The 288,358-nt window shown below is 40.6% G+C and overlaps 3 protein-coding genes across 12 annotated transcripts; 2 read left to right on the top strand and 1 right to left on the bottom strand.

The window, feature by feature from the left end:
- The first annotated feature begins 25,741 nt into the window (after window positions 1–25,741).
- nck2b (NCK adaptor protein 2b) lies at window positions 25,742–155,732 on the top strand. Of its 6 annotated transcripts, XM_069891129.1 has the most exons (6): window positions 25,779–25,823; window positions 27,102–27,178; window positions 113,022–113,062; window positions 130,950–131,192; window positions 144,824–145,545; window positions 152,419–155,732. In XM_069891129.1, exons 4-6 carry the CDS (start codon window positions 130,967–130,969, stop codon window positions 152,611–152,613), a joined length of 1,143 nt encoding a protein of 380 aa, XP_069747230.1. In that variant the 5' UTR covers window positions 25,779–25,823; window positions 27,102–27,178; window positions 113,022–113,062; window positions 130,950–130,966; the 3' UTR covers window positions 152,614–155,732. The 6 variants fall into 6 exon arrangements, with proteins under 6 accessions (XP_069747231.1, XP_069747230.1, XP_069747228.1 ...); XM_069891127.1 differs by lacking the exon at window positions 113,022–113,062; XM_069891128.1 differs by lacking the exons at window positions 25,779–25,823; window positions 113,022–113,062 and adding an exon at window positions 25,831–26,075.
- A 17,413-nt stretch (window positions 155,733–173,145) lies between these two features.
- LOC138740097 (augurin-like) lies at window positions 173,146–184,976 on the top strand. The gene is made up of 5 exons (XM_069892513.1): window positions 173,146–173,282; window positions 178,968–179,079; window positions 179,844–179,891; window positions 182,227–182,378; window positions 184,656–184,976. Exons 2-5 carry the CDS (start codon window positions 179,010–179,012, stop codon window positions 184,815–184,817), a joined length of 432 nt encoding a protein of 143 aa, XP_069748614.1. The 5' UTR covers window positions 173,146–173,282; window positions 178,968–179,009; the 3' UTR covers window positions 184,818–184,976.
- A 1,318-nt stretch (window positions 184,977–186,294) lies between these two features.
- uxs1 (UDP-glucuronate decarboxylase 1) lies at window positions 186,295–271,276 on the bottom strand. 5 transcript variants are annotated; one of them, XM_069891135.1, is made up of 16 exons: window positions 271,088–271,275; window positions 265,037–265,099; window positions 255,786–255,813; window positions 248,183–248,231; window positions 241,654–241,697; window positions 240,342–240,402; window positions 239,781–239,961; window positions 229,247–229,351; window positions 222,135–222,194; window positions 221,356–221,477; window positions 220,739–220,858; window positions 211,399–211,442; window positions 210,161–210,221; window positions 201,735–201,792; window positions 199,733–199,836; window positions 186,295–188,004 (listed from the first exon to the last, which is right to left on the bottom strand). In XM_069891135.1, exons 1-16 carry the CDS (start codon window positions 271,179–271,181, stop codon window positions 187,873–187,875), a joined length of 1,326 nt encoding a protein of 441 aa, XP_069747236.1. In that variant the 5' UTR covers window positions 271,182–271,275; the 3' UTR covers window positions 186,295–187,872. The 5 variants fall into 5 exon arrangements, with proteins under 5 accessions (XP_069747236.1, XP_069747235.1, XP_069747238.1 ...); XM_069891134.1 differs by having other exon boundaries at window positions 199,733–199,839; window positions 271,088–271,274; XM_069891137.1 differs by having other exon boundaries at window positions 199,733–199,839; window positions 271,179–271,265.
- Between the last annotated feature and the right edge of the window lie 17,082 nt (window positions 271,277–288,358).

Genomic DNA, 288,358 nt, shown 5'->3' on the forward strand with positions numbered 1-288,358 from the left:
CACCAAAACAATGCCCAGCCTATGGAAAAGTCTGTAATAAGTAAAAAGGGCAGAATCAATATACAGTTTTTCCAAAGGGAAACTAAACAGAAGTGAAAGCATGCACACTGTACACACTATAGAAAAAATTGCTCTCAGTGCGTATGGTAGTACAGAAAGATTCTGAAGCAACAGACACTGAATAGCCAAACGTGAACAAAGTCGAGCAGGATAAGTGGACTGTGTTATTGCATCTTCTTTCTTCTTCTTTGGCTTGGCTTCGCGGACGAAGATTTATGGAGGGGGTAAAAGTCCACGTCAGCTGCAGGCTCGTTTGTGGCTGACAAGTCCGATGCAGGACAGGCAGACACGGTTGCAGCGGCTGCAGGGGAAAATTGGTTGGTTGGGGTTGGGTGTTGGGTTTTTCCTCCTTTGCCTTTTGTCAGTGAGGTGGGCTCTGCGGTCTTCTTCAAAGGAGGTTGCTGCCCGCCAAACTGTGAGGCGCCAAGATGCACGGTTTGAGGCGATATCAGCCCACTGGCAGTGGTCAATGTGGCAGGCACCAAGAGATTTCTTTAGGCAGTCCTTGTACCTTTTCTTTGGTGCACCTCTGTCACGGTGGCCAGTGGAGAGCTCGCCATATAACACGATCTTGGGAAGGCGATGGTCCTCCATTCTGGAGACGTGACCCATCCAGCGCAGCTGGATCTTCAGCAGCGTGGACTCGATGCTGTCGACCTCTGCCATCTCGAGTACTTCGACGTTAGGGATGAAAGCGCTCCAATGGATGTTGAGGATGGAGCGGAGACAACGCTGGTGGAAGCGTTCTAGGAGCCGTAGGTGATGCCGGTAGAGGACCCATGATTCGGAGCCGAACAGGAGTGTGGGTATGACAATGGCTCTGTATACGCTTACCTTTGTGAGGTTTTTCAGTTGGTTGTTTTTCCAGACTCTTTTGTGTAGTCTTCCAAAGGCGCTATTTGCCTTGGTGAGTCTGTTGTCTATCTCATTATCGATCCTTGCATCTGATGAAATGGTGCAGCCGAGATAGGTAAACTGGTTGACCGTTTTGAGTTTTGTGTGCCCGATGGAGATGTGGGGGGGCTGGTAGTCATGGTGGGGAGCTGGCTGATGGAGGACCTCAGTTTTCTTCAGGCTGACTTCCAGGCCAAACATTTTGGCAGTTTCCGCAAAGCAGGACGTCAAGCGCTGAAGAGCTGGCTCTGAATGGGCAACTAAAGCGGCATCGTCTGCAAAGAGTAGTTCACGGACAAGTTTCTCTTGTGTCTTGGTGTGAGCTTGCAGGCGCCTCAGATTGAAGAGACTGCCATCCGTGCGGTACCAGATGTAAACAGCGTCTTCATTGTTGGGGTCTTTCATGGCTTGGTTCAGCATCATGCTGAAGAAGATTGAAAAGAGGGTTGGTGTGAGAACACAGCCTTGCTTCACGCCATTGTTAATGGAGAAGGGTTCAGAGAGCTCATTGCTGTATCTGACCCGACCTTGTTGGTTTTCGTGCAGTTGAGAACAAAACAAAGGACTCTACATCACCTTTGTTGACCTCACCAAAGCCTTCGACACTGTGAGCAGGAAAGGGCTTTGGCAAATACTAGAGCGCATCGGATGTCCCCCAAAGTTCCTCAACATCAAAAAAAGTTATTGCATACAAATACAGTAAATATACCTTTCAAACTGGACACAGTGGCAAAGGTCTATTTGATCGATGAGCAATTTCATCAGGGCAATGAAGATAAAACCATAGATCCATGCAAATTCTGTACAGCTCAAAGCCTACAATGGATAGAGCATCAACATGGAAGGTACATGTAAACTCAAGGTGAAATTTAAAGATAAAGAGCACCACCTTAGGTCTGCAGTAGTCCCAGATGGACATGAATCACTGCTGGGTGACAAAGCATGTGAAAATGTAAGCCTAGTCAAGAAGGTGTACCACATTAACATCGCCAATGCATGGAACAGCATAGAGGAAATACTGGATCAATTACCAGACATTTTCAGGGGTTTTGGAGTTCTACCATTCACCTATAAGTTACAGTTAAAGGAGGACACACAGCCAGTAGTGCATCCCCTGAGGTGGGTTCCAGTGCCAATAAAAGAAAATCTCAAGCAGGAACTCAACCGAATGATGTCACTAGGGGGTCATAAATAAAGCAGAGGAGCCCACAGAATGGGTGTATTCAATGGTGTGTGTCAAAAAGAAGAACAGTGACCTACACGTCTGCATGAACCCAAAAGACTTGAATGCCAACATAAAGAGGGAACATTATCAGATTCCAAGTGAGATGACTGGTGCAAAGTTTTTCACCAAATTGGATGCACCATTTGGCTGATACTCCTGTCTGAGGATGCCTTTTGGAATTTCCTCAGCTCCGATAGTGTTCCACAGGACAATGGAGCACATCATAGAAGGTAATAAATGGGGTATGTGTGTACATGGATGACATGATCCTATGGGAATCCACACAAGAACAGCACAACAAGAGGCTCATCAAAGTGCTACAACAAATTCAGAAGTATGGATTAAAGTTCAACAGAGAAAAATGTCAGTTTGGTATGAAGGCAATCACTTTTATGGGAAATAAACAGTCAGAGGCAGGTGTGGAGCCAGACAAGAGCAAAGTGAAAGCAATTTTAGAGATGCCCAGACCCACTGACAAAAAAAGGTGTATTGAGTGTGCTGGGAATTATCAATTTCATTGATAATTTCATACCAAACCTGTCTTCCAAAACAATGTACCTAAGGAAGTTGGTACAGGACAAATGTGAATTCAAATGGATAGCCAACCATGAGGAAGAATGGGGATGACTGAAAATCATTCCAACTATAGAACCAGTACTTTTGACATTTTTTGACACATCCAGAAGAATGTAATAGGCGCCGTACTACTTCAGGCAGAGGGAAGGCCGCTAGCATTCGCATCAAGGACGATGACATCTGAATGTCGATATGCACAGATCGAGAAAGAGTGTCTAGGTCTGGTCTATGGACTCGAGAAATTTCACAGTTATGTGTATGCCCTACCAACATTCTTGGCAGAGACCGACCACAAGACATTGATAGCAATAATCAAGAAAAATCTCAGTTAAATGTTGCCGTAACTCCAAAGACTGATGATGAAGCTACAATGCTATGGCTTTGAATTGGTGTACACACCAGGGCAACTTATTGTGTTAGCTGAGGCATTATCCAGAGCAACGACGCAGAGTGAAGCACACATTTGAGAGTTCCACAGAGATAGATGTGAATCTCCTCATGAATCTGATCACTGAATCGCTTCCCATATCTGACATGACATCCAAGTAGATCTCAGCTGAGACAGAAAAGGACACACTTCTACAGAATCTCATCAAGAATATGCATGAAGGATGGTCTAGAGATGAATGTCAGCCATGCTACAACATCAGAGCTGAGCTGAATGTTATCAATGAGCTTCCACTCAGAGCAGAATTTCTTTCCTCAATCACTGTGACAAGAGATGCTGAAAAGGGTGCATGAGGGGCATTTTGGAATGGAAAAACACAAACGAAAGGCCAGAACTCCTGTTTATTGGCCAGGGATAAATGCTAACATTGACAGGATTGTTTCAAGTTGTGAGACCTATTTGAAATATCATGGAAAGCAGGCAAAGGAACCCATGATAATAACTGAAGTACCAGCAGAAACATGGCAGAAATTTGGAACTGAAATTTGGAATTATTTACTAGTTATTGACTATCTATTGATCTATCTGGAGGTTGCGTTGAATCCTAACATGTCTGCTGCTTGTGTGATCAAATATATGAAATTAATCTTGGCAAGACATGGAATTCCTGAAATTGTCTAGTGACAATGGACTGTGCTACAGCTATATAGAATTCCAGAACTTTGCAGAAGAGTATGATTTTCGACACATGACTTCAAGTCCTCTGCATCCACAATCAAAAGATAAAGCAGAGAAAGGAGTGCACATAGTTACACAGTTACTCAAGAAAACGCTAGACAGTGGGTCACATCTGTGTCTAGCTTTATTGAGTTACAGAGCTTCGCCACCTGAACATGGCATGTTATCCACTGAGCTTCTGATGGGATGGAGACTACGCACCACACTTCCCTACTCTGTAAACCCAAACAAGAACAGAGATGTCGAAGGGAAACAAAAGCCTCTGCCATAGAGACAAAAAGCAAACTATGACAAGTCAGCAAGAAGCTTAGGGCACAACATGACACAGTGAGACTTGGAGATTCCAACACTTGGGTCAAGGCAGCCACTGTTCTGGAGGATGTAAATCCAAGATCCTACGCTGTCTGAACAGAGGAGGGTCAAATACTGAGGAGGAAGTGAAAGAGCCTGATGAAAATGCAAGAAACAATGCAGGAATAGACAAATGCAGAAGATCCGGCCTGTACAGGAACAGAGGAAACACCAGTTCTAGACAGTAGTGGACCAGCAGAGCTGACACAAGCACCTGTGTTAAGAATATTCACATGTGTTATCAAAGCACCTGACAGACTGAAATCTCTAAAAGGAAAGTAACTGCACACATAAAAAGTTTGTGCTGCTGATGTTTGTTTATGTTTGTGTTGACCTGTAAATTGAAATGAATAATGTATTAGTGTGTCATGTTGTTAGATTAAACATCTCAAGGAAAGGGGATGTAGTGATAGAGTGCTAATGACCCTCCTGATCACTAGAGGGAGTCAGACACTGGTTTGTGGCAGCTTGGTTTGGATTCAAGATGGATTGCTCCACACGGTCTTGTATACTTTAGCTAATGAAGTATGATTGTTTTAAAATAACCCAAGTTTCTTTATTACAATAAGAAGAAACATCACAATGGTCAAATCAGTGTTTGCTAGTAGCTTCAAGTATGCAACTCCCATGAATAATGCTAGTCAAGTTTATTGTCATCTTACTGTATAAGTACAACCCGATGAATCAGCATTCTATGGTCCTCAGTGCAAAACATGCAGACATACAATCAGATATAACACACATACAGACAAACAATACAATTGCAGGACAAGTATTTAATCAATACAAATAAATGAATATTGCTTTGTACATATGAGAGTCTTGGATGGTTAGTGTGAGCAGCTCCTTCAGTCGTTCAGCATCTCACTGCCCATGACAAGAAGCCTGGTGGTGCTCGCTCTGATATTCCGGTTATTTCTTCCCTGACGGGAATAGCCGAAAGATGCTGTGTGCAGGGTGGAAAGAGTCCTCAATGATTTTGTGTGTCCTCTTCGCACAATATCAGCATGGTTGTATTTTCAGGATACCCTGATTATAACATGACAGCGAGTGTACATATCATGTGTAAACCCAAACCCGATTCAAACTAATGGAAGTGATTTACTCATCTAAATTTTCTTGCAATAATCCTTGTCAGGGAATTCATTAGAGAATGAATATTGCCTGAGTGTGATGGAAGTTGTACAAGGTGTCCCAGAAAGTTTCCAAATGTGGGTTCTCTTCATGGCTATTGCACGAATGAATGTGAAATGGGATATACAGTGTAGACATTTATTCACAGTCATTTTTCATTAACCTGATAGCTGAGCAACAGAAGCTCGTTGTAATCTGCTTCAAAAATCCAGTTGTGAATGGAATTGAATCTTGGAAGTAAAATAAAAAGTACACCCATTTCTATAGCAAAATTATGTAAGCATTAATTTTTACTCATTTTTTTCCATAGATGGTGTCTTTATTCTTTCTACAAAGATGCATCAGTTTACAGTTCATTTATATGTCTGATGATGTGCACATTAGGGTTAGGGTTATTATATACTATTTCTTCAATTTATTATTGGCCTGGGTTTTTCTGGTTAGTGCCAGCAATCCAAATGGAACACCGGACCTTTATTTGTTTAAATGGAAGCAATTTTGCAAGCATATAGTTCCAGACTCACTGACAACATAAGTAAATAGGAGCCTTTTGGCTCATGAGGCTGATCCACCCATTACGTATGATCATGGCTGCTCTATGCTAGCCTCAAGTCCTGTGCCAGTTTCCCATACTTCTCAATTCCTCAATCTTACAAAAACTTATCTACAGTGCCTCCCATAATGTTTGGAACAAAGGCACTTTTTCCCCTTTATTTGCCCCTGTGCTCCACACTTCTAAATTTGTAAACAAACAATTCACAGGTGATTAAAGGACAAATTCAAGATTTTTTTTTAAAGGTTATTTGTTTATAGTTTGGTTTGGCCATGTGGAAATTACAGCACTTTTTATACATATTTCCCCCGTTTCAGGGCACCAAAAGATGTGGGACATTTGACTTCTTAGGTATTTGTGATACCCAGGTAAGATTAATTGATTCACTGGTGCAGGTATAAGAGAGTTAGGCATGGATCTAAATTGTTGTTGACCTTTGGAGTCTATAGTTGCCATTTTTCAACATGAGGACCAGAGTTGTGCCAATGAAAGTCAAAGAAGCCATTATGAGGCTGAAAAACAAGAATAAAACAGGAAGAGACATCACCCAAACCTTAAGATTACCAAAAGCAACTGTTTGGAACAACATTATGAAGAAAGAGCATACTGGTGAACTCAATAATCGCAAAGGGACTGGTAGGTTAAGGAAGACCTCCACTGATGACAGATTTGTTCTCATCATAATGAAGAAAACTCCCTAAACGCCTGTCTGACAGATCAGAAACACTCTTCAGGAGGTAGGTGTCGATGTGTCAAAGACTACTGATGGCAGAAGACTTCACGTATAGAAATGCAGAGGCCACGTTTGTCACGTGTGGACAGTGGGGCAGCTGCGACAAAGATGGCGTTATGTGATTGTCTCTTCCAGTCCAGACTGGAAAGGCGTGTGCATATTTGCATCATCGTGATGTTGGGGGTGGGACTAGGGACAGCCTTAAACGCTGCAGTGTGGAATTCAAATTAAACCAGTGTGATAATCAAGCTCTCAGCCTATTATCTCAGTCTTTTCGCTGAGCTCTCTCACAACCCGCTACATTGGTGACCCCGACAAGTCTCCGCGTGTTGAAGACTCGACACAATGGAACCTGCAGCCATAGGTACCGTTGTGTTGAAGCTGCCAACATTCTGGACGAACAGGCCCTGCACTTGGTTTGGCCAAGTGGAGGCCCAGTTCCAGATCAAAATTCTTCGACCAAATACTTCTATGTCATCAGCTTGCTCAACCAGGAAGTTGCCTCCTGGGTTAATGCCCTCATCCAGGCACCGCTAGAGGAAGGTAAATACCTGGCTCTTAAAAACTTCCTCATTAGCACATATGGCCTCTCATGACACGAGAGGGCTGCCAGGCTACTTCATTTGGATGGCCTAGGCAATAGGACTCCCTCTGCCCTCATGGATGAGATGCTCACACTGGCGGAAGGGCACAAGCCCTGCCTCATGTTCGAGCAGACGTTCCTCGAGCAAATGCCTGAAGACATCAGACTCCTTTTGGCCAATGCGGATTTCAACAACCCATGCAAGATTGCAACAAGAGCAAACATTCTCTACCATTGCTTGTGAAGCCATACACTCAGTCAACCGCGTTACACGGCCGCTGCCAAGGACAACACCCATCCCGCCAGAGAGCAGAAAGGCCCGATCCCAAATGTGCTTCTACCATCAGTGTTGGGGTGCATCAGCACGCAGGTCCTTCCAGCCATGCTCATTCCTGGGAAATGATGGGGCCAGCCGCCATTAGTGACCTGTGGCAGCTGGCCGACCTAACAGCCTTCTCCACGTCTGGGACAGGATCTCAAGCCACAGGTACCTCAAGGTGGAGTTAAGTGTAATACCCCCTACAGCACTCGAGATGTGCATGAGATCCCATGGCCCGTCCCTGCACGCTGCCAACAACACTGCCATCAAAACCTTTGGCAAGAGATGAATTCCTGTATGTTTCGGTGACAACACTTTCAATTGGTCTTTCACACAAGCTTCAAAGGTCAAATCTCTGTTGGGTTCAGATTTCCTGCAGGCACATTCCCTACTCATGGACCTCCAGGGCAGACAACTAGTCCATGCTGATACTTTCCAGTCCGTGCCTCTCAGCACATCCAATGAGCCATCAATCCAGCTCAGTTCCCTGAAGATCCACATGGACAGTACAGCTACCTCCTTGCTAACTTTCCCTCCATTCTGCATCTCCAGTTCACTGCTGCCATTCAGAGCATGGCATCCAACACCACATCACAACCACTGGCCCACCATTGCATTTGCGAGCCCGCTGCCTGGCCTTGGACAAACTCAACCTTGCCAAGGAAGAATTTAGATCCATGGAGGAGCTTGGGACTGTCCACCAATCTGATAGCCCATGGGCTTCACCCCTCCACTTGGTACTAAAGTCCTATGGAAGCTGGAGACCCTGCTCAATGCCACCTGACTGCTACCCAATTCCCCATATCCAGGATTTCGCAGTGAACCTCCATGTTGCAAAACTGTCCCCTAAAGTCAATCTGATTCAGGTATCCAACCAGATCTCCGTGCACCCGGATGATGTGCAGAAGACTGCTATCATAATTCTGTTCAGCCTTTTCAAGTTTCTTTGCATGCCATTTGGTTTGAAAAATGAGGCACAGACATTCCAGCGCCTTATGGTCATGGTTGTCAGGGATTTGCCTTTCCTTTTCATCTACCTCGAGACATCCTGGTAGCAAGCAGCATGCCCGAGAAGCACGTGACCCAGCTTTTCAACCGCCTTGCACAGTTTGGCCTCACCATTAACTTGGATAAATGCCAGTTTGGACTCACAGAAATAGACTTTCTGGGCCACAAAATTACCAAAGATGGCATTACCCCCCTACCCGACAAAGTGGAAGACATACGACAATTCGCCAGGCCAACAACACTGAAGGGCCTGCAGGAGTTTGTGGGCATGGTGAATTTTTACAACAGGTTCACCCCTGTGGCAGCCGAGATTATGCGGCCTCTCTTTGCTCTGATGTCAGACTCGAAGAAGGAGCCTGCATAGATGGACGAGGCTCACAATGCTTTCGAGGAGAGGCCCTGGCCCTGGCCCATACAACAATGCTAGTCTACTCACAAATGGATGTACCAATGGCTCTCACAGTCAACATGTCAAACACAGCAGTAGGTGCTGTTCTGGAACAGCTTGTTGACGATTCATGGAGACCACTCGCCATTTTCAGTCGCCATCTGAAACCGCCTGAACTGAAATACAGCACATTTGACAGGGAGCTACTGGCCCTCTATCTGGCTGTCTGCCATTTCTGCTACTTCCTGGAAGAGCATCCATTCACTGTCTACACAGATCACAATCCGCTCACTTTTGTCTTCTCAAAGTCCTCTGACCCGTAGTCCGCCCGACAGCACAGGCATTTATCTTACATCTCTGAATTCACCACCATTATTCGACATCTATCCAGAAAACAAATGTTATCGCCCAGGCACTCTCCAGGCCAGCAGTCAATGCAATGGCGCAGGGCATCGACTACCATGATCTGGCTCACACATAGCAAGACGACTCCAAGACACTCAGCTTCAGAACTGCAGTCACGGGATTGCAGCTCCAAGACCTCCCACTAGACACCAATGGCACTATGCTCCTCTATGACGTTTCCACAGACCAACCCTGACCCCTGGTCCCCACCCACTGGAGGATGACAGTTTTCAACATAATCCACAGTTTGTCAAACCCCTTCATCTGCAAAACAGTGTGGCAGGTGCCAGCAAAATTTGTTTGGTACGGTCTATATAAACAGATTATGGAGTGGTCGAAAACCTGCACAGACTGCCAATTTGCCAAGGTCCAGTGGCACACCAAGCACCAAGTCCAGCAGTTCGATGCCTCAACCCGCAGGTTCCAGCATGTCCACCTTGACATAGTTGGGCACTTGCCAGTCTCATAAGGGTAGCGCTACTTGCTCACAGTGATGGACAGGTTAACTCGTGGGCCAGAGGCCATACCCATTCCAGATGCCTCTACCGAAACATGCGCCAGGGCTTTCCTTGCCACCTGGGTCTCCTATTTTGGTGTCCCGGCAGACATAACGACACACCCGGGGGCGTAGTTCACCTCTGCCCTGTGGACAGAACTCTCTAAGCTCCTGGGCACCCAGCTGCATTGCACCACAGCTTATCACCCCCCCCAAAGCCAATGGGCTAGTCGAGCGCTTCCATTGCCATCTCAAATCAGCACTGATGGTATGCTTTGAGAAGCCCAACTGGGTGGATGAACTACCCTGGGTTCACCTGGAATATGCACAGCACCAAAGAACGACCTCAGAGCTCCTCTGCTGAACTAGTCTATGGCTAGACCCTTGTAGTCCCAGGCCAGTTCCTCCCTCCAGCACCCAAACAGGACACCGACACTGCAGTTGTCTTTGAGAGGCTGCGGGACAAACTGGGCTCACTTGCACCACCACCGCCATCACGACACGGTCAGCCGCCCTGCAACTACCCCCCAAACATCCTCCTGTATGTATTCGTGTGAAGGGGCATGCACAGGACTCCCCTTCAAGACCCTTACGTAGGAACCTACAAGGTGCTGCAAAGAAACGCATCCACTTTTACACTCAATATTGGGGGCAAGGAGGAATTATTCACACTGGACTGTTTGAAACCAGCTGATCTGGACTTGTCCCAGTCAGTACATGTCCCCCCACCGGTAGGTAGGGGTCGGCCGCTGAAACAGCACACCTCATTCTCGACGCATCGCAAGACTGTCAGTGCCGGTTCTTGGGGGCGGGGGAGTGGAGGGTTGTGTGTGACACACATGCTTGTAATGGCAAACCAGCCCCGCTTGTCATGTGCGGTCAGCAGGGCAACCACAGCAAAGATGGTGTTGCGGGATTGTTTCTTTCAGTCCAGACTGGAAGGGCATGTGAGCGCTTGCCAGAACATTAGGGGTGGTACCAAGTCAGGCAGCGCGGAATTCAAATTAAAGCAGTTGTGATACTCATGCTCTCAGCCTGTTGCCTCAGTCTCTTTGCTGCACTTGCTCACAACCTACTACAATCCCATATTTGTCTTAAATGGATAAACATCTTTTTTTTTAAAGTGACATAGTTCTATATTCTCCCACAAGAGGAAACATCCTTCCATGGCCATCTTGTCAAGACCCCTTAAGGTCTTATATATTTCCATTAAGCTTTACCATTCAAAATCAAACTAGATATAATCTTCTTTGGCTTGGCTTCGCGGACGAAGATTTATGGAGGGGGTAAAAAGTCCACGTCAGCTGCAGGCTCGTTTGTGGCTGACAAGTCCGATGCGGGACAGGCAGACACGAAAATATACGCATGAACTTCCCTGTGATTCTCAAACTCTAATTGCACTGGAAAATGAAGATTTTGCTTTCTGAACATTTTTGGGTGTATTTTATAGACTTTGGGCTGCTGATCATGAAAATCGCCTTAAAATGTTCTTATCACATAAAATTTTTTTAGATATTGTCTAACCTATTTTTCTGATGTCATATTTTAACTCTACTAGTATATTGCCCACAAAGCTAGCCATTTTGGTCAGTCCAAGCATGCCTGGGCATGCATTAACTGCAGATTATATGCAAATGCTATCTTAAGCCTGGGCATGCTTAGTCAGGATAGATGCAGACAGGCTATAAAAGCAGCACACACATACAGATGCTGTGCATTACATTGATTATAGACTGAACACTTGTGGATGCACATGTTCTTCAGGCAATAGCATAGTGAGTGTACTTAACAATAGCATTTATTGTCTTCAGGAAGATTCAATACAGCAGATTCAATGTCACAAAAGCTGCAATACATTCTTTACATTGTGGTGAGTATGTGCTAAAGGTTCAAAGACGCAGTATATTGGTACGTATGCAGAAAGCCTATGAGTGCTACTTCAGTTGTAAAATTGGTGTCCAAGACAAACCCTGGGCTCCTCACATTTGTTGTGCAACATGTGCAGTCAATCTGAGAGCTTTGCTCAGAGGAACATTATTGCAATTAAACATGCTAACTTCAATACAAGTTAATTTAATATTTCTTCAACTTCCTACATGATACAACAAATCTGAAATTAGCTTTGTGTTCATCTTGAAGTTGTCTATCATAATACCCACTTTTTCATGAAGAAAACACTTGGGGAAAAATAATTGTTGCCCAGTGTAAATATGATGTTTTTTCTGACTTTACAGCAGCAAATGAGATAAATTGTTATAGATTCACTACACGTGGTTGCAGCACAGATACTTGGTCACTGTGAATGTTCATCTTCTCTTCATATTCTTGTTTATATGTTGAATTGGTTACTATCATGCCTACCAGACTAGAATTTGAAATGAGCAATGCCTAATGATTTGGAGGCTGTGTGAGACAAAATTAGCGACAAAAGATCCAAGTATTTAAACCAACAAATTAAGATTATGCAACCCAATATAATATTACTGGTATCTTGAATAATTAAACATTTTTTGTAGAAAAGAAACAAGATGGTAAAAGAAAGACAACTTCTATCATATTCTGGTTAATATTGTGAATGTAAAGAGCTAAAGGCTATTAACAGATCCTAGAAGGAGGGATAAGTACTAATATAGAGTATTTTCTTCTCACTTTATTATTTAGTCTCGTATGCTGTGTTTATTTTTACATACATTCGGTTGGATAAACTTGTTTTGTCAGCATTATTTATAAAAGATCTACAAAAATTTTATTCAAGAAAGTAGAAATGGAAAACATTTTTCATGCAAATCACTGAAATTTGTGTTTCTGCTTGCACAGCTAGTAGTACTTACATAAAGCTATCGTTTAAGTATTGTCATTTTGATACAAACATTACAAATATGAAATGTTGGATGCTTAACAAGTAATGTAATGGATTTTGGGAGTTTAAATATATGGGGAATGTTAATGGCCGGGCTCTTAAAAGCATTGCTGTGCATATCTGAGAGTCCAGGTCCATAATTCATTGAAAGTGGCCATGCAAGTAGATAGAAAAAAGACCTATTGTGTGTGTAGTATCATTAAGCAGGGTATTTAATACAATAGTAAGGAGTCATGTTGCAGCTGTACATAATTGGTTAGGTCACACGTGGAAACCTGGATGTAATTCTTGTCACCACATTGCAAATAGAATGTGGAGTCTTTACAAAGGGGACAGATGAGGTCTACCAGAGTATACTCAAGTATTAAAACCAACAAATTAAGATTAAGTTACATATTATGGCATTATTGGTATCTTGAATAATTGAACATGTTTTTTGTAGGGCAGAAGCAAAACTCTCAAAAAGATTACTTCTATCTTATATCCTCATTACTATAGTGACTATAAGGAGCTAAATGTTAGGCCGGGAAGAGATTGTACATACTTGGCTTATTTTCTTTGAAGCAGAGGAAACCTGATAGAAGTTTACAAAATTATGATAGGCAGTGATAAGGTTGTGGTCTCTTCTGCAACAGAGAGACTGGGCACAGACTGGATCTTCCAGTGGCCACCCATTTTAATTCCCCAACCCATTCCTTTGCTGACATGTCTGTCCATGGTCTCATCCATTGCCAGACAGAGACCACCCACAAATTGGAGGAACACTTCACCTTCCAACTAGGGACCCTCCAACCGGATGGCATTAATATCGGCTTCTCTAGCTTTCATTAAACCCACCCACCCCCACTTCTTGCCCATCGTCTTCCCCCAGCTCTGTCTCTCTCCTTTTTCCTTGTCTCCTTTTGCACAGATAATCAATTCTCACTTCTCCACTTATCATATCCAATTAACACCTCTTATTGGTCTGAATTTCTCCCCTGTCAGCATTGCCTGTATTCTGAGATTTCCTGTGTTTTGTTAATTTTGCTTATTCTTTAAAGAAGGGCTCAAACCCAAAATGTCGCCAATATATCGTTAGGCACGTTCAAGCAGGGAAAACACCAGCCTGTAAAGGTGGAGGTTCTTCGCCCTTGCGCTGTAGCCGGCTCTGAGGCGCCGATTCCAACTCTTCTTGGGGAAGGATAATTAGTGGAGTGCTGCACTCTGCCACTTGACTTGAATGTACAATTGCTGCAAGCGGCTGGTTTGGGGTGGGCTGACAATGCAGTCAGCCTGCAACCTTTCTCCCCACTCACCCCTCTCCCTCCAAGGCAGGGGTGGCAAGCGGGATCCGTCAGGCAGCAGGAGCTGTCAGTGGGGGCCGAAAGGGCAGCGGGAGCTGGCGGGGCAGCAGGAGCTCTCGGAGCTGGCGGGTGCCATCAGGGGGTGACCAGTGCAGGCTAAAACAACCACACCAGGCCGCTATAGCATTCGGGGCCACTCTGCGCCTCAAAATGCAGCAGAGCAATGGCCGTCTTCCGTACCCATAATCCCCCACACGGCAGGAACTGTTCTGGAAACCACACAGCAGGTCCAGCTGCATGGGGGGATTATGGGTAGGGAAATCAGTCATTGCTCTGCCGCATATTTATGCCGCACCAGTCGCTCGGCCTCCATCAGCTCTGGAGGGCACTACGAGGCTCTGCTCAACATGAATGCAACGTAGGAGCAGCCTTTTAGGGCTGCTGTCTGAAAGGTAAGTTTAAAGTTTTAGATCTGCTCTTGTAGCTGGCCTCCAGGCAGAGGCCTGACATGAAATGGCCTTTTGTCTCCTTTGGATGCTGAAAAACCAGCTGAGATCCTCCAGCATTTCAGTGTGTTTTTACTACAATCCCAGCATCTGCAGACTTTCATGTTTCACTTAGAATCCTTTACCCACGTAAAAGGACATGTATTTAAGGCAAGGGGAGGAATTTTAGAGGAGATGTGTGATCATTTTTTTTTACACAGAATGGTAGTTGCCTGGGAAGGGCTGCCAGGAGTAGTGAGAAAGATGAATACAATAGTGGCATTTAAGAGGCTTCTAAACAGGCATATGAATGTGAAAGGGATGGAGATATATTTATTGGAACGTAGTTTGATTTGGACATCATGATCAGCTCAGATAAACGTGCTGAAGGGCCTGTTGCTGTGCTGTTCTGTCCTATGCTTGCAGCGGCAGTACATTTATGAAGCAAGGTGGAGCACTCCATCCACCTGTGTGACCAGCTTCAGGAAAGATCAGATTCGCGTCTTGGAGCTATACTCAGAGGATTTATGGAGGTAGGGTCAGCAATTTGATGGTGGAGAATATCTGTCTTTACAGTTGCAATTTTTTTCTCTATAGAAGGGCCTACTGACTGACGTGAATGTTTCCTCCCCCAAACTATTAATGCTTCCTCCTCCCTCCCTCTCTCTCTCATTTCTTTCCTAGTGTGTAAATTGTGTTCTATCCTTTTTCCTGCTTTGCCACTTTGTGTTTTTCTCTCTCTTCCCCTTCTCCCCCACCCTTGCCCCAGCTGTTGAATTTTGTGTCTATTTCTTTCCCTCCTGCCCCCATTTGATTTTTCGGGACTCTCAGACTCTGTGGTTCGCTGATTTTCATTGGCTCTAGTGTCATTATCCTGAACTGCATATCAGGAAGAAGAGTTTTCAGATGACAGTACTGATAGCCAGATGATTGAGCAATAAAATCTATACATAAGCATTATTTTTCCTGAATCATCATTTAGGAGGATTCTGGTAGACATCTGCTGAAACGTGGTCAAGAATCCTAACCTCCTTTCCCTTCTTCTCTCTATTCAGTCTCATTTTAAACTTGATCTTTCCTTAGTCGTTAATTTTGGAAATGAATTTCACAGATCATTGTACCTCAGCAAAGAACCTTCTCATGATGCTTGATTTAGCTAAATTGTCATTCTGTTCAATGGAACTACTGTGGTGAAGCACATGAATGCAGGGGTGAACCGGACCTGCTTGTTATGTGTGGGTGGCAGTGTAACTGCGGCAAGGATGGTGTTGTGAGACCATCTCTTCCGGTACAGACCGGAAGGGCGCGTATGCGCTCGCATAAGGAGCAGAACGGTGTCGGGCTTAAAGGCTGCGCACGAGATTCAAATTAAATCAGTTAGTTGTGATACCTGAGCACACAGCCTGCCGCTTCAGTCTCTGCGCTGTGCTCATTCACATCTCGCTACATTGGTGATCCCGACGAGTCTCCACGTCCTGAAGACTCGACACAATAGAACAAGCAGCTGTAGGTGCCGTCGTGTTAAAGCTGCCAACTTCCTAGACCAACAGGCTCTGCACTTGGTTCAGCCAAGCGGAGGCCCAGTTCCAGATTAAACAGATAACCTTTGATTTGACGAGATATTTCTACGTTGTCAGCTCGCTCAACTAGGAAACTGCCTCATGAGTAGACAACCTCATTCAGGCACTGTCAGCTGTCAGAGGAAGGTAAATACATGGCTCTGAAAAACCTCCTCGTTTGTACATATGGCCTCTCACGATGCGAGAGAGCCACCAGGCTCATGGACTTGGATGGCCTGGGCAACAGGACCCCCTCAGTCCTCGTGGACAAAATGCTCATGTTGGCAGAGCTCGTGTTCGAGCAGGCATACATCAGGCTCCTGTTGGCCAACGCAGATTTCAGTGACCCGCATGCGGATGGTATCTATCATTCAAAATACGAGGCAGTAGACTCCGTCAACCATGTCTCGCAGCCACCACTGAGGACAACACCCAAGTTCAGCCCACCATGTGAGCAGGCCACACCCCGCCAGAAGGCAGAGAGGAGCGATCCCAAATGGTGGTGGGGGGGGGGGGGGGGGGGGGTGGGAGGGCATCTGTCCGCAGGTGCCACCAGCTGTGTTCGTTCCCGGGAAACGACATAGCCAGACGCCATTAGTGGCTGCAGCGGCTGGCCAACAAAATAGCCTTTTCCATGTTTGGGACAGCATTTCAGGTTCCTCATTGACACAGGGGCAGAGATAAGTGCCCCTTTGGTGCTCGATACATACACAAAGCCCCAGGGACCTGCCATTCGAGCCACCAACAACACTGCCATTCAAACCTTTGGCAAAAGATGGACTCCTGTGCGTTTTGGTGACAACACTTTCAAATGGTCCTTCACGCTCACTTCAGTGGACAAACCCATGCTTGCCCCAGATTTCCTCTGGACGCACTCTCTGCTCATCAACCTCCAGGGCAGATGGCTAGTCCATGCAGAGACTTTCCACATGGTGGCCCTTAGCAAGTTGAATGAACCATCCATCCACCCAGCTTGCTTCCATGAAGACCAAATACAGCCGGTACAGCCATCTCCTGGTGGACTATCCCTCCATTCTGCACCGCAGTTCAAGGCAGCCATGCCCAAACATAGTGTCCAACACCACATTGCTACCACTGCCCAACGCCTGCCACCAGACAAACTCACCCTCACTAAGGCAGAGTTTAGGCGCGTGGAGAAACCGGGCATGATTCGTTGGTCCAATAGCCCATGGGGCTCATACCTCCAATTGGTGCCTAAGTCCAATGGCAGCTGGAGGCCCTGCGGTGATTACAGACATCTCAATGATGCAATGACACTGGACCACTACCCAATTCGCCATATTCAAGATTTTCAGCAAATCTCCATGGAACAAAACCCTTCTCCAAGATTGACCTGATCCGGGAATACCATCAGATCCCTGTGCTCCCAGATGACGTCCAGAAGACTGTGATCATTACCCCTTTCAGTCTTACCTTTTCATATACCTCAACAATATCCTGGTAGCCAGCAGCACGCCTGAGGAGCACATGAAGCATCTCCACCAGCTTTTCACTCACCTCGCACAGTTCGGCCTCACCGTCAACCTGGAGAAATGTCAGTTCGGCCTCATGGAGATAGACTTTCTGGGCCACAGAATTACGCCAGTGGGAGTAACCCATTTGCCAGACAAAGTCGAGGCCATCTGGCAGTTTGCCAGACCAACACTGAAGGGCCTTCAGGAATTCATGGGTATGGTGAATTTCTACAGATTCACCCCTGCAGCTGCCAAAATCATGCACCCACTTTTCACATTGATGTCAGGTTCATCGAGGGAATTTGAATGGTCAGAGGAGGCTCACAGCAGTTCAAACAGACTAAGGAGCTCCTGGCCAAAGCGACGACGCTGGTACACCCACGTATGGATGAACTGACGGCCCTCATAGTGGACGCTTCCAATACCACCGTGGGTGCTGTCCTGGAGCAGTTCGTGAATAACTCATGGCAGCCTCTCACTTTCTTCAATAGACACTTGCGGCCGCCAGAATTAAAGTATAGCGCATTCAACAGGGAGCTGGTCACCCTCTACCTGGCCGTCCGCCACATCCATTACTTCCTGGAAAGGCATCCGTTCACTGTCTATACCGATCACAGCACCTAACTTTTTGCCTTCTCGAAGTCCTTCAATCTGTGGTCTGCCCGAAATAGAGACATTTATTCTATGTCTCTGAATTCACCACTGGTATCTGACACTTGTCAAGAAAACACAACATGGTTGCAGACGCACTTTTCAGACCCGCAGTCAATGCTCTGTCATAGGGGATAGACTACCATGGATGGTCTGGCCGGTGCACAGCTGGATGACCCATAGACACTCAGTGACAGAACGGCAATCACAGGGGTTGCAGCTCCAAGACATCCTGCAGGACGCCGACAGTGCAATGCTTCTCCGTGACATTTCCAATGACCAGCCCCACTCTCTCATCCCTGCCCAATGGAGGAGGACGGTTTTTTGACATGATCCACAGATTGTCGCACCCCTTCATCTGCACAATAGTGCAAATGGTGTCAGCAAATAGGCAAAGACCTGCACTGACTGCCAGGCAGCCAAGGTCCAGCAACACACCAGACACCAGCAACAAGACTTCAACAATCCTTCCCGCAGGTTTCAGCATGTACACATCGACATTGTCGGGCCCTTGACAGTCTCCTAAGGATCGCACTACCTGCTCATGATGGTGGACTGGTTCACCCATCCCAGAGGCTACTACAGTGACAAGCACAAGGGCTTTCCTCTACATCTGGGTTTCCCGCTTTGGTGTATTGGCAGACATTACGACAGACTGAGGTGCCCAATTCACCTCTGCCCTGTGGACAGAGCTCTCAAAACTCCTTGGAACCCAGCTTCATCATACCATGGCCTACCACCCACAAGCAAATGGTCTAGTTGAGAGGTTCTATCGCCACCTCAAGGTAGCGCTGATGGCATGCCTCGAAAGATCCAGCTGGGTAGACGAGCTACCCTGGGTGCTACTGGGGATACGCACGGCGCCCAAGCACGATCTCGGCACCTCCTCTGCTGAATTGATCTATGGTGACACCATTTCAGTCCCTAGCCAGTTTTTCCCATCTTCAACCAAGTAGTACACTGATACCACAGCTCTCCTCGAGAGGTTGTGGCACAAGCTGGGTTCACTTGCCCCACCACTGCCATTGTGGGATGGTCAGCTGCCCTGCAGCTACCCCCTGAACTTGGCCTCTTGTGACTATGTATTCTTGCACAGAGGACCGCACAGAACTCCCCTTCAGTGTCCACATTTGCTCTCGACATTGGGGACAAAGAGCAGCTGTTCACAATGGACCGATTGAAACCGGCCCATTTGGACTTGTCACAGCTGGTACAGGTCCCACCATCAGTACGCAGAGGCAGGACACCTCACCCGTGATGCATCACAGGACTATCAGTGCCAGTTCTGGGGGGGTGGGGGGGGGGAACAACACACATAATTGCAGTGGTGAACCTACCTAGCTTGTTACGCGTAGGTGCCAGGGCAGCCACGGCAAAGATGGTGTTATGGGACCGCCTCTTCCAGTACAGACTGGAAGGGTGCATATGTGCTCGTGTCATCGTGACGCAAGCACTGGTGCGTAAGGGGTGGAATTAAGTTGTGCTTAAAGGCTCCACATGAGATTCAAATTAAATCAGTTAGTTTTGATACTTGAGCACACAGCCTGCCGTTTTGGTCTCTGTGCTGCGCTCACTCACAACACACTACACTACAGTATTAATGCCACTGTAACAAACCAGGTTCAGTTAAAAAAAAATCAGTCTCAATGACTGCAGCACCTAATAGCCTGAATACGCCTGAGACTGTCTGATCTCAGAAGTTAAGCAGGCTCAGGACTGGTCAGTACTTGAAGGGGAGACTGCCTAGGAACACCAGGTGAGGTAAGGTTCTGTGAATGACGCTGGACAAAGTGGCCACTCTCTGTCTGCATTACAGTAGACAAAAGTTAAAGAATTTCATGTATGTTACATTCTAAATGTAGTATTACATGACAATTATGGAACCTTTACCTTTTCCACCTGCATATTTACACCCTAACCTCACTGCTATGGCCTTTAATACTCTATTATCAATTATCTAAATCTCTTGTTATCTCAAATCCCCAATTCATGTTTGCTTATGTTGGTTTCTGATCCTTCAATGTTACCAATATAAAATTTTAATACCATATAAATCCAATTCACTCTGCCTCTGTGGACTTCACAAAAACTGATTGGGTAAATTCAAATGGTTTTACAAAATGTGGCTAGTTATGAGTGAGGACAATATATATTACCAGTCATTAGAATGAAAAGGAGTTAAACACCAAAGTCTGTAGATGCTGTGATTGTAGAAAAAAATACAAAAATGTTGGAGGAACTCAGCATTTCATAGGAAGTAAACATATATAACCAACATTTTGGGCCTGAGCCCTTTATCAAGGTATGAGCAAAAAACAGACAGGTGTCTGAAGATAAAAGCTGGAGAAGGAGCACAAGCCAACAGGCAAAAGGTGATAATTGGACATGGATGAGGAAAGGGGAGAATTAATTGAGGAAGGGGAGAATTAATTGAGGAAGGGGTGTGGCTTTGTGAATGCAGAGCCAGAGGAAAGGAGATGGAAGCAGAGAGAGAGAGAGAGAGAGGGCTACAGGAAAGGAGGCATAGATATAGGGAAAGAGTGAGACATCGCTGGTGGAGTTGATGGTAATGCCATCCAGCTGGAGTGTGCCCAGACAGAATATGAGGTGTTGTTCCTCCAATTTGCACGTGGTCTCAGTCTGGCAGTTCATGAGACCATGGACAGAGATGTCAGCATGGGAATGGGGCAAGGAATTGAAACAGGTTGCCATTTGGAGATCCCCGCTATTGCAGTGGAAAGAGCGAAGGTGTTCAGCAAAGCAATCTTCCAGTGGGGTGGAAAGATTGGGGATGTTTGACATGAGTCAATTTGCAAAGACACAATAGGAAAAACAAGAAGGCGTATTAACCAAAAAAAATCAACACAGAAGTTTGCATGTGTCATTTATAAGGTAACTCCTTTTGATTACATAGCAGTGTCGATTTGAACAATAGCATTATACTTTTCACTTCTATTCTTTTAAGTAAACAAAATGTCAAGTGCAATCTCATTCCAAATGTTTAGCATTCATTACCTAATTTGGTAACTGGTAGAATGTCACATTGTATCAGCAACTAAGTGTACACCCCTTTTCAAAGAGGAAAGCTGAAGATCACTTAATCTGTGTTGTACCACAATAATATTCCATCACAGTTCAAGGAGTAACATAAATATAATATTATGTTTGTTTGCATTTGTTTCCTTGTTTGCATTTCTCTCTTTTGCATAGATATTTTTCTTGAATAGTTTTTGCACTACCAAGAAGTAGAAATACTGCCAGGCCCACAAGATAAAAAAAATTCAGGGATGTATGTGATGCCATGTATTTACTCTGACAATAAATCTGAACTTAGAGTTATGTCAACTTTGGCCAATAGAAACAGGAAGTCATACAGTAAGAACGAAAAGAGGATTGGACACATGCAGAGTCAAATAATTCCCAAAGTGAATAATCTTTAACTTGAACAAAGTTCTAATAGCATTTACTTATTTTGAAATCACAGAAATTAAATTAAGTGAATAAGTTTGAAAGATTTTGATTTTTAATTCATTTTATTAATTAATACATTTTTCATAAGGAAAATGAAGAACATTCAACCAAAAGTAGTTTAATCACATGTTCCATTTCTATTGGACTCAATATGTTACCTCTGGGTTACATGAATGCCTGTATTATGAACTACAGCAAAACCCGTTATCCCGAATTCAAGCAACCAGCCAAAAAAATCATGGAAAATGAATAGGTATAAAATACAGGTGTTTAAAATTGGTGCACCAATTAGTTCACCAATCACGCAACACACAATCTCAAGCAACCAGAAAATTCACTTATCCAGCATCCATCAATCCCTACAGGTGAAAGATACCAGGTGTTTTACTGTATTTTCGGTGATGCTGATTGACAAAGGATTGGAACTTTTGCAACATTATGGGCTGTTAATTTCACAGATATCTTTCATCTCCCCCTGCAACAGCTGCAGTTCCCACTTGCTTTGAGAAGGCCACCGTCATACCAAAACCAAGACAAAGCATAATAATTGGCCTAAATGATGCCTGACTAGGACCTTGGACATCCACCATCATGTGATGCTTTGAGAGGTAGATTGTGGTTCATATCAGGTCTAGTCTATCTGTTTTATCTGTTAGCTTGTGTTCCTCTCCCTTTCCCTCTGCCCCCCACCATATTTGCGATCTTCAGATTCAGGCAAGTGCCTGATTTTTGGTTTTCCTGAAGAAGGGCTCAGGCCCGAAATACCAACTGCATTTTGGTTTCTATAGATGTTGCATGACCTGCCGAGTTTCTCCAGTATTTTGGTGTACTAGTCTGTTAGAAAGCCTTGAACCAGTTTGATTTGCCTACCTGCCAAGCAGATCAATGGCAGATGCCATCACTGAGTCTCTCCACAGTCCTGGAACACATAGATACCAAGAACATCTATGTTAGACCCCTGTTCATAGACTACATCTCTGCCTTCAATACCATAGTCCACAGAAAATTCATTCTGTAACTTCAAGTTCTAGGCTTCAGCACTTCCCTCTACAACTGGATCCTTGACTTCCTGTTTAACAGACTGCAATCAGTGAATGGGTAACAACATCTCCTCCATGATCATGCTCAACCCTGGCATTCCTCAAGGTTATGCATTTCGTCCTATACTCCCTCTTCCACGGAAGTACAGCCAAATACCTTTCAAACTTCATCTTTAAATTTCCCAACGATACCATAGTAGTGGGCCAACTTTCAAATAACTAGGAGATGGAATACAGGAAGGAGATTGAAAGCCTAGTGGCATGTTGCTAAGAAATCAACCTTTCTCTTAACATCAGTAAGATGAAGGAGATGATTATTGACTTAAACAAAGAGTGCAGAGACCACTGTCCACATCAATGGCGCTGAAATGGAAAGAGAAGATGGCTTCAAGTCCTTTGGAATAAACACCTGATGTGAACCAAATATGCTGATGCAATAGTTGAGAAAGTTCAACAAAGCCTCTTAGAGGACTAAGGAAGTTTGGTATATTCCCCATATCCCTCAACAATGGCTGCAGGTCCACAATTGAAGCATACTTGCTGGATATATCACAGTGTGGAATGGGAGCTGCTCTGCTGAAGATCAGAAGCTGCAGAAGGTAATGTCCACAGCACAGAACACCACATAAACTTCCCTACCTTCCACAAATTCCATCTACATCTCCCACTGCCTAAGGAAAGCCAGTCAACAGACTGAAGGACTCTTCACACCCTGGGCATATGCTCTTCTTCTCCCATTGGGAAGAAAGCCTCCCATTGAGAAGACTGGGAGATGGCCCCATATAGAAGGTGACCAAGGCAGCAGACCAACAAGGGGTTTAGTGGCTGAAGGACCCACATATGCTGCAAGCTATTGGAATCTGGTGGTTGAAGGACTCAAACCAGACTGAGGGTTGATGACTGGATACTGGTGCTGAAGAACTCACATCAGGCTCCTGGACATTGGTTTATGGGAACCAGGTATTGGGACGGGAATCATGAGGCAAGAAGTTCCCAAAGAGCCTTGGTTTCTGAATGCTTTCTGATTGTATCAGTGGTTCGGAACTGGAAGCTTGGCTTTGCTGATGGAGCAGACAGAAGGCTGTATGGCTGGAGAGGTGGTGGTAGCACTCGAGGGGTATCCACACTATGTATCTCCAAAGGGACACCTTTTTGCTTCACTTTCTCTATGCTAGTGGTGCCCTTTGTGTGCCTTTTGATAAGCAAAAGTTAATGAATTCTGTGCATTATTACATTTGATGATATCGGAATCTTGCATAAAGAGTGTGAAACTCGCACCACCAGGCTTAAAAGCAATTTTGCCCCCGCAGCCATCAGACTCCTGAATGAACTCCTCAACAGTGCTATAATGCTTGGTACTAATTAATCTTTTAGTTTTAAAAATAAGAGCTCTTCAACTTGATATGAATGTTGAAGCTAGCCTGTTAAGCCACTTTCAGGTGGAATAGCTGGGAGAATGTAGCTCCAGAGCCGGCTGCAGGTGTGTGCGAAGAGACATTCAGGTGGCAGCGCTGAAGGCGCTGTTCTGGCACCTGAAAGGTCCACAGCTGGGAGAGGCATCACGGAGCAAACGCCTGCTCCTGTCGACTGTGGCCGCAGTCCCACCCGCTTTCAGGTGCCTGGGGGGAGCACTCGGAGGTGGAGAATACACCTACCCGAGAAGGTTCTCTGCTTTCAGGTGGCCTCTCAATAGCCGCCTTCAGGTATTTTAGGCAGCTTTACGTTGGGGTATTCTGGCCACCTGAAACCAGAGAACCCTCACCCGAGGAGTACTTCACCAACTCAAAAAAAGCACCCTTCTTGATGTAATGTGACAAAGACATGATTTGACTTAAATTTAGACATATAGCCCGTTAATAGGCCCTTCCGTTAACCGACAAACCCTGGTAGTTTTTGGAGGGGTAGGAGGAATTCCCCTCGCAGACCCAGGGAGAACAGACAATGACTTATGAGGAAAGATTGCGCAAATTGGGATTGTACTCCCTGGAGTTTAGAAGATTGAGAGGGGATCTCATAGAGACATATAAAATTCTGGCAGGACTGGACAGAACGAATGCAGATGGGATGTTTCCAATGATGGGAAAATCCAGAACCCGGGGCCATGGTTTGAGGATAATAGGCAAACCATTTAGGACTGAGATGAGGAGGAATTTCTTGACCCAGAGGGTGGTGAATCTGTGGAATTCATTGCCACAGAGGGCAGTGGAGGCAGGTTCATTAAATCTATTTAAGAGGGAATTAGATCTATTTCTTCAGTATAAGGGTATTAAAGGTTACGGAGAGAAGGTGGGGACGGGGTACTGAACTTTAAGATCAGCCATGATCTCGTTGAATGGCGGAGCAGGCTCGAAGGGTCGAATGACCTACTCCTGCTCCTATCTTCTATGTTTCTATACAAACTCCTGACAGACAGCGCCGGATTCGAACCCATGTCGCTGGCGCTGTCATTGCGATGTGCAAACCGTTCACTTCAATATTTAATTGTTCAGCAAACGGCTCGGAAAAGTATTTTAACTTTATTTATTTAAGGTGGCACAAAAGCAGAGGAAAGCTTTCCGGCTCCGTATTAATTGAACAATCATCTTACATAATAATAATTTTAAAAAGTCCTTAAATAATTTATGCTGAATATTTAGCTCAGATTTGTTAACTTTATTAAATACCATATCAATAACAAAATACTCTCTTTGGGGGTATTATTAATGAGGCTTAAAGAGCTGTCAAGATGCCAGGTGGGGATGAGGGCCCTGCAAGAAGGGGGAGGTGGGGAAGAAACCAAATGCCAATGTCAGGGGCCCACGTCCAGCTTTCCCTCCCCCACCCACTCCACTGATTGAACGAGGGGCCCGGGTCATTCAGGGTGAAGGCGCTCACCTCCTGCTTTGCCAGCGAGTGCAGCCCTGGCCACTCTCTCCCTTTTGTTCGAACCCCTGGCAGCTCGTGGCGGCGAGAATGGGACGGCGCGGCGGCGCGCGTGCGCAGTCGGGAGATTCCTGGCGCAGGCCGTTTGACCTCATCCCGGGAGCAGGAGGGGACCGGGATCAGTTTCTCCGGCTGCGGGGAGAGACGGAGCAGCGAGGGGGGAGGGGGAGGGGGAGGGGGGGGTGGGGGAGACAGGAGGCTGCGAGTCGGAGCTGCTAAGGTCGAGGTGAGTGGTCTGGTGGCGGTGTGGGAGATGTGGGCCACCTGGTGCTGCGGCTGCGGCTGCGGCGGCCTCTCTACACCAGGGCCCGGCCCCCCGGCTCAACCAGATGCCGGGTCTCGAATGATTGTCAGCGGGAAACCGGGGGTGCCGTCTCTCGCCCCGGCCTGCCAGCCAGCGAGGAAGTTGAGTGGAAAGGTGCAGCTCTGCGTTAAGGAACAAAAGGAATACGGCGGCAGCAGGCATTTGCCCATAAAAGTACAACTTACTTTATGTTTACCTTTCCCTCAAATTTAATTCTGAAGTCGTCTTGATCTTTGTAATATACTTTTGGAAAATAATACTAAGTCCAATTGCAATAAAAAGACCATTTACGTTGTATTTCAGATCTAAGTAGTGCCAGGGTTGTCAGAAATGCCTGTTTTATACCCAGTCTTCATGGTAACCATTTAATACAGCTCCTAGTTCTCGATTTATGCTAAGTTCTTGGCTGTTTCACAGTTGTCAGAAAGCCTGAGGAAGTGCTTCAAGATGTTGGATATTGAACCCCATTACTTGGATCCATGAGCACTTAAAATTTGAACCTAATTTAAGACAGCAAGCATTGGATGAGCAGTTATTGTCCGGTGAAAGATAGGAGAGAAATGGAAGAATCAAGTGGAGCTGAGAATGTCAGAGGCAAGTGGACTAAAGTGGGAGTTCACAGGTGAATGTTGATAGATTTTTGGTGGCAAAGATAGAAGTCAGAAGCAGTTTCAAATGAAAAAGAATGGATTGCCAGTAACTGTAAAGGATTCTCTAGAAAATTTGTTACTTGAAGATCATTGAAAGTATTGCAAAAAGTATTCCAATATTCAGTAGGAGAATTTTGCACTTAAAAAGTTGAGCTAATTGGTAAGCGATTGAGAGCAATGTCATTTTTAACAGTTTGAAGATGAGGCCTGACGATTTTATATCAATGTGGGTGACTGCTACAATTCTTGAAGCCTTTGCATGCTTTATGATGAATTGTAACTTTATTTATCCATAAGCTTTTGTGGGCAAAAGTCAGTGAAATACAGAAGTCGTTGCTATTCCTGTCTAGATGTATTGTGTGTTATTGAAATCAATTGGGTAAATACTAATGAGCGAAGCACTTCTAAAAGTAATATTTTACAATTCAGAAATATTTTATGGCTAGATTAATGATTTAACTTTTTTTATGCTGTATCCAGGTTTTCTTGTTGAGAGTATTTGGACTGATTTTATGCATATTTTCCATCGTATATTTCTCTCTTTCTATAGATTGAAACATCTAAAGGATATACATAAAATTATTTTACTCATAGACTGAAGTTCCAGGGCTGTCATTGTTCTTCTTGGTGAGGGAAAAACACAAATTTTCAACTACTATAAATGATTCTTGAAAAAATTTGCTACTTAAATCTAAATAAGTAATTGAAAGTATTGCATCCAAAAGTTAATCATTTATAAATCTGTATTTTAGGTCATGATATTGTATGCACTTGTTCCTTTGAAGTTTAATTCTGTTTTGTTAAAAGAACTGGATGCCATGTTGTTAACTTGCTTTAAAATTGGGTAACAGAATCTTGTATCGAGAAATGTTTTATTTTTTTTAAAAGGACTATAAAATGGGTTTGGTAACCAATTATTATTCAAAACAATATACAAGTTTTTTAAACAAAAAGGACTTATATTTACATGTCAGATTTTTGAGTATATTATTAATGATGTGCCCAATGAAACGTCAAGGCAAAATAATATCTGACTAAATCTCTTTTTAAAGTATCTTGCATGAATAGGAATACATGAAAATAGTTGTTTAATTCAAGTAAAATCACATTAATGATATCATTTTATTAGTCAAATACCTTATTACAGTTTTGCTAAAGGAGACAGAATTTGAAATTATTATATTCTCAGTGTTTATATGAAGACACTTGAGTTTTCAGTTTTCTCTCCTTGGGTTGTGAACTGAACTGTTGCATATTTGACAAGAGTTGTTGTGACCTGATGTTATTTCTTACAGATGAACTAGAGTGAACTACTAGAAAACATATAACATTCCGTTTATAGAAATCAATAAGAGCCTAAACGCGTGACTTGGCTTCTGTTTTGCTTTTGTTGTGAGCCAGAGAAATTTGATTGAAAGGAAACCCACCTGGTAAATTTCCAAATCCTGAAGGATGTCAGATATGCCATCTGACTTTGTTTTTGTCATGCTCTTAATTGGTAGTTCAAAGGACAGTTAAATGGTTTCAAGGAAAACACTTGCCAAAATGAATTTATGATTGTTGTTATTTTTCAACTAGTACTGGATATTTTTATGACTTTTTGGATATGGCTCCATTTTCTAATCATAAGTTTATCTTGGATAGTGTGCAGCAGTTAGGAGCCATTTTGTTTTTATTTCAAGTTCTGTATTAGAATATTTTTTGATTGTTTACTGTATAGTTTTTGGCAGCTTTTGGATGGAATTGAGTGTGGGTTTTTTCATTGCCGTTGTAAGGAATGCCATGATGGCTGAGACAGACAAGCAAATATTGTTGCACCTTCAGACAATTGTTTGTTTTTATACCTTGATGAGGAAAAGTCATAACCAAAAATTGGAATTTTATCAACAGCTAAACAAAAAGTAGGCAGTTTCTTGAAAATGACTGGAGAGCAGTACACAGACAGCCAATCTGTTTGCTCATAGTTTTGCTATTATCTGATTCCACTTGCATTGAATTCGCCCATCGTTATTGAATTCGCCCATCGTTATTGAATGAAGATCTACCGGGACCCATGCCTGAAGAGGGCGCACAAAATCAGTGAACCGTGTGGACTCGAAAGGCCAACATGGCCTGTTTCCGCTCCGTAAATGGTTATAAGAATAATCCATTCATTTTGACTTGAATCTAAAATTTCTCTTGACGAATTTTTCTAATTTATTGGATTGCGCTGTGAGTATTCCAGTCTTTTTACTCAATGTGCTCCAAATTTGTGGGCTAATTTTCAGTCATGTGGTTGTATCCAGTAGCAGAGAAAAATATTTCAAAAGTTCCATTCATTTGGAAACTATTTTATTTTCTGTCTGAACGAAATCTATTTATATTCAGCAGCAGAGTTAAACTGGATGTGACCCCCGTAACTAACTTGTTTCTGAAAATGCATCTCCAGCTACCTTGACGTAGGGCTCAGGCCCAAAACTTCAATAATATTTCATTACCTCTTATGGATTCTGCGATTCCGGCTGAGTTCCTCCAGCATTTCTGTGTTTTGACTAGAATCAGCGTGTCTCCAGACTTTCATGTTTTACTTCAAAATATTTTGCTCCCTGCTTTCCCTGTCCTGGATAATTGTGGCCAAATGATTGCAACTGCCAAGGGCAGACCTTGCCGAGATTGCAAGGTTCACTTAATTTTTATTATTTCATTTTATACTGAAACCAGTCTTCTGGATGCTTTTGGTATAATAAATGAGTAATGGACGAAAATGAGTATGAAGAGAAAGAAATTAAAGAGAAAAAGGGGAAGGGTGGTCCAGTGTTTGAATGTTGTATACCTCTTCAGAATCTGGTTTATTGTCATGAACATGTCGTGAAATACATTGTTACAGGCAGTAATATTGTGCAGAATGAGGTGCAAAATTACTATAAATTACAATTCTGTAAATACAAGATATTTAAAAAGTGCAAAAAAAAAAGAAAATTTGAGATTGTGTCCATAGGTTCATTATCTGTTCAGAAATCTGATGGTGAAGGGCAAGAAGCGCTGTTTGTAATGTTGAGTACATTCAGGCTCTTGTACCTCCTTCCTGATGGGAGCAGTAAGAAAAGGGTCCTGGGAGGTGAGGGTCTTTGATGATTCAAGCTGATTTCTTGAGCCACTGCTTAATGGAGTGAAGACTAATGCCTATGATGTCCCTGGCTGAGTTTACAATCCTCTAGCCTTTTCCTGTTCTATGCCTTGGCACCTCCATAGATATTTTGCTGACAGACCAAATTTCCTCAAACTCCTAATGAAATACCGTATAGCCCCAGGCATGCCTTTTTCAAGATTGCATCGACATGATAGCCCCAGGATAGGTCTTTCAGAGTCTTCATTGCACATATGCCCAAGAGGTTAAATGGAAACACCGACACCTGCAGTTCTCATTTAAGTTGCATGATATTCTCACTTAAAATGCCCCCAATTAATCATTGTTCCTGGATCAAAATTCTGGAGTATGTTAATGGAATCAGAATTTATTGTCGTGCACAAGTCACAAAATTTGTTGTTTTGCCCCCACAAAAACTGCAGCCTTTCAAGAAGGTAGTTCCTCTTGAGGGGACATAGGAATGAAGATTAATTGCTAGCAACACCCCCATCCCTTGCACAAATGGGGGTGGAAAAATATCAAGTACAATTAAAATATAAAGATTAATAACTAAAGAAAACACAAGTATTATTGGATTTGCATAACTACTTGGTTTTAGTATCTGATGTAGAAAAAAATATTACTGAGGGATTCCATCCCTGGGGGTTGTGAAGAAAGTAAGAGCAGTTATAGTTTAAGGATTTGGACTAGTTTTGAGAATAGTGTAAAGCTCTCCATTCTGTTCTTAGAAATTAGTGTCCTGCTATTTCTAAAACCTCTCAAAACAGTTTGTTTTAATTTCCAGAGTCAATCTTGGTTGAAAGTAATCCAGCATTATTATTGACACAGGGAAGTGATGTGGATATTTAACTTTTTCTGTTTTTACCTTGGCTTACAGTCTGGAAAGAAATGGCACCTAAATTGTAAACAAAGGATTATAAAGCTCCATCACAGCAGAAAATAATTATTTTTCTTATAATTTGAATGCTTTGGTAAATACTTAACAGATCATGTTGATTGAAAAATTATCCTATAAGCATATTTTCAATCTTTGCAAGGTGATTTTTTTTTTGAAGTGTAATTTGAATGACATTCTATTTGCTTTATAAATCCTGAATTAATGTACCCACTGAAGCATATTTTATGTAATTGTGTAATAAGACTGCAATAATGGTCTGCAATCTATCTGGCAATTTTCCTGAAGTATTTTTGGTAAACTGTATCATATTTCCCTTTAAACTTGTAGAGTATCTTTGGAACTGTACTGCAGTTTTCGGTTCGTTCATCCATGATTTTCCTGCATCCATTTTAATTGATAGGAAACTGGGCTGACAAGCACATAGTGAAAAATATCTATCGTGGAGTCTTATGAACTTTTTTTTCATGGTATGTTTCTCCAGTGGTTCAAAGTGCAAGTTTGGTTTTGAACCTCAATTGAGCAATGTCTCAGCAATGTCTTGTAAGTAGTATTTTATAAATGGATCCACAGAACCCGATTTTTTTTTTCCAAAATCTTCCTTTTTCTTCTTGGTCATTGATTCACTGAAGTTGATTAAAGGAAAAGACTAGGGATTGAAAAACTTACTCATGATTAATTTAATGCATTGTTTAAGGTCAAATCCATTTAAAGAACCAAGTTTTTCATGAGGAGAGCTTGCTTGTAGAGATTGCTCATAAGCCCCTGAGCTAAATCAAAGCAGAGTTTGACTTGAATCACATTACTCAAAGTAGTTAGAAAGTCCTGTTCTGAAAAAAGCAAACCGCTGCTTTGATGCGATCCAAATCCATGCACTGTGGTTCTAATTCCACATCATCAGAGCCATTTTAAAGCCAGCCTTGTGAAGCTTAGGTGTACTTGAATTGCAATTTAAAATAAATAATTTAGTATTGGTTGGATTACATTTCAAATATTCTATGGCTGTGGTTTAATATGTTACAGATGTTGACAGAAGTATGGTCCTAGTTTCAAATATATTTATTGGGAAGTGTCATCCCAGTTTTTTTTCCAAAAGTGGTCTGAATATAAGAGACCGGCTGCAAAATTCAAGTTGATGGATGTAATAGTGTCAGTTGTGTGACTTTGAGATGCCAAACCTCATTGAGGTACTGACGTGTTTGGTAATTTTTATTTGTTTTATTTTCCCCACAATTAAATCTACAATTCAGTTGTTAGCATTTGTTAGATACAAAATTTAGGTTAACAAAACCTAGAGAAAATAACAAAGTAGCCCAAGATCGTTGTTCAGTAAAGTTACACATAAATTTTGTGAAAAACATGTGATGCTGAGTACAAAATTGGTCTTTTTTTTCCCCTTGTTTTGTTTTGTAGCATCATAGAATATTACAGCACAGAAACAGGCCCTTCTAGTGTGTGCCAATCTATTTTTCTGCCTAGTTCCACTGACCTGAACACAGTCCATATACCTCCCATCCATGTACTGTCCAAAGTCTTCTTGAATGTTAAAATTGAGTCCACAATCACCACTTCACCTGGCAGCTCATTTCACAGTCCCACCATTCTGCATGAAGAAGTTCCCACTAACGTTCCCGCTCAACTTTTCCGCCTTCACCTTTGACCCATTTCCTCTGGTTTTTATCTCATCTATCCTTAGTGGAAAAAGCCTACCTACAATTACTCTATACCCCTCATAATTTTAAATACCTCTATCAAACCTCCCCTCATTCTTCCATGTTCCAGGGAATAAAGTCTTAACCTGTTTAATCTTTCCCTATAACTCAATTCCGGAAGTCCAGGCAACATCCTAGTAAATCTTCTCGGCACCCTCTCAATCTTTGATATCTTTCCTGTAGTTAGGTGACCAAAGCTGCATACAGTACTCCAAATTTGGCCTCAGCAATGTCTTGAACAACTTTATATTTACATCCTAACTCCTATACTCAATACTTTGATTTATAAAGGCCTATATTCCAAAATCTCACTTTACCACCCTATCCACCTGTGACATCACTTAAAGAGAACTATGTATCTATATTCATAGATCCCTCTGTTCTACCACAATCCTCAGTGCCCCACCATTTACAATGTATGCTTCTGATGTAACTTATCCATTTAAATAACCAGCTCCATGGTCCAGAGAAATATTCTTGTTTTTCATAGTACAGTGCAATGTTTATGGTATGAATGACAAACATGACTTTCTTGGTTTGTTCTTCAAAATGCAACACCTCACACTTGTCTGCATTAAATTCCATCTGCTATTTTTCCAGCTGGTCCTGATAAAGCTTTCCTCCCTGTCCACAACACCCCCAATCTTCGTGCCATCCGCAAATTTGCTGATCCAATTTACCACATTATTGTCCAGAACATTGATATAGATGACAAACAACAATGGTCCCAGCACCAATCCCTGAGATACACCCCTTGTTACAGGCCTCCAGAATGTGAACCAATCATCCATGACCACTCTATATCTTCTCCCGTTTCGCCAATGTTGAATCCAGTTTACTAGCTCACCATGAATATAGCGCACCTGTACCTTCCTAACTAACCTCTCATGTGGGACTTTGTCAAAGACCTTACTAAAGTCCATGCAGATAACATCCACAGCATTCCTTTATCAACATTCCTGGTAACTTCCTCGATTGCTTCAACATGATATTACCATGCACAAAAGCCATGTTGACTATACCTAACGAGTCCTTGGCTATCCAAATATTTGTATATCTGATCACTTGGAACACCTTCAAATAATTTACCTACTACTGTACTGACATCAGGCTCACTGGCCTGTAATTTCCCCGGTCACATTTAGAGCCTTTTTTAAACAAGGGAACAGCATGAGTTACCTGCCAATCCTTTGGCATCACAACTGTAAAATTTCTATGTCTCCCTCAAGAACCGAGTAAATACCTTGTCTGGCCTTAAGTCTACAAGCACTTCCTCCTCTTTAATCTATATGGTTTCCATGACCTCGCTGCTTGTTTTCCTAACATCCATTAATCCTGTGCCATTTTCCTGGGTAGATACTGATGCAAAAACCCCATCTCTTTTGGCTCAATACATTGCCAACCACTGTTCTTCAAGGGGACCAATTTTGTCCTTGACTATCTTTTTGCTCTTAATATACCTGTAGAAACCCTTGTGATTTTCCTTCACATTGTCTGCCAGAGCAACCTCATGTCTTTCAATCTTCTTGATTTATTTCTTTGTTTTCTTGTATTTTTTATACTCCTCAAGTACCTTATTTCCTCTGTGTTGCCTATACCCCCTGTTATATACCTCTTCTAAACTGGATCCCCAATGTCCCTCAAAAACCAAGGTTCCCTATACCAGTTGACTTTGCCTTTAATCCTGACAGGAACATACAAATTGTGTATTCTCAAAATTTTACTTTTGCAGGTGTTCCATTTATCTCACACATCCTTGCCAGAAAACCACTTATCCTAATCCACAAATTCTAAATCCTTTCTCATTTCCTCAGAATTGGCCTTTCTCCAATCTAGAAACTCAACCCGAGGCCCAGACTTCTCCATAATTAACTTGAAACTAATGGCATTATGATCACTGGACCAAAAATGTTCCATTACACATACTTCTGTCAACAGTCCTGTTTCGTTCTCTAATAAGAAATCCAGTATTGCACTCTCTCTAGTTGATAGGTCAATATATTGATATTGAAAACTTTCCTGAACACTTGACAAACTCCAAGCCATCCAACCATTTTATGGTATGGGAGTCCCAATCAATAATTTAAAAAGTTAAACAATCGCAACCTTACAGATTTGCTCCTGCAATTCTTGCTGACTAGTGGCAGTCTATAATAAATACAACCCCATGAGTGTGGTCATACCTTTCCTGTTCATCAGTTTCACCCATATAGCCTCAGTAGACGAGCCCTCTGGTCTGTCCTGCCTGAGCAGAGCTGTGATATTTTCCTTGATGTGGAATGCCACTACTCCTCCCCCTTTCATTCCCCTCTTTCTATCGTGTCTGACACAATGGAAGCCTGGAACATTTAGTTGTTAGTCCTGCCCCTCCTTCAACCAAGTTTCACTAATACCAAATGTCATAATTCCATGAGCCAATCCACAGTCTCAGCTTGTCTGCCTTCCCTACAATACTCCTTGCATTGAAATAGATGCACGTGAGAAAATTTCCACCACGTGCTGCCTTTTGACTTGGAACATAACATGCAATTTTTTACATCACCTTTTCCCTCCACCACTCCCCTATCTACTCTGGCACCGTGATTCCAATTCCCCAGTATATCTAATTTAACTGCCTCGGAGCAGCACCAGCAAACTTTCCTGCAGGGATATTAGTCCCTCTCCAGTACAGATGCAAACTGTCCTGTCAGAACAGGTCCCACCTTCCCTGAAAGAGACCCCAATGATCCAGAAACCTGAAGCTCTCCCTCTTGCACCATGTTAAGATGCATTATAATTCTTTTTCTAACCTCATTAGCAAGTGAAATGGGTAGCGATCCTGAATCACAATCCTGGAGGTCCTGACCAACTTAGTGCCTAACTCCCTGAATTCTCTTTACAGGACCCCATTGCCCTTTCCATGTCATTGATCCCAACATGGATCATGGTGTTTTGCTGCTCACCCTCCTTCCTGAGAATCCCATGAACTCGATCTGGGTATCTCAGACCCTGGCACCATGGAGGCAACATACCATCTGGGATTCAGTCTTTTCCATAGAGCCTCATATCTGTTCCTCTAAACGTGAAAACCCATATCACAGCAGCTTGTCTCTTCTCATCCCTTCACTTCTTAGCCACAGGACCAGAGACCCGATCACAGTCTTGTCCCTGGTAGGCCACTCCCCCCCCCACCCCCACCTCCCCAAACAGTATCCAAAATGTATCCTTGTTATTTGGGGACCAATCCTAGTCTGGGACAGGGATTTATTAGCTTATCTGATTTAGAATAAACTATCTTTTGAGGAATGACAGTTAACATATGCCAGGTGTACAGAGTAGGTAGATGAAAATATCAATGTCTCCTCTCAAGTTTGCATAGTTCAGTGATTCTCTGGCTATTGCAAGAGCTATTTAAAATGATGGGTAGTTACATAACAGTAGATCATGATCTTTGCATGGCTAACAGTTGTTTTGGCACTCTGGTGAACTTCATAATAAATGTTTGCCTTGGATGACTTTTGCATTATCTTTGGTATCTGGCAACAACCTATCAATGCTGATTCCATGAAATCTCAGGGCATTGGATCAAGCGTGGGCTAGGGAGCATCCTCCTGATTGCCACCTACTGATATTTTCTCAGATTATGAATCAGCACTCTTCCATCATGAGCAGCAGTTTCCAATTTTAAAAAAGTAAAACCATTGCATTAACTCTCATGACTTTAGTACACTACAAAGAAAGCTTTGTATCGTTACTACAACTGTGTTGTTTTCACATAGAAGATATCCTCGAACTTGTGTGGCAGCACGGTCATACAAACTTGTACGATATCATACTAGACTCTGAACAGCTTGTATCTGAGTTCCCATAAGTGCTGTGGCCCATCAATAGCAGCAAAAATGTGCATTACCACAATCTCTACCCTGTGGGCAACTATCGTTTTGTTGTTCCAACCAAGCCAGCAAATCTACTCTAATTCAATTGAAGAAGGGCCAGGAATACAAACATTATTTGCTAAGCTAGTAAAGCCACACTCAATCTAACTTGTTTGAAAACAACAAAAGCATCATGAAGCCAGCAGAGCTGAGAGTTCTCACAAACAACATATCTGCTGAGGGTTTCAGTCCTGCCACCTTTATTCATAAACTGGGGCAAATAATTAAACATCCCATCTTAAGGGATATGGGAGCATAAAGCACAAGAGCTGGAAGCAGGGTTGAACCATGTACAACCACATTTGGCCAGAAGATGCAAGAGGATATTTGAGCACACTTTCCTCCTGCGATTTCGACAGTACTTGAGATCATGGAACTGCTGACGACACTGGATAAAATGAAGATTATGGGACCAGACAATTTCCTGAATGCATTGTTCCAGGCTTCTTGTGCCATTTTCTATTTTGGATAGTTGTTGCCAATCTGTGTCTTGTTTGCAAAAAGCAGCACAAATCCAACACTTGAGTGGCAATATCCTGTTCATAAATGCCCAGTTTGACTTTTGCCAGGACCAGTCAAATCCAGGCCCCATCAGTCTGTCCAAACATGGATGACCAAAATGCTGCATTCCAGAAATTAGGTGAATGTATCAAGACAGCATGTTAAGAGTGTGGCATCAAGGAGTCCTGGTAAAACTATGATTAATGGACCAAGAATAAAACACTTCAAAGATTGGACGGGAGAGGTCTGGAGGGTTATGGAATGGGTGCAGGTCAGTGGAACTAGCAAAATTATGGTTTGGCGTAGACTAGAGGGCTGTTTTCTGTGCTGTAGTGTTCTATGGAGTTTGACTTAATACAAATAAAAAACTATTATAGACCACTGATCATAAACAGGCTCTTTGGCCCACAATGCTGTGCCAACATAATAATTAACTGCTTAGAATTGTGTAACCCTCCATATTTTTCAGTTCTATGCACCTACCTAATAATCACTTCGAAGATCCAATTGTAACTGCCTTCACCATCATTGCTGGCAGTGCATTCCATGCATCCACCACTCTGTATGAAGAACTTGCCACTTGCATCTGCTCTATACTTATTCCCAAGCACCTTAAAACTATGCACCTTGCACTTTGGTTAAACTCCATCTGCCACTTCTCAGCCCAGCTTTACATCCTTCAAATATCCCTTTTGAATCTCTGAAAACCCTCCACAACACCACCCACTTTCATGTCATCCACAAATTTACTAACCCACCCTTCCATTTCCTTATCTAGATCATTTATAAAAATCACAGAGGAGGGATCTCAGACCCCTCCTCTGTGGAACATCACTAAACACCAACCTCCATACAGAAGATAAACCATCTCCAACCATCCTTGGCTTTCTGTGGCTTTCTCTATCCATATTTATTGTCCAGTACATGCATGACATCAACTACAACCCTGAGATTCTTTCTTCTGCAGGCAAGTGCAAAAAAAAATGGACTCAACATGCACATATAAAGAAGTGTAAATAAACTGTGCAATACAGAGATAGGGGAAAAAAATCAATAAAGTTCAAAAGTAGAAATCTTTAAGTAAGTTCCTGATTGAGTTTGTTGTTCAGGAGTCTGATGGTGAGAGGTAGCAGCTGTTCCTGAACCTGGTGGTGAGAGTCTTGTGGGTTCTACACCTTTTTCCTCATGGTAACAGCGAGAACAGAGCACGTACTGGGTAGTGTGGATCCTTGATGATTGCTGCTGCGCCTCAATGGCAACATTCCCTGAAGATGCCCACAAAGCAAAGCCTCCTTGGATTCTATGCCTCCTGAATGAGCCTTGCATTGGTAACCTTATTAAATGGCTTTCTAAAACTACATCCTGTACCTTCATAAATGTTCTTTGTTACATCCTCAAAGAACTCAATCATGCTCGGTAGACTCAACCTTTCCCAGATTAAGCTGTGATGTATGTTCCTAATCAGATCATGCCTCTCTAACTGTTTGCAATTCATGTCTCTCAAGATCTTCTCCAACAGCTTATTGGTCTATAATTTCCTGGATTATCTCTACTCCCTCTCTTGAATAGAGGAACAACATTTGCAACTCTCTAATCCTCTGGCACTTCTGTCCTCAACTGACAATGTGAAGATCATCTTCTCCCTTATTTCCCATGTTAGAATCAGAATTTGTCATGAACATGTCACAAAATTCATTGTTTTGTGGCAGCATTTATAGGTGCAAAATTGCTATAAATTATATTTCAAAACACATAAACAGATTAGTACCAAAGAGTGCGCAGTCTCTGGTTCATTGTTCATTCAGAAATCCAATGGCAGAGGAGAAGCTGTTTCTGTATCACTGGGAGAATTTCTCCTGTTCCTCCTCCTGGTAGCAGTAAGAAGAGGACATGGCCTGGGTGCTGAGTGCCCCTGAGGATAGAGGGTGCTTTCCTGAGTCACCGTCACCACCCCCCCCCCCCCCCCCCCCCGCCACCGCCTGTAGATGTCCTTAATGGAGTGAAGGCTGAAACCCATGATGATGCTACCTGAGTTCACAATGTCTTTTCCTTTCCTGTTGATTGTTACCTCCATAATCAGACAGCGATGAAACCAGTCAGAATGCTTTCCATGGTAAACCTGTAGAAACTTGCAAAAGTCTGTGGTGATATTGCCTTCTTCGTGATTGCATTGACATCCTCAGGAGACATCATCAGAGATGTTGACATCCAGGATCTTGGTTTTTAACCCTTTCCACTGCTGACCCCCTCAATGAAGACTGGTTTGCATTCTCCTGAATTTCCCCCTCCTGAAATCCAATGTTCCTTCATTTTGCTAACATTGAGTGCAAGGTTGTTGTTGTGACATCACTCAACTACCTGATCTCTCTCACTCTTGCATGCTTCCTCATTGCCATCTGTGATTCTGCAGATGACTGTGGTGTCATCTAGAAATTTGTAGAGGCATTTGAATTGTGCTCAGCCACACAGTCAGGGTGTAGAACGAGAAGAGCAGTGGGCTGAACACGCATCCTTGAGGTGCACCTGTTTTGATTGTCAGTGAGGATGGAATGCATATTCACACTGACTGGTCTTCCAATGAGGAAGTCAAGGTTCCAATTGCAGAGGGAAGTAGAGGGGCTGACCAATGATAGTATTGAAAGCTGAGCTGTAGTCGATGAAAAGTCGCTTGATGTATGTGTTGCTGTTGTTCAGGGGTGGTCTTGGGCTGATTGGAGAGAGAGTGAGAATGCATTTGCTGTGGAGTGATTGTGGTGGTAGGCAAATTGCAGTGAGTCCAGATCTTGGATATGAGTTGAATCTGGCCAGACAAAGCATTTCAGCACAGTAGATGTGAATGCTACCATAGCCTTTGGTAAATTTCATCTGTTCCTGGAAACTTGTCTGACATCATGCTTTTCAAAAGCTCCAACACATCCTCTTTCTTAATGTCAACATATTCTAGCACCTCAGTCTGCTGAAGTTATCCTTACAATTGCCAAGGCCCTTTTCTCTGGTGAATACTGTGGTCATTAAAGATCTAGCAACCTAGCTACATGGATCATAAGAAGCCCATTTATCTTGAGCTGCTACATTGATGACCGACCTTCTGTTATTGTTAGAAGTGGAATCATTCTGCACTAATGATTTATATTTGTAACTCCTCAGATAATGAAGCAGTCCACATGCCGTACAGCAAGACTTTGATAACCTTCAGACATGGGGTTATTAGTGATGGAAAACATTGGTTTAAAGCAAAAAAATGCAAGTAACATTCATGCTACAAATTGTCAGACAATGATCATCTCTAACAGAGTCTTAACAACCTACATTTAATATTCAAAGAGGCTACTGTCACTTGATCCTCTGTCAACAGGTGGGGGGTGATCATCATTGACCAGACATTTTGTGACAATGAGCAAGTCATAAGATGGATGTTCTGCCACAAGTTACTGGTCATAATTAAAGAACATTAACCTGATTCACCACTGGAAGCACTAAGGATCATTCACTGAATGCAATGCAGATCTTTGTTCAGATTACTCCAACAGAACCAAAAGCCGATCTCTACCATTAAGGAGGAGGCCAACCTTCAGCCAACCATCCACGCCATTATCTTGTCTTGGAAATGAATCACTATTCTTTCATTACTTGATCTAATGAAAGTATCGTGCAGGTCATTATTGTACCAACATCAGAAGGGCAAAAGCAGTGTAAGAAGATGGTTTTCAGTCATGTGAACAGCAATTTGTATTGGACAATAAATACAGGCCTTGCAAACAAATGTCATATCCTGGGAAAGTTGATAAATAATATCAGAATTTATTGTCATGAACAAGTCGTGATATTCGGTGTTTTGCAGCAGCGTCAAAGTGTAAACATTCATATTAGAACCATCTTACAACATTACTATCTAAATAAAAATAATAGTGCACAAAAAGTAAGGCAGTGTCTTTGATTCATTGATTATTTTCGTCTTTAGGGTCCTGTACCTTTTTCCCCAATGGTAGCAGAGTGAAGTGGGGTATTTGAGGATAGAAGCTGCTTCATGTAGACGTCCTTGATGAAGTGAAGTCTGGTGCCTGTGATATTGCAGGCTGAGTTAACACCCCTTTGGAGTTTATTTTTGGCCTGAGAGTTGGCACCTCCATACCAGGCAGTGATGCAACCAGCCAGAAAGCTCTCCATGGTTCACCTGTAGAGTCTTCGGTGACATACTGTATCTCCTCAGATACCTCACAAAATATAGCCGCTGACGAGCCTTGTTTGTGATTGCATCAAAATGAAGGCTTCTGGACAGATCCTCAGATGTTGGCACGCAGGAATTTGAAGTTCTTGACCCTCTCCACTACTGAGCCCTTTTTGAGGACTGGGTCATATTCTTCTGATTTCCTTCTGAAGTCCACAGTCATCTCCTTAGTTTTGCTGACATTGAGTGCAAGCCTGTTGTTACACCATTCAACAAGCTAATCTATCTCCCTCATTGCTATTTGTGATTCTGCCAACAAATGAAAACTGGCAACCTGTGCTGCATATCCCACCAAGTAAAAATCCTGCCTCTTTTGATATCTTTTTTTCTAAAGAGCCAGAAAATGAATTGACATAAATAATTGACTCGCTTCATTTTCCAAGTACAAATTTTGCTTTCAAAGGTTAGTTGCAATTTATTAATCAATCTATTTCCTTGCTTAGTATTCTGTCAAGGATAGCCTGTTCCTGTGTAGGCTTTTAAATGTACTAGTCTAAACAAAACTTGTATACCCTCCAAGAATTCATCCTTCACAATTTTGTTGCTGATATGATTTGAGCAGTCTATATGTAGAATAAAATCACCCATGATTCCTGTGGTTTCGTTATTGAATGCATCTCTAATCTCCTATTCCTCAAGCACAACTCTCACTAATGTTCTTTTTCTAAGCTGGGGGTTCTCAGACTTGATTTTCTAAATCGGTGGTTCTCAACCTTTTTTGCCCTAGACCTCAGTTTAATTTTTCAAAAAAAGTACACCCCATCATTAGTGGAAAAAAGAATTTACTTCAAGTGTGTTTCAATGCAGTTAAAAGACACTGGAACACATATTTCATATTCAACTACTACAATATGTCAACCATCTCAAATACGCATTCAACAACTGTCGTCACTTCAGTGGTAACATTGCCCCAGATGTTGGCTGCAGATTTTTTTGATTTGAGGGACTAATTTTGTTAGTTTCAACATTAAATCTCCACGTTTTATAAAATTTCCTGTCAATTTCTCTTAGCTTGTAGCAAATCACTAACAGCACTGAAGCCACATTCTACTAAATAAGGCGATGGAAAATGAATCCGTACTTCCCTTGCTAAAGTAGTCGAGTTTGGGTATTTCTTTTCAATCTTGTTAGACAGCAACATCATGGTTCCTTTCACTTTGAACAGAGTTTTCACAGATTCATTATGTTGCAACTCTGAAAACTCCTCTTGGTATTGCACTGGAACTTCAGATGAATCCATCAGCAATGGCTGAGTTAACCAAGAAGTAAAATCTATTGCCTTTAAAGCACAAAATCTATAATTGAAGTTGGTAACCAACATTTTCAAATGGTCAACAATGACGGTTGTAACAGCATTAATTACCTCACACTTATTCAACCAATAGAATTGACTGAAATTTCTTGCAGAGATATTCCTTTAGCATAATTCTAGAAATGTCATAAATACAAATATCTTTATTTTTGCATCAACGAGCGCCATATTTGCTACTTGAAATTGCTTGTTCAATGTAGTTAGTTTCTCAAAAATGTCTATCAAGTAGGCCACATAAGTTTTGCCATCTGTTGTTAACAAGAGCTTCATTTGAGGTTTCAAAAAACTCACTGAGTAGATCAAACATTTCCATAAACTTTTGAAGCAGTTTCCTTTTGACAACCACCTTACTTCAGTATGAAGCAATAATCTCACATGTTTTACATTTTTATCGACACAAAATTGCTTAAACATACATTTGGTATTAGCTTTAATGGCATTGATACACTTGATCACAGAATGCAGTATCTAGTGTAGAACAGGGGAAACTTTCTTGACTTCTAATTTTTCTCAGTGGATAACACAATTCACAACCAACATGTTTGGATTTTCATCCTTCATTAATTTTGAACATCCTGTTTTGTTAACTCATCATAGCAGATGCACCAAAAGATGCAGCAAAAGATTGTTTCCTTCTGGTATTTCATTTTCATCCAAATAATCATTCAGCTTGCTGTAGCTATCAACTGCAGTAGTGGTTGTTTCTAATAGCCACTAGCAAGTGATCCCAGGAATTAACCACCAATTGGCCTTTAAAGTGCCAAGTGTGAAAGCAAATTCAGTTCAACAATGGCATCAGGTGACGACGCCAGGGATTGACGGCCTTAACTCCTGGTACTTCTGCAGATGCTGGTGTTGCAATCGGGCAAGTGGGTAATTGCATTGTGGGAATGAAATGACCCAAGCTTTTGCGTGAGTAAAGGAACATGAAGGAAGAAAAGATTAAAATGAAGGTATGGTGGGCAAGTCGCAGCGGGAGAGAGAGGGAAAATAAATAGCAATAGCGGACAATTTTTAAACAGTGTGGGAAAGTTGGTAGCGCTATAGCACACAATTTATAAAGACCATGAGGTCAAAGCAATGGCGGACCTTACTTACCAGAATGCCTTGAGGCAGAGAGACCCCTCTATAAATACTCTGTTTCTGCAGGCGGTCATACATCCCTTTCTCTACCACATGGAATTCTGGGAGGGCAGGTCCGCCATTGCTTTTCCCCCCACGGAGTTTATAAATTGTATGCAATAGTGCTACCAACTTTCCCGTGCTAGATAAATTGTGAGCTATTGCGCTACCAACTTTCCCACCGTTTGAAAATTGTCTGCTATTGCTATTGACTGCTGGCACTTTACCATGGTCCATTATAAAGGTGTATATACAACGAGCTGAAAGGCTCATACTGTGCTGTACATAAAGCTTAATCATATAATTAGGCATGATTAATTTTGTTCAAATGTAAGATCATAATACATTGATCAGGATTTAGGGTAGGTCCACCATTGCTCGATGTGTCATGAAGTCAACAGTAGAAGGTAGAACAGTCCTAACCCTGTGGATGGCTCTTTGCAAGTGTGAAAGTGTTCACTTTCCCAGTTAGGAGTGGTCCAGCGTGAAAAGCCAAACCCCCATTCCTATCCTGGGAGACTGAACAGCCAATTTAGTGGGATGCAAGTGTGAAAGGGGCCAATGATTCACAAAATAATATTTTTTCTTGAAAAACTTCCTGATCAATATATCTCACGTATGCCAATAACAGAGCCTCGCTGTTCTGTACAGTAGTTTCATCTATTTGTATTGAGCACTTTTTGTGATTTCATCTTATCAATGAGATGTTTTTCAACACCTCGATCCATGTCATCTATTCAGTTGCAGACAGTACTATTCTTCAATGGCATTGCTCGGACATCTTTGTTTTTCAAAAGATGACAATGATATTGTGGGTTTTATCAGTTCCTCTCCATTTAAAAAAAAATTAAAAATTATTTATTGATCAAAATAAATAATACAATCAAAATACAAATAGATATATAATGTTTATCCTCTATAATTCCCCCTCTATGCTACCCCAAAAGAAAAAAGAAAAGGATAGAAGAGGAGATCAACTCGTATAACAATCATCAACTATTGCCCTGGTTTGGTGCAACCCCACCAACCGTGGGGAAAAAATCTATTACAAATTCAAACCCATATATCTCATATATGGGCTGCAAACTTTAACAAAAAATGAATAATTATTATGTAAATTATGTTATCTTTTCCAATGGAATACAAGACCTAATTTCCAAAGGCCACCGTTGAATCAGTCTCATTTTTCCAAATAATTGCCAAACATTTTCTTGCCATAGCTAATGCCAATCTCAAAAGAACAATTTGAAACATCTAATTTTAATTCCAAACTCAATTTTTTTAATATAATCCAATAAAAATACCATAGGATCAAGTGAAATTTTAAATTTAAAAACTTCTAAAAGTTCCTTAATTCTATTCCACGTAACCAAGTAGAATGCAAAAAAGAACCAACTTGCTTATGACACCTAAAACACAAATCAGAAGAAATCAACTCCTGAGAAGTTAAGGAAATATAAGTTTAATATAACTGATGTATAAAATTATAAATGGACCAATCTATAAGGTTCCACATGGAAGATTGGTGAGGAAGGTTCAGGCACTAGGGATTAATGTTGAGATAGTCAGATGGTTTCAACGGTGGCTAGAAGATAGGCACCAGAGAGTCATGGTGGATAACTATCAGGAAGAAGTCTAGTGACGAGCGGTGTGCCTCAGGGATCGGTGTTGGATCCCTTGTTGTTCATCATTTACATTGATGATATGGAAGATGGATTGGTAAATTGGATGAGTAACTATGCGAATGATACAAAAATAGGGGGAGTTGTGGATAGTGAGGATGGTTTTAGGCGATTGCAGAATGATTTGGACTACTTAGAAGAGTGGGCTGAAAGGTGGCAGATGAAGTGCTTCATTTTGGGAAGAATAATCAAAATAGGACATATGCAGTGAAGGGGAGGGCATTGAGGAATACAGAGGAACAGAGAGATCTTGGAATAATGGTTCATCATTCTTTGAAATTGGATTCTCATGTAGATAGAATGGTGAAGAAGACTTTTGGTATGCTGGCCTTTATAAATCAAAGCATAGAATATAGGAGCTGCGAGGTAATGTCGAGACTGTTCAAGGCATTGGTGAGGCCAAGTTTGGAATATTGTGTGCAATTCTGGTCTCCAAATTATAGAAAGGATATCAATAAGGTAGAGAGGGTGCAGAGAAGATTTACTAAAATGCTGCCAGGATTGCAGTATCTAGAATACAAAGAAAGATTGATTAGACTGGGTCTTTATTCATTGGAACATAGAAGGTTGAGGGAGGATTTGATAGAGGTATATAAAATTATGAGGGGATAGATAGAGTAGATATGAATAGGCCCTTCCCCTTGAGGGTAGGTGAGATTGGAACCAGGAGTCATAAGTTAAGGGTTCGGTGGCAAAACTTTAGAAGTCACATAAGAGGAAGTTTCTTCACTCAGAGTGTTGGCTGAGTGGAATGACCTTCCGGAAGAGGTGGTTGCAGCAGGGCCAATTTTGTCATTTAAGAGCAGGTTGGATGAGTGCATGGATGTGAGAGAATTGGAGGTTTATGGACAGGCAGCAGGTAGGTGGGACTAGTGGAGTTTACTTAAATTGGTGCGGACGAGAGGGGCCGAGATGGCCTGTTTCCGTACTGTAATTGTTATACATCTTACATTTACTAATTTAGTCAGGCTATCCTCATATATAGTCATCCAATCATCCAGAGAAATAGATATAGACAATTCTTTTTCCCCATTTGAACTTAGATTTATAAATATCTGGCTTAAGCATTTTATGCTGTAATAAGGCATTCATCTCAGATATAAATCCTTTCTTACACCCTTCGGTAAGTAAACTTTCAAATTTAGACTGCCTAGAGTAAGGCTCTGACCTGATGATCAGTAAACAGTGTATTTGAAGAAATTCCATATTTCTCCTTCATTCTTTGAAATGAAATAAAATACCCAGCTTCATAACAATCCTCTATCAACTTAATATCTTTCTGTTCCCACATTTTCAAAAGCTGATTATTTAATGAAAAAGAAAAAAGCTTATTCTGAAACAAAGGAGTTTTAGCCAAAATTTTACCTTTTGGTACCTAAAATTTCATTCTTCTTAATCCATAATTCCATTAAATATTTCAACGCTGGTAACTTATAACTCTGTAAAAGATGAGGATTCTATTTATAAATAAAGTGATCCATTCTCTTATTAATCTGAGGCAATTCAGTCTTATCCCGAACCAGAAGTTTATCCACTACAAAGATTCTATTAATAAATTTTAATTGCACAGATTCATAATAATTCTGAAAATGAGGAAGTTGCAGTCCTCCTAAAGCATATTTCCAAGTCAATTTCTGCAACGAAACCCTTGCCATTTTACCTTTCCATAGAAAAGTCCTCACCAAAACATTAAAATCTTTAAAGAATTGTTAGGGAATTCAACATGGAATAGACTGAAAAAGGTATTGTATATGGGGAAAGATATTAATTTTCACACAATTTACTCATCCTATGAACGTTATTGGTAAATCTTTACACCAATTTAAATCATATTTAATCTTAGACAATGAAGATAAATAATTCAATTCATATAAATGATTATAATTATCATCTATTATAATTCCTAAATACTTAATTCAATCAGACCACTTAAATTTTGCAATATGTTTACAAGATGACTAGTCCACATATGCCAAAGGCATTATTTCACTCTTATCCCAAATAATCTTATAAACCTGATAATTCGCCATATTGTTCCAGTCTTGCATGCAAATTCCCCAAAGATTGCATAGGCTGCCTTTAAATATATCAGACCATCATCAGCAAATAAATATATTTTATACTCCTCTGCATTCACCTTAATATTACCATCTTGTCTAATCAACTGAGCCAAAAATTCAATAACCAATGTAAATAGAGCTGGTGACAAAGGACAACCCTGTCTAGTCGATCTAGATAATACAAACAAAGAAGATACCTATCCATTTGTCACAACTCTAGCCGATGGATTTTTATATAAAGCCTTAACCCAGCCAATAAAAAGAGCCCCAAATTTAAGCTTTTCCAACACTTTAAACAAAAAACTCCATCCCACTCTATCAAAGGCCTTTTCAGCATCTAAAGTAACTACCATATGTTGGCCGGATTGTCCCCAAGATGTATTAATTGGAGAAATCAACTTCACAATATTATCTGCTGAATACTGATTTTTATATAAAGCCCGCTTGATCTACATGAATCAAATCCAGTAAATATTTAGCTAGTCTATTGGCTAGAATCTTTACAACAATTTTATATCCACATTTCATAAAGAAATAGGTCTCTTAGATCCCACTTTTAATGGGTCCCTATCCTTCTTAGGAATAACAGTAATAAGCGCTCTGGAAAAAGAATCCAGAAAAGAACCAATCTCCGTCGCCTATTTCAAAACATCCATCAATATAGGAATTAACACATCCTGAAATTCTTTATAAAACTCAGAGGTAAAACCATCCTCTCCTGGAGATTTCCCACCAGGCATTAACTGTAATGTTTCCTTCACCTCCACAACAGTAAAAGAAGCATCTAAGTCTTTAATCTCTGTGTCCCTTAGAGACACTAAAACCAATTCAGACAAAAAGGTGTTGATTTTATCATTATCTTCCAATGCTTCAGAAGTATACCATTTCTTATAAAATAAATGAAATTCATCATTAATTTCCTGAGCTTTATAAGTAATCATCAAGTCACATTTAAAAGGATTTATTGTCCTAGAAGCCTGTTCAGTCTTTAATTGCCATGCTAACGCTTTATGGGCTCTTTCACCCAACTCATAATAACATTGTTTAGTCCTCTGCAGTAACTTCTCAAATTTATAAGTCTGTAATGAATTATATCACAATTTCAAATTAGTTAAACAAACTTTTTTTTAGTTTCTGTAGCATCCCGCTGTAATTCTTTTTCCAAGAGATAGATAGTTCCCATTTGTATGATTCTTCCCATGTTTTGCTATCAGCAGATAAATTTCATAGCTAGCTTCAAGGGTACGATTCAGGGCTGTAGTTTGCGCAGCGAATAATGAAGTGATTTAAAAAAAAATCTATTTTCAAACTTCTCTTTCAGTGATTTTAAAATATTTCAATTTTGAATTGACATGAGCTTCAAGACAGCCTGCTTTCATTGATTCATTTGTCAAAGACTGTGGACGTAATAGGAAGAAACATGCATGTTCATTGGGTACAGCAGGTATAAACCCAAACTTCAAGTACTCCACTAAATATTGACAAACCTTTTGCTTCCTTGGTCTGCTCATTTTGAATATACAACATCGCGAGCTCCTTTAAGCAGATTAATCAATATTTTATTATGTCTTAGAATTGAAAAATGTAATAAAAGTAATGATTGAATCAAAGGAAGAATACTGACCCTATAAAAAAAGTGGGGGGAAAAAAAACTCTAGCATGTTTTCTGACATTTTTCTTGCAGAGAGTGCATCAAAATTGCGCTAGCCTCGTGCTTTACTTTCTGGGGTTCCTGTTTTTTTCTGATTTTTGGCATCCCCCTCAGGCTGCCACCTGTGCCCCCCCCAAATCAATATGCTAGCGCACAAAGATACATACAGAGACAGGCCTCATTCACTACCGAACTGAAAAAGTAGAGGTGGATGGAAGGAGACATAATTGTTGAGGTAATGTTAACCAAGGATAACAACAGTTAAAATAAGAGACAATGGAGAAACAACAGAGAAAAACCAGAAGAGCAAAAACATGTTATAAAAATAAAAAGAACGAACGAGGTGATTTTGCTTGGAAATTATTACAATTGTGTTGTACTGACAGTGTTGACAAGCCACATCTTTCACACCAACATAACAAGTTTATTTTTTTCAAACTAACTTTTTAATTATTTCCCAAAATATTCCTATGCCCCACCTTGATAATCTATGCATTACAGATATATACAATAAAAAACCAAAACCAAAATACATGTTTATATACAAAGAAGAATCAACACATTATCACAATTATCAAATTGTGCATTATTGTTTATACATACAAAATTACACATTGTGCTGATCTTTTTTAAAAAAAATATAGGAAACAGAAAAAATAAGAGAAAAAGGAAAAAAGACCCCCAAAGGAAAAGGAAAATAAAACATTAATTACAGACAAATGAAACATTACATGATTCATCCAGAGCTTAATTCCCCCCTTAAGGGATAAATGTCTTGACATAGACATCTCTAAGGATACTGGAGATAGTGGTATTGGAGGCCGGAGGGGGCATCATCAAAGGTTAACCCCCATTTATCTTAAATATGGGTTCCATATTCTTAAAAAAATGTAACAGTTTCTGAGGTTGTAAGTAATCTGCTCCAGGGGAACACAACTATACATTTCTGACTTCTAGCGGGTCAGAATCAGTTGTTAAATCAGATTTCCAATTAATAGCTATGCATTTTCTGACCACCACTAAAGCAAGTTTAACAAATTTCAATTGATATTTTGACAGCCTCATTTTAGGTCTCGTATCTGCTAATTTCCCTAATAAAAAAAATTCTGGGACCTGAGGGTATCAAATTCTGGTAATGTATTCTAGGAGACTCCCCAAATGTTCCCACCTTATGGTATGACCAGGTTGAATGCAAAAAGATTTGACTGCATCGAAAGCATAAATTGGATAATTTAGATTTCAATTTATTTAATTTTTGTGGGGTAAGGTAGATGCAAAAAATTATATTGCACCAGCCTACTCTTTGCATTAATTGTATTGCTCATGCTGTCCAGGCTAGACCAGCAAAATGGATAAATTTCTATACCTAAACCTGATTCCCATCTCTCTCTTGACTTATCTACCTCTTGTTTAGGTGCTTCCGCCTGAAGTAGGAAATACATTTTTGAGATAAATTTCAAACTAGAGTCTCTATTTCAGTAAATTAGGTCAGTGCTGGAACTAACTTTTCCCTCAAATAAAATCTTAACTGAAGATAGCAGAAAAAGAATGTATTTAAAACTCCAAATTTATTCCTGATTTATTCAAATGTCATAAATTGTCCTTGCCCAAAACAATCTTTGATATATTTGATCCCACTCTGAGGCCAAATTTCTAGAATTTTATTATCAATTGCTAATGGAATTAATTTATTTTGAGCTATGGGTGTTTTGGGTGAGAGGCTTCCCCTAATACCAATTTGACCATTGAGTTATTCCAAATTGTAATAATATGTTTTTGTAAGGGGGCTTCCTTAAGACCAAATGGTAATTTAGAATTCCATTTACATATAAAATTTTCTGCCATCTTCTCAGCAACCTTATGAAGTTTGAACTTTACCCAAGATGATTTGCTCCCACTGTCAAAGAGGGAGGTGACCAACTTAATTTGGGTTGACCAATAGTATATATTTTTTTAAAGTCTGGGAGCTTTAATACTCCCAGTTCTTAATTCCAGGTTAATTTATCAATAGAGACTCTGGGAAACTTACCCTTCCACAGAACCTAATATGTTTATTTAGATTCTGAAAGAATTGTTTTGGTAGCAAAACAGGTAGGTTTGGGGAAAGATATTGTAATTTAGGCAGTATATTCATTTTTATACAGTTGACCCTTCCAATCAAAGTAATTGCTTATTACTTAAATCATCCTCAATTTTCAGAAGCAAGGGAAGATACAACTTACAGAATTTGTATAAATTGAATTATCTATCTTGATACCTAAATATTTTATCCCATTAAGTGGCCACATAAATTGAGAGTCTCTTTTAACATGATCATAATTCCCAGCCATAAGTGGCATAACTTCACTTTTAACCCAATTAATTTTATAGTCTGAAAAGATCCTGAAAAATTCCAATTTAGACTGCAATTTTTTGTAATGAACTCGCTGGGTCTATCAGATATATCAGAATATCATCAGCAAATAGATTGATTTTTATGTTCTTCCTGGTTACCTCCGAAGCCTGTAATGTCTGGATCTTGGTGGATAGATTCTACTAATGTTTCAATAGCCAGGACAAAAAGGGCTGGAGATAATGGACAACCTTGTCTACTAGATCTGGACAGTGGGAATACTGATGAGATTTGACCATTAGTAATTACTTTCATTTTAGGCTCATAATATAGAGCTTTAACCCAATTAATAAATACCTCTCCTAGTCCAAAATTTCCCAAAACTTTAAATAAATAATCCCATTCCAGTCTGTCAAAAGCTTTCTCTGCACAACGACACTCAATTCATTCCTTGTTTTTGCAAGATGAATAATACTGAGCAGTCTGCTAACATTGTCTGCAGACTCCCTCTTCTATACAAAGTCCGTCTGATCTACATTTATTAATTTAGGAAAGTATACTGCCAATCTATTTGCCACAGCTTTAGCAATGATCTTATAGTCCATATTCAATAATGATGTGGGCCTGTAAGATGACGTTTCATTGCGTCCCTATCTTTTTTGGGGATCACTGTAATAATTGCTACTGAGAATGACTCTGGGTGAGTATAGGTTGCCACTGCTTGATCTAGTACCTCCATGAAAGAAGTATCAATAAATCTTTAAATTCTTTATAAAATTCAGTTGGGAACCTGCCTTATCCCAGGGATTTATTAACTTGCAAGGATAACCATGTTTCTGCTATCTCAACTTGATTAAAGGGAGCACTTAATCTTTCTGTTCTAGATTCAAATTTGGAAGGTCCAACTGTGACAGGAAACTATTTTATTAAAATCCCCCACTGATGGAGATTCATATGCTTTCATATAAACTTGTTTAAAAGCTTCATTTATGCCCTTGGCTTATAGGAGATCCTGTCTACGTTTGACTTAATTGCATTTATCGTTCTCGGGGATTGCTCTGATTTCAACTGCCAGGAGAGGACCTTGTGGTTTCTTTCCCCTAACTCGTAGTACCCTTGCTTAGATTTTGTTAACATTGTTTTTTCCCTTCTATATGTAATTATTATATTGTACCTGAGCTTCTTACTCAATGGCCTTCTATGTTTTCCCACAGATCTGCTTTGTTGAAGGTCCTTTTCTAAAATTGTGATCTCCTTTTCCAATTCATCCACCTCCCTCATTTTTATAATCCTGGAGGCATAACTAATAATTTGGCCCCTTAAATATGCCTTTAATATATCCCAAAGTAAAAATTTGTCCGCAGTTGAGTCAGTCTTACAGAACATATTAATTTGATTCCGAATAAAATTACAAAAATCCAGCTTTTTCAACAGCAAGGTGTTAAAGTGCCATCTGTGAACTGTCTCTTGCTTATCTGGCATATCAATGGTCAATACAGGAGGTGAATGGTCTGATAAAAGTTTTGCTTTGTATTCGATTCCTATGATTCTCTTCTACAATTGAGCTGAAGTCAAAAATAAATCTATCCTTGAGTCGGAGTCGTATTGTCTTGAATAGAAAGAATAATCCCTCTGCCCCCAGATGAAGCCTCCTCCAGAAGTCCATGAAATTCAGCTCCACCATAAACTCCAGTCAAATTTTAGCTGCTTTAGTTCTTTTATCTTTTCCCCCTGATCTATCTAGAACTGGATCCAAACAACAGGTAAAGTCTTCGCCCACCAGAATGTTTTCATGAGAGCCAATCTTAAAAAGTTGTCTCTAATAAACCTGTCATCACCTATAAGCTCATCAAGATCCAGGGTTCTGAATATATCTGACAGTGGACCAGAATGTACCTACCTGATGGATCCATAGTCACATCTTTCAGTCCAAATGGGAGATTCTTCCCAACTAATATTGCCACTCCCCTTGCTTTTGAATTAAAAGAGGATGCAATGACCTGGCCAACCCACCCTCTCTTTAATTTTGAATGTTCAGATCCCATTGAATAGGTCTCCTGTAGGAAGTGTTAGGTCTGCTTTGTTCATGAATGAGTGAGACAAACACCAGACTGAGTCGAAATCAGGGTTCTTTGTTCTTTATTACCGGATTGTAACACTTGCAACTAAACATGTTAGTCGGAGAATGCATTCTGCCGTTATCAGCAAAATGGTGATTTTTTATACCCTTGGATACGTGCTTAGAACATCATCATATCATTACTTGTCCAATGACTAAAACTGTTGCTATCCTTTCCCTGCTAGCTTCCTGCCTCTCAATCCATCAATGTCTCTCTTATCTTGTAAGTACAAGGATGCATTCACATCTTGTTACAGCCCTGCACATTCCCATCTCATGATGTTTTACCTAACAGGAGTACAAGGACACCTCCCCTTCTTGTTACAGCCCTGCACAGGGTAACTCCTTACACATTCCCATCTCATGATGTTTTACCTTACAATCCCTCCTTTGTCCTCTTTAGAGGACAATCTCGCCCTGACTATGCTACCACCGCGTTACATTAGTTCGCCTATTATTGCCAAGCTCTATACGGGTTCTGTTCACAGGGCAGTTCGGCTGGTGGGCGAGGGCTCCCCCAACCCTCCTTTGCGTACACCCCCCATCCGTCACCCCGATCCCATTGCCCGTTTACAAGTTTCATCCCATTTGCCCCCAAGCAAAAAACTAGCTAACCCCCCGTACATTAGTAAATTCCCAAGTTAACATATGGTCTACAATCTAATTCATAATACTTGTTCTACAATCTGATTAATAATGTTTGTGTTACAATCAATGTTATAATATTTGTTCTACAATCAAGGTTATAATATTTAGGTTACAAGCAAGGTTAAAATTATATGTGTAACAATCTAATTCACAATCCCTCCTTCCCATCACATTCCCCTTCAGACTCCAGATCGATCTCAGCAACTTTCTCCGCCTCCTGTAATGTGAGATAGTCTTGCTCCACAGCCTGCACAGCTTGATATTTCGGAGGCAGTTCATCACGGTCAGCAAAGGCTCTCTCTATGGTCCTCGTGACCAGCGTTCGAATGCATGGAATACAACAACAGCCACAAGTGATAAAAATTGATACAGAAATGAACAAACCCAGCAAAAGTTGTCCTAACAATGTGCTCCATCTCCCAAACACTCCCTGTAACCAGGATAAAACAGGATTGGAGACTCCAGACTGGGCTTTTAATTCTTTCGCCAATGCCCTAAGTTTCGTTAACCCCTTAGTGAGTGATCCATCTGGCCCTGTGTTATTAGAGATAGAAGTGCAGCATAGATCTCCAAACATAGCACACACTCCACCTTTCTCTGCCAGGACCATATCAATCGCTATCCTATTCTGAAGTGTCATAAGGGAAGTTTCTGACAGTTGTTGATGTATTGCCTCAACAACGTCCCTGGTCAAATTTGCAAGGCGCTGGACATTATAGTGAATAAGGTTGATCCTATTAACATTCTTATTTACAGTGATGGGAAAAATTGCACTAAAAACAGGAAAGCTTTCAAACCCAGCTGCAATCTCATCGGCTAATTTAAATTCGTCCGGAATATTCCGGGCTTGGCCAATGGCATCAATCCATACCCCATCAGGGTTCCTTCCTCCCGGCCCCAAGAGTCCAACACTCCTCCTTTTTCTCCACAGCCAACTCTCTGTGTGGCGCAATTCTAGGGAATCCTCGTCTCCCTCCTGCCTTTTGACAATCAGCACTGGCGCATTAAGGGTTACTAGAGCACACCGACCATCCCAGTTAGCGGGGAGCCAGTTGTACAGCACTCTTCCTCCACAAAACCACCAAATATCCGCCCTAGCCTGGGTCAAGCGGGTTGCACTACTGCTATGTGAGAGATCAACATGAGTCCTGCACGAGTCGCTGGGCAGCCAACCCACATGGAAAACGTGCGCTGCTGTGTTGTTGTTGGCAAAACAAGTAACATTAGTTATGCCTGTGGATCTAAAGACAGGGGGAGCTACATTAGCCGGAGCTATGGGAAACGTCTGTTCCCATATCAGACACCTATTCAGTGGGTTGGATTCTGACATTAGGTTCAAGGCGCAGTCCATAGCATCTGTCTCCTCAAAAATTGATCTGCTCATCCGTAATAATGGCCTTCCTCGGGCACAGACCCAGCAGTTCCCATACCCTGCTTGGTCCGCATATTTACCCATCTGATCTATCCAGGAGTTTGACTCATCAATACCTGTCTCAATTGCTATCTTCTCTCCCCTGGACATCTTCGTACTGTCGAATTTTCTCACTTCCCCCTCTTTCGAAGTGGGTTTAATTATGTCCTTTGTGTATGTTTGTAAGTCGAACCTCACCACGCCCCAAGGATCTTTTCCACTAATAGACACTCCAATCATTAGATAGAAGAGGTCTCCGACACCATGTTCTCTCCCTGTGCCCCCCTCGCATGTCTTAGAGCTCCATCCCTTCATATTCCACGGGTTGCGCAGCCCCGCCTTTACTGTCAAAATCAGGGGATTCTCTCCTTTCATTGAATAGGTCACAGCACCACGTATCAGGGAGATTTTAGTGAAAAAAATATAATAAGGTTTGCTGGACCCTTTGTTAAGGGGTTTTCTTATCCATCTAGTGTCGGGTCCTGTCCACCACCAAACCTCACCCCAAGACGGACAGACATGTAGACCCCATTTAGGATATCCTATTTTAAAGGCACACATGTAAATATCATATCCTCTCCAGGACGCCTCATTCTTACCACACGCTATTATACTGCATAGATCGAACTGGAAGGTGTTATCCCTGTCTTTGTCTACCTTTAGAATAACTTTGGCCCCGCAAGAATCCGAGCTATTCTGCTGACTTATCCGGCATCCCATTAGTAGTACTGCCCATAGGGCCCCCGGTATCGTCTGCATGAGTCTCATCAATTCTATCAAGGCTGGCTACGTGCTGTTTTGCCTTGGAACAGTAGGCAAAATGATGCCAATTATGATCCCCTGGTTTGTCAATTCTTACCGACCTATCTGTTACGGCGGTAACAGTGTATGGTCCAGACCACCTAAATTCAGTCCAATGTACTTTACCTGGTTTACGGATATACACCAGGTCTCCCTCCTTTACTGGAACTCTTTCGGTGTCCGGGTTCTCCTTACTAGCATTCGCCACCTGTTGTGAAACTAAAGCAACCATATTACCCAGCATCTGCATATAATGATCTAGTTCCACTTCCCTTTCTTCCCACAACTTAACCCATGCTGGATCAGTCTTTGGACCGGGCATGGGTCGACCCGTTAGAATCTCATGCGGTGACAGGAAGGTATCTTTGGCCTTCTCTTGTCGCATAGACATCAGTACTAATGGCAATGCCTCAACCCAATTCAACCTGGTCCCCCCTAAAACTTTCCCTAATTTAGATTTTATCGTTCTGTTTGCCCTTTCTACTAACCCCTGGCTCTCAGGCCTATAGACACTACCAAAACGGTGTTTGATCCCTAGGTATTCTTCAACCTGTCGGATCAGCTCATTCTTAAAATGAGACCCATTATCAGAGCATATCCTGCTGGGGACTCCATAGCGGGGTATTAACTCTCGCGTTAGCCAGCCTATTTCACTATCCGCATCTTCTTTCTTTGTTGGAATAGCCTCCACCCATCGTGAGAACCTATCTACTGCCACTAAAAGATATCGGTAACCCTCCTTTGTCCTAAGGTCAGTACCCATATCTGTATAGTCAATATAGATCTCTTTCCACGGGGCTGTCGGTACTGGAAATCGTAAAAGCGGGTGGGGTAAGGTGATCCTTTGGTTATGCCCGTTGCAGATAGTACATTCAGCTCTAAAGTTGTCAATGTGCTCGCGTAAGTGGGGATTCCACCAATGTTGTTTAAGCGTATTATAAGTTTTGGTGGCGCTAATGTGAGTCGGCCCATGAGCTTCTTCAAATAATAGTGGGAGTAATTGACGAGGGGCAACTGTCGTACCTATAGGGGAGCGCCAAACATGTACTGTCTGATTTTCATAGCTGATCTCCTGTCGAGTGGCACCGCGTTTCATCCATTCCTCTTTCTCACTTGGGCTAGCTTTTTCCTGTATTTCTATTAGGTGCTCAATATTCGGTGGGGGTCCCTCTCCCTTCTCATCTGTGTAGTCATTCAATCTGCTACAAGTCTCCTTAGTTTCAGATTCATTTTTTTTGTTATGGGACCTCAAAATCATCCCCTGTATATGTTCATGATAACCAGTAACCTGTTTGGCTGCCCTGTCAGCCGCCGTGTTTCCCTTCCCTTCCTTTGTGTTATCTGGGGAATGGCCCGCCACCTTAATTAGGCTCAGAGCCCGGGGAAGCATGACCTGTACTGTAGTAGGTTTTCGATACCCTAGTATCTTTTCTCTATGTGCCTCAGACATGGCCGTACCGTTTTTACCCACGAGTCTTCCTAGGAAAGTTACCACCCTCCTTCCGATCTGACATTTCGACCTTTTTACTTTAAATCCAGCCTCGCCTAACCCCTTGAGTAAAACTGCTGTCCCTGTCAGGCACTCATGTCGCGTTTTCCCTGCTAATAGTAGGTCGTCTACATACTGAATCAGTGTAACATCTTCCGGGAGCTTTAATTTCATTAGGATTTCGCTAAGGGCCTGATTGAACAGTCCTGGACTGTCCTTATAACCCTGAGGTAATCTAGTGTATGTGTACCGATGTGCTTGGTAAGTGAAAGTGAACCAGTCTTGGCATTCCTCAGCTAATTTCAAGCAGAAGAATGCGTTTGCCAGATCAATGACAGTATAGTATTCGTGCTCCGGACTCAGAGCCCTAAGTGCTACATATGGGTCTGGGACTGGTCTCCCGATGGTCTTGGTAGCCAAGTTAATCTCCCGGAGGTCGTGTACCATCCTCCAGTCTTTTCTACCCGGTTTGGGAACAGGCATGATGGGCGTGTTCCACATACTGTCAGGTGCCGCCCTTAAAACCCCTGACTCCATTAACCCTTCTATCGTTCCTTTAATACCCTCCTCCTGACTGGGCGACAAGCGGTATTGTTTTCTCCATATTGGTTTCTGCCCGGGGTTGGCCAATTCTAGAAATACCTCTCCTTTTATTACTCCCACATCATAGGGCCCCGTTGTCCATATATGTGGACTCAGATTAGAAAGATATTTGTCTGAGTCTCTGTGATCAATATTTTCTCCTTCTATGGCTCGGTCTCTTTCTACTTTCTCATTCACTACCTGGTCCCATGCTTCAATATTCAGTCTGACAAATTTTCCTCCCTCCGAGGTGGAATATCCCGGGATTTCTGTCTGCCTGTATTCACACCCTATCGCTTCCTTTACCATCGGACCCAGCTGTCGAGCGTGATGATCTTTGGCAATACCCAAGGTCACATGAGGCACACTTTCTACTCCTAAGCAGAACCACTCCATTTGTTCTTCTGTCATGACAACCATAGCAGCTATTCCCTCCTTACCTACAAAGATAAATGGACAATGTATCGTTTCTCTCTTCCCTTCTTTTAGAGAGTCCCACCTCTCCTCATATTCCTGGTCCGGGTGGATGGTGTAGTTTAATGTAACATGCATAGGATCTAGTGGAGAATGGTAATCCCCATACCGAGGAATACTGGCCCTCCACTCAAAAAACTGTTTAATCAGCCCTGGGCCTGGTTCATCATACAGTAGCCGACTCCAGAAAATACTAACCTCCACAGAGTCTTCTGAAGCGTTAGATGGGGTCATTACTATAAACTGTCCTCCCCTTCTTATTGTATCCCCTGGGTATGTTAACCGAAGGCCCTTCTCAGAACATTGTATGGTTATTCCTAGTTTGGTAAGAATGTCCCTTGCTAATAAATTAATGGGGCAACTTGGCACAACCAGGACAGGCGTTTTAACCCTTTGTTGTCCAAATGTCATGTCGATGTTATCTGTATAGGGCTGTGTTTCCCTTATCCCGGAGAATCCTATTGTAGATAATGTTTTGCCCGAAAATGTGCTCCCTGGGGGTTTTTTAATCACTGTCGTAACTGCTGCCCCTGTGTCAACCATAAATTCAATTTTTTCTCCATTTACCGTCCCCCAAATTTTTGGTGGCTCCCAGGGAGGCGTGATTTTTGATTCTCCAGGGCACCTTCAATAATCAAATTCAGCACCTTTCTCAATATAGTCATTACACTGAGGTGCCTGGACTTGTTGATCACTCTGCCACCCCCCGATTCCCTGGGGCCCATCAATGTGTCCACCCCTACCCCTTGCTTGTCCTCTTAAGTTTCCTCCTCTTCCCCGATAGCCTCTAATAGAGGGTAATCTTTTTCCCCTTGCTCTCCCAGCCTCCGGACAGTTCCGCTGGTAGTGTCCAGGATTTTGGCAGTACCAGCATACTGCATGTTCCCCTCTATACATTGTACCTAGCTGTCCTTCCCAACCATTTCTTACTTGGGGTCCCGGATTTATCACTGGCCCCATGACCTGTGGGACTATCTGTTGGGCCGCTAATTTAACCCCTATATGTTCTATGGCTCTCACCAATCTATCGGTTGTTTTGTCCACCTCCTTCTGGGACGCACTTTCTGACTTAGCATGCTCTGATTGACGATGTCGTTTGATTGCATGTGTCAGGTGTCTTTTCCACAAATCCTCTGACATTGTCTCTACTCCCACAATGTCCCTTAATTTTGCTTGAACCGTAGCAGGTAGTCCGTTTATTATCCCATTACGAAAGTGAGCCCTTCCTAAGGGGCTGTGGTCGGGTCTTTCTCCAGTCCCTGTTTCCCATAAGTCCCATGCTCGAGTGAAATACTCGTGTGCAGTCTCTCCTTCCTTTAGTTGAAGGGTTACCAAGGCATCCAAACTATAGGGTGTAGGAAATGTTTCTCTAAGTGCTTCCCAAAATTTATTCCGAAGTGGGTTAAATTCTATTTCATCCCCCAATTTACTGCTTCTTACAATTCTCTCTATTTGCTTCAGGGCCCCTTCTGCCTTTAATCTTATCATGATAGTTCTGACATCTGCGAGTGCTAATTGTTCTTGGCAGGTTTCTCGCTCAAAACAAGAAATCCATGGACTAGCCCCATTACTCAACGGAGGTAGTTTTTTCATTAAACTCTCTAAGTCCATTCGTGACCAGGGTACATATTTTTGAGTTCCCCGTCCCGTGATCAGTAATGGGCATTGATATCTCAATTTTGGGGATTTCTGCTCCTTCTTTACTCTTGGCATGCATTTATTTATCCCACCTTGTTCTGACTCTTCTTCGTCACTGTCACTGTCCCTATCAGCTTCCAATGTCTCAGGGTCAAAGGTATATTGGTCACGTTCATCTCTAAGATAATCTTTTCAGCCATAGTTTAGTTGTTTCACATCTTTCTCTTTTGTCCTAACTATGTCCAGGTAGACATGTCTATTTTTCTCCCTCCCGAGTCTTTTCCTTTTACTTTCCTCCCATGGTGGATCGTATCTCGTTTCCTCATCTGTACTACACTTTTCGTCCTTTACTCCTATTACCATTCCTTCAGCTTTAATTTCTCCTGACAGTGTTGTAGTTATCTTTTCCACTTCCTTCAATACACCTACCATTAATTCTTTTTGATCCTCACTGATCTGCCCCAGCACATTAATATCTCTGTTTAAGTTATTAATGTTATCCTGAACCTTTTTCATGTTCCATTTCTGTATCTCTAACTCCTTTTCTATTTTCTTGGACTCCAGAGGGGTCTCCACATCTATTACTCCCCCTTCTATTTTTATTAAAGGGGCCTGTACCTCATCTGATGTGTCCCTATTCCCGAGGTTCTTGTCACACCCCAGTGTCTCAATATCTGGATATAAGGGACGTGACTCCAGTATCCCATCTGGGGTGCCAGGGGCATCTTGTGACTCCACATATGCATAGGGCGGGGGTCTACAAGCTATTTCTACAGGGGCCATAATAGGTGGGTTATCAGGGAGACCAAATTCTTCGAATATAGCTAGGACATCGCGGTACTGCATCTCCTTGTCTCTCACCCTCTTTTTTGCTGACTCGCGATTAAAGATTTTGTTTTCTGTGTCCCGTTTTGTTTAATTGTATAAGACTCACTTATAAATGATTTATTGTCAGAGTACATACATGACATCACATACATCCAGAGACTAAGAGAGAGAGAGAGAGAGAGAGAGAGAGAGAGCATAGCGAGAGAAAGAGATAGAGAGGCAGATACACAGAGCACAAGAGATAGAGAGAGAAAATGCCTTGCACTGGCCCCACTGGGAGAAAAGTCTTCAGATTAACACTTTCGTTTCAAAGGTTTTAAAAGGTTCTCATCCTGTGATCACTGGTCTGGATCAGATTGGGTCTCCCACCACTGGGAACTATCACTCCTTCCTTCCCTCCCACCTCGAGTGAGCTACACGTCAGCCCACAATGTCTGCCCTGATCCCGCAATGGTGGGGGTGCGGGAAAGAGGGAGGGAGAGAGGATAAAACAGGATCCCATTTGATGCGGAGCTGGAATTGTGGGCACAAAATTAAAACCAAATTGTATTTCTCTGCCCTGCCCAACCTGGGGATTTCAGGGCAGCACCGCCACAGATTGGGATTGGGAGGGGGAGTGGGTGAGAGAGGAGGGGGGGGAGAAGAGAGAGAGGGGGAGAGAAGAGAGAGAGGGGAGGGTGAAAGGAGGGAGGGAGAGAGCAAACCCGGACACTTCGTGGCTGGAAACTGGAAACAGGCACTTTTCCTTTCCCTTCTGTGTTTTGTTTCTTCCAGCTTATCTAAGCCTCTACGTGTTAAAAATTTTTTTTTCCCTCACCTGTCAGGAACATCTCAGTGCCCCCGGGTAACCAACCCCTCTTCCTCCAGCGGTCTACACATTTTCGGAGCATTTTTTGTTTTTCCAATGCCGCATTACTGGTATTTCGCTCCTCTAATTCCTGATTAATTTCCTTAATAACTTGGTCAAAAGTCTTAGCAGGCAACTGTACAGCCATAGCTGCGGGACCGCTTTCTAATGCCTGTTTTAATTTAGGTTCTTGTCCGTTTAGGGGATCTATGTCAACGAAAATTGCTTTTAAAAATGTCTCCTTGCAAGCTGGATGACTAATATCTTTTAAAGGAACAGTCTCTAAGTCTTGTCCTCCAATTGACTTCAGACTGTCCTGTATACTCTGATTGCTCGTTTTCCACTCTCTGTTTTCCCAAAGGGGTCTGAAAGTTAAATTACAACTAGAAAACCAAATATTTGGGCTATACTTTTGTCCTGTTTCCCTGTACCAATCTATGAATTTACGTAACTTTATCTCCTTGGTGATGTTGGGAATACCCTCATTTAACTTATCAAAAGTATTTCGAATAAACCGGGTGTCTCTTAGGAGTTTGTCAACTTTTTCATTAATATCTCCTACCTGATCCGGACACAGCTGTCGCAGCCTTCTGTCGTCGTTCTTGTTCACCAGGCAGGCGTCCCTGAGTACTTTTTTTGTTGTCTCATGGTCTCTAGTGTCTGCTGTGGTATTCCACCACGGCGAATTGGGGAAATAAATTCTTAACTTCTCAAGTGTACAGACATTATCATACCTACCGGACATTTATAAGTCAGTCTCTCAGATACAATTGAGGCCAATAAGCCTGAACCTTTGTTTTCTTTCAAAGCCCAACCTTCACGTGGGAGATTTCTCCTCTTAATAACCAGTTTAGGGCAGAAAACTCAGGTCCTCAATTGTTTATAGACCACCTTCTCACTCTATTGGACTTTGCAACGACACAATAAAGACTTTTAAACTCTAGTAGTTTCTTGCGAAGCACTTAATAAATGTCATTCAAACACCTTAAGGACTTTTATCTTGTCTGTAATCACTTACGTGTTACAATCCTGGCATGCGACCTTCAATTGTGGTCGTCTAATTTGTCCGATCTCCAGTTCTTACTGACAATCATAAAGATTTAAAAAAAAAGAGAATTTTGTTAAAACAGGCTTCTCTGGACCTTTTTATCAGCCGGCTGAGATGATTGTCAGAAAAAACAGAAACCGTCGTCCAGTGTTCACTCACCCATCACGTCGGGGTCACCAAATTGTTAGGTCTGCTTTGTTCATGAATGAGTGAGACAAACACCAGACTGAGTCGAAATCAGGGTTCTTTGTTCTTTATTACCGGATTGTAACACTTGCAACTAAACATGTTAGTCGGAGAATGCATTCTGCCGTTATCAGCAAAATGGTGATTTTTTATACCCTTGGATAAGTGCTTAGAACATCATCATATCATTACTTGTCCAATGAGTAAAACTGTTGCTATCCTTTCCCTGCTAGCTTCCTGCCTCTCAATCCATCAATGTCTCTCTTATCTTGTAAGTACAAGGATGCATTCACATCTTGTTACAGCCCTGCACATTCCCATCTCATGATGTTTTACCTAACAGGAGTACAAGGACACCTCCCCTTCTTGTTAAAGCCCTGCACAGGGTAACTCCTTACACATTCCCATCTCATGATGTTTTACCTTACAGAAGACCAGGTCAGCAGCTAACTTCTTGACATGAGCCAAAAGGTTTTTTTTTCCCTTCGTCTGTTAAGACCATTAACATTAATGCTAATACATTTAAATGCCTTATTCATACCTCACAGTTTGTTGTTGTGTTATTGAATTCTCCCCGTCTCCTCCCACAATGTTCCATGCCCACAATTCCTCAAGACTATACTTTTGAGAGCATGAAACTTTTAAGTACAATCACTAATAAAGAGTGGAAAATAGTTGGTTATATTGATATTAAAAAGTAGAAAAGGTAGAGAGACATGCCAAAAGAAGGTAGGAAAAGAACCCCAATATGGGGTGGAACAAAGTTTCCCATTGGCTTGATACCAGAGAAAGAACACCCATCCCCACTTCCAGTAAACAGAACTAAAAAGAATAAATTAACTCTGAATAATTATTTACCTAAAAAGATATCCAACAATAAGAAAAAGACACTAATAATCACACTATATGCAATTCATTATAACACCCTTAGTATTTCAAACTATAATTCACTAATACATCAATACTTCATTTAATTTGTCCTTAATCTATATTCCAAGTCTGGAAAAACAACCAACTGAAAAACCTCACAAAGATAAGCGTATACAGAGCCGTTGTCATACCCACACTCCTGTTCGGCTCCGAATCATGGGTCCTCTACCGGCATCACCTACGGCTCCTAGAACGCTTCCACCAGCGTTGTCTCCGCTCCATCCTCAACATCCATTGGAGCGCTTTCATCCCTAACGTCGAAGTACTCGAGATGGCAGAGGTCGACAGCATCGAGTCCACGCTGCTGAAGATCCAGCTGCGCTGGGTGGGTCACGTCTCCAGAATGGAGGACCATCGCCTTCCCAAGATCGTGTTATATGACGAGCTCTCCACTGGCCACCGTGACAGAGGTGCACCAAAGAAGAGGTACAAGGACTGCCTAAAGAAATCTCTTGGTGCCTGCCACATTGACCACCGCCAGTGGGCTGATATCGCCTCAAACCGTGCATCTTGGCGCCTCACAGTTTGGCGGGCAGCAACCTCCTTTGAAGAAGACCGCAGAGCCCACCTCACTGACAAAAGACAAAGGAGGAAAAACCCCACACCCAACCCCAACCAACCAATTTTCCCCTGCAGCCGCTGCAACTGTGTCTGCCTGTCCCGCATCGGACTTGTCAGCCACAAACGAGCCTGCAGCTGACGTGGACTTTTACCCCCTCCATAAATCTTCGTCCGCGAAGCCAAGCCAAAGAAAAGAAAAATCTATATTGACAAAATATTTACAAGAACTTTCCAATATTTCAAAGTATGTTCCTATTATGCATCAGATGCCTCATTTAATTGTCCATTAATTTGTACCAGTAAGCTATTTACAAATTCCATGGCCTTCGCCACATCTGTAAATAATTTTTTGACCTTATGCCAAAAATACTTTTAGATTTCCTGGGTGTCTCAGCACAAAATCTATCCCTTTGTTCTTAAGGCATCTTTAACAGGATTACATTTTTTCTACCTTTCTAAAAGAGGAGTGCTTATATTGGGGTAAAAATATGACCATCAACTGTGAGTGGGCCTCTCCTTTCCCTAGCCCATCGTGCTACTAATCTTAGGACTTGTTCTCTATCAGGAAATCTAAAAAAATTAACTAAAATGGAATGAGGGCAGTTTTCTACACCAGGGCATGCCCCTAGTACCCGATGAGCACACTCTATTAATAATTTCCTGGGAAATTATCCTTCCCCAGTTTCTCTGGGATACAACCTAATATCTTGTCTCTCAAGACCTTCGGCAAACCAATAATTTTAACATTGTTACGATGGCTAAAGTTCTCCAGCACATCCAGCTTCTGCCACATCTGTCCTTTTTTTTTTCTTCAAAGCTTTAACTCCAATCTCTTTTTTAATCTCCAGTCCAATTCTTCCACTTTATCCTCTGTTGCTTAAACTTTGGGTCACTTCCAGCAGAGCATTTTGGCATACGCTCATTCCTTCTTGAATATCCTTGTTTATTTAGCTTAGTGTTATCTGTTTGTTACTCTCCGTTATCATCTTGACCACGTCATTTAGCATATAATCCTGGGACTATATCTTCCCTTTCCTGGTATCTCTTCTTCTCACCCCGATTCCTGTTGCTGCCATTCCACTCTCTTCATCCTCCTCAGAGAACTCACTATGAAACAGTACTTGTTCTTCCTCCTCCTCTAAGAATCCAGTGCCATTTTCCAGCCAACCCTGCAGCTTGCATGTCGGCCCCTTTTGAAATGTCAGCTCTACTAGCTGTTTCAAAGGAGCATCTCCCACAGACCTGAGAGAGGAAGGCAACAAGTCAGTCCAACCTGACATTGGGCCTTTCCCAAATGTAGGAGCATCTTCTTCAGGGGTGGGTCGATCCTCTGCCCCTGTCCTCTTCCCCAGGCTGACCCTGGGCTCAAAAGCAGGGTCAGTCTAAGTATCTTTTGGCCTGGCACCAAGAACTGCAGGAACATTTGTTTTCTTCCTACTGGCCATTTTAATCTTAACTGATTATTTCCAGTGATTTCAAATGATTTAAAAAAAGCTGTCTTTTTTTGTTTTTTAAAAAACAATCTCAACTTATCTTGGAGCTGCCTACAACATGTCCTCTCACTCTGACATCATGTGCCTCCCCCAGGATCCTTTAAAAGAATATTTAAGAGGTCAAATTATAAATTTTACTACTAAAATTAAAAAGGCGTATATGAGAGAGATTGATCAATTAGAAAGAGAAATAACACTTTTGGAAAAGGATCTTCAAAAGTGTGGCTTTGAAGACAAATGTAGACAATTAATTAACAAAACACTTCAGTATAATACATTACAAACGTATAGAACTGAAAACAATTATAAGAACAAAACACATTAGACAAGAGATCACAAAGGATAGCTTAGCAATTAAAGGCAGAACAGACCTTGAGAATAATCAGTGCAATTAAAAAGGATAATAAAGTGGTTACTTTAAACATTTTCAAAAAATTATTTGAAATTATATAGTTTGGAACCTTTAAAAGATGTAAATAAAATAGATAGATATTTATCACAGATAATGTTGCCTAGATTAAGTTTCGAAGAGCAAATGGAACTAAATGTTCCTTTTACTGAAAAAGAGGTGAGGGAAGCCTTGAGTTCAACACAGAGCAATAAATCTCCAGGAGAAGATGGATTTCTGTCTGAATTTTATAAAGAATTTAAAGATTTGTTAATTTCCTATATTTATGCAAGTATTGGATCACACTTTGGAAACATACTCTTCCAGAATAATTTTCAATGGCAATAATTACAGTGATTCGCTAAAAAGATAGAGATCCTTTAAAACCTTCATCTTATAGCCCTATTTCATTATTAAATGCAGTTATAAATTTGTTGCAAAAAGTTTAGCAAATAGAATGAATAAACTGCCGCCTAAATTAATAAATATGGATCAGACATGTTTTGTTTAAAAAAAAAAGAGACAGTCATCAGAAAATGTAGCTAGATTATTCATTATAATTCACCTAGCACAAAAAAGGTGATTTGAGTGTTTCAGTGGCTTGAGATACAGAAAAGGTTCTTGATAGATTGGAATGGGATTTTTTGTTTAAAGTGTTGCAGAAATTTGGATTGAATTTTGTAAATTGGATTAGGGCACTGAATAATAATCTGAAAGCTAAAGTTGTGACTAACTGACAAGTATCTACACCGTTTCATTTAGCGAGATCAAGTAGATGGATGCCCTTTATCTCCAGCTTTGTTTTTTTTTAGCTTATAGAACCACTTACTCAAGCAATTTGGAGTGATTTCAAAATTAAGGGATTTAGGGTAGGTCAAGAAGAACATAAAATTAGTTTATTTGCAGATGATGTTTTAATATACTTGACTGAGCCTGAGACATCTGTACATAAATTATATGTCCAATTGGAAGAATATGGCAAAGTTTTAGGTTATAAAGTAAATTGGGATAAAAGTGAAATTATGCCATTAACAAAAGGTGATTATATTTAATGTCAAAGGGATACTCAATTTAAATGGCCAAAAGAGGGTATTAAATACTTAAGCATATGTATGGACTCCACCTAAAAGCTCCTTTGTGCAGGCCCGAGTACATGTCCTCGTCCTCCTCCTCCACGTCCTCCCCCTCAAAAGATGCTTACAAACTCAAGCTAGCATGCTGGAACATCAGAACCATGCTAGACAAGGCTGACAGCTACCAACCTGAATGTCAGTCTGCCCTCATCGCACATGAACTCCTTAGACTTGACATCAACATAGCCGCTCTCAGTGAAGTCCGCCTTGCAGATGTAGGCAGCCTCCAGGCGAAACAAGCAGAAAAGGACAAGTTCTACACTGATCTGCGCAACCTCATTCAACGCACCCCTATAGCCGACAAGGTTGTCATCCTTGGCGACTTCAACGCTCGCGTCGGCAAAGACTCAGAAACCTGGCCAGGAATCCTGGGCAAGCATGGTGTCGGCAAGTGCAACGACAACGGGCACCTCCTGTTGGAGCTCTGCGCAGAACAGCGGCTTGTCATTACAAACACCCTTTTTCAGCAGAGGGACAGCCTGAAGACTACATGGATGCATCCCCAATCCAAACACTGGCACCTCCTGGACTACGTCCTGGTGCGAGAAAGAAACAAACGAGATGTGCTCCACACCAGGGTCATGCCCAGCGCGGAATGCCACACTGACCACCGGCTGGTTCGCTGCAAGCTCAACCTTCACTTCAAGCCAAAGTCCAGGAACAGTGAAGCCCCCAGAAAGAGGTTCAATGTTGGAAACCTGCAGTCAGAAGAAGTGAGAGGAAACTTCCAGGCAAACCTCAAAGCAAAGCTCGAGGATGCAATCCGCCTCACGGACTCGTCCCCTGAAACCCTCTGGGATCAGCTGAAGACTACCATACTGCAATCCACTGAAGAGGTACTGGGCTTCTCCTCCAGGAAAAACAAGGACTGGTTTGACGAAAACAACCAGGAAATCCAGGAGCTGCTGGCAAAGAAGCGAGCTGCCCAACAGGCTCACCTTACAAAGCCGTCCTCAAACCATGCATCTTGGCGCCTCACAGTTCGGCGGGCAGCAACCTCCTTTGAAGAAGACCGCAGAGCCCACCTCACTGACAAAAGACAAAGGAGGAAAAACCCAACACCCAACCCCAACCAACCAATTTTCCCCTGCAGCCGCTGCAACTGTGTCTGCCTGTCCTGCATCGGACTTGTCAGCCACAAACGAGCCTGCAGCTGACGTGGACATTTACCTATCCATAAATCTTCGTCTGCGAAGCCAAGCCAAAGAGAAATGTATTGATAATAATTTTTAATAATTATATGAATTGAGTGATTTACCATACTTAAAGATTGAGGAAGATTTTTAAAAATGGATTAATTTACCTATAACTGTATTAAGAAATAAATATGGTATAACTAATAATGTCCTTTTTGCAATTTTCAATTAGGAGCATGTTTGAGGGATAAGTTATGGCCAACCATGTTCTTTCCTAGTTCTACTAAAGTAGAACTTATTAGGAGAGGAATTGTTTTAAAAAAAAATACTTCTATGATATATTCTTTATTACAAGTAGGAACTCCCAAACAAGGAGTTCATAAGTTCAGACAGAGGTAGGAAATAGATCTGAATACTGTAATTGATTAGCACATATGGGCAGATTTATGTAGCGATTTTGTGACTAATACTATTAACATAAGATGTAGATTAGTTCAATATAATTTTTTACACCAGTTACCTTTTACACCACAAGAATTGAATAGATTGAAATCAGATTTATTGGATCAATGCTTTAGATGTGGTGAAGATGTAGGAACTTTCTTGCATTCAACTTGGTCATGACTTAATGTAAGGCCCTTTTGGGCAGATTTACAAAATTTTTTGGAACAAGCTACAGGAATTATTTTTCCGCAAAGTCTGGATTTATTTTTATTAGGAAATATTGAAGGAACAAGACCTAAATTAAAACAATATATCAATTGGAATTTGTTAAATTAGTTTTAGCGGTGGCAGGTTAATGTATTGTAGTCACTTGGAATTCTGATATAAAAGACTTTAAAACAGATCTTATTTGAAATCCTGGAGACATAGGGGCTTCTCACCTTTTTGCAAGAGCTTTGAAGAGTCCCCCAGAGATGTCACTAATAGATTATTGTTTATAAAGGCAACAGTGAAAGAGCAGGCTGGAGCCACTATTGTCCGCAGGTGAGTTTTACTGTTGTAAGAGGGTTATATGGTTTTGCAAGCTGGGAGAGTCAAACAGGCTTTCCCTCAATCTCAGTATGAGAGAGAGAGAGAAGCAGATCACTTGACAGTGTCAGCCAGCAGAAGTAGCTTTTATGATATACGATATCTTCCCCATTGAAATTGACTGCTCTTTGTTGATCATTTCAGTACTTTTATCTTGTACTTGACATGGGAGGAAACTTTGATCCACTGGAACCATGCCAACTCCAGGAGAACTAGTCCAGTTAATTACCTACCACATATACTTGTTCCCCCACCCATACTTTTGGAAGATGGCCTGGTCAAAGCCTTTGTGGTTCATGCAAGAAGAGAGGACTGGCTGTCTAATGTTTCATTTGGAATAAGTGAAACAAAAAGGAACTCTGTGGTGACTTGAAAGAAAAAGGTTATCATCTGGAGACTGGCAAGTTTTGTCAGCAAGACACTGAGGTGACTGATGAAAGTACATCAGTTGTGGATGTCCTGGAACAACAAATATCTCTCTGAAAACCATCAAGAACCTTCCTGAGCAGTAACCATTTACCTTCCAAGCACCAAAGCCTAGTGAACTTTATGAATGTAAAATTCTGTGCACAGTATAAGAATTGCCTGCAACCAGTGAACTTGGAGGAATGAGAAGTGAGATTGGACTGTGAACCAAATAACTTTTCTGAACTTACACATTACATACACGGGCGCTTAGAATTAGAAGAGAGTTAAGTTAGGTAAAGAATGTCAATAGTGATAAGTAAAGTTTTATTCTATTTTCATGTTTAAAGATAATTAAAAGCAATTTTTGTTTAAGTAACCATTGTCTTGGTGAAGACCTATTGCTGCTGGGTTTATGGATCCTCTGGGCTCGTAACACCTAATCTAACAAACCTTTCCCAATTTATCTCCCAAAAACATATCTATATACTCTGTCACAATAGCTATATTATAATCTTTTATATTAACTGTTCTGAGGGTTGGGGTTTGAGGTAGGGGTGAATACCATCATGTATGTAATTTCAATTTCTTTCTTTTGGAACCTGTATAATTATATGAATTTTGATGACTGCATGTATGGAACATATTAAAAGAAAATATTTTTTAGAAAGTTTATTTGTAAATATGTTAGAGGGGATCGTGTCCATGATAATTCTAATAGTTTTGCACTTGAGAGCAAATCAAAGATAAGGTGAGTTGAGTTATTTTTATAACACTTATTAAGTGATCAAAAATTTTTTATGATATACGATATCTTCCCAATTGAAATTGACTGCTCTTTGTTGATCATTTCAGTACTTTTATCTTGTACTTGACATGGGAGGAAACTTTGATCCATTAGAACCATGCCAACTCCAGGAGAAATAATCCAGTTAATTACCTACCATATATACTTCTTGTTCCCCCACCCATACCCATTTCCCTATACCCTTACAACTTGTCTCTCATGGATATACCCATTAATTGCTCATTGATTTATTTTTTCCCTGAAGAATCTCCTTCCATCATATTTACAGACAAAATATTTCAGATAATAGCAACTCACCAAAAGTGTATCATTATCACTCCACAACCTTTTGCCTATAATTCAAATATCTGTCTCTTCATCCTTGAACAAGAAGTTCAGCTTCTGTCTATCCCTTCCAAATCAAAAGATTTCTGCAGCTCTCAGATTTACACTCCACCTCAGAGGAACACATCCATAGGTTCTTATATTCTTAAAACTTTGCAGTGGATTATTTCTCTTAGGACCTGCATTACTATTGTAAAGTGTTTTATCCAGAATTGTTTGTGCTTGTAATGACCTCTGCTTCTGTAGTCTATAATTTTTTTTTAATATAAAGTCAAAGATACCAAATGCTTTGTTCACTATTTTCTTATCTTCAAAGATTTGTGCACCAACACAGGAAAATATTTCCCAGTTTACAGCCTGTATTTTAAGTTCATTTTTGTATGCCTGTGAGCAAGCATTTGTAGGGTGTTCGGTTGCAACCTAAATTTAGAATTAATAGTTCATGTGAGGAGAGAGGTTAGGATTAAGGTGTGTTTAAAAGCCACCAGTAATGCTGCAGTAATGATGATCCCACCAGTATAGAGTTGATTTGTTTTCATTTATATAGTATTTGCAGAGCTGAAGATGTGCCCTGTGCTATTACTAACATAGCATTTAATATTTACAAGTGGCACTACTCCTAGAGTAGCCAAGTTCCTGTGTCTTGCCCACCAAGTTGTTATAGCTGGTATGAATAAGATTTTTAATGCCTCCAGTATTCTCCACAAGATAGCTTAGTGTTGCATCATATTGTGCTTTCGGCACTCTACCATAGGTGAATGCGGTTAACATTATTTTGACATTTCTTCTCGTGAGTCTGAAAAAAACCATATGCTGTATTTTTGATTTAAATTTGTATCTGTAATTTTTAAAATTGCATATCAATGTTCCTGCCAGCTCTTAGCAGTTGTAGATTTACCCATATGGTGCTGAATCAGTGAGTAACTGTGCAAACCTGTACATCACAAGGTCAGGATGGTGAACTGTTATTGACCTGAAATGTAATCTTGTTTCTATCTAGTGATCTGCTGTGTATTTATAGATGGAACCTCCCGTGATCTCAGGACAAGCTTCACCAGACAGATTTTCCTGACTAATGGATGTACTTTCAACAGCAGCACAGCTCCTGAGACCCAAGTTTAATCTTGATCTTGAGTGCTGTGTGTGTGGTGTACATTCTCCCTTTGACTATGTGTGTTTTCACCACATCCCAAAGATGTGCTGGTCAGTAAGTGCTGCAAAATACACCTTATATCAGGGGTGTCAAACTCAAATTCACGGAGGGCCAAAATTAAAAACTTGGACTAAGTCGAGGGCCGAACTAAATATTTATTGAAAATTTTCAACAACATCTGCATGTTTTCTCTTCTTTCAACATATGTAATGTTAAACTTTTTCTTATTAAAATAAATGTTTAATAATAGTTTTGGATAAACTCTTTCCAGAAGCATTAACAAATGAGAAATAAAATATTCAATAAATAATATTTCTCTATAGAGGATTTGTCAAATGTTGCTAGTGTGCTGTCGAATAGTAAAATCTGAGGGCTATTGAGAATGTGGGAGAATAACATAATTCCTGAAACAATCAAATGGGTGACTGATTGTGGGCATGAGCTCCAGCAGGGTTATTTGCCATGCCCTTTTTCCATTGGTACAGATATCCTTTGATTTACACACTTTTCAAGTTTTATGCCTAATGAGCTTGTATCCAGGTGCAGGACCATTTTTAACCAGGAATATATCACTGTGACATGAAACTATTGGAAGATCGTTTTATCCTGAGATTAAAGTTCATAATCCTTACTCAGGCCTGTGTGCGGGAGGGCGGGGTTTGCGGGCGATCGGGTTGGACAACGACAGTGCGGGGGCATCGGCTCTCGCTGCAGGGCGGCATCTTGGCGGATCAGCGGCCCCGTCACCGTGAGTCGCGGGTCGGCCTACGGCAGGGAGGGGGAGTGGGCAACGGTCCTGGCGAGGTCATGTCCCCCCCGAGTTTCTGCCGGACCCCCCCGACCTGCTGAGTTTCTGCCGGACCCCCCTTGACCTGCTGAGTTTCTGCCGGACCCCCCTTGACCTGCTGAGTTTCTGCCGGACCCCCCTTGACCTGCTGAGTTTCTCCCGGACCCCCCTTGACCTGCTGAGTTTCTCCCGGACCTCCCTTGACCTGCTGAGTTTCTCCCGGACCCCCCTTGACCTGCTGAGTTTCTCCTGGACCCCCTCCCCTTGACCTTCTGAGTTTCTCCCGGACCCCTCCCCCTTGACCTGCTGAGTTTCTCTCAGACCCCCCTTTGACCTGCTGAGTTTCTCCCGGATCCCCCTTTGACCTGCTGAGTTTCTCCCGGATCCCCCTTTGACCTGCTGAGTTTCTCCCTTCTGGTGTTTTTACGAGAACCACAGACTTTCGCTCATACATTGATGAGGGGGATCAAGGGCCAAACATTGTCAGGTACCTCTCTGCTGGATAAAGGATACGGTTTAACCCGCTGAGTTTCTCCAGTGTTGGGTTTTCATGAGGTAGAGTCAAAGGGCCAAAGGGCCTGTTTCTGATCTGTAATGTTCTACGGACCCTGCTCTTCTTTCCGTGCCGGTGTCCCAGGACACTTCCAGGGCAGTCTCCGCGCTCAGGACCGCGCTGGGATTCCGGTCAGCGGTGGAGGAGCAGGTGAGCGCGGCTAATCCCGATCCAGCCCACGCCACTCCTGAGATTGGCGGGGGGTTCCACCCTACCTGCCCGACCAGCCTCACTCTCCACGTGTACTCCGGGCACCCGCTGCTGGTCCGGTGGGAAGGCGCAGGGCGGCCGGCGCCCCCATCGCCCGGCGGGGAGCCCCAATCTTCCCTCCGGCGTCCCAACTCCATCTGCAGCTCCAAGAAACACTGTGCCACTGGGGTTCCAGGCGCTGGGAAGCGGCCTTGGCTTCCCATGACATCGGCCAGGCCGCGCTGCGGTGGGCGGGGGGACACGACAGCGTGTTTATAAAACCACCCACCACTACTTTTCAAGGACCAGGATTTTTCTCTCTCTCTCTTGACCTGGGACACAGCGCTATACTGGCGCGGCGGCCAGCGGGCCACCTCTAATACATTTTTGATATGATCTTGCGGGCCAAATATAATTATATCGCGGGCCAAAGTTTGACGTGTGTGCCTTATATGAAAGTGAATGGTAGAATCTGCAGGGAGCAAAATTTGGAGGGCATGCATACCTGTAGTTGGGTGCTACATAATGCAGACTCAGTTGGCCAAAGACCTTGCTGTTGTCCTGCATCTTTCTGACTCAAATCAACATTCTTTTAATTCACTTTTTATGAAGAATTTACACAGTTGAATAGAACATTTTCCAGTGAACCTGGTGATATTGGACAGAATACAGAAAGTCGAGAAAATTAGCAGGACCAAGCACCATTAATGGGAGAAGAAGAATGGTCAACATTTTGAACCAAAAATCTTTATCAGGTCTGAGGAAAATCACTGCAGAAGTAATGTAGAGGACATGGTTGGAGGGGTAGAGACAGGGGCCCTACACGGAATTGGCAAACCAGGCAGAGGACTGACAGGTACCAGACATAGGGAGAGAGAGAGGGTAGAAAAGAGGATGGGTCAGGTGGAGAAAATTGAGTCATATAGGACGGCATGGGTGATTTTAAAGTCTAAGAGCTGAAATCTGGGAAGTAGAGCAGTTGAGAATGGTGAAGGTGATGGAAAAATGAAGAGAGAGCAGGGAAAAATTCAATGTGGTGGGGGGTATGGAACCAAAGAGGTGGGGAGATGAGAATGTGGGAGGGGTGGCTTGCTGAAGGGAAGGAACAGAAGATGAATAGAAGGAGATGGGACTAATGATCTAAAATTAGAAAATTCTTAATTCATACTATTGGACTGTAGACTATGATGTTGTTCCTCTAGTTTGTGTTGGGCTTCACTCTGGCAATAGAGAAGTTCCAGAATGGACGGTTGGTGTAGGAATGGGAAGGTGAATTTAAATGGCATACAACTAGGAGCTTAGGATGGACATTGTGGGCAGAGTGTACATGCTCTACAAAACATTCCCCAAGTCTCCATTTGGTATCACCCACATAGAGAGGACTACATTTGGGATCATCGAATGGAGTACATAAGGTTAGAGGATGTGCATGTGAATACTTGCCTTGCATGGAAGAGCTCTTTATAACCCCAGATGCTTCTGAGGGAGAAGGTGTGAGAACAAATGTTACTTTCTACGGTTGCAGGAGTAAAGTACCAAAGTAACTGAAGGGTGGGTGAGCAGAAGAGGGATGAGCAGACAAGAGGATCATGGAGGGACAAGCCCTGTGGAAAGCTGAAAGAGGTAAGAAGGGGTAGATGATGGTGGGGTTCAGTTTCATTTGGTGAAAATGAGAGAGAATGATGTGCTGAATGTAGAGGCTGGTTGGGTAAAAGGTGAGCATGAGAAATTATATTCCTGTCGTGTTTTAGGGAGGGAAGGGTGCATAAGAGCAGAACTCCAAGAGATGGAGGAAATGTAGGAAGGTTCTATTGACCACAGTATAGAAAAACTGTGTTGCATGGAAAGGCAGGACATTAGGGTGGCACGGTTGGCATTACGATTAATGCAATGCATTTACAGCACCAGCCATCAGGACTGGACAGGGTTTGAATTCCGTGCTGTCTGTATGTTCTCCCTGTGTCTACATGGGTTTTCTCCAGGGACTCTGGTTTCCTCCCACTGTTCAAAACATACTGGGTGTGCAGGTTAATGGGGTGTAAATTAGGTGGCACAGGCTCATGGACTAAAATGGCCTTTACCCTGCTATTATATCTAAATTTAAAATTCCAGATGTTCTGGAATGGAAGGCCTCATCCTGAGAGCAGATATGGGGAAACTGGGAGAAAGGGATGGCTTTCTTACAGGAGACTGTGTGGAAGGAGGTGTACTCTAGATACTACCACCATTACTGTTCAGTGGGCTGAAGTGAGTGTAAATTGCTATAATTAAGGAGAAAATGCTTGGAAAGCTAAAGGGTCTGAATGTGGGTAAGTCAAATGGACCAGAATGGATTATACCCCAGGTAGCTAAAGAGGTTGTGGATGCATGAATAGTGATTTTTCAATAATCACTCGAGTCAGGAATGGTTCCAGTGGACTGAAAAATTGCAAATGTCACTCTACTCTTTGTGAAGGGGGGGGGAAGCAAAAGATCTGAAAGTATAGTCCAGTTATTCTAACTTCAGAGGTTGGTCATATTCTAGAGTCTGTTATTAAAGATGAGTTTAAGGATTAAAGTACATAAGTCAGCATTGTTTCCTTCAGGGTAGATTTTACTTGAGATTCTTTGTTGAAATTATTTGAGAAAGTAACAAATAGGATAGACAAAGGATGTTGTTTACCTGGATTTTCAGAAGGCCTTTGATAAGGTGCCACACTGAAGTCGCAAAACAAGATAGGAGTCCATGGCATTATAAGATTCTAGCATGGAGAGAACATTGGCTGACAAGAGGCAGAGTGGGAACAAAGGAGGCCTTTTCTGGTTGGCTGCCAGTGACAATTAATTATCTTCAGTGATCAGAGTTGGGTCTGCTACTTTTCACATATTATGTTAATGATTTGGATTAAAGAATTGATGGCTTTTGTGGCCAAGTTTGCAGATGATAGATGGTGTTGAAAAGAAGAAAGTCTGCAGAGGAACTGGGATAAGTTGCGGCAGGGAACTTGTATGGTCATGTACTTTAGTAGAAGAATTAAAGACAAACTTTAAATGGGGAGAGAATTCAGAAAGTGAAGGTGCAAAGGGACATGGAAGTCTATGTAGGATTCCCAAAAGATAAATTATTTCAGCTAGAGGGTGGTGAATCTGTGGAATTCTTTGCCACAGCTGGTTGTGGAGGCCAAGTCATTGGGTTTATTTAATGCAGCAGTTGATAGGTTCTCAAGTAGAAAGGGAGTCAAAGGTTATATGGAGAACACAGGAGAATGGGGTTGAGAAGGAAAATGCATCAGCAATGATTGAAATGGCAGAGCAGACTCAATGGAGTGAATGTCTACATGAAGGGAGAGATAAGCATTAAACATTTGAGCTAATGTATTCATTCAGCAATCTAACTCTATTCATCCATTTTGGCCCCATAAAGCTTAGAACCTTGCTCAAATGGAAAGTTAAGAAGAGCATTGGCAAATGCATTTTAATCTCAACAAGTATGTGATAATGCATTATAAGAAGCCAGATTGTTGATGGCAGGTGCCAGACAAAGGGAAAGACTATCAAGGGAACCTTTATCTCCTCTTATCAGATACCAGCTCTAACATCTTTTGTCTTCATTTATCACACCTCCAACCTGTATGACTTGTCTTCTAACTTTTATTTCTTGTCTCTCTCTCTCTCTCTCTCCCTTTATCTGGCCTCTGCCAACCATCTGCCTCAATCCATTATCCTTTGCCCTGCCCTGATTCACCAGTCCTCTGGACCCAGTCCAGCTCCTACCACCATGTCTTTGTTATATAATGGCTATCTCTCATTTGCACTCTGCCTTGAAGGGTTTCAGCCCAAAACATTGACCATTCTTTTCTCCCACTGATGCTGGTTGACTCTCTGAGTTTCTCCAGCAGAATGGGGTTTTTTTTTGCTTCAGATTCCAGCATCTTCATGCAGTCTCTCATGGAACACTGGATAGGCCACTAGGAAGGATGTGATTGTGCTGGAGAAGAGTGCAGAAGAGGTTCACCAGGAACTAACCTGGACCTACAGTAGTTAGAGTGAGATTTTGGTTTGATTATAGGCTGGGCTAGTTCTCCATGGAGAAAAGAGATCTGAGAGGTAACAACAGAAGTAGAAATAACTATCAGAGACACAAATCCGGTAGATCGTTAAAATCATCTTCTACGGTAGGTGTATCAAAAACTGGGGCATAAGTTTAAGAGGGAGTTTCAGAAGGGATGGCGAAGTATTCTTTTTGAAGGAGACTGGTTGATATGTGGAACATGCTGTCAAAGGTGGTGGTGGAATGTTATACAATTAGTAAGTTTAAGACACATTTGGACAAACTCAAATAAGCAAAGTATAGAAGAATTTATAGTAAAAGTCTAGAAATCTAGACCACCTGAGAATTTGGACTTTTCAAAAACTCTCAAAAAATTTAAATTTAGAGGGCTTTTGTGTGCATGCATGCGCAAGCACCACAGGTGCACAGCGGCAACAAGCGACCACACTTGTTGACATTATTTTTCTTTAAAACTGTCCATTTTGATAAATGAAGCATGCTGTATTTGCTAACTCAGACTTCTATTGTGGTCTGAATGTGGACAAATGGGATTATTGTAGATGGACAGAAAATAGGGCCTCTTCTTTTCTGCACAACTCTGATTGTATGACATTGAGTGATAAATTATTTCAGTTCACCTTGGCAATTAAAGAGTTCAGAGTTATTATGAATAAAGGAGGTTGGAAACAGTTTGACAATCACCATTTAAACTGAAAGTTACGGGTACTATATTTTGTAGAAAATCAAGTTGTTTTTAGGTTACAGGATTCACTGATATGAGTAGATGAATCACGTCTATTACTTTGTATAAATCAGAACATCTTGGATTATTTAAAGACAAAGTCCAGTCATAAATTTTTTGCTGTGTTCAAACATTGAAATAAAACAACTTAACAATTTTCATGTCGTCCTGCATACCGAGTTTTCTTTGACTTTTGGAAAGATTGAAAATAACATAAGAGTGTCCATTGTGCTCTTTTGCTTCAGATTCTGGCATCTGCAGTCTCTTGAGTCTCAAATGAAAATGTGCATTGTAGTGTTTGATGTTATGCTGTTAAATAGGTAGGTCGTAGGTCCAAGTTTGGATTAATTTACTCTGATAGTGCAGCGGTTTGTAAGGATCACCAAGAAGGAATTGCAGAGAAACTTCAATTTCTGACCATAGTGCAAAAAAAAAGGTTTGTTTTAATTTTTCGGTCAATTAGAAAAAATACTTGTGCTTCTGTGGATCATTGGATTTTTAGCTGATATATTGTGAGCAATATCTTTCCATTTCAAATAATTTTTTAAAAATAACATGCTTTGTGTGGCATAGAACAATTTTCCAGCAGAGGACTAATATCAAGAGATACAAGTGATTTTGAAAGAAATCTTAATCATTCCCACTAATCTCCTCCCACGGGCGGTGAGATGCTGAATGACCAATGGAACTGCTCACACTAACCATTCCCAGACTCTCATGTGAATCAATCAATATTTATTTAGCTCTGAATATGTGGCCTGCATCGATTGTTTATCTGTATCTATGTTATGTCTAGTTGTGTGTCTGTGTTTGCACTGAGGACCAGGGATCGCTGTTTCATCAGATTATACTTGTGCAATCAGATGACAATAGACTTGACTTGAATCAACCAGCAGTTGCAATACAAGTTTCAATTTCCTTTAAGTAGTGGTGTGCTGGAATCCTTCACTGATACCAAAATCTTTTATCCTCCTTTCTACGTGCAATATTATAGTTAGGAATATCAACTTACTAATTGTGTCATTTGCATTTGAGCACCATGAGGCAGTGTGAATCATCAGAAGGGACAAAAATAATTACCTTGGCAATGAGTTGCCTGCTAGCTTGACTGCTCCCACCTCCTGACAAAGTAATGTTTGTTATCACCACATCGAGAGGACTACATTGGGATCATCGAATGGAGTACACCTAGTTCACAATAAAGTGTGAAGGGGAATGCTGGGAACAGCACTCAATGTAGCTTAAAGTCCCAACCTAGCGAAATTGTAATGGGTGAACCAAAAAGCATACAATAGATAGTGGATGTACTGATTGTCATTCGTCCAAATACCATAGACTCTAGATGGGTTCCCACTGAAAAGAAGGTACAAAATATTTCACTATTAGGTAGGAAAACTGGGAATGTTAGGCCAGATGACTTCAGATCAGTAATTAGGAAAAGATGGAATTAATTAAGAAAATGATAGCAGGTACTTAGAAAATATTAAAAGGAATATTGAGCTGCACGTTTCACAAACATTTCTACGACTGATTCCACCTGCATTGAATCCGTCCATCGTTATTGAATGAAGATCTACCGGGACCAATGCCTGAAGAGGGCGCACAAAATCAGTGAACCGGTGCGGACTCGAAAGGCCAACATGGCCTGTTTCCGCTCCGTAAATGGTTATATGGAATGGGCAGAGTCAACATGGATCTACAAAGGAGGAATCATTTTGGCAAACTCCAAAACATATTAAAGTCAATTTGTCAACTGGTTTATGGAATGACCTGAAATGTGCTGCTTTCTTTCCAGTGAAATGAATGAAATAATTAAACCTATCCTTGACCAAGTTAGTTCATCCACACACAACTGCAGGAAATTGCAAGAATTAGGGACTGCACTGAACATTCCAAGAACCCAATAATGGAATGCAGTGAGTGATCCCCAGAAGTATTTCAGGTTGTTGATTTGGGCCGTCTCCACTATAAATAATTGTGCTCAACCAATAGGGGCTGGAGAAATTACAGATAAGTTTGAGAGATTATCAATTATTTTTTAAAATTATGTATGTTTTTGCTGGACAGTATTTCCATTTGTGGGAAACAAGATGACTTGAGACTATTAATATAAAGAAAGTCATCAAGTAATCAATTAAGATATTCAGAAATTATAGGGGTACCATCAACAATTTGAACCATATACTTATAGTTGAAGCAAAAAGACAAATCATAAGAACATTTAGAAGATAAGAGATGCCAGAAATTTTAAATTTTCTTGCTGGTTGACTTAGTGCTCCACTGTTTAGCAATTTTAACTTATTTTTGAAATTACTAGTTAGGACATTAATTGCATATAAAATCAAGACAGTCCAATAATTATTAGTATGTATCCATTGAGCAACGAAATAATGGTTAATTAATGGTTAATATCAATGAGTTTATTTTGACTGGGAATGAACAGTTTTCACAATGGAAGTTGGGTTGCAGCTACAACAGGTTATTAAAAAGGCCAATTGAATGTTGGGCTTTATTGCTAGAGGAATTGAATTCAAGAATTCAAGGTCATGCTGCAACTGTACAAGGTACTGGTGAGGCTGCACCTAGAGTACTGTGTGCAATTCTGGTCTCCATACTTGAGAAAGGATATACTAGTCTTGGAGGCAGACCAGAGGAGGTTCACCAGGTTGATCCCAGAGATGAGGGGGTTGACCTATGAGAACAGACTAAATCATCTGGGATTTTACTCACACAAAATCAGAAAAATGAGAAGATATCTTGTAGAAACAAATAAAATTATGAAAGGGATAGATCGAGGCAGGAAAATTGTCTTCACTAGTCGGTGAGTCCAGAACTAGGGGACACAGCCTCAAGATTCATGGTAGCAAATTGAAGATATGGAAAAACTTTTTTTCCTATAGAGTAGTGTATCTGAATTCTCTAACCAGGGAAGTGGTTGAGGCTACTTCATTAAACATATTTAAAGGTCAGTTAGATAGATTTTTACATAAAATAAGGAATTGAGGGATATGGGGAAAAGGCAGGTAGGTGGAGTTGAGTCAATTTTCAAATCAGCCATGATCTTATTGAATGGCAGAACAGACTCAATGGGTCAAATGGCCTACTCCTCCTATTACTGTGTTTATTGCTTAGATAAATTAATTTCAATGAGCGATTTTTTTTTTTTTTTTTTAATTTTTTTCTCCCTCCCCCTCCCCCTCTCTCTCTTCTATCTCTCAACTTTCCCTCCTATTTTGCCTTTGGTACATTTTCTTGAATTTTACGGTCTCCCTACTTGAATTCTCCATTTTCAATTTCTTCATTGTGAATAGAGAAATATTAACATATTTGTTGGCATATAAGACCCCCACCCCATTTTCAGCAGGGAATATTAAGAATTTTTTTAGTTTATTTATGGGTGAGCATTTAATATTTTGAAATATGTAGCTACAGTATAGTGGAAAAAAACTTGGACAAAGCATGCAACCAGGACAACAGGAAAAGTCTTTGTAATAATAATACTGCTGTAATTTATAAGAGAAAACAAAAGAAGCTTAGCTATAGCAGAAAATATTTTATAAAAAACAAACTGCTGCTGTCAGTCCCCGCCTGGTCATGCTACTCCCGCTCTCTTCAGGTGACCCATTGTACGACCCTGCTGAGGTCCCACTGTCCTGATCTCTACCGGTGGGAGGGAGGGCAGAGAAGCAGGGTGGTGGGATCAGTGTGGGGACTGGCAGGGGCGGGGGAGGGATTGTTCTGGGGACCGACAGCGAGCTGTTGGGGGACACTCCCACTGGCCTGCTGTCGGTCCCCACACTGGTCCCACACCCCTCTTGACAGTCGCCACCAGTCCCCACGCTGATCCCACTGCCCCGCTCTCCACCCACGACAGCACGCCATCACCCCAACGATAGATGACGATGATGCTAGTGAGCCACACAGTGACATGTTGGCGTTACTCACTATTATCACCCTAATTTCAACTTGGCATATAAAACCCAGGGAATATTTATGAGCCATTTTTTGGTGGAAAAATAAGTGGGTCTTGAATGCCATCAAATATGGTAATTTTTAAAAACTCACCCATGTCGTCTGGATTCGCAAATAGATTGCCATTTTGGTTCTGAACATCCTCTGTCCTTGTTGCACTAATAAACTCCTTGATCGATGTTGCAGTGTTACAGCTTCTTTATCTTTTCTGTCATGCCTGAAGTTTTCAGTTAGGAATGTTGAATTGCCAGCAATCTTTCAGCCACATTTCTGTGATGGCAACATTATGTTTCCATGCATCATCGATGCATCAGTTCATCAGCCTACCTCATCAGACTCCTTGAATTAAATAAATGTAATCCATTGTTGGATTCATTGAATTCACATCTGCTCTCCATCCATTCCATTTAATAACAAGTCTCTTACCTTTATTGCCTTTTGACTCTTGCTCCTTGTGCAGCTGAGTCATTCATAGTGCAATAATCTTGGCTCACACTGGACTCCCAAGAGGATCAGAAAACCCCATCATACTGGAACATACAAAAATGGTTCTTGAGTGGGATGCCTGACTTCCTGCCTGCCTCACTTTCTACGCCTGGTAGACATGAAATTCGCCCTTGATTGTATTTTCCTAAACTGTGGAGGGATAATCTATTGCATGTGTTAGCCACATAACTCTTAGTCATGCAAATACACCATATTACCTTTAGCTAGTACTAAATCTCCAAAACCTGGCATTCAAATTGTCTCAGAATCATGAATAAGTCCTGAAATTGGTTGTTTTGCAGCAGCATCACAGGGAAAACATTCATATAAACCACCTTACTACAAAAAAATTAAAATAGTACATGAAAAGTAAGGCAGTATCTTTGGTTCATTGATCATTCAGGAATCTAATGGCATTGGGAAGAAACTTCTTGTGCCACTGAGGGCTTTCTTTCGGCTCCTGTACCTTTTTCTGATGGTAGCAGAGTGAAGAGGGCATAGCCTAGGTGGCGGGGGTCCCTGAGCTTAGAAGCTGCTTTATTTAGACAGTCTCTTGTAGATGTCCTCGATGGAGTGAAGTTTGGTGCCAGTGATGTTACAAGCTGAGTTAACACCCTCTGGAGTTTTTTTCTTGACATGAGAGTTGGTACCTCCATACCAGCAGACAGTGATGCAACCACCCAGACAGACTCTCCACTGACATATATTACAAACCCTCTAACTCCCACAATTACCTGGACTACATATCCTCACACCCTGTCCCCTGAAAGGACTCCATCCCCCCCTCTCAATTTCTCCATCTCTGCCACATCTGCTCCCAAGATTAGGTCTTCTAGTCCAGAGCCTCTGAAATGTCTGCTTTCTTCCTCAAAGGTGACTTCCTCTCCATCACTATTAATTTGGCCCTCATCCGCATCTCCATTCCTCACTCATCTGCCCTAACCCCCTCCTGCCACTAGAAACAACAAACACAGAATCCCCCTCATCCTCCCCTACCACCCCACCAGCCTCCACATCCAACACACTATCCATCAAAATTTCTAGTATTTACTACAGGACCCCACCACTAGACATATTTTTCCTTCTTCTCCCCTCTCAGCCTTCTGTAGGGACTGCTCCCTCCATGACGCCCTTGTGCACTCTTTCCTCCCCACCCATTACCCCCCAAGCACCTTCCACTGTGGTCATAGGAGGTATGAATCCTGCACCCACACCTCCTCCCTCACCACCGTCCAAGGTCCCAAACAGACCTTTCAGGTGAAGCAACACTTCACCTGTACCTCCAAAGAACTCATTTACTGCATCCAATGCACCCTCCGTGGCCTTCTCTACATTGGAGAGTCCGGTCGCAGATTAGGAGATTGCTTCACCCAGCACCTCCTCTCCATCCGCAACAAAAGCAACCTCCCCGTAACCAACCATTTCAATTCTGAGTCACACTCTCAAGCTCACATGTCTGTCCATGGCCTTTCACACTATCCCACCCTGACCACTTGCAGATTGGAGGAACAACACGTCATTTTTCACCTGGGCACTCTCCAATCCCAGGGAATGAACATTGAGTTCACTGCATTCTATTCATCAACTTGCCTTCCCCCCCCCCCCCACCTTTAACTAGTCATTCTAGTTCCTACTTCCTTTCTCTCTCCACCTATCCTAGATTCCTCCTTCTCCCCCCCAACTATTATCTACCACCCTCATCACCCCCCCTCCCCTTCCCCCTTTTGATTGAATATCTCTCGTGTTCACCCACACCTTGATGAAGGGTTCAAGCCTGAAACGTTGGTGAGGTATCTTTACCTTTGCTACATAAGAGACTGTTTGACCTCCTGAGTTTCTCCAGTATTTGTGTGTTTTTTCATTTCATCATGGTGTCTACAGAATCCTGTGTCTTACCACCCAGAATGCTCTCCGTGGTATATTTTGGTGTCATTCTAAATCTTCTTAAACACTTCACGAATTATAGGCCACTGTGATGTCTTCTTCATGATTGCATCGACGTGAAGACTCTAGGACAGATCCTCAGAGATGTGGACACTCGAGAATTTGAAGTTCTTGACCGTCCCCACTACTGAGCCCTTGATGAGGACTGGATCCTGTTCTCCTGACTTTCTCCTGAAGTCCACAATCATCTCCTTGGTTTTACTAATCTTCAGTGCAAGGTTGTTGGTGTGAAACCACTAAACTCCATCCAGTACACTTCCTCAGTGTCGTTTGTGATTCTGTTGACAAATGTGATGTAATTGGGAAATTTGTAGATAGCATTGGAATTGTGCCTGGTCACGTAGTTTTGGGTGTATAATGAGTAGAGCAGTGGGTTAGGCATGTATCCTTGAGGTGCACCTGTGTTAATAAGAAGTGAAGAGAAGACATTTGTTTCCAATTCATACTGACTGTTCTTCTAATGAGGAAGTCAAGGATCCAGTTATGGGTTGGGAAGTGGGAGGTGCCGAGGCCCAGGGTTTGGAGCCTTTTGACCAGCACTGAGGGAATAATAGTGATGAAGGCTGAGCTGTAGTCAACGAAGAGCAGCCATATGTATGAATTGCTGTTTTTGAGGTAATCCAGAGCTGAGTGGAGAGCCAGTGATATTGCAATTCGCCTATCATCATAATTGGTCTATAGGAGATACAATAAGTCCAGACTTATCTGGACTTATCTGGCCATGACCAACCTCTCAAAGCATTTCATCACAGTAGAAGTTAGTGGGCGATAGTCGTTGAGGCAGCTCACTCTGGTCTTCTTGGGGACTGGGATGATTGATGCCCTTTTGAAGCAGGTGGGAACCTCTGCAGCAATGAGAAGTTGAAAACGTACATGATCCCACCGACTAGTTGGTTGGCACAGATTTTTAGTACCGTCAGTACCTGACGCCTTGTGAAGGTTCACCCTCATGAATGATTTTCTGGCATCAGTCTCAGGGTCCTAAGTCTTTGAAGGGATTCTTGTAGGCACTGTTGGGTTCTCATTCTCAAAGCAGGCATAGGTGTTCAGCTCACCAGGTAGTGAAGCCCGTTGGTTTGCTAGCCAATTGAAAATTGATCTTCCAATTAATTCTTATTTGTTGCTCTGCAAATCTATTTGAATCATTCTAATTTTGGGACAATAATGAAAAGTTTTAACAATGCAGGAGCAATATCAAATCATGGTTATTTACTTATTGATGCTTATTAATTTGTTTTTATTTCTTTCAACCCTGCAGAATATAAGGTTTATTTTGTTTTTGTAGTCCTTTTAAATATAATTTTCTTAGACACGTCAATACTGCTCCTTTTTAAAAGTTAATGAGATGCTGTCTATTTTTGATCCACATGGATTTCTGTTGCACTGTGCAGCCTACTTTCCCTGTATTTTGCTTTGAAATAGTTCCTGGGGGTTAGAAAGCAATTAATAATGGCTCATGAGCAAATTTAACTCTGAACTTTATCCAGGTAACAACAAATTCAAAAGTGTGCAAGTTCATGCATATGAATTCCTCGTTGGCACTGGAATGTGCTATGTAAGGAGGAACGATGAGTCTTGTCAATTAAGTGTTCAAAGGTTGAAAATTGTCATTCTAAACATATCATGAATTTGGAAGGTAGGTGCTGAAGTTTTTATCACTGGACTGCAATTTTCAGGGGCAACATTAATATTTTTTTCCCCCTGCCTGAGCCTCGAAATGCACAAATTGTTTATTTAACAATGGAATGGAAACCTTCAAGTCGTAAGAGTTATTTTCCTTTCTGGTAACATTCTTTTTAAAACTAGCTCCTCGCAAGCTCAGTCAAACCATTCTTGACCCCAAAGAAGCTCAACATGAATTTCCTTGCTATTTGAAAAAAAAAGTGAATTTCTGCGCCCAAGGAAAAGGCTTTGAAGTGCTATGATATTTTTTTTAATCCATAAAATTAACAGCTTGTTGGAAATAAGCAGTTGTTTTGCTTAGGAATGCCATTTGACTTGCCATGTCCAAGAGGACATTTATGATCCACTTGATTCTCCTTCCATCTTCCACATATTTTATCAGCAAAATACTTCAATAATAATGATCTTTTATATGCAATACCATTTCCTTGTAATTGCCTCAACCTTGCACGAGTAATATTTCCATTCTCACCAGTCTACAATAAAATAGGACATTGAGAAGAATATTCTTCATACATGCCTCTTAACTTTGCTCTTTGCCATAAGTGAACCAGATTTTTCTTCAACCTTTCATTTAAAGTGGTAGCAGTTATGTGAGTGCAATTGCACAAGGAGTCGAATGGCACTTGTTGAACTATACACCAGCGTGAATGACAAGAGAAAATGAAACAATATGGAGGTGGGGAAGGAAAAACAAATTTGTATTAATTCACACTGCCTTGTACAAGGGATTGTTGATGTCTGCTATTATGTCTTTGGTTAAGTGGTAGCGGCTCGTGCCTCAGGCCGACACAGGAAATGGCCATGTGGGCTGAAATACCCGTTTCCATAGGCCGCCGGCAGAGCAGTGAAACTGGCCAGTCACTACCGGTGGATTGCAGGGGGCCCAATCGGGGCCCGAGTGTCTGAGGTAACCAACTGGCAGCCGACCTGCTCTAGCCATGCCCTGGGTGGTGACATGGCCGAGCTGCCACTGAATAAACTCAGTGTCAAATATACTCTAGTGATATGTATATCTGTCTTCTCCTGCAGATTCGAGCTACACCCTTAGAGCTATAACCTAGCTGTAGCCTTAGCAACCTTGCTACAGTGCTAACCCAGACTGGTCCAAACAGCACTTTGGACCCGAAGATGGAAGAGCAACCTGCGATCAACGCAATAGTATTGAAGCCACCCGGCTTCTGTACGTTGCAACCACAGGTGTGGTTCCAGCAAGCTGTGATGCAGTTCACCATCCAACAGATCTCTGCTGATGACACGCGCTACCACCACATGGTCAGCACCCTCGATCAGGACACCATAGCCCACATCATCAATTTCCTTCAGCAGCCCCCAGAACAAGGAAATTATGTAGACATCGAAGAGCTGTTAACCCGCACTTTCGGGCTCTCAAAGTGTTAGCGCGCTGCCCGATTGTTACATATTGACGGTTTGGGGGATAGGGCCTCTTCCACCCTCATGAGCAACATGCTCGCTCTCAATGATGGCCACACCTCTTGCCCGCTGTTCCAGCAGATCATCCTGAAGATGTTGCCTGAGGATGTCCAGCTGCTCATCGTGGAGGAAGACTTAATGACCGCAGGAAGGTGGCTGCCCAAACAGACCTGCTATGGGCAGTGAAGAGGGATGCCTGCACTTTGCTCGAGCAGGTGACAGCACTGCATCAACAGTGCCCAGCCAGGAAGACCGAACAACCACCTGAAAGCCATGCCTCACCAGTGAGCAGTACTGTTTCTATCACCATTGATGGGTTCCGAGACCTGTTGATGCCACTCCCCCAGCAGGTTCCAGGAAAATGCCCAGGCCGGCCATCGTTAATGGATGCAATGGCCAGCCAACTGCATAGTGTGCTACACATTCAGGATTCCCTGTCGGGCCAGTTTCCTGGTGGACACTGGAGCACAATACAGCATCATTCCCCCCACTTGCCTGGAGGCCCGCTGCGGCAAAGTGAGCTGTGAGCTCTGAACGTCAAGCAGCTCAAACATCCAATCATTTGGCACCCATACCATTCCCCTACGCTTCGGGGACCGACAATTTACTTAGAAGTTTACGATGGCAGCTTTGCAACAACCATTACTGGGTGCAGATTTCCTGGAGGCCATCTCACTCCTGGTGGATATCAAGGGACGCTGGCTAGTGCATTCCTGGACATTTCAGTCACTCTCGCTCAAGGGCACTGAACTCACCAGACCCAACCTGCACTCAGTGAGTACTGGCGACAATGAATCAACTCGGGTCCTATCAGAATTCCTCTCCAACACCACGCCTCACTTCCATTTGGCAGAACTCAAACGTGGGATGAGGCACCAAATTGTTACAGAGGGCCCTCCCCTCCTTGCCAGGGTGTGGTGTCTCCCCCTGAGAAACTCTACCTAGCCAGGGACGAGTTCAAAAATATGGAGGAACCGGCATTGTGCGACGCTCTGATAGTGCTTTGGCCTCCACTCTCTACATAGTCCCCAAGGCAGCGGGGGGCACCATACTGGACAGATATCCTGTGCCCCATATCTAAGACTTCACTGCTAACCTGAAAGGGGCACAGATGTTCTCAAAGGTGGACCTTAACAGGGGCTATCACCAGATCCCAGTACACCTCGAAGACATCCCAAAAACTGCCATCATAACCCCCTTTGGATTGTTTGAATTTCTCCACATGCCCTTCGGGTTAAAAAAACACGGCTCAGACTTTCCAGAGGCTGATGGATACAGTGGGCCAGGATCTGCATTTTGCCTTCATCTACCTCGACGAGATTTTAATCGCCAGCCACACCCGCACCAAGCCTGCCGCCTACTTAAAATAATTATTCTCCAGGTTGAGCGATTTTTGGCCTAACCATAATCCTGGCCAAGAGACTATTGACTTCCTGGGCCATCATAACGACCAACGTGGAGCCAGACTGTTACCCACTAAGGTGGATACTATTTGATCTTTCCCCATGCCATCAACGGTGAAGGGACTACAAGAGTTGCAAGTATGGTCGACTTTTATCGCCGTTTCATACCTTCAGCTGCCCGCATCATGAGCCCACTCTTTCCCCTCGTGGCAGGACCCAGTAAAAACATACAGTGGACCCAGGAGGTGACCAAGGCCTTCCAGGCCACCAAAAATGCCCTAGTCAATGCCACCCTCCTCGTGCACTCGTGGACAGACGCCCCAACCGCCCTCCTGACGGACGCCTCCAGCACAGCGGTCGGGGGTGTACTTGAGCAACTGGTGAATGAACAATGGCAGCTGCCGGCCTTTTTCAGTTAACTCCTCAGGCCATCAGAGCTATCAAGCCTTTGATAGAGAACTGTTAGCCTTGTACCTGGTAATTCGGCACTTTCGTTACTTCATGGAGGACAGGAAGTTCAAAATTTACACGGACCACAAACCCCTTACCTTCACCTTCAGTAAGGTGTTAGATCCGTGGTCAGCCAGGCAACAATGGCACCTGTCTTACGTTTCTGAACTTACAACAGATATTGAACACATAGCTGGCAAATACAATGTGATGGCTGACGCCCTATCCCGAACAGCTATTTTGGCAGAGCACAACCCTACCCCTGGCATCGACAACAAGACCCTGGCTGATGCGCTGCAAGGAGACCCTGACACTCTGGCATACCAGACAGCACTCATCGGTTTACAACTGGAGGACATCCGGATCACCCCCCGGCAATCACTTGATGCTCTGCGACACCTCGACTGGTAAACCTCATCCTGTCATTCTAGCTACATGGAAAAGGCAGGTTTTTGATTTGGTCCACAACTTGGCTCACCCCACCATCAGGACTACAGTCAAAATGGTGGTGAGCCGGTATGTCTGGCACAGCCTCTATAAAAATGTCACCCTGTGGGACAGGACTTGTACTTAGTACCAGTCATCCAAAATCCAGACTCTCATCAAAGCTCCACCACAGACATTCGAGCCAGCATGTCAACGCTTCAGCCAGATGCACATTGACATTGTGGAACCCATACCCATATCCAGAGGCGCACATTATCTTCTCACAATGGTCAACCCAATGGCCAGAGATGGTGCCACTATCAGAGACTTCCACAGAAGTATGCCACGGGCTTTACTCAACACTTGGGTAGTGCGTTTTGGGGTCCCTGAACACCTTATGTCGGACAAGGCCCAAATTCACTTCCAACCTGTGAACCATCTTAGTCTACTCCTTGGGGACTCAACTCCACCACACCACAGCATATCACCCACAGGCCAACGAGTTGATGGAGAGGTTCCACGGACACCTTAAGGCAGCCTAAATGGCATGGCTCACCTAACCTAACTGGGCCGACGAACTCCCTTGGGTCCTGTTAGGCATCCGCACCGCACCCAAAGAGAATCTTCAGGCATCCTCTGCCGAGTTAGTCTATGGCGCAAATTCGTGATGGCCCCTGAGGACTTAGGGGAGCCCCCAGTGATCACATTGTCCCGACTATGCGAGCGCCTAGGAATCCTGGCACCCGCAAACCTAGAACCTACGGCCAGTCCTGCACCAACGTCCCAGAGAACTTTACTGACTGTAAATACGTGTTTGTTCAGCGTGGGGCTTGCCAGCCACCTCTACAGTGGCCTTATGAGGGGCCATACCATGTCCTCAGACACACGGCTTCACCTGCGTTTTGGACATTGGCAGCGGGAAAGAGAGAAAGTCTCTTCACACACTTGACCGATTGAAACTGGCCTACTTGAACTTTGACTAGCTCATCACTCACCTGACCCATCAGCGCAGGGGTCAGCCTCCTAAAAACAGTGCCCCAATCCCGGGTTCTGGGGGTGGGGGATAGGGTCGTGTAGCTGCCCATGCCTCGGGCTGACACAGGAAGTGGCCATTGAATGCGGCGACCGGCAAAGCCTTGTGTGGGCTGAAACACCCATTTCCATAGGCCGCTGGCAGGCTGGTGAAACTGGTCAATCACCACAGGTGGATCACAGGAGGCCCAATCAAGGCCCGGGCGTCCCAGGTAACCAATCGGCAGCCAACCCACTCAAGCCACACCCTGGTGATGACGCGGCCGAGCTGACTACAAAAGGCAGAGCTGCCACTGAATAAACTCAATGTCGAATACGCTCTACTGGTGTGTGTGTCTTTCTTCTGCGGATTCGAGCTACAGCCTTAGGCCTATGACCGAGAGCTATAACCTAGCTGTAACCGTAGTGACCTCGCTATAAAGTCTCATTTATCTGTCAGGAATAAGCAGCTCAAAGTGGCTTTTTTTATAAATCTTCCATTGATATGAAGAATGAGAATTGGTATCATTTGTTATCAATCCCAGTTCAGCTTTTTAGAATGTAAGTCTCCAAAGGTATCATAGTGATCCTTTAATGGATGTGGTTGGTTAGATTTCATGCCCATGTTCTCTGTCAGTGACTGGTCATATTGAGATCATTTAAAACAGAGTCACAGGTAGTGTGGTAGAAGTCCTCATTTGTATGGCCTTGACCTCTATTTCTGCAGTTGATGTCCAAACCTGTTCACTGGTGCCTTTTTGTTTATTTTTGGCTGTTGGACTTTTGCCAAGCATGAAGCAAATTCTGCCTTGGAGGAGACTCTGTTTTGGTTTCAGCTCATTTAACTCAAGGCCCCCATGTATCATGTAGTTCATTGGCTAGCCTATAACTTGTGACACTACTGGTACCTCTTTCTGTTTTTCGCTGAATGCAGTAGATTTCTTTGGTGAGAGCAACTGTTTTTTTCCCCTCTGAACAGCAGGACATTTTTGCCACTCTCTGCCCTCTTGAAATTTATCATTTCCTTTAATTAGTTGTTCATTAACTGTGATGTGCACAAATGAATACAACCTGTTCCTTTTTAAATAAAAGTTTTCACTTATGAACAGCTCAGAATATATTGATGAGCCACCTGCAACTCGCATCACAATATACTGGGAACTCCAGGATCCAAGTTGATGCCTGATTGCTAATTTATCAATCATTCTTCCTTAATTTAGCCCTGTCATAGGAGGTATTTTAAACAGAACCATAGAACATTACAGCACAAACAAAATGGGCCCTTTGGCCCTTCTAGTCTGTGACAAACTAATATTCTGCCAAGTCCTACTGATTGCACCCAGTCTAAATCCCTCCATACCCCTCCCATCCACATATCTGTCAAAATTATTCTTAAATGTTAAAATTGAGCTCACATTGACCATTTCATTTGGCACCTTGTAAAACCCTTTACAAAAAATGAAGTTTAAAAAAAACCTAACCAAAGAAATAACCACCTAAGTGGTTACCCCCCCCCCCACCCATAAACCGGGTGTGGTCAATAACACTAGTGGCAGACGACTTCAGAAGTTTCAGAGTCACCCACCCCACCCAGCCGATAGCCCAAAAGAACATTTTTCCATATTCAGACATTCATCCTGCGGGCTCCATGTCACCAACAGCTTGATCGTCCTCCCCATTCTCAATCAATTTCTGTTTTTCGAAGACTTCCTTCCATTTCCATTTCCATTCTCCTTGAGGGTACCTGCGATTTCAACTGTTTCTGCAACTCCGAACTGGTTGGATTATTTGGTAGAGAGTTAGTAAAGTTAAAAAATCACTCTCATCCTCAAAAAAACTGAGCCTGAAAATGACCATAAAACACTTTCAGTACAGCTGGGTTTCTGAAAGCAAATCTATATCCCTTCTTTCATAAAAGAATTCACTGGATTAAATTCCTTATGTCTCCTTATAACATCCTGACTCAAATCGGCATTAAAGAAAAACATTCTATTGCCTTGGACCATCAAAGGTCCCTGATTTTGGCGAGCCGTCTGCACTGCAAGACGTAAAGTCATCTCACAATCTTGATACTGCAAACATCAAATAAGAACCGCTCTAGGGGGTTGGTCTGGATAAGGTTTTCACCTTATCGCCCAGTGTGCTCAGTCTAACTCCATCCCGTCCAGAAACGTATCTGCCCTCCTAATTTCGGCTATCCATTCCTGAAAAACCTTCACTAGGTCTGTTCCTTCTATATCTTCCAGCAGCCCTATTATCTTCACATTATTGCGCCGACTCTGATTTTCCAATGAGTCAATTTTCTTCAAAAACTCTCGTTTTTTGTACGTCCCATCCAGTAATACAATGTTCAACATAGTCCATCCTTTCAGTATATCTTTCCACTTTATCATTACAGTCACAAAATGCCCATTTAATTTCTTTAGCTGTGTCCACTGATCTCTGACATTTATTAACATCTTTTTTTAATTGCAGATACTTCCTCGTATATATTGGTCATTTTCCCTCTTAATTCAGTCAGACAAGGGTTAAATAAATGTGGTTATCTTCTTCCACAATGAAGATACAAACCAGACTAGGGTTAAATGAAGTGGCCGTAAAAAATAGACCCAGTAGAAATCTGTCTTCTTTCCCAAATAAACAGTGAAGTGGCCTTCTTTATTTCAAAAGCCAGTGATTCTGTGTTCCCCTTTTCCCATGAGTAACAGACACAACAGCACTGTAACTCAATCCTATCTTTGTCACAGGGTTTTGACTTCTGTAAACTCCCAACTGAACTCTTTGACTCTGATTTTGATGATATATTTCCAGCCCACTTCTCATGCCATATGGTATGTGACATCATTTCTGTCTTTGAAGCTCATAAGGTCTTTTGATGCGAATGTGCTAAAAGCATTTAAGTCAACTTGTGTCTCCAAGAAGTCTGCTTTCCTCAGAACTAAAATGGCCACGTGTTTACACGAGTGCTTCTGAACTAACATCTATTGTTTCCAATACTTCAAGTCCTTTTTATCTCCTTGACCCTAACTTCAATCAGGATGCCTGTCTATCTCAAAGAACCATGTGTGTTTAAAATGCTAATGTGTTGACTTTGTGCCCTTGTAACCACCCAAACTAACTTACTAAGAATATATCTACTAAGACATTTATATATGAGAAATATAGTTTAACATTACATTAAAGGTTAGCACAAATCTGTTATATAATATATACCCATCATAATTTTGTATACTATTTATGAAGCCTACCCTCTTTCTTCTACGCTTCAGAGAATAAAGTTCCTACCTGTTTAATTTTACCCTGTAACTCAGTTTCTCAAGACTCGGCAAATTCCTAGTAAATCTTCAAGGTCATTTTTATTATCATCTCATTGTATAAGTACAACTTGCTAAAACAGTGTTCTTCAGTCCTCAATGCAAAAACATGCATACAAACTTAAAACACATGTAGATAAATGATACATGAGCTGTAAATAATCTAGATATATATAAATAAATATTGTTAAATAAATAGTAGTCTTGGAGGGTTGATGATTAGTTCAGCATTCTCACTGCCTGTGGGAAGAAGCTGTTTGTCAGCTTGGTGGTTCTGGCTCTGATACTTCTGTACATGTAGACCCCGACTTAAAATGGGGTTTGGTTCTGGGACTCTCATCGTAAGTTGAAATGATCGTAAGTCTGGGTCCATGTGCACAGATTTTATTTAAAAAATTACTGTTACAGTCTTATCATGTATTCCTGGAATAAGCCACCAAAAAAAATCATTGTAAACATAGTTCAGACACAGGTAGGCCAGGGTGTCAGGAGCTGTGATGTATGGGCGGTTGGGGAGAGGACACTGAAAACTTTTATCCACGTGTTGCAGTTTGATCCCCAAGGCCATGGAATCACAGCAACCAAGAACTCCACAGCACGAAGAAGGCTGTGTGCAACTCACTGCAGCGAGGTGCGCTCAACATTCCTCTCCCTCCTGTCACCCAATCTACCCCCTGATTTTTGGCATGGCAGCGAGCAAGATGATCCCCCTCCCCTTCACTCACCATCTTCTTCTCACGGTGCCGGGTAACTAGCGGTGTCACCTCGCAACCTACATTGTGATTTGGAATGCATGTGCAGATTGCCGTCGGTCTCTCTCTCTTTCCCCTCCCCAACCGCAGCAATCTATGCATGTGTTCCCAATCACCTTTATTTTTTTTTTAGAACGTGTTGGGTCTGTCAAAACATGTTTCCTTAACATCACTACAAGATGAGCACCGAAATGATGACATTTTGTTGGGGGGCAGGTGGACGGAGCATTTCCTTCAGAGAAGGGAAAGCAACCACATTGATACAGGTAGACCCTGACTTACCTTTATTCAAAACAGATTCTGATCATCGTAACTTTGAAATATTGTAAGTCCGAACATCGTAAGTTGGGGAAAATCTGTATCTCTTTCCCAACGGAAGCTGGAAGATGCTGTGTGTGGGGAGATAGGTGTCCTCAACAATTATGTGAGGCCTCTTCAGGTAGCGATCCAGGTAGATCTCTTTGATTGGGAGGATGTGGTGGAGGGGTGCAGGTGGTGGCAGGAGAGAGGCAGAGAGACTTCCGTAATCCTCTCTACTGCTCTTGTGATCCTATGGATTGACCTGTAATCCAGCAGTCTACAGCAGTAGTTTTCAAACTGCCCCCTAAACTCACATTCCACCTTAATCCCTATGTCATAAATGCTTTGTGATTAATAAGGTTTGAAAATCACTGTTTTAATTGTACCTAATTGACTCGTTATGTGCATGGTTTCATAACTCCAAAGGAAATGGGTCAATGATAAATTTTTTCAAGCAAAATGTTGCAGTAACAATTGGGTCTAGAACAGTGATTCTTAACCGTGCCTTCCCACTCACATACCATCTTAAGTAATCCCTTACCAATCACAGCACTTATGACACAGGGATTGCTTAAGGTGGAATGTGAGTTGAACAGTTTGAAAACCACTGCTATACAGTAACCATACCACACTATGATACACCTGGCCAGGATGCTCTCTATAGAGTTTCTCTAGAAAGTTGACAGGATAGTGGCCGATAGCCTTGCCCACTTCATTTTCCTCAGGAAGTGCAGTCATGGTTGTGCCTTCCTGACAAATGCAGAGATGTTTGTCCAGGATAAGTGGACTCTGAGGAACTTGGTGCTCTCTACTCTCTCTACTCCTGAGTAATTAATGTGTAGGTGAGAGTGGTCATTACTGGATCTCTTGAAGTCCATAATCCTTCGTCTTGTCCATGCTGAGATTTGGGATGTATCCCTGCACCATTTCATGAGATTTTTCACCTCTTCACGGTAGTGTGACTTATTGTCATGTCATCTACAAACTTGATGACACTGTTGGAACTAGATCTGGGAATGCAGTCATGGGTCAGTAGAGTGAACAGGAGTGGGCAGAGTACAAAGCCCTGAGTTGCACCATTGCTCAGTGTGATGGTGCTCAATGTTCTGCTTCCAACTAGGACAGACTCTGCCCACTTTCAGTGTTATTGGTATATTTCCTGTAGACAGGTGATCAAAACTGTGCACAATACTCCAAATGTGGCCTCACGAATGCCTGGTACAACTTTACTATAACATCTCAAGTCTTATGATATCTATCTGTGGCGCCATTTTCTGGGAATTTTGTAACTGTAATCCCAAATCCTTCTGTCTACCTCACTCCTCAATTCCCTACCCTTTACTTTGTATGTCCTATCTTAGTTTGTCCTTCCAAATGCAACACATCACACTTGTCTGCATTAAATGTTGTCTGCCATTTTGCAGCCCATTTTTACAGCTGGACCAGATCCTGCTGCAAGCTTTAAATGGCTTCCTCGCTATCCAAAACACCTCCAGTCTTAGTGTCATCTGCAAATTTACCACATTATCATTGAGATCATTGATATAGATATCAATTGACCCAGCACTAATCCTTGAGGCACACCACTAGTCACAGGCATCTAGTTAAAGAGGCAGTCACCCACTACCACTCTCTGGCTTTTTTCTCCCAAAAAGCCAATACCAAATTTAGCTTACTACATCGCCATGAATACCGAACGTCTGAACCTTCCTGACGAACTTCAGACACGGGAACTTGTCAAAGGCCTTACTAAAGTCCACATAGACAAGATCCACAGCCTTTCCTTCATCAACTTTCTTGATAACCTCCTCAAAAAAAGCTCAGATTGATTAAACCTGGCCTACTACACACAAAGCCATGTTAACTAACCCTAATCAGCCCATGACTTTCCAAATACTTGTATATCCAATCTCTTGGAACATCTTCCAGTAACTTACCTACCGCTGATGACAGGCCTATAATTTCTTGGCTTATTTTTGGAGACTTTTTTTCAAATGATGGAACAATATGAGCTGCCCTGTAATCCTCTGGAACCTCACCTGTGGCTAAGGGTATTTTAAATACATTTGCCAGGGACCCAACAATTTCTGTATTAGGCTCCAAGGTCTGAGGAAATACCTTGGTATTTGGGGAATTTATCCGCCATTATTCACTTTACACAGCAAGCACCTGTTTAATCTGTGTAGATTCCATGTGCTTGCTGCTTGTTTTCCTTATTTCCATAGACTGTGGCCAGTTTGAATATATATAGATGCAAAAAATCTATTTAAGATCTCCATACATAGCTGACCACTCTGATTTCAAGAGGACCAATTTTGTCCTTTGTTATCCTTTTAGTCTTAAAATACCTGTATAAGCCCCTAGGATATTCCTTCACTTTGTCTGCCAAAGCAATCCCATGTCTTTTAGCTCTTCTGATTTCCCTCTTAAATTTTTTCAGGATTTTTTGTACGCTTAAAGTATCTCGTTTGCTCTTTATTGCCTATATTTGCTATTCCCCCACATTTCTTCTTCATGAGGTTCCCAATATCCCTTGGAAACTCAGGTTCCTTATGTCTTTTAACTTTATAGGAACATACAAACTCTTTACTCTCAAAATTTCACCTTTTGAAGGCTTCCACTTACCATGCACCCCCTTGTCAGCAACAATCTACCCCATCCACACTTTTTAGATCCCTTTTCATTTCCTCTAAATTGGCCTTTCTCAAATTTAGAATCTCAATTTGAGGATATTTTTCCATAATTATCTTGAAACTAATGATATTATGATCTCTAGACACAGTATTCCCCTACACATACTTCTGTCATCTGTCCTATCTTGTTTCCTAACAAGAGATCCATTATTACACTCTCTCTAGTTGGGTCCTTGATATATTAATTTAGAAAACTTTCCTGAACGAGTCCCAGTTAATATGTGGGAAGTTAAAATAACCTGCTACCACAACTTTTTCCTGCTGCTGTCTACTATCTCCCTACAGATATGCTCCTCCAACTCTCCATGACAATTGGGTAGTCCAAACAACCCAATTAATGTGGTCATAGCTTTCCCATTCCTCAGTTCCACACTTATTAGGCACTTTCAGGCAGTGAAAAAGCCTGACTATAAAGGCAGAGAGATTCTTCACTCTTGCATTGGGAGACTTACCTCTATGAATTCATCATGGCTGGCTCCAAGGTACCGACTGCAATCTCTCTCGGGAAAGGATCTTCGGCAGAGTGCTGCACTCCACTACCCTGCATGAATGTAGAGCTGCTGCAAGCGGCTGGCTAGGGGTGGGCTGATTACATCACAATGACGCCGTCAGCCAGCGACCTATCTCCCCTCTCTATCCCACCCACTCACCCCTCTCCCTCCTTGACCCCCTCAGGGCAGGGGTGGCCAGTGGGAGCCATCAGGATGGGCCCACAGGGTAGTGGGGTCTGCCAGAGCAAAGTCTGCCAGGGCAGGGTCCACCAGGGCAGAGGAGGCTGTCAGGGGGGTGGGAGCTGTCAGGGCAGGGGCCATCGGGGGGTGACCGGTGCTGGCTGTGACAGCCCTGCCGGCCACTCCAGCCTTTGGGGCTGCTCGTCAGCAGCTCAAAACGTGGCAGAGCAATGGCTGTATTCCCTACCCATAATCCCCCACACAGCATTCTGGAAAACACAGAACAGTTCCAGCTGCGTGGGAGATTATGGGTAGGGAAGATGGTCATTGCTCAGCCGCGCATTTATGGTGGGCAGCCGCCCCTCCTCCATGGGCTGCTCAACCTGAATGCGACACAAGAGCAGCCTTTTAGAGCTGCTCCTTGAAAGGTAAGTTTATATTTTTCCTTCCACAATTATAGCCGGCCTGCAGTCAGAGGTTTGGTATGAAAGGGCCTGTAGCCTCAGTAGATGAGCCCTCCAATCTGTACTGCCTGAGCACAGCTGTGACATTTTCCCTTTCATCCCTCCTTATCTATCATGTCTGAAAAAATGGAACCTTGGGACATTGAGTGGCCAGTCCTGCAAACAAGCTTCACTAATGGCCACAATGTCATAATTCCATGTGCCAATCCATGCTCTCTGCTCTACTGCCTTTCCTACAATTCTCCTTGCATTGAAATAGATACACCTGAAAATATTATTTCCATTGCGCACAATGCTTTAACTTCTGTCTTTGCATGCAGTTCTAATTTGTTTTGTCCTCCTCCCCTCTACTATCTGCTCTGTCATTCTGGTTCCCATCTCCCTGCAAATCTAGTGTAACCCCTCCTCTTCTCCCCCCCCCACCCCTCTTGAAGCAGCACAAGCAAACCTTTCCTCAAGGATATTAGTCCTCCTTCCAGTTTAGATGCAAACTGTCCTGCCCATATAGTTTGATCTTCCTTGGAAGAGAGCCCAATGATCCAGAAATCTAAAGCTTTCCCTCTGCACTGACTGCTGATCTTGTTCCCTCTCCTGTCACCGAGCTTTCTTCCTACTGCCTCCTGGGTGTGATTGCGTCCCTGTAAATCCTGTCTGCCACCCTCTCAGCCTCCCAAATGATCTGGAGTTCATCCAACTCCAGGTCTAATTCCATTACATTATATTTTAGGAGCTGTAGTTGGATGCACTTCTCACAGATGAAGTCCTCAAGGATTCTGTTGCCTTCCCCGACTATCCACATTCTACAAGAGCATGTCTGTGCCCTGGGTGTCATTCCCACTGTCTTGCACAATAGATTTTTTTTTAAATTTGTTCTTATCTGTGCCTCCTTGCTGAATCCTTTTGTTCGATGACAGGGTTGCCCTTACCTCAACTCCTGCATCAGCCCTTCAGGCTCTGCTTGCCTTAGATTACCTAACTTCTGCATCACCACCTCAGCTTCTGCTTGCCTTGCCTTATCTCAACTCCTGTACCACCACTTTAGTCTCTGCTCGACAACAGCTGGCGAGGCAGTTAGCACAACACCTTTACTGCACCAGCGATTGGGACCAGGGTTTGAATCCCGCACAATCTGTAAGGAGTTTATACGTTCTCCCTACATCTGTGTGGATTTTCTTTGGGGGCTCCAATTCAAAAACATAACAGGGGAGTAGGTTAATTGTGAGTAAATTGGGCGGCATGGACTCGTGCTGAAATGGCCTGTTACCGTACTGTTATGTTTAAACACTTTTTTTTTTCCAAGGCGCTCTAGTATTTGCCAAAGCCCTGTCCTACTCATGGTGTCGAAGGCTTTGGTGAGGTCAACAAAGGTGATGTAGAGTCCTTTGTTTTGTTCTCTGCACTTTTCTTGGAGCTGTCTGAGGGCAAAGACCATGTCAGTAGTTCCTCTGTTTGCGCGAAAGCCGCACTATGATTCTGGGAGAACATTTTCGGCGACACTAGGTATTATTTTATTTAGGAGAATCCTAGCAAAGATTTTGCCTGCAACGGAAAGCAGCGTCATTCCCCTGTAGTTTGAGCAGTCTGATTTCTCGCCTTTGTTTTTGTACAGGGTGATGATGATGGCATCGCGAAGGTCCTGAAGCAGCTTTCCTTGGTCCCAGCAGAGCTTGAAAAACTCATGCAGTTTGGCATGCAGAGTTTTGCTGTCAGCCTTCCAGACCTCTGGGGGGATTCCATCCATACCTGCTGCTTTGCCACTTTTTAGTTGTTCAATTGCCTTATATGTCTCTTCCCGGGTGAGGACCTCATCCAGCTCTAGCCTTGAGGGCTGTTGTGGGAGCTGGAGCAGGGCGGATTCTTGGACTGAGTGGTTGGCACTGAAAAGAGATTGGAAGTGTTCTGACCATCGGTTGAGGATGGAGATCTTGTCGCTGAGGAGGACTTTGCCATCTGAGCTGCGCAGCGGGCTTTGGACTTGGGGTGAGGGGCCGTACACAGCCTTTAAAGCCTCATAAAAACCCCTGAAGTCGCCAGTGTCCGCGCTGAGCTGGGTTCCCCAAAGTTCCTCAACATGGTTATCCAATTGCACGAAAACCAACAAGGTCAGGTCAGATACAGCAATGAGCTCTCTGAACCCTTCTCCATTAACAATGGCGTGAAGCAAGGCTGCGTTCTCGCACCATCCCTCTTTTCAATCTTCTTCAGCATGATGCTGAAACAAGCCATGAAAGACCTCAACAATGAAGACGCTGTTTACATCCAGTACCACACGGAGGGCAGTCTCTTCATTCTGAGGCGCCTGCAAGCTCACACCAAGACACAAGAGCAACTCATCCGTGAACTACTCTTTGCAGACGATGCTGCTTTAGTTGCCCATTGAGAGCCAGCTCTTCAGCGCTTGACATCCTGTTTTGCGGAAACTGCCAAAATGTTTGACCTGGAAGTCAGCCTGAAGAAAATTGAGGTCCTCCATCAGCCAGCTCCCCAACATGACTACCAGCCCTCTCCCCCCCACATCTCCATCGGGCACACAAAACTCAAAACGGTCAACCAGTTTACCTATCTCGGCTGCACCATTTCATCGGATGCAAGGATCGACAACGGGATAGACAACAGACTCGCCAAGGCAAATAGCGCCTTTGGAAGACTACACAAAAGAGTCTGGAAAAACAACCAACTGAAAAACCTCACAAAGATTAGCGTATACAGAGCCGTTGTCATACCCACACTCCTGTTCGGCTCCGAATCATGGGTTCTCTACCGGCATCATCTACGGCTCCTAGAACGCTTCCATCAGCGTTGTCTCCGTTCCATCCTCAACATTCATTGGAGTGACTTCATCACCAACATCGAGATACTCGAGATGGCAGAGGCCGACAGCATTGAATCCACGCTGCTGAAGATCCAACTGCGCTGCGTAGGTCACGTCTCCAGAATGGAGGACCAGCGCCTTCCCAAGATCATGTTATATGGCGAGCTCTCCACTGGCCACCGAGACAGAGGTGCACCAAAGAAGAGGTACAAGGACTGCCTAAAGAAATCTCTTGGTGCCTGCCACATTGACCACCGCCAGTGAGCTGATCTCGCCTCAAACTGTGCATCTTGGCCCTCACAGTTCAGCGGGCAGCAATCTCCTTTGAAGAAGACCGCAGAGCCCACCTCACTGATAAAAGACAAAGGAGGAAAAACCCAACACCCCACTCCAACCAACCAATTTTCCCTCGCAACCGCTGCAACCGTGTCTGCCTGTCCCGCATCGGACTCGTCAGCCACAAACGAGCCTGCAGCTGACGTGGACATTACCCCTCCATAAATTTTCGTCCGCGAAGCCAAGCCAAAGATGTTTAAATAAATAGCATCACTCTTACAGTCAAAAGACCCACTCTTAGAATGGCTGTTCCCCTTCAGCTCCCCTTTTCTTTATTGGTTATATTTAAATAAGCACCTACCTTTCCCCATGCCTTTTAAATGCTCCTTGTTTTGTCCTGCTCTCGCAGTTCCCAATGAGAAACAAACACCTAACTTGCTGGGGCTTTTTAAAAGCTCCTCATTTTTAAAAAACTTAATCTTCCCTTATTTATATTTTTTCCATTAGAGAAGGTTGCTTTGCAGCCCATTAAGTCAGTGTGCTGTTGTGTTCACTGTTAGAATAGTTTGTTCTCCTCCCTGGACTCAGTAATGTATCAACGAGGCATTGTTTCAGATTTAGATTTATTTTCAGAGTACATACTCTGCGGGTGAGGCAAAAGCCCCTTTTTCACTGGCACCCTGTCCCAGGATTTAACGGAATTTATTGGGACAGGGTCCAGTGGAGAAGGAACATTGGCTGAACACCGCCATCAAATGACATCATTTCACGCCAGGGATTTACTGCCTTTACCCCTACTCATATCCCCTACGTTTTTTGACGCCGGCGTGCTGATAAAACAAGTGGAAAAGGGACAGCAGAAAGTCACCGATTTCCAGTTGAAGGTAGAACACTCTGATCCCTGGGGATGAGTTGTGTTCAGTGGAAAAGCCATTAGTGTCCCAGTTAAGGGTGGCTCAGTGGAAACGGCACAAAAAGCTTCCTATCCCGGGACACTGCACAGCTAATTAACTAGGATGCCAGTGGAAAAGGGGCTAAAGTTACCACTTATTGTTAATGCCAAAAAAAACTGTACACAGTGTGTACATGTAAACAAATAAAGAACGGTAAACAGATAATGAATGTTAACAAACTGCAATACAGAGAGTATTTAAAAAAATCAATAAAGCGCAAAAGTAAGATTCCTTAAACAAGTCCCTGATAGAGTTTCTTGTTGAGTTTGATGGTGGAGGGGTAGCAGCTGTTCCTGTGCCTGGTGGTACAGCTTGTGACACCTATAACTCTTTCCTGATGGCAGCAGCAAGAACAGAGCATGTGCTGGGTGGTGAGAATCCTTGATGATTGCTGCTGCTCTCTGACGGCAGTGTTCCCTACAGATGTTCACGATAGCAGGGAGGGTTTTATCTGTGATGTTCTGGGCTGTGCCAGCTACCTTTTGCAGCATTTTACACTTAGGGGTATTGGTATCCCCACATCAGACCGTGATGCAGCTGGTCAGCACACTTTCCACCATACATCTGTAGAAATTTGCCAGGGTTTCTGGTGTCACACCAAACCTCTGCAAACTCCTGAGGAAGGAAAGGCGCTGACGTGCTTTCTTCATGATGCCATTAGTGTGTTCAGTCCAGCAATGATCCTCCAAGATAGTGACTCCCAAGAACTTATGTTTGCTTTAATCTAATTCATAAATTTTGGCCCAAATTGAAATTTTTATAAAACCGTAAGTAAATCCATTCTAATCTATCAAAAGCCTTTTCTGCATCTAACAATAAAACTAATGCTAAATCCGATTGTCTCTGAGAACTATGTATTAAGCTAATTAATTTAGCTATATTATCAGCAGAATATCTTTTCTTAATAAATCCAGATTGATCTAAATGAATTAACTCAGGTAAATATTCATTTACTCTATTAGCCAAAACTTTAGCAATAATTTTATAATGCTATATATCTATAAGACTCAGGTTTTAATAAATCTTTATCTTTCTTGGGTATTATGAATTGGATTAAAGCTTTATATAGAAATCCTTTGGCTATAGTAGATACTAATGGACAACATTCTTTTTCATTAACACGATCGGCTAGACAAGGTTGTCCTTTATCTTCTGCACTATTTGTTTTAGCAATTGAACCATTGACACAATCAATAAGGCAAAATGTTAGTATTAAAGTGAATAAAGAGTATAAAATTAGTATGTTTGCAAATGATGTATTGATTTATATAACAGATTCTGAAAATTATTTAGTTTCTTTATATAAAAAGTTACAAGATTATGGATAAATAACTGGTTATAAAATTAATTGGGATAAAAGAACTTATGTTTGCTCACCCTCTCCATTTCTGATCCCACAATGATCACTGGATTGCGTACCCCTGGCTTTTTCCTGAAGTTAACAATCAGCTCCTTAGTTTTGGTGGTATTGAATGCAAGGTTGTTGTTAGTGCACCATTCAGCCAAGTTTTTAAGCTCTCTCCTGTATGCTGACTTACCAGCTTTCTTTATGCCACGCACTACAGTGATTTTTTTTATGTCGGCAAGTATGTAGATGGTCTTATTGTCGTATCAAGCCACACAATCATACGTGTAAAGTAGAGCAGGGGCTTGGAACACAGATGGAGATGTTCTCATCATACCTCATTGCTTGTGGTCTGGTGGTGAGGAATTCCATGATCCACCCTGTAGGTTGTTGAGTCCCAGGTCTTGGAGTTTGCTGATCAGTTCTGAGGAGCTGATGTTGTTAAATGCTGAACTATAGTCTATAGAAGAGCATCCTGATGAATGCATCTTTACTGTCCATGTGTTTTAGGGCCTTGTGTAGAGCTAGTGAGATGGTATCTGCTGTAGACCTGTGGCTACCATACTGGAACGTATCCATGTCACCGCTCAAACAGTAGCTGATATGTTTCATCACCAGACTTTCAAAACACTTCATCTCTGCTGACGCAAGTGCTACTGGTCGATAGTCGGGAGGCAGGTTACTACACTCTTCTTGAGCGGGGGGGCTGGGGGGGGGTCTATACCCTGCTGGAGTGAGATAGTGAAGATATCGTGAATACGCTGGTAAGTTGATTAACACAGATCTTTAATACTCAGCCAGGTACTCCGCCCATGCCAGATGCTTTCCTCGGATTCATTCTACTGAAGACAGTACGGACAGGATGAGATCATCAGAGGGCAGAGTGGTGGTTCTTCATTGTTATTGTCATCATTGAGTAATTGGGTTGAGGCATTGAGTTCCTCTGAGAACCAAGTTTTGCCATCTGCTAATTCACCAGATTTGGTTTTGTAACAGGTTATGGCATTTAGGCCATGCTTTAAAATCACTGTTAGGGAGGCATGGTGTAGGTTGGTGTTCTTTCTTGAGATGAAAATAATGATTTCTGTATCTCTTCGGCAAAGAGTGACCTTTCATGTCTGCAACACAAAGACTTTGGAAAAATGATGCCCATTCTTTTAACTATGAGGAAAGTGCCACAGGCCAAATTTGTGCTTTTCCTTAGAGTACGTACACAGATATTGCAAAAAACACATAAATGTAGTCTGTTTATCAGTTTGTTAGTAATGAGGATACTGCTCATCAGTGTTCTGAGTCCAAGTTAGATGGTGCCACTTCCCCATGGACTTTTAGTTGAAAGTAACAAACATGTTATTATTACATCAGTGGGAATGGAGAGAAATCCCTTTGCCACAAGGTTACAGTGAAGCAAGGCTGTGTTCTCGCACCAACCCTCTTTTCAATCTTCTTCAGCATGATGTTGAACCAAGCCATGAAAGACCCCAACAATGAAGACGCTGTTTACATCCGGTACCGCACGGATGGCAGTCTCTTCAATCTGAGGCGCCTGCAAGACACAAGACACAAGAGAAACTTGTCCATGAACTACTCTTTGCAGACGATGCCGCTTTAGTTGCCCATTCAGAGCCAGCTCTTCAGCGCTTGACGTCCTGCTTTGCGGAAACTGCCAAAATGTTTGGCCTGGAAGTCAGCCTGAAGAAAACTGAGGTCCTCCATCAGCCAGCTCCCCAACATGACTACCAGCCCCCCCACATCTCCATCGGGCACACAAAACTCAAAACGGTCAACCAGTTTACCTATCTCGGCTGCACCATTTCATCAGATGCAAGGATCGACAATGAGATAGACAACAGACTCGCCAAGGCAAATAGTGCCTTTGGAAGACTACACAAAAGAGTCTGGAAAAACAACCAACTGAAAAACCTCACAAAGATAAGCGTATACAGAGCCGTTGTCATACCCACACTCCTGTTCGGCTCTGAATCATGGGTCCTCTACCGGCATCACCTACGGCTCCTAGAACGCTTCCACCAGCGTTGTCTCCGCTCCATCCTCAACATCCATTGGAGCGCTTTCATCCCTAACGTCGAAGTACTCGAGATGGCAGAGGTCGACAGCATCGAGTCCACGCTGCTGAAGATCCAGCTGCGCTGGATTGGTCACGTCTCCAGAATGGAGGACCATCGCCTTCCCAAGATCGTGTTATATGGCGAGCTCTCCACTGGCCACCGTGACAGAGGTGCACCAAAGAAAAGGTACAAGGACTGCCTAAAGAAATCTCTTGGTGCCTGCCACATTGACCACCGCCAGTGGGCTGATATCGCCTCAAACCGTGCATCTTGGCGCCTCACAGTTTGGCGGGCAGCAACCTCCTTTGAAGAAGACCGCAGAGCCCACCTCACTGACAAAAGGCAAAGGAGGAAAAACCCAACCCCAACCAACCAATTTTCCCCTGCAGCCGCTGCAACCGTGTCTGCCTGTCCTGCATCGGACTTGTCAACCACAAACGAGCCTGCAGCTGACGTGGACTTTTACCCCCTCCATAAATCTTCGTCCGCGAAGCCAAGCCAAAGAAGACAGTCAAATGAAATTTTCCATCCTCAGACTGCAATATATTCATTGTGATCTATGCATTTGCAATCCACACCTTGAACCTACCAAAAATCTTGTTATTCCTTCATAATAAAGCCTTAAAATACAATTGTATTTGGACAGGAAAATGTTGGTTAGCTTTCTTGTGTAGCAACTAATTTCCTTTATTGTCACTTGGATGCTAAGATGTTGTTGTCTATGACTCTCAATTAATGCGTACTAAAGTTGAGTTTTCAAAAGTTTTATTCAAGCACACAAACTTCAGTGATTAGCTCAGTAACTTTGTGGATGACTTGAAGGTTGGAGGAGTTGTGGATGGAGCTGAAGGTTGTCGAACATTACAAAAGGATATAGACAAGATGCAGAGTTGGGCAGAAAAGTGGCAGGTGAATTTCAATCCAGATAAGTGTGAGATGATGCATTTTGGAAGGACTAACCAGAAGGCTAAATGCAGGGTTAATGAACAGAGGGACTTTGGGGTGCAAATCCATACATCCCTCAAGGTCGACACACAGGTTGTTAGGATCGTCAAGAAGGCCTGTGGGATGCTAGGATTCATTTTAAGGGGATTGAATTCAAGAGTATAGAGATTATGTTACAACTCTGGTAAGACCACACTTAATTGTGTTCAGTTCTGGACTCCTTGGTATAGGAAGGATGTGGAAGCTATGGAGAGGGTGCAGAGAATTTACCAGGATGTTGCCTGGATTGGGAAACTAGTCTTATAAGGCAAGGTTTGCAGAGCTGGGACTTTTCACTTTGGAGCATAGAAGGATGAGAGGAGACTTGATAAAGGTCAACAAGATTATGAGAAGCATAGATAGACAGCCACCACCTGTTTCCTAGGGCAGGATCAGCATACTCCAAAGGACATGTATACAAAGTTAAGGGAGGGAAATTTAGGGGAGACATCAGGGGTAAGTTTTTTTTTAAACATAGAGAGTTGTCAAACATTGGGGACATTTAAGAGACTCTTGGATAGATACATGTATGAAGGAAAAATAGAGGGTTATGGGGTAGGGAGAGTTTTGTTCTTTATTTATAGGAAGGAATTTTTGGGTCGGCACAACAGTGAGGACCGAAGGGCCTGTAATGTTCTACAATATATGTCATAAATGTTGTTAAAATAAATTGATAAATATTCACTGCAGTAAGTTCTCAAAACGATTATCGAAATATTAATTAGTTGTTAAACATTGTTATAAATTGTTAAATTGTCAATAGAAAATGTCAGAACATTCTCCTATTAACCATTTTGCAAAACAAACTAAAACTCTATCTAACAAGCAAGCAGAGAAAACTGATTATGACTCTGAAGCAAAGTTGTTGCTAGGAGACAGCAGAGAAATATTCTTTCTTCCTTTCTTCTTTGGCCTCCATAGGTCATGGTTGTCCATGGGTACTGCTCCTCTGATAGTCACTGCTGTGTGGTCTCCCCAGGGAGCAAGTCAGGGCAGAATTTATATAGTGATCTGTCGCGCAGTAGGACCCCCCCCCCCCCCACCCTGCCATGCTAATGACAAGTCCAAAGGAATGACCAAGGTCAATGCCGTTTGGTGCCAGAAGCATTATAGGAGTTGCTGAATACAGCAATCAGCTGCTTTCTGGACTCCGACTCAGAATTTTTCCTCAGGGTTTACTCCTAAAGTCTTTCCCATTAGTGGGTTTAGCCACAAGGCAGTAGAGGTTAGAAATCAGAGTTTCCCTCTCCTAGATTAATTACCAGCTGTGGTTAACAAGTCCCATCTGCCCGGAGCAACTGGTTTCAAGATGCCAGTGGCCCACATTTGCCCCTTCTCCTGTCAGTGAGAGCAGCTCCACTGGGCCTAAGAATTATGCCACACGTGAAGGCCAGGAGTTGGACTTGGTTGTCAGAGCCTGTTTGAGTCACAGCCATGAAGAGCATTTATGGAGTAGTAGGAGCTGTCCCCACTACCACCCTTTGGCTCTGACAAGTTTTAAAGCCTATAGAACATAGAAATATATTAATCAAAAAAACTTAAACTGAAAAGTGGCATGCATAAAACACATTTTGACCCCAACAGTACTGGCCCCTAATTATTATGTTGCAATGTAATATCTCTAATAATAATTACACCAAAAATAACAATAAAACACAATATTTCAAACATTATCACCATCTGGACCAATAAAGTCTTTTGATTGTGTAGTGCCTAAGGTATGAAACACAATAAAATAAAGTCAGTTAATACTTGTTAAAGCTCCTCCACCTCTCATAAAAGACAGATTTTGTTAATGGGTCTGTTCAGAAAACCAATCTTTGTTTTGAACCGAATATGACCCACCTCTTCATGAACATGTCGAAGAATTATATCAGCAATGTGAAAATCTTTGACCAGTATGACAGGATGCTTCTCTGACTGAAATGGAGCAAAACCAACACTCGTTTTTTTTTCTTTCAGTTATGATAAGTCTGAGTATCCTTACCTCTTTCAAACTAGTCCAGGATGAGAAGTAATGAATTGAGAGAGTAACTGGATCCATTTCTTCAGATATTATCTGAGCAGCATTTGTATTCATGCTCTAGATTTTGGGATCATCTGGTGAAATTTCTTCCAATTTATCAAGATTTTGAAACCACTCAAGACTGTAGAAGAAACTGAGGCCTGGATACCCACATTTCTTTTTTTAAAAAAGGACTGCACTTTTAAACCTCAGGAAGCCATGTCGGCAGTATTGTTAACTGTATTAACGTATCTCTACTGTATTGCATGTGAGACTATATCAATTTCAGTAATTCGGTTAGCCACGAAAGTTCGAAACCTTGTAGTTTTGTTGTTGATGTATTTGAGCACAGAGGTATTAGTGGTCCAAAATATGGAGTCTGCTAGTTTCATTTGCAGCCCTTTTTTTCAATATTGTGTCCTTTCTGCTTGCCATGGTAGCAGCCATCAACTCCATTCAAGGCTTTAATGGACCCACTCTGGCCTTTCCCCATAACAAAATCCACAATGTGCCTGGCCTTGGTTATCATGCAGTAACCAGTAACTAACAGTTCCAAAATCGTCCTTGTATGTATCAGTAAAATGATGGAATTGAGCAGATGTCACAGTTCCAAAATTTGTGTGCTTAAAGCATCTGCCATCTTTTTTTTTTAAATTTTTTATTTTTCACACCATAAATCATATTAGCCATGATATACACTTTTTCTTTTTCACACATATACAGTGACTTTTTCTCCCCCCCCCCTCCCTCCTCCCAAGCCACCCCCCCACCCACCCCTCTCATCCATTTTAGGTATACAATCTAGGTTGCATTAAACCAGTCAGACAATGTTGTCATTCAACAAAAATACACCAGAAATTCTACTGAGTCCATTCTTTTCTTTCCTTCTCCTTCCATCAACTTAGGTAATGTTTGTCCCCGGTAGGTTTTCACTATTGTATTTAATGTAAGGCTCCCAATATTATTTCTTAAACTAATGGAATACATTTATTCATTTCTATATACCATTGTTGTATTTTCAAATTATCTTCCAATTTCCAGGTTGACATAATACATTTTTTTGCTACGGCTAGGGATATCTTAACAAATCTTTTTTGTGCATCCTCCAAATCAATACCAAATTCTTTGTTTTTTATGTTACTTAGGAGAAAGATCTCTGGATTCTTTGGTATATTGTTTTCTGTTATTTTATTTAAAATCTGATTGAGATCATCCCAAAATTTTTCTACTCTCTCACATGTCCAGATTGCATGAATTGTTGTTCCCATTTCTTTTTTACATCGAAAACATCTATCAGATACTGTTGGGTCCCATTTATTTAACTTTTGCGGTGTAATGTATAGTCTGTGTAACCAATTATATTGTATCATACGTAGCCTCGTATTTATTGTATTTCTCATCGTTCCAGAACATAATTTCTCCCATGTTTCCTTTTTTATCTTTATATTTAAATCTTGTTCCCATTTTTGTTTAGCTTTACCATTTGTTTCCTCATTCTCCTTTTCTTGCAGTTTAATATACATATTTGTTATAAATCTTTTGATTAACATTGTATCTGTAATCACATATTCAAGGTTACTTCCCTCTGGTAAACTCAAATTGCTTCCTAATTTATCTTTCAAGTAGGATCTCAGTTGGTAATATGCCAGTGCTGTATCTCCAGTTATATTGTACTTATCTCTCATTTGTTCAAAGGATAAGAATCTACTTCCTGAAAAACAATTTTCTATTCTTTTAATCCCTTTTTTTTCCCATTCTCTAAAGGAAAGGTTATCTATTGTAAAAGGGAGTAGCTTATTTTGCGTCAATATTAGTTTTGGTAATTGATAATTTGTTTTATTTCTTTCTACATGAATCTTCTTCCAAATATTGAGGAGATGATGTAATACTGGAGAAGTTCTATGTTGTACCAATTTTTCGTCCCATTTATATAATATGTGTTCAGGTATCTTTTCCCCTATTTTATCTAATTCTAATCTCGTCCAGTCTGGTTTTTCCCTTGTTTGATAAAAATCTGTTACAAGATAAACGTAAATAAAAGTGAAGCAATGCCTATGAATAATGCGGATTTCTCAAAATTTAAGAAGGAATCTCCATTCAGATGGCAAATGCAGGCAATAAGATACTTAGGTGTACAAATAAACAAAAATCTAGGCCAATTATATAAACTCAATTACAATCCACTAATGAAAAAATTACAGGACGATTTAGAGCATTGGAAAGATCTACCACTAACACTGATAGGAAGGATAAACTGTATTAAAATGAACATTTTTCCAAGGATATTATACTTATTTCAGGCATTGCCAATACAACTGAAAAATTCTTTAAAGAGTTAAAGAAAATAATAAGGAAATTTTTATGGAGAGGGGGGAAACCGAGGGTAGCACTAGATAAATTAACAGAATGGTATAAACAAGGAGGCTTACAAAAGCATCTGCCATCTTGAAGTCTTCCAGCGCACGAAGATCCTAAATCCAAAATGTCCATTCTTATACCATGGATTCTAATACTGTCTTCACAACCAATCTTTTTTCTACACAAATCTTGTAAAATCTTCTTGGCAATCAAGACCACTGCTGCTAATATTCCTAAGGGATCTGTGGAAAGAATCTCCTTTCTTCTGAGGGGATGGTTCTTTGAAATGATTTTGAACTTAAACTTTGTCAGACTGAACACACCATTATACCTAACACCCTCTCCACAGGAAGTATATCCAAATTTTTTATTTATTTTGCCCTCTCTGTTTCAGGTATGGCAGCTAACACATGATGACTGTAACTTATCCATTTGGTAAGTAGAAAGCCTCCCTTGAAACCGATCACTTGCAACTCATGATAAAGAGCTATTCCTTTTTCCGAAGTTGCAGAAGTGAGACAGTCATCCAAATAGAAGTTATTCCTGATGGTGCTTATAGCTTGAGAGCTAACTTATTCCATATTGTCCTCGGCACACTTCCTAAGGGCAAAATTCGCACAACTTGATGATGAAGTCGCTCCAAATAGATGTACTGTCATTCTTTATTCCACATGTTCTGATTGTAGTTCCCATCAGGCCACTAGAGGAGTTGTAGTAAGTCATAATCTTTCTTTGGTACCTTCACCTGATGGAACATTATTTCAGTGTCTGCAGTGAATGCAACAGCTTCTTTATAGAATCTAGTTTAAACTCTATCAACTTACTGGTCAGATCTGGACCTATAAGAACTGAGAATGTAGTGAAATTCCCGAAAATGTTGCTCCATTGTCAAACACCACTCAAAGTTTTTTTTCTCTCTGTGGATGCAAAACTTCATGGTGTGGTAAACCGTTTTCTGCCATCACTACTTTCCAAGACCTCATCTGGTACTTACTCTGTATAACCTTTGGATATCATGTCAGACTTGAAAATGGTGTAATCCAAATGAAGGGAAGAATCCTTCTTAAATCTTCTATTCAGATTCAGTGTACATTGTTCAGCAATGCTTCGATGTATGGCATGTATATTTCTCTTTTTTAAAGGTAGTCCAATGCAATAATAACCATCAACTAGCTTGGCAGATTTTGAAACCAAATCCAAGAATTGCTTGTCCTCTTTGAAGGTTCTTGGTCATCTCTAAGGCAATCAGGAAAGTAATTCTTGAATTGTTGTTCCTACAGCTTAGAGTTTCACAACCAATATCCTATTAATACTTGATGCTGACTGCTCCTGAGCAATATCATTTTTTCTTTCTAATGGTCCATTAATCATCCAACCAAGCATAGATTAACAGCGCAAGATCCATCTCACACACTCCATAGGTTCAAGAGCCTTTAGTACATCTGAGCCAATCAATATCTCTAGTAGTTGATTTCAGGTCGGTAAATATCTTTCAGATGAGACCACCATCTGATATCGTTTTGATGTGGTATGTTTCCTTTGTGTACAGGCACTCTTCTGAGATCACAAAATTTGCTACTGTCAAGTCCAACAACCTATAAGCCCGAAACAATGTTAATTTCAGCGACCTTCTTTTGACCCATAGTTTTCAATAGAATTCTTGTCCTTTTCCATGAAGATTCAGCTTGTTCATTAGCTCCACTGTAAAAAAAAATGCAGTGCTACCTGGATCAAGAAATGCACAAGTACGTACATTTCATTCCCCTTCCTGGCCCTTACTTGTACAGGCATTATTGAGAGTTTGCAGTTATCCTCACCGGTTTCGGTACGAACATTTGTGTAAACGGAGGCTACGGTATTGTCTTCGACTGCTTCCCTAATTTCTGCTTGTTCTGTATCTGTTACTTTGGTGGATATGCAGCATCTAGGGATGCCTTAGACTGCATCTGTTGCAGCCAAGTCACTTTTTGCAGTTTTTGCTAATCTGCCCTATACACAAACAGCTAAAACATATTTAATTTTCCTTTAAAAAATCAACTTTCTCATTATGTGCCTTTTTCTAACTGAACAGATTACCAATGTATGTACTCCTTCACAGAACAAACAGCTTTTCTCAGCAGGCAAACTCTCCTTTTCCTTAATTCTTTTATCTTTTTCTTTATCTGTAACTGATACAGTGGTGGCAAAGATATTTTGCTTTATTTTCTGATAAGGCTGTGGACTTGGACCTTTTTATATCTTTGCTCACAATTGTAGTGTCTTTGATATTTCCATATACTGGATCAGTGACAATGTCCACTTGCCCTTCAATTAAATCCACCAAATCCTTAAAAGTAGTCCTTTTGATCATTTTAAAAAAAAAATTCTCCATAGTTTTCTCACCTGGTAAGGTCATTTCTTTACGATGACTCACATGTTAGCAGGAATATCATGCTCTTGTAGTTAGTTAATTTCAGCCATGGCATTGCAACATCCTCTTAAAAAGAAGGCGTAAGCATGATGACACGAAAGCTCTACAAGCTAAGTTCGATTTTCAGATCCCTTTGAGGTTGTTAGTACCTTCATTTTGGTCTCCATAGCAACAAAATTTTGATTTCAACTTCAGCTGCTCCCTTCTCCTCCTTGGCTCCCCCTTCACTGCATTTCTTCCCCTTTTAGCAGCTCCGCCAGTTCTTCTGTGACGTGTTCCTCATTAACCACATCTTGTTGTGCAGGAAGAGCAGTCATTTCAGCCTGTGCCATTACACTTGAAGTATGGGAAACTTTGGAGTTTATTCCAGAGACACCTTATTTGGATCTCCAAATTCCAATATTTGATACACTGTCACTTGGTTGTATGTCATCCTAAATGTCCGATGATGTCTCAATATTAAACTTGTTCTCATGTTCCAATTGCATGTCTTCACCCATTTCCATGCCAGCGACTTTAAATTCAGTTGATGCTCTCTGCGGTGTTTTCACTGAGTCTTTGTTCTCATCAGCCAAAGCCTTCTCTGCTTCTCTTGCCATTTTCAATCTTGGAAAGAGAACAGCTTTGGCTCTACTTGTACGAAGTGCCACCGTTATAATTCCTTAAGTTCCATGACTTTCATCTTCTCGACACGTGGCTCCTTGGGCAACGTCATTCTTTAGCAGCTGCGGCCTTTTTCACTCTTTGAGGTTTAGAATAGCAGGGGAGTAGCTATGTCTTGTACCTTATACTGGCAGAGCAGTCTTCTCCTAGGGGCCATCCTCTGTGACTGAGCACTGAGCTTCGGGAGGAACGCACATGGAGTGGTGAGGGAAGGGTGACACCTGCCTAGCCAGTCAAATCATCCCTAGCGATCAATGGGGTGACAGATGTTGCAGCCAGATTGCCCTCATACCCCTGTCCATTTCACTCTTATCTATCCATCTAACAGGCATGCTCAGGCACTAAGCTTGCACAACAATAACAGTCTTCAAAGGACAAGCAGCATTAACTCCAAACTATTCACCAAATTCCAAATTCAATTTCCAAATTTCTATTGAATTAAATTGTAGCGACTACTTTTCTTTGTAGTCGTTTGGATGCTAAGAGATGTTGTTGTCTATCACTCGTTCAATTATTGCATACTAAAGTTGAGTTTTCCAAAGTTTTATTCAAACACGCAAACTTGTACGATCGATGTATGTCATAAAAGTCGTTATAATACATTGATAAATATTCACTACAATAAGTTCTCAAACAATTATCAAAACATTCATTAAAGATTGTTAAAGATTATAAGTTGTTAAACAGTTAATAGAAAATGTCGGAACATTCTCTTACCATCCATTTCACAGAACAAACTAAAATTCTTGTCTAACAAGCGAGCAGAGAAAATTGGTTTTGATCCTGAAGCAAAGATGTTGTCAGGATACAGCAAAAAAAAACATAATGGCAAGCATAGAACACATTTTAACCCCTAGATTGTGAATACTTCTAAGTAGCCATTTACTAAATATGAATTTAAATTGGAGTTCTACGATTTCTGCTTTACATTGTCATCCATGGAACATTTTGGTATAGATTGTATTTTTGAAAACTAATATTTTAGAACTGCTAGGCATGCTTTGGAAGTTTTCCTCAAGTATTCTGTTCAAAATCAAGTTGATGGCATGATTTTGCTTCGACCATAATTTAGCTTCTTCCCACATTACCTGTCATTTAATATCCATGTTAGTGTTAGCTTCAAGGTAAGCACAGATATTTTTCGGAAATGAGTCTATCAGTAAATTAGAATAGTAGCTGGTATAAAAGGTAAATAGTGGTTATAAAAACCAACTAGATTGTAGTATGTTAAGGAAGGGAATTTGCTATCCTTACCTGGTCTGACATGTGACTGCAGTCCAACTGTGATTTATTTGATGATTAACTACTTGCTGGGATGGCCTACCATGAAGTTGATGTGATATTTAGGCATTGCAACTAAATACTAGCCCAGCTAGTCACTGGGTGAGGGAGAAAAAAAAATAAAGCTATGCACATATCTTTCTACACTGAGAATGCTTTCCATAAATCCTGCAAGTAAAACTGAATTGCATTTCCAGAGGCAGAGCAGGTTGTCTCCAAAGTGCAATGTTCACTATACAATTCTTGAGAAAAGTTGTTGCTAATAATGCTTTGCAATTCCAACTGGTGAAACAGCCATTCCTTTGTCAACAGACAGGATAAAGAACTGATGTTCATTACTCCGCTCTCCATTTGCTTTTGTTGAGCTCCTTCACTGTACTGCTTGCTTTGCAACAACTTAATCTCTTTAGAATATTGAGGAGTAAGAGAAAAGTAGAATCTTTCAAAATTGCTACAATTCTAAAACCTCTGAGCAAGACTCATGCAGTACTATTGGATACTTGGATTTCTTTATCATTAACAGGTGTGCCTATATCTTGGATAACATCAAGTATGCTATTTTATTTAAAACACAATTTTGGGGGGGGGCGTGGCAAGATGGCATAGAACAAAGACGTGGGATGTTTCTCCCTGGCAAGACTAATTAATGCCCGAATTGTAAAGACTGTTTAAAAGTTAAAAAGTCTATGAGACGAAGTATTAACTGTTGGGGTTGCAAGAAATGAAGAAAGGAAGAGGTCAGAAGCAAAAGAAATTAGTTATTAGTTGTGGAAAAAATCTGGGCCTACCAAACAGAAGGAGCACCAGGATCGATTAAGTATGGAACGCAAATCCCAGAGGACATCTCCAGAGGAACTTGGAAGAAGATTGACCTCTCTGAGGATTCAGTCGACGAAAGATGGCGCCGACGTCGGTTAGGACGTCCGTGGGCGCGATATGGTTAGCACGGCCGTGGGTGGCGAGTCAAGCAGGACCGCACAGGGGTACGGGCGGAACAGCGCTGCTGGCAGCATCCTGACACACGCCGACGTGCTATCGAGTGCACACTACCACGCAACGGGCCCTATGGGCATGTGCCTGGCGTCGTGTTTCCGCGAAGTGCTAGACCGGTTCCATGCTGTGGGGGGGTCCTGCTCCACGTCGGGCTGAGGAGGCTGGCCCGACGTGGACTGGGGTCCAGATCCGCAGCAGGGCAGCCAGAGAGGATGTTTTAATACCAGAACATGAAGAGGAAGAGCAAGTTGAATATTTGGACAAAGAGAACCAGAAACTGTTGCTGATGGCAGCTGAAGCAATGGTAGGAAGGCCCAGAACTGCAAAAATGGCTTCTCCTTTCAAATCTGCTATTTCACCTACTTTAACAAATCCTTCACCTGGACCTGAAGTGGTTACAATGTTTGAAGAGTTAACAAAGCAGAATGACAGTATTATTACCTATATAACTACTGGCTTTCATAATATTGATGAACAACTTGTTAAAGTGAAAGGCAAAATATCTGACTTGTGTGGAAAAATTGCTGCTATGAAAGGGGACCTTAATAAATGTTTGTTTGCAGTGGACGAAGTACAGGAAAGATGCAAGAATGTTGAAGACCGAATGGATCAAATGGAAGAATCAGTGTCTGGATGGGATATGCAGAAGAATATGTTTATGCAAAAGATTGACTCTTTGGAAAACCAAAGTTGACTGAGTAATATCAAAATAGTTGGACGTCTGGAGGATATTGAAGGACAAGATCCTACGAATATTTTTCATAAATGGATTCCAGAAATATTGGGTATGGAATAATTTCTGGATGGACTCGAATTGGATAGGGCTCATCGAGCGTTAAGAAGGAAACCTTTTCCGGGACAACCTCCAAGAGTGGTTTTAATTAGATGTTTAAGATATCAGGATCGGGAGACGATTTTATGTCTTGCCGTACCGAAAGCTTGTGTTGATCAGGATCCAATAATGGTTCAAAGCAGTAGAGTTTTCTTTTATGCGGATTTAAGTCAGGAGGTTATACAGCGACGCAAGGAGTTTAATTAAGACGGTGTTGTGGAGGAAAGGTTATATAGATCGACATTTAGATATCGAGCGGTGTTGAAAGTGTTTTATGGGCCATCTCAGTATCAATTTTTTGAAAAAGCCCAGTATGCTTTAACTTTGGCTAATTCTTTATCAGATAGCAAGTTGAGTTTCAATCTTTCCAAGAAGCCAGCAATCAATATTTCCAAAGTTAAGAATGGAAATGGGAGTGAACTGCAGAAGGTTGAGATGGTGCAGCTGATTGACGTGCGGAAGATACTACAAATCAATGTGGACAATAAGTTTATGAATTAATTTTGTTTGGAAGTCCAGCCGGGGAGTGGTAGAAGACCCTGCTGAATTTGAAATCATCTGCCACTAGTGGTTCCAACCACACCTGGTTGACGAGGGGGGTACTGCTTTGCATTTTTTTGGGGGGGAGGAGGGGTTTTTTCCCTAGTGGGGGAGTTTATTTTTCTCTGTATATTAATTTTAATTTAGACTTTGTAAGGAAGAGGAGGTTTCTATTTTCTTTCTTTTTTTGTGTGGGGGGGGGTTTCTTTTTTAGTAGATCTAGAGGGGGAGCTGACTTTTAGTGTAAGAGTTGACTGTGCTAAGTGCCAATCTATAGGAGATAATGAATAACTTGAATTTTGTGACTTTTAATGTTAAGGGGTTAAATCATCCGATAAAATGGAAAAGTATGCTGGATTATATTAAAAAAAGCTGAAGGTGGATATTGCATTTTTGCAAGAAATTCATTTGAGAGAGAAGGAACATTTGAAATTGAAAAGAGATTGGGTTGAACATGTGATTGCTTCAGGTTTTAACTCTAAAGCCAGAGGAGTAGCTATTTTGATAAATAAAAAAGTACCATTTATTTTGGATTTTTTTTGCTAATGCTGGTAGAGTCTTAATGGTGAATTGTAAAATATTCTCGGAAGCTTGGACTTTGATGAGTGTTTATGCACCGAATGAGGATGATGAAGAATTTATTACAGACACCTTTTTAAACTTGAACCAAACAAATGGGAATATTTTGGATCCTTTGTTGGATAAATCTCCAAAAATTGTGAAGGGAACTAAAATGCCAAAGAGAATAATTGAGGTGATGAAAGATTTAAATTTAGTGGAAATATGGAGGAAATTGAATCCTACTGAAAAAGATTTTTCTTTTTATTCTGCACGGCATAATTCGTTTTCTACAATTTATTTGTTTTTAGTTTCAGCCCAATTACAAGGTAGATTTACACCTGTTGAGTATAAAAGTAGAACATTGTCTGACCATTCGCTGTTATTGACTTCTTGTTTAGGCACTGAGAAAGTAGGAAATATTTATCATTGGAGATTTAATGAGATGCTATGAAAAAAGTCTGAATTTATTAAATATAAATTACTTTTTATTTACAAATGAATGAAGATTCAGTTGAGAGTAAATTCATTTCATGGGATGCTTTAAAAGCATATTTGAGAGGTCAGATTATTAGTTATACAGCAAAAGTTAAAAAACAATGTTTGATTGAGAGTCGAAATTTGGAAATTATTATGAGTTAGGTGAAAGAGCACATAAAGTTTTGGCTTAGCAATTGAAAATTGAACAAGCATCAAGAATGATTAATGCAATTAGGAAAAATTCAGAGATTACTTATAAATCACATGAAATTAATGAGGAATTAAAAAATTTTTACAGTGATCTTTACACATCTGAAAGTCAGCAGAATACTGAGCAAATTCATTTGTTTTTGGCAAATTTAGATTTACCATAATTGAGTGTGAAGGATATTAAGGATTTATATAGTTATTTTACAGAATTAGAACTTAAGGAAGTGTTGCAATCGATGCTGGGAGGAAAGTCTCCTGGAGAAGATGGGTTTACAACGGAATTTTATAAAGAATTTAATAATTTGTTGTTTCCGGTATATACGGCAGTTTTGAAACAGGCATTGATTACTGTTATTCCAAAGAAAGATAGGGATCCTTTAAAAGTGTTTTCTTATCGACCAATATAATTATTAAATGTGGACCACAAGATTGCGGTGAAAGTACTAGCAAATAGATTAGCTAATCATGTTGATCAGGCTGGTTTTATAAAAGGTAGATATTCTGTTGATAATATCACTAAATTGATTTCAATAATTAATATTGCGAGGCAGCAAGTTAATCAACCAATGATAGTAGCGTTAGATGCAGAAAAAGCTTTTGATAGGGTTGAGTGGAATTTTTTGTTTAAGGTTTTAGAAAAATTTAATTTTGGATCTCTCTTCACTACTTGGGTTAAAGCTTTATACACTAATCCTTCTGCAAAAATAATGACAAATGGACAGATTTCATCAGCTTTTATGTTATCTCAATCAACTAGACAAGGTTGTCCCCTTTCACCAGCACTGTCTACTTTGATAATAGAACCTCTGGCTCAAGCTATAGGACAAGATTTTGGTATTAAAGATATTAAAATTGGTGAACAAGAGTATAAGATTAACTTGTTTGCTGATGATGTGTTGATATATTTAACATATCCCAAAGAATCTTTGAAAGTGTTGCAGAATTTGTTAAATCAATATGGTATACTTTCAGGATATAAAGTTAATTGGTGAAAAAAGTGAAATATTATCTATATCGGATGAAGATTATACAGATTGCAGACAGATTACTAAATTTAGATGGTCAAATAAAATTAAATATTTAGGAGTTAGAGTTAATAGAGAATATGAGGACCTATATAATTTAAATTATATATCATCGTTAAATAAGATTAAAGTTGACTTACAGAAATGGAAAGATTTGCCATTAAATTTAATTGGGAGAGTAAATTTTATAAAAATGAATATTTATCCTCGTATACAATATCTTTTTCAATCTAATCCAAGTGCGATACCAAAGAAATTTTTAAAGGAATTAAATAAAGTAATTTGATTATTTTTGTGGAAAGGTAAAATGTCGAGAGTCTCTATGCAAAAATTAACATAGCGATATGTATGGGCTGGATTTAAATTACCGCATTTTCAAAATTATTATGAAGCGGCACGATTGAAATTTATTAATAGGTTATTTGATATTCAACAACCACCTGTGTGGGCAAAAGTTGAACTGGATCAAATTTTTGAAAAAGAAATAAGTCATTTTCTTTATAAATGGAATCCTTTATTATTACAAAAATATAAATTACCAGTATTAAGACATATAATGGATATTTGGTATAAGTGAGTTCAAATTATGGATCTAAAGGAAAAATTTCAATAAAATCACCCTTGTATCAGAATAAATTAATTCCATTTTCTTTAAATAATCCTTCTTTAAAAAATTGGGAAATGAAAAGAATAAGTATTATACAAGACTGTTTTGAGGTGGGTAAATTTTCTACATTTAATGGACTACAAGAGAAATTTGGTATTTCCTCAAATTATTTTTTGGGTCATCATCAAGTTGGAGATTGTTTGCAAACGCAATTTGGTAGCGATTTAATTTTACCAAGTCAATCGAAGTTCGAGATTCCAATGGTTGATAAGGAAACAAAAGGATTTATATCAGATATGTATAGATTGAAGCAAAAAAAATGGACAAAGTTAGTGCATATAGGATAAAAGAGAAATGGGAGAAAGATTTAGATATTGAATTGACCTGGGAGGAATGGTCAAATATGTGTACAGATAGTGTTACAAAATTAATTAATGTGAGATATAATATGGTTAATTATAATTTCATTCATCAATTGTTTTTGACTCCTGAGAAGTTGAAGAAATATGGATTTAGTTCATCAGATTTGTGTTTTAGATGTGAGGAAAAGAAAGGTACTTTTATGCATTCTGTTTGGACGTGTAAAAAAGTTAAATCCTTTTGGAAAAAAGTTATAAAATTTTTGAGAGATTTATTCAAAATTGATTTGCTATCAGATCCAATGATGTGTTTATTGGGTTATATGGATGCAATTATTCCAGGGTTGGCTAACAAATCACAACTGGCATTTGTGGAGTTAGGGTTCGCAGTAGCAAGAAAATGTATAGCTGTTACTTGGAAAAATGATGTAGAATTGAATATACAAAAATGGCACAGTGAATTACAATCTTGTTTATACTCGGGAAAAAATAACCTATAACTTGCGAAATAATTATTCCTTTTTTGTTAAAAAGTGGAGTTTATATTTGGAAAATATGGCTATCTTTGGCTTGGCTTCGCGGACGAAGATTTATGGAGGGGTAATGTCCACATCAGCTGCAGGCTCGTTTGTGGCTGACAAGTCCGATGCGGGACAGGCAGACACGATTGCAGCGGTTGCAAGGGAAAATTGGTTGGTTGGGGTTGGGTGTTGGGTTTTTCCTCCTTTGTCTTTTGTCAGTGAGGTGGGCTCTGCGGTCTTCTTCAAAGGAAGAACTACCATGTTGACCAGACAGCGACATCAGGAAAAACCAGGGGAACCAGCATTTGGTCATCATCAATTCATCATGGTGCACAATGTGACGGTTATGTCCCAGTCCTGCTCCCCTGACTTGGATCTGGTGATCAAGAGCCGCCCATTCTACTTGCCAAGGTAGTTCACTCCCATCATCCTGGTTGCAGTGTACATTCCGTCCCAGACTAACATCAGGCTGGCACTGGAGGGACTGAACACTGTGATTAACAGCCATGAGAGAGCACATCTGGATGCCTTCACAATCATTGTAGGGGACTTCAATCAGGCCAACTTGAAGAAGTCTCTGACAAACTACCACCAACATCTCACATGCAAGACCAGGGGAGCCAACAAACTTGACCACTGCTACATTGCCATGAAGCATGCCTGCTGAGCCATATCACGACTGCACTTCAGCATCTGATCACCTGGCTGTACTTCTACTCCCGGCATACAAGCAGAGACTGAGGACCACAGCACCTAAAGTGAAGACGATGAAAGTGTGGTGAGGGAGGAAGAAAAATGTCTGCAGGATTGTTTATCGGTGGACTGGAACATATTCGAGAACTCATCCATAGACTTGAATAAATATGCAACAGCTGTCACCGACTTCGTTAAGACGCGTGGGTGAGTGTGCCCACGCACATATACTGGCTATTTCCCAACCAGAAGCCCTGGATGAATCAGGGAATCTTCAACCTGCTGAGGGTGAGAACAATGGCGTTTAAGGCCAGGTATTGAGATCTTTAAAGAAATCCAGGTACAACCTGTGGAAGGCCATCTCCGAAGTAAAGTGGCAATTCTGGAGGAAGCTAGAGACAGAGACAGATACATGCCAGCTATGGTAGGGAGTGCAGGCCATTGCAGCCATCTATAGTATTTGGCTTCACTTTATAGGCTGTGATACTTCACTACCCCATAGCTAACATCTTCTATGCCCATTTTGAGAAGAAGAATCAAACAATGCCTCTAGAATCCCTGAAAAGGCTGATGACTTTGTGTTATCTGTCTTTGAGGGTGATATCAAAATATCATTTAAGAGGGTGCACCCTCACATGATGTCAGATTCTGACTGCATACAAAGCAGGATACTGAAAACCTGACTCAACTAGCTGGAATGTCCATGGACATTTTTCAACCTCTCATTGTGGTAGTCAGATGCTTCCACCAGCTTCGAAAGGGCATCAATCATTCCGGTACCCAAGAAGAGTAGTGTAGGCTGCCTCAATGACTACTGTCCAGTAGCACTAACTTCTACTATGATGAGGCTGGTCATGGCCAGAATTAACATATACCTAAGTAAAGTGCTGGACACACTGCAATTTGCCTATCGACGCAATCGATCCACGGTAGATGCAATATCACTGGCTCTCCACTCAGCTCTGGATCACCTCGAAAACAGCAATTCATACGTGCGGCTGCTTTTCATAGACTTTTCATAGACTACAACTCTGCCTTCAATACCATTATTTCCTCAGTGCTGAAGCTACAAATACTAGGCCTCTGTTCCCCACCTTTGCACCTGGATCCTTGACTTTCTCATTGGAAGACCACAGTCAGTACATATTAGAAACAGCATCTCCTTACTGATCATCAACACTGGCGCACCCCAAGGATGCATGTTTAGCCCACGTGCTCTACTCATTATACTCCCACAACTGTGTGGCCAGGCAGAATTCCAATGCCATCTACAAGTTTGCCGATGACACTACAGCTATCGGCAGAATCACAAATGGCAATGAGAAAGTGTACAGGAGGGACATAGATCAGCTTGTTGAATAGTGTAGCGACAACAACCTTGCGCTTAACATCAGGAAAACCAAGGAGATGATTGTGGACTTGAAGGAAGTTAAGGGAACACGACCCAGTTCTCATAGAGGGCTCAGTAGTGGAGAGGATCAAGAACTTCAAATTTCTGGGTGTCAACATCTCTGAGGATCTGTCCTGGAGTTGGTGCAATCACAAAGAAGGCTCGCTAGTGGCTATATTTTGTGAGGTGTTTGAGGAGGTTCAGTATTTCACCAAAGACTCTCATAAACTCTACAGGTGTACTGTGGAGAGCATTCTGGCTGGTTGCATTACTGCCTGGTCTGGAGGCTCCAACTCTTGGGACAGGATAAACTCCAGAGGGTTTTAACTTGGCCTACGGCATCACAGACACTGGACTTTACTCTGTTGAGGTAGTGACTTTAAAAAGCAGCCTCTCTCCTCAAAGACCCCCACCATCCAGGCCACACCCTCTTCACTCTGCTACCATCGGGGGGGAAAAGTTACAGTAGCCTAAAGACGAGCACTCGGCAGCACAAAGACAGCTTCTGCCCTGCTGCCATCAGATTCCTGTAATATCAATGAACCAAAGACACGGCCTTACTTTTCATTCACCATTATTATAATTATTTTATTTTTATAGTCTTTTTCTTTCTTCTTTGGCTTGGCTTCGCAGACAAAGATTTATGGAGGGGTAATGTCCACATCAGCTGCAGGCTCGTTTGTGGCTGACAAGTCCGATGTGGGACAGGTAGACACGGTTGCAGCGGTAGCAAGGGAAAATTAGTTGGTTGGGGTTGGGTGTTGGGTTTTTCCTCCTTTGTCTTTTGTCAGTGAGGGCTCTGCGGTCTTCTTCAAAGGAGGTTGCTGCCCGCCGAACTGTGAGGCGCCAAGATGCACAGTTGGAGGTGAGATCAGCCCACTGGCGGTGGTCAATGTGGCAGGCACCAAGAGATTTCTTTAGGCAGTCCTTGTACCTCTTCTTTGGTGCACCTCTGTCTCGGTGGCCAATGGAGAGCTCGCCATATAACACGATCTTGGGAAGGCGATGGTCCAATATTCTGGAGACGTGACCTATCCAGCGCAGTTGGATCTTCAGCAGTGTGGATTCGATGCTGTCGGCCTCTGCCATCTCAAGTATCTCGATGTTGGTGATGAAGTCGCTCCAATGAATGTTGAGGATGGAGCGGAGACAACACTGATGGAAGCATTCTAGGAGCCGTAGGTGATGCCAGTAGAGGACCCATGATTCGGAACCGAACGAACCCAGCTCAGCGCGGACATTGGCGACTTCAGGGGTTTTTACGAGGCTCTAAAGGCTGTGTATGGCCCCTCACCCCAAGTCCAAAGTCCGCTGTGCAGCTCAGGCAAAGTCCTCCTCAGCGACAAGATCTCCATCCTCAACCGATGGTCAGAACACTTCCAATCTCTTTTCAGTGCCAACCGCTCAGTCCAAAATTCCGCCCTACTCCAGCTCCCTCAACAGCCCTTAAGGCTAGAGCTGAATGAAGTCCTCACCCGAGAAGAGACATATAAGCAAAAGTGGCAAAGCAGCAAGTATGGATGGAATCCCCCCCAGAGGTCTGGAAGGCTGGCGGCAAAACTCTGCATGCCAAACTGCATAAGTTTTTCAAGCTCTCCTGGGACCAAGCAAAGCTGCCTCAGGACCTTCGTGATGCCATCATCATCACCCTGTACAAAAACAAAGGCGAGAAATCAGACTGCTCGAACTACAGGGGAATCACGCTGCTCTCCATTGCAGGCAAAATCTTCGCTAGATGAGGTCTTTGCCCTCAGACAGCTCCAAGAAAAGTGCAGAGAATAAAACAAAGGACTCTACATCACCTTTGTTGACCTCATCAAAGCCTTCGACACCGTGAGTAGGAAAGGGCTTTGGTAAATACTAGAGCACCTCGGATGCCCCCCAGAGTTCCTCAACATGGTTATCCAACTGCACGAAAACCAACAAGGTCAGGTCAGATACAGCAATGATCTCTCTGAACCCTTCTCTATTAACAATGGTGTGAAGCAAGGCTGCGTTCTCGCACCAACCCTCTTTTCAATCTTCTTCAGCATGATGCTGAAACAAGCCACGAAAGACCTCAACAATGAAGATTACATCCAGTACCGCACAGATGGCAGTCTCTTCAATCAGGCGCCTGCAAGCTCACACCAAAGCACAAGAGCAACTTGTCCGTGAACTACTCTTTGCAGACGATGCCGCTTTAGTTGCCCATTCAGAGCCAGCTCTTCAGCGCTTGACGTCCTGCTTTGCGGAAACTGCCAAAATGTTTGGCCTGGAAGTCAGCCTGAAGAAAACTGAGGTCCTCCATCAGCCAGCTCCCCACCATGACTACCAGCCCCCCCACATCTCCATCGGGCACACAAAACTCAAAACGGTCAACCAGTTTACCTATCTCGGCTGCACCATTTCATCAGATGCAAGGATCGACAACGAGATAGACAACAGACTCGCCGAGGCAAATAGCGCCTTTGGAAGACTTCACAAAAGAGTCTGGAAAAACAACCAACTGAAAAACCTCACAAAGATTAGCGTGTACAGAGCCGTTGTCATACCCACACTCCTGTTCGGCTCCGAATCATGGGTCCTCTACCGGCATCACCTACGGCTCCTAGAACGCTTCCACCAGCGTTGTCTCCGCTCCATCCTCAACATCCATTGGAGCGCTTTCATCCCTAACGTCGAAGTACTCGAGATGGCAGAGGTCGACAGCATCGAGTCCACGCTGCTGAAGATCCAGCTGCGCTGGGTGGGTCACGTCTCCAGAATGGAGGACCATCGCCTTCCCAAGATCGTGTTATATGGCGAGCTCTCCACTGGCCACTGTGACAGAGGTGCAGCAAAGAAAAGGTACAAGGACTGCCTAAAGAAATCTCTTGGTGCCTGCCACATTGACCACCGCCAGTGGGCTGATATCGCCTCAAACCGTGCATCTTGGCGCCTCACAGTTTGGCGGGCAGCAACCTCCTTTGAAGAAGACCGCAGAGCTCACCTCACTGACAGAAGGCAAAGGAGGAAAAACCCAACACCCAACCCCAACCAACTAATTTTCCCCTGCAACCGCTGCAACCGTGTCTGCCTGTCCCGCATCGGACTTGTCAGCCACAAACGAGCCTGCAGCTGACGTGGACTTTTACCCCCTCCAAGATGAATATAATGTGTATGCTTGCGCTATGATCCTGCTGCAGATTACTGAATTTCATGACTTGTTTGTGACAATAGATTCTGATTCTGATTTTTACATTGAGAGAAGATTCTGTCCATCTACCCAAATTTTGTAAACTTTGATCAAGTCGCCCCTCAGCATCCAGTGCTCCAGAGAAAACAACCCGTGTAGCCAACCGCTCCTTAAAGCTCATGCCCTCTAATTCAAACAAGATTTTAGTAAAGCCTCCACTTTCTTCTTATAATAGGACAATCCTCCAAGTGTGGCCTGACTACAATTTTGTATTGTGCAACATGACTTTTCCCTTTTATCCTCAAGGACTTGCCCAATGAAGACAAGCACATCAAACACCTTCTTTGCTACTTGAGTGGCCCCCTTCAAGGATTTATGAACCTGAACCCCAGATCTATCTGCATGTCAATGCTTTTAAGTCTCCTGCCACTTACTGTGTATGTTCTCCTTATATTAGATCTGCCAAAGCACAACACCTCACACTAGTCCAGATTAAACTCCATCTGCCATTTCTCTCCTATAATCAGTAATTTATCTATATCTAGCCCTATACACTGTTCACAGCTCCACCAACCTGACCACCTACTTTTGAAACATGCATGCAAGTGTTTTGAAATGCTGGTGTTGAACTATATCAGCATGAATCTGTTCCAATTCGCCTATTGTAACAATAGGTCTGTGGTGGATGTCATCAGTCTGGCTGTACACAAAGTCCTGGAACACCTGGACAGCAGAAATGCATAATCAGGATGCTGTTTATCAACTACAGTTTGGCATGTAACACTACAAAATTGCAAAGCAAAGTCTAAGACCTGAGACTCAATAGTCAATTAGACCAACAGTCTAATTGGATCCTGGATTTCCTCACTTCCAGACCACAATCAGTGAGGATTGGAAAGAACATCTCCGTCTTTACCAGAGCACGACAAGGCTGCCTTCTTAGTCCCCTGCTCTACTCACTATACCCCTCTCACTGTGTGGCGGCTCGGTACAACAACAATGCCATCTACAAATTTGCTGACAATACCGTGGTAGTGGGTTGTATAAAGAAAGGTGATGAGTCTGCATGCAGGATGGAGATTGAAAACTTGGCTGAATGGTTCACCAACAACAACCTTGCACTCAATGTCACCAAAACTAAGGGTCTGATTGTTAACCTCATTTAATTTCGGGAATAAAAAACAGAGGTGTAGGATCCAATGATCATTGGGGGATCAGAGTTGGAGAGTAAATTTAAATTCTTGGGAGTCACTATCTTTGAGGATCATTCCTGGATCCAACACACAAATGGCATCATGAAGAAAGCACATCAGCGCCTCTACTTCCTCAGGAGTTTGCAGAAATTTGTGTGATATCGGAAACCTTGGCAAACTTCTGAAAATTCATATTGGGAAGTGCATTGACCAGCTCCATCACAGTCTGATTATGGGGACACCAAGACCCCTGAGTTGAAAGCCCTGCAAAAGATAGTGGACACAGCCCAGGACATCACAGGCAAAACCCTCACCACCATCGAGAACTTCCACAGTAATACTGCCATCAGAGAGCAGCAGCAGCAATCGTCAAGGATCCACATCACCTAGTACACATTCAGTACTCACTGCTACACTCAAGAAAGAGGTATAGGTGCCACACAACATGCATCACCATGTTCAGGAACTGCTGCTACACCTCCACCGTCATACTCCTCAACAAGAAACTCCATCAGGGATTTATTCAAGGAATATTACTTTTGCACTTTATTTTTTTTTCTTCTCTTCATTGCAGTCAGTTTGTTTACATTTATTTATTTGTATCATGTGTATGTTGAGTCAGTTTATTTTGCACTGCCACTAAGTGGTAATTTTGCCTCGCCTGCAAGAAAAAGAATCTCAAGGTTGTATGTGATATATATTCTGAAAATAAATCTGAACAGGGTTTCCAACACCCATCTCTGCAGAATACTTCTGGTATAGGACTCCAGTCAGAATAACACCCTTCTAACACTATCTTCTATGGACCAGCCAATTCTGAATCTAAACTATCAATTTACCATAGATCCCATGTATCTTCCACTGCCTTTCATCAACCACCTTTGTTGCCTTGCACAAGGGAAGTGAGCTTTGCTTTCAGAGATTGTTGTATCATTCGACTAGCTAATCTTTCTAAACAAACATCTTGAATGTGAAATATTTGTAAACTTAAGACTTTATATTTTAAAGTATTTAAAGGAAAGATTATACATTGCAGCATTTTGGAATATAATGGCATAAATTGGATTTTAATTTGTAAAGCAATTTTGGAAAATTAAATAGTGATTTTTGCAGAAATTGTTCCAAGCCAAACAGGAATTGATCAGTTCTTTTGCTTCAATGTAAAATTTCACCTTTTCTATTCAGACCACATATGCAAATTATTGAATCTCAAAAAGAGCCATTTGTGAAAAGGGTTGTTTAATTTAAATCACATCTGTTTTTCTTTCAATCTTACTACATTTAAAAGGTGTTTCAAAATGCAGGGTATTGTTTATACTTCTGCAGGAGATAAAACTTAAGTAATTTGCTAGTCATAGGGTTTTAATAAGGTGAGATATTCTGTTAATGCTACACTGTTTTCTCCAATAGGAAGGACTCGATGAAAGATGACAGAAGAAGTTATTGTTATTGCAAAGTGGGATTACACAGCACAACAGGATCAAGAACTTGACATCAAGAAAAATGAGCGATTGTGGCTTCTTGATGATTCTAAAACTTGGTGGCGAGTGAGAAATACATCAAACAAAACTGGTTATGTTCCATCAAACTATGTAGAAAGGAAGAACAGCTTAAAGAAGGGGTCACTGGTAAAGAACATCAAAGATACTTTAGGCAAGTGAAAAGTTTGGGCAAGTTTTAATGGGAGTTGCTTATTTCTTTTGATCCATCAAAGGGTGTAGCCAAATGAACTGCAGATGTATCAAAATATTTTAAAAAATGAAGAGTTTCATTTATAAAGCTCCTTTTTGAAATCTGAACAGGGTTTCCAGCACCCATCTCTGCAGAACACTTCTGGTTTTCGGACTCCAGTCAGAATAACTTATTGAAATCAGAATGTTTCAAAGTATTTGAATCCACTCAAGTACTTCTGAATGTATTCGTCTAGGAAAAAGAACAGATAATTTGTAGTGAGCAAATTAATACAAACAGCAGTGAGATCCTGACCATATAATGCTTTTGTAATGGTTGGATGATATGTTTGTATATGGACTCTTATAAATATTCTATTTTGGGATCTGCAAGAATTTTTACAGTTACGGATAGCTCTTCTGACAATATTTTGCTTCCTCAGAAGTATCCAGAAGCTTATGAGCAAAGGATTAGCTCATTAATGCAATGAGACTTTCCACTTCTGAGGCAAGGGTGTTGTAAGTGCATCTTAAAGGACATTTTAATGTAAATTGATGACTGGTGTTCAAAAAAACAATATATTTTTCATTTATGTATGGGTAGCAGTGTAATTGCCTATTAAGAAGTTATATTTAATATATCTAATAGTGGTAATGCTATATTGTCATTGTGTCAGGCATTCCAGGATTTTTACCTCATTGTGATAAAAGTATGCCATAGTATTTTCAAGTTAAGATCAGATACAATGTGGATAACCACCAGGAGTTGATTTTACTTGCTGAAAAGAATATTTTTTCAACTGTGCGTTCTATAAAATTTAAGGAGTTTCTAAATCTTGGTTCCATATTAAAATTAATTTGCACAAAAATCCGATAGAAACTCAGCAAGTCATGCAGCAAAGATAAAGATACATAATCAAAGTTTTGGGCCTGAGCTCTTCATCAAGGTATGTGCAAAATGCAGGAAGGTGCCTGAATAAAATGGTGGGGGGAGGGGCACGGGGAGAAGAACAGGCCCACAGGCAAGAGGTCATAGATGGATATAAGTAAATCACAAAATTCTGTAGACACTGTGGTTGAAGTAAAAATGCTAGAGAAGTTCAGCAGGTCAAACAGTGTCCTTTATATAGCAAAGGCAAATGTACATAATCAATGTTTCAGGCTTAAGATGGTTATGGTTGGGAGGGCATGAGATAAAAGCTGAGAAGTGAGAGTTGGAGGGTATAGCTCACTGAATGGAGAGGGAAGGGAGGGAGATGGGTGAGTGCCCTAACAGAAACTGGAGAAGTTGACATTAATGACCTACAGATGGTGAGTGCCCAGACAGAACATTAAGTGTTGCACCTCCAATTTATAGGTGGCCATGGTTGGGCAGTGCACGGACAGACATGTTAGTGCAGGACCGGGCACGGTATTGAAATGGTTTGCCACTGACTGATCCCTGCCATTGGTGCAGACAGAGTGAAGGTGCTCAATGAAACGATCTCCCAGTCTGCATCCAGATGTGAAGAAGGCCACAACAGGAGCACCGATTGCTTCACTTGAAAAGACTGTTTTGGGCCCTGAATGGTGATGAGGGAGGAAGTGTGGGCACAAGTGTGGCACTTCCTGCAGTTACAGGGGTAGGTACCAAAGGAGCAATTAGGGAACAAGGGAGTAATGGAGGAAGCAGGCCCTGCAGAAGGCAGAGGAGAGGAGAGGGGAAGATGTGTCTGATGGTGAGATCTTGTTGTGGGTGACAGAAATTGCGGAGGAAAATATGTTGATGTGGAGGTTGGTGGGGTCGTAGATGAGGAAAAGGGGAATCCTGACCTTGCACCTAGGAGCAGAGGGAGTCAGGGTAGATGTGGGTATGGGTGAGTTGATGGTTGTTGAAGGGAAGCCACATTTTTAAAAGTAAGTGAACATCTCGGATGATCTGGAATGCAAGACCTCGTCTTGGGAGCAGATGCAACTGAGAGAGTAGGAATAGAATCCTAACAAGGTGCAGGCTGTGAAGAGGTGTAGTTGTGGGAGTTGGTGTGTTAGCAGAAAATATCTGTAGAAAGTTTGTCTCCCAAGATGGAGACAAGAGATCGAGAAAGGGGAGAGTGTTACAGAGCTGGATCAAGTAAATTTGAGGTCGGGGTGAAAGTTTGCAGTAAAGTGGATAAAATTGATGAGCTCATCATGGGTGCATGAGACAGCACCAATGTGGTTGTCAATGTAATGGAGGAAGAGTTGAGGAGCCTTGCCTGTGTAAGCTTGTAGCATGAATTGCTCCACATAGCAACAAAACGTCAGGCTACCTATGGCTACCCTTTAAATTATGTTTGAGGTAAGTTGTATGAAATAACAATTATCTTGTACCTTCAAAGAAGTTCTTTCTCTGATTAAAATGGATACAATTTCCAGTAATTATGCAGAATCAAAAGATGTTTTGATTCATTGGAACTCCAGAAATAACCTGTGTAGTTTAACTAGAGAATTGTATTTCTTTCACATTCCTCATTACCATCTACATTTTCAATGATCATTAAGTTTTTAATATTTAATATCTATAACACATTAACTAATGGTACTCAAGTTTAACTTCAGAAATGTCAAAGATTTTGACATTTTGTTCTTTAATCAAAGAGTTTATTTTATGGACAGGGATAAAAGCAGACAAAATGGTGTTTAATTGAGGAAGGGCTAATTACAAAGATGAGGCAAGAACTAGGGAGAGTAAATTGGGAACAGATGTTCTCTGGAGAAAGGACAGAAGTAATGTGGAGGATATTTACGGATCACTTGTGCAGGGTTCTGGATAGGTTTGTTTCACTGACACACAGAAAAGATGGTAAGAAAGGGAACCGTTTTGACAAAAGAGGTGAGGCAGTGAGTTAAGAGGAAGAAAGGAAGCATACATTAGACTTAGGAAGTGAAAAACAGGAAGGACTCATGAGAATTAGATGATAGCCAGGAAGAAAAGACCTAGGAGAGCTAGAAGGGGGCTTGAGAAAGGCCTTGACAAGTATGATTAAGCAAAACCCAAAGGTGTTCTATGCATATGTGAAGAACAAAAGGATAATGGTAGGGCCACTTGAGGATAAAGGAGGCCACATGTGCCTGGAAATGGAGAATGTGGAGAGGTCCCAAATGAGTATTTTGCTTTAGTTTTTACCAGGGAAAAGGACCTTGATCAAGGTGAGGTCAGAATAGAACAAGCTTGTGTGTTGGACCATGTTCAAATTAAGAAAGAAGTGCTAGATTTTTTAAAAAACAGTAGGATTGATAAGACTCCAGGACTGGATGAGATGTACCCCAAGTTGTGATGAGAAGGGAGGAAAGAAATTGCTGTGGCTCTAGTAATGATCGTTGCATCCTCTTTGGCACAGAGGAAGTGGTTTAAAGGATTATAAAATGGTACATGTGGTCCCTTGTTTAAAAAAAAACAGTAGCAGGGAGTATCCTAGGAATTTTAGACCAGTGGGTAAACTTGGAGAAGATTCTTAAGGACCAGATTTATGAGTATTTAGAGTAGAGTTTTAGTCTATCTCAGGGATAGCATGGCTTTGTGAGAGAAAGGTTGTACTTCATGAACCTAATTTAGTTTTTTGAGAAGGTAAAAAAGAAATTAATGAAGGTAGGGCAGTAGATGTGGTGTTATGGATTTTAGTAAGGCATTTGACTTGCTCAGAAAGTGTCATAGGATCCATTGAACCTTGGCTATGTGGATTCAGAATTGGCTTCCCTGGAGAAAGCAGAGAGTAGTAATGGATGGGCAGTATTCTGCCTCAAGGTCAATGACCAATGAAGTTCCACAGGGATCTGTTTCAGGTCCCTTGCCCTTAATGTCTTTTATAAATGTCTTGGACAAAGATGTAGAAGGATGGGTTAGTAAGTTTGTGGATGATATGAAAGTTGGAGAAGTTGTGGATAGTGTTGAAGGTTATCATAGGTTAAAATAGGATATAGGCAGGATGCAGAGTTGGACAAAAAAATGGCAGCTGGACTTTATTCTGGATAAGTGTGAGGTTATCCATTTTGGAAAGTCTAACTTGAAAGCAGAGTACATGATTACTGGTAGGATATTTAGTGTGGAAGAACAGATGGACCTTGGGTTCCAAATCCATACATCTCTCAAGGCTGCCGTACAGGTTGCTAGGGTATTAAGAAAGCCTATAGTATGCTGGGCTTCATTAATCGCGAGATTGAGTTGAGTTGTCGTGAGGTGATGTTGCAGCTGTGTAAATTTCTTGTGAGACCATATTTGGAATACAGTGTTCAATTATGGTAGGATGTGGAAGCTATGGAGAGGGTGCATTGAAGATTTACCAGGTTGTTGCCTGCATTGGAAAATGTCTTGTGATTCAAGGTTAGCAGAGCTTGGGATTTTCTCTTTGGAGTGAAGAAGGATAAGTTGACTAAGTAGAGGTCTACAAGATTGAGAGGCATAGATAAGGTAGACAGCCAGCACCTTTTTCCCCAGGGTGGGAGTAGTCACCACCAGAGGACATCTGTAAAAACTGAAGGGAGGAATGTTTAAAAACATAGAAACATAGAAGATCGGAGCAGGAGTAGGTCATTCGACCCTTCGAACCTGCTCCGCCATTCAACGAGATCATGGCTGATCTTAAAGTTCAGTACCCCGTCCCCGCCTTCCCTCCGTAACCTTTAATACCCGTATACTGAAGAAATAGATCTAATTCCCTCTTAAATATATTTAATGAACTTGCCTCTACTGCCCTCTGTGGCATTGAATTCCATAGATTCACCACCCTCTGGGTAAAGAAAATTCTCCTCATCTTGGTCCTAAATGGTTTGCCTATTATCCTCAAACCATGGCCCCGGGTTCTGGATTTTCCCATCATTGGAAACATCCCATCTGCAACCATTCTGTCCAGTCCTGCCAGAATTTTATATGTCTCTATGAGATCCCCTCTCAATCTTCTAAACTCCAGCGAGTACAATCCCAATTTGTGCAATCTTTCCTCATAAGTCGTTCCTGCCATTCCAGTGCCTGGTGAATCGCCTCTGCACTCCCTCCATTGCAAGAACATCCTTCCTTAGAAAAGGTGACAAAAACTGCACACAATACTCCAGGTGTGGTCTCACCAAGGCCCTGTACAGCTGCAGTAAGGTATCCTTGTTCCTATACTCAAACCCTCTTGATATGAAGGCCAACATACCATTTGCCTTTTTAACCACCTGCTGTACCTCCATGCTCGCCTTCAGAGACTGGTGTACAAGTACCCCTAGGTCTCTCTGCACTTCCCTATCTCTTAATTTATTGCCATTCAAATACTAATCTGCCCTCCGGTTTGTATTACCAAAGTGGATAACCTCACATTTATCAACATTGTAGTGCATTTGCCATGTATCTGCCCAGTCCTTCAATTTATCCAAATCACACTGGAGCTTCCTGACCCCCTCTTCCGTGCACACATCCCCTCCTAGCTTAGTGTCATCTGCAAATTTGGAGATATTACATCCAATCCCCTCATCCAGATCATTAATGTAAATTGTGAACAGCTGGGGTCCCAGTACAGATCCCTGTGGCACCCCACTAGTCACCGCCTGCCACTCAGAAAACGAGCCATTTATCCCAACTCTCTGTCTTCTACCTGCCAGCCAGTTCTCAATCCACATCAATACTTTGCCCCCAATCCCCTGAGCCTTGATTTTGGAAGCCAGTCGTTTATGCGGGACCTTATCGAAGGCCTTTTGGAAGTCCAGGTACACCACATCCACTGGCTCTCCCCCATCTATTTTACCTGTCACCATCTCAAAGAATTCCAATAGATTTGTCAAGCACGATTTACCTTTTGTAAATCCATGTTGACTCTGTCTGATCCCTTCTCTGCTAGTCATATGCTCCACTATTACATCCTTAACAATGGATTCCATCATTTTGCCCACTACTGATGTAAGGCTCACTGGCCTATAATTCCCCGCTTTTTCTCTACCCCCTTTTTTAAATAGTGGGGTAACATTAGCTACCCTCCAATCCATGGGTACTGATCCTGAGTCTATCGAGTTCTGGAAAATAATTCTTAAAGCATCTGCTATCTGAATGACCACTTCCTTAAGTACCCTAGGATGTAGATTATCAGGCCCTTGGAATTTATCTGCCTTCAATCCCATCAATTTCCCCAAGACCATGTCCTTAGAGATACTGATTTCTTTCAGTTCCTCCCTTGCATTAGTCTCTATGTTTCCCAACATCCTTGGGAGGTTATTTGTATCCTCTCTTGTAAAAACAGAACTAAAGTAAGAATTTAATCGGTCTGCCATTTTCTTATTCCCCATTATATATTCCCCTGATTCCGACTGCAAAGGACCTACTCTGGATTTCACCAATCTTTTCCTCTTGACATATTTATAAAAGCTTTTGCAGTTGGTTTTTATATTTGCCACAAGCTTACTTTCGTATTTTATTTTTGCTCTCTTGATTAATCCCTTTGTCCTCCTCTGGTGCATCTTGAACTGCTCCCAGTCTTCGGTTGTGGTACTTTTTTTGGCCAATTGATATGCTCTCTCTTTGGACCCAATGCTGTCTCTAATTTCCTTTGTTATCCACGGTTGAGTCAACTTTTTTGGGTTTTTTTTATGCCAAACCGGTATAAATGATTTTTGCAATTTCTCCATTAGATCTGTGAATGCTTTACATTATCTATCCACAGTCAACTCCCCCATAAACACCACCCAATCAATCTTACTCGACTCCCGTCTCATACCATCATAATTCCCTTTATTTAAATTCAGGACCTTAGTCTCGGTTTTAATTTCATCACTCTCCATGTCGAGTGAGAATTCGATCATATTGTGATCGCTCCTACCCAAAGGGCTTCGTACAACAAAATTGTTGATTAGCCCCTTATCATTGCATAATACCCAATCTAAAATGGCCTGCTCCCGAGTTGGTTCCTCGACATATTGGTCTAGATAACCGTCCCGTAAACATTCAAGGAATTCCTCCTCCTCAGTATTTTTACTAATTTGACTAGTCCAATCTATATGCAAATTAAAGTCTCCCATGATGACAGCTGTTCCCTTATTGCACTCTTTTCTAATTTCTCTTTTAATGCCTTCCCTCACCTCTACACTACTATTTGGAGGCCTATATACCACCCCCACTAACATTTTCCGCCCCTTGCTATTCCTCAGTTCTACCCATATAGATTCCGCATCTTACGAGGTGATATCCTTTCTGTCAATCGTGTCGGTCCCTTCTCTCACCATCAATGCTACCCCACCCCCTTTTCTTTAGACGAGACATCAGAGATGGTTTTATTTTAACAGAGTTGTCGGTGCCTGGATTGCATTGCCAGCATTATTGTGGAGGCTGGTGCAATTGACACATTTAAGAGACTCTTTCATAAGCACATGGATGAAAGAAAAATAGTGCATTATGAAGTAGGGAAGGTTTCGGCTTTTTTTTGAGGTGCATATATAGATAGGCAGAACATTGTGGGCCAAAGGGCCTGTGCTATAATGTTTTGTGTTCTATTTTCTAAAACCTCACAGCATCATGTCATGAAATAACAGTTAAAAATGCTAGAGAAGAAGTTAAAAAGTTACATTTTTCTTTTGACATATGCTTTGTCAGAGCTGGCATTGGACAATGGCTGATCAGCCTATTAATGGCATAGTGGTATGTATTATGTGTAATACTTCCTTTTTATCTCCCAACATTGGTTGTTTGAAGACTTGGTGTAGATAAGCTTTTATTTATCTCCATAACAATATCTTTCTTCAAAAGCACTTTCTTGTCCTGAAATTCTTCAGATTAAAGAAATAGCATAGGAGTAAGGAACTAATACCTGCAATGGAGCATAAGATAGTCTTTCAGTATTATTAATCAAGCGTGTCTGCCTTTCTCTATTTTATGATGCATGAAACGTCATGAGGCAGATATAAAAGTAATCCTTTCAAAATGAGCTTTTAGTTTGATTTTGTCCTTTAGGTGGAGTAGCTTGAGTAATGATTGGTTTTATCTCAATGTTGAATGCTAAAACTAATTAGAATATTTATTGAGATTCATTGTACCCCATTTTGTATGACAAAATCACACTGTGCCATAAATAAATGTGTTCATTAATTGATAGTTGGAGCCTACATCCATTTAACATGAAATAAAGGCAAGACAGACACCCCAAACCTCTTCACTGCTGATACTTGAGGAATGAAGTGTATTTGTTATTTCCTAGAAGAAAGAAGGAAGGCCAGAAACATTGCATGAGTGCCAGGATCTAAACCAGACTGAAGCACAGGGAACTGAGACTTCCCCTCCTGCCCATTCTACTGATGAATATCCAGTCATTGGAAAATTGATGACCTCAACTGAGACAAGTGAGACAAATCCACGTAGTTTGCTGTACTGAAACCTGGCTAACAGAGAACAGATTGGACGCTGCAATCCAAACCAGAGGGTTTCACCATTCACAGACTAGATTGGAATTCTGATTCTGGAAAAGAGAAAGGGTGGGTGTGCTCTGTGCTTTTTAGTTAATACCTATGCTCCATTGCCTTAGAGCAAATCTCGGTTAAATACAGGCTCTTCTCTATCTACCCAGAGAGTTCTCGTCAGTGATTCTCACCAGAGTTTATATGCCTCCCGATGCCAATTACAAATATGCACTTGTGGAGCTGCATGATGTGGTCAGTCAACAAGAGATGATCCAACCCATCGCACTACGTCAGTGACTTTAACCAGGCCTGACTCAAGTAAACCCTTCCCAATTACGTCCAGAGGTCCCAGCGCACTTGATCACTGTGACACCAAGATTAGGAAAGCTTAGTGTTATTTCCCAAGACTGCATTTTGGCAAGTTGGATCACCTGTTCCTTCTAACTTCATATAGACACATCTGAAAAAGAGAGGGTCCAGAGTTCAGGACAGCCAGAAGGTGGTTGCTCAAAATTTTCCAAAACCAGAAGACCTGGATGTACAATGAAATCCGGAATCTGCTGAGAGCCAGATCACAGGCAGAAATCCATAGCATTACACAAGGAGTAGGTACGATCTATAAAAAAAAAAATCTCCCGGACAAAGTGGTAATTTCAGACAAGAATGTGAATAATGAAGGAATCCTGACAGCTATGGTAAGACCTAATTGACATAACCTGTTTCAAAACCATATCCAGTGCAATAGGAGGCTGCAAAGCTATCCTCCCAGATGAACTCCATGCTGTCTATGCCTGATTTGACCAACAGTACAAGGAAGAACCACCATGCATCCCCTATGTCTCCTGATGACCCTCTACTGTCAATATCTGAAGATGATATACTGACTGCCTTCAGGAGAGTGAATCTAAGGAAAGCATCCAGAGTATCCAGCAGAATACTGAATACTCATGTTGACCAACTTGCCAATGTATACACAGATATCTTCAACATCTCACTCTGGCAAAGAGTAGTACTCATCTGTTTCAAGTGTGGCTCGCTTTGAGAATAACAAATTTGTTGAAAATACCGCATTAGTGTTGTTTAAAAAGGAAATGAGTCAGCATAAAGGATGGATATTGAAAACTTGGCTGAATGGTGTACTGACAACAAACTTGCACTTAATATTACTAAAACCAAGGAGCTGGTTGTGGACTTTATGAGGGAAAAATCAGAGGTATATGATCCAGTGATCATTGGGAGATCATAGTTGGAGAGGGTGAGCAAATTTGGATTCCTGGGAATTGCTATCTCGGAGGACCTTTCCCGAACCCAGCACACAAATGTAATTATGAAGAAAGCACATCAACGCCTCTACTTCAAGAGTTTGTAGAGGTTTAGAATGATATCAAAAACCTTGGCAAACTTTGACAGACGTGTAGTGGAAAGTATGCTGACCAGCTGCATCACAGCTTGATATGGGGGGCACCAATATTTCTGAGCGGAAACCCCTGCGAAAGATAGTGAGCACAACCCAGTACATCACAGGCCACACTCACCCCACTATTGATAAAATCTACATGGAACGCTGCCATTGGAGAGGATCCACACCACCAAGGACATGCTCTGTTCTTGCTGCTGCCATCAGGAAAGAGGTATAGGTACCATAAGTCTTGCACCACCAGATTCAGGAACAGCTGCTACCTCTCCACCATCAGTCTCCTCAACATCAAACTCAATTAGGGACACATTTAAGGACTTTTGTGCACTTTTACTTTGTTTTAATTCTCTCTGTATTGTACAGTCAGTTTGATTACATTTTTCTTTGTTTTACATTTCTCTCTTTTATATACTTACTTTTTCTTGGGTAGTTTTTGCACTACTGATAAGTAGAAATTCTGCCTGGCCCACAGGACAAAGAATAGCTTGATTAATTTACTGCATATGTGATGTCATATATGTACTTTGAGAATAATTCTGTCCATTGAGCTTTAATCTTTGAAATATGTAAACCATAGCCACTCCAACCAGAAGTTTGTATGTACTGAGAATTTTAAAATTTAAAGAAATCCTGGGAATAAACTAGTGCTGAATCTGTGTAATGGTAACCTACTCCATTCACCCAGACATCTTTCTGAGAATATTCTTTGTCAATATGATAGCATGCTTGCACCAGTTTTGGTTGGTTAATAGCTTGATTAATTTGTAGCAGGATTGGTGGGAAAGAGAAGCAATAGGAAGGACTTTGCATTTGAGGAGAATGTATTTACAGTATTAAGTGGCGTCAAAGTGTATGAGCAAGAGAGGCTTGGAATCCATGTGTGCAAATAGACAAATTAATCCAACTAAGTTGTTGAAGTGCAGGCAAAGTATGCCTTATGGAAATGTGTTGCAGCAGAAGCTGAAACATGATTCAAAAAAATAATTAGCAATAGGTAGATATTTCTGGTTGTTTGATGTTCAATAAATAGAGATGGCAAAAAGCCATGGTGGAATGGCAAATCTGATCAAGGAGATGCTGAAAAGTGTCTACTCAAACCTTTTAAGTGAAGAAACAAGCACAGGTTTTCATATTATTAAAATTATTCTATATGCCTTTTCTTCTTCAGACAGAATGTGCAGAAGCTAGAAACCGATACCTATAAACTCAAGAAAAGTTTTTATCTAAAGAAGGGGTCTCCAAAATAATCGATATTGACCCCCAGGAGTCAATGGGACCATACACGGAGTCGATTTAAAATAATTCCTCCACCCTCCCACCCCACCCAGTCCAGCACAGCCGCTGCTGACCCCTCCCCCTGCCCCCATCCAGCATTGGACTCCCGAAGGGAGGCTTGGATCTGAGCTCAGGTTGCCGATGATTTAAACTGAACGGGAGTCTTGTGCAGCTCCGGGAGTGAGACTCTAGGTGACTGGGACTCTTTTGCTCCTCTTTGTAAGGGGCGCTGGGTAATGCTAATAGATTGTCTTTGTCTGCATGGCAGACTAAACCTCACCATGCATGAGCCAGCCGGCTACACAAGGCCTGCAGACTCCAGGATTTAGCAGGTAAGTGCCCTTTATGCCCCTTAATTTGTCCTGCATTTGGGGTGTCGGGCTTACACCCCCAAATGGAGGATAAATTAACATCTGGCTTGAGGTGGATGGAGGACAGAAAGCTTAAAAGCCAGACTCTCCAGCCTAAAACTGGACATCTGGCTACACAGCCCACCCAGTGCCAGCCCCCACCCTTACACCCACCTGCCCCCCCTCCCCCCATACCAGCACCGGGATTCTATGCCTGGGGGTCAATGAGGGACCACACAGTCCGTGAAGGGGTCAACGGTCTAAAACGTTTGTGGACCCCTGATCTAACTATCAGGCTATTGAGCCTCCCTAAACTCTAATAAACTATGAGACCATCAAAGATCTTTGGTCCTGAGAACCAAGTATTGGAATTGGGATTAGAGAGGATACAAAGGGCAAGGACTCCCGAAGGGAGGCTTGGATCTGAGCTCAGGTTGCCGATGATTTAAACTGAACGGGAGTCTTGTGCAGCTCCGGGAGTGAGACTCTCGGTGACTGGGACTCTTTTGCTCCTCTTTGTAAGGGGCGCTGGGTAATGCTAATAGATTGTCTTTGTCTGCATGGCAGACTAAAGACAATTTTGTATAATGGTACATTTCTGTTTCATTACATGACAATAAATATTATCTAGTTCCTGAATATTCAAATAATATTATGTGAAGCAGTATTAATGTTTTCAAATTTTTAATGAAATTTTTATTTAAGAAAATGTAAAGTGGCTGCGTGATTGTCTAAATGTGGTCTAATTTGAAACTGAGGTGTTTGTAATGTTGAACTAAGAATTTACAGTGGAGTAGATTTTAGCTTTGCATAATGAACTAAACTTTGTCGGTAATAATGACTGAAACTAGCTAGGGCTTTTGTTATGAAAGTGAATTTTTAAAATTAATTTAATAGTGATGTTTTTGGATCTTTCACGTCATTCCACCAAATAATTGATGCCAAGTTCCTTTGAGAATATATTCAAAGATATTCCAAAACAATTCTAATTATTTTATTTGAAGCACTTTATTTTAATGCTGACCTCATACAAACTGGAGTTTGTGCCAAAACACAACCCAGTTAATGGAGTATGTATAAAATAAAATGGTTAAGTCCACTGAAAACTATCCTATCTGACCATGTTAATCGTGTAGCTTTGACAAAATTTGGTTGGTGAGATTGTATTTTTATGAAGTACACATTGGCCATTCACTGGAATCTTCTATATTGGCATCGTTAGCTCCTTAAGTTAAACTTCTTTGTTATCCAAAAAGAGTCATTGTTATCATTATTTATTTGGATAGGTTGTTCAGTTCAGAATATTTTACAAACAAAAAACTTTTTCAAGTACTCTAAAATACAAATGTGCTTGAAACTGATAAATTTGAGAGCCTTGCAAAATGATCATGATTTTCCTCTTCAGTTTAAATTGAATCAATAAGAGACCATTTGAATGGACTGGTTTAATATGTCCAAAGATCTGAAAAGGAGAGGGGGATCTTTGCTCCTTACAAAGGGCTGTTGAGAAGCAATGCTACAGATATAAAAGGCCTAAGAACCCACGGGAACCTAGCTTGTGCGAAGGGCAAGTCAATTTTAAAGTGGGTAGTCTAGTCACTCTGGGATCAAGAGAGAAAATAATTTTGTGATCCAACTAATGAGCTTTTTTGGCAGGTTCCAACATTTGTTGATAAAGATGTTGAAGCATGCTTCCATTTTAATACTGACACGACCCACTCTGCTTTCTTTTTCTTGGGAAAAGTTTTATTGCCAAAACTTTTCCAATAAAATGAGTTTTTTAAGGGAATGCCTGAAACATTATCCTGCAAAATTAATAACATTTGATTTGGTAGCTACTCAGAATCAAATTCTGATACTAAATTAACTTCTGAAGCATTTCTTGAACTGCTGCTGGAGTAACAAAGATCTATAATTGCATCTTAAGCACCTGAAGACAAAATTCCTTTTTGTTGACATTACATTTTGAAATACAGATATGTTGACATATTAACCTGAGGACTTCCATATCTGGGAAGATTGACAGAATCCTGTGGTTTGCCAAGAAAATGCTCATTTGATTTTAAATACTTTCTGCTCAATAGAAACTTTCATTTTAAAAAGAGGAAATCCAAATCTTTCATTGCTATTTTAATAGAATACTGTTTACTACATTGTTATTTATGAATTGCAGTTTATCCTCCCCCCCCCCCCCCACAGGTTTGGGTAAAGCAAAAAGAAAAACAAGTGCAAGAGACGCTTCTCCTACACCAAGCACAGATGCTGAGTTTTCCACGAATGGTGGAAGTTCTGACCGTATATATGATTTGAATATACCAGCGTATGTCAAATTTGCTTATGTACCAGAGAGAGATGATGAACTATTGCTTGTGAAAGGATCACGTGTCACTGTTATGGAAAAATGTAGCGATGGTTGGTGGAGAGGTGGCTATAATGGGCAAGTGGGATGGTTTCCATCCAATTATGTTGTGGAAGAAGTCGATGACGCCACTGTTGATTCACCCAGCCTTTTCACATCTAGACTGGGAGCAGCAGTGAGTAATGGGCAAACCATGAAAGTACTTCACATGGTACAAACTCTTTACCCATTCAGCTCTGTCACAGAGGAAGAACTAAATTTCGAAAAAGGTGAAATTATGGATGTCATTGAGAAACCAGAGAATGACCCAGAATGGTGGAAGTGCCAAAACTCTAAAGGGCAAATTGGTCTTGTTCCCAAAAACTATGTAATAATCTTAAATGAAGGACCTGCTATGAGCATTTCACATACTTCTCAGAGAAGCCATACTGGCCCGTCTTCAACAGGAAAGTTCGCTGGAAAGGAATGGTACTATGGTAATGTAACACGGCATCAGGCTGAAGTGGTTCTAAACGAGAGGGGAATTGATGGCGACTTTCTTGTTAGGGATAGTGAATCGTCGGTGAGTATCATCCTGACAAGTAAGCAAATTGATGTTTTTGTATAGCTTTTTAGTTACTGATACCAGATAGGAATAAATGAGCATCTCCTGTTGCAACTGTATTAGTGTAAATATGCAAAAATTATATACTAATAGTCCTAATTGTTTGATTGCTGATATTTTTGAAAACAATATTGCCAAATGTTATTTTTTTAAAAAAAAGGGAGTTACGATGCCAGGAAATTCTGGCAGTATTGCAGTAATTGCCAATTTTGCAAACAAATTACTACCTTTCATTCTGCAGAAGTGTAACATTTATATTTGTGGTGCCTAACACTTAATTGATCTGGTATATAAAATTTTATTTGGTAATTTTTTTGCAAGTGCTTCATCAAAGCCAGTGGTTCTCGACATTTTTTCCCCCCACACTCAATACCACTTTAAGTAATCCCTTGCTAACCACAGACGACTTATGGCATAGGATGCCATAGGTGCTCTGGTTATCAAGGGATAACTTAGTGGTATGTGAGTGGGGGGAAAAAAAGGTTGAGAACCACTGATCTAAGCAAATAATATATTTTGATTTATTTCACATGCCATAATGTACTATTGATTGTTTTTACAGTAAAGCAGTTTCATTTATGGGTTAATAGAACTTAATAGTTTTATTTTCAGCATTAAGGCCAGAACTTCTTGCAACATTGGAAAATCCTGGCTGATATTGTTTATTATTAGATCAGATTTGTACAGAGAAAGAAACAAAGATGTAGATCAAGATATTTATAGATATTGGTATAAAAAGGCACGATGGGTTGTTTTCATTTCCAATTTATTTAAAATGAATTTGTCCAATGCAAATATACATTAAATCTAAATTTCTTTATATCAAGTATTGCCTTCATTAATTCCCTATATTGTCTATTTGGTCTTGAAAATTTGGGATTTAAAGCTAGATATAAAAGTACTATGTTGGTTATATTTTGCATTTGTTTGTGGCGCATGATTTTCTCCAACAATAAAAAAATTATATAGATGTAAAACTGATTTTGTCAGGTTTTGTGCCAGCAGGTGGCAGTGCTACTCCATATGAATCCAAGGGGTGGGAGTGGGGAGTTTCGTACAAATTTTATCTCTAAAATGAAATGTCTGCATGCTTTTCTAGCATTCATACTTTTTCAGTCTTGAACAAAATGTTTTCTCATTTTTCTCCACTTAAAAAATATGTCCTTGCCTCCATTCCATTCTTCAATGCACATTATGGGCATGGTAGACAACAGTTGGGACTCTGCTTTTGGGACCTGGGTTTGGTCCTGTCCTTGGGTGCTGGTTCTGGACTTGGCATGCTCTCATTCTAACTGTGTGGGTTTCCACTATGAGCTCTGGTTTCGTCACAACCTGAAGATGTGCTGAAAAGTTCATTTGCTTCTGTAAATTCTTGTTCAGATAAGTAACAAAAAAACTAAAGGGAAATTGTAATTAGTTAATAAGTATGCAATTTATCTTCTCTTTAACCATTCATAGCCCCAGTAAACCTGTTTTATAACTGTTCACTTCATCTTATTCATCTGCTGTTTTTCACATCCTTGTAAATGATTCCTTTAAAAAAAACCAAGAAAAATGTATAAGTAAATTGGAAAGCTAATGATTTTAATTTTCTAGGAACTTGAGCTGCAACCCCATCCTTCTGCTATATAAAACTTAATATTAACTTGCTGCTCCTTTGCTTTTCAATACTCTAAAGCCTGCGAGTCTACATTGCACATTTGGATGATATGTTGTGGAAATTGTATTCATTATATCCACCACTAATTTTAATATGATTAAAAGCTGCAGTTTCTGAATGATTAGTTTGCCATTTCACAATACAAATTTCAGCCCATCTGCAGCTATGCTGAATTTAGCCTCTTGCCCTTTACTGGCCTGTGCATTTAAAAATGAAGCAGACTGTCTCCTTACATTTTCCTGTTAAGGTTTTTGTGTAATAATTAACCTGCCACTATTTTTAGTGAGATTTTGGGGGAGGAAGCATTAAGAAGAAAATACATTTTGTTAACTACCGGATGGTTTGGATTACAGCTGGCATTTGCTATAAATCCTTGCCAATAACTTTCAATATACAAATGCTTTTTAAAAAAAAAAGTTGTTTTAGACTGTTTATCCAGCTTTCCTTACACTTAAAGAAGAGAAGTATATTTGTATATCATCTTGCAATCAGTTGACACTCTTGAATACATGAGAATCATTTCAACAATTAAGTTGAAATCTCTCAATTTCCATGTCATTTCTGTGATAGAACTTCCTTTAACTATTTTTAGTGCACAACTCTACCAGCTGCAATTAATAACATTTTAAAAATCTATCACAATATTTCAAACTTAATCCAAATACATGTGGTATTTTATATATTTTTAAAAAAAGGAAAATAAAAAAATAAAGAGAAACCTCCTCTAATACCCCCCCCCCCCACTCCCTCCCACCAACCCCTTACAAATTTAAATTAAGGAAAAAGAAAAGGGACAAGAAAACAACAGGAGCACTTCACTTTCCAGTACTTTTAAACTTATTCACAGAGACCCATAAGAGAAAGGGAATGTTTGAGATTCATTTAAATTTTAATACCAACAATTTGTAAATATGGGCTCCATATTTCACAACAAATAGGATATTTATCTCTTAAATAGTAAGTAATTTTCTCAAGTGGCATACATCTCTGAACTTCTGCATGCCATCTATCCATTCCCAAATACATATCTGACTTCAAAGTTTATAGCAATACATTTTCTAGCTATTGCAAAAGCAATTTGAACAAATTTTACTTGATACACATTCAATTTTAATTTAGGTTTAATTCCAGTAAAATTAACTTTGGATCCTGTGGGAATCTTATTCCACTTATTCGTTCTAATAAATTACTCAAATCAAGCCAAAAAGGTTTAAATGTGGAAAACTGCCAAGTCAAATGCAAAAAAGTACCAACTATAACTTCTTTAAGTATTAATTTTTTTAGGAATGTTTGTGTTTGAATCTCTGCATTCCACTAAATTTCTATCATTATCTACTTTTTGTAAATTAGAACAACAAATTCTTCATGCATCAGGATTGTGTTATTAGCTAAACTCAAACAATTTACTTTGAGACTAGAGCTTGGGTAAAGTTGGGTAATCCCACAGCAATTAAATTAACCGTTCTCATCACCGCATAACTTGGTGTTCAGTGAGCCACCAAGGCAATATGCAGTGACTACCTTTAAGGGCTTGTATCGGGCAAATGAGGGCAAGAGATATGGCTAGTCAAGCAGCGCTTTGGACATCGTTGTGGCTAGCATGGTGAATGTGGGCCATTGCTGGGTGTTGACAGTAGCCACTCAATCTGTTAAAATGCTACCTGGATCTTCTCTCCCCCCCCCCCCCCCCACCCACTGAATATGATGGAAGCTGCTATCACTTCTACATTTTGACTGCACAGCTATCCCATGGATATGTCATGGTAATAAGCTGAAAAGCAAGTGACCACTGATGAGCTTACATCCATAGTGAAGTTTTTGGGATGGGGAGCAGCCAAGTCATGGGAAGGCAGCAATTCCCAACGCATACAAGACTGTCTGATGAAGGAGACTATATCATAAGGTCGGTCTGTCATCATGTGCAGCAGTTCCTCATCCCTGTCATTAGCCTGTACTCCCCATGCTGGCCAGGGTGAAGCCATGAACACCATTTTCCCCAGCCACTCATCACTGGCAGCCCCTGCAAGTTGCTTCAGTGATTTTTCTTTTCTCCACAAGCCATGCAGGTGAGATCACAGCAATTTGTGTGTGAATACAGTTGACAACAATAATTCATCTTTTCAGCAGTCTGAAAGGATGTTTTTTTTTAAAAACTGTTCAGGGGACATGTACATCTACCTGTTTGAGCTACAGGACAAAGGGCTTTGTAATGAATCTGTGCTTTTTGTGGTAATGTGCACTAGTAGCACTAGTAGGTCCTCCATCAGCCAGCTCCCCCACATCTCCATCGGGCACACAAAACTCAAAACGGTCAACCAGTTTACCTATCTCGGCTGCACCATTTCATCAGATGCAAGGATCGACAATGAGATAGACAACAGACTCGCCAAGGCAAATAGCGCCTTTGGAAGACTACACAAAAGAGTCTGGAAAAACAACCAACTGAAAAACCTCACAAAGATAAGCGTATACAGAGCCGTTGTCACACCCACACTCCTGTTCGGCTCCGAATCATGGGTCCTCTACCGGCACCACCTACGGCTCCTAGAACGCTTCCACCAGCGTTGTCTCCGCTCCATCCTCAACATTCATTGGAGCGACTTCATCTCCAACATCGAAGTACTCGAGATGGCAGAGGTCGACAGCATCGAGTCCACGCTGCTGAAGATCCAGCTGCGCTGGATGGGTCACGTCTCCAGAATGGAGGACCATCGCCTTCCCAAGATCGTGTTATATGGCGAGCTCTCCACTGGCCACCGTGACAGAGGTGCACCAAAGAAAAGGTACAAGGACTGCCTAAAGAAATCTCTTGGTGCCTGCCACATTGACCACCGCCAGTGGGCTGACAACGCCTCAAACCGTGCATCTTGGCGCCTCACAGTTTGGCGGGCAGCAACCTCCTTTGAAGAAGACCGCAGAGCCCACCTCACTGACAAAAGGCAAAGGAGGAAAAACCCAACACCCAACCCCAACCAACCAATTTTCTCCTGCAACCGCTGCAACCGTGTCTGCCTGTCCCACATCGGACTTGTCAGCCACAAACGAGCCTGCAGCTGACGTGGACTTTTTACCCCCTCCATAAATCTTCGTCCGCGAAGCCAAGCCAAAGAGAAAAGAAGAGAAGAGCACTAGTAGCACACTAGCTTAAAACTTGGAGGCTACAACATGTACAAGATTAATTATTAAAAGAAAAGTACATATACTTAATATTACACACTTTTTTACTTCACCTTCAATAAATGATCCTTTTTAAAATATTTTTAATTGAGTTTAATACATACATGGTCTAATTAATAACAATCATATCATATACATATCATAAATTGTAAATCAGGGTAACCATCTACTTATCCCATTCAAAACATTGAATTCTACAATTATATTGAGTTAACAGTTAATCAATTCCTCATAATGTAGCCAAAATTAATGTTGAATAGAAAATAGATAAGATATAATTAAGATTCCCTTATATAAAAAAGGGGATTTTATACTTCTCAGGTATTTTCGTTTTATTCTGTGATATAATCAATCTAAATGATCCACAGTTAAACCCATCTTTACTTAGTTTATCTCTTCTAATAAAAAGAAACAAAAAGCAATTAATCTGACTCCTCCCTCTAAAGAAGGTTAACGTATAAATTATATAGCTATTAATCGATTAACGACATTCAGATACCAGGGAGTCTCCAGAGCATATGTACACCATAAACATTTAAGTTGTGATGTTGTATCTAATTTTTTTTCCCAAACTTAAGTAAGACATGATTATCATTGAATATGAGTGGGTGAAGAGTTATTTTTACATTTCATCAGAATTGCTCGTCGAGCTATCAGTGAGATTTTCTTTTGGGTTGCAGTCAAGGATATATCCTCTTCTTGAGAAAAACCAAATACCTTTACCTTTAAAGCAATTAAAGGGCAGGATTCTAAAGTTTAGAAAGTATTTTTCCAAAATTTTTCTAAGTTTGGGCACTCCTAAAACATATGAATCAATGAAGCTTCAAAGATTTTACACTTATCACATCATGGATTAATATCAGAATGTATAGATATTCTATACACCACCTTAAATAGTAATTCATTAATCAAATTAACAGTGGTGTCCCAGTCCTAATCTGAAAGTGATATATTCAAATCATGTTCCCAACCATCATATCTCCTCCTTCCTGTCTCTCTATCTCTTCCACCTTCTGCCCAAAACCCTATCACTTCTCAGATGCTGCCCAGCTTATTTTAATACCTAATCTATACCACTCCTTGAAACCTGTGTCTAACAAAGAAGGTTGAAAAAGATGATTATATAATAGGGCTGGCAAGGGAAAAAAACTATAATATCCAAAAGAATTTCCTAAATTGTGCCCATATTCTCAACCTATGCTTCATTATCAGATTATCTGTCAATTTAGAAAAGGAAAAAAAAATTAAAATTGCCAACATAGATGAGTTTTTTAATTCAATTCCATTTCTACCCAAGCAAGAGTCAACTAATTTATCAAAATGTCTCCATAAGAGTAAATTGCGTATATTGACCACCCAATAATAAAATCTAAAATTTGGAAGTGATAATCTCCCATTCCTTTTAGTCTTTTGGAGATTAGCTTTATTTATACAGGGTTGTTCTCCTTGCTGTATATAAGAAGAAATAAACTAATCCAATGGTTTAAAGGTAAAATTCCATTATTGTCACCTAACACTACACTTAGAATGTAAGAAGGATTTAGTAATGAAAATTGGTAAAGATTGAAAAGGATATAAAACATTTACAAAAATTGAGGTAAAATTATCATTTGAATTATTGTAATAGATGAGGGTGACCATCCCAATAAGAATACTTTAGTCTGATTAAATAATACCAAAAAATTTTTAATGATCCTGATTTGAAATGTTGACTGACCATTTCTACCCATTGATGCTACCTAACCTACTTACTTTCTCCAGCACCTTGCTGTTTGCTCAGCATCTTTTGTTTCTAATGAAAAGAAAAATATATTGTTTTAATTGTTGGAAGATCAGATATATTTATGATGGTGCAGAATGTGTCTAAGACATATTGCTGAATTTATCCTAAATATTGTAAATGTGATAGTCTGATCAAATGATTTGCTGGAGTAAATATTTTAAAACTGTTTCCATGCAAACTATAACCAGAGCTAATTATTCTTCTCTTTCAGCCAAGTGACCTGTCAATATCATTAAAAGCATCAGGAAAAAACAAACATTTCAAGGTCCAACTAGTAAATGGAGTGTATTGTATTGGGCAACGTCGATTTAACTCTATGGATGAATTGGTAGAACACTACAAAAAGGCACCTATCTTCACAAGTGAACATGGAGAGAAGTTGTATCTTATCAAACCTCTGCAGTGATGAAGGCTTTCAACCTGGCAATGGCCAGGTTTAACAAAGCCTTGGGTCTGAACAATTACAAAGAGGAAAGATGTTAAGAGATTCTGATATTTTGTTCTCTCTGAATTTGCCTCTTTGAATGTTATTGATTACTTTTCCTTTGTATTTTATGTACTTTTGTTTCCTGTTCATTTGCCTGCTTATTAAATGTTGCCTTCCAAAGGTTAGGTTGATCCTCTTCACTTTTTCAGTGATCATTTTGGCACTTGCTTCGACTAGTATTTTCCAAATGTACACTTGATTAGCTGGAAAAAAAAAGTGGATGATTCGAAGATACTATTCATGAAACTGCAGTGTTAATTAATCCAATTAAAAACATTCACTAATTATATTCTTTTTGAGAAAGATTTTGGGCAGAATTTAAATGCACTGAAGCTACAGCTCATTAAGAGAAAATAGAGGTAACAAATGTGGCAGTAAAAACTGTACATTTTGCTTATAAAATAGTTACTGAGATTTCCTAGAATCTAGAAGTGCTTTACTCTATATAACAATTTTTAAATTTTATGTTAAGAATACATCAATAGAATTGGTAACACCTAATCAACTGTGATGGTAGAAGTAAGTGTAGCAAAGTTTGATCTGTAATTTGCAGCTAGTGGAGAGGACACTTTTTAGGGTCAATGGGAATGTAATGTAAGAAGTTGAACAGCAGTAATACCTGTGCATTCAGCTGTGCCGCTCTTCTGCTGCTTTCTTGCATTCTTCTGCTAGTTTCGTTGTCACCATAATATGTAGCAGGTTGTTGACACCAATAAGTGAGATTAATAAAACTGATCATTTTGGGGGTTACTGGCATGAGATGTGTAATTTGTGAATTTTTTTACACTTTACACTCCATTAGCTTATTTCACTGAAAAATGCATTGAAGTAAGTACTTTTAGTTAGATGTGTTTAACATGCAATCATGAAGTGGGATAAAGTCCTTTTGTTTTAAATGAAAACTTTGTTTCAGTAATATTGTTGTGTAGTCAACATAAAATGACTTTAGATTTAGTGAATAACATTTCCTTGAGTTTTTCCCCCTATGGCACAGTATGGTCCAATTTATGCCAAACAGTTTTTCAGAGTATCTCCAAGAAGTGTGCTTATCAATTTTCCATTTAATGTAAATTTAAATGAAAACAATGATTTTCAGTATTCACGAACATGAAAGTGAACATTTAGTTTCATAATGCTAATTGGTGAGCCTGAGCACAGATTGGATTGCCTCTTTGCTGAACACTTACGATCTGTGAGATTAAGCTTGAACTTCCTGTAGTTTAACCATTTCAATTCTCTTCATCTTTATTACAGGACCCATCTTTCCTCGGCTTCATCCCTTGTTAGGTTGAGGCTAAACAACACATCATCTTCCTCCTGGACAATTTTTAACCTATGACATGACCTCTAATTTCTCTCATTTTAGGTACTCCTACCTTTATCAGATTCTACTGTTTTCATGTCTTGATCTTTCTTTTCTAACACTTCTCCCCACCCAACCATCGTGTCTCCTTTTTCCTGTCTCTCTATCTCTTCCACCTTCTGCCTAAAACCCTATCACTTCTCAGATGCTGCCCAGCTTCTTTGCCCCTTCATACATGTAATCTCATCCCCTTTTTTACTTTAGGTTTGATGAGGGATCCCAACCTGAAACAATGACTCCATTTTTCACCATTGATGCTGCCTGCTGAGTTCCAGCCTCTTACTGTTTACTCAAGATTTCAGCATGTAGTTTTTATGTTTCTCTATTGGGATACTAAACATTTGTAGAAATTTTTACCTTTTTTTAAGAAATATATTTGTTTATCACTCAAGGGTTGTTAATTCAAAATATTCAGCTTTTAAACTTAGTGGGATGAAGTGGTTTGGGACCAAGTATGTGCTAATCGTCAAGCACCCAATCTGACACTAATTTTCTTACCATATTCCCATTAACTCCCTTTGTTTCTACCATTCACTTACACTCTTGGGGCACTATTACAGTTGCCAATTAACCCACTAACCTGTGTGTCTATGGGCTGTGTAAGGAAACTAGTGTCCAGAAGAGACCCATACCATCACGGAGGACATGTAAACACTACCCAGTACTGGAGAATGTGGTTGAACTCAAGTCATTGTCACTCCGAAACTGGTTTTCCTCTGAATGTGCAGTCCTGTTTGATATGAAATGGCCCTGAAGTCTATGAATATAGATACTCTCTGAGGTAGGTGTACCTGTGAATGTGTAGCCCTGTTTGTTATGAAATGGCCCTGAAGTCTATGAATATAGATACTAATTATAGACAAATTTAAAGACTTTAAGATCACTGTTACTAAGACCAAAGAGTCTAATGCTGATTTTAGGAAGGAAAGGCTGAGAGACTACATGCCAGGGTTGATGGAATGGAGGAAGAGAGGGTCAGTACCCAAGTTTTTGGGAGTCCATAAAAATATTGACCTCTCTTGAACCCAGCATATTCAAGGCAACCATGAAGAAGGCTCACCAATGCCTATACTTTCTAAGGAGTCTGGGGAGATGTGGCATGTTGTTGAATACTCTGTCAAACCTCTGCAGGCACACTATAGAAAGTATACTGCATCACAGCCTTGTTTTGTAATTCGAATGCCCAGGAATGCAGAAGGTAACAAAGATAACCAAGTTCATCACAGGTTCTGACCTCTCATCCATTGAAGACATCTCTGAGGCACTGCCTCAGGAAGTCAGCCAATATCACAAAGGATCCCCATCGCTGGTCACAAACTCTTCTCACTGCTACCCTCAGGCACAAGTTACAGAAGCTTGAAGATCTGCACCTCACCGTTCAAGAATATTGTCTTTCCAACATTTCTGGTTTTTGAACCTCTCCTTGTTAGTTGGTGAGGTCCAACGACACAAAAGGATTGTCTGCACTTTTGCAAAGTCACTTTTTTTTTCTTGCTCTGGGATAACTGAATATTTATTATCTATATATATATTTATCTTATTGTCTTTTTTAATTAAAATTATGTATACTACTGTCTTTTTTAAATTACCTGTTTGGCTGCAGCAACTAAGAATTTTATTGCATCCATACATTGTACAATGTATATGACAATAAACTCATTAATTGATGAAACAAGTTCTGTCTCACAAGAAGATACTGTAAAGTTCTTTGAACAAAACCTGAGTCGTTTTCAAATACTAACCAATTTATTTGAAAATACTGCCAAAATGATACAGGGTTTGTAGGTTAATTGGGTGTATTTGGGCCACACGGGCTTGTGGGCCAGTAGAGGCCTGTTATTGTGCTGTCTGTCTTACTTTAAGAAAAATACAAAAGACATTTTCTGTACATTTGATTGTTTTGGATTTTTGTTTATTTATTTTTTCCACCATCTTGACTGTAAATTACTAGTTCAATGGGTCAGCATTTTTGAAATGGAGCATCCCTGTAATCCAATACAATAATATCACACTTGCATGAGTTGTTACTGAACTGGATGCACAAAGTACTATTGTATTGATGCCACATAGTCCAATTGCTTGATTTAATAAGAGATGCAGCAAAAATAACAGATTCTTCCAGCCCATGTACCCACACTGCCCAGTTACACCCATGTGACCAATTAACCTACTATCCCTAGACATCTTCAATGTGTGGAAAAGGGGGAGAATATACAAACTCCTAACTGACTGCAGTGGATTCAAATCTGCATTGTTGGCACTGTAGTAGCTTTGTAGAGTAACACTTTATTGAACAAGGTTAATGATTTAAAAATACTACGCTCCTTAATGCTTTAATTCTATTTTACTGGACCAATGCAGTCTTTGGTCCTTTACTCATAGGTCGTTAGTGGGTGGAAGTGTCCATATTAGGTTGCACCTATGTATCAGAATAATCCGATTGGGATTAGGAGCAACGAGCTATGCAAATTACTTGTTTAGAATTGGCTGACATCCTGAGAAGTAATTTAAGTCATTTGCTGTCAACAAAAGGACGGAGAAAGGTAATGCCAAGGTCTCCTCGTGTAAAATTTGTAAATGACTTTTGCAATTTTTGTTTAAAAATCCAGTAATAGATTCTTTTCTCCTTTTTGCAAAATACATTTAACTGTATTTCTAATCCTTGGATTCACTTGCAATATTCAAAAAATAATAGATTTGATTTTAAAACCAATACATCAATCGCATAACATGTTCTTCACTGCAAATATGCTCTACAAATGAAATGGTTTAAATATAGTTTGTGTTTGAAAGTGCTTAGATTTTTATTGAAATGTCTCAATTTCTTGAAGTTTCAACATCTTTGCATATATAATTTTCCCAAATGTACCTGAATCAGGTAATGCAAATGGGAGATGACTACTGATCTCCAAATGGATTACATTCAAGCAACAGCTCCTCCAGAAACTCTAAACTGGTAAGATACAGAAATGCACCAATTGAATTCATTTTGAAGTGTAAGAACACCTTTAATATGAGGATAAGATGCTGAAGTGAGGATCACTCTTAAAGTTCTTAACTAATCCCAAGCAATACTTGAAAAAATATCACAGAAAATCAGATGTTTACTTAAAATTAACATAAGATTTTGAATATAAAGGTACATAGCCAGAAATGTAGGGGTGTATGTGTAATATATATGTAGACACTTTTATTCCTTGATTTGCCCATTAACATAACAATTTACAGCACGGAAACAGGCCATTAGGCCCTTCTAGTCCGCACCACAGTTAAATTTGTAATCAAACAATTCACATGTAATTAAAGTGCACTTTCCAGATTTTTTTAAAGGTTGTTTGTTTACATTTTGGATTGACCATGTGGAAATTACAGCACATTTTATACATAGTCCCCTCATTTGTGGGCACCATGATGTTTGGGTTATTTGGCTTCACAGGTGTTTGTGAGTACTCCGTTATGTTTAATTGTTTCATTGGTAGAAGTATAAGAGAGCTAAGCTTGGTTCTAAGCTGTTGCTGACCTTTGGAGTCTGTCGTTACCATTTTTCAGCATGAGGACCAGAGTTGTGTTGATGAAAGTCAAAGAAGCCATTGAAAGACAAGGATAAAACAGTAAGAGACATTGCTCAAACCTTAAGATGACCAAAATCAACAGTTTGGAACATCATTAAGAATAAAGAGTGTAATGGTGAGCTCAGTAATTGCAAATGGACTTGTATTCCAAGGAAAACCTCCACTGCTGATGACAGAAGAATTCTCATCACAATGAAGAACAATCCCCAAACATATGTCCATTAGATCAGAAACACTCTTCAGAAACCAGGTGTGGAGATGACAATGGCTACTGTCTGCAAAAGACCTCATAAACAGAAGTTAAGAGGCTACATTGCAAGATGCAAACCGTGGTATGCTTGGCAATTCTTTAACGCCTTCACACTGCTCTTGCCATCACTCTGATACAGACTAATCTTGGTCTCATCTGTCCACAAGACCTTTTCCAGAAATCTACAGACTCTTAAATACTTCTAGGCCATTTTTTCTGTGGTAACTAGTGGTATTCCACTACAATACCAGTGTCTGCAGACTTTCCTGTTTAACTCCAGCAATAATTTCAAGCTTTTTCCATGTAACAGGTATTTTCCTAGTGTTTGTTTTAATTTAAACAATAAATTCCAAATGTATTATTTAATTTGTACATTAACATGAAAGCAAATCAAAAAATGAAAACTTTTAATACATATCCATAGCAATCCTGATGATGTATTAGATTCCTTTTGCATTCTTTCACTTTTGATCGCATCAATTCAGTTTTAAATCTGACCATTAGTGTGCACTGATAACATGCAGAGAAAGAACTTTCACTGAAGAAAGGTGTTACAAAGTTCTGTGTTGTGTATTGGCCTATGTGTTATGTGGTTTTATGTTAAAAAGTGACAGTTTGCCTTAGACAGCCAAGGTGAAAGTGGACTGCTGAGAGAGTGGGAGAGGGACTGAGCATGTGCAGAAAATGAAGAAAAAAAATTCTGGACTTGGACAATAAACCACCACTGGGTTTGGCTGTGAAGTGGAAGGAGGCCCAAACATGAGTCATGGTCTGTAGGACAGTTTAGAATGTTGGGATTTCAAAAAAATTGAACATTCCGAAGGCAGCCAGAAGGATCCAGACCAAGCCATTGTACCTCTCGCTGCAAGCAACACAAGATAACTTCAAATTTTGTGCTCTCTCTCTCACTCTCTCTCTCTCTTTGTGGTTGCTGGTTTGATCTTGTAACAATGGGGATAAAGGCAGGTTTATCTCATTATGCTACTGCGACAGTATCTTGGTGATAATGAGTGACTAAGAAATGATGTGTGAATGTGAAACCACATCATGCATCTTTGACTATCTAGGTTCTTCTACTTGAAATTCACTGTAGACAAGCTGGTGGAAGACTGCAGAACAATTGGGAAATGCAATGTGAAAATGAGGCAAGATATCAGTATACTGTTATCTTTAATAGTTGTAGCCGTCAATTTCTTTGCCCACTGCTGATCGTGGACTCTGAAAAGCCTCTTAGCCAATTTGTTGAGAAGAACTTCTATTCCTGTTTAGGCATGTTTGATGGGGCCAATATGGGATACAGGCATGGCAAGAGGTTTTTGATGGGATGAATGGGTATTTTGGTGAGGTGGGGAGGGGAGATGGGATGGAACACACTTTCCTCTATTTTCACTGGACTTTCAAGCATGTTCCCTTCAAAGCAACTTGAGGTTTGCTGTACCTTCCCAAATGCTCTGTTTTTATTCCCCTTGATCTCTGCCAACCATTCCCAAAAATTAGTGAGGATGTTCTTTTTTAAAGTGCCTTTGAAAGCATTCTTTGAATTTTCTCTTTCTTCCTGTTGTGGCGGTGATTGAACTAGATCGACCTTGTTGTGGAGCCCATCAGAGCTGGGTGTAATTAAAGTTCTGCTGGAACATTACATTGGCCTGGGTGAGGATGCTGGCATTGCTCCTGCTCAGGATTTGTAGGATTGATGATGCTTCTCTAGAGCTTTAATCGTAGGAGAGCTGGGATCGTTGCTGGCCAGTAGGATCATGAGCTTTTTGCTACATTTGTATCTTGACCTTTGATTGCCCTTTTCCTCTGCTGGTCATAGGCCATGCATTAACAATGAAGGCTTGATGTCAGGGTCTCTTTGTGGACTTTCCCTGTGCTGTTAATGCAATGTTAGAAGTTCTTTTGTTTTCGGAATGTTTCATATAGGCCTGCCTTTTCATGCCATTTAGTGTCAAGTCAGCAAGGAGGTAGTCTACAGGATTAAAAATTATTCTACCTCTACTGCATTTGCTCCAGAACCAAGATCATTCCAATCTCTGGGATAGTATTGCAAAACAGCTCTTGGATATGTGCACAGTTTGAGGCTGAGCTCTTCCTCAGGCTTGAGGACAACTTATTTCCACACCTATCTCTGGAAGAAAATTCATCTATTCAAATATTACCACACCATTTTATGGAGACAGGTCTTGGTCTAGTAGAAAAAGAATCCAGCACAATTGGAAAAAGATACTGTTGCCTGTATAAGGGCATCCACTTCATTGAACCAGATTAGTCATGCACCCAAGCAGCGCACACCTGACCACATGTTCTTCCTCTGTCCTATTTCTTGATCAATGCCTCCCTCCCTATCCTGCTTTACCCTCACCTCTCTCACTCCTGCCTCCTCTCTTTTTCTCTGCAGCTCCACCCAGATCCCTGAGACTATCCTTGGAAAACCTCAGAAGAATCATCAACAATCCTGATGCTGCCTCTTATCAGCAGTTTCTTGGTTCTCTGTAGGAAGTGTTGGTGGATCTCAGCATGCGACTTCCTAGCTATAGATTCAGATTCATTCTGCAAGCATTCCCTCCTCACCTGGCATTGTAATTCAAAATGATCAGAAACTCATGGGGCCTTAATAATGGTGGCAAACCTCAGTTTTATTGTGCAGCTTGGATAGGTGTAAATCCTCTGGAAAGGTGATGTTTCTTTTTGGATGTTCTTTTATGTGAAAACAACAGCGAATAATCAATTATGCAATATTTGAATGTTAGAATATCTTCTAATTGTATCGAGGCTTGGTTGAGACCACATCTGAGTATTGTGTGTAGATCTGGTATTTTTTTCTTGCAATTGATGAAGAGCAGCAAAGCTTCACCAAAGTAGACCAGGTTTGTCAAACTGGAGATGAAACCAACCCAAGCTTGATTTTAGAAGAGCTCATCGAATTGAAACCTACAAAATCGATTGATTATCTTTCCCCCACCCCACAGTTGATGGACAGAAAGATATTGTAGGCCATTTCCAATTGAATAATTAGAGTGAAGAGTGAAACCCTAACCTTAATTACCATATGATACTTGATATTCAATGTACTCGCTATTCTGCCACTTGGGTTGCATCTCATTACAGACATGTGTTTTTAACATTTCTAAATCTCTTTTTGCTAATTTAGTATATCCATTCACTATCCTATTAAATAATTTATTAGTTGTCTATATTAGATTAAAGCATTAAAATTTCATAATCTTACAATATACTCTCAACAGGTACATTTTTTAAATACAACTCTTTTTGAGGCATGATATAACTGCCCGTTTATTTTTTTACACTTGTCTGTATCTTTGTCGAACCTTTGGACAGTATATGGTGTTATAAAAACTGTCACAAAAGAAAACATTGAGCCTGTTATGATTGTATCAAACCTGCAAAATGATTGAGTTACGACACATTGACTCCTGACCCCTTTCCCAGATCTCTCTCTACTCCATTTACTTCATCTTTCTTCATTTTCCTGATCTTTCCTTCATCTTTGTTTCAAATACTTGTGCATTTACTTTTAAAATGTTAGAACACAAATGAACTTGTCCATTCCTGTTCTAACAGTCTTTGTGATCTAATTCACTGCAGCTTGAATTCTTATGAATGTAACTTACCATACTTGATCCTCTGTAGCCTAACCAATTTTTTGGGGAGAGGCTAAAGGTGATAGAGTTTTGGGCAAAAAGTGGAGAGACAGAAGGAGAGAGCATGGGGGTGGAGAAAAGGTTAGTGAAAAAGTAAATGCCTGAATAGGTAAAGAAGAAATCATAATAGTGGAACCAGATAGAGCTGGAAGTCACCTAAATTTAGAAGAATAGACATTTGTGTTGATGGGTTTCAGGCTGTCCAGGAAGAATACTTCCTCGAGTTTACTTTTGACCTCACCCTGGTAATGGATAAAATGAGGACGAGCATGTTAATACGGGAATGGTAGGGAAGTTCAAAGGTTGGCAAATGGAAGGTTTAGCTTGGACCCAAACAGCACAGATGCTCAGTAAAGTGGTCACCAATTTGTGTTTGGTCTCAGATGTAAAGGTGGGCCACACAAGCATCAAGTTTAAGTTGATTTGCCTAAAGAAATCTCTTGGTGCCTGCCACATTGACCACCGCCAGTGGGCTGATAACGCCTCAAACCGTGCATCTTGGCGCCTCACAGTTTGGCGGGCAGCAACCTCCTTTGAAGAAGACCGCAGAGCCCACCTCACTGACAAAAGGCAAAGGAGGAAAAACCCAACACCCAACCCCAACCCACCAATTTTCCCCTGCAACCGCTGCAATCGTGTCTGCCTGTCCTGCATCGGACTTGTCAGCCACAAACGAGCCTGCAGCTGACGTGGACTTTTTACCCCCTCCATAAATCTTCGTCCGCGAAGCCAAGTCAAAGAAAGAATACAGTACCAGTCCAATCTGAGGAAACCGTGTTCTCCAGTCCATAGTGCAGAAAATAGCAGTACCAGCATTCAGGCATAATACAAATACTGACATATATTCAAATAAATATTCTGAATAAATTGTTGAGTCACCAAGAGTTGTTTTAGCAGTCATTCAATAGTCTCACTGTCAATGGGAAGAAGCTGTTCCTCAGCCTGGTGGTTTTACCCCTGACTCTTCTGTATCTTTTTCTTGACAGGAGTAGCTGGAAGGTGCTGTATGGAGGGTGGTAAGGGTCCTCCCTGATTTGTGAGCGCTCTTTAAACAATTGTTATATGGTTATAAAATTTACTTTAACACTGGAAGGTGCTGTTTGCAGGGTCATAGGGGTTCTCCCTGATTTGTGAGCGCACTTTAAACAACGCTGGAATGTGCTGTGTGCAGGGTGGTAGGGGTCCTCCCTGATTTGTGAGCGCTCTTTAAACTACGCTGGAAGGTGCTGTGTGCAGGGTGGTAGGGATCCTCCCTGATTTGTGAGCGCTCTTTAAACAACGCTGGAAGGTGCTGTGTGCAGGGTGGTAGGGGTCCTCCCTGATTTGTGAGCGCTCTTTAAACAACGCTGGAAGGTGCTGTGTGCAGGGTGGTAGGGGTCCTCCCTGATTTGTGAGCTCTCTTTAAACTATGCTGGAAGGTGCTGTGTGCAGGGTGGTAGGGATTCTCCCTGATTTGTGAGCGCTCTTTAAACAAAGATGCTGGTAAATCCCATTGAAGGAGGGGTGATCCCAGTGATCCTTTCTGCCATTTTTATGGACCTCTGATCTAATGCTCTACACTCCACAGCAACTGTTGCACACTTTGATGTAGCCAGTCAGGACACTCTTGATCGAACTCCTGTAGAAAGTTTACAGAATGGTGACCAGTAGCCTTGCCTGCCTCAGCGTTCTGAGGAAGTGGAGTCGTTATTGCACCTTCCTGACAAGTAAGATATATGTCCAGGTTGGGTCACTTCTGAAGTGGACTCCGAGGAACCTGGCGCTCTCCACTACCATTAATGTGTAGTGGAGGGTGGTTGTCCCTGGTCCTCCTGAAGGCCACAGGCATCTCCTTTACCTTGTCAATATTGAGACTCAGGTTCTTAATCTTGCACTATTTCTGGAGATTTTCCATCTCTTCTCTGTATTTTGATCCAGTAGTTGCATCTTCAGCGACAACAATGTCATGTCATCTGCACACTTGATGAATCTTTTGCAGCTAGATCAAGTGTTGCAGTCATGGGTCAGTAACATGAACAGAAGTGGGCTGAGCGCACAGCCCTGAGTTGCACCAGTGCTCTGTGTGATGGTGCTTGACGTTCTGCTGCCAACACTGTGAAAGATTTCCTCAGTTTGTGTCAGTGTAGAGATTGACCATAAGCCCTTGATGGCATTGTTTCAAAAGCCATTAAATGAATGTCCACTTAGAATACAAAGAATGATAATTAGGCTGCAATGCTGTACACTGAATGTGGTGTACACTCCCTCTGTTAGGAAGGCCAGAATCCAGTTACAGAGAGGGTTGATCAGTCCCAGCAAGGACAGTTTCTCTACTAGACTCTGGGGTAAGATTCTATTAAATGCTGAGATGAAGTCAATGAACAGCAGCCGTTGTATGAGGCATCATCCTCCAGGTGGGTGAGGGCAGAGTAGAGGGACAAGGCTATAGCATTATCAATGAAAAAGTTTTGTCTGAAGGTGAATTAAAATGGGTCCAGTGTCTCTGGGAGGGTATTAATCACTGAGGCCCTCTTTGGTACTGGGATGATGGTGATTGCCTTGACGATGGACTGCTGTGAGGATGATGGATGATGTGTGGAAGATCTCCATAAGGACCTCTGTTAGTTGGTCACCATTGTTCTTCAGGTCCTGGCCAGGTACGTTATCTGGTTAGAGCAGTAGTTTTCAAACTGCCCCCCTAAATTCATATTCCACATTAAACAATCCCAATGCCACAAGTGCTCTGTGATTAGTAAGGGATTGCTTGAAGTGGTATGTGAGTGGAAAGAAAAAGTTTGAAAACCACTGTTTTCATTGTACCTAATTGACTCATTATGGGTATGGTTTTGTAACTGCAAAGGAAATGGGACCAAAGACAATTTTTCCCAAGCAAAATATTTCATTAACAATTGGTTTTGGAGCAGTGATTCAACCTTCCCCCTTTCCACTCACATACCACCTTAAGCAATCCCTTACTAATCACAGAGCCCTTATGGCATAGGTAAAACACAGAATTCTGTTAAATGTAGGTCAAACAGTGCCTTTATGAAGCAAAGGTAAAAATACATCACCACCATTTTGGGCCTGAGCCCTTCCTTTGCTACATAAAGGCACTGTTGACCTGCTGAGTTTCTCTAGCATTTGTGTGCTTTTTCACTTAAGGCATAGGGATTGTTTAAGGTGGAATGTGAGTTGGGGGAGGGCAGTTTGAAAACCATTGGGTTAGACTATATTACATGCAATTAGTTCAGGTCAAATAATGTATATGTAAAGCTCTGGCTCCCCTGCAAGACCTGTTTGTGGCCCTCGATGTAGGTGAGGAAGAAGGTGTAGAGACAAGCTTGCATTTTTTATGATTACAGCAGGTGATCCCCAAGAGGATGTAAGGGCGGGTGATGAAGTAAGAGCACATCACGGAATCTTGGAGAGCCTGATCCATGTAAAAAGTTGATGGGGAGGGGGAAGATGCTGCTGGTGGTGGGATTATGTTGAAATTGACGGTGTCAGAGGATGTGTCAGATGCAGAGGTTTGTGGGACAAAACTTTGACCATTTCTACCAATGGATTCTGCCTGACCTGCTGAGTTCCTCCAGCTTCTTATTGACTTCCTATCTAATTTGCTTCCTCACCTGTGATTTGATCTTAATGTTTTACTGGATCAAACTATGTGTAATAATTTGTTGCCCAGTGAACATTTTTGTAAGCCAAATTTCAGTCCAACCAATTTTCTCCTGCAACCGCTGCAACCATGTCTGCCTGTCCCGCATCGGACTTGTCAGCCACCAACGAGCCTGCAACTGACGTGGACATTTACCCCCTCCATAAATCTTCGTCCACTAAGCCAAGCCAAAGAAGAATTTTAAGTAGAACATTAAATGAGAAAACACAATTTTATTTTCTTAACAGTAATGGAAAAATTAAAAAATCTTGAAACCAAGATAACATTGACCTAAATAACATTGGAATTCATTGTTGCATCACTTAAATATAAGCTTTCTATGTGGGAAGCATTAAGCATGTGTGACAGAGTATATAGATATATTATTGGGAAAGGTTTGTTAGAGTAGGTCACATACAAACACTTTATAACAAATCTTATTTAAAATACTGGAGCTCTGCTGGGGTCAAAAGCCATTGCAAGAGCTTTTGAAAGTGTGCAAGAGACTTCACTAATGGATTGTTGTTTACAAAAAGGCAACAGATGAAAAAGCTTGTCAAAGTCACCTTCTGTCTGGAAGAGAGCTGCTGTTCTAAGAGGGTCATGTGGTTTTGCAAGCAGAGAGAGTCAAACAGGCTTTCTCTCAGACACACACACACACACACACACACACACACACACACACACACACACACACACACACACACACACACAGATCACTTGTCCAGTGTTACAGCCAGTAACAGCACCTGGGACTGGAAAAAGACAAGCTGGAAAGCTTGTGGAAAGCCCCATTTGGAAGACCGGTTTGAAGTGCTTTGTTTAACTGGTCAAGAGGAGAGGAGTGGCTGTCTAATGTTTCACTTGGAATAAGAGAAACAAAAAGGCACTCTGTGGTCACCTGAAAGAAAGAAGTTTTCATCTGGAGAACCGTGAAGGGGACAAGTTTTGTCAGCAAGGCACTGAAGTGGCTGGGTGTCCATTGTACAACAAATCTCTCTCTGAAAACCGACAAGAACCTTCCTGAGCGCTAACTATTTCCCTTTCAAGCACCAAAGCCCGGTAAACTTTATAAATGTTCAATTCTGTGCCCAGTATAAGAATTGCCTGCCACCCGTGAACTTGGAGGAATGAGAAGTGAGAATGGACTGTGAACCAAAGAACTTTTCTGAACTTAAACACACATGACATGCATGTGCACTTAGAATTAGAAGGGGGTTAAGTAAGTCAATAGTGATAAGTTAAAATGTGATTCTGTTTTCATGTTTAAAGATAATTAAAAGCAACCTTTAAGTAACCATTTGTCTTGGTGAATATCTATTGCTGCAGGGGTTTGGGATCCTCTTGGCTCGTAACACATGCTTTTTGTATTATGAAATATGGAATAGATGTTATGGCAAAAACTTTACAAGGAGGAATATCCTTTTCTATCCAATGGCTATTCTGTAACTCCTTAAAATACTTTACCAAAATTGGGCACTTGCATCCTAAAGGGAAACACACAAAAGTGTGAGAACACTATGAATGTAGTAGAAACACAAAAATGTCATAGGGACTCAGCAGGTCACGCAACGTCCATTGGAGGGAAAGATATATAACTAACTTTTTGGGCCTGAGCCCTTCTTCAAAGTATGAGTGAAAAAGCAGGCCGGGCCCTGAATAAAAAGGCTGGGAGAAGGGGAAGGACAGGGAGAGAAGCACAGGCCAATATGTGAAAGGCATTAGACATCGATAGGAGGATGGGAGAAAAAAGGCGAGAATTGATCAGATTAGGGAAATGGCTCGGTGAATGCAGAGCTGAAGGTAAGGTGCAGAGGAAAGGGCCAAGAGAGATAGTCAGCTTGAGGAAAAGAGAGATGGGGAAGTGGAGAGAGGGTAGGCCTAAAAGAAACTGGATAATTTGATGTTAATGGCATCCGATTGGAAGGTGCTCAGATGGATTCTGCTCCAGTTTGTGGGTAATCTCAGTCTGACAGTACATGTGATCGTGGACAGGCATGTTGGCATGGGAATGGGGCAGGGAATTGAAATAGATAGCCACTTGGAGATCCCAACTATTCCAGCAGTCAGAGCGAAGGTGTCAGGTTATTTTTTTTCCCCCTCCGCCTAAACTGCTGCACATGTTCACTCCCTCACTAACAACAGCTGTATTCTGAGGTGATATTCTGTGATTATGAAATGTAATGTACTGTGTTCCATTTGGCATAAGATAGTTTAAGATCCAATTGGCAATAGAGGTTTGCTGATTTTGATATGTATGTCACCTTGTAAGCTGGAAGGCCAATGCAGCATTAGATGCTATATGATCAGTTTTCAGAGAAACTGAAGACACCTTTGTACAAACTTAAGGTTAATATTACTTAATATTGGGGCAATATAACAGCACAATGCTGTTATAATGCCAGTGACCGGGGTTCAAATCCGGCACTGTCTGTAAGGCATTTGTACTTCTCCCTGTGTTCCAGTTTCCTCCCACCTTTCAAAACGTACTGGAGGTGTAGGTCAATTAGGTGCAATTGGGCAGCCACATGCTTGTGGGCGAAAAGGGCCTGTTATTGTGCTGCGTGTCTGCAAATCTAAATTAAAAATTTGAATTGTTGCAGTCGCAAACTTGCATCAAGAGCGGTGCCAGTCACTTCCGATGATGTATCCAAGGCAACGCAGGAGTAATAGCGTGCATGTGCCAGTCAGTTAGCAGGCAGCATACGTGGTGATGTATCTTGGATGCAGGAGGAGGAGAATGAGAGCATCAAGATCACCTGTGCGGCAGAGAACTACTGAAAAGGTCAGAGGGGTTTGGCTGGGTGGTGTTTGATGATATGAAGAATTCAGTATCAAGTCTGAGAGAAATAAAGAGAGGTCGACTCCATTTTGTGCTGAAAAAAGTCGAGTGATATTTTCTAAAAGTTGTGTGTAAACTGGGGTTAAATTACTGAAGCTACAAGTGATGACCCCATGGGTTCACAGTACCTTCTGGGTTAAAATGGAAAGAGATGAGGAGAAACAACGTATAGGAGCAACTGGGGCAGTTAAACTCGAGGTTCCCACCCCCACACTTTTTATTAACAATACATGGCGTGGTTCATAATCCTCAAGGATCATGATTCTCAACCCTCAGTCAGAAGATGAAATTCCGTTTACTTGTGGCTCATCTTCCAGAGCAGATTGCCTGTGAAGTGGAGGATGTTTGAGTTGATCCGGATAATAATCTCTCATATGACATCCTTAAGGCTGCTATTCTGTGGCGTACTCAGCCATTCAAGAGGCTCATTTTGCGGAGTTGCTACTGACAATAGGCTGAGAAGATGGTGCAGGCTAGCTGGAATGGACTCTATTGAAGGGGATGCATGAAAGCAGAGGTTTCTCCAATGTTTACCTTATACAAGTTCAAGGGCACTTGTTGAGTGTCTTTCAATCGTCCATCCTTGATGAGTTGGCGGATCATGCTGACCTTGTTATGTCCATGATCTCTGCAATGAAGATAGAAGTATTAGCCACTCCCTTTGCAAATGGAGCTGGAACAACTACTTACTACGTCTTGTCAACTGCCTGCAACTTATCAACTGAAATTGGAGCAGCAAATGGCAACACTGACTATGCAGGTCCAGGCTTTGAACACCCAATGGAATTCCTCCCATCGGCCTGTTTGGAATCATGATGGTCGAGGACGTGGTAGAGGTGACAGATAGTGTATTTGTTGGTAGCTTCAAAGATTTGACGCTGTCGCCTGGTCCAGTCAACCACCTTACGACTTCTACAAATGACAGCTGGGAAATGACCAGGCCCAGCAGTAGAGGCAATTGCTGCCCATGGGCAGGTCAGCTGCCATCTCTTCCGCAAAAATCATCTCTCGGGTGTTCAATTTCTTATTGATTCCAGTACAGAAATTTCTGTGGTCTCTCCAACCGCTGAAGAACACAGACACCCCGATACATCATGTGTTCTTTCTGCTACGAATGATTCTCACATTCAAACAAATGGCCAGAGGTCACTCATGTGGCATTTTGGTTTCAAGAAACCTTTCCGGTGGATTTTCACGGTTGCAAATGTGGCAAATTCCATTTTGCAGTCACGTTTTCCCTTGTTGGTGGATTTGAAAAATTGCTGTGTTGTGGACTGCAGCTCTTGTATGCAAATGAGCTGCATTTGACATCCCTCCAGTGTCGTCACCCGCCTGATGAGCATTCAACCTAGCTCCTGACCTTTCCAAGCATTGCTCAAGTGCTTCCCTCGCCTATCATATTGCCATATAGACATGCAGTAACCCACCACATAGCGACTTGAGTCCTCCAATTGCAGCGCAGGCTTGTGAATTACCCCCGGTGCATCTTAAAATCACGAAAGTCGAATTTGACCACATGCAGGAGCTGGGCATGGTCTGCAGATCTGACAGCTGCTGGGCATCACCATTGCATATAGTTACAAAAAAGTCTCTTGGGGATTGGCAGCCTTGTGGTGATTTTTATGCCCTGAACAATTCCACTGTGCCTGACCAATATATCATTCTCAATTTACAAGGTTTCTCACTGAACCTCCACAGAAAACGTGTATTTGTGAAAATAGATCTAGTACGTGCTTACTATCAGATTCCAGTGGTACCTTCCAATGTGGCCAAGACGGTAGTAATTACTCCTTTGGCAGGTTTGAGTTTCTTCGAATGCCATTCGGTCTGAGGAACGCAGCTCAGATGTTCCAGTGGTTTATGGTCACATGCTCTCTGGCCCTAGCTTTGTATTTGTCTGTATCGATTATATTCTTGTAGCGAGCGTGGATGAAGAGGAACACAAGCACCATCTTGTATCACTGTTCCAGAGGCTTGATGAATTTGGCATTGTGATCAATCTGAGTAAATGTGCTTTTGGTGTTGCTAATTTATATTTTGGGGATATAGATTTATGGTGCCTTCTTAATGAAACGAAAGTACAAGAAATTCAAGATTTTCCTACACCTGTTGCATTTAGCCAGTTACAATGTTTTTTAGGAATGATGAATTTCTAGCGCCGTTTCCTGCTGAATGCCACAGTATCTCTATTACCCCTTAGTGAACAACTGAAAGGATCCAACGAGTCCATTTCAAAAAGACCATTGGGGGACAATGCCATTCGTGCTTTCAACTATGTGAAGACAGTGTTTGCAAATGCCACAATACAAAAGCCCAGCACTTTGCTCTCTCTTACCACGGATGCCTCCATCAGTGCCGTGGGAGCAGTGTTAGAACAACGGGTCCATGGGCAGTTGAAACCTCTGATGTTCTTTTCAGTCAAGCTATCACCAGCTCAGGCATAATGCGTTTGATTGAGAACGCCTAACCATCTATCTCGCAGTGAAACATTTCCAGTTTTTATTGGAAGGTTGCCCTTTCACCATTTGTACAGACCACCAGCCTCTTGCGCATACTGCGCGTATCTCTACTTGCCCAGAGAGATTCAGAACTTACAATTTTCCTTGGGTATACAGCACATCTGAAGGAAGGCAAGACATTGAGGCATTGCATATAACTACTGTCATTGACTTCACTGCTGTGGCACCCGATCTCATCTGGTATTGCTGAATCGACACAGGTCTCCACCTACAACAGTGGTTTTCAAACTGCTCCCCTAAATTCACATTCCACCCTCAGCAATTCCTATGCCATAGGTGCTCTGTGATTAGTAAGGTGGTATGTGAATGGAAAGAAAAAGGTTGAAAACCACTGTTTTAATCATACCTAACTGACTCGTCATGTGCACGGTTTCGTAACTCCAAAGGAAATGGGCCAATGACAATTTTTCTCAAGCAAAATATTTCAGTAACAATTGGGTTTAGAGCAGTGATTCCCACTCACATACCACCTTAAGCAATCCCTTACTAATCACAGAGCACCGATGGCATAGGGATTACTTAAAATGGAATGTGAGTTTAGGGGGGCAGTTTGAAAACCACTGATCTACAAGATGTGAGTCTGGATGAATTGGTGAAACATTGGTCTGAAATTTAATTTTTTTCCACAGGAAGACCTAGGGCTTTTGTCCTGGCGTCAATGTGGCAGTAGATATTTGAGGCTCTTCATAATCTGTCTCATCTTGGTCGGAGAGCAGCGATCAAACTGAGTACAGAATGCTTCACCTGACCTCATTTTAAATAGGATGTTGGATCATGGGCAAAGACCTGCTTGTCATGTCAACACTCTAAAGTCTCCAGGAACACCATATCCAGGCTGATATTTAGTTTTCCTGGACTCCTGTTTCCATCACGTGCACTTGATAGGCCTGTTTCTGCCATCCAGAGGATATTTGCTCATGTGTGAGGACCAGGCTCTCAGGTGGCAGGAGGCCATTCCTGTCACTGACATCTCTACAGAGACGATTGCTCAGGTTTTTGTGGATCATTGGGCTCCATCTTTTGGTGTTCCAGGCACTATTATGACAGTCCGAGGGTCTCAGTTTTGTTGGCATTCTTCTGAACTCTGACTGATCTTTTTGGGCATGCCTGTATTTGGACTATGGCCTCATTGAGCATTTCTATCGTCAATTGAAAGCACCATTGTTCTCCTTGGCTTGAGTACTGCTGTAAAAGTAGATCTTGGTTTTCACCAGCAGATACAGTACATGGTACCACGCTGACTTTGCCCGGCGAGTTTGTGAATCCAAGTCCAGGGGCAATGCTCTATGATCTGGTGAGTTATATCGATCATCTTCAGGAAAACATGAAATTGGTCAGACCTACACCTACGTGACATGCGTCACCTGCAGTGTATCTGCCGGATGATTTACAACACTGTACACATGTGGTCCTTCCACATAATACTGTTCGCAAACCAATTCAGCCCATTTATGACAGGCCTTTTGAAGCCTTACAATGCCATAGATGACGATGTGCGGGAGTAATAGTGCACATGTGAGGATTAGTTAAGCAGGTGGCATATGGGGTGATGTATATCGGATGCAGGAGGAGGAGAGTGAAAGTGTCAAGATCACCCATGTGGCAGAGAGCCAATGAAAAGGTCGGAGGGGCTTGGCTGGGTGGTGCTTAGAGGGGTGAAGTATTGTGTCTGAGAGGAATAAAGAGAGTCAACTCCATTTTGTACTGATAAAAACAAGTGAGTGTATTCTTTAAATTGTGTATAAACTGGATAAATTACAGCAGCTACAAAATTACTGGAAATATCCCATTTGATGTGACCTGACAGTCTGCAGAAAACAATATGGTCACTTTCTGGGCTAAATTTAAAGGAGCACATCATGTGGAAAAAGCTTAAAATGATCAAACTATTTAAATGAGCATTTAACCTAGTATTTGTCTTGTTAATTTTTATGAAAAACTTCTCTGTAGATTGTCATATTATCATGGTGGAGAAGCTTTTGCGGCCCTGAGACCCTGAGAGTGACGCCGTCTGAAGCTATGCTCCTGGTAGGCTCACCAATGGTGGTAAGGATGAGGGTTAGTTCCCTGACAATCCAACCAAGTCCTCAACAGTAGAACAGCTGGACAAAGTCGCTCTGAACTCAGCAGCTGTCAAGGTGGACGAAGGCTGAAACAAATCCATCAGCTCCAATCATTGTGGTTTTCATGCCATTGGAATTAGTTGGTTGATTTGTGAAGTAGTGTGCTTCTTGGAGTGTAACATCAAGTACACGTTAAACTAATACATGCACAGGTGTCTTTGCTCTGTTGGAAAGAAGACCATCATCCTCGTCCTGAGGGATAGCACAATGATTTATGAAAATGAGTGTCAATTAAAAAAAAATTATGCTGAGTATTCATTTTGAACTGCAAATGTGGCATGAATTTTGGTTATTAGGAGGCAAGTGAGGTAACGTCAAATTCTTTATACCCTGCATCATCCGGACATCTGTTTACAATCCATGGCAGCTTGAAAATTGTTCTATTTGAACTGAAAGCATTCCCAACTCTGCTTTATTTAATGCATGTTGCCAAATGTAGATTTTGTATGATGACGAATCTTTTGGAGCTTTGCTGATTCAGTTATAAATGTTGCTCTGAGACCATTCACTAGTGGGAGACAAACTGATCTGTGTTAGATTGAAAAGAAGACTTGCAGTGGATTGGAAATCTACTCTTCTGGACATCTTGGAAAACGAGAAAGAAAAGTAATTTGTCAAAGGTAAACAGAATTATTTTTTCCCAAAAAACAATAAAACTAAAATTCTTATATATTTTGCTTAGAATATAATCAATGGGAAATTAAAATGGTTTACATTGAATATAATTTACAGGATTGCTAACCTCAAGTCCTTATACTTTTAAGAATCAGAATTCTCTGGACTTTTAAGATGCCTTGTTGCTTTTATAAAATTATATATATTGTAATTTCAGCACCTAAAATTACATTTCAACTCTTTGGCAAGTTATGTTTAAAGTTTTATTAACAGTTCAAAAGCCTCTTGCACTTTAAAATATTGTGTTCAAATTTCCTCTTGCTGAATCTTAACGTTTTGATTTTCGGACAGTGTTTGAATAGAAGAAACTATTTGATTCATTTTCCATGATATCATTTAACTTCCCCAAACTCACAGTTGGCCAATAATTCAGTTCAAACATAGTAAAAAAAAACCCACTTCCTTCTCCCTCCATGGACCATCTACATCTCCCACTGCTTAGGAAAGACAGCCAACGTGCTGAAAGACCCATCACACCCTGGACACATTATCTTCTCCCTCTTTCCATTGCGGAGAAGGCTTAAGAGTGTGAAAGCACACCAGCAGGATGGTTTCTTTTCCTCATTCATCAGCTCCTGAATGAATATCGCTAGAGTACTACCATGCAGCCTTGATGCTAATTGATCTTCCTTTTCATTGCAATCCTTCTCTATGAATATTAGAGATAACCTGTTAGCCTGCTCATGGAAGAACCCTTCTCACTCTACTAGGAGTTAAATTTCTAAAATGTTTATTTGGGCATGTATACTTTTGGATACAAATTCTGAGGGTTTTGGAATTATTGGGTGGTCAAATTAAAATAATTTGAATAATGCTCAACATAAATTAACATCTTGTTAATTTTATTAGCACTTTTGATTAATTACCTTGACCTCATCTGAAGTCTGTTGTGCAAATTAAAGTAGATATTCTGTTTGTGTCTATATCTATATTTTAAAGCAGCAGAAAATATCTTCTAGTATCTGCCAGGTCTGCTGAATGCCACAAAGCAATTATCAATGGTGAATATGATAGCAGACATTGTTTTTGTATTATTTTAATAGACATATTGCAGAGCATTGGGAAAAGTATGTATGCAAATTCCCTGGAAACAATGTTTTATAATACCAGGTAAATCAAAAATAGGTTGAGAATTCAGCTAAAAGTTTGGGGAAGAAATGCAAATGCTGAGTGGAAAGAATATGTAATAATAAAATGAAGGCAAAGCATAGGAAAACTGAGTAAAAGGAAATAAATGAAGTGATTACAGTAACTGTGGTAAAAGCAAAGAAATGCTGGAGGAACTCAGCAGGTCTTGCAGCCTCCATGGCTGCAAGATCTATAACTGACATTTTGGGCCTGAGCCTTTCTTCAAGGTATGAGCAAGATCTATAACTGACATTTTGGGCCTGAGCCTTTCTTCAAGGTATGAGCAAAAAGTAGGCAAGTGCCTCAATCAAAAAGCTGGGGAGAAGTGAAGTTGAGAGGGTTATGTCTCAGCAGCAGTTGTAAATATAAGGTGTAGAACATGTAAAAGAACAGAATGAGGTGTCCAGGAGGAGGAAGGTCTATAGTGGGGGGTGGGGATGGTGGAGAATCCTGGTTGTAGAAGTAGGGACAGAGATGGAGTTTGGCATCATGGCATGCTTGGAATTTGTTGCGGTGTGGGCAAAGGAGGATGAAGGAGATGGAAATGACCAGGCAGGGGTTGGAGTTGGGGGTCAATTGGGTGGAGGGAGTCAAGGGGAAGATGGATGAGGAGATTGAGGGTAGGAAGGATCCGAGAAGGAGGGAGGGTTGGGGAAGTTACAGGTGGTAAATAAAAGGTAAAACTACTGAGGTCGTGTGCAATAGTTGCCTGAACTTTTGTTCTACATTTAAGCTACTGTTTCTGTTTTGTGAATTCTGTGCTGTAGAGGGTAAAACTTATTTCCAGTGGCACCAGGATAGAATTCTGTTTAGATTGGATAACCAGAATCTGGTGTTGTATTTCTATGTTTATCTTCAGTGGAATCTTGTATCTGCTACACGTTTTGCCATTGAAAAGCTGTGAGTTTGTTAGTAATGTAATTGCCTTGTGTTGTCTTATGCTTCTTTCAACGTCCTGTGCCAGTATTCCATGTCATTGTTCCTCTCTCATTTAAAAATGGAAGGAATCTAAATAAATTCAAGATTGGTTAATGTACTGTAGCTTTGCCCTAGGAGCCTGCTGCTTCCTTTGCCCCTCTTCAGGCCTGTAAGTCTGTGAGGGAACAGATGCTCAGGCAGTGAAGCTTTATACATCTTGCTCTCATTTCAACAATTTGCAGCTGCAACAGATCCTAGAACTCTGCAGTGTAGTCTGTTCATGCACGAACTATTTGACTGAGGCTCTGCCTTTGGCACCTCTCCATGTAGCTTGGAGTCGACGAGTTCATGACTGTTCGGGTTGTCATTGTTTATCCATCATAAAATGTATAAAAATGTAGGCAATGAAGCCAAAATGTACTCTTGACAATTGATGCGATGAGATTGTAAGCTTTAAAGCATTTGAGGAGTCCTATTTCTATTTGTTATTTATGAAAGATCAGTGCTGTTAATAACCGTAATTTAAAATTATACACTGCCATGAGATGTGGATTGGGTTTTGATATGGGAAGGAAGAGGGAGTGGGGACTAATGGTGAAACCTCTTTTGCTATCTGGAAGGAAGTTGCTGTCAGACCACATTGCTGCAGGGTGTGGGCAAGGAGAGCAGTTGGTGTTGTGGTAGAACTAAATTATGTCTTTTGGAGTGGAGTGTATGCTGAGATTTGACTTTATGCTGGGGTAATTTCTGGCCCATCCATGCTTTGATATCCATTAGACATTTGGAAATTGAAGTAAACACCCATGAGATTGATAAATGAACAAAAGCTAAGGCAGCTTCAGATATGTTTAAGGTTCCTTGAGTATCATCAACTTTATTTATCATCCAAGTTAAGTCAAATCAAGTTTATTGTCATGTGGTTGCATAAGCACCACATGACAAAACCACATTCTCCAGTCTTAGTACAAAACACACAGGCACACAAACAGACAATTATTTATTGTTGCCTCATAGTGGGTGAGGTGCAAAGGAAATGTGTTGATTATCGAATTCTGCTGAGAGGTCAAAGGCAATATAGAGTGAATATGATGAATGTCATTTGGGATTGGATCATGCCATTTCATTAGAGCGGGGAGATGTGAATTCACGTGCTGTGAAATGGAAGTTGTGAGGAAATTGAGCAAATGCTGGTAAACGAGGCCTCTTAATCCTTGGGAAGAATTTAGAATTAGCAATGTTTTTCATTTTTAAATCCTTAATTTAATATCTCTCCTTATATTGACAGATCAAAGGAAAATAGAGTTAATCATGACTAACTGGGTGTAAACATGGCAGATGGAATATAATGTGGGAAAATGTGGAATTATCCAGTTTGCCCAACCAGAAAGGCAGAGAAATTGTTAAGTGGAGAGAGGTTGGTTATTATTGATGCTCAAAGTGACCCAGGAGTGTTTTTACACTAGTCTCTGAAAACCAACATGTGATCGAGAGCAAATGCTATGTTAACTTTTATTGAGAGGATTTGAATTGTAGAGAGCCAAAGAGGGAGTGCAGTAAATATTTATTTGACTGATTCAAGGGATATTGAGTTTGAGGAGAGATTGATGGACTGGGACTGTATTTTAGTTCAGAAGAATGAGATTTAATTGAAACAATCACAATTCGTAAAGGGCTTGGTAGATTTCATGTAAGGAAGATATTTCATTTTGGCTGAGGGTCAAATTGTTTAAGAATAAAGGAGCTGGTTAGGACTGAACTTTGGATTCCCCCCCCCCCCCCTCTCCAAGGGGGATGAATCCTTGGAATTCTCCACCAGGGGGCATTGTTGTGTTAACTAAAAACAGATGAATATATTTTCGAACAATAGCGGAAAATTTGAGGGATACGGGAACAATATGAAAATAGTGCTGAGGTAGATAATGGAATAATCTTGATGAATACCAATAAGATTCAAGAGTCAGGTGGTCATGCCTGCTTCTGTTTTTATGATGAATATAAAATTAAGTTATTTTTTCAATCTAAGTATCTGGGAATATTATGAATTGCATTGGTCTGAAGTGATATTATCTTCCCTATGCAATTTACTTATTTTTACAAGAAAACACAATAAAATGACCTGAACACAGCTTTATATCTCTTGGTTATACAGGCTTAACTGTTTTGTGATGGAAAACCCTCCTTTCCAAGAAGTAGACAAGTTTATTGCCATCTGATTGTACAAGTACAACCCAACAAAACAGCATTCTCCAGTCCTTGGTCCAAAACCAAAGATGTATAATCAAATACATCAAACATAGACAAACATAGGACAAGTATTCATCAATATAAATAAATAAAAATTGTTTCATGAATATGAGAGTCTCGCATGGTTAGTGTGAGCAGTTCCTTTGGTGGTTCAGTGGCCATGGGAAGAAGCTGTTCTTCAGACTGGTGGTGCAGGCTCTGATACTCTTATATCTCTTTCCCGATGGGAGTAGCTGAAGATGCTGTGTACAGGATGGAAGGGGCCCTTCAGACAATGATCCTGGTAGACCACATCAATGGGTGGGGTGGGGAAGGAGACTCCAGTGATCCTCTCTGCCACCCTTATGGTCCTGTGGATTGACCTCTGACCCATTTCTCTGCAGCAACTATGATGCAGCCAGCCAGGATGCTCTTGTTAGAGCTCCTATGGAAGGTTGACATAATGGTGGCTGGTAGCTTTCCCCACTTCAGTCTTCTCAGGAAGTGCAGTCACTGCTGGACCTTTCTGACAAGTGAAAAGATGTTGAGTATCCTCGATAGGTCTCTAGTAGCTAATGGATGTCTTCTTGACAGCTTCCAATATTAGGATATCCTCTCTTAAATAAGGAAACCAAAACTGTACATGGTGTTGCCTCACTGTCACCTCATTCAGATGTGACAATATATTTTTAACCTTCAACCTAGCTATGAATCGGGATACTAACTTTTGTGTTTAATGCACAATTTAGATCCCTCTTCATCTGCTGTTTCCCTCCATATGGATAAGTCTGCCATTTGACTTCGCCTACCAAATTGCATGACCTCACTTTCTTAAACATCTTTTGCTGAGTTTTTACCCATACACCCACCTTTTCAATATTTATAGCAGAATTTAAAAAAAAGAATCATTACTAGGAAGATATTTTAAGATAATTCCATCATTATTGCAAGTTTCTACCATGTGCACCAGCATTTTAAGTGGCATCTATCTTCTGGAAATCCAAAAACACTTCTTATGGGGCTTGGTAGAATCGATTTATGGCCAGCGTATGTGAAAGCAAGAATCTCAATCTCAGAATAAGCCAATGGATGGAAATGAAAAGACATTTCTCTACCTAGAAAGCTAGTGGATCTTTGGGATTCTTTACCCAAGTGGGCTGTGCGGGCTCTGCCGCCAAGTACGTTCAGAAGTTGATTTTTTTTTGCATATTAAACAACTCACTGGATATGAAGGGAAGTAATTATTGGATAAGTCACTATTGTATTGTTTCTATTCCTTATCTTCTAGTGTCAGCATTTCCACAACTTAAGTCTAAATCGAGTGGTGTATGCCATATCTTAATATTTTCTTTTCTCTCCAGCCCTCTGAATCTTCTCTTGATCAAACTCTTAATCCACAAGAAATGTCTCCTCATCCAAGACAACATCCTCTTGTGATTTTCTGCATGCTTTTATTGATCTGTTCATTTCCAAGTAAGTAGGAATTCAAATTTTGCTCCTGTATGTGTCACATTGAATTCATGCATATTTAAATTGAGCTTGTCAGCAGTGCTCTTTGTAAATCTGCATTCTTGCTGAAGAAGAAGGCATGGTTGGCATAGCGGTTAGCGCAATGCCTCTACGGCACTAGCGATCGAGGCTGGGGTTCGAGTCCTGTGCTGTCTGTGAGGAGTTTGTCCATTCTCCCCATGTCTGCATGGGTTTTCTCCCCAGAGGTTCCTCCCAAGGGTGTAAGTTAATGTGGTGTAAATTGGGTGGAACAGACAGATGGGCTGAAATGGCCTGTTACCATTATTAATATTCTAGTGACTATTTCCAAGTGTCTTCAATTCCATCAGTTTGGAGAAGGCCTTCTATTTTGTGAGGAAATCTGAACTTGAAATGGTTTATATTTAGATGAGCCAGGGCTGCCAACAAGTTTTGAGAATTTCTCTCCTGCTTTCAGTATCTTTATTTTCCTCTGATCCAGGAATAGGAATGCTGAAGATGCAGACTTGTATTAATTTTTACATAAACGCTAGACGATTTGCCGTTTCACATAAATTTTGCTTGGGTAACTTGCAGATAAAAGCTTGTCCAATTCGTGGAAATTTGACTGAAACCTGCAATGCTGGTATTTTAATGATACATTAATATACTAATTCGATGGTGGAAAAGCCACAACTTAAGAAACCAGTTACGTAATTAGAGAATAAAAGATGCCCCTTTGAACAATTTTTAACTTATCCTTCTTTCAGATGGGTCAAGTGGAAATAAACTGCGCAAGCTGATTCAGAAAAGATATGGTGAGTGAAATTATTTTGGTGAACGTTACATTCATGTGTATATTTTATTATCGACTTAAACACAAATCATTTGTCAGATGGAATCATTGAAATACTCTTGGAGAAGGAAGTTGAATGTTATTATCTCCGCCTAAACTTGTTCTAGTTTCACCTTCTATTTGCTCAAAAACCATAGCAAGAAACTCCTCCATTTTCTTCTGAACTACTGCATGGAAGAAAACCTAATCATGCATATCCAAACATATTTCAAGTATCACCAACAATGAGTAAATGAAAGTTTCTTCAGTGCATTTAACATAGGCTTCAATTCGTCACGAGCTGCAATTTATCTTATTCTGCCGAGTACAGTTTTCTCATACAGGTGCTGTGCAGTTCCAGGTCCATGATGTATCGAGGAAATGGCTTCAGCTGTGTTTAGCATGACAACTAAGGATTTTAACGAAGGATCTTTCTATTATCCCTCCTCGTGAAACAACAGTTTAGGTCAAGCTCATGCCCCATGGAATGACAATTAGTGCTTTTCATGTTATACTACATTGTCTTTGCTAATATATATTAAGTGAATTTTATATGGATCTAGTTTGCCAAGAAGCAAATACAATACTGTCAAAATAGTCTTACAGTTATAATGGATACATGCAGTGCAAATCAATTTTAAATTTGGTCACTATTGTATATTAAATTTATTCTTATTAGGATGAGAGAAACCTATTTGTTTATAACTAAGTTAACCATCTGAATCAGGATGAAAGTATTTGTAACAAAGATAATTATCAAAATTAAGTTGTCGAACAAATACAGCACATGGTATACTCTGGGATGGATATGCCATTCATTGTATTCCAGCCTTCAGATGGTTCCCTTTTCAGTTATATCTAGAACCATAACTGAAGAACCTACAATTATTGCATATTTTTCAAGAGTAAATGAAACAATTTTTGATCACTATTGAGTAAATGTAACAACCTATTCTCCACTCCTGTACCTGCCCTTTTCCTTTTGAACTGGATGCTTCTCTCTGCCAATTATTAACTACACCAATATAAGCTATCAGCAATTGATGATGAATATACAATGTCAATAAGCTATTAGTGGTGACTTGAATTTTGAAATAGCATTTGATGAAATATCACTGTTTCTGGAATGTAATTAGCAAGGACAAAGGGTTGGCCAACTAACAGAAAGCAGAGTGAGGGTAATTTCAATTTCAGGTAGGCAAGTCGAGGCCCTCGTAGAAGGTGGTAAATCTCTGGGGTTGAGAGTGGTGGATGTTGGATCATTAGGGATACTTAAAAGAGTTAGACAAACTTTTGAAAGATCAGGGAATTTGGCTATTAGGATTAAAAACAGAAGCGATCGATCAGCTATGATCATATTAAATGATTGGGCAGGTTTGAGGGGCCAATGACCTATTCCTTGTGTTCCTTATAATGCTACACAGATGTGTGCTGGGGCCTCAACTAGTACTCACAGCACATGACAAAGCAAGTTATGAGGAGGATTTTATCTAGAATGAGATTTGGATTAAGCAAGTGGGGGGGGGGGGGGCGGGAGAGAAAAGGAGAGCAAAATGTTAAGATGTGGTTATCTTTGTAGGAAGAATAGAAAAGCAGATTATTGTTTAAATGGGAATAGACTAGAGAACGCTGCTGACACAGTGAGATCCAAGTGTTCTTGTATGTGAAACATGTAATGAGAAAGAAATTGTTATCCTGACCTCTACTGGAGCACACCTCGGGTACCATTTAGCTTCAGCCACCTTATTTAAGTAGGTATTTATTTGCATTGGAGTTTCTAGAAGAATGACTGTATTTAATTTCCAAAATAAAGGATTTCTCATGAGTAAAACTTGAGCAGGTTTGATGTTCTTTGGGGTTTAGAAGAGTGAGATGATCTCATTGAAACATTGGTTCTGAGAGTATAGCTTCAGAATAATGATACCCATCTTCTCAGAAATACCTTGGAATTATTAACTCTATAAAGCTATTGAGGGCTGAATTATTGAGTATTCATGGTAGAGATTAAACCAAAAAACTTTGTTTGTGGGGAATAGGAAGGAAATTGGAGCAGAGACCAAACTCAAATTTGCTCCAATTTTTTTTTATTTGAATGATGGAGCAGTTATAAGGGGGCATGTGGTAGACTCTTACTCTCGTTCCTGTATCACTAAACCTGACCCATACCAACTCGATCACCATGATCAGTTTGGTCGAGGGGCCTGCTCTATGACTATGCATTTCCATTTATGATACATAATGAGCACCTAGCATTCAATTAAGTTATGGCACATCATCAAATACAATGACTAACTTGGGATGGTTCAAATATCTTTTAGCTGGAGAGAAAATGGCTCCTTCCATTTCTGAATCAAAGGCTAATGAATTTTTGAACAGATTGAAGAGGTCAAAACGGCACCTTTGGGATAGATCTCGTGATGATGTTCAGCAATGGTATCAACACTTCATTGACATGGGATTTTCTGAAACTGTGAGTTTGTTCCCCAATTCTCCTTCATCAAGTTAAATATTTAATTTTACTACTTTACAACTTTTTCCTCTTACCACCACTTCTGCCCTGAAGATCTAAATTGCTTTGGACATAGGGGGGGTGGATGAAGAAATCCAGGAAACTTAATTGCTCTGATTCTTTTATTTGAAAGAAAGGATGTGGGGTAATGTTGCAGCTCTATAAATCTCTGGTTAAACCACATTTGGAATATTGTGCTCCGTTCTGGTCGCCTCATTACAGGAAGGATATGGAAACTATGGAGAGGGCATTCCTAGATTGGAGAATTTTTATGTTCCTGTTAGGATAAAAGGCACAGGCAAAAGTTTGAGGCAGCAATAGTTTTCAAGGGAGATTAGAAAGTTGGTTGGAGATAAAAGGGAGGCCTACATTAAATATTAGAAACAAGGTATAGTCAAGATGCTTGGAAAATACATGGATTGTAAACAGAAGCTTAAGAAATTAGGAAACCGAAAAGAAGGTACGAGTTGGCTATAGCGAACAGGGTAAAAGTATATCTGAAGGGTTTTTACAAATATATAAATAGTAAGAGGAATGAAGGATAAAATTGGTCCCTTAGAGAATCAGAGCAGGCAACTGTGTGCGGGGCCAAATGAAATGTGGGAGATATTGAATGAGTTCTTCTCTTCAGTATTCGCTAGTGAAAAGGCATATAAAGGTGGATAAGTCTCCAGGTCCTGATGGGATTTTCCCCAGGACCTGAGGAAAGTCAGGGAGGAAATAGCGGAGGCTCTGACAGTGATCTTTCAACAATCACTAGAGGGGGCATGGTGCCACAGGATTTGCATATTGCAAACATGGTTCCTGTTTAAAAAGAGCTCCAGGTGTAGGCCCAGCAATTATAGGCCAGTAAGTATGACGTCGGGAGTTAGTAAACTAATCGAAAGTGTTCTTAGAGATATGTATAAGTGTCTAGAGTCTAGAGAGGCAGCGGCTGATCAGGGATATCCAACATGGGTTTGTGCGGGAAAGGTCATGTTTGACAAATCTCGTTTAATTTTTTGAAGAGACGACTAGGAAGGATGGTGAGAGTAGAGCACATATATAGGTAGTCTATATGGATTTCAGTAAGGTCTTCAATAAGGTTCCACATGGAAGGTTCTGGCGCTAGGTATTAATGTTGAGATAGTCAGATGGGTTCAATGGTGGCTAGAAGGTAGATGCCAGAGAGTCAATGGTGGATAACTGTCTCTCAAGATGGAGGCCGGTGACGAGCAGTGTGACTCAGGGATCAGTGTTGGTTCCCTTGTTGTTTGTCATTTACATTAATAATTTGAATGATGGAGTGGTAAATTGGGTTAGTTAATCTGTGAACAATATAAAAATAGGGGGAGTTGTGGATAGTGAAGATGGTTTTCAGAGACTGCAGAAGGATTTGGACTACTTAGAAGAGTGGGCTGAAAGGTGGCAGATGGAGTTTAATGTAGATAAGTGTGAAGTGCTTCATTTTGTGAAGAATAATCAAAACAGGACGTATGCAGTGAGGGGGAGGGCATTGACGAATAGAGAGATCTTGGAATAACAGTTCATTGTTGTGTGAAAGTGGAATCTCATGTAGACAGAGTGGTCAAGAAGGCTTTTGGTATGCTGGCCTTTATAACTCAAAGCATAGAATATAGAAGTTGGGAAGTGATGTTGAGACTATTCAAGACATTGGTGAGACCAAATTTGGAATACTGTGTGCTGTTCTGGTCCCCAAATCATTGAAAGGATATCAATAAGGTAGAGAGGGTGCAGAGAAGATTTACTAAGATGTTGCCAGGATTGCAGTATCTAGAATACAAAGAAAGATTCATTCGACTGGGTCTTTATTCATTGGAGCATAGAAGGTTGAGGGGGGATTTGATAGGGATAGATAGAGTAGATGTGAATAGACTCTTCCCCTTGAGGGTATGTGAGATTGAAATGAGGGGTCACAAGTTGAGGGTTAGGAGGCAAAACTTTAGAAGTAACATCAGAGGAAGCTTCTTGACTCAGAGTGGAATGACCTTCCAGAAGAGGTGATTGCAGCAAGGTCAAATTTTGTCATACAAGAAAAGGTTAGATAAGTGCATGGATGTGAGGGGTTTGGAAGGTTATGGGCAGAGAGCAGTTAAGTGGGACTATAGGGGCTGAGATGGCCTGTTTCCGTACAGCATTGTGGGCCAAAGGACTTGTATAGGGATGTAATGTTCTATATTCTATGTCATCTAAAAAAATTATTAGAAAGTAATTTGATGTTTTAACTTGGTCTTACAGAAATTTGAAGAAGTTGTTGCATACTGGCGGAGTGTGTACCAAGGGACTCACAGTGATTACTACAGCTACTACAACCACCACCAGGATGATAATTCTCCAAGTGCCCCTTATTATGCTCAATCCATGCGCCTTGGGGCTAATGTTAATTATGATGATTACTGAAGCCATAACATAACCTATGAACATTACAATATATTACCCTCTTACCTGTTGATATATCGCACAATCTTTTTGAAAATTATTGGCTTAATCCTAGAATTGTAAAAAATTAGGTTACGTATAGGTTTTGCAAACAATTAAAAATGCAAATCATTTCTTGCATCCTAATACTTCATCTCAGTTTTATTCTTCTGAAATCTGATCTATGTTGATCACCTTGAAATTTCTTACATGTTGAAAAATTGATGTAAAACTCCAAACACATTGGTAAATGACTTTGTCTCAAAGTATATTGCGTTCATTTCATTTATACTATAGTAGTTGCTGTATCTGTCATATCTGTGTGAGTGTAACAAGTAAGAATTTCAGTTCATCTATACATTGCATCTATTTTGGACAATACACGTTGCAAAAATGAGCAAATGCATGTTGGCATAATTTTCCACCTAAAATGGTATATTTATTTTTTTTTAAATCAAAAATTTAATTATGTCACGACTTTAATGTTGTGAGAGCACCTCACAGGAATGTTAATTACATGAAATTAGGGAAAATGCCCAAAAGCAAGGAAGAATGTGGAAAGGTTTATGGAGGGATGGCAGAGATTAAGAGCCTTAATGTCTGAACACGGGCTCCAATGATGGAATGGTCAATAAGCCAGAAGGAGAGAGGTTCTAAAATCTTGGAATTACAAATCAGAGAAGATACACAAATAAGAATGAAAGGACAATGGGAGGATTTGAAATGGTTGAGAAATTTAGGAACCAGCAAAGTGTTATCTTAAGTAAGTTTTAGTAGCTAGGTTATCATGGACAGTATTTGTAATTTTTTTCTGATAGAGATGGTTCTACATCTACCCAATTTTAATCTTAAATGTCCACTGACTTGAGGATCATGAAGTTCCTTCTGTGGTCATTAGAGAACTTTGTTCATAATCCTTTAACTAATGAAAATTTTTTTTTCAACCATCCACTTGTACATATCGATTACATAGCCCTGATTCATGGAGATGCTTCAGTTGCATCCTGCAAAAGAAATACAAGAGGAACTAATTCTTGGTACTGTGAATCCTCTGCTGAGGGATGGAAGAGATTGAAAAAGGTGAAAGAGCAACCTAAGCCTGCTTTTCCTAGCCTGGTTATTGAATAATCTATATCTCTACAATGCCATTAATTTAAAAAGTCTTTCATCCATAGCAATAAACAATACACCAACATGGACAGCATGTTATTAGTGTACTGACTGCACAATAATTAATGGCCACAGGTCTATCATGCATTGCCATCCATCCCCATTTTTGGCAGATATCACAATGGATTTTCTCATTTAAATTGCCTGTGTGCAACATACACAGCAAAAATAAAAGCCTCATTATAATCAGACTGTTCTATGACAATCTCTGGTCACTTCATCAGGATATAATTGCAAAGTTCCATTCAATGTTGACAGAAAACTCATACAGTGAATCAATTTCCACAAATTTCAACACCTTCATTTATTTACAACAAAACAGGATTAAAACATAATCACTGCAACATGTACAGAATATTCAAGCACAAAGCTTTCACCTCATATGAGGGAAAAGGCATTTCCCTCAAATCAATGACATGTTTAAATTACATTATTTTAGATGACAATTGACGATAATCAATTGGTTTTTTTTTAATGTTTCACATCAAATACTGATCAGGCATTTAATTAGTGAACCTGAACACCAATATTTTGTTTTTGGACATGGGTTAAATTGCTCTCTCCATTGGTTGCACATATAAACTTACTTTGAGCACCTTCATTCACGGATGCGTGATCACAATGTGCCACTAGATTGCCAATATTATTCAAAGTCTCTCCAGGAATATTATCATTTTACCTAGTTCATGGAGAGTTGGTGAGGAATATGGAATGAGGGAGGGAATGCATTCTGACAACGACATCAAGATCCAAAAAAAAGCATTCCCCAAAAGAGGTGCCTATATGCACATAACAGTAAATCCAATTTCTCTAAACATGGAGAGTCTGTTAGACCATTTTACTTGGCAATAAGAACTTGAATAAACAGACTTGCCTCCAGAAATATGAAAGGCACAGAGGGTAAAGACTAACCTTCAGGAAGATCGGTCCCCTGCAAACCAAGCTACGTTTAACATTAAACTAATTAAGGATGCAGAGATCTCCATGGAAAGTTTGATTGTAAATTAAAGACCAGACCATTCATTCCTATTTTTGACCAGTTGACAAAATGAGAATAATGACAGTAATCACCAGAGTTTTTAATTTTCATTTAAAATGTTAAACTATTTAAGCAAAAATAAAATGACATCCAACTTTAACAACTTTAGGCAACTATAAACACGTCACCAAACAAGACATACAAATTACAACCTTATGCAATTCTACATACTGTAAAAATAGTTTAAATATGATATCCCACCCAAATATTTTTAAATCAACACTTAAAATGCACACATCCAGTCACACAATTCTCCCTCTGAGCACATACACAACAAAGCAGTTATTAAGACAACTACTTTCTTTTAAAACTCTTATATATAACAAACAGATTTTACAAAAAAAATATTTTCCCTAACTTTAGAACATTTTTACAACTCTGTTAAAAGTGAACAAGCATAATTTTGTGGATGAGGAACCACTTACATGCCATATCAACCAAGTGACCACACTGTCAGCTTGGTTGAAAGTCATTGCACATGATCATGGTAAAAAATAAAGCAGTATCCCTGGTTATGAATAAACCTACTTTCAACAGGTTTGCTCGTGATATGATTCATGAGGATATCTTTAACTATGAAAAATAATTCATACAAATATAATAAACTAAAAAGTACATAAAAAGCTACTCAACAATGCAATGCCACTTTAAATAAAATAGATTAAAAAGTGCAAGGCAAAATCTGAAGTTTTTAGGCACATCCATCTGTAGAAGCAAGCTCACACTACAAATTCCAGTTCAATATTAATAATTTTTCCAGAACTTCTGGAATAGCTAAATTTTCATTCTATTCCCTGCGGCGTTAATGGCTTAATTTCCTCCAGTGTATTAAGCGTGTCTCAATTTGCCTTTCTTTGTTTTTGCAGGTTTGGGTTTTGGGATGTATTGATTATTTGCCTGATATTCTAGTTCTTTATGGAAGTAGTCAATTGTTTTGTTTAGGCCTTCTTCCAAGGGAACCTATATAGAGAAAGTCAGAGATTTGTGAAAAATATCAAGTTATTTCTTTAATGCTCATGCTTTATGATGAAACCCCAGACATTTTTAACATGCATCATCAAATTCCCATTCACCCATTGCATACTATGGCACTAAGAACAGTAATACAGGCAAACCCCAATATACGCTACTTCAATCAACGCAAAATTCTGTTTCCGTGATTTGAAAAACTGTTGACTATTTCCTGTTTTATGCATGTCATTATGCAGTTACTGCAAGATCCTTCTGGAAAACTCGAGTAACAAGTAGATTGTGTGAACGACCCTAAATAAAATGTGTTCAAATGACAGTCAGACTCAGTGTGTACCCCCTATTAAATATGGATAAAAGAAAATGTGGAAAGAATCTGACAGTGATATTAAAAGGAAGGGAAAAGCAATTACTTTTGAAGAAAAACTTGAAGTTATTAAATGACATGAAGACAGTGAAAAATCGGACATGATCTGGGCTACGAGTCAACAGTATGCACAATTCTAAATAAGAAACATAAAGGGAGCGTGGCCATGCAAAAGACTTAGACAGATGCGTTTTGGTTAAGTTCTCTGTGAAGTGTGCTAAATAGACTGTTAAAACTTTAAAATCAAAATTTTCATCAAAAATAGATAAAGCTAGCACAAAGAAGTCAAGGGAACTGAGAACAAAGACTGAAGAAGCCCCTCTTCAACTGGGAACATTGGGTGAAAGTCCGAAAGGGAGTGATGCAAAAAATTGCGATGGGACTGGCAGAAGCAGGTAAAACTGGGGAGTCGGGTCAAGAGCTAACTATCATCCTGGAAAAAAATGGAGAATTTGAGTAACCGATTCATAAGTGTTGAAATGGAGATATGACAGAAAAAATGAACAAAACACAAGAGATCATTGAAGATCTGATGGAGAGAATGGGATGAACAGAGAATTGAAGAAAATGCATGAAAAACTTGAGGCTTTGGAAAAAAAAGCCAAAGAATGGGAGTCGGATAAACAAGGACTGCCTGACAAAATTGATCATATGGAGAACTTCAGTCAACGGCACAATGTCTGAATTATTGGACTAAAGGGAGGAGATCCAATGAACCTTTTTCAAAAATGGATCCCATAAGTGTTGGAAGAAGACAAATTTGGAGGAAAAACTGCACATTGAGACAGCTCATTGAACACTTGGACCCAGAAGAGATGGTGACCAGAGACCATGACCAGATCTGGTGAGGCTTTTAAGCTACTGAGTACAGGAGATAATTCTGGGAGTAGCATATGACTACCCTAAGCAGAATAATGGCCCGCCCGTGGTTGATCATGAAAAGGTGCTATTTTTTCAAGAATTTAACCTGGTCTTGATAAAACAAAGAAAAGAATTTGAAGATGTGAAAAGACATGAAATATTTAATGATATACCCCATGATTTTGAGGGTCTAAGTAGCAGAAGAAAGTAGCAGATGATTTTTCAAGACCAAGAACAAGATGGAAGATTTTCTGTGATGTTTGTAAAAAAAAAAAATTGAGGTGTTGAAGGGGAAGATTGTGAAAATATTTATAATGGAACTAAGTAAAAGTAGTATTTTAAAAAAATTTTTGTTAAACTGTCTTGTATTTATTGTTTAAAAGTAAAAAATATAGAAGTGCTCATGGAGAGCTCAGTAAAAGGGAAAAATAAATTGGGAAAAGTAATAGTAGGGTGGAGACTCTGGTCTAAGGGAGAGAACTGCACCTGGAAAGGAGTAACTAAAAGATGGTGTTAAAGGGAGGGGTTCTTCTTCCTTGATTGATTCCGCAGGCCTTTTTTGAGGGTTTTCAGGGCGTTTTTGTATACGTCACCACCAGGGCAAGGACATTGTGTTTTCTAATTTTTTGTCAAAAAAAATTGTTTTAAAGAAGAATATGGATGGAACATTGAAATTTATTCATTTTAATATTAATGGAATGAATGGACAATTAAAGAGAAAATGGTTCTGGGCAGACCTAAAAAAAAATTAAAGGCAGATGTCGTCTGTTTACAAGAAACACATCTTACCAAATTGGAACACGCAAGATTAAAAAAAAGATGGGTGGGGCAAGTAATAAATGTCTTCATTTGGATCAAAAGCAAGGGATTTAGCAATTCTAATTAATAAAAATATACCAATAATAATAGAGACATTAACGGATCAAGCTGGAAGATTTGTAATGGCACATTGCAAAATGTATGCAGAATCACTGATGTTTATGAATACTTGCGTCCCAAACTATGATGATGAAGTCTTTATGAAGGATATCTTTTTAAAATTTCAAGGGGAAGACAAAATATATTGATTGGAGGAGATTTCAATTTTTGTTTAGATCCAATATTGGACAAATCAGCAAGAACAATAACAACGGGCGAAAGCTGCAAAAATGACATTATCATTTATGAAGAATTTAAATTTAATTGATATATGGAGGCGGCTCAACTCCTTAGAAAGAGACTATTTGTTTTATTCAAGGGTACGTAGTTCACATACAAGGATTATCCTATTGTTAATGTCTGCTCAGTTATTAAGTAGAGTGGTAAAAATGGAGTATTATGATAATGGAAAAGAAAGTATGTATAGAGGGTGTCTTAACAGTACATTACTAAAGAAGGATTTTTGTGAATTTATTAAGAGACAGAAATATTTTGTGAAAATAATCTTCCTTCTACTGACAATAGTTTTATAATATGGGATACAGTTAAAGCTTATTTGAGGGGACAAATTATTTCTAATACAAAAAACCTTAAGAAAGAATATGCGAGAGAACTAGAAGGTTTAGAAAAAAATAACAAAATTGGAAAAGGAAAATATCAGATATCAGGAACAAGAAAAATATAGAATATTAGAGAATAAAAAGTTACAATATAATACACTATAAACATATAGAATAAAAAAAGACACTAAAAACTAAACAAAAATATTATGAACTTGGAGAATAGCACATAAAATGTTATCTTGGCAGGTAAAAGCAGAGGAGCCATCCAGAAAGATAGAAACAGAAACTGATACTATAACATATAATGAAAAATAAATAAATAATGTTTAGCAATACTATACAAAACTACATAATTCAGAATTAGTAGGAGATGAAAAGGAAATGGAAGAATTTGTAACAAATGTTGAACTTCCTAAAATAGGAGAGAGAAAAAGATGACTTAGTTGCACCTTTTACAAGGGAAGAAATTGAGAAAGCTGTAGGCACTTTACAAGCTAATAAGTCCCCGGGGGAATGGGTTCCCTTCTGAGTTTATAGACAATTTAAAGATTTGTTGATGCCTCTTTTGATGGGTGTGTTGGACCAGGCGGTAGAGACTCAAACCTGCCTGGAAACTTTTTCAATTGTTGTAATTACAATGCTACCGAAGAAAAGTAGAAATCCATTAAAAACCTCATCTTACAGACCAATATCACTTCTGAATGCAGACTACAAAATTCTAGCAAAGGCATTAATAGATTGGGTGAATATTTACCAAAATTAATACATCCAGACCAGGTAGGATTTGTTAAAGGAAGATATTCTTCAAATAGATTGGGTAGATTATTCAATATAATGCATATGGTTAGACTATTTCTTTCAATCTAGAAAAGGCATTCAACTGATTAGAATGGTCTTTCTTATAATAAAATGTTAGAAAAATTTGGTGTAGGGAGAAAATTCATGAATTGGATAAAAACTCTTTAACGATAGCCACAAGCTAAAATTATAACTAATAACCAAATGTCATAGTTTTTCCGCAAGGATGGCAGTCTCTTCAATCAGAGGCACCTGCAAGCTCACACCAAGACACAAGAGAAACTTGTCCGTGAACTACTCTTTGCAGACGATGCCGCTTTAGTTGCCCATTCAGAGCCAGCTCTTCAGCGCTTGACGTCCTGCTTTGCGGAAACTGCCAAAATGTTTGGCCTGGAAGTCAGCCTGAAGAAAACTGAGGTCCTCCATCAGCCAGCTCCCCACCATGACTACCAGCCCCCCCACATCTCCATCGGGCACACAAAACTCAAAACGGTCAACCAGTTTACCTATCTCGGCTGCACCATTTCATCAGATGCAAGGATCGACAATGAGATAGACAACAGACTCGCCAAGGCAAATAGCGCCTTTGGAAGACTACACAAAAGAGTCTGGAAAAACAACCAACTGAAAAACCTCACAAAGATAAGCGTATACAGAGCCATTGTCATACCCACACTCCTGTTCGGCTCCGAATCATGGGTCCTCTACCGGCACCACCTACGGCTCCTAGAACGCTTCCACCAGCGTTGTCTCCGCTCCATCCTCAACATCCATTGGAGAGCTTTCATCCCTAACGTCAAAGTACTCGAGATGGCAGAGGTCGACAGCATCGAGTCCACGCTGCTGAAGATCCAGCTGCGCTGGATGGGTCACATCTCCAGAATGGAGGATCATCGCCTTCCCAAGATCGTGTTATATGGCGAGCTCTCCACTGGCCACCGTGACAGAGGTGCACCAAAGAAAAGGTACAAGGACTGCCTAAAGAAATCTCTTGGTGCCTGCCACATTGACCACCGCCAGTGGGCTGATAACGCCTCAAACCGTGCATCTTGGCGCCTCACAGTTTGGCGGGCAGCAACCTCCTTTGAAGAAGACCGCAGAGCCCACCTCACTGACAAAAGGCAAAGGAGGAAAAACCCAACACCCAACCCCAACCAACCAATTTTCCCCTGCAACCGCTGCAACCGTGTCTGCCTGTCCCGCATCGGACTTGTCAGCCACAAACGAGCCTGCAGCTGACGTGGACTTTTTACCCCCTCCATAAATCTTCGTCCGCGAAGCCAAGCCAAAGAAGAAAGAAAGAGAAGATCGAGTAGACAATAATGCTGTAACCAGCATTATTTATTCTAACTATTGAACCTCTGGTGGAGACTATAAGAGGACAACCAGATATTAAGGGCTTCACAGTGGATAGGAAGACCATAAAATTAGTTTATTTTCTGATGATAGGCTATTATTTGTCTGAACTGGCTGAATCACTGATAAGATTACAAACAATATTAGAAAAATATAGAAGAATATCAGGATATAAAATATAGATAAAAGTGAAATAATGCCATTGCAAAATTTTGATTATGAAAGATATCAATAAGGAAGTAGATTTAAATGGAAGGATGGAATTAAATACTTAGGAATAATGATAGATAATAATTAACAGAACATATATAAGCTTAATTATATCCCTCTTCTAGAAAAAAATAGAAAAATATTTACAGAAATGAAAATATCTTCTGATTACATTAAGGGTAAATAGTATAAAAATGAAGGTAATGCTAAGACTACAGTGTCTCTTTCAATCATTGCCTATTGCAATAAAAATTCTTTAAATTATTACATAATTGTATAAGACAATTCCTATGGAATAACAAAGTACCAAGAATTACACTGGAAAAGGTAACAGTAATATGAACTGGAAGGACTTAGACTTGGATTTTAAGAAGTATTATCTATCAGCGCAAGCAAGATTTTTATCATCTTTCTTTGAAGAAAAAATTCCCCCTTCGTAGATTCGAATGGGGCTGAATTCAATAAAATAGGAGACAATTATGACTTTATTTATAAATGGAATGTTAAGTCAATAACAAAATAAACCAGATAATCCAATATTAAGACTCATGATTAGAATATAGCAAGAAATAAATGAATGTATCAGGGGAAAAAAAGCAAGAATATCACTGAGGACACCACTATGTAAAAATGTACTACTGCCTATGAATCTGGGTAACAATATATTGAATTCATGGTATGATAAAGGAATAAGATACATTGATGAGTGTTATATGGAAGGAACTCTTTTGAACAATTAAGAAAGAAGTGTGGAGTAGCTAATGGGACATTCTTTTGCGTTCTCCAGTTAACATCGTTCTTAAGAGAAAGATAGGAACCAAACTTGGCCCCATCTGAAATTAGTGAGATGGAATGAACGATTTGGCTGGGGAACACACCTAAATTTAAAACTAAGATGTACTTTGCTCTCCAAAATGAAAGTGCAAAGCCAGGTTTACAGAGGTTGAATGAGAGGGGGGAGTCGGATCTAGGTGTTGCAATAATGGAAAGATGCTGGTCTGATTGGTGTTTGCATAGCATGACATCAATTATAAATGCAAGATATGGATCATGGAATATAATTTCTTACACCAGTTATATCTCACACCACAGAAGTTGCATAAATCAACATCTGAAATGTGTTTTAGGTGTGGGATAGAAATAGGAACTTCTTACCTGCTATGTGGTCGTGTATGAAGGTGAGACCTTTCTGGTAGGATATTACTGAAATACTAACTAGGATAACAGGGCTGGCCTTCACAGACAACCTGGAGCTTTACCTTTTGGGCAATTTGATTGCAATAAGTGATAAACTAACTAAATTGCAAATTTCATTTGTTAATATAGCTTTTACTGTGGCAAAAATGTGTTGCAATTTCTTGGAAGCCTGACTCCCCTCTACAGATAACACGATGGAAGACACAGATGAATAGTTGTATTCCTATGGGAAAAATCACATATAATCTAAAACATAAATATGACGTATTTATAAAAATATGGCAACCATATCTTTACTATGCAGGAGACCAAATATAAAAAGATGCTATTATTATAAAAAAATATGTGACCTTCCAATGAAGATTTTCTTTCTTAAACCCAAATGTAAGCCCTGACGGTCTACAGATTTATACTGGGAAGAGGGAGGGAGGGAAGGGGTTGTTGTGTTTGTAAGAAAAAAAAGTTATATACATATATTTATATATTTTGAAAATGGAAAATTTTGATATGTATATTTATGAAAAAAAGAAAAATATTAAAAAAAATGTACGAATATAAAGAATAAAGTAAAGTTGCATCAGTTTCTCTAAACATGCAAATTACTCAAAACAGAAGTCCATTAATGATTGAAATGCAACAGCTACTTCATCTTTGGACTGAAGATTGTAACCAAAAGCACTTTGTACAAAAACATTCAAACTAAATCTTAAACATCTTTATGATGCTTAAAGAAAATACATTTCAAGGGTTAGGGGGTGGAGGTCAGAGGCAAGCCCTCTGTTATGTTCCATGTACAGTTCCCAAATTTGTTCAAATAATGTGACTTTAGTTTTTAAATTATGTTATTTTTTCCAATGGAATACATTTATTCATTTCCATGTACCATTGATGTATTCTCAGACTCTCTTCCGATTTCCAAGTTGACATTATACATTTTTTTCTACAGCTAAGGCTATCATAATAAATCTTTTTTGCCCTTCATCCAGTTTGAGGCCTAATTCCTTACTACTTGTATTACTTAGAAGAAAAATCTCTATTTTTTGGTGATTTTATTTAATATCTGATTTAGGACTAGAGGAGAGTACTTAGTTTGGTGTGGACAAGAAGGGCCAAAATGGCCTGTTTCCATGCTATAATTGTTATATGGAATATGGAAACTTTTGCTGCATTATTGGTTGGTTTGACAGCTTTATACATCGAACAGGATTACACAACGTAAAAATTATAGGGGAAGCTGCTAGCGCCTGATAAAACTGCTGCTGAAGAATTTCCAGATACTTTTCAAAAAGGACTTGTACTTGTTGAAGCCGCCATGGAATTTTATCTAAATGTCGATCCTAACGTGGAAAGAAGCATGGAAGTCCACAGCAATTTAGAAGAAGCAATAATGAGCTAAAGGAAATTGAATAATGAGAGAAAAAAAAAATCAAAATCTGTGCAGTCAACTTTGGACAAACATTTTTCTAAGAAATAGTTTAGTTATGATGTAATTATGAAATAAATCATAATTATTTTTCTTAACCTTAACAGTTTTGGCATTTTATGCAGTTAAAAGTTGTTTTTAAAAAGAAATTTTTCTAAGTCTTGATGGATTATTTGAAAGGATGGGGATTTATTGTAATTGTTAATCACTTAACAAAAATTTGTCTCATGCAAGTAAAAAGTGGGACGAATTAATTGCTTAAAGCAGGGTTTGCCTGTACTTTCCATAAGAACACCATCAATTTGCTGGAAACATGAAATTGGGTGGGACTACGTTATGAGGATTCAACGTGATTTAAACAAATTGAGCAAGTGGAAAAAATATAGATAAATGCAGCACAATGTGGATAAATGTGAAGTTATTCATTATGTTTGGAAAAACAAGGGCAGCATCTCATTTAAATAGTGAAAGATGAGGAAACATTGCTTCACTGAAAGCAAACACTTATGTAGCAAGCAGTTAAGGAGGAAAATAATATCTTAGTCTTCCTTGTTTCTACACAACCTATAATTATACTATAATTATACATGGCCTAGTGGAGGCCACATCTGGAGAACATTGTGTAGTTTTAGCCTTCTTATGCAAGGAAGAACTGCAGTCTCCTGCACCTATGGGTACTGGTAGATGCTGGTAAGTGAATTTTCCAGTTGTTTGAAACTACGTGTTGAGTGATTGGTGAACTAACGGCAAGGCACACTGTTACAGGTTATATTATATTTGATATTATATATATGTTTTTAAGAAAGAGAGATTGTGGGAAGAGAGGGTTTAGAGTAGGTTACCACAGAGTAACACTTTATATCTCATTTAAAGTACAAGAGCTTGGTTGAAGCCAGTCATGTAGGCACCAGAGGCTTTGCAAAGACAATGGGACTGTTTTGGAAGGAATTTTAAAAAGCATGTGCAAATAAATAGTCCAGGCTCAAAGTGCTGATAAAGATCTTTCAAGGATTGGGTTAGCCCTGCAAGAGGTTCTTGTTTTTACAAGGAGAGAGAGAGGGGGTGGGGGGAGGGGGGGAAAGACAAAACAGGATTCCTCTGTGGGAGAGGGAGAGAGGAGTTCTGCAGACATGGCAAGCTGGCAGCTTGTTGAAATTCCATTTTGAAGATGGGTTGTGAGTTCTAAGTTCAGCCTGTTGAAAAACCCTTGTAGTCCTTACAAGAGGAAATGGCTGGCTAGACTGTTTCTCCTGAAATAAGAGAAACAAGAGGAACTCTGTGGTGACCTGGAAGAAGAGATTATAATTTGGAAAACCCATGATGAGGCAGGTTTCTTTGGCAGGCCACTGAAATGGCTGATCGGAGGGAATCAGTTTGTGTGCGTGTCCAACGAGAAACAAATTTCTCTCTGAACCCAATGAGAACCTTCCTGAGTGGTAACCATTCACCTTCAAGCACCAGAGCCTGGTGAAAATTCATAAATGTTAAATTCTGCGCACTGTACAAGAATTGCCTGATACCGGTGAACCTGGAGGAGTGAGAAGTGAGATTGGATTGTAAATCAAATCATTTTCCTGAACATATACACATTGCATACAAGTGCGCTTAGAATTAGAAGGGGGGGGGGGGTAAAGTTAGGTTAAGTTAATAGTAATAAGTTGAAGTTTGATCCTGTTTTTATGTTTAAAGAAAATTAAATGCAACTTTTGTTTAAATAACCATGTCTTGGTAAATTTTATATTGCTGCTAGGTTTTGGGTCCTCTGGATTTGTAACACACACCAATTTTAAACTTCCATACATTTTAGTAATGTATTTTCCATGATTTTTTTTGATGGTTGCTTGAGGCTGCTGGTTGCTTGAATTCAAGATAACAAAGGTTTTACTGTCATTTGGTCCTGCCGATTATTCCTATTCAGCCTCTGAGGGTCACATGTTAAGAAATTGGGTCTAGAACTTCAGTAGTATGTCAAACACAATTTAGCACATCTTTGGGCAAAAGCAGAAATAGCATAGATAATTCCAATCTCTTTTCAGTGCCAACCGCTCAGTCCAAGATTCCGCCCTGCTCCAGCTCCCACAACAGCCCCTAAGGCTAGAGCTGGATGAGGTCCTCACCCAGGATGAGACATATAAGGCAATCGAACAACTGAAAAGTGGCAAAGCAGCAGGTATGGATGGAATCCCCCCAGAGGTCTGGAAGGCTGGCGGCAAAACTCTGCATGCCAAACTGCATGAGTTTTTCAAGCTTTGTTGGGACCAAGGAAAACTACCTCAGGACCTTCGTGATGCCACCATCATCACCCTGTACAAAAACAAAGGCGAGAAATCAGACTGCTCAAACTACAGGGGAATCACGCTGCTCTCCATTGCAGGCAAAATCTTCGCTAGGATTCTACTAAATAGAAGAATACCTAGTGTCGCCAAGAATATCCTCCCAGAATCACAGTGCGGCTTTCGCGCAAACAGAGGAACTACTGACATGGTCTTTGCCCTCAGACAGCTCCAAGAAAAGTGCAGAGAACAAAACAAAGGACTCTACATCACCTTTGTTGACCTCACCAAAGCCTTCGACACCGTGAGCAGGAAAGGGCTTTGGCAAATACTAGAGCGCATCGGATGTCCCCCAAATTTCCTCAACATGATTATCCAACTGCACGAAAACCAACAAGGTCGGGTCAGATACAGTAATGAGCTCTCTGAACCCTTCTCCATTAACAATGGCGTGAAGCAAGGCTGTGTTCTCGCACCAACCCTCTTTTCAATCTTCTTCAGCATAATGCTGAACCAAGCCATGAAAGATCCCAACAATGAAGACGCTGTTTACATCCGGTACCGCACGGATGGCAGTCTCTTCAATCTGAGGCGCCTGCAAGCTCACACCAAGACACAAGAGAAACTTGTCCGTGAACTACTCTTTGCAGACGATGCCGCTTTTGTTGCCCATTCAGAGCCAGCTCTTCAGCGCTTGACGTCCTGCTTTGCGGAAACTGCCAAAATGTTTGGCCTGGAAGTCAGCCTGAAGAAAACTGAGGTCCTCCATCAGCCAGCTCCCCACCATGACTACCAGCCCCCCCACATCTCCATCGGGCACACAAAACTCAAAAAGGTCAACCAGTTTACCTATCTCGGCTGCACCATTTCATCAGATGCAAGGATCGACAACGAGATAGACAACAGACTCGCCAAGGCAAATAGCGCCTTTGGAAGACTACACAAAAGAGTCTGGAAAAACAACCAACTGAAAAACCTCACAAAGATAAGCGTATACAGAGCCGTTGTCATACCCACACTCCTGTTCGGCTCCGAATCATGGGTCCTCTACCGGCATTACCTACGGCTCCTAGAACGCTTCCACCAGCGTTGTCTCCGCTCCATCCTCAACATCCATTGGAGCGCTTTCATCCCTAACGTCGAAGTACTCGAGATGGAGAGGTCGACAGCATCGAGTCCACGCTGCTGAAGATCCAGCTGCGCTGGGTGGGTCACGTCTCCAGAATGGAGGACCATCGCCTTCCCAAGATCGTGTTATATGGCGAGCTCTCCACTGGCCACCGTGACAGAGGTGCACCAAAGAAAAGGTACAAGGACTGTCTAAAGAAATCTCTTGGTGCCTGCCACATTGACCACCGCCAGTGGGCTGATATCACCTCAAACCGTGCATCTTGGCGCCTCACAGTTTGGCGGGCAGCAACCTCCTTTGAAGAAGACCGCAGAGCCCACCTCACTGACAGAAGGCAAAGGAGGAAAAACCCAACACCCAACCCCAACCAACCAATTTTCCCCTGCAGCCGCTGCAACCGTGTCTGCCTGTCCCGCATCGGACTCGTCAGCCACAAACGAGCCTGCAGCTGACGTGGACTTTTTACCCCCTCCATAAATCTTCGTCCGCAAAGCCAAGCCAAAGAATTCCTTCTCACAAATACTTGGACTTCAAGCACTTGGACAAACAAAGGTTTGTCCCGGTAATATGCATGATGCTTCATAGTTTGCCAGTGTAATTACAGAGGAATCAAGGAATCCTTACCACAGGTTCCCATCCCAGCAATAGTTTGGCTTTCCTGATATCTGGATTCCTTCTTTGGGGATCATCTTGTGCTTCTGGAAGTGACAAGATTTCACTTCTGCTCCCTGCTGGAAAGAAAAATAATACAACTTAATTTATTTTTAAAAAGGAGATAATACTTACTATTGGTCTTGAATGAAGGTAGAAGACTGAGCAACCAAGTAAAATCATTGCACACCTTTGTCTTTGGTCAATTTTGTGATCAACAGAAAAGGTGGCATTTAGCATGTATGCCTTCATCAGTAAGGGCATGGAGCACAGAAGTTGGGCCATCTTATTACAACTGTACAAGACACTGGTGAGACCAAACTTGGTATGCTGTGTGCAGTTCTGTTCATTCAGCCTTAGGAAGGACATAATTTCATTGAAAAGGTTGCAGAAAAGATTCATGAGGACGTAACCAGGACTGGAGGACTTAAGCTATAAAATTTGATCGACTGAGGCTAGTTGAGTCTAAATCTAGATTTAAGAGGAGAGGGAACAGATTTAAAATGGACTTGACGGCTAACCTTTTCCACATAGAGTGTGATAGGTTTGTGGAATGAGCTGCGTGAGGAAGCTGTAGAGTTTTAAAGATATGGATGAGAAAGGTTTAAAGAGAATATGGTCCAAACAAAGACAAATGGGACCATCTCAAGTAGACAAATTGTTGGCATGAATGAGTTCAGCTGAAGGGCCTGTTTCAACACCAGATGATAATGATATTCCTTTTGGGGTTGGCATTTCTTTTTTCTAGAAGCAATAAGTGAATATATATGCAAGCTATTTATAAAGAAAAGGTACTGCAGAATTGTTATTAAGCACAGATATGCAATTCTCCATCATTTAATCTCTATATATTTCTCTCCTCAATTTCAGGAAAATACCTAAAATGTCTAATAGTGCTTCTCTCAATAGATCATGAATTTCACAAAAATGGGTCCACAAATTTGTCATTGTAATGGTGTGCGTTTATTTTTGTATTATGAATGGAAAAATGTATGAGCTTGGATTTTAAGAGGGAGGTGCATTTGGATTCACTTGAATCTGTAGTGAGGCGTTTTACTTCAGTAGCACAGTAGTGGAATCAAACTATTCTTTGGATTAGATCTGAAAGTCAAATTTTATTACAAGGGAGCACAGTGGTGTTGCTAAATAAAACTGCTACCTCAGCAGAGAGATGGTTTTAATCTGACCTTGTGCTGTATTGTGGAGTTTCCACATTCTATGACTGTGGGGTTTTCTTCAGTTTCCTCCCAAAAACATGCAGTTTGTATGATAACTGACCACTGTAAATTGCTCTTGTCTGTAGGAGAGTGGTGGAATCTTGGAGGGGGGGGGGTGGGGGAGGAGACTTAATGAGAATGTGAGGGGATCAAAATAGGTAGGCGATGGTCGGCATGGACCTCCATGCTGTATCCCTCTTTCTAGACTCTAAATTACATTTGCAGTGGCACTGGTAGTTCAAAATTGGCATTTAAAAAGCTCTTAAGATTGCAAAATTCCTCAGGAATCGCACCAGATGAAATGTGACGAAGGAGCACAAAGAAATTTGGATAAGTGATCAAAAGCTTGATTAAGTGACAGGTAGTATCTGAGGAAAGTACAAGTGAATCCATGGGTTAGTCACATCTCTTTGAAGATTCATCAAAACTTTCTGATACATTTACGCTGCTGATAATGAGAAATGAAAACCGCTTTAGGACAATAAAAAAGACAACAGCAAGAAAATATTTCAAATGAGAAATTAGGAAAATGGGCAAGATACACAGTGGAAGGACCTACAATTATTAACAAAGAGATTGGAATGGCTTTGGAGCCTTATAAATCCAAAATAATAAGATAATTCTGAAAACATTGGTGCAACTTTTGAAATCTCACTTTATTCTTAAGTCAATGTAGAGTATTACACAAATGACCCATTCCCCTTGAATTACATTCCTTCCCATACCAGTTCATCAAAATAAGCAAAAAGAAATCTTACCAACAAGACTCCGAATTAATTTGGCAAATTCTAGGATGGTGTGTTCTTCTGGGTTTCCCTGTGAAAATTAAAGTTTGCATTAAAAAAATAGATAAATGCTTAAAGATTTTGAACACAACTGAGAACTTGGATGATGTATTTATTTCTCAATTTGTTACTCATGTTTTTTTTTGCTGTCTGTATACTTTAAAATATTTAAATTACAATAATATTTATACAATATTAAGACAAATTTGAATCCATACAGATTATTGTACTGTATATTGAAGCCACACAAATGCACATGAATGTCTAATAGTGCTTCTCTCAATCAATCACAAGACAATTAAATTGTTTATAAAAACAGGAATATTACACCATGCATTAATATATTACATTTATATTTTAAAAGCAAAATGTGCAATGGACTCAAAGATCCAACTCGCCATTTTCATCCACTAGTAAAAATATTTCTTGCAATGGTTTTATCTTTCTTTATTTTTTAAATGTTTTATTTAACAATTTTTAAACTTCAACAGTAAATACATTTCATTTTATAAAAAAACTTCAAAAATTATACGTGGTATACAAAATCCCCTTTCTCCCTAACCACCCCCCCCAAAAAAAATAGAAAAAATAAATAAAAAAGACTGGAGAATGTCAAGGGGATAAACTATATGTTGTAAAGTTTTTAATAATAATAATGCTGGAATTTACCAAGATATGAGGTCTTCAGAGAGTCTGTAAAACACCCAAATATGGGTGCCATATTTACCAAAATATGATATTTATTTCATAACCTTTAAGTAATCTTCTCAAATGGAATACAGCTACGAAGTTCTGCTTGCCATCTCTCCATCCCTAAATCTGTGTCTGATTTCCAAGTAATAGCTATGCACTTCCTAGAAACTGCTAAAGCAATTAGTACAAAATAAATTCGACATAGGAACATAGGAAGTAGGAACAGGAGTAGGCCAAAATGGCCCATCGAGCCTGCTCCGCCATTCAATACGATCATGGCTGATCTAATTTATGACCTAACTCCACCTACTTGCCTTCTCCCCATATCCCCTAATTCCTCTAGCAATTGACACATAGTTAATTTCAATTTAGGTTTTATAGTCCTAATATTACCCAGAAATAACATCAGATCCTTTGGGAACTTAACAATAGACAATAGACGATAGGAGCTGGAGTAGGCCATTTGGCCTGTCGGGCCAGCACCGCCATTTTAGATCATGGCTGATCATTACCATCAGTACCCCTTTCCAGCCTTATCCCCTTAACTCCGTTACCCACAAGAGTCTTATCTAACTCTCTTTTGAACATAGTCAGCGAATCTGCCTCTACCACCCTCTGTGGCAGAGCATTCCACAGATTCACACTTCTCTGGGTAAAAAAATGCTTTCTCATCTCCGTCCTAAAGGGCCTACCCTGTATTCTTAAACTATGCCCTCTAGTCCTCGTCTCCCCCATCATTGGGAACAAGTAATCAGACTTCACCATGTCTATCCCCCTGATGATTTTATATACCTCAATCATGTCCCCCCTCATCCTTCTAAACTCCAATGGATACAAGTCCAGTTTTTCTAGCCTTGCTGCATATGACAACCCTGCCATCCCTGGAACTAACCTTGTAAATCTGCGCTGCACACCCTCTATAGCTAGTATGTCCTTCCTCAAGTTTGGAGACCAGAACTGGACGCAATACTCCAGGTGGGGTCTCACCAGGGCCCTGTATAACTGCAGAAGGGCGTCTCTGTTCCTATACTCCAATCCCCTCTTTATGAAAGCCAACATTCCATTTGCCTTCTTCACAGCTTTCTGAGCCTTCAGTGACCGGTGAACAAGTACACCCAGATCCATTTGCACTTCCCCACTCCCTAGCTTGTTTCCATTTAAATAATACTCAGCTTTCCTATTACTTCCCCCAAAATGAATAACCTCACATTCGTTCACATTGAAATTCATCTTCCATTTAGCCACCCACTCCTCCAGCCTGTCCAAGTCCCTCTGCATTTTCCTTACATCCTCCTCACACCCTACACCGCCACCCAGTTTAGTGTCATCTGCAAATTTGCTCATGTTATTCACAATCCCCTCATCCAAATCATCAACATAAACTACAAACAACTGAGGACCCAACACCGATCCCTGAGGCACTCCACTCGTCACATCCTGCCATTCTGAAAAAGACCCATTCATTCCAACCCTTTGTTTCCCATCTCTTAACCAATTTCCTATCCATGTCAGCACCTTACCTCCAATACCATGCTCCCTGATCTTGCCCACTAGACTCCCGTGCGGTACCTTATCAAAGGCCTTCTGGAAGTCCAAATACACCACATCCACTGGCTCTCCCGAGTCCACCCTCTTTGTCACATCCTCAAAAAATTCCAGAAGGTTAGTCAAGCATGACTTACCCTTAAGGAATCCATGCTGACTAGCCCTTATACTATTATTACTGACTAAGTGTTCTGCTATTTCTCCTTTTATGATGGACTCCAATATCTTCCCCACCACTGATGTCAGGCTAACCGGTCTATAATTTCCCGTTTTCTCCCTCCCTCCTTTCTTAAAAAGCGGCACCACATCAGCCACTCTCCAATCCTCAGGGACCTCCCCGGAATCTATGGAACTTTGGAAAATGTCGACCAGTGCCTCCACAATTTCCATAGCCACCTCTTTAAGCACCCTAGGATGCAGCCCATCAGGCCCTGGGGATTTATCAGCCCTCAGTCCCAACAATTTACTCATAACCTCCTGCTTCTGGATCCGGATATCCATTAGATCCCCTACCTCCCCAGTAAAGTTCCCCAAGTCTCTTGGTATCGCATGACCACTACCCCCTAACTGACTATAACCTATATCCTCCTTGGTGAAGACAGTTGCAAAGTATTTGTTAAATTCCTCTGCCATCTCCTTGTTTCCGGAAATAATTTCACCCTTGCCCATTTTCAAAGGGCCAATTTTAGACCGAACCAATTTCTTCCTCTTCACATACTTAAAAAAGCTTTTGCTATCCTCCGCAATATTATCTGCTAATTTCCTCTCGTACTTCATTTTCCCGTCTCTTAAATTGCCCTTGCAATTTCTTAATTCAATCCAAACAGACTCTACCTCACCTGTTTCAATGTCCTTCCTTTCAAACGCCTGAATCTCATTTCTTACCAACAGAGCTACCCCACCTCCTCTTCTTAACTTTCTGTCCTTTCTAAAGGACGTGTACCCTGGAACATTTATTTCCCAATCCTGCCCTTCCCGCAGCTATGTCTCCGTTATTCCGACAATGTCATAACCTCCCATTGCCATTTGCGCCTCAAGCTCATCCATTTTATTCCTTACACTCCTTGCATTCATACACAATACCTTGATGCCATACCTCCTTTCTCCCTCCACCTTGGTTCTTGGTGCATTCGTTCTTATTCTCCTATCACTTTTAGCTCCGTTATTCCTTATTGTTTCACCGTCTATCGGAACCACCCCTATATTCTCTCTCCTATCTACTTCCCTATCAGTCCTGTTCCCTTCCCCCTGCCAAATTAGTTTAAATCAGCTCCGACAGCTTTATTAAACCTAACTGCCAGTATATTGGCCCCCTTCGCATTCAGGTGTAAACCATCCCTCCTGTATAGGTCCCGTCTTCCCCAGAAGAGATCCCAATGGTCAATGAACCTGAATCCCTCCACTCTGACCATTCCCTCAGCCACACGTTTAACCTCTTGATTTTATTATTCTTGCCCCCACCCTCGCACAGTACAGGAAGCAGCCCCGAGATTACAATCCTGGAGGTCCTGCTTCTCAACCTCTTTCCGAGCTCACGGTAGTCTCTCTTCAGGATCTCCTCCTTCAATCTATCTACGTCATTTGTGCCCACGTGTATCAGGACCTCTGGCCGGTCTCCTTCCCCCCCCCCCCAGGATACTCTGAACCCTATCCGAGACGTCACGTACCCTGGCTCCTGGGAGGCAACACACCATACGGGAACACTTGTCAGGTTCGCAGAATCTTCTGTCCGTTCCCCTAACGATGGAGTCCCCAATGACCACCTTGTTCCCCTTCTTCTCCTTCCGTACCACTGTCTCCTTTGGCGCTACCTCTGGCAGGTTATCTCCCCCTACTTCATCCAATACTGTATATTCGTTGATAAGATCTGTAGCCACTGGGGTGCTCTCCACAGAGCTAGCAACTTTTGCCCCACTCCTGACAGTAGTCCACTTTCCTGACCCCCCCAATCCAGGGGTAAGCACTTCCCTGAGTGTTGAATCAATAAATTCCTCGCTCTCTCTGATTAGCCTCAGATCATCTAGCTGCATCGCCATTTCTTTAATTTTTTTCCTAAATGCTTGTGTCTCATTACATCCCCTGCAGGTATGTCCTGTGGAAATGTTTATGGTCTTGTCACCAACCTCCTCACACTCACTGGTGAGCCTAAGGTCATCTAGTTGGAGCTCCAGTACCTCAACTCGGCCCCTAAGGAACCCCACCTCCTTGCACCTGGCACAGATATGGTCTTTTGGGAGGGTGGAGGTCACCCATGGCTCCCACATCTGGCAACTTGAGCAGAGCACCAACCCCATGGACATGGCTCAGCCTTTTAATGGTAGGGTACTCACAATGCACTTTACCTAGGAAGGTCTTTCTCTACGCCTGCTTACGCTGAAGCCTGATGAGCCAAAGCCTGGAAGTCCCACTCCTTCGCTGGGCCACTCACCGTTATTTGTTTCAAAAAAATTTCCAACATCCAGCCAAAAATGTTTAACTTTAGGACATTTCCAATGTAAAAATGTAAAAATAATCCAATCTCTTGACCACATCTAAAACATAAATCTGATAATGTAGGGGTCAATTTAAAAAAATTTTTTTGAGGAGTCAAATATAACTGATGTAAAAAAGTTATATTGAATCAACCTATATCTCACATTAATAATTTTTGTCATATTATCTCCACATGATTGGATCCAATCTTTCTATTCAGATGAATATTTTTACTAGAGTTCAATATCTTTTCCAATCAATCCCCATCTCAATTCCTCAAAAAAAATTTTAAAGACTTGAATACGAATGTTAGAAAGTTTTAATGGAAAAGGAAAATGGCGAGGATTTCTTTGGAAAAAAAAAATTGATTTGAAAGTTTGAACTGGGAGGTTTGCAACTTCCCCACTTTAAGAATTATTATAAGGCAGCTCAATTGAGATTTATTAATGTACTGTTTAGTGTAAATAAAACTTCTGCTTTGGATTATAGAACTTAGTAAAATAAGAGTAATTAATATACAGGATTTTATTTACAAGTGGAATTCAAAATTGTTGATGGGAATAAGTTTTGAAACATCTGAATGAATTATGGAATAAAATTGATTATGAAATAGGCGTGAAAAGTTTAATTTTGCGAAAAATGCCTTTGTGTCAAAATAGACTTATTCCATTTTCTATGGTTAATCAATTTTTGAGGACTTGGATGAAGATGGGTATTAAGAGGATAGAGGATTGAAGCTGGGAGATTTATAACATTTGAACAAATGAAGAATAAATTTAATGTGCCAAATAATATCTGTTATTATCAAGTTAAAGCTTTCTTGAATGATAAAATAGGTCCGAGTTTGACATTACCTCGTCAGAGGGAATTGGAATTATTGATTTGTAATAGTAATGTAAATAAATTTATCTCTGTAATGTATAATTTACTCCAAAGGAAATACCCTAAAATAGAGGTGCATAAATAGAGATTAAGATGGGAAGCGGTTATATCTTTCTTGAACTCAGCCTTTTAGCACCTTACTGTGTGAGAATCAATCAAATTCATATTTAATCAACAAGACTGCTTCACAGCAGTGAATGTCATTGTTCCAATCCCTTTTAAATGTCTCTCATCTCTTTCCATGTGGATTTGCTCCTTGATCTTGGAGCAAGTGAAAATCTTAACACAAAATAACTTCAGCATCATAATTTCTTTCAAAAGCTCTGCACTTGGATAACAGATAAGAGTACTTTGTTTCACATATTTTGTAAAGTATTCATCAATTCATCCTCTTTACAATCTGTGCAATCAAATCCCAAAATCCCTTCTCCTCTACTGGAGGTTAATTGGCAACAAATTGCCTGTAGTGCTAATGAGTGGTAAAATCTAAGGAAAATGTATGGGCTTTGGGGAAGAAAAATGAAATTACTGTAAATGGATAGTGAATGGTTGACAAAGGCTTTTTGATCAAAGGGCCCATTTTTATGCTATCCGTCAATTGCTGTGGAATTGTTACAATTTTTCTCAAAATGCATAAAATCACATGTCAATGCAATGATTTCAGTTAGCAAGACTCAAAAATTTCAAGATCAGGACAAAGTTGTTTGCTTGACAATACCCACCAAACATTCACTCCTGAAACTTGATGTACATGGCCGCTGTGTGTATCATCCACAAAATACAAAAACACCTGTCCCAAATCCTTGATCTTTATTACTACAAACAAATGAATATGATCACCTGCTACTTTCCAAAGCCACACACTTTCTAGAAATATAATCCCTCTTCTTTCATCATTACTCAGTCTAACCTCTGCAACCCAAATCATTTTCAAGTAAGCGAGTTGTTACTGGTCGGGTACCTCAGGGATCAGAGCTGGGACTTCATCTGCTTGCAATCTATATTAATGACATGCACAGAGACAGAGTGTGATGTCCCCATGCATGCTGATGTTGCAGAAGTAGCTGGAAAAGTAACATGTAAAGAGGATACAGAATCTGCAAGTGGTCATAGACAAGCTAAGTTAGTGTGAAAATTATGACGAAGAGTTTAATGTGGGGGTAGTGGAAGATTATTCTGATAGCAAGAATAGAAAATCAGATTAATTCAGTAGTGTTTTATTATAAAAATCACTGGTATTCATAACAATTTAAAGGTTCTATTTGGAGAAATACAAAGTTAGCTTGCAGGTACAGAAGGCAATTGAGAAGGCAAATGGAACAGTGCTTTATACAAAGGGAAAGGATAACAAAAGTGGGAAGGTGTTATCATACTCGTATCCATCCTCTTGCCACCTAACGTTATTGAGACCACATCAAATATTCTGCAAAGGGAAGATGATGCTTTTTTGGCAGCTATGCAGTAAAATTTGGTGAATGTTGCCTTATGAAGAAGATTAAGCAAAGTTGACCAATCACTTTCTAGTTTAGTGGTCATCTTATTAAAAAATACAAGACTAAACAGGATGGATGAGGGGGATCTGCAAGGATGTTTGCTCTGGAAAAAGAGTATGGAACTAAGAAGGGGTGAATTTTCTTGGGAGCAGGGGTCAAGCCTTGGATATCTTTACAACTTAGATTCTCGGGTAATGAACAAAGCCCTCGATAACAATTTTTTGGGGCTTCTGATATTTGAGCAAGAAAATGGAGTTGAGGCTAGAGAGCAGATCTGCTAAATGATCTTTCTGAATAGTGGAGCTGGTTTAAGGGGTCACAAGGTTTACTCCTACTTCTTATGTGCTTCTTTATCCAACAACACCGTAGGATCATTTTTAGTGGTTCAAGTAGAGTTCCATTACCTTCTCGAAGGGTACAAAATAAATGTAGGCCATTCAATGAAGCCTTGTTCTTAAAAAATATGAAGGCCAGCATCCAATGTCTTAACTCTTCTGGTTATTTCCATTAGGAACTCAAATCTGGTGCTGTCTGCAAGGAGTTTGTATGTTCTCCATGTGTCTCCATGGGTTTCCTCCCACCCTTCAAAACGTATAGGGATTGTAGGTGAATTGGGTACCACAGGCTCATGGGCTGGATGGGCCTGTTACCGTGTTGCATGTCTAAATGTAAAACTTGCACTTTGGAGAACAGCTTCTCCTTAGCTAATCATATTTATAGGCATCTGGTAATTTACCCTTAAGCAACATCTTAACCTATTTAATTTTATTTTGAACACATATTACATTGTCAACTCCTAGTACTTGAACACATCCCCATATGGAAACATGTTTGAAAAACTGATTAGACACTACTATTCCCTCTTTGATACCCCATAACATTCCTGGATGCATTCAATTATTGACAAGTATCTTTGGAGTTATTTTTTATTTCCTTTATCCATTGTCACTCCTACACATTTGCTACAGTCTTTTTATTCTTACTATCCCATGCCTCTGTGAAAACCAAGGCAATTATTTGAATAGTTCCAATCTTTTAATTTTCCAAACAAAATTTTCTATTTCATCACTACTCGGTTTGTTCTATGGGCCGCATCTATAAAGTGAAATATAATTAAGTGTCAAATAAATTAATAATCCCAATGTTATTTGTAAGTGGAATACAATTAAGAGCTTGATCACAGTTTTAATAAAAATAGATTACAAAACTCAAATCATCGGTCTAATCCAGTTTTTCAGTTCTCGCAATGTCAAATTTATAAATGATTTCAAGTGAATAACTGGTTGACAATTTGCCGAAACAAGCTTTACATACCACATTAACAGGACTGCTGACATTACTGTTCATCAAAACCACTAATCCATTCACAAGATCGCTACAAAGAAAATCAGAATATTAAAATGAAAATTGCTGCATTTTCCTTTGGAGGGTGACTACAAACTAAAACTATCATTAAATTGAACATTAAAGCATTCTAATTTTAAACTAAGTACCAGGTAACACTAAGGTAAATACAAAAATCTGCAAACACGGTGATTGCAGTTTACAGAAAAATGCAAGAAAAGCTTTTTTAGTCATGCAGCATTCTTTATGCAGCAAAGATAAAAGATACATAACCATCATTTTGGGCCTGAGCCCTTTCTCAAGGAATGAGCTAAAAGCAGACAGGCGCCTGAATAAAAAAGGTGGTGTGGGAGGAGCAGAGGGATGAGTGTAGGCCCACAGGCAAGAGATCAGAGGTGTAGAGGGATGGGAGGGCACAAGAGAAAAAATGCTGAGGTGATAAGGCGATGAGATAGCTTTATAAATGGAGAGGTGGGGGAGAAAAGTTGAGTGAATATGGAAGTCAGATCACAACAAAAATGTACCTTGGCAAATGATAAGTGGTCATGGTAATTTTTAAATGGGAAAAAATTCTGCCAAAAGATTTTACAGAAGGAACAAGAGTTTGAAAACACAAATCACCAGATTCAAGCATAGATTCATTCCTGCAGTTATCAGATGCTTAAATAGAATTTGCGTTAGTAAAAGCTAATTGCAATGTTAAACTTTGTCTTGGTAACACTCTTATATTGCACTCTTCTCTGCACTACCTGCTGTACTTAAGTAGATTTGACTTAATCAAATAGCATGCAAAAACAAAGCTTTTCACAGCATCTTGGTACAAGCGACAAAATTCAATCCAATTCTTTAGTATCACTGCTCAGACTTCTTTCACAGCAAAATTTGAGGCCGAAGAATTGTGTTTGTTCCCAATTTCATCACAATAAATGATGCCAAAGAACATGAATGGTGTACTTCCATTAATCCCTTTATTTGAGGAGTCTCACATCAAACCACACTACCCCGCCTCAACTCCCACATCTTCAGCTCATTGTGACAACATTATGGAATAGAAACTAGGTGCAATGCTATTCCTTTCCTTCTCTTCTCCCAGTTGGCTCTAAGTATTCTCTCAAACCGCTTTTTGACCCATAAATGACAGCAAAAAAAAGCTTAATATGCACAAATCTTTCTAAATTAAATTGATGTAGAATTAGAACACATCTTACCTTACATATTGAAATGATCTGGTCTGAGAGCCTGAACCATAAACCTGTGAACACATGGAGAAAACATCTTATTGCCTATTGCCAGCACACCCACAGAGGTTCATAATTACAGGCATTTTAACACCCAGTAAAAATTTGGAATTTTTCAAAAGCATGACTGAGTAAAGAGATAAAACTAAACGAAATTCATTTAATAGCCTGCTGGCTAAAGTGAAATTTCATCGAAGTAAAGGTTAGGTACAGACCTATTAAGAAATTGGCTGAGCAGCAGGCAGAAAGGATTAATGTAAATGCACTCAGAATGGCTGGCCATCACCAACTGAATCCATCAAACATTAATGTTACAGCTGCAACTACTCACTTTTTTTCCAACTGGTTGGATGATGGAACATAAAGTGCAAATATTCACGTTTGCCAACATCATTGCATTGTAACAGCACAGATAGAAGCAATGAATTTTAAAGAATGAAATGGAAAAATAGTGTCAAATATTTTTCAAAGAATGCAAATGAGAGGTTACCCAATTGGAATTGGAAAGGATATACCATAGTTATTAATGGATGGTAAATACAAAAACAGGAGGCCCAAAGAGTTTTAACATCTATACGTGATAAATATCATGAAGGGATACATTAAAAAATTAAAGAGGGCTAATAGAATGCAAGAGGATAGAAGTCGTGGTTGCACGTGCACAACTGAGTGCATTTTGGGCACCATTGCTTTGAAAAACAAACTGGCCTTGAATGACTACAACAGATTTACCAGAATGGTAACTGAGCTCCAACAGTTCAATTACAAGGAGCAATGACACCATGAGGGTTGTCTCCTTTGGAAACTAGGTGGCTATGGGATGATTTTCCAAATATTGAGGACCATTAGGTTAGACAGAAGCAAACTTTTTCATTAGTTAAGGAACCTCATACTGGGAAGTGGGCACCATCTGAAGACTGATCTTTCAGGAATAAAATTGGGAAATATTTCTAGATTCAATGCATGGCAGATGTTTGGATCAGTGCAAATGGTGAAATATTTTGTTCTATACCCATTGATCACTGGAATTCTATTCTGTCAAATGTCATTTTTAAATAAGAGATTAATAGATTTTTATAAATAAAAGGTATAAGGGAATTCAGTGAATGGGAGGACAGGTTTTAAGGTTTCCTCTTCCTATATTTCTATGTCCTACCACAACTCTGGCAAAGAGAAGAACATTTATCATTTTCAACAATATATTTAGATAAATTCCAAATTTAAGCCTAAAAAACTATAGAAAAATTACCAGAGAGTAGAGCAAGAAGTGTAATAGGACTGGAAAAAAAAGTTAATACAGCTTCATGCCTATACTTCCAGAATCAGCTAACTAAAGAGATAGGAGTTTTGGAAGGAGGTTTGTCTACCTAAAACTTTAAATATACACTTAAACCGAAAACATTTTATGATGATTACCAGTACTTAAAAGGCAGGTAAATAAGAACAGATTTCTGTAGCCGACTGGTACAAAGAAACACATACACTCGCAGTGTGGGAGGTTAAGCTCTGAGATTTATTGAGGCTGGAAAGGTTCCTTTTATACAGCTGGAGTTCCCACCTTTTGTTTGATTGGCTGACATCAGATGCATGAATAACAATAACAGGCTGGAACATTCTTGCATGTGAATACCCTTCTTCCCCAGCCTGTTATTGATCTATTAGCTGGGCAGCTTGGCCAGCGCCATTAGGGCTATTGGTCTTGTACTGCTCCAGCTTTCAACCTTGCCGGTTCGCTGTGTTAAGGGATGTATTACAGTGTGCTATGCAGCTGTTTACTATCGCGCACGCCGTGCGATGAATATTTTCTTATTATGAATATATGCAATCATGAATACGCATGCATTGATATTAATCATGGCAGCTACAATACAAAGGTCAGGATTAAATACATCACCTTTGTGTTAATTGTCAAGAAGTATTAACTAATTTTTAAACTATTTTTTGCAGTATTCTTTGTCTCTGGCTTCAAAAACTTACCAAAATCCCTTTCAATTTAATGCAATGCTTGTTTTAACATCTATCAAACAAACATCTGTCCTCTTCACACCTTCAGATAATCCTAAATTTATGGCATTTTTCCTCCACTATATTAACAAATATAATCTAGCTTTTATTTACAAGATGAAAGTACAAAATTTGAAGTACTGCTCCAGTCCTATTCCAAAATTCAATACTAATGGCAATGGAATAAGTTGTCTCTGCTTGGATTGGAAACTGTTGATCATGTAGGTGAGATGAGCAAAATGAGCCAAATGACTTTTTTTCACAATATAAATATATGACAGAAAACTTCTTATATCAATATTTTCAGTTAATATGAAATTAGTACTATGTTGAGTGGAGGTAACCTCAAAAATGTTTCAACATAACAAATTGATAGAATTCCTGTTTTCCTTTAACTTTTGGGGATGACATGGTTAACATAATGCTATTAAAGCGCCGGTGACCCAGGTTCAAATCTGGCACTGTCTGTCAGGAGTTTGTATATTGTCCCTTTGTCTGCTTGGGTTTCCTCCAGGTGCTCTGGTTTTCTCCCAACTTTCAAAAGCATACAAAGGTTGTAGGTTAATTGGGCAACATGGGGTCATGGGCTGGAAGTACCTGCTACCGTGCTGTATGTGTAACTTTATTTATTTATTTTTAAAATTGATAGTCTGCATGGTTGACGTTGGAAATATCTGGACATTATCTAAAATTTCAAAATGAAATAATACAAAAGAAATAATGGACTATTAGGTAGAACTTTTACATACACTTCTATTTGGGACTTAAGTAAGTGCATTATAGTTGGGCATTGGTAAGCACAATACAACCTCGCTATGAATACGTAGAATTAATGGATCATATTTTCCTAGGAGAAAAACTGCTGACTTTCAAAAGTCAGGTGCATGTTCAAATTGTCTAGTATTTTGAAGGAACAAGATATTACAGCGATACATTTCTGGAACTGACTGATTTATGCTGTTCTATTATCAAATGTATTTCATCCCTAATCTTGCCAATATTTTTTAAAAACTTATTGGATTTCACATTCCTTGCCATTGATCATGCAGCAGAAAATAAGGCTTGTAGGCACTGATACAAATAACCTTTTTAGCAACATATCACACCTAAGGAAAATTAATTTTTCTGACTCAATAATAATTTAAACCAAATCTCATTCATTCATTCTATACAATTCAAAATTTAAAAGGTAAAATAAATTATTAATCCTGTCTCTTTTCACTACTTTCATTCTATATCTTTCTTTTACATCTCATGACAGCACTTAGTTTGATTATAATTCACCATTCTTCTCTATTGTTCCCATTTTTGTCCTTCAACCTTTCAGTTTTGTTGCTTGAAAGGACAGGTTCCATCAAACAAGATCACAGTTTTCCTTTGTTAGTTTGTGTTTCCAGCAGAACATGGCACAAATTTCAACTGTTAACTAATGCCTCAATGAGGAAGATTTCACATAAAACAATACAGCACAGGAATAGGCCTTTTGGCCCATGGTGCCAATTTAAATTAATCTCATTTTTCCACCACCTTCCTTGGCAGTATGTTTGTTGACCATCAATACAGGAGCACCTCAAGGCTTCTCTATTCCCTCAATACCCATAATTGAGTAACTAAGCTTGGCTCCAATGTAACTGATAAATTTATTGATGATGTATGATTGCTGTGAAAATAACTGGTAATAATGAGTTAGAATATAGAATGGAGATTAAGTATCTGGTTGCATGGTACAAGAACAACAATTATGCTCTTAACTGAAGCAAACCCAAGGAACTTATTGTGGACTAGGGGAGGCCAAAAGACCACACACCCATCTTCACTGGTGGGCCGGTGGAGGAGAGGATTAACAGCTTTACATATCTGGGTGTCCTGGAACCAACACATTGAGGAAAAGGTGAAGAAGGCACACTGATGTCTCTAATTTCTTTGGAGTCTGAGAAGATGCCTTGAATACTCTTTTGAACTTCTACATGTGCCTTGTGGAACATACAAGGTCTGCCTGTATCAAAGACTAGCATGAAAACTCAAGTGCCCAAGAATGCAGAAGACTGCAGAAAGTGGCAAACCTAGCCATGTCTATCACAGGTAATGACCTCCCATCCACTGAAGACATCAATGTGAGGAGTTGCTTCAAGAAGGCAGCCAACATCATTAAGTATCCCCATCACCCAGGCCATGTTCCCGTCTCACTATAGAAGCCAAGTCCGGCACCTCCATGGTTCAAAAACGTTTTTTATTCCCCTGATAGCAATTTCTTGAACCTTCTCACACTACCCTTACCTAACCACCAAAGACCTATAACATCACATTTTTTGCACTAATTGCAACTCTGAATAATTCTCTCTTTTTATTTTTTAATCTCCTATGGTAACTTGATTTAAATTATTTGTTAATTTACACGACAAAAAGCTGGAGCAATTTCAGTGCAAATGTACATTGTGTCAAAATCAGAATTTATTGTCATGAACATGTTGTTTTGGACAAGTTTATTGTACACATGTCTACAACAAATTCGCATTACACCTCTGTATAAAACAATCCAGGCAATATGCTGAACGTCATCAGCTGCTTTTCCATTCCCCACACATCCTTTCTGTAATGCAGCAACCAGAACTGCCACAATATCCAAATGTGAGCTAACCAAAGTTTTACATAGTAGCTACAATATGATTTGCCAACCCTTACTCAATACCTGACCAATAATGGCAGGCATACCATTCACCTTTATTATGCTATCCAGTTTCTCCATCAACTTTCTCCAATAGTGGAGAACCAAGAGTTTAGGTTTGGTAACATTCAGGCTTGTTTGTCAAGGCAACATTTTCTCTGGGAAAAACTCCAGACACTCTCTAACCACCAATTTTTATATGTCCAAAAAATCTAACTAAAAAAGAATACGATATTGCCTAAATATTCTGACAGGTGTTTTTATCTCATAAACTTGAGAGCTCCCCTGCTAACTACAGTAAAATCCCATTATCCGGCACTCAATCAACCAGAAAGTCAAACAACTGGCAAAAAAAAAGGAAACAAATAAATAGATTTTAAAATAAGAATAAATAAAGTCTTAAATAAAAATTTAAAATTATAAAAGTAAATGTTCTCCAAAGCAACACACTACCCCTTGGGAGCAAACATTCAGCCACCAGAGTGCCCGGTCATGCCCTGCCCGCAGAAGCTGTTTGAATAAAGTTATGTTTGAATAAAATGGTGGCTCCCAGGATGAAGAGCTGGCAGAGGCTGCTCACCAATGAGGTGACTCTCCCAAAGTGTCTCCCTATCCCTGCTTGGTGAGCCTTTATCTTTATTAGTATATTATTAACTGTATTAGTAAAGCTTTATATGTAAACTTGGGGGGGTGGGTAATTAGTATGGCGGCATGGTTAGTGTAGCGGCTAGTGCAATGCTGTTATAGCGCTCGCAAATGGGATTTGAATATAAAAGAAGGTGTGCTGAGGGCCTGATTGGGACACCTACATGGAACTGCGTTGGGTTGCCAGTACAAGGGGAGGGGGTTAATTATGACGGCAGCAGGGTTAGCGTAGTGGCTGTTACAGCACAACACTGTTACAGCGCCAGCGACCAGGGTTCAAATTTAAATTTTGTAAGTTATGGGAATGACCTGATTAAAGTGAACTTTACACAATTAATGACTACAATTCTGATTTTTTTTTCAAATTACAGGCAGTCCCTGGGTTACGATCGTCTGACTTACAGACAACTAGTAGTTATGAATGGATTACGCGCGGCTTCAGTGGTTCGTCAGCTCGAGGAAGGAGAACACTGGTGGCTGCTGTTGCCTGATGATTCATGCTTAAAGAGTTTCCCCAAGCAAATATCAGAGAAAGAGAGATTTTAGAGCACAGAGTGAGAGGGTTTTATCATAAGAGAAGAGAAAGGAAGCAGTGCAGATCAGGGAGCAGCATGTGGGAGCATTTAACCTGCCTGGGATTAACACCACGTCCGGCTGTAACCAACAGACTGAATAAACCAGTCTCTGTTAAAGTGCAGCCTTGTTCAGTATTGGCTGGACGCTGACTGCCAGCATCTGGCATCCTGTCTGATTCTGTCAGCCTTAGAAGCGGTGCTGAAATCATGGAGGACTCCTCTCGCTGCAGGACGCTACATTGGTATGCAATTTAAAGTTGGCACATCCTGTGTGATGTCAGCAAGTAGACGCCTTGATTGTAGAAGGACCATGAATACACCCTTTCTACCACATTGGGTCAAACAAATAAACGGTTAAAAATTACCTACATGAATTTACCACGGATATTAAAATACCTGATGAGTCAATGATCAGATCAGCCATGATCTTATTGAATGGTGAAGCAGGCTCAACGGGCCAGATGGCCTACCCCTGCTCCTATTTCTTATGTTCTTATACTATATTCTCAGTCAAACATTTGACTAAATGATGCTAAAATAAGAACCACACGTACCTGTTCCGACTTACCCGACAATTCGACTTAAAGACAGACTTAGGAACAGATAATCAATGATCTGGATGATAATATGGGAAATTGGATCAGCAAGTTTGCTGATAACACTAAGATTGAACGCGCTGCGGACAATGAGGAAAGATTTCAAAGCTTGAAGAGGGATCTGGACTAACTAGAAAAATGGGCCAGAAAATGGCAGATGGAATTTAATACAGAAATTTGGAAGGACAAACCAAAGTAGGACAAACAGTAAATGGTAGGGCAATGAGGAGTGCAGAGGAACAAAGTGATCTGGGAATACAGAGACATAATTCCCTGAAAGTGGTGTCACAGGTGGGCAGGATTGTAAAGAAAGCTTTTGGCATCTTGGCCTTCATAAATCTAAGTATTAAGTATAAGAGTTGGGATGTGATGGTGAGGTTGTATAAGACATTGATGAGGCCAAATTTGGAGTATTACATATAGTTCTGGTTGCCTAACTACAGGAAGGATATCAGTAAGATTGAAAGAGTGCAGAGAAGATTTACTAGGATGTTGCTGTGTCTTCAGGAGTTGAGTTACAGGGAAAGATTAAACAGGTTATGATTTTAATTCCTTGGAGCGTAGAAAAACGAGAGGGGATTTGACAGAGTAAATGTGAGTAAGTTCTTTCCACTTAGAATAGGAGAGATAAATACAAGAAGACATGGCTTTAGGGTGAAAGGGGAAAGGTTTAGGTGAACTTCACTTGGAGAGTGGTGTGAGTGTGGAACGAGCTGCCATCTGATATGGTAAATGCAAGCTTACTCAAGTTTAAGAATAAATTGGATAGATACATGGATGGGAGATGTCTGGAGGGTTATGGAATCGGTGCAGGTCAGTGGAACTAGCGGAATGATGTTTTGGCACAGACTATAATGGCCGAATGACCTGTTTTCTGTGCTGTAGTGTTGTTAATCCTCTATGGCAACCTGGGGACTGCCTGTGCTTTACATTTTGCCCTGTCTTTTGTCTTTTACATGATGTATTCTTAATGCAGATGTATTAGTTAGACATTTCAGAAGCCTAATAGTCTGAATACACCTGAGATTATCTGATCTTGGAAGCTAAGCAGGCTCAGGCCTGGTCAGTACTTGGAGGGGAGACTGCCTAGGAACACCAGGAGCTGTAGATTCGTGTGAGGGGTGCTTGACAAAGTGGAGACTCCCTGTCTGCCTTACGATAGACAAAAGTTAAAGAATTTCATGCATGTTACATTCTAAATGTAGTATTACATGGCAATAATGGAATCTTTACCTTGTAAAAGTGAGTCCCAGTCAACTAGAAAATTTGCATATCCGACATGCATGATCCCTGTAGGTGCCGGATAATGGGGTTTTTACTTTAAAAGGCTCAAGACAGAATGGTGATGATGCCAAAAAACTCACTGGTTGCCCACATAAAGGTAACCATGAAATTTAAGAAAGTTAGCACCATCCATGGAGATAAGTTGATTTCCCATGTCTCACAATCGAAATAATAGGAAAAAATTCAAACCATACATAAAATACTCATTTTAATGTAAAGCCTTGATCCTTAAAAGAGCCAACATCATTAAAACAAAAGCAATTAATTCAAGAGACTCTAGAGATAATACGGCCAATCATAACAATAGATGAGTAATAAGTTTTGAAGTAAGTGGGTAACAGCTTATTGACAAACCTAAATTCTAATAATGAATATAGCTGCACTCCAATGGGATATGTGAAGATGCTCGACAACCCAATGATCAATGATTAAAATATGGCAGCACAAGAGACATTTTGGTCTTTGCACTATCAAGCTGATTAAGCTGCAGACAAGAAGATTTGCAAATGCAGTCCTTTTTTTTTCCTCTCCATTGAATATTACATTTCCACCAAATGACAGCTTTGCTTTGAATTCTGTTCCACTGTTCCCCTGCTCATTGAAATGCAGTCTTCGCTGCAATTATGTTAAAGACGTGCGCATGCACGCACATAGTAACCTCATGGGCAATTTGTTTAATCTTCCCTCCTCGCATCTGTCCATTGCTGTGAAACTGACCTCAGCACCATGCTGGAAAATCACTGAGATAGAGAGTGGGTGGGAGAGCTGCCATTGACACTTACCCGCCAGGTCTGATGGTGCCTAGGTCCTGCTCCCCCAAAGCTGCACTTAGGTTGGCACCTATGCCCACAGTATCAAATTTAACTTCCTTTGTCTGGAAGGTACAGGAGACAGAGGGCTGAAAAAGAAAGAGGTGGCGGCCACCTAGACAGTAAGTGGGAAAAATGTGTTTAATTTTGAGTGGGCAGAACTTATAGCAAACTGGACCATTCAACATTTTATTGTGGCAATTAGTAAAATGTATTGAGAATTTAAAGGGAGTTCTTAGGGAAAAGAAAGCTTGAAAAGATTGATTGTATGAATTCTAGTGATTCCTTTGTTTAAAAAGGGAGGCAAAATATGATTTATTTTACTCAGATGAAAATTTGAAAATGGAAGTCTTGCCAAAATCTCCTGTACTTTCAAAAAAAAAACCTCAATATCATATTGTGAACTTCTTTAAAAAGGACGCAAATTACCATAACATTAAATATACATTCTTCCATAGTTCAACAGTAGGAAGAAAATATGAATATTATTATAAGTGATTGATAACTTATAATGATGGCTTTGTCAAATTAAAGATTAATAACTTTCAGTGTATATAGCAGGGTTCTAATCTACACAAAGATTATAAATCCATCAGAAACTACTTTCTTTATGCCATGAAAGATGACCAGTGGCTGGAAAACACTATTATATAATAATTCCGTGAGATTCACATAACATCTCATTGCAAAATGCAAGCACAAAGCAAAACAAAATTGATGAATTGTACTCACTGTCAGACCTTCTCCTTGGAGAGCCTGTAGAATAAAGTTACTCACTACTCTGCCATCATTCATGTGCATACGGGGACCAAATGTATTGAATATTCGTGCAACCCGAACTTCTACTCCTTCCTGCAACATTGATAATGGAATACATGATTAATACCAGTATATTCTTAAAGAAAGATTTAAATGCATCACATAATTTGGACAAAATTATTTAAATCTAAACAAGCTAACTCTATCAATTACACAACATTGTAAAATTGCCAGACTCATCAGAACTTAAATAAGAGTTGAAGGATATGCCTTCAATTGTAACTGAAACTATTATGCACAAGCAATACCTTCTCTAAAGAGATTATAAAATGTTATTAAACATGTAACACTATAAACTTCTGGCTGGTTAACAAAAAAAGTGACATTTCAAATCACAAAAGAGATGTATCAAAATACCTATATACATAAATTTGAATGAAGATTCACTGTTTCCTAATACTAAGCTATTCTCAAATTATCACTCAAGTGTACAATGTTTTTAACTTGCTGCATGTAAAAAGTATAGCCTAAAGTTCAGAATTCAGGAAATGTTATCTATTTTGCAGAGCATATCGGAGATATGTACTAACCTGCTTCATGTAGGCATAACACATAGTTTCAGCAACTCTCTTCCCCTCATCGTAACAGGCTCTTGGTCCAATAGGATTCACATGACCCCAGTAATCTTCACGTTGTGGATGAACTTCTGGATCTTAATCGATTAAAAAAAAAATGACTGGAATATAATTAAGCAATTTTCTCCTTGACTTGCTCGAGGACTTTCCATGAAGTTGAAGGAGCTGCAATGATTGCCAATGGCTACCACAATCATTTTCAATTTGAATTTAAATTAGCCTAAGGATATACTTAGGCAACATTAAAACTGGTCCTTAGCTAAACTCAAACAAGTAACCTTTATACATTATGAGCAATGCATCAGCGTTCCCCTGGGCTTACAGGGGAAAGTAATGCATTTATTAACCTACAAGACTTTCACATACTAAGACTTTCGCATTTGTAGCAGGGGGTGGGAAGCACATCAGATTCCTAGTACTGCATCATACAGGGCACAAGTTTGTGCCAAGTTTCCACAGCAGCAGCATTATGATCCCTTTAAAATAAAATGTTTATCTTCCTGAGAAGATATTCTGAGCTCTAAAAGGTACCCTTGTAAAAACAAAAGCATTGAACACCAAGATTAAAATTGTAAGGTTAGTGTGAGCACATGATAAATTTACCCAGCAGTCAACATTCAAAGTCTGAGGTTGCTGTTATTTAGTAAAAGACAACTGAACACAATTTAATTTAATAAAGAAAAAGCCATAAATGGAAACAAAGTGTAAAAGTGCAAGCGTAAAATTGACCGTACCTCCATATACTTCCGATGTAGAAGCCAGTAAGAGGCGTGCACCAACACGTTTCGCTAATCCTGAAAAATAAATACTTTTTTTTAAAAAAGTTAACTCTCAAAGGAAAATTATGGAATCTATGGAAGAAAATTGCTAGAGGAACTCAGCAGGTCAAACAGCATCTTTGGATAGAAATGATCAGTCAATATTTTGGGTCTGAACCCTTTAACAAGACCATTGAAAAAGGTGAGATATTACCAAAATAAAGGGGAAAGAAGGTGGGGAGAGTTCCAGAGGTAACAAGAATATACGATAGAAGGTGTGAGAGAGGTAGAGAGAGAAAAGGCATTACGGGGTGGGGGAGGGGGAAGAAAAATTAGAGAGAAGATTAAAGAGATGGAAATTGTAATCAGATGAGAGTGGGGGATTACCTAAACTTAGAAAAAGCAACGATCATCCCAGGATGAATAATGATGGATATTGTTTTTCAAGTTTAAATGTTGCCTCATCTTAACAATTGATGTGGCCAAGAGCAGCTATATGATTGTAGGAATGTTTGAGGGAGTTAAAATGGTTGGCTACAAAAAGCTCAAGTTTAGATGTATAATGACTGTTTCAAGATACAAGAATCTGCAGCTTTTGTGCTTTTCTTGAATCGATGGAATCTTGTTTGTTACTGGCTTCACTTAAAAGACATTCAAAATCTTTTATTTAGCTTTTATTTAAGATACAAGACCATATAATTTCCCAAAGTGGCTTACATGTAATAATGTTTTTTTAAAAATCTACTTTCAATTGAAAGGATCATAGCAAGCATCCTCCATGAGATTAGACTTTAATTGCTATGACTTGATAAGCTGCTTTGACAATATAGGTTCAGAACAAGTATTAAGCAGGATAAACTTTTTCTCAAAATAGTGGCATCTTTCAAAAACAGTCTTACTTTAATACAAAATCAGATGTACTCCTGATCCTCCCGACTTCACAGTACAACCTTCCTACCCAACCAGAGCAGCAGGACTCGATTGTGTGTTTCTTGTTCAGTTAAGTAGTGCCCATTCTACTACAACAATTAGCATTGGTCAGTTCAGGTCAGGTCAGGCTGTTTACAGTCAGCTTCATGCTGATATCAATGAACTGAATGATTTTCTAAACATTACTGTATATTCTTGATCAAAAAATGATTTTTAGGCAGTATAGCAATTATTTTTCTTTTCTGTTGATGCCTCAGACTAGTGTCAGGTGGGGCAAAGCAAAAAAAAATGCATACTCAAACTTGGATGAATTTCAGATCGGCCTTGATCAGGTTAGGTTTTAATTTTACACTCAAGTATTTACTTTAAAGCAGTCTCAATCCAACTCCAAAACTAACTTGAAGCTCACCATTAGGATTGTAAAAACTGTTCTGTGTGCTACCAACCCATATTTAAATACAAAAAGTAATGCAGAGTATAGTGTTAGAAAGAAAAATTCAGTTAGAATGGTGCATGTTAAGGTTTGTGAGATCAAGAGATTATCTTTTACTAATGAGAGGTCCATTCAAGAGCCTGATAACAGAGTAAGAAACCACCATTGAATTCGGTGGTGCACATTTTCAAATGCTTGCATCTTGTCCAATAAGAAGAGGGAGAAGTCAAATTTAATTGTCCAAAATTCAATTTTACTTGTGCCTGGAGCTCACCTTTTTCACTGCAGATATCGTTCCCCAAGTAGAACAGTCTTAAATGGTGGGCAATACACATCTCGGATCAAACGTAGCCGATTCTCAGAAGGAAGGGTGAGCAACCACATGTCAGGTAGGGACTAATGACATTGGCAGGAAGGGTGAGGAGGTCCTGATAGGAGAGTTTAGGGGAGTTGGGAGCAAAGTTGAAGGAAAGCAGGGTTGCAACCTCAGGATTGATACCCATGCCATGTGCTAGTGAGGCAAGAAACACCAACATAATCCATCGTAACACATGGCTAAAGATGTGGTGCAGGAGGGAGGGCTTCAGGTTTCTGGATAATTGGGCTCTCTTCCAGGGAAGGTGGGACTGTTCCAGTGAGACGGTTGGCATCTGAACTGGAGGAGGACTAACATCCTTGTGCGTAGTTTGGCTAGTGCTGGTTCGGGGGAGTTTAGATTTGCAGGGGGAGGGGAACCAGAGAGTTCGAGCAGATAGTAAGGTGGAGAACAATGCGAATCATGCAAGGACTGCATGTAAAGACAGGGTTATACATGCATCTATTTCAATGCGAGAAGGCTTGTCGGTAAGGTGGATGAGCTTAGAGTGAGGATTGCCACATGAGATTATGACATTATTGCTATTAGTGAGACTTAGTTGCAGGTGGGGCAGGATTGGCAGCTCAATTTTCCAGGGTTCCATTGTTTCAGATGGGATAGAGGGCAAGTGACGAAAGGAGGAAATGTGGCATTGCTAGTCAGGGAAAATATCACAGCTATGCATAGATAGGACAGCACTGAGGACTTGTCTACAGAGGCCATATGGGCGGAGTTGAGGAACGGGAATGGCATGAGCACGCTAAAAGGGCTGTTTTGTAGACTGCCCAATTGTCTGAGACAATTGGAACAGCAAATCTGTAGAAAGACTGTTGTGATAGTAGGAGATTTTAACTTTCCCTACTTAGACTGGGACTCTCATATGGTAAAAGGACAGGATGGGTTGGAGTTTGTCAAATCTGTTATGGAAAGTTTTCTACATCAATAAGTAGAGGTACCAACAAGGAAGATGTAATACTTGATCTTCTTTTAGGGAACCAGGAAGATTAGTTGGCAGAAGTATGTGCAGGTGAGCATTTTGGGTCTGGTAACCATAATATCATTAGTTTCAAGTTAATTATGGAGAAGGATAGGTCTGGTCTTCAAGTTGGGGTTCTGAATTGGAGAAAGGCCAATTTTGAGGAAATGAGGAAGGATCTCGAAAGAGTCAATTGGAATAAGTTATTTTCTGGCAAGGATGCCTCAGCAGGTGGAAGACCTTCAAGGACAAAATTTTGAGAGTGCAGAGATTGTATGTTCCTACCAGGAATAAGGACAAAGTTAACAAATATGGGGAACCTTGGTTTTCAAGGGATATTGGAGATCTGGTTAAGAAAAGGAGGGGTCTATATATGCGGTATAGGCAACAAGGAGCAAATGAGGCACTTGCAGAGTATAAAAAATGTAAGAGAATTCTTAAGGAGGAAATTAGGAAGGTAAAAAGAAGACATGAAGGTACTTTGGCAGATAATGTGATGAAAAATGCAAAGGGTTTCTACAAGTATATTAAAAGTAAAAGGATAGTAAGGGACAAAATTGGACCCCTAGAAAATCAGCGTGGTCAACTATGTGTGCAGTCTCGTGAAATGGGGGAGATCTTGGAACAATTTGTTTTTGCATCAGTATTTACGCAGGAAATTGGGATAGTGAATAAGGATGGAAGGGAAAAAAATAGAAGTGTCATGGAACATATGGAGTTTAAGAAGAAGGAGGTGCTTGCTGCCTTGCAATGAATAAAGGTAGACAAATCCCCTGGACAAGATATGATACTCCCCTGCACTTCTACCATTAACTTCTACCATTGATTCATTCTGGTAGCAACTCAGATCATGCGCTTTCTTTTCGTGCTCATGGCGAGGAAAGATAAAGACATTGCCCTGGTCGGGGAGGCCTCGGAGGCGTTCCTGATGGCGAATGGTGCTCAGCCAATACCACCCTTCTGGTTCACTCCAGACTGGAAGCGCTGACTGCCCTCATGGTGGACGCCTCCAACAGCTGATCGATGGCCCCTGGCTTTTTTTTTTAAGCAGACACCTCTGGCCACCTGATCTTAAATACAGCGCCTATTCTTCAGTTTCTAATCCTAGAAATGTGAACAGTCTTAAATAGTGGGCAATACACATCTCGGATCAAACGTACCCGATTCTCAGAAGGAAGAGTGAGCAACCACATGTCAGGTAGGGACTAATGACATGATGGCACTGGTCGAGTTTGCAGCCCTCTGTAGCCTATTCCTGTCCTGTACATGGTATCTCCATACCAGACAGTGATGCAACTAGTCAGAATGGTCTCCAGGGTACACCTATAGAAATTTACAAGAGTCTTTGGTGACATACTATTGGTGCTGTACCTGGTGGTACTTTCTGTAAGGCAGACAAATCAAGGTCTTCACAGACCACAAACCACTGACTTTCACTTTCCACAAAGTGTCTGACACATTGTTAGCCAGGCAACAGAGGCACCTTTCCTACATGTCCGAATTCACCACGGACATCCAACACATTGCCAGCAAGAGCAAAGTGGTGGCCAATGCACTCTCACATCTTGTCATCGAGTCCATCTGTGCCCTATCCCAGGGCATAGATTATTCAGCCCTAGCCAGCGCTCAACATGGCGACCCTGAGATCCTGGCGTACAGGACAGTGCTTTCCGGGCTGTGGCTAGAGGATGTCGTCATCGCCCCTGGGAACCAGATGTTCTTCTGCGATGTCTCCACCAGCAAATTCTGCCCCAGGTCTTCAATGCGGTGCACAACTTGGCGCATCCGGCCATCAGAACCACAGTAAAGATAGTGGCCAGCAGGTTAGTCTGGCATGGGCTCCTCAAACTGGTCAGTCAGTGGGCCAAGACCTGCACGCTCTGCCAGGCATCCAAAGTGCAAACTTACATTAAAGCACATCCCCAGACTTTTGAGCCTGCGCAGCCTAGGTTCAGCCACGTCCACATAGACATCTTGGGACTGCTACCGGTTTCCCGTGGGGTGAGAAACCTCCTCTCTATGGGTAACTGCTTTACGAGGTGGCTGGAGGCAGTCCCAATGGCTGACACCTCCACGGAGACCTGCACCAGGGCACTAATCAACACCTGGGTGTCCAGGTTCAGAGTCCCAGAACATCTCATCTTCGACAGGAGAGTGCAGTTTATCTCGGGGCTCTGGACGGCATTAGACAAACTGTTGGAACCCATTCCACCATACCATGTCATATCACCCGTATGCCAATGGGTCGATGGAGCTGTTCCACAGACACTTAAAAGCAGCCCTGATGGCCCGGTTTTGGGCCCAACTGGGCGGATAAACTGCCTTGGGTTCTTCTGGGGATACGCACCATGCTGAAAGAGGACTTTAATGCCTCTGCAGTAGAAATGGCCTACGGTGCACCCTTAGTAATCCGGGGGAGTTCTTGACTGCCGCCAAGGATCTGGAAATCCTGTGGCACTGAAACTGCTGAGGGAAAGACTGGGTGCCCTAGCCCCTCCTCAACACCCACCACATAGCCAACCCAGACTTGCACACCTGTGAATATATTTTTGTGCAAAGGGGAGCTCACCAGGCATCCCGCCAACAGCCATATAGGAGCCATACAGGATCGTTAGGCATAATGGGTCAACATGTTTATTGGACATTGCCGGCAAAGAGGAAACCTTTACCCTCGATTATCTGAAACCGGCCCACGTAGACATTAGCCAGCCAATTGAGACTCAGCCCCTGCAGCACAGAGGTTGGCTGCACAAAGCTGCAACAGACACGCCGATCGCCTGTTCTAGGGCTGGTTGGGGGGGGGAGGGGGAGGAGCGGGTTGCGTAGTGGCTCGCAAACAGAGTCATGACCCGGCTCACAAAATGGCCTGCGAATGTGGTGATCGCAAGGGCCCCACAGGGACCAACGCCTATCGTCCCATGTGACCTCCCACATGGTGGGAAACAGCGGGCAACGGCAGGAACACCAGCCAGTGGGAGGCTGGCACTGCAATGACATCACTCCTGTCTTCAGAGGCAGGGAGTGAATATAAACAGAGCTTGCAGAGCAACAAATCAGTCTTCAACCCAATTTGACTACGTGTGTCGTTCTAACTCCACACTTCACGTAGCGCACACGCTACACCATAATGTTGAGCTATTATGAAGAAGGCACGTCAGCAGCTATATTTTGTTGGGAAGTTGAGGAGATTTAGTATGTTACCAAAGACTCTTGCAAATTTCGATAGGTGCACCCTGGAGATCATTCTGACTAGTTGCATCACTGTCTGGTATGGAGATACCATGTACAGGACAGGAATAGGCTACTGGTATGGAGATACCATGTACAGGACAGGAATAGGCTACAGAGGGCTGTAAACTCAACCAGTGCCATCATGGGCATCAGTCTTCCCTCCATTAATGACATCTTTAAGAGGTGGTGCCTGAAGAAAGCAGCATCTATCACCATGGACCCTCACCAACCAGGTCATGCCCTTTCTCAATGAACTTATGGACAGTAAATCACTTTTTCTGTTCTCCCCGCATTATCTATTTATCTATCTATCGATTTATTTTAAAATCTTGTGTTTACCTAATTGTAATTTTAGGGTAATTTCTGCAATTTGTTCTGCACCATACTGCTTCCACAAAACAACAAATTTCATGACACATGTTCATTACAATGAACCGGATTCTAATTTTGACGTGTATGGAATCAAGTTTTATTCTATTTTTCTGCCTCCAGTGGAGTTCAGATATGAAATAAATGAGACATTATTGTGCTTGATTCAGATTGGCCATAGTCAGACTGGCAGATCTATGACTAATAAACGACTTAACAGCAAATGGTATTAGAGCCAAACTTCCATCTGAAGATTTTCACATTCCTAATTCATGGTCCAATTGACAATCACAGTACTCCGAATATAATCATAATCACCAGTGATTAGCTGGTAAATAAAGGAATCTTTTCTGTGTTAACCAACAAGTGTAAAGGCTTTCCCCTTCACAGCAAGCTAACCAGAAAATAAAAACATCAACTTTTGTTTACTTTTTAAATGTCACATACAAAAGAAAAACTAAAATCTGCATCAAAAGTCTAGGTGCAAGGATGAAAGAGAAGAATAAATAATAAATAAACTAATTTTTGAATTTGAAGCTATATAAATTGTCGTCTATGGGAAACGATACTATTCATAAACCTAGCTTTTCATGTCCAGATGGGTTATTCTTTGTTTGATGTCAAAATGCAATTTTGAGTTGTTCAACAAGACTTAACATTTAGAATGAATTTACAAAAATGGCATACACAATGCCCATTACAATTCATTGATTTTTATATTGATTACAATTCTATGTAAACAAAACACAATATTTAATTTTATTTTAGAAATGAAGAGTGAAAACTAATCTTACCCAACATGTTTAATGTCCCAATTGTATTAGTCTTCAGTGTCTTGATTGGGTTATACATATAATTTGGAGGAGATGCTGGTGAAGCCAGATGATAAATCTGATCCACTATTTGAAATAAATAAATTGTTATAAAGTAAACTCAAGTATATTTTGCAACAACCTTTTTCATTTGAAAAAAAAATCAAATTTGCTCAATTCATCTGCTGAAGTTCATGATTATTTTTTCTAATCAAAAAGTTAAGAATTCTGCAAAAGCAAAAAAAACCATGCAGCATTGCTTGGAAATGTAAACCAACAATAAAGTTTGTAAATAAGATTGACCAATTTTAAAAACAAAGTAAAACATTAGCCAATGTCATTAAAACTACTATCGACATCGAGTTGAAATCACAGTGGAGTATTGAAGATTAGATATAAAGATTGGCTAGCAGTTCTATAGTACCAGCAGCACGGACCATCTTAATCTCAACGATCAAAAGAATTCTTGGCAATATACATTGTTCTCACAATTTGCCTTGTAAACACTTCCAGAAGAATAATGCAGATCTGTGGCCAGTAAACTCACAGGCGGTCTGCCTCTGTGCTGCACTTTGCTCCAGTCTGACCACAGCGCAATTTCTGCTGAAAGCCTGCCTCCTACCACTTCAATGTGGCCAGGGGAGTGCAGACACCATTTCAGCACAGATAGCCAGAATGAGACTCTGTTCCTTTAGATACTCAAAGCGATCTTAAAAAGTGATCTTGGGTTCTCTTAACTAGAGTTTAGCAATTGGTCATAATAATAATGCTCATCAGCGTGAACTTTTTATAAATAAATGACCTGAAGAAAATGTTACAAGTTTTTCATTGACATGACACAGTCCAAAATGTGGATGGCATGAGCTTGTGGGCCAGAAGGGCCTGTTACCAACCTGTACGTCTAAATTTAAAATAAAAAAGAAAATTTAAAATAGCATTTTTGTGAATTTGGCACAAGGAAATTGTGGGGCTTTATCATTCAGATGATTGTCTTACCATTTAAGATTTTAACTCCACAACAATGAAGGCAGAACAACACATTTAATGAAAGCAGGTCTTTTCACGAGATTAGTCTTTTTGCAGTTTGACACTCACAATTGGAGTGGATCTTTGGAATGGACCACACTAATCAGTGATTTGTCTGTCATTCATTCCAAATCTGAAACATGTTACTGAGATACAGATATTAGATGAGCCAGTCATCAAGTAGCCAAACAGCTCCTGCAGTTACAATGTTGATATTTGATGAAGTAACAGAAGGATGGGAAGGGATTAGGCCTAATTCAGGCAAGTGGGATTACAGCACAGAAGGGCACATTGTTCACTATGGACAGCTAAGACGCTTCCATGCTGTAAAACATTATGACTCAAAAATGGAATAACAAAGGACAGATAGTGGGGAACTGGAACAACCAAAACCTGCAAATCTCCTTTTCAGTCCACTATTTTATACAAAATACCAGTATCGTGATATGTAAAGAGACGGGACATGAATGCCACTGTGTCGATGTCGATTGTGACACACAACATATGTAGGACATACAGTGCCACTGCACTCGCCCCTTCCTTCTCCTCAGCCTTATCCATTCCAGCCCTTCTGAGAGATATTAATCTAGTGCATGTCCTTTAAGATGCTCCTTTCCGTGTCTAACTCCACATTACAAATCGTTCCTTTCCTCGTTTCCCTCTATTTTACTTTAGCCAATCTTTTTATCACACCCCGTCTTTTTCTCTCATCCTCTGCCAGTCCTTTTATTTGAGTTTACTGAAACAACAGAAGTGCTAGGAATAAATGCTCCCTTCTTGCAAAGTAATGAGGTAATAAACACGAAGGTTTCAGCACCAGCGAGGATCTGAAGTCAGGATATCTTTCACGATATTGGTGAGACTGATAATACCCAGATGGTGAAACAAAATTCTGTCCATCGAATGTCACACCCGAGTGTTGTTGCTTCATCGAATGCTGCAAGCTTCTTTGAGGAACTGACCCCATTTACCAGCTCTTAAGGTATATTTTGTCAAAGATTGACTAAATAGAGATAGAAATCGCGGCCGTGAATTCTGAGGTAGTTCTGTCAGTTGGGACCCTGACTTTCCAAAGGTATTGGGAACATGGAGGGGAACAGGTGGCTTTAGACATGCAAGCAGTATTTTGAATGCCAATGAAGCATGGAAGATGAATGGGGTTCATATCCCCCCCCCCCTCCCCCCAACCAGCATCATTGGTGAGATGTTCAGATCTTCTGCTCGTCTGAGGATTGCGTACTTTACATTTCCTTTCTTTGTAACTCATCCTGGTTTAGTGAGATGCCTCCTTGGTTGGAACATACCTTGCTTTCTCTTTGACCAACACATGGGTTCCGACCCTTGCCTGTCTGATGTCCCAATTAGATGTCTGTTAAACTGTTAACCATTTTTAACATTCTCCTTTGGCCGGGCGATGAGCAGTGGCATTCAAGACACCCAGTTCCAGCAAATGAAATGTGTGTCTAATTGCCAATCCACATATATTAATTAACCTCACACAAAATGCAATGAAACACATTGACATAAAGGTTTACCTAATGGTGCTATCTAAAGAGGCGAGACTGCATTGATGTCGACTGTGACGCTGTATTCATTAGCCTAGTTGATCCCAGAATCCCTGCAGTGCAGGTGTTCTGGGAAAATGACAAGGAGTCTAGGCAAAAAAAAAAAAATCAGAACTGGAATGGGACCCCTTTCTGGTTCTGAGCTTTTTACACAGCATATGTTCTGGGAAAAAGGGAGTAATTTCCTGGAAAACAGTGGCAGTGTAAAAAGCATGTCTGACAATAATGAATTGAAGCCAAGCCAAAGAAAAAGAAATAAAACATACATGACATTAACAAAGCTTAAAACAAAAATTTTACAATAATTATGAGGAGCTTCAAACTTCATAGAGACTAGAAAATTCAAAATGGGAGGACAATTTCACAGAACGCATGAAGAGAGAATTTTCTGGAATACTTCATGGAAAAACCAGCATAAAGATTATTTTAGATCAATCTATAAAAGTTGTCATGGATGGGATTCTCACAATAAAAGTGATTTTGATGCAATGAATTTTGAATGCTGTTCAAGAATAATCCTGGTCACAGTACATTCAGCCACAGGCTAACATCAGGGTGAAATGGCTAAAGTGGACTGAAAAACTAAATTTTGCTAACAGATAATGGAAGTATGTCACCATTGTCAACCAAGATACATTTCACTGAAAAGTCAAATCTGTGAGAACGCAATTCATCCCTAACTGAGGATATTATCAGATTTATAAAATAAAAACTTGCATTGTTAAGAGAAGTAGCAAGCCCGATCAAATGGATTTTCTTAGACTAATGATACATGTCCAAAGTTTTTTTTAAGAGGGGAACATAAATTGTTGAGAAAGTGAAAGCACACAAACAAAAAACTGAGTTTTCACACACACACACATAATATATATATATATATATATATGTAAATGGAAGTAAATGCAAATTTAATACAATTTACAGAATAAACGATGATGGATTATTGCCAATGCACAGACCATTTAAACATTATGGAAGTTATCAGCCGACGCACGGGCCTTTTAAAGAAGATGCAACCCATGTGGATGCAGAGGGGGAGCTACAGATTAAGCTAAGATGTCAGGCCCTGAGTTCTGCTCCCTGCCACTTTCCTGGCTCATGTACAGTTCTTGGAAAACAAACTTGATGAACTCTGAGCCAGATTACAACATTAGATGGACATCAGCAAGTGGTGTGTGATGTACTTCACAGAAACATGGCTAAACGAGGACATTTCAGACACGGCCCAAGGGCAACCCTCCTCTGCACTGACTGGACACTGGCATTTGTGTCATCACCAATTAATCGTGTTGCATAAACATGATGATTATGTCCCAGTCCTGCAACATCTGGCAATCAAGTGCCACCCATTCTATCCACCAAGGGAGTTCACCACCATCATCCTGGTTGCAGTGTGCATTCAGCAATAGGCTAACATCAGGCTAACACTGAAGGGACTGAGCACTGTGATTAGCAGCCTCAAGACAGCACATTCTGATACCTTCCAGATCTTTTTCAACCTCTCATCGCTGCAGATAGAGGTTCCCACCTGCTTCAAAAAGACATCAATCATCCTAGTGCCCAAGAGCAGAGTTAGTTGCCTTAATGACTATCACCCAGTAGCATTAACATCTATTGTGATGAAATGCTTTGAGAAGTTGGTCATGGACAGAATTTACATGTACCTAAGCAGAAGTCCGGACCCACTGCAGTTTGCCTATCATCACAATTGCTCCACAGCAATATCACTGGCTCTCCAATGTCTCTGGATCATCTCGAAACAGGAACTCATACATACAGCAGATCTTCATAGACTGCAGGTCAGCGTTCAACACCATTATTCCCACAGTGCTGGTCAAGAATCCCCAAACCACGGGCCACTGCACCCCCACTCTGCAACTGGATTGTTGATTTCATCATCGGAAGACCACAGTCAGTACGAATTGGAAACAATGTCTCCTCCTCACTGACTATCAAGGATGTGTACTTGCCCACTGCTCGACTCACTATACACTCACAATTGTCTGGCTAGGCACAATTCCAATGATATCTACAAATTTGTTGACACCATGGAAGTCGGCAGAATCATAAATGGCAATGAGGAAGTGTACAGAAGGGAGATAGATCAGCTAGTTGAGTGGTGTAAAACCAACAACCTTGCACTCAATGTCAGCAAAACCAAGGAAATAATTGTGGAATTCAAGAGGAAGTTAGGAGAACACAACCCAGCCCTATCAAGAACTTCAAATTACTAGGAGTCAACATCTCCAATGATCTGCCCTGCAGCCTCCATGTCAATGCAATCACGAAGAAGGCTCACTAGCAGCTGTACTTTGTGAGGAGTTTGAGGAGATTCGGTATGTCACCAAAAACTCTCAAACTTGTACAGGTGAAGAGCATTCTGGCCGGTTGCATCACTGTCTGCTATGGAGGTGCCAAAGCTCAGGACAGGAAAAAACTTCAGAGGGTTGTTAACTCAGCCTGTGACATCATGGGCACCAGTCTTCGCTCTATCGAGGACATACACAAGACAGGGTGCCTTAAGAAAGCAGCTTCTATCCTCAAGTACCCCCACCACCCAGGCCATGCCCTCTTCACTCTGCTACCATTGGGAAAAAGGTACAGGAGCCTGAAGATGAGTATTTAATGGGATAAAGACAGTTTCTTCCCCTCTGCTATCAGATTTCTGAATGAACATTGAACCACAGACACGGCCTTTAGAGTTTTCTTGCACTACTTTTTTAAAATTTATTTTGTAAAGTGGTTTATATAATTGTTTGCTCTGCGATGCTGTCAGAAAACAACAAATTTTGTGACATGTTCATGACAAGTAATTCTGGTTCTGAGTAAGATTGTAAATATTCTGCATCTGATTTTTGTGCAGAAGACAACAGATAGTAGAAATTGAAAGTGTGCGATGGTAGTGAGAAACTTAAAGCAATTAATAACCAAGACCAGAAAAATTTGGAAAATTAAATAAGAAAATCCTCCAGAAGTGGCAGTCTATATTCCCATTCTAAAAGAGGTGACTGTGGGACAGTGGATGCATTATCTATTCCCTAGGTTCTGCTGCAGTTCCATAAAATTGTAAGGAGAAAGTGGAAAAATTAGGGACAAGCCATCAATTTCACTGATAGCTGTTGTGATTTATTTTGAGCATGCAACTAGCAAGGTAGATGATAGGAAACTAGTAGCTATGGTGTCTTTGACTCTTGATAAGTGGCAATATTAAAATAATGCCAGAGATAATAGCATTAAAATTGGAATAAGAGAAAACAAATGGTTCCGTGGTGGCAACTGTTATACAAAAAGACAGGAAAAGGCCCTTCAGCCTATGTGTCTGTGCCAAACACAATAAACAAATCAAACTAAACATCCTTTGCTTGCATCTGATGGATATTTCTCCACTCCCTTCATCTAGAAGTCTCTTTAATGCTACTGGTACGGGATATAATATTTTATATTATTTATAAATATCTTTAAAAGAGATAGATTTTGGGGGGTATAGTGCAGGTCATTTCACAAACAGTGTAACACTTCACAAAAGACATCTCATAAAGTGAGACAATGAGGCACCAGCGCCTTTGCAAAGACAATGAAACTACTTTGGAAGGATCTTCAGAAGCAGATGCAAATAAACAGTTCAGGCTCAAAGTGCTGATAAAGATCTTTCAAGGATTGGGTTTGGAGCCCTGCAAGAGGTTCTTGTTTTTACAGAGAGGAAAAAAAACAAAAGAGGAGAGAGAGAGAGAGAGAGAGAGAACTGAGTTCTGCAGTCCTGGCATTGAAGATGGGTTGTGAGTGGAGTTCAGCCCGTTGAAAAATCCTTGTAGTCCTTACAAGAGGAAATGGCTGGCTAGAGTGTTTCTCCTGAAATAAGAGAAACAAGAGGAACTCTGTGATGATCTAGAAGAAGAGGTTATCATTTGGAAAATCCATGATGGGTCAAGTTTCTTCGGCAAGACATTGAAGTGGCTAATTGGAGGAAATCAGTTTGTGTGTGTGTCCAACGAGCAACAGATCTCTCTCTCTGAAACCAACGAGAACCTTCCTGGGTGGTACCCATTCACCTTCAAGCACCAGAGCCTAGTGAAAATTCATAAATGTTAAATTCTGTGCACAGTATAAAAATTGCCTGATATCGGTGAACTTGGAGGATTGAAAAGTGAGATTGGACTGTGAAATCAAAGAACTTTCCTGAACATGTACACCTTACACACATGTGCGCTTAGAATTAGAAGGGGGTTAAATTAGGTTAATAGTAAAAAGTTAAAGTTTGAACCTTTTTGTTTAAAGAAAATTAAAAGCAACGTTTGTTTAAGTAACCATTTCTCTTTGTCAATTTCCATTGCTGCTGGGTTTTGGGGTCCTGTGGACTTGTAACACTGCTATTGTATTTACCTCCACCACCACTCCTAGCAGTCTGTTTCACGCATCTGTTCCAATCGGTTTAAAATTTTACTCCTACACATCCTACTTAATCTTCCTCTTCCACCCTTAAACGCACATCCTCTGGTGTGTGACGCTTTGATCTTGGGGCAGATGCCCCTCCAAATGCCCCTCATGAATTCATGTCACCACTGAGCCTCCTATGCTCCAGAAAAAGCAACCCAAGTTTGTCCAGTGTCTCCCCATTATTCATATCCTCCAAAACAGGTAACACCCTCGTAAACTCTTCTACACCCTTTCCAAAGCCTCTACATCCGTCCTGTAATAGGGTGGCCAGAATTGGATGAAGTACTCCAAATGAATCCTAATCAAAGTTTTGTATAATTGCAACATGACTTCTTTACCTTTTTTTCTCAATACCCTGCTTAAATTAAGCAAAACATGCCACAGTCTTCTTTACTGCCCTATCTACTTGCATGACTACTTTCAGGGAGCTGTGGACCTGGTCTCAATGATCCCTCTGCACATTAATAATTTAAAAACCCATTAACTGTATACATTCCCTTTACATTTGACCTCCTAAACTGCAACAACGCATACTTGTCTGGAATTAAACTCTCTTCTACTTCAGCGCCTGATTTTGTAATTGATCTATATCCTGTTGTATTCTTTGATAGCCCTCCACTGTCCACAACTACACTAATCTTTGTATCATCTGCAAAGTTACTAACCCACCAACCTACTTTTTCATTCAAGTTATTTATGTCCATCACAAATAGTAGCCCCCAGTACCAACCCCTGCAGAATATTACTAGTCACAGGCCTCCAGCCCAAATAACAGCCATCCACCACTACGCTGACTGTACTTTATCAGTCAGCCAATTTTGTATCCAAACTATCAACTCATCATAGATCCTATGCATCAGCACATTCTGAATTAGATGACCATGAGGAACTTTATAAAAGAAAGTCTATGTATATTCCCATTTCCCTACCCTCATCAAACATATTTGTCATCTCCTCAAATTAAAATTCAATCAAATTAGTAAGACATGACCTGCCCCTCACAAAGCCACACTGACACCCTATAACCTGACCATGACTTTTCAAATGTGCACAAATCCTATACTGAAATATCCCTTCCAATAATTTCCCCAACCACTGATGTATGGATTACTGGCCGATAATTTCCTTTTTTCCCTTGAACATTAGCCACTCTCCAGCCCTTTGGGACCTCTCCTGTCACTAATGACGATGCAAAGATCTTTGTCATGGTCCAAACAAACTCTTCACCTGCCCCTTTCAATAAATGGGGATATCAGACCCAGAGGATGTCCACCTTAATGCTCCTCAAAAGACACACCACCAAAATACCCTAACACATGAACATTCACCAAATGTGCTCCCTCTCTCTGCCCATGGTAAACATTGGTCATTTAGAACACTGCCTACTTCCTCTGACTCCAAGCACAAATCTCCTCCTTCGTCCTACCATCTCCCTAGTTATTATCTTGCTTTAAATGTGAGCATAAAATTCCTTGGGTTTTTCTTTAATCCTGCTTGCCAATGACATTTCATCATCCTTTTTGGCATTCCTAATGCTCTGCTTTAGCCCTTTGCTGCAATCTTTTTATTCCCCCCAGGCCTTGTCTGGGGGGAATAAAGAATCTTATATACACCCTTTTTACTTCTTGATTAAGTTCATGAGCCCTCTTGTCAACCTAGATTCTTTTATATTGCCATCCTTATCCTTCCTTCACATTGGAAAATACTGTTTTTGGACATGAATTAATTGGTCCTTATATAACAGCTACATGTCAGTTGTGGCTTTCTGGATAATAGCCGCTCTCAGTTTACTCCGGCTAACTCCTGTCTGATCATGTCATAATTTGCCCTTGCCCAATTTAGTACATCTCTACAAGCCGCAGTCAAACACATTACTAAAGTTCGCAAAGACAATATTAACTGCCTTATCCTCATGAACCATCTTTGTCACCTCCTCAAACATTCAATCAAATTGATAAAAACATGATCTGTCCCTCAAAGTCATGTTGACTGACCCTAACTTAACATATATGCATAAATCCTACCCTGAAGTCTTCTTTCCAATAGTTTCAACACCATCAATATCAGATTTACTGGCCTATAATTTCCTAGATTATGCTTTTTCTTCACCCTTCTTGAACAAATGTATAACAGCAGCTGCTTTCCAGTCCTCTGAGACCCCTCCTGTTGCGAGTGAGGATGCAAAGATCTTTGTCAAAGCTCCAGAAATCTCTTCACTTGCCTCTTTCAATAGCCAGTGATACATCTGATCAGACTCAAGGGACCCATTCATCTTATTACCTTAAAAGGGCTTTCTTAATGTCAAAATGCCCTAATACTACCAGAACAAAAAGTAGAGACTCTGTTACTCCAAAAACTTAAACAACCATAGATTATAATATCCAAATCCTGCAAAGGTACAAGATGGAAAAGTAAACAGTGAGAAAGACAAAGAGATGCAGATGGGGTAAGCAAGTGGTTATGTGTCGAGTACAAATATACAAAAATGTGATGTTCTATGCTATGGTATAAATAATAGATAGAAAAATTCTTTCAGTTATTATAATTTTTAAAAATTAGACAAATACAGCACAGTAACAGGCCATTTTGGCCCACGAGTGCATGCCGCCCAATTTACACCTAATTAACCTATACCCTTGCTATGTTTCGAATGGTGGGAAGAAACTGGAGCCCCCGGGGAAAATCGACACAGATACGGGGAGAATGTACAAACTCCTGACAGACAGCTCAAGATTCGAACCCCAGTCCTGATCAATGATGCTGTAAAGGTGTTGCGCTAACCACTACGCCAACCATGCCGCTCCTAACAGAGTAGTAAAATGATTTATAGAAGGATCATGGCATTCTGATTCAGGTACTGAAGTGTTAGGAACAGAGTTGTCATAGCCACAAGTTTGGTCCAATAATGCAGGATGCCTGAAATCTCAGAGTACAATGTGCAGCATTGATCTCCTTAAAAAGGATACCATTGCTTTGGAGTTTGAACACATTAGTTCCACGAGCTTTGACTCAAAGAAGTAGTTGCTCAATAAGGAAGTATTGAATAATAGAAATATGTATTGAATAAGGTTGATCTATATTCTCTGGAGTACAGAATAAAGGAAAGGGTTAGGGATATAATTGACACATAACAGATTGAGAGACTGTTTCCTCTCTCTGGTGTCAAAAACCAGATAAACATTCAGCCACTTTGGACCAACATTTGTAATTAAGAGAAACTTGCATTAAATGATTATGCACCTTACACACGTTAAAGAGCAAGAATGGTGAACCTTTGGACACCAAACATTTGAGAGATATAAAGGGAGATAGATAAGTGGACAAGGTAAAACTTTAGTCATGATTTCATTGGATGGAATATCAAGCAGAAGAGACTTTTTTTCTTCAATTTCCAATTTTCTTTAAAATACAATGAACAGCCCTAAAATATAGTGATTTGATTGGCTACTTTTCATGGTAGATTCTGTGAACATGAATAAATTGTAACTTGCCTTCAATATATAATGGTTCTACCACATCATGATTGATCAATTCAAAGTTTTCATGACCAATCCAATGTTCAACGTTCCTTTTCCGCCCTGTGAAGAAGTTGTCAACCACAGTTACTTCATGGCCATCCATCATAAGTTTATCAGCAAGATGTGAACCTACAAACCCAGCACCTCCAGTTATCTGGAATAAAAAGCATGATACATCAATGTAAAGAATAAAATCACTCAATCAAATGCATTTCTGACTGCACACAAGATATGGTTGTGAAAACTGCACTTCAATGACTGAGTGGTCAGATGAGTGGAGATTAAAAAGGAGAAACAGGATTTTCAGCCTCATGATTAACTAGATGGCTATACAATTATAGCATATATAAATCAAATCATATGCACACAAACTCTGAACTGAAATAACAAATTTCTCTCTATAAATATTGACACCGTTATCTGTTCCCAACTAAAAAAAATGTAAAATAAAAAATGAACTTTATTAATTATAACAACTTGTATCATAAATACACACTGCTTTAATGGACAAATAGAAAATTAAAAATAACTTACTAGAATTCTTTTACGATCCTTTTCAGAAAGGAATTTAACCGGAGGATACTTTTGTAACATACTGTTGGAAACAAAAAAAGTCAAACTGTCCAATTTTAAAAAAAAGTAAATACCAACAATTCCATATTCTGATTAAAATACTGGGTACTTGAACTTCAGTTTTGAATTCATGCATCATACAACACTGAATTCCATTTATTAAAATTTATTTTTAAAAATTGTGGCAGCTGCCTCTGTGGTGAGTGGATCAGACAAGAACTCTCATCTGTACAAATGTAAGATCATTCATTTCTAAATATGTCTGACATGCAATTTACATTTAGTATATCCATCAAAGCATCCATCAAGATATCAGTCATCAATATGAATCACAATTGTACACAGATACTTTTTGCAATGCAACTGGAAAGAACTGCAATTCATTTTGTAATTAGATCCACCTGACTCAGAGCACTGCTTGGGTTTGATTTGACAGTGAAAAGCCTGGAGTAATTACAGAGGTAACACGACATTGCTGAGATTAAAACTCATCCTGTCAGAATAAACCAAAGGATAGGAAACCTAATGATGCATAATTCTCAACCAAAATAATGCTGGAGTTCATAAAACACAGTAGTTATACATAATTTATTGCACATTTTTGTATTTGTATATACCACTATTTTTTTTTAAACTTCTGGTTGGATGCTAATTGTATTTCATTAGTTTTGTATTTAATTTGGCACGATGACAAAGTTGAATCGACATTGCATTTTTGTTATAGCAAGGGAAAATACTGGGCAAAGGGAAACAGCTGATATTAAGAGTCAAAACATTTGCGACATCATGAGGACAGCATCACGTTAAAAATCAAATTTCACAATTATGAACAAATATAGATTAAAAACTTTTCTTGAAATAAAACATGCAAAAAAAGCAGTTAATAAATTGCAAATCTGAATGGAGCTAAGAAAATAAAAGTAATTTTTTTTAAAGAAAGTCGATTTGAGAATAATAAGATGAGTTAAAAGTGCCATGGAAAGCTCATGATGAAGATTTGTTACAAAGGGCATAAATTTAGAATCACCATCAAAGGAACAATATTTTAGGAAATGGTACCTCCCATTTCCACTCTGCATTATTGTGAACAGTGAATTTGCTTCATTGCATGAAACAGAACAAAATGAAGCAATTTGGATTTACAAAATCAAAAAGATAATTTATATAAACAAGCCTTTCAAATCAAATGGTTTTGGCCAACTTTTGTATTTCACAAAAGCTCTCACCCTAACTTCTTAATTTCAGTCTATTTAAGCAAATAGAGTCAGTTTACCTTATTTCCATTTCTCTAATTTTTTCTTTCAAGGGCATCATAGCCTAAAAGATGAAAATGCACCAACAGTTTTAAAAGGATGTGAATCATTCCATCTTGTGGAAACATGATAATTTTACAAAGATAGTGAGAGAGCAACAGTGTTCACTTTAGGCGAACATTTTGAGCATATAATGTCATATTTCATTGATAGAGTCCTTTCAAGTTTCATAACAGTAGAGAATCTTGCATATTTAATGAAATTAAATTTACAAAAAAAACGACAATCTTGGTACATGGAATATGTAGTAGACATTTTCCCTTGAATAGCAATAGGACGAATAAATCAAGAATATGCGCTAATGCTTTTTATTTACAACTGATTTTCACCAGCAAACATTCTGCCATTTTGTGCTGCTTCTTCCCACGATAATCCTAGACTATAGAAAGAAACAAAGCTCTTCTGTGGATTTATTCATGAGTTCCGAACGATCAGATTAAGCAGTGTTAATATTAAAGTGGCAACTTTTCAATTTTTAAGTGATTGCTTCCTTCAACATTATAGAAAGTCATTGAGGTGATCTTCATCAGCATATTCATCTGCGGCCAAAGCAACTTTAAATGTTACACATGGGCTTGAGCAAAGTGAAGAACAAGACATCACCAAGATCGGAAAGATGAAATGGCTACTTCATATTTTTATGCATCAGGCACAGCAGGTAAAAGGTCACTTTGAAGGTTCTTTGATTTAGTCACCAGAACAAGAACGAAAATATTAAAAATAGCAAATAGACACCAGTATGAAAAGTTCACCTAGTGTCTGTTTAACATGATTGGTTATTAAGTCTACCAAAGCATTAACTCAAATTAATGACAATTCATGAAGGGTCAACATATTTCATATCATATTCAATATACTAATCTCTAAGGTTTCTGGCAGATGCCATTTTAATTCTTGACCACACTCTCATTTAGATCAGTTTTATAACAACGCAAAAGGTAGGCCTGATGAACCCTACTTCATGTTCGATCTGGACACATTAGAGTCTTCCAGAATCAGTTTCAATTTCTCCAACATTCAGTTACAAGTTTCTGCAGTTGCAACAGGTATAGGCAGTTCTTCTCTAGGTCATCCATCTCTAACATTGGCACAGTTTTTCCTCCAGAAGCACGGATTGATCTGTTGGGCATTTACCTGCATTTTACAGCATATGCCTTGGTGTGAGCTTGCAGGCGCCTCAGATTGACTCAATCTGAGGCGCCTGCAAGCTCACACCAAGACACAAGAGAAACTTGTCCGTGAACTACTCTTTGCAGACGATGCCGCTTTAGTTGCCCATTTAGAGCCAGCTCTTCAGCGCTTGACGTCCTGCTTTGCGGAAACTGCCAAAATGTTTGGCCTGGAAGTCAGCCTGAAGAAAACTGAGGTCCTCCATCAGCCAGCTCCCCACCATGACTACCAGCCCCCCCACATCTCCATCAGGCACACAAAACTCAAAACGGTCAACCAGTTTACCTATCTCGGCTGCACCATTTCATCGGATGCAAGGATCGACAACGAGATAGACAACAGACTCGCCAAGGCAAATAGCGCCTTTGGAAGACTACACAAAAGAGTCTGGAAAAACAACCAACTGAAAAACCTCACAAAGATAAGCGTATACAGAGCCATTGTCATACCCACACTCCTGTTCGGCTCCGAATCATGGGTCCTCTACCGGCATCACCTACGGCTCCTAGAACGCTTCCACCAGCGTTGTCTCCGCTCCATCCTCAACATTCATTGGAGCGCTTTCATCCCTAACGTCGAAGTACTCGAGATGGCAGAGGTCGACAGCATCGAGTCCACGCTGCTGAAGATCCAGCTGCGCTGGGTGGGTCACGTCTCCAGAATGGAGGACCATCGCCTTCCCAAGATCGTGTTATATGGCGAGCTCCCCACTGGCCACCGTGACAGAGGTGCACCAAAGAAAAGGTACAAGGACTGCCTAAAGAAATCTCTTGGTGCCTGCCACATTGACCACCGCCAGTGGGCTGATATCGCCTCAAACCGTGCATCTTGGCGCCTCACAGTTCGGCGGGCAGCAACCTCCTTTGAAGAAGACCGCAGAGTCCACCTCACTGACAAAAGGCAAAGGAGGAAAAACCCAACACCCAACCCCAACCAACCAATTTTCCCCTGCAACCGCTGCAACCGTGTCTGCCTGTCCCGCATCGGACTTGTCAGCCACCAACGAGCCTGCAGCTGACGTGGACATTTTACCCCCTCCATAAATCTTCGTCCGCGAAGCCAAGCCAAAGAACAGCATATGCATTCTGTTGTTTGCTCTCTCTCACTGCAATGCTTTTATAATCCCTTCTTCAGGTTCTCCTTATTTAACCACCAGCCATCATCCATACCTCATCTCTCTAGCAATTGCTGCTTTGCCCTAGTAGAGATATTCCATCAACAAAACACAGTGCTGGAAGAACTCAGTGGGTCAGGCAACATTCATGAAAACAATAGGCAGTTTACATTTTGGGCCAAAACCCATCTTCAGGATATGCCAGAACTGGGCAAAGGAACACAGGCTGGCAGGAGATAGGTGAACACAGGTAAAAGGGGGAAAAGAAAGAAGCTAAGAGAATATGGGTGTGGTGAATGTCTGCCAAGCTGCCTGTCTCCCCTCTGGCGAGCCTTACTGTACTAACATTGGCTGTGCATTATATCTACTGTTAAGGACACTCCCCTTGGATAGAACTGTATATCCATCTATTGTCTTTCATTATTGTACCATGAGTTTCTGCTAATAAAAGCCATGATTATTGTTTGACCACGTCGTCTTTGTCTACTTCATCAACTGGCACTTCAAGGGGAAAGGGGCAGAGGGCTGAGAAAGATGCACTCTGATCAGAGGAAAGGAAAGTGGCGAGACCTGGAAGTTGAAGGCAACAGACAGGAGAAGGATGGGGGAGGAGAAAGAAGAAAAAGAGGAGGAATGGGGCCAGAGAGATCATGGAAAGCAAGGAGGAAGGGAAGAAGGGAGCTTCTGAAAATTGGTCAATATTGGAAAGACTACCAAGGCAATATAAGGCATTATCCTCCAATTTACACATAGCCTTAGCATAGCATTAAATTAGGCCATGGACATATTGGTGTGGGAATGGGAAGTTGAATTGAAGTAGTTGGCCACTGGGAGACAGAACCATAGAACATTACAGCACAGAAACAGGCCCCTTCAGCTATTCTAGTCTGTGCTGAACCATTTTTTTCCTAATCCCACTGATCTGCACCCAGTCCATAGCCCTTCATACCTCTCCCATCCATGTACCTGTTTAAAATCTTCTTAAATGTTACAATTGAGCCTGTATTCACCACTTCAGCAGGCAGCTCATTCCACACTCCCACCACTCTGTGTGAAGAAGTTCCCCCTAAACATTTTCCCCCATTCACTCTCAACCCACATCCTCAGGTTTGTATCTCGCCTAACCTCAATGGAAAAAGCCTATCTACATTTACGCTGGCTATCCACCTCAATTTTAAATACCTCTATCATGTCCCCCTCAGTCTTCTGCACTCCATGGAATAAAGTCCCAACCTGCTTAACCTTTCCTTATAACTCAGTTCCTGAAGTCCGGGCAACATTCTAGTAAATCTACTCTGCACTCTTTCTATCTTATTCATATCTTTCCTGTAGTGAGATGACTAAAACTGCGCACAACACTCCAAATTTGGCCTCACTAATGTCTTATACAACTTTACCGTAACATCCCAACTCCTACACTCAATATTTTGATTTATGAAGGCCAATATGCCAAAAGCTCTCTTTACAACCCTATCCACCACCTTCAGGGAACTATGCATCTGTATTCCCAGATCCCTCCATTCTACCACACTCCTCAGTGCCCTACCATTTACTGTGTATGTCCTTTCTTGGTTTGTCCTTCCAAAATACAACAGCTCACACTTGTCTGCATTATATTCCATCTGCCATTTTTCCAGCTGGTTCAGATCCCTCTGCAAGCTTTGAAAACCTTCCTCACTGTTTACAATGCCTCCAATCTTAGTGTCATCTGCAAACTTGATGATTCAATTTACCACATTATCATCCAGATCACTGATAGATGACAACCAACAATGGTCCCAGGACTGACCCCTGAGGCACACCACTAGCCACAAGCATCCAGTCTGAGAAGCAATCATCCTCTTTGGCTTCTCTCATCCAGCCATTGTCAAATCCAGTTCACTGCTTCACCATGAATAGCTAGCGTCTGAACTTTCCTGATTAATCTCTCATGTTGGACATTGTCAAAAGCCTTACTAAAGTCCATGGAGACAACATCCACAGCCTTTCCCTCATCAACTTCCCTGCTAACCTTCTGAAAAAAAAACTCTATACGATTGGTTAAATATGACCTATTACGCACATGGCCATGTTGACTATCCCTAATCAGTCCCTGGCTATCCAAATAATTATACATCCCATCTCTTAGAACACTTTCCAATAATTTAGCATACTAATAATATCAGGTTCACTGGCCAATAATTTTCAGGGTTAATTTTGGAGCCTTTTTTTAAACAACGGAGCAATGTGATATACCCTCCGATCCTCTAGGATGACCCCTGTGGTTAAGGACATTTTAAATATTTTTTCAATTTCTATACTAGCCTCCATTAAGGTCAGAGGGACTATCTTGTCAGGCCCTGGGGATTTACCCATTCTTATTAAACCATCAGCCAACACTTCCTCCTCTAATCTGTATAGGTTCCATGACCTCACTGCTGGTTTTTCTTGCTTTCCATGACTGTGTGCCTCTTTCCTCTGTGAATACTGATTAAAAGAAAAACATGCAATATCTCCCCAATTTCTTTTTGCTCCATACAAAGTTGACCACTCTGATCTTCAAGGGGACCCATTTTGACCCTTACTATACTTTTGCTCTTAATTTACCTGTAGAAACCCTAAGGATTTTCCTTCATATTGTCCTGCCAAAGCAATCTCATGTCCTTTTGTTTTTAAAGCCCTGATTTCTTTCTTGAGGTTTTTCTTTCAGTTTTTATACTCCTTAAGTACCTCATTTGCTCCATATTCTCTATTCCTTCTATACATCTCTCTCTCATATTCCTAACCAAATTCCCAATATCCTTCAAAAACCAAGGTTCCCCATGTCTGCTAATCTTGCCTTTAATCCTGACAGGACCTTTGAAGGTCCTCCACTAACCTTGCACATCCTTGACCGAAAATTTGTTCAGGACAATAAATCCTGATTCTGGTCACCTCATTATAGAAAGGATGTGGAAGATATAGAGAGGGTGCAGAGAGGAGATTTACCAAGATATTGCCTGGATTGGGAAACAAGTCTTATGAGGCAAGGTTTTAAGACTTCTCTGGAGCGTAGAAGGATGAGAGGAAACTTGAGGTGTCTACAAAATTATGAGGCACAGATATGGCGGACAGCCAACACCTGTTTCCTCGGATCAGCAAACACCAGAGGACAAATGTATAAAGTTAAGTTTAAGAGAGACATCAGGGGTATGTTTTTTTTATATAAACACAGAGTTGTGAGTGCCTGGAATGCCTTCCCAGGGATGGTGGTGGAGGCTGAAACAATGGTGGAGAAATTTAAGAGACCTTTAGACAGACACATGGATGAAAGAAAAATAGAGGGTTTATGAGGTAGGGAGGATTTAGTACTTTATTTTAAGGAAGGAATAAGGATCGGCATAACATGAAGGGCTGAAGGGGCTGTACTTTGCTGTATTGTCCTATGTTTTAAACCCTTCCATCACTTTGCCAGAGCAATCTCATGCCTTCTTTTATCCCTCCAAATTACCTTTAAATGTTTTCCTCCATTTCTTAGTATAAGAAATGTCTCTTATTGTCTATACCAACTACTCTCAACGGGGGCCAGACGACTCCTCCCCCTAAACTCTTGGGGCCAAAGCACATTTAAGGGGGACCACGGACAGAAATCATAAAATATTTTTCATGTTTTGATGTAGTTGATAGGAGAGAAGTATGAAAGAAACCAATTAAACTTGACTGTTTCACAGGGAAGGGGGCTCATAAACTTTGAGCAGAGTCCCAAGGGGGCCATAGGCTAAAAAAAAAGGTTTGAGAATGGCTGGTCTAAACCTGCTATGCACCTTCGTCTTCTTAGCCAGGATCTTAAACAACTTTTTTCTTCTTCTTTCCAGTTCACAAGTAGTCTTTGACCTGAAATGTTAACTTGGTTTCTCTTTCCGCAAATGCCTCCCAACTTGTGGTGCATTTTCAACATCTTTTTGTTTACAGATGCCAGTATTGCTTGGAAAGGATTGCGTCAACATAACTTCATCTGATCTACAAATTACTTTAGTTTCTAGAAACCCTCAAAACTAATGTGGTCATGCAATAATTGGCATATTGCAATGTCATCAATATTCAAAAATTTTACAAAATGAGACCTTCATAAGCCACAAACCACTACACAATGCTAATAATCAGTCTTTTCATCTGTATGGAATAGTTGGAACAATTTTTTCTATTGTTCTTAAAAATAGGTCATGATTAAAAGTCAGTTGACTGACCTCCTCTATTTTCCTCTCAATTTTTTGTTCTCCATTTTCTTGCAATGATCTGTCACAAGGGAAGAGAGAAAAAAATCAGTTTAAATGCAATTAACAAAAGTTAAGGATGTTAGAAAACTATAATAAAAACAGAAAATACTCCAAATATTCAGCATTTGTGGAAGTAAAATCTGAGTTACTAACAGGTTGATGCATATATATCAGAACCAGCTTGTTCTGACAAACCAGAAAGGCTGATTATCAGAAATGTTTGAACTCAGCATGGAGTCCCAAAGGCTGTAATGCTCCCAATTTGAAGACAAGGTTCCCCAAGCATATATTAGGCTTCCTAATGCAAAAAAAAATACAAAGAATTAAGTGAAATCCCTACATGCGTACTTAATTGGAAACAGCAGAAGTAAATTGTTTAGGTTTATGGAGTCATTCAGAATGGAAAGTGCTCTTATTGTTACAAAAGACACTTGGTCAAAAATATAGATGGGAAGAGCTTAGAAGAACACTGGTCAAATGGAGGTAAATGTAACTCGCCCAGAGGCAAGCTGGCTGGCATGGACTAATTGGGTTGAAGTCACTATTCTAAGGAAGATCACTACATTAAACTTTTTTTATAAATTTAGATTTTATTGAGTTCTTTAAAAATGTTTCTCCAAACCTTTAAGTGTTAAAGTTATGTAAATCATAAGTTACAAGCATAAACTTATCCATAAAATAGAAACAAACATCCCAGCAAAAAATATCAATATACAGTACAACTCCGATTATCTAAAATGGTCAGGACCGGGCCTATTTCGGATAAATGTTTTTGTTTTTCGGAGAACTGGTCATTTTTAAAAAGCAGCCCAGTAGCAACAGCAAATCACTTGTAACAGTGTTTAAACAACAACAAACAACAAGGGAAGGCTTTTAAAGCATTAAAATAATGTTTAATTCTCACCAAAAAAAATGCTGGCCGTGCCGATCACCACCAAGGACCCACTCATGTTAGGAGACTAAGGGTCCTGCTCCTCCCCAAGGTCCCTGCTGCCACCACCGCCAGGAGCCCGGGGTCCCTGCTTCCGCTGCCAGGAGCCCAACATCCCCAGTCAGTTCGGCTCCGAAAAAATTTTGGACAAATAAGGAATAACTGATAACTGAGGATTTCGGAGAATCCGATTTCTGAGTTGAACTGTAATAACCATATGTGTTTATTTAGATATCTAATGACATTAAAAATAAACTGTTCATTAATGTGCTTTGCCACCACATCCACCACTATTCCCCACACCCCAAGGAAACCTATAGATGTCTAATTTATCAAAATGTTTGTAAGACAGATATTCAAATGCTACCCCTTTGGCCATTTCTGAATCCCACTCCTGAAATGATTATCCCCCAATTTCTTCCAACCTTTAAGTATAATTTGTCTTCCTACCATCATACTAGTCTGAATCTAATTTTGAGAGTATTTATCCCTTAATAACCCAAATGTGTCTCCAAAGAATTTGAATATCTTCTTTTCTTTCTTTTCTTTTCTTCTTTGGCTTGGCTTCGCGGACGAAGATTTATGGAGGGGGTAAAAAAGTCCACGTCAGCTGCAGGCTCGTTTGTGGCTGACCAGTCCGATGCGGGACAGGCAGACACGATTGCAGCGGTTGCAAGGGAAAATTGGTTGGTTGGGGTTGGGTGTTGGGTTTTTCCTCCTTTGCCTTTTGTCAGTGAGGTGGGCTCTGCGGTCTTCTTCAAAGGAGGCTGCTGCCCGCCAAACTGTGAGGCGCCAAGATGCACGGTTTGAGGCGTTATCAGCCCACTGGCGGTGGTCAATGTGGCAGGCACCAAGAGATTTCTTTAGGCAGTCCTTGTACCTTTTCTTTGGTGCACCTCTGTCACGGTGGCCAGTGGAGAGCTCGCCATATAATACGATCTTGGGAAGGCGATGGTCCTCCATTCTGGAGACGTGACCCATCCAGCGCAGCTGGATCTTCAGCAGCGTGGACTCGATGCTGTCGACCTCTGCCATCTCGAGTACCTCGACGTTAGGGGTGTGAGCGCTCCAATGGATGTTGAGGATGGAGCGGAGACAACGCTGGTGGAAGCGTTCTAGGAGCCGTAGGTGGTGCCGGTAGAGGACCCATGATTCGGAGCCGAACAGGAGTGTGGGTATGACAACGGCTCTGTATACGCTTATCTTTGTGAGGTTTTTCAGTTGGTTGTTTTTCCAGACTCTTTTGTGTAGTCTTCCAAAGGCGCTATTTGCCTTGGCGAGTCTGTTGTCTATCTCATTGTCGATCCTTGCATCTGATGAAATGGTGCAGCCGAGATAGGTCAAACAACGCGGCGCGGGCTACACACTCTACTGGTCTGGCAAGCCTTCGGATGAACGACGCCTATCTGGTGTAGGCTTCATGGTCAAGAGCTTCATTGCCTCCAAACTCGAAAACCTTCCGACAGGCCTCTCGGACCGAATCATGTCCATGCGACTCCCACTTCAAAACAAGCGTCACATCACCCTCATCAGTGTCTATGCTCCAACCCTCCAGGCGGAACCAGCAGAAAAGAACAAGTTCTACACCGACCTGCGCAACCTCATCCAACGTACCCCTACAGCCGACAAGGTTGTCATCCTGGGCGACTTCAACGCTCGTGTTGGCAAAGACTCAGAAACCTGGCCAGGAATCCTGGGCAAGCATGGCGTCGGCAAGTGCAACGACAATGGGTGCCTCCTGTTGGAGCTCTGCGCAGAACAGCGGCTTGTCATTACAAACACCCTTTTTCAGCAGAGGGACAGCCTTAAGACCACCTGGATGCATCCCCGATCCAAACACTGGCACCTCCTGGACTACATCCTGGTGCGAGAAAGTGACAAACAAGATGTGCTCCACACCAGGGTCATGCCTAGCGCGGAATGCCACACTGACCACCGGCTGGTTCGCTGCAAGCTCAACCTTCACTTCAAGCCAAAGCCCAGGAACAATAAAGCCCCCAGAAAGAGGTTCAATGTTGGAAAACTGCAGTCAGACGAAGCGAGAGGAAACTTCCAGGCAAACCTCAAAGCAAAGCTCGACGTTGCAACCCGCCTCACGGACCCGTCCCCTGAAACCCTCTGGGATCAGTTGAAGGCTACCATACTGCAATCCACTGAAGAGGTACTGGGCTTCTCCTCCAGGAAAAACAAGGACTGGTTTGACGAAAACAGCCAGGAAATCCAGGAGCTGCTGGCAAAGAAGCGAGCTGCCCACCAGGCTCACCTTACAAAGCCGTCCTGTCCAGAGAAGAAACAAGCCTTCCGTCGCGCATGCAGCCATCTTCAGCGCAAACTCCGGGAGATCCAAAATGAGTGGTGGACTAGCCTCGCCAAACGAACACAGCTCAGCGCGGACATTTGAATATCTAAAACTTCAATATGTATCATAGTTCAAAATTGTTGAATTCTGGGACAAGACCAAAGCTCATGTACTAAGTCTTTTACCCAGCTCACAGCACCAACATTCAGGGGTATTTTTCAACCTTAATCTATGTAACCTCGCTGGAGTCCAATAAACAGTGTAGAATCTTAAAACGAATTAGGCACACACTGATTTCTTAACATTATTTCATGTTTTTAACATATTTTAAGCAATTTGATAAAATAATTAAGGCTTTTTTTTATTTGGAATGGTAAAATGTCCACACTTGATTACAATTGCCAGTTGAAAGGTAGGGGTGGGAGGCTTAGGTTTGCCAAAGTTAATGTACTATTATTAAGCTTTTCTTTTTAAAATATTTTAGTGAGTTTAACATACAAGCATAAATACATAGTTAACAATTACATAATAATTCATTTGTAAACAGGGAAGTATGTAGAAAAAAAGGCAATGAATAAAAAGTAGATAAAACTACATCAATAATTGCTTTATACCTCAAAAACATTGAATTAAAATGATCTATGCACCATGTAAAACCCATATGTTGAAATAACTTGTACAAAATAAAGGAAAAAAGAAAAAATAAATAAATCTAATTTATCTCCTCCCTCTAATCAAGGTTACCTTATAAATTAATTTAAAAAGTAATAACATCGAACCCCCAAGAGAACAGGCAATGAACAGCTGGCACATACAATAATTGTACTAGTTGGAAGAATTACTTTGGCTTGGCTTCGCGGACGAAGATTTATGGAGGGGGTAAAAAGTCCACGTCAGCTGCAGGCTCGTTTGTGGCTGACAAATCCGATGCGGGACAGGCAGACACGATTGCAGCGGTTGCAAGGGAAAATTGGTTGGTTGGGGTTGGGTGTTGGGTTTTTCCTCCTTTGCCTTTTGTCAGTGAGGTGGGCTCTGCGGTCTTCTTCAAAGGAGGTTGCTGCCCGCCAAACTGTGAGGCGACAAGATGCACGGTTTGAGGCGTTATCAGCCCACTGGCGGTGGTCAATGTGGCAGGCACCAAGAGATTTCTTTAGGCAGTCCTTGTACCTTTTCTTTGGTGCACCTCTGTCACGGTGGCCAGTGGAGAGCTCGCCATATAATACAATCTTGGGAAGGCGATGGTCCTCCATTCTGGAGACGTGACCCATCCAGCTCAGCTGGATCTTCAGCAGCGTGGACTCGATGCTGTCGACCTCTGCCATCTCAAGTACTTCGACGTTAGGGGTGTAAGCGCTCCAATGGATGTTGAGGATGGAGCGGAGACAACGCTGGTGGAAGCGTTCTAGGAGCCGTAGGTGGTGCCGGTAGAGGACCCATGATTCGGAGCCGAACAGGAGTGTGGGTATGACAACGGCTCTGTATACGCTTATCTTTGTGAGGTTTTTCAGTTGGTTGTTTTTCCAGACTCTTTTGTGTAGTCTTCCAAAGGCGCTATTTGCCTTGGCGAGTCTGTTGTCTATCTCATTGTCGATCCTTGCATCTGATGAAATGGTGCAGCCGAGATAGGTAAACTGGTTGACCGTTTTGAGTTTTGTGTGCCCGATGGAGATGTGGGGGGGCTGGTAGTCATGGTGGGGAGCTGGCTGATGGAGGACCTCAGTTTTCTTCAGGCTGACTTCCAGGCCAAACATTTTGGCAGTTTCCGCAAAGCAGGACGTCAAGCGCTGAAGAGCTGGCTTTGAATGGGCAATTACTATGCTTTTACTATTAAGCACTTAGCACATTGGTCTCTCTCTCCAGAGAGAGCACCTTCTTGGTATCATATTGAGTATTCTGCTCTTTCTCCTTCTCTCCATTACAATGTTTGTCTATCAAGTTACCTCCTGAGGCAAGATCTCACTGTTATATCACATATGCATTTGTTCTGGAATAAATTAGCCAGATTATTTAAATTTAATTCATATTTGAAAGAAGCCTCGAGTATTTGGATGAATCCAAAGTTGTGTATTGTGTATTTTTTCTGGAGGGAATGACAAGGGAAAGGTATAATTAAATTGGGAGACCTTTATAATGGTGGCAGTTTAAAATCTTTTAATCAATTCAACAATATGATATCTTTAGATCACAATTTGGAGACATCTTCAATTGCATCATGTTCTACACACAACTTTTGGTTCTACACAGCTACCTCCACAAGTTGCTACAATATTGTCTACTGTACTGGCTGGTCACAAAGCCTCATTTTATTATTCAGTTTTATCACAAATCTCAGGGGATTAACTTCTGTTGGGTCTTAAAAGAGCACAGGAAATAGACCCGAGTGTGTTTTGAAACAGAAGAATAGGACACAATTTGTAAAAATATTAAACCTTTCTTGATATATTTGGCACTTTATTACCAGATTTAAAGATATTGTGATTTTCACAACAATGGAATATTGCTCACACTAAAAACTATTTTTGGCAGAACCCATTAGATCTGTAATTAATTCAAGAGGGCAGCAGTTAGTGCAGCGGTTAGCTCAATGGTATTACAACAACCTGGTTTGAATATGGTACTACTTATAAGGAGTTTGTATGTTTTCTCCATGTCTGTGTGGATTTCCTCTGGGTGCTTCGGTTTCCTCCTAAAGTGGAAAGGGTTTGTAGGTAAATTGGTGTGTTGAGGCAGAACAGGCTCATAGGCAGGAAGGACCTATTACTGCACTGTATCTCGCAATTAAAAAATATAAAAACTAAATGTTAAAATATCAAAAAATGCTGGAACACACACCAGATTACACTGCATCTGTGGAAAAGGAAAAGGTCAAAGAATCTTACCAGAACTGGGAAAAAGAGAAAACAAATTAGTTTTAAGTTCCATAGGATGGGTGACGAGATGGATAGGACAAAGTGACTATCTCAGATAGGGCATCATTCTTTTGTGTTCCTGTAAATGAAAAAGGTAAAAAGTGCTACATCTGGATTTATGGGAAAGTGCCATGGACAGGGAAGTGGTTGATGGGAGGTGCAAGAGTGACTCAGGAAATGGAATGGGACCAGTCCCTTCTCAATGCTGAAAGGAGAGGGATTGGAATGACATACAGTATCTAGTGGTGAAATTAAAGGTGAGAGAAACAGCAGATGAAGTTGATGGGGAAGAAAGTATGGACCAGGAAAACTGTACTTTTGTCCTGACCAGAAGGAGAAAAGATAAGGACAGAAGTGCAGTAAATAGAGGAGGGTTCTATTAATTTTGGTAGATAGACAACCACAGTAAGGAAGACGTAACAGAAGGCAGCTGTGTGAACAGATCCAATGGAGGAACTGAGAATGGAATGAATTCCTAAAAGGCAACAGGGTTGGTGTAATTATAATTTCTGCTGGGAGTCTGTAGTCTTGTAATTCAGCTTTTCTTCACTCATCCTTAACAATGCCCAACCGGATGGACATTTCCTATAGCTCCTACCTGCAGGAAATAGCTTTTATATGCCACTTTGGCTTTACTTTCTCTAATTGTTCTTATTTAACCTATCAACTAGTTTTTCTTGGTTTCTGGGTTCTGGCAAAGGATCATGGAAAACCGTTGAGGATCCTCACAGCATCTTTCAACTACTCCTGGCAGGTGATAGATACAGGAGTATCAGAGCCTGAACCACCAGGCTGAGAAATTACTTCTTCCTACAGGCAGTGAGAGTGCTAAACAACTAAATGATCTGCTCATACAAACTCTCCAAGATTCTATTTATTAAACAATATTTACTTTATTTTTATATCTGTATGTATGCACTGCATGTCTATTGTGTCTGGTTGTGTGTTTGCACGTTTTTGCATCAATCAGAACACTGTTTTGTCAGGTTGTTCTTCTATAATCTGACGATAACAAACTTGAACTTGGATCCAAAACATTAACTATTTCTTCTGCCACAGATGTTGCCCAAACTGTTTCTAGCATTTTCTGTTTCTTTTTTCACATTTCTAGTAGATGCAATTTTTTAAATGTATTTTTTTTTTAACCAATGAGCGAATTATAGACCAGACAATCTAACTTCAATGGCTGGCAAGATTCTAGAGTCCAGGATGAAGTTTTGAAGGCACAAGATAAAACATACTGAAGGCAATACAATTTTCTTCAGCGTAGATCTTGCTTGATAATCTGTTAGGAGTTCTTTGAGGAAGTGATAAGCAGGATAGACAAAGGAGAGCAAATATTTCAGCTTTTAATGCATTGGGGATAGGCTATATTCAACATTACCAATACAAACAATACCATTCAGCAGGAAATAGTTGCAAAGTGTACATTACCTCATGGTGATAAAGTTTCCCCAGACAGCTGCAATATAAAAAAAAGTATTTACACACCAGAAAGAACACCAATAATAGCATTTGTACTTCACAGTCCACATCGGAAAATCTACAATAACCCAAAGTCTCTAAAATCAAATAACAGTTCTTTTGAATGTTTTCTTAATGGAAACATAAGGGAGTTTGAATTGGCTGTATTTCAAACTACAAAGTTAAAAGGTTCCCATCAGACATATCAGAAGGTTTAATGAAAAATCCATTGTAGATCCAATAACATTTCCAAATAAAATAAAGTTGCCGAAAGGAAACAAAAACTTCTAACCTTAAGCATTATAGGGATTTCTTAGTCCAACCCTTTCTTCAAATATTCTGAGAGAACATCTTTAAACATTCCAAGCAACTTTGCACAAGAGTATTGGGCATTATTATTAGAGAGAACATAAATTTGTTTAAAGTTGCAAAGGCTGCTTAAGGAGATAACAGGACAAGTGAACATCTCGGATGGGGCATCATTATTTTGGACCTTGGATGGTAGTAAATGCAAAAGGTCATATTAGTATATCAAGTAGATTAGGAGGCACATAAACATTATGCAAATAAATGTGACTTCATGAATTTTCAATTCTATTCCATTTTAAAGCTTGATAAAGGGCATGCTTTGTTTTCGACACACTGATTTCCTTAATTACATTATTTCAAATATTTGCAGAGTGTTCAATTTGTTACCACACAAATTAAATTATTTGAGTAGAAAAATACATTTATCTGGATGTGTACAAATGCTCATTATAAGCACAATTCAATTACTTCACCTCCAACCATGTTTTTTTTGCCCTAGGCAAGGTCAACTATTTTTACCCCCTGCCACCCACCCCCCCCCCCAAAATTGCCAACTTTGATTTTGTAGAAAAACTGAAAAGCACGAAACTTGAAACTGCTAATTTTATTTTAAATTGCAAGATTAAGAAATATATATCAATCTTTGATTATACTGTATTTCTCAAAAACAAAATAAAATATTTTGGTACACAAATCATTTTGAACTAGAGGGCACTTCGTAGAATGTATAGCTGTGGCAAAGGCGCAAAGCTGGGGGAAAAGAGTGGTGAGAGATGGAGGGATGCGCTGGGCTCCAGCGACCCAACAACAAACCATGGTTGCAGAGGCAAGCTACTATCCCATTGCCTCCTCGAGCCAGTATGAGTTAGTGTATTTTGACTGTGGGCATACCAATAACTTGGGTAAAGGTTAGACTTGCTTTGGGTAATGTTCCAGTGGAAAAAAAGATCAACATTTTAATATTTCAGTGGAGAAGATTTTAAAAGAGGTCGACATGCACTCTTGACATAGCACTGAGGACATCTCATTCCTGCCTGTGGCTCTCATACCCTGTAGCGGCCCGTTAACCGGGACTCGACCAGGCACACAAGATGATTGACGAATGTGGCGACCGCACAGATCCAGTGGGAGCCATTGACCTTCATATCAGATGACCACCTGCATGCCGGGAATAAAAGTGCAATGCTGCCATGACGTCACTCCCGTCATCAGCAGCTGGGAGAAAATATAAGCAGAGCTGCTAGAGCAATAAATCAGTCTTCGACTTCTTGGGTGTGTCATTCTTTCCACAGTTCGTGATAGCGCACACGCTATATTGGTGACCCCGGAAGATCCAACCGGTAGTTGGACCTGAAGATGACAGACCAAGTGGCTCTTCACGCATTTTTGTTGAAGCTGCTAACTTTCTGGGCATCGCAGCCACACGTGTGGTTCGAACAGGCCGAGGCCCAGTCCCACCTTCAACAGATCAATGCCAACGACACACGTTACTACTATGTGGTGAGCTCGCTTGACCGGGACACAGCAGCAAGGGTCATTGACTTCTTGTGGCAGCCTCGGGAGCAAGGCAAATACAATGCCCTCAAGGAGTTATTAACCCACACATTTGGGCTCTCACAGCGTGAGCACACTGCCCGATTACTGCATATGGACGGTTTGGGGGACAGGGCCCCATATACCCGTACAAACAAAATGTCTGCTCTTGCTGAGGGGCAGACTTTCCTGGAACAGCTGCCCGAGGATATCAGATTCTTGCTCCCCGATGAGGACTTCATCCCAGGTAAAGAAAGAAAACAGCGCCTCAGTGGAGCAGATCGCTAGGCCCCGCACACAGCTAGCAACAAAATCTCAGCAAATGGACCACCCAAACCCAACAGTATTGCTACTATCTCCAATGATGGGGTGTGGGGGCCCATTGTTGCTACCCACTCTGCAGGTTTCAGGGAAATGCCATGACCAGCCATCGTTACTGGCTGCAGCAGTTGGCCAACGTGACAGCCTCATCCACGTGTGGGACTCTCTGTCAGGAAGGTGTTACCACGTTAACACCAGCTCTAAAATAAGTTTCCTTCCCGCCTCGGCCTACAACACCCAGAATGGCAAGCCGGGCCCGGCACTCAAGGCAGCGAACAGCACCACCATACGAACTTTCAGCACCCGCACTATCCCGCTCCACTTTGGCACCAACAAGTTCAGATGGATATTCACAATTGCGGCAGTGGCACACCCGCTCCTGGGAGCAGACTTCCTGCAAGCCCACTGCTTGCTGATGGACCTTAAAGGGTGGCATTTGGTGCATGCCAGGGCTTTTCACCACTGAGAGAAGCCAAGTTACCTGCACCGCACCTTGACTCCGTTACTCTGTCTGACAATGCATTTACACAGATCCTAGTGGAGTTCTCTTTAATTGTGGTGCCACAGTTTTCTTCCTCTGAGCCAAAGCACGGGGTAAGGCACCACATTCTTACTGATGCCCCCGCTCCACGATAGGACGTGCCACCTTCCCCCACAAGAAGCTCGCGCTCGCCAAGGAGTTTTAAAAATGGAAGAGCTGGGGATAGTGCGGCATTCAGACAACCCCTGGGCCTCCCCCCAGAAGGCAGCATGAGGGTGGAGGCCATGTGGTGATGAGCACCACCTCAACGAGGCCAGCACACCTGTCAGATACCCCATGCCCCATATCCAAGTCTTTACTACTAACTTACAAGGGGCACGGGTATTTTCAAAAGTCAACCTTATCAGGAGCTATTACCACATCCCGGTCTATCCCAATGACATCCCGAAAACCTCCATCATTACCCCTTTTGGACTATTTGAATTCCTGAGAAGGCCCTTTGGACAAAAATGCAGCCCAGACCTTCCAGAGGCTGATGGCTGTGATGGGCCGGGATTTCTCCTTCATATTCATCTATTTGGATGATATTTTAATCGCCAGCTGCAATCACACGGAACACAGGGCACTGATTAACACCTGGGTGTCGAGATTCAGAGTCTGGGAACATATGACTTCCGACAGAGGTACACATCTAAGACGACTGTGCAAGAATTCGGGCTAACTATAAACCCTACTAGTACCAGTTCAGGTTGGAAACAATCGACTTTCTGGGGCATTGAATCAACTGGCATGGAGCAAATCCCCTGCCCAAAAGCCCCGTACAGTGAAGTGGCTGCAAGAATTCACCAGTATGATTAACTTTTATCACCAATTCATACTGGCAGCTGCCCCCATCATGTGCCACCTTTTCGCACTCATGGTGGTAAAAGGTAAAAACACTATCTGGGACAATGAGGCCTCAGATGTATTCCAGAAGGCCAAGGACATACTGGTCAATGCCACCCTTCTGGTACACCTCAGGCCAGAAGCACCAACGGCTCTCAAGTGGATGCCTCCAGCACAGTGGATGGGGGTGTGCTGGAGCACTTCATCGAAGGGCAATGGCAGCCCTTGATTACCTTTAGCAGGCACCTCCAGCCACCCGAACTCAAATACAGCGCCTTTGACTAGGAGCCATTGGTGCTGTAACTGGCAGTCAGGCACTTCTGGTATTTTTTGGAAGGTAAACAATTCAGGGTCTTCACGGACCATAAACCATTAACCTTTGCCTTCTATAAAGTGTCGGACTCATGGTCGGCCAGGCAGCAGCGACACCTTTCACGTGTCTGATTTCACCACAGACATTCAAAACATCGGGGGTAAGACCAACATGGTGGCCAACGCACTGTCCCATCCCGCGATGGAGTTCTTCCAGACCCTGTCCCAGGGAATAGATTATTCCACCCTATCCAAGACACAGCAGGAAGATCCCGAGATCCTGGCATAAAGAATGGCAGTTTCTGGTCTCAGGCTGGAGGATGTTGCCATTGGCCCTGGTAACCAGACACTCCTCTGTGATGTCTCCACCGGCAAACCCCATCCCATCATGCTGGCAGCATGGAGGTGGCAGGTTTTTTTAAATTTTTTTAAAATTTTCCATTTGCATCAAACATAAACATGGTTCTTCATCTTGTATAATAAATTACAATAGAAACAATGCAAACTAATACATAATTTTGTTTTTATCCCCCAAGAAAGGAAGAAAGAAAGCACAAAAGAAAAAAAATGGAGTGGATTTTTTTTTAAAGAGATTACATAAACCAACATATTTATAACATAGCCAAATACGTAAATCTTATGTTTTAAATTAATCATATATCTATTAAGAATCTCATATCTTCCATCATCCAATTTAAATTCTGTTAAATCAATTCTCTAATGTAAAATAACCTGGCACACCCAGCCATCAGTCCCTGTGGGGAGCTGGCTGATGGAGGACCTCAGTTTTCTTCAGGCTGACTTCCTGGCCAAACATTTTGGAAGTTTCCACAAAGCAGGACGTCATGCGCTGGAGAGCTGGCTCTGAATGGGCAACTAAAGCGGCATCGTCTGCAAAGAGTAGTTCACGGACAAGTTGCTCTTGTGTCTTGGTGTGAGCTTTCAGCCGCCTCAGATTGAAGAAGCTGCCACCCGTGCAGTACCAGATGTAAACAGGTCTTCATTGTTGGTCTTTGCCCTCAGACAGCTCCAAGAAAAGTGCAGAGAACAAAACAAAGGACTCTACATCACCTTTGTTGACCTCGCCAAAGCCTTTGACACCGTGAGCAGGAAAGGGCTTTGGCAAATACTAGAGCACCTCGGATGCCCCCCAAAGTTCCTCAACATGACAATCCACAGAGAAGAGTTCATAATCTACATCTGTTCGAGCATGCCCACAGGCCAAAAAAAGCTGGACAGTCGTGCTTTTGACTTACCCACGCTCCTGTTCGGCTCCGAATCATGGCATCACCTACGGCTCCTAGAATGCTTCCGCTCCATCCTCAACATTCATTGGAATGACTTCATCACCAACATCGAAGTACTCGAACTGGCAGAGTCCGCAAGCATCGAATCCATGCTGCTGAAGACCCAACGGCGCTGGGTGGGTCACGTCTCCAGAATGGAGGACCATCGCCTTCCCAAGATTGTGTTATATGGCAAGCTCTCCACTGGCCACCAAGACAGAGGTGCACCAGAGAAGAGGTCAGAAGAAATCTCTTGGTGCCTGCCACATTGACCACTGCCAGTGGGCTGATCTCGCCTCCAACCGTGCATCTTGGCACCTCACAGTTCAGCGGGCAGCAACCTCCTTTGAAGAAGACCGCAGAGCCCACCTCACTGACAAAAGGCAAAGGAGGAAAAACCCAACACCCAACCCTCTTTACTATCTTCTTCAGCATGATGCTGAAACAAGCCATGAAAGACCTTAATGAAGACGCTGTTTACAACCTTATCAATAATGAGCAATACGTGAAGTTTCAGACAGATGCCTAGCATTACTGTTGTGACGGATGTTTTAATGTTTACCCAGGCAAAAGGTGGAAATTATTCAAGTTGTTCATCTTGACTCCTTTTGGAGTTTCAAGAAATAAACCGATCAGCTAAACATGGAATCCAGTTCAATGGTTAGAATGGATGCATGCCAAAATTAAGTGCGTTAAAAGTATTAATATGCCCAAGCAGTGAGTGGTTGGGGGCTGGAGTGCATTTCCGCTGGTGGCAGATGTAGCAATCAAAGGGAAGCTGAAATGTTTTAAGAAATACATTGTGCGGTGAAGGGGAGAAAGCGGGAAACGGGGCCAGATAGATTCCCCCTATGTACAATCGGTGTGGACTCAATGGGCGAAACAGCCTCTTTCCGTTATTTTTTTTAAAGTGGTGACCTTATGAAAGAATTGAATTCCACATTTAACTATAGCATGCCACCTTTATCAAAGACGTCTATAGTTAGTAAATGATAAAAATCACACCGACAATACAGACAACTTCATATTGATTAGGCACCATAACATCAATGAAGCTTTGGGAAATGCTTGATTGGAACAGATTTAGTGTATACAGCAGGAGTATTTATTATGTGGAAACCCTGTGAGCCCCTTATTCATCGGACAGTGCCTCACTCACCCTGACTGCCGCATGATGGTTGGGGCACTCTGCGAATGTTGCCTTGGTTGAGGAGCAGAGCATACATGCATCCCAATATGAGAGGCAATTTCAAACCAGAATCGGTCTCCGGCAGTGAAATTGAAGTGAGGGCATAGGCCATGGAGAGGAACAGAGTCATCTGGCCTCAGCAACACTGAACTGCTACACTTGTTCCCAATAAGGAAACTTCAAAGATGCCTCAAAGTCAAAAGCATGACTGTCCAGCTTTTTTTGGCCTTTGGGCATGCTCGAACAGATGTAGATTATGAACTCTTCTCTGTGGATTGTCACCTTGTCGTGATGGAGAAGCTTGTGTAGTCCTGTGATCCTGAGAGTGATGCCGTCTATAGCTGTGCTCCTGGTAGGGTCACCCATGGCGGTAATGTTGAGGGTGAGGTCCCTGACAAAAAACAATCCAACCAAGTCCTCAATGGTGGAACTGGTGGACAAAGTTACTCTGAATTCAATGACTGGTGTAGGTGGATGAAGGCTGCAACAAATCCATCAGGTCTAATTTTCATGGTTTTCATGCCTTTGGATTTGTGAAGTATCGTGTGCTTCTTGGAGTGCAACATCAAGTGCACGTTAAACTAATACATGCACAGGCATCTTCGCTCCGTGGATCAACAGAACAAATGCCATCATCCTTGACTACGCTGGATCACCACGACGAAAGCGATCTAAAAAATCTAGCAATGCATGGGAAATTGGTATTCATGCAGATCAAGTTGTTGAATTACAGACCAATTTTGAGAGGTCAAATGGTTTACATCTGCAAATATTTTTATGCCTCAAATCAAATGCATTTTCACTTGTCTGTTGGCAGATATGCCTCTAAACCAACCATTCTCAATGGTTCCCTACAGACCCCAGGGGGCCGTAACACATTTAAGTAAAATCCTCATTTTCTTTTCACCTCATGTAACATAAATATCTTTTTTATGTTTTTACACAGTTGGTTGGAGAGAAGTGTGGAAGAAAACAAAGCTTAATTGCTTGTCAGGGAAGGAGGCTCAAACTTTTTTTTAAAACTTTATTTATGTCGTTCAAAAAACAATTAGTACATAAGATATACAATTAACCCAAAACATGAACAATATTTTTTATGTATAGAGAAAAAAAAAGAACCCCCCCCTTCAGCCAACTCTCCTAAAGAGAGCCATAAAGAAAAAAAAATTAAGCATACATATTAAGATCTAATCAATTTAAATTGAAATGTAAATATTCTGAATATAACAACCACTTATTAATAAAAAAAACTATAATTATCACACAAAACATGTAATTTTTTCTATTATTAAACAATATTTCATCTCATTATGCTATCAATCATATTTGTATCTTTCCACGTACTAGCAATACATTTTTTTGCTTCAGATAAAGCTAAATATACAAAAGCAAGTTGAAACTTATCTAATCCGAAACTTCTCAAAGGTTGCAAACTACCCAATAAAAACACTGTCGGATCTAAAAGTATTTTAATCTTATACAGGTATTCTAAAAACAATTGAATTTTCTTCCAAAAAGATTGTATATGTATACATGACCAAACAGCATGAAAAAAAGTTCCAACAAAATTACCACATCTAAAACACAAATCAGATTCATGAAAACCATATTTTTTTAATTTTTCAGGTGTTAAGTATAATTGACGTTAAAAATTATAGTTAATCATTGCATAACATGCATTTATCAATCTAGTTACACCACCATAACAAATATCTAACCATTCAGCCTCAGAAAAAATAAAACTAATGTCCGCTTCCCAGTTACGTTTAGACCTATCCCAACCCTTTTTATCCATACCATCCTGTAATATTTGAAACATAGATGAAATATAACCCTTCTCTGGTACCTTCATAAGAAAAATCTCAAATGTAGTCATTTCAGGTAAAATCATATCTCTACCAAACGTACGTTTTACCAAAGATTGAATTTGGTAATAGAGAAACAAAGAGCTCTTATCAACACCAAAACTGTCCCTCATCTGATTAAAAGATAAAAATTTACTCTCTTTAAAACAATCTCCTAAATTCTTCATACCTTTAAATCTCCAATGCAATAAACTTCAATTATGTATTGAAAAATAAATAAGTTGATTATTATACAACGGAGTCAAATCTTATAATTCAGCCCTAGAGCCTATCATTTTATTTTTCTTAATCTATAGCTTCATTAAATGTTTTAGTATAGGTACATTATATTGCAGTAACAAGTTTATATTCCATCTAAACAAAAATTGATGTATTTCAAATTCAGAAATATTTGCCAACTCAATTTTGGCCCAACTAGGAGGCTGTTCCAAATCCATCAAGGAATTAATAAATTTAAGTTGGGCTGCTTCATAATAATTTTGAAAATGTGGTAAACGTAATCCCCCTAACTCATATTTCCAAGTTAATTTATTCAAAGCTGCTCTCGAAAATTTACCTCTCCAAAAAAATTCCCTAACCTTTTTATTCAAATCTCGAAAAAAAATATTATCAAGTAAATACGGAATAGATTGAAACAAATATTGCATACGTGGAAAAATATTCATCTTAATTGTATTTATCTTACCCAATAAATTAATAGGTATATCTTTCCATTTAATCAAATAAGTTTTAATTTTTTTTTATTAAAGGAACACAATTTAATTTATATAAAGATTGATAATCAACATTCAGAATTATACCCAAATATTTAATTGGATCAGTCCATTTCAAATTAATAATATTCTTATAAACTGAATAATCTCCTTCACTTACCAGTAATATTTCATTTTTTTCCCGATTAACTTTATATCCAGAAAGACATCCATATTGTATTAAACACTCCTTCAAGTGCAAAAGTGACTGAGCTGGGTTTATTAAATACACCAATACATCATCAGCAAATAAATTAATTTTATACTCCTCATCTAAAACTTTCATACCTTGTATCTGTGTATTTTGTCTTATCAGCTGTGCTAAAGGGTCAATCACTGACGCAAACAAAGCTGGTGATAAAGGACAACCTTGATGAGTTGATCGAGTCAATTTAAAAGGTTCAGAAATCAAGCCATTTGTCAATACTCTAGATACCGGTTTACTATATAAAGCCTTAATCCAACCAATAAAAAAGGACCAAACTTAAATTTCTCCAGAACTTTAAACAAAAAATTCCACTCAACTCATCAAATGCTTTTTCTGCATCTAAAGATATCACTATCGGGTGGTCTGAAGATTGTCGAAATCTATTAATCAAACTAATCACGCGCAAAATATTATCTGAAGCATATCTATTCTTTATAAAACCTGTTTGATCCATATGAATCAACTTAGGTAAAAATTTAGCCAATCTATTCGTTAATATTTTAGCTATTATTTTATAATCTACATTTAACAACGAAATTGGTCTATATGAAGATACTTTCAAAGGATCTCTATCTTTCTATGGAATCACTGTGATTAAAGCACTAGAGCAAGACTCAGGTAATTCATAATGTTCTCCAACTTGACGTAATACATCCCCAAACACTTTGTAGAGAAACCATCATAAAAGATTTTATAAAATTCAACCGAAAATCCATCATCACCAGGCGATTTACCGTTCGGCATTTCCATCATAGCCATTTAATTTCCGAATCAGTAAATGGTTCCTCTAACTCCTGTATATCTGCATCTTCTAATATCGGTAAATTAAACTGTGATTTTTTTAAAAAATCAATCGATCTAATTTCTTGTTTTTCTTCAGATGTATATAACTTTTTATAAAATGAACAAAATTCATCATTAATCTCACGAGGTTTATAAGTAAGAGAATTCTGTCTCACAGCATTAACAGTCCGCAAAATCTGTTTTCTTTAATTGCCATGTCAATACCTTATGTGCTTTCTCTCCCCATTCATAATACTGTTGCTTAGTCCTATTAATCACACATTCAAATGGATAAGATTGCAAAGTATTATATTCCAATTTCAACCTAGATAATTCTATTTTCTGATCTTCAGTAGCATCATTCTGAAATTCCTTTTCTAACTCAGCAATCTGTTTCTCTAAGTCAAGACTCTAATTTAATCAATTCTTTTTCATTCTAAAAGTATAACTAATTATTTGTCCTCTCAAATAAGCTTTCATAGCATCCCATAATACAAACTTACTTTGAACAGAAATAGAATTTTCTTTCAAAATAAAATTAATTTGTTTTTTTCAAAAAAAATCAATAAATTCTGTATTTTTTAACCATAGTATTAAATCCCCAATGATAGACCACTTGAATTTTCTCAGAAGTTGCATATGTAAAATATAACAAAGAACGATCTGAAATCACCCTACTTTTATATTCTACTTGTTGTATCTTCCCTTGTAAATGTGCCGATACTAAAAAAAGTCAATCCTTGAAAACTATTCATGTCTAAATGAATAAAAGGAGAAATCTTTCTCTGTTGGATTAAGACGTCTCCAAATATCTACTAAATTAAGATCTTTCATCAACGCTTGAACCTGAATTGCCATCTTAGATTTCTTAACTTTCTTCGGAGATTTATCCTATAAAGGTTCAAAAACACAATTAAAATCACCACCAACTAAAATATTATCATTAGCCTGATCCAAACATAAAAATGCATCTGAAATAAATATTTCATCATCTACATTTGGGGCATAAATATTAAGTAAAGTCCAAAATTCACTAAAAATCTTACAATTCAATTTAAGAATACATCCTGCCTTTTCCTCCATTGATTGTAATTCAAAAGATAAATTTTTATGTATCAAAATTGCTACACCTTTAGCCCTAGAATTAAATGAAGAATATACATGCCCAACCCAGTCCCTCTTTAATTTCATACCTTCCTTCAGATTCAAATGTGTTTCTTGTAAAAAAAGCAACATCAATTTTCATTTTCTTAATATACGCCAAGACTCGCTTACGCTTGATCGGACTGTTTAAATCCCAAACATTAAAAGTAGCAATCCTCAACTTTGACATATCTACTATTATTACTAAATACCAATAATATCTTTATATGAAAACTCAAATCAACGTATATAGGCCCTCCAGTAGGAGAAAAAATAAATCACAAATTAAAAGCTAACTAAAATGAAAATAAAAAATTTTTTAAAAAAACTCCCCCCCCTCCCCCCCCAAAGAACTACCAAAAGGTAGTAATCCCTAAACAAAAATTGGATGTGGGTCACCCACCAGTGGCTGATGACTAGTCAAGAACTTAGAGCAAATCTCTCCCACCCCAGCCAAACAATGAATAACATCAAAATATCATAATAACAAAAAAGTAGAATAAGAGTAAGAAAATTCTTCTATTCATCCAAGAGGTTCCAGTCTCGGAGATCCCATTTCAGAAAAAGTTGGACTCTTTCCATTCCCATTTATGCCAAAACAAGCAGATTTTTCTTTAGGAGACAATGGTGGACTACGTCTTTGTCCTCTTATGTCTGGCAATGAATCAGCAAAAATCATTGCTTCATGATCATTCTCAAAAAACCGAAATTGATGATCTCCATAAAACACCTTCAACACTGCCGGGTAGCGAAAAGTAGACTTATAACCTTTATGCCACAAAGCTTCTTTAACTGGGTTAAATCGACGTTGGCGTTGAATGACCTCTTAAATCAAGTCAGGATAAAAAAAACTCTACTATTCTGAATCAATAACGGAGTTTGTCGTTGTCTCGCATTTTGCTAGTTGAAGTATTGCTTCTCTGTCCAATTAATTCAAACATCGAATTATTATCGGTCTCGGTGGTTGACCAGGTAAAGGTGTTCTTCTTAAAGCTCTATGAGCTCTTTCCAATACCAAGCCTCCAGAAAAAAATTCTTGTCCTAATACTTGTGGGATCCAGTCTTTAAAAAAACGAAGAGGATCTTGTCCTTCTATACCTTCTGGCAAACCAATGATTTTAACATTATTCCTTCTACTTTGATTCTCCAAGTAGTCTATTTTCCTCTCTAACTCCTTCTCACGTTCTCCCAATTCTATGACTGATTTTTCAACCTTCAGCACTTTTTCTGTTAGAAACCACTTGCTGTTTACATTCCAAAAAAGTAGACTGAAATGTTTTTTTAAATCTTCACAAGATGCTTCCACACGTGCTTTAACTGTATTCAATTCTGAACTTATACTAGCATTCATTTGAACCATCTCATTCATTAAAGGTTGAATGACAGCATTTAACTGCATACACTGTAACTCAGAAAAGCTCAGCCCTGCTTTCTCTAACGTAGTGGCAGAACCAGGCAACTGCAGCTCCTGCTGCAACTCAACGAAAGGCATTTTAGAGGTTTTACTGCAGGTCTGGACTCCCAGCGACGGCACCCCGACTTCCTCAGGGGGTCGCCGCTGTTCTCCCCCCGCAGCTTGTTGCTTTTGCACAAAATCACGGAGGAAATCGATATCTTCAGGTTGAAATGCTTCCTGATGCATTTCAAACAATGGAGTCGTCTTCCTGCATGCTCCCTCCATTAAAATCGAGAGGCTTCCAGAACCGGGATCCACTTCTTGGGAACACACACCTTCCTCCAGAGAACGGGTAATTCCAGTGCCATCCTTCACTTGGTGAGTAGTAGACATTTTTTTCCAGCTCCCACAGGCAGTCCTTGTGGTTTAGACACTGAAGAAGTTAAACCTGAAGCTGTAACAAGTCGTTTTGGCCCCAGATCTTCAGCACTTCGAAAATGTAACTTCTTCTGCACTTGAGGTTTAATCTTTTTACCATTAATGGCCATAGTAGTTTCTCAATGTTTTAAACTAAAATTTAAAAAGTTTAAACTTAAAAACAAAGGGTTAAAAAACAGGTATTTAAAAGTCTGGCCAGAGAGGTCGAGATTACACGTCTAGACTCTACACCATCTTGCCACGCCCTCCCATACAGAGAGAATAAAAGGGATAAAGTGTACAAGAGTTTTTAAATGAGTTTGTTGTTGAGGAGACTGATGGTGGAGGGGTAGCAGCTGTTTCTGAACCTACCCAGTGGTGCGAGTCTTATGGCACCTACACCTCTTTCCTGATGGTAGCAGCGAGAACAGAGCGTGCTGGGTGATGTGGATCCTTGATGATTGCTGCTGCTCTCTGACAGCAGCATTCCCTGAAGACGTTCTCAATAGTGGGAAGGGGTTTGCCTGTGATGTCTGTGCTATGTCCACTACCTTTTGGAGGGCTTTATGCTCAGGGATATTGGTGTCCCCAATATCAGACCCATGATGCTGCCTGTCAGCACACTTTCCACCACACAGCTGTAGAATTTGCCAGGGTTTCTGGTGTCATATCAAACTCCACAAACTCCTGAGTATGTGGAAACAATGACATGCTTTCTTCATGATGACATTAGTGTGTGATGTCCTCAGAGATAGTGACTCTCAAGAACTTGAGGTGCAGACAGGTGCATGTGCTCAGGATAGAGTCTGGGATCTCTATACCTCTGGGAAAGAGGTATAGGTGCCACAAGACTTGCACCAACAGGTTCAGGAACAGCTGCTACCCCTCCATCATCATATTCCTCAACAACAAACTCAATTAGCGACTCATTTAAGGACTCTTACTTGTGCACTTCATTGATTTTTTTGTCTCTGTATTGCACAGTTTTTTTTACATTCATTAACTGTTCACAGTTTTTGTTTGTTTACATGTTTTACGCTGTTTACAGTTTATTTTTTTGCACTACCAATTAGTGGTAATTCTGCCACAGAAAAAAAGATTGTATGTACTCTGACAATAAATCTGAAATCTGTTCAACCATGTTGACACCACAGCCAAGAAAGCGCATCAATAGTCCCTTTCAAATTGCAGCACCTGGGTAGCCCTCCTGGGACCCAAGTGCGAATACTGGGGAAAAAGTGCTGGAAGCACCTTAACAATCTCAGGGGGATCTACCAACAAAGGGGGATTCCACTCCCGTGATCATGTGGTGAGACACACTCACCAAAAGTACTGCCGAAAGTTTAATGGAAACGGGAAGGATGTTCAGATGCTGGCTGCTGCAGTGACACACGCATGCAAGCACGGATGTCACTGGAATAAGTGGGTGGGCCATTTTCCTTTTCAAATTGGCTATGGACAAGACCTAGGTAAGTTTTACTGACTACCTAAGAGGTAGTCAGGGACCCAGTTAGACCCTTTCAAATTGCCAAGTAACTGGGGTGCTAACCATGCAAATTGCCCATTTAACCCCATTTTACACAGCAGTTTAAAAGGGCCTAATGACTCTTACTTTCCCAGAACCTTAAGGGAATTTAACAGGTCCTTAATGTCCCTTATCAGTTTTAAATAGATACGCCATAGAAAGAATCATCTCCAGATATTTTACAGATTAGTACAGGAACTACTCTGCCAAGGACCACAAGAAATTGTAGAATTGTGGACTCAACTCAGGCTGTCTCACAAACCAACTGCCCCCTCCATCTTCACCTCCTAATCTCACGAAAGCAACTCAAATATTTAAATCCCATATCCCACCCCAATCACACTCTTCTTTCCGCTGTCACAAGATGATAAACATTTGAAAAGAAGCACACCCATAGACTAAGGACAGTTTCATTCCTGGCGTAATCAGTTGTTTGGAGACCCTATTAGTATAGGATACCTTGCAATACTTCAGTGTACTTTTCTCTTTAACACTATACCCTGCACTTTAGTTTCATTATAACCCTGCTTTTATTCTTGAACTACCTGTGGTTCAATGTATGGGCTAACTCACAAAACAAACAAACAAAAAAAAGTCATTATCTCGGTACTCGTGATAATAATTCATTCAAATCAATCCTACAAGTACCCATTCACTCCCCCCCCCCCCCCCCCCCCCCCCCAGTCCTTGATCTCCAGCACCCTCCATGACACTCCCTTTCCCTGTCCTGGAGCTCCTTCTCCCCCACCACCCCTCGTCCTCTTCCCTCCAGTCCTTTTCCCAGCCTGAGCCAATGCTCGCTCCCCTGCCACACACACAATGCAAATACGACAAGGTGCCGCGATTTATTCCACAGGCCAAACTCACAGACTATATAGGCGAGAAGGGCGAGCGCAATCAGGAATTTCATCGTCTTTCGATTAATACCACTGAACAGAACCGCCAGGCGCTTCTTTACCATCCTCTGCTGCCCGACTCTCCGTTCTCATCCCAGGAGGCCAGTTCAGCACGCATGCTCAGCCGGCTGCCGTTGCCGCGCGGACGTCTCGAATGCGGCCAGGCGGAATTGTGGGATAGCTTAGGTCTTCCCAAATGGACCACCTTCTTCCTCGGTGATGGACAGGTCAGTCACGTCCGGGGCTGGATGAGAAACGATTCGACTCCAATTGCAACACTTTATCGCATGCGAATGATAATCAAAATATGACAGACTCAGGGAATCTGGAAGCATCTGTGAGGAGTTAAGCTTGATATTTGATTTCACTGTTTCCATTTCTTGTTAACCCTTGCTTAACTTCCTCCTTCCCAACTGTCTCGCATCAGTCCTTCTCCCATCACATCTGAATCCCCCCCTCCCTCATCTTTCCCCCTTTTATATCTCATGTCATCCCCTCCCTCTCATTTTGATAAAAGTTCAGACCCAAAATGTTGATTACTGTCTGACTTGCTTCATTGTTCCAGCTCCAGTAATTCCAGCAAATGTAGTTTTTGTGTTTCTCTTGTGACAGATTATGTTATATTTTGTATTGTATATAGATATGTTTTAAAGGAGATTTTTGATAGTGGAGGTCACAAACAAACACAAACACTTCAAAACAAATCTAATTTAAAATGCAAGAGCTTGGATCACGCCAGACAGTCCAGGCTCCGAGTGCCTTTGCAAAAACTGAAGAATGCCTGCAGAGACTTCACAAGTAGGTTTTAATTGGATATGCTGTGGAGAAATGGATTATTGTTTTGGAAAGCAACAGTCTGTCTGAATGCAGTTTGCTGTTCTAGGAAGGTCATGTGGTTTTGCAAGCAGAGAGTGTCAAACAGGGTTTTCTCTGAGAGAGAGAGAGAGAGAGAGAGAGAATTCATTTCTATAGTTGAGCAGCAGCAGCTGGGACTGGAACTTGACAAGCTGGCAAGCTTGTGGAAAAACCCCATTTTGAACACGGGTTGTGAGCTCTTAGTTCAGCCTGGTCAAAGCCCTTTTGGTCCATTCAAGAGAAGATGGCTGACTGTATAATGTCCCCGCTTGTACACTGGGAGTAGAAGTACAGCCAGGTGATCAGGCTTGCTGAAGTGTGGTATAGCTCGGTATGCATTCTTCATGGTGGTGTAGCAGTGGTTGAGTGGCTTGGTTCCCCATGTCTCACATGTAACATGATGGAGTAGAATGGCAATATTTTTTCAGTATATAGAGAAATTTAATTTTGGTCCAGTTTATAAATTGGATTAAACTGATCGAGTTGAAAATATTTATAGTATTTGTAAACCATATATGGATTTTATGGATAATTTTCCATCCACCTCTTCTATCTTATCCACTCCTCTTCATTAGTAATTTTTAATAACAATTAATGATTATATATGCTAATATTAAATGGTAGGAGGGGGATGGGGAGAAAAATATAGAAGTTTTTTTGTATCATTGGTTATGGATATTTGATTAATGCTTTATTCATTTTTTTTCCTGTAATGATGCAAGCAATTAAATAAATTTAAAACAAAATGATATACTTATCTCCTACAGCTTCAATTTTTACTAATTCAGTTAAATCCAAGCCTTTTAAGTTGTATCATGGAAATGGCAGGTATGTCCTCTCAGCCCATTATTATTTAATTTGGCTTTAGAACCTTTAACAGTGTCTTTTTGGCAATTGACTGATATCTCAGGAATTACAAGAGCAGGAAATGTTCATAAAGTGTTGCTTTATGCAGATGACCTTTTGTTGTATATATCGATCCCATCCATTTTATCACTTTATCATCATTGTGGGCAATTTTCAGGATATAAATTGAATTTGCAAAAGAGTGAGCTGTTTGCTTTGGGTTCTTCTTGCTCTCTAGATTCCTCTATTCCTTTTAAAATAGCTAAAGATAAGTTCAACTATCTAGGTGCACTACTATTACTAAGAAATTCAATAATTTGTTTAAAGAAAAATTTTGTACCTTAATGAAGTCCTTGACACAGTGGTCCCCGCTTTCGATCTGATTAATTGGACACATCAATATTATTAAGATGAATATCCTTCCTAAATGTTTATATATGTTTCAAGCTGTACCCATTTTTGTTCCCAAATCCTTTTTTGATTTATGGGATTCTATCTATTAAAAAGAATGAGGGCTTGGCATTACCTAACTTTAGATTTTATTATTGGGCAGATAATATTAGATACATTACTTTTTGGATTCATCACAAGGAAAATTTAGATACTTCAAGTTGGATTAATTTAGAAATTAAATCTACCAAAAAATATTCTCTTCTTTCGATACTTGGAACATCTTTACTTTTTTGGCATCCAAATTAACTGATAATTTTGTTGTTAGATATATTTTGAGAATTTAGGAAACATTTTGGGTACCATGGATTTTTATTAATTAGTCCTATTTTAGGTAAAAAATTTTTTACCTTTGGTTCACAATAGTGATTATCATTCGTTAAATTTAGGTATCCAATCTTTTTTAGATATTTTTACTGACCAAAATCTTCCTTCTTTTGAACAATTGTCCAACAAATTTAAAATACCTAGACGTAATTTTTTTTTGCTATTTACAGGTTAGGAGCTTTTTAAATTCTTTAATTTTTAAGCTCCCCGAAGACCAAGAACCTAATGTGATAAGGATGATTTATAATTTCATCTTAATTATAAAGGGGTGGTATCTGGCCTGTATGAATTACTGTACAGAATTAAAAAATTATGGGAACAAGACTTTCAACAGCCATTTTCTGAAACTGCAAGGAATTTATTCTGAAATGAGTGCATTCATCCGCTCTTTGTACAAGACACTCATTATTACAATTTAAGATAGTACGCTGGGCCCACTATTCTAAAGTTCAATTGGCCAAATTCTATTCTAATCTCTCTTATAAATGTCAAAAATGTATAACCGAAGAAGGTACACTATACTATATGTTTTGGTTATGTTCTCTTTCCAATTTTGGGAAGGGGGTATTTCGACCCTTGTCTTTAGTTCTTAATATTAATTTGATGCTAAATCCTTTTATAGCTCTCTTTTGAATAAGTGAGCCATCTTTAATTCTGACTGCTTCACAATCCAATGTAGATGCCCTCACCCTTATCGCAAGAAGGGCCATTTTAATGAAAAGGAAAGATGCTGTCCCTCTCACTCATAATCAATGGTTGTCTGACTTAGGAAAAAATTATTAGATATTGCACTACTGAAATGATTCTTAACTTTGTTTCTTTATGGGTGTCTTTTCCTAATTATTTTCAAAAGTTGTAAGGTTAACTAGTTTTTGGTTTTTGAACCCAGTGTTTACCTTCCTTTTTTTTATTAGTAATGGGCTGTTTGTGTTAGTAGCCCCCAAAGGGAGGGGATTGAATTAGATATTTAGGACAGTTTTTGTTTTTATCTTTCATTTTAATGTCACATAGGTCTCAGTACTATTTGTGTTGCTATATGAGATTTGTTAATAATTTATATTGCTACTTACCTATGGAACATTTATTTGAAAAAGAAAGACTTGGTGAAGTGCGGTCATGGTATGGCTCAGTAGGCATTCTTCATGGTGGTATAGTGCAGCAATGTTCAAATGTGTTGGCTCCCCTGATCTCGCATGTGATGTGTTGGTGGTAGTTTGTCAGAGACTTCTTCAGGTTGGCCTGATTGAAGTCCCTTACATTTGATCAAGAAGACATCAGGATGTGCTCGCTCATGGCTGTTAATTACTGTGCTTAGTCCTTCCAGTGCCAGCCTGACGTTAGCCTGGGGCGGAATGTACATTGTGACCAGGATAATGGTGGTAAACTCCCTCGTCAGGTAGAATGGGCGGCACTTGATCGCCAGATGTTCCAGGTCAGAGAAGCAGGGCAGTGACGTAACCATCATGTTTGTGCACCATGATGAATTGGTTTTTCCTGACGCTGCTGTCCAGTCAGCATGTGGAGGATTTAGCCCACTATCACCCCCTTCCTTCTCCCACTAAGCTAGCTTTGAATGCAATGGGCCAGCACACCTTACAACAATTTAGGACTTTAACTTGCGCACCAGTCCCAAAATTCTCCCTCACGGTCACTTTAGTCATTTGTCTTGTCCCGATCCTGAGAGGAGGTCCAGTGTTGCATTCTCTCTGGTAAAGCCCTCAATATATAGATTGAGGAAGTCTCCTGGACACACTTATACGATAGACAGTAAGGGCCTCTGTGCTAGTCTCTGTAGTTTGCCACTGTTAAGAGGCTTCTGATGACAAAAACAACCCTCCACTATCACTCTCTGCCACCTATTACCAAGCTAATTTTGGATCCAATTTGACATTGAAAACCTTGGCAAAATTTTACATATCTGTAATAGGCTGCATCGGTGCCTAGTATGGGGGCACCACTGAGCAGAAAGACCTGCAAAAGATAGTGGACATAGCCCAGTAAATCACAGGCAAAACTCTCCCCACCGTCTCAAAAATCTACTTGGAATGCTGTCCTCTACCAGGAAAGAGGTATAGGTGCTATAAAATTCACGCTACCAGGTTCAGGAACAGTTGCTACCTCTCACCATCAGAATTCTAAATCACAAGCTCAATCACAGACTCGTTTAAGGATTTTTTAAAATGTTTTTCATTTTCTATAAATATATTCATGTAATCTTTAAACTTGTTATACATGTCAAATGTATTAAATATCTGCAAAATTCCACCCCCCTTCCCACCACCCACCCTCACAAATACAAATATATAACTTCATGTACCATCATAGCTTTCATTTTTCATAATTTTTAATTTTTCACACTGTGAACTATATCAACCAAAATTTTTCATAATTCTTTTTCAGGGCTATCAAATCTTTACATACATTGAAGGGTCAAATTTATAATTGGACCCCTACATAATCAAAGTATGGTTGCCATATCTAATGAATGTGTCATATTTGTTCTTTAAATTGTAAGTATATAATGGGTATGGAACTACATTACTCCGAGACTCATCGAGCAATAAGAAGAAAGATGGACTTCCAGGTGATTGCTATCCACTTCTTAGCCACAGTCAGAGCTACTTTAACAAAGAAAATTTGAAATTTAGTCAGTTTGTAGCTCATGTCCATAAGATTTCCCAGAAGGTACAGCTCTGGGTTGCCTGATACTCTTGTTAGTCTATCAGCAATATCATACCAGTATGGTCTTACCTTTACATATGACCGGGTAGAATTTAAAAGTTCCAATTTCAGTACCACGTCTGAAGCACAGGCATGAGATATAGTTGATGTAAAATATTGCATTGAACCGGTCCATATCTTGCATTGATTGATGATGTCATTCTATCCAAACACCAATCAGACCAACACTCCTCTGGTATTATAACACCTAGATCCAACTCCCACCTCTCTTTCAACCTTTGTAGGCCCAGCCTAGCACTTTCACCTTGGAGAAAAAAATATATCGTAGTTATAAATTTTGGTGTATTTCCCAGCCTAAGCATCCCCTCCACTTCATTACTTGAAGGTGGGACCATTGTGGGACCCCCATCTTTCTTGCATGAAGGACCTTAATAGAAGAAAGAATGAAAGGTTCTATTTAACAAGTCATATTTCTGTTTTAGTTGTTCAATGGACATAAGTAGCCCTTCTTCATAATAATCTTCAATATGTCTAATTCCTTTCTCATACCAAATATTTACAATTTTGTTTCCCATATTCATGGGCAATCATTCATTCTGGCACAGTGGTGCTTTTGGTGATATTCCCACCTTTTTTTTCATTCATTAATCTCATGCCAAATTTTAATCATATGTATTAAAATGGGGTTATCCTTTTTTAATATAATATTCCATTTGTAAATAAAATCTTTTGCTGTTCCCTTCCTCACTGTATGTAATCCTATTCCTATCCATGAGGGAGATCTCTCCTCTTCAAAAAAGGATGAAAGGAATCTCTCCTGGGCTGCTAGATAATATGTATTAAAATCCAGAAGTTTTCATCCCCCCAATTTATAGTCCTACGTCAATTTCTCCATGGAAATCCTTGGCACTTTGTTATTCCAAAGAAATTGTCTTATATGACCATTGAGTATCTTTAAAAAATTTCCCAGGCAAGGGAATAGGCAATGATTGGAAGAGGTATTACAGTCTCGGTATCACTTTCATTTTTACACAATTAACCCTCCCAACTAAAGTAATAGGCAAGTTTTTCCATCTTTGTAGATTGTTTTCTATATTTACAACAATAGGGAAAAAAATAAGTCTGTGTGAATTTTGTAAGTTATTACCTTACATTATTCCTAAATATTTAATTCCTTCCAGTTTCCATTTAAACTGACTTCCTTTATTGGTATCTTTTATAATCAAAATTTGTTAAAGGCATAATTTTAATTTTTTTTTTACAAATTAGTTTTGTAACTGGAAACTCTTCCATATTTCTCCAGCATGGTCTTTAGTTAGCCAAAGACTCTTCAGGATCTGATAAATGCAAAAGCACATTGTCTGCAAACAAATTAATTTTATGCTCTTATTGGTCAACTTTGAATCTATTTATCCTTCCTTATAGCCTCTGCTAATGGTTCAATCGCCAAAACAAAGAGACCTGATGACAGTAGACACTCCTGCTTGCTGGATCTACCCAAAGGAAGCATCATTAACATCTGACCATTTGTTATAATTAGGCAAATATTGCCGTAGTCTTATTAGCTAGGGCTTTAGCCAGAATATTGTAATCTGCATTTAACAGAGAATTAGGTCTATATGAGGACAGTTTTAAAAATAGATCTCTGTTTTTTGGTAGCACCGTGACAATAGCCATTGAGAAGGATTCTGGGAGAGTCTGAGTCTCCGCTGCCTGGTTTACCACATCCATAAGAGGCATCAAAAGATCTTTAAATTGTCTATAAAACTCAGGTGGAAAACCATCTCTCCTGGTGTCTTATTTACCTGCAATGTATTCAAGGCTTTTTCAATCTCTTCTCTGGTAAAGAGGGTATCCAATTCCATCTGATCTTTATTTTGGCAATTCAATCAATGAGAGAAATTCACCCATCTTCGTAGAATCACCTAACAATTTGGTATAATATTGTTTAAAGGTATCATTGATTTATTTTGGATTATATCTTAATTTATCAGGCTCTTGTTTGGATTACACTAATCATCTTTGATGTCTCTTCTGCCTTTAATTGCCACAACAGAACTTTATGTACTCTGTCTCCTAATTCATAATATTTCTGTTTTGATTTTAAAATAGTTCTTTTTATTTTATATGTTCTTGAGTACAGTTTTTTTTTGTACCATTGGTAAGTAGAAATTCTGCCTGGCCCACAGGAAAAATAATGATGTCATGCATGTAATCTAACAATTAATCTTAACTTTGAACTTGCCTTGTTGGATGTTGTTGGAGTTCTGATCATCGGACCTATTTTTTTTTGAGTCCTGTAATTTTTAACTTTTTCAATATTCTTGGATTTGAGGATGTTGCATTAGATGAAAATTAATAAATACAATATCTTTATTTAAACACAGAAGGAAGCAGAGAACTAGGACTTACAGCCAATTAACTAAAATCAGTCAAAAATGAAAAGATAGAGGCCATTATAAAGCACATTATAGCAGTATATTTAGAAAAAATCAAAGTAATCAAGCAAACTCAGCATGCTTTTGTGAAAGAGAAATTATATTTGACCAAATTATTAGTGTTGTGTAATGTAGTGACAGTATACAAATCAGCTCCATGTTCCCATTATTGTACAGAGGAAAATCATGTCTGAATATTATGGGGACAACAAAAATTGCAATGATATCTGGGTTGAATTGAGATGTTGTGGAAACTCAACTGAAAAGTTTTGGAATGAACTGCATTTTCAGGAAGTTTTTAACTTAACTCCAGTGATTTGCTGGATGAATCTAATTTCATCATTCACTCTTTAAAAAATTTTGTATGGATGCAACCATTTCTCTGCAAACAAAATTTCCACTGTTTGATTTCTACCATAACCCAGACATGATGCAAGATTTAAGTTAAATATATTATATTTTGTTTACAGAAATGTCATTCAGATTGCAAGGGCCAGATACCTACAGTCAGGGCTGTAAATCTCTCAGACTCCTGGCTCCACGAAGCTAAGATGAATTCATCAATCACTGATTATATTCTGTTGTACTGGTATAGATTGATAATGCCAGGACTAAAAAACCTTGTTTTATTTGTAAATATTGTTTAATTTTCAGTTTTTGGTTTGTTTATCAAATGAACTTTTATATTCTTATTTGTGCAGATTGGCAAAATCCAAAAGAATGCAGCTCATCAAGAGGGCTGTGATTAACAGTCATTTGTTCCTTGCTTTATTGAATATCTTATAAAATTGTGGCATTACTTGCAACATTTGGTAAAGCAAACTTGTTAATACCAGCAGCTTGTATAGTGCCAGGAGCCTAAAATGTAGCAGTGTATATAATCCAATTATATATATTCTAAATGAATAAGATCATAAGATGATCAGAAACATAATAGTATAGTGATATTTAAGTATACTGCCTATAAATAATATTTGCAGAATTTGTCAGTTGCACCTTTGAATGAACCTGTGTAAAACATTGAGCTGAAAATAAGGATTAAAAAAAATCTTTAATAGTTATTATATTTTTATTTATATGACTAAGATGAGAATTTCAAAATTAGCATTGTTGTCATTTATTATGACATTATGACATGAAATGGCGTGAAGCAAGGCTGTGTTCTCGCACCAACCCTCTTTTCAATCTTCTTCAGCATGATGCTGAACCAAGCCATGAAAGACCTCAACAATGAAGACGCTGTTTACATCCAGTACCGCACGGATGGCAGTCTCTTCAATCTGAGGCGCCTGCAAGCTCACACCAAGACACAAGAGAAACTTGTCCGTGAACTACTCTTTGCAGATGATGCCGCTTTAATTCCCCATTCAGAGCCAGCTCTTCAGCGCTTGACGTCCTGTTTTGCGGAAACTGCCAAAATGTTTGGCCTGGAAGTCAGCCTGAAGAAAACTGAGGTCCTCCATCAGCCAGCTCCCCACCATGACTACCAGCCCCCCCACATCTCCATCGGGCACACAAAACTCAAAACGGTCAACCAGTTTACCTATCTCGGCTGCACCATTTCATCAGATGCAAGGATCGACAACGAGATAGACAACAGACTCGCCAAGGCAAATAGCGCCTTTGGAAGACTACACAAAAGAGTCTGGAAAAACAACCAACTGAAAAACCTCACAAAGATAAGCGTATACAGAGCCGTTGTCATACTCACACTCCTGTTCGGCTCCGAATCATGGGTCCTCTACCGGCATCACCTACGGCTCCTAGAACGCTTCCACCAGCGTTGTCTCCGCTCCATCCTCAACATCCATTGGAGCGCTTTCATCCCTAACGTCGAAGTACTCGAGATGGCAGAGGTCGACAGCATCGAGTCCACGCTGCTGAAGATCCAGCTGCGCTGGGTGGGTCACGTCTCCAGAATGGAGGACCATCGCCTTCCCAAGATCATGTTATATGGCGAGCTCTCCACTGGCCACCGTGACAGAGGTGCACCAAAGAAAAGGTACAAGGACTGCCTAAAGAAATCTCTTGGTGCCTGCCACATTGACCACCGCCAATGGGCTGATATCGCCTCAAACCGTGCATCTTGGCGCCTCACAGTTTGGCGGGCAGCAACCTCCTTTGAAGAAGACCGCAGAGCCTACCTCACTGACAAAAGGCAAAGGAGGAAAAACCCAACACCCAACCCCAACCAACCAATTTTCCCCTGCAACCGCTGCAATCGTGTCTGCCTGTCCCGCATCGGACTTGTCAGCCACCAACGAGCCTGCAGCTGACGTGGACATTTACCCCCTCCTTAAATCTTCGTCCGTGAAGCCAAGCCAAAGAAAAAGAAGAAGAAAGATTTTAATATCCTTCCGTCTGATTACTGTTATTTACTGTAAATCATAGGGGTTTGGATGAATTTAGCCTTCTGCCCCACAGATGCTTTTTGAATGGTGATATGGTGAATGGTCCACCTTTGAAAGGACTATATGTGAGAACCTACCATCTTGGTGACAAAAATATTACAGGTAGAAAGCAATATTGAAATACCTACAGTGTATCTTTCTCAAGGAATGTAGTGAAGGGAGGGCACTATTTTCACATGAAATCAAACCATACTTTAAAATAGTGGGTGATATTGTCAGAGGTTAGTAGGCAATTGGCAGAGGTTTCTCTTTGAAATGGTTAGTGTTGTGGTTAGCATGACGCTATTACAGCACCAGCGACCCAGGTTCAAATCCAGTGCTGCACGTCAGGAGTTTATATGTTCTCCCTGCGTCTGCGTGGGTATCTTCTGCGTGCTCCAGTTTACATCCACCATCAGGGTTGTAGGTTAATTTGGGTGTAATTAGGATGATTGGTGGGCTAGAGGAGTGGATGACGGAGTCACGGAGGGAGTGGTTCATATCATCAGAGATGTCTTCCTTCTTCAAAAAACGTGGCTTTCACTCTACCACCTTCAAATTGGCCCTCACCTGCATATCCTCGGTTACCCGCACATCTGCTCTGGCACTCTCCGCTGCCACGCGCATCAAGGACAGGATTCCACTTGACCTCAACCTACAACCCCACCAGCTTCTGGGTCCAACATATTCTCCTCTGCCACCTACTACATGATCCCACCACCAGACACATATTCCCCTCTCTGCCTTCTGCAGGGACCACTCCCTCCATGATTCCCATGCCTTCTCCTCCCTCCCCACCAATCATCCCCTTGGCACATATCCCTGTAACCCCAGGAGATGATCCACTTTCATCCACATCTTCTCCTTCACCACCATTTGGGGATCCAAATAGTCCTTCCAAGTGAAACAAGACATCATTTGTGAATCTGCAGGGGTTATCTACTGCATTTGGTGCTCCCGTTGTGGTTTCCTCTATATCAGAGAGACTAGACACAGATTGGGAGATTGCTTCATTCTGTCAGTCGCAATAGTGTGGATCTCCCAGTGGCCACCCGTTTTGATTCCCCATCTCAATCCCTTGCTGACATGTCTATCCATGGTCTCATGCACTACCAGACTGAAACAACCCTTCATCTTCTGTCTGGGCAACCTCCAACTGGATGACATTAACATGAACTTCCAGTTTCCATTAGACACCCTTCTTTCCCCTCTCTCCTTTCCTCCAATTCTGTCTCTCTTCCCTTTTCCCTCTGTCTCCTTTCACAGAGCCAAAATCAATTCTCACCTTTCCTCTTATCATATCCAATTAAATCTTGTCTGTTGGTCTGGACTCCTCCTCCTCCCATTCTTCCCCCTTTCTCTCCCCAGTCTTTAATCCAGATACCTCCCTGCTTCTTACTTTTACTTTGAAGAAGGGCTCATTCTGAAAAGTTGGTAATGTATCTTTACCTCCTCTAGATGCTGTGAGACTGGCTGAGTTCCTCCAGCATTTCTGTGTTTTTGCATGTCAGTTATAGACCGCTGAAATAAGGTGAATCTTTTGAGGAGCATAAAAGATATAGGAGTTCAGTGAAGATGGAAATAGGGATGACTAGATCCTTGATTTCCATCCTGTATTCTGACTGATTACTTGTTATTTAGCCAACAATTGTGTTGTCACGAGTGGATTCATAGATTGCATTGGAGCTGAACTCAGCCACGCAGTCATGAGCATACATGGAATAAAGCAGGGACCAAGCACTTAACCTTGAGATGTCCTCAGTGAAGAGGAGGTGATGTTGCTAATCCTCAATGACTGGGGTATTCCAAAGAAGAAGCCAAGGATCCATCTGCAAAGGGAAGATCACAGTCCCAGATTATCGTTTGATTATCAGCTTTTTGTTGGTATAATGGTGTTAAATGCCAAGGTGTAATCAATGAAGCATATAAAGATTAATGTTTAAAAGATATTCAGACCGATACATAGAAAGGTTGGAGGGATGTGAGTCAAACATGGGCAAATGGGACTACCTTGTGCGGATAACTTGATTGTCATGGAGCATCTGTTTTGTGTAATAAATTCTAAATTCTTACCAATCCAGTGGTGTAGACAGTCTCATTCTGACATGGATCCATTCTAATTTGCCTACCATAGCAACAAGTCTATGGCAGATGCCATCTCATGGGCTCTACACAAAGCCCTGGAACACCTGGACAGTAAATACGCATATATCAGGATGCTCTTTATTGATTACCATCATCCCCTCAAAACTAATCAGCAAACTCCAAGAGCTGGGTCTCAATACCCACAGTATCATTGGATCCTGGATTTCCTCACCTCCAGAACCCAATCAGAATATCTCCGCTACAATCTCCATCAGTACCGGAGCACTCACTACAGGGTGGTGTACTTTATCCCCCTGCTCTACTCGCTTTACACCTATGACAAATTTGCTGATGATACCATAGTGGTGGGTTGTTTAAAAAGGGGCGATAAATCAGCATACAGAAGGGACCCAGGGCATGCTCTGTTCTCACTGCTGCCATCGGGGAAAAAGTACAGGTTCCACAAGACTCGTACCTCCACATTTAGGAATAGCTACTACCCACCACCATCAGACTCCTAAACAACAAACTCACTCAGAGACTCATTTAATGACTCTTACTTTGTACATAATTTATTACTGATTATTTTTTTCCGTATTGCACAGTTTGTTCACCTTTCTTTTGTATACATCTTTACTCAGGGTTATTTGTGATGTTGTGCACGAACTCTGACAATAAATCAGAACTTTGACTTTGAGGGAGAATGGTGTGCTACCAACAACTTCTAACTCAATGTCACCAAAATTAAAGAATTGATTGTAGACTTTAGGAAGGGGAAAACTGATGTGTACTATTCCCTGAGGTTTTGCATAGCAATGGACGGTGATAAAAGCAGACAAAATGGGAAAGAGTTTAATTGAGGAAGAGCTAATTATGATAGGATGAGGCAGGAACTAGGGAGAATAAATTGGGAACAGATGTTTTCTGGGAAAAGCACCAAAGTAAAGGAGGAGGATGTTTATGGACCATTTGCGCAGGGTTCTGGATAGTTTGTCCCATTGAGACAGGGAAAAGATGGTAGGAAAAAGGAACTGTGGACGATACAACAGGCAAGGCAGCTAGGCGAGAGGAAGAAGGAAATATACATTAGATTTAGGAAGCAAACAACAGGAAGGCCTGATGAGAATTATATGGTAGCCAGGAAGGAACTTAAGAAAGGACTTACGAGAGCTTGAAGGAGGCATTAGAAAACTTTGGCAAGTAGGATTAAGGAGAACCCAAGGCATTCTATGCTTATGTGAGAACAGAAGGATGATAAGAGTGAAGGTGGGGCCACTTAAGGACAAAGGAGGCAACATGTGCCTGGAGCCAAATGAGATTGGGAAGGTCGTAAATGAATACTTTGCTTCAGTATACCTTGCTCAAGGTGAGGTCAGAACAGAACAAGCACTAGACCATGTTGAGATAAGGAATAAGGAAGTCCTTAATCTTCTTAAAAAACATTAAGATTGATAAGTCCCCGGAAGTGGTTGCATTAAGGGGTAGTACAATTAGCGTAGCAGTTCGTGTAATGCTGTTACAGTGCCAGCATTCAAGACCAGGGTTCAAATCCTGCACTGTCTATAAGGAGTTTGTACGTTCTCCACATGTCTATATGGGTTTCCTCTGGGGGCTTCAATTTCTCCCGCAGTTTGAAATATTCTGGGGTTGTAGGTTAATTGTGTGTAATCAGAATCATGGGCCGAAATGGCCCGTTCCCGTGTTGTATGTCTAAATTTAAATTTTAAATATTTAGAAGTAACTGGGGTGTTGGCAATGATGTTTGTGTTCTCCTTGCCACAGGGGAGGTGCTGGAGGATTGGTGTATGGCAAATGTGGACTCCTTGTTTACAAAAAGGAAATAGGGAGAATCCTGGGAATTATAGGCCACCGAGTCTTGCATCAGTGGTTTGCAAGATATTGGAGAGGATTCTTAAGGACAGAATTTATGAGCATTTGGAGAAGTAGTCTTTTCTGGGATAGTCAGTATGGCTTTCTGAATGGAACATCGTGCCTCACGAGCCTCATTGAGTTTTTTGAGGAGGTAACAAAAGAAATTGATGAAGGTAGGGGAGTCACTGTGTATTTTAGTAAGGCATTTGACAAGTTCCTCCATGAGACTCATTTAGAGTGCCCTGAGGCATGGGATCCATGGAACTTTGGCATTATGGATTCAGATTGGCATGCCTGCAGAGGGCAGAAAGTATTCTGCCTGGAGGTCGGTGACGAGTGGAGTTCTGCAGGGATCTGTTTTAGGACCACTGCTCTTTGTAATTTTTATAAATGACCTAGATGGAGAAGTGGAAAGATGGGTCAGTATGCTTGCAGATGATACAAAGGTTGAAGGTTATTGTAGGTTACAAAAGGATATAGAGTTGGATGGAAAAATGGCAGATGGAGTTCAATCCGCACATGTGTGAGGTGATGCATTTTGGAAGGTTAAATATGAAAGCCGAGTACAGGGCTAATGGTCAGATACTTAACATTGTGGAGGAAGAGAGGGACCTTGGGGCCCGAATCCATACATCTCTCAAGGTTGCCGCACATTTAAGAAGGCCTATGGGTTATTGGGTTTTATCAATTGGGGGATGGAGTTCAAGAGTTGTATAAGACATGTTGCAACTCTACAAATCTCTGGTGCAACCAGTTAGAATATTGTGTTCATTTCTGATCACCTCATTATAGGAAGGATGTGGAAACTATGGAGAGGGTGAAGAGGATATTTACCAGGATGTTGCCTGGATTAGAAAACAAGTCTTATGAGACAAGGTTAGCAGAAGTAGGACTTTTCTCTTCGGAACAAAGAAGCATAAGTTGCAACTTAATAGCGGTCTACAAGATTCTGAGAGGTATATGTAAGGTAGACAATTAATGCCTTTTCCCAGGTGGGAGTATCAAACAGTAGAATGAAGGGAATAAATTTTACAGGAGACATCAGGGATAAGTTTTTTTTAAATAAACATAGAATTTTGGGTGGGTGCCTAGAATGCCTTGCGAGGGGTGGTGGTGGAGGCTGGAATGTGATTTACTTGTTGCTTAAGCTTTAACATAGTATTGGAGTAAGGTGTGAATGAAAATTAGTTCAGGTTCTAAGTGCATTATATGTGAAGACTTTTCCTCATTTTATCTTTCAAAATGCTTGTGTGCTCATCAATTAGTTTTAAAGCAAACTTTTTAAGAGTTAGGTAGGTTAAGATAAAAATGTTTATTTACAAGTTCTATACAGAATGTATACATAAAATCAAAATGTAAAAATTCAAAGATCAACAATTTTAGGCAAGCATATTTCAGTTTGCAACTTGATACCTGAAAGGAATGCAAACTCACAATGTCAGAAAATCAAACCAAAATATTTAATGCAGCATGTGAAACTTTCAAAGTTATTTAAAAATGTTACACTTTTCAAGGACCAAGTGCAATTTTTTTTTATACATCAGATATTGAAAACATCTCTCTAATTTGGATTTTAAGGCTACAATGTTGTAATATTTACAACTCATTACATTTGTAACTTACTATGATCAATAAACACAATCCACAATATGCTGATTACATGCTGAGCAAAACATGGAGTTTCAGGTAAAATTCCATTACAAACAATTAAAAAAACTTTCACATTTCAAAATAGTGTCTAAATAAGTACACCTCTTCCATAGAACAATATCTACTTGGATTGCTGTCTGGAACAGAGATTATAATTTTAACACTGGAAGATTAAAATGTCAAAGCACTTGTATTAACCAGTGAGAATCCAACTGAAGTTCAGGACGACAGAATTTGGTATCAATGTGTTTCCATAGTGTAATTAAAATTTGAAATTTAAATTAATGCTATTGAAACTACTTGAAATGCACCTTTGAATTTTTCATTTTCCTGCGTTGTTAATTAGATTTTTCTTTACGTTAGAATTCCTGATGGTGTGGTTTCTATTACAGGAAATTTGTAGCCCAAATTTTGTGAGAAAACGCCTGTAATTATAAATGTAGCTGCCACCAATTCACCATAACCAATGGCAAATTCAGGATTTCGTTACAATGTGAAGTCCTGAATTTGCTATCAACTGTTTGTATTGTTTTTAAAAAAAACTCTCTTGTGCCAAGTTATGAAAGTTTGCTGTATAATTTGACCTGGTGCAGTTTCTCTATTCATTGAATGGAAAGAAACAGCTAATAGGATAAATAAAAGCTTTAGTTATTTTAGTTTTGAATTCCTTATAAATGTTTATATTTAATTGTTTCTAAGTGCTAGTGAGGTTAGAAATAGTAGGATAAGGCAGCTTTACATGTGGCTAAAGACATGGTGCAGGAGGGAACGCTTCAGGTTCCTGAATCATTGGGCTCTCTTCCAGGAAGGTGGGACCTGTTCCGACAAGATGGTTTACATCTGCACTGGAGGGGGAAGATTCGCTAGATTCTGGTGGGTTTGAATTTGATTTGCAGGGGTCTTGTAACCAAAGTGCCAGAGCAGATAGAGGAGTGTTGGAGGGATGATGAGAAAATTGCATGCACTGTTAGAAGTTAACGGGTTGTACGTGGTGGAAATGTTCTCAGGTACATCTATTTCAATGCAATGTAAGAAAGGCAGACGAGCTTAGAGCGTGGATTGGCACATGGAATTATGACATTGCTGCCATTAGTGAAACTGGTGCAGGAGGGGCAGGACTGACAGCTCAATGTTCCGGGCTTCCTGGGGATTGGGAGGATGAAAGGGGGAGGAGTGGCATTGCTCATTAGGGAAAAATATCACAGCTGTGCTCAGGCAGAACAGACCAGAGGTCTCATCTACTGAGGCTATTTGGGTGGAGCTGAGGAACTGGAAAAGTATGACTACCCTTATGGGCTTGTATTATAGACCACACAATAGTCATTGAGAATTGGAGGAACAAATTTATAGAGAGATAGCAGACAGCTGCAGGAAACATAATGTTGTGATATTAGGAGATTTTAATTTTCCACATATTGACTGGGACTGCCATGGTGTGTGTGCACACCAACCAGAGAGGTGCAATACTGGATGTCCTATTAGAGAACTTAGTCAGGATAGGTGACAGAAGTATGTAGAGGGGAACATTTTGGGTCCAGTGATTATAATGCCATTAATTTCAAGTTAATTATGGAGAAAATTAGGTCTGATCCTTGGGTTGAGATTCTAAATTGGAGAAAGGCCAAATTTGAGGAAATGAGAAAAGAT

Source organism: Narcine bancroftii, chromosome 7, assembly GCF_036971445.1.
Source record: "Narcine bancroftii isolate sNarBan1 chromosome 7, sNarBan1.hap1, whole genome shotgun sequence".
Classification (NCBI taxonomy): domain Eukaryota; kingdom Metazoa; phylum Chordata; class Chondrichthyes; order Torpediniformes; family Narcinidae; genus Narcine; species Narcine bancroftii.

Coding starts and splice junctions, on each gene's coding strand:
- uxs1 (XM_069891134.1), bottom strand. CDS start 271,181: ATGGTAAAGAAGCGCCTGGCGGTTCTGTTCAGTGGTATTAATCGAAAG. Junction 239,962..240,341: donor AGGATCGTAAAAGAATTCTA/GTAAGTTATTTT, acceptor TTTTTATTCCAG/ATAACTGGAGGTGCTGGGTT. Junction 222,195..229,246: donor TGGGACATTAAACATGTTGG/GTAAGATTAGTT, acceptor TTTATTTTTCAG/GATTAGCGAAACGTGTTGGT.
- nck2b (XM_069891130.1), top strand. CDS start 130,967: ATGACAGAAGAAGTTATTGTTATTGCAAAGTGGGATTACACAGCACAA. Junction 131,193..144,823: donor GAACATCAAAGATACTTTAG/GCAAGTGAAAAG, acceptor CCCCCCCCACAG/GTTTGGGTAAAGCAAAAAGA. Junction 145,546..152,418: donor TTAGGGATAGTGAATCGTCG/GTGAGTATCATC, acceptor CTTCTCTTTCAG/CCAAGTGACCTGTCAATATC.
- LOC138740097 (XM_069892513.1), top strand. CDS start 179,010: ATGTCTCCTCATCCAAGACAACATCCTCTTGTGATTTTCTGCATGCTT. Junction 179,080..179,843: donor ATTGATCTGTTCATTTCCAA/GTAAGTAGGAAT, acceptor TCCTTCTTTCAG/ATGGGTCAAGTGGAAATAAA. Junction 182,379..184,655: donor ACATGGGATTTTCTGAAACT/GTGAGTTTGTTC, acceptor TTGGTCTTACAG/AAATTTGAAGAAGTTGTTGC.